The sequence below is a fragment of the Heteronotia binoei genome, unplaced genomic scaffold (assembly GCF_032191835.1).
Source record: "Heteronotia binoei isolate CCM8104 ecotype False Entrance Well unplaced genomic scaffold, APGP_CSIRO_Hbin_v1 ptg000648l, whole genome shotgun sequence".
In the NCBI taxonomy this organism is placed as follows: domain Eukaryota; kingdom Metazoa; phylum Chordata; class Lepidosauria; order Squamata; family Gekkonidae; genus Heteronotia; species Heteronotia binoei.
In genome coordinates this window covers 163,042-420,561 of record NW_026800061.1, presented here as the reverse complement: position 1 = coordinate 420,561, position 257,520 = coordinate 163,042, and the positions used below count along the sequence as shown (strand labels likewise).

Below are 257,520 nucleotides of genomic sequence, written 5' to 3'. Positions count from 1 at the left end.
GCAAACAGGACAAATTAAATAGGCTGCATTATGCAGCACAGTTGAGAAAGTGCCTTATCCCATATACTGATGAAGTAAATACAGGATCTGAGAACAAAATTGCACCAGAAGACACAAACACAAAGCTCCCTTACACTGAATCAGTGCTTGGGTCCACCAAAGTCAGTATTGTCACATAAGAACATAAGAGAAGCCATGTTGGATCAGGCCAATGGCCCATCCAGTCCAACACTCTGCGTCACATAAGAACATAACAGAAGCCCTGTTGGATCAGGCCAGTGGCCCATCCAGTCCAACACTCTGCATCACATAAGAACATAACAGAAGCCCTGTTGCATCAGGCCAGTGGCCCCTCCAGTCCAACACTCTGTGTCACATAAGAACATAAAAGAAGCCCTGTTGCATCAGGCCAGTGGCCCCTCCAGTCCAACACTCTGCGTCACATAAGAACATAACAGAAGCCCTGTTGGATCAGGCCAGTGGCCCATCCAGTCCAACACTCTGCGTCACATAAGAACATAAGAGAAGCCCTTTTGCATCAGACCAATGGCTCATCCAGTCCACCACTCTGGTCACATAAGAACATAAGAGAAGCCCTGTTAGATCAGGCCAGTGGCCCCTCCAGTCCAACACTCTGTGTCACATAAGAACATAAGAGAAGCCCTGTTGCATCAGGCCAGTGGCCCCTCCAGTCCAACACTCTGTGCCACATAAGAATATAAGAGAAGCCCTGTTGCATCAGGCCAGTGGCCCCTCCAGTCCAACACTCTGTGCCACATAAAAATATAAGAGAAGCCCTGTTGCATCAGACCAATGGCTCATCCAGTCCACCACTCTGGTCACATAAGAACATAAGAGAAGCCCTGTTAGATCAGGCCAGTGGCCCCTCCAGTCCAACACTCTGTGTCACATAAGAACATAAGAGAAGCCCTGTTGCATCAGGCCAGTGGCCCTTCCAGTCCAACACTCTGTGTTACATAAGAACATAAGGAGGGAAGGAAGGGAGGAGGGAGGGAAGGAAGGAAGGAAGGAAGGAAGGAAGGAAGGAAGGAAGGAAGGAAGGAAGGAAGGAAGGAAGGGGGAGGGAGGGAGGGAAGGAAGGGGGGAGGGAGGGAAGGAAGGAAGGGGGGAGGGAGGGAAGGAAGGAAGAAAGAAAGAAAGGAAGGAAGGGAGGAGGGAGGGAAGGAAGGGAAGGGAGTGAGGGAAGGAAGGGAGGGAAGGAAGGAAGGAAGGAAGGGAGGAGGGAGGGAGGGAAGAAAGGAAGGGAGTGAGGGAAGGAAGGAAGGAAGGAGGGAGGAAGAAAGGAGGGAGGGAGGGAAGGAAGGAGGGAAGGGAGGGAGGGAGGGAGGGAAGGAAGGCCGCCCCCTCCCGCCAGCCGCCCCCCCCCCGCTTTCGGCCCCCTCCCTCCCTGCCCTGCTTACCTGATACCAGGGCTGGTCCGGAGGCCGGGGAGGCGGTGGAGAGGCCGGCGCTGGTCGCTGGAGGCCTCCCGGTGACTCGGGGAGGGAAGGGGAGGGCAAGGGAGGCCGCTGCCGGGCCGCAGGGCGGCCCGTGCAGCCTCCCGGTGACTCGGGGAGGGAAGGGGAGGGCAAAGGAGGCCGCCGCCGGGCCGCAGCGCGGCCCGTGCAGCCTCCCGGTGACTCGGGGAGGAAAGGGGAGGGCAAGGGAGGCCGCCGCCGGGCCGCAGGGCGGCCCGGGCAGCCTCCCGGTGACTCGGGGAAGGAAGGGGAGGGCAAGGGAGGCCGCCGCTGGGCCGCAGGGCGGCCCGGGCAGTCTCCCGGTGACTCGGGGAGGGAAGGGGAGGGCAAGGGAGGCCGCCGCCGGGCCGCAGCGCGGCCCGTGCAGCCTCCCGGTGACTCGGGGAGGGAAGGGGAGGGCAAGGGAGGCCGCCGCCGGGCCGCAGGGCGGCCCGGGCAGCCTCCCGGTGACTCTGGGAGGGAAGGGGAGGGCAAGGGAGGCCGCCGCCGGGCCGCAGCGCGGCCCGTGCAGCCTCCCGGTGACTCGGGGAGGGAAGGGGAGGGCAAGGGAGGCCGCCGCCGGGCCGCAGGGCGGCCCGGGCAGCCTCCCGGTGACTCGGGGAGGGAAGGGGAGGGCAAGGGAGGCCGCCGCCGGGCCGCAGCGCGGCCCGTGCAGCCTCCCGGTGACTCGGGGAGGGCAAGGGAGGGAAATGCAGGCCGCCGAGTGAGGGAGGGACCATCCCTGCAGGTGCGCACGGCATTTGGCGCATGTGCAGAGCCCGCCAATCGCCGTGCGCACGCGCAGGGACGCTTGCTCCCTCACTCGCCGCCTTCCCTGCCCGTGCGCGCGGCCCGCTGGCTCCTCTAGCTGGCTAAACCGGGACTTTTAATGGTCCCGGTATAGCCAGCTCGGGAGGCGGGATTTGGGGGCCAGATTCGGGACTTTCCCGGGCAACCGGGACGATCTGGCCACCCTAGTTGTGGTTACAGTTTCTGACTATGATCTAGAGACCAATTCAGATCCCCACTCTGCTATGGAATCTTACTAGGTAACCTTGGACCAGTCAGATATTCTCAGCCTCAATTATCTCATGAGGATTTTTGTGAAGATAAAATAGAGGATAATTATGTAAGTTGCTTTGTGTCCATATTGTGAAGAAAGGTGGTCTATAAATGTAGCATATAAATAATAAGTATAGCTGAAGAACAAGGGCAGATAACATGTAAGTTGGTTGATAAATGGGAAGGAGAGCCGAGAGAATGCCAGGAGGAGGGAAAGAGGAAATAGTGTGGGGAAAGGGATACGGTTGGCCAGTTTTTTCAGGAAAAGGCTGCCCAGGATGGGTAAGAAGGGAAAACTGAGGAGCAGGGGCAGATAAAAGTAAGTTAGCTGGTGGGTAGAAAGGAGAGAAGGAGACAGGAAAGTGGGAGATGTTATAGATCAGGTTGCCAAACATGTGGCCTGAGGGCTGGATCAGACCTCTGGAGGTTCTTATCAGGCACATGAGCAACTCACTGTCATCTGCTTCCTTCTCTCTCTCTTGCTTCCATCTGCATCACAGCTTGCTTTGTTAGGCTTGTTCAATCATACAGGAGCTACAGAGCAAAGCCTCTGTTTTCTCCACTGGCTGACCAGCATGTGAAGTGATTTATGTAGAAAAGCTTGCAATGCCCAGCCATTTCATGTTTCCCCTGGGTCTTAGGCTCGAAAAATTGAATATGAAATTTCTGTAATAAATGTCAATAAATCAAAAGTAGGTCTGCAACTTACAGATACACACCTGAACAATACCTGGACAACATTTTAACAGCTTACTCAAGATTGCTACAGCACAGGTTGACTTCCGGCTTGGTGTCATGGAGGACTGACGTGCTTCTCAATAGAGCAGCAGACCAGAACCTCTGTTTTGGGCAGAGAAGGTGATTTTAACGCCTGCTGCCTACATCTTCTAAGCAAGGGGATGGCGAAGACATGCTCTTAAAATTCTGAGGGGATTTACTTTGGCCGGCGAGGTATCCCAGTGGGGTTCCTTTTTGGCTTTGAAGAGTCCCCGGGGAAGAATTGCATTACAATGTCTACAGAGGACATCTGGGGTCGTTAAATCGACTTAAATTCATCATGAGCCAAAGCTTCTTTGGGACTAATTAATATCTACTTTGGAAGAGGACGGTGCTTGAAAGCATCACGATCTTTAAAAGTAAAGATCTTTATCTATCACTCCGGGACTAAAATAAGATTTATTTGGAGGAAAAATAAAGGTCTGGATACATTTATATCATATTAAAGTAAAGAAGAAGAAGGAGGGGGTAAATTTGGGACTAAGAGGATTAGAGAATAAGGTTAAAAAAAGAAAAACAAAAAATTGTTTTGCATACCTGCGGTCAGGCAACCCCCTCCGAAACAGAACAGAACTGCAGATCAACAGGACATCACAGGAAATGGCGTCATAGGAGTATCGTGAGACTTCTTAACCATAGAATACTAGACTTCGTGGCAAGAAAGGAAGGAAGCGGCCATTAAGAGAAGAGAAAACTGCAAACCTCCTAGCCCTCTCTAGGACTATAGAGAGAAACATCGACAACCATTGAAAGAAGGTCAGAAGTTTAAAAAAAATTTAAAAGACAACAGGACTTTAAAAATTAGCAGAGCTGGCAAATATCACCATTGGAAGATTAGATTTATTGGACAATGTGATTTGAACTAATTTTGGAGCACTCTAGAAGAAAAAGATTTTTTTTTTAAAAAAAAAAAAAAGGGGGGGGCACAAAAGCCGCGGATGTTATTTTGGAGAAAATAAAATTTAAAAAAATTAATATCTCGGCTTTGGAGCTTCAGAGAATGGCGATTTTGGGCTTATCTGAAAGGACAGGCTCCATTCTTTAAGACTGTACTGTTAAAAGGTGATTTGGTGAGGTCAACTTTAAAGCCTATATTTACAAGGGGAAGGCAGTGATGTCAGCCCAAAAACCAGGAGCAAAGCAGATACAGACGAGAGCTAAGACGTTGGAAGAAGTGAAAAGGTCCAAAACGCAAGATCAGATGGATGCAATGGAGGCAAGATTGGTTAAAGTGATCAAAGACTCTATAACTGAATGTAAGAAGGAATTAAAAAAAGATATAGAAGTTCTCAGTAAAGATTTCCAAGCAGTGTCAAAGAAAATGCAGGAGGTTGAAGAGAAAGTGAAAGACCATGATGTAAGAATTAATACAGTGGATTCCACAATTAAAAAAATGCAGGAGAAAGCAGTCCTACAAGATTGCAAGTTAATGGAAAATCAGGTATGTCTGAGAGGGGTGCATGAAACTGATGAGACTGTTATAATAAAAATCATAGCTGGATTTTTGGGAGATGATCCTGATGAAACCAGTTACTTCTATGACTACATCCACAGGGTCAACTCAGACTATGCAAGAAATAAACTACCACAGGATGTGGTAGTGAGATTTGTGACAAGAGATTTGGTGGGTAGGATTTTAAGTAAACAATTTGAGAGCAAATTGGAGATGGATGGCAGTAGTGTAAGAATTATGAAAGAATTGCCAAGGAAAGTCATAAATGACAGAAGATAGTATAAGAAGCCGATTGATAAGCTGAGAGAAAGTGAAATAAGATATAGATGGATACTTCCAGAAGGTCTGGGTTTTGAATTCAAGAGGAAGAGGTTTACCATCACAACCACTCAGGACATGGCAAAGTTTTTGCAGAAGCATAAAGAATTTGGGGGTACAGATTAAAAATAGAAAACCATGATGGATTACAAATTAATATCTTGGAACGTAAATGGACAATTCACCACAAAAAAGGGGCAACTTTTCATTGGATTGGGAAGCAAAAATGCAATATAATTTGTCTACAAGAAATACATATTAAACAAATGGATTACAAATTTTAATGGAATAAGCAACTAGGTATGGAATTTTGTTCATTGGCTAAGGAGAAAAAAAGAGGTGTGGTTTTTTATGTGAAGCAAGAATTAGATCCAAAGCTGATTTTTAAAGATGATGATGGCAGTTTTATTGCGGTGGAAGTGATGCTGAACCATAAAAGAACTTTGTTATTGGGATTGTATGCCCCAAATGGAGCAAAAGACTCTTTTTTAAAGGATATTATGCAACAACTAGATCAAGTGACATAGGAGCAAATTATGCTAATAGGAGACTTTAATGGAATGGTTAAAAACATTTTGGATAGATCTGGGGAAAAAAATAATGAAGAAAAACTATCAAAGTCATTTTTTTAACTAGTTAAGCAAGAAAGTCTGGTGGATATATGGAGGGAATTTAACCCTAAAGTACGGGACTATACTTTCTTTTCAGCAAGACATAATTCTTTCTCAAGGATCGATATGTTATGAATTACAAAAAATCTGGGACTTACAACAAAAAAAAATAGAGATTCTTCCTAAAATAGGGGCAGACCACAATCCATTAATGTGGTCTGCAAGACCCATAAAAAAGACTTTAAGATGGCAGATAAATGAAGATTTGCTGCAGGAAAAGGTGGTAGTAGAGTCTCTGGAAAAGAAGACTAAATCTTTCTTTCAAATAAACAAAAATGAGGACATTCAATTTCAAACAGTGTGGGATGCATAAAAAGCGGTAATGAGGGGCATCCTAATTACATTGAATAATAAAGATTAAAAAGCCAAAGAAAAACAAATGATAGATTTGCAAAAAGAGATCAGAAAGAAGGAGAAGGAGCTCAAAAAGAGACCTGGGGAAAAGAAAATTATAAGGGAGATTACAATATTACAAAGTCAACTGAAACATTTGTTAAACAAAGAAGTGGAATGGAATTTAAAAAGGCTTCAACAAAAATCTTTTGAAGGTGTGAATAAACTTGGAAAATACCTGGCCTGGCAAATGAAAAGAAAAAGGGAAAATAAAATTATTAATACAATTATTTTGGGAGACAAGGAAATTGTTGACCAGGAAGGAATTAAAAGAGAATTTTATAAATATTATGCCAAGTTGTTTAAAAGTCATGTGGTGGACAAGGAAAAAATTGATGCATATTTACAGAAAATTAAGGTAAACCCCTTAACTGACAAAATGGAGAAGGTATTAAATGAACCAATTGGAAAGGAAGAAATAGAGGCGATTAACTCAATGAAATTGGGAAAAGCACCTGGTCCAGATGGTTTCACAGCAAAATTTTATAAAGTCCTCTTGGAGGCTCTACTACCAAAACTTCAGAAACTGATGAACATTATAAGAATAAATGGGGAAATACCTAATACTTGGAAAGAAACAGTAATTTCATTGATACAGAAAGAAGATAGAGACGCCATGAATGTAAAAAATTATAGATCAATTTCATTACTTAACACTGATTACAAAATATATGCTAGAATATTAGCAGAACGCCTGAAACAGCATTTGAACAATTTTATTAAAGAATAACAAGCAGGGTTTCTTCCCAGGAGGCAAATCAGAGACAATATCAGAACAGTAATAGATACTATTGAATACTATGAGAAACATCCTGAAAAAGAAGTAGCATTATTCTTCACAGATGCAGAGAAAGCATTTGATAACGTGCATTGGGACTTTATGTTTTCAGTGATGGAAAAATTGAGATTGGGAAAAGATTTTGTAAGAATGGTGAAGGCAATATATACTGAACAACAAGCAAGACTCTGTATAAATGCAGATTTGACAGAGAAATGATAATCAATAAAGGAACGAGACAAGATTGTCCTCTATCTCCATTGGTATTTTTAATGACTTTAGAGATATTGCTTATGCGAATCCAAGAAGATAAAGAGATAGAGGGATTGAAATTGAAATGTTTTTCTTATAAATACAGAGCATTTGCAGATGATGTAATGTTTATAAATGAAAATCCAACTCAAGTCACACTGTTGCTGCTTCAAAAGATACAAAAATATGGAGAGCTGGCAGGCTTCTATATAAATAAAGAGAAGTCAAAAATTTTGTGTAAAAATATGTCAATGATAAAACAGAAGAACTACAAAGTCTAACAAAGTGTGAAGTGACCTCTAAAGTAAAATATTTAGGTATAGAAATAACAACAAAAACATTGATTTGTATAATTATTATTATTATTAAAAATAATTATGAGAAGCTCTGGTGGAAAATTGATGGAAATTTATTAAAATGGAATAAGTTGAACTTGTCTATGCTGGGCAGAAACTCGACAATCAAAATGAATGTATTACCAAGAATTATGTTCTTGTTTCAAACGATTCCAATAGTGAAGGATAATAAGCAATTTAATAAATGGCAAAGGAAACTCTCAGAATTTGTATGGGCTGGTAAGAAACCAAGAATTAAAATGAAAATTTTGACTGACGCAAAAGAGAGGGGAGGCTTCCAACTACCAGATCTAAAGTTATACCATGATGCAGTCTCTTTGGTATGGATTAGGGGATGGATGACGTTATTAAACAGAAAATTATTAACATTAGAAGGCCATGGAAACGTCTTTGGTTGGCATGCATATCTGTGTTATGGGAAAAGCAAGATGGATAGCTTCTTCTTACATCATTATATAAGAAGTAATTTGTTAAAAACTTGGTTGAAATATAAAAGATTCGGGGATGAGAGGAAACCTCTTTAGATTGTGCCAAGAGAAATAATAAAGTTATATTAAAGAGGAGAAATGGTTATCATATAAAGAGGAGAAATGGTTATCATATAAACAACTGCTAAAAATACATGGCGGTAAGGTGGAATTAAAATCGGTGGAAGAATTGGAATATAAGTATAATTGGTTTCAATTGCAACAAATCAAGAGTTTGCTTGAACAGGATATTAAAAATGATGGAGTAAGACAAGAACAAGCAGAACTGGAAAGAATGCTGTTTGGCGATAGTGAAAAATTGATTTCAAGGATTTATAAATTATTGTTGAAATGGTCTACAGAAGATGAAGTAGTTAAATCTCAAATGATAAAATGGGCGATAAATATAAATAAAGAAATACAGATGGAACAATGGGAGTACTTATGGAAGAACTCTATGAAGATATCGACATATTATAATATTAAAGAAAACTGTTTTAAAATGTTATATATGTGGTATATGACACATAAGAAACTGTCAAAAAATGAATAATCAGGTGTCGGATAGATGTTGGAAATGTAAAAAACATGAAGGATCTTTCTGCCATATGTGGTGGACTTGTGAAATGGCAATGCAATTTTGGCGAATGATTCAGCAAGAGATTTCAACAATTTTGGGCTATAATATTAAGTCTTTTTGTTGGGATTGCAAATGGAGAAATTTCAGAAACAAGATAGAACAATAATCTGGTACATGCTTTCAGCTGCATGAACATTATATCCACAGATGTGGAAACAAGACTAAATATCAGAAAAGTGGGATTGAATTATGAAAGTTATGCATTGGAGTGAAATGGACAAGCTTACAAGAATCTTAAAAGAATATGATGTAGAGAAATTTAGAAATGAGTGGGGGAAATTTCAAAAAATATGTTGAAAAACAGTGGAAAGTTAAGGGACATTTGGTGATTTTTGACAACAGTTGAAGGTTTGTGGACTAGTAAATGGACCCTTTTTATAGTAAAAAATGAGACTATGGAAATATATATTTTTTCAATCTTATGATAAGGACTAAAGGAGTATAATAGTAAATCATTCTTTTTTATTTTATTTTATTAGAGTTATAAGTTTCTTTTTTTATGCAGATTCTAAAAATGCTAAAATTACCTTTTATTTTTGTTTAGTACTTTTTTTAGTACATCAACTAAAATGCACCGGTGGAGGTCACGAAAAGGGGGGGAGGGAGGTGGAAAATGCAAAGTATTGATGTTGATTTTTTTAAATATTAATGTAATATCTTGCAGAATAATAAAAATGGTTTTAAACACGAAGATTGCTACAGCACAGACATTGTCCCCTGCATGTTTTACCACAATCTTAATGTAATGAAATACTGAGTGCTGAACTCATTCAAACTGGTTTAGAATACCAGGGTGGGGGAGAAGGGTCAAACTAGTTTACAAAGAAGCTGCATCTGAAGGCAATTTAAGGTAAGTTGAATGTTCTCATTTTGAGTTGTTTTCAGCTCTTCTTGAGAAAAGGGGAGGAAAAAGGGGCACAATAATTTAGACTGTGACATTTCTATTCACGGGGGTGGGGGAGAGCAATTTCTGATGACCCTTCTCTGGCAGCAGACCTCTGACTCCCAGCTTCATGCTGTTCTTGGGGATCCCTTTTCTCCCAGGATCAGCACTGGAGGGGACATTTTGGGCTTCACCATCAGGGGAGAGGCAGGAAAATTCACTTACAGAGTGGATTTGGGGATGAGGGCATCTGCAGTTTGAAAAGAAATTTAGTCATAGTGATTGGGAAGACTCCAGAGCATCCCAAACAAATATAATTTGTTTAGCCACATTGCCATATTATATAGTAGTCATGTCAAAATTTGGAAAAGTTAAATATCTTTGAAGGTGAATTATCATTAACAGCTTCAACTGAATTTTGCACCTTTTCCAGTCCTGCTCAGGATGTGCCTTGTTTGCTGTTTATAGACCATTTAAATGCAAGTAGTGGAGTTCTTTATAATATAAAACTTTCAAGATGCCGATGTACATTCTTAAATGCAATGAAGTTACTAAATTATTTGCTGCAATAGTTTTTTTATGTTAAAAACCAATACAAAAAGATAATTTGAGTAAATTGTCACATAACATAACTGTGGAGTCACCCTGTGGAAGATAAAGGGAGGTAGTTCATGCAAGGGACATATTGGGAGCTATCTGACCTTCAGAGGATGATTATAACTTGGAGAAAATTTGCTTCAAGGAATTGATGCTATAATTTTGCTGTTTATTAAATATAATCATTGTGCTTGATGTATAAAACATAAGTTAAGGCATGATCTTTGGCCCTGTAAAATTCCCATGCTAATTTAGAAAATTAATGCAATCTGAGTCCAAAATGCTGCTGATCAAAAGAGTATGGTTTAGTTTAAGAAGCAATATAGATACTGTATTCATTTCCAGATTGTTTTCTTAATGGGTCATTATTGATACAGTTTACTGTAAAGCTATGTGTGCATGGAATTTGATCAGAACATTTGCTTGTTTGGCATGCAAGAGAGGAAAAAGGAATTACAAGGAATGCAGAATGGACAAAAGAGAGGTAAGGCATTCCTCATGTAGCAGAGATTTTGGGAGGGGAAAGAAGGCAGATGTAGTTACCAGAGGGTACAGGTATCTTAAGCAGTAATAATTGGAAAAATCTACAAGACTGAAAGAAGTTCCTGTCTGGGAGTAAAATAGTATATGTCATGTTGTATCTCTGAATACTTGGCAACAAATGGACATAGGATATTACAGTTTAGTCCTGTAGTACATTCTTAAGCAAGGTATCTAATTAAAAAGACTGGATTTAGTTTTTAAACCAGGGAACATTAACATCTAACAACTGCAATAATTTTGTCACCTCTGCAGCATTCAGTTTGTTAAGCTAATCGCATGCTATTGAGCGCTTGTGGATGACATAAAATAGTATTGTGATATTTATTATGGTATCCCATGGGCTATTTTCATTAACTGTCCAGAACATTTTAATTAGATGGAATAAAAATATAAAGACAACTATATTACTTCATTATGTAGTTGTTTGGAAAGAAGGAGAAATAGGCTAGTTGAGAGTGGATGTTGTACTTTTTTTAGGGTTGGGCATATTTTTCAAAAAAGTTGGCTGATAGAATAGCATCAGGACCAAAATGTTTGCCCCATCCCATACATAAATCTGTGTCATGGGTACAATCTTTATACATTGCTATGGTTTGAGGATATAACCCTGAATAATCAAGTGTATATTTTGCTTGATCCCTCTGCATGATTACTTGAATCAATTCCATTATTTTCAATGCAACTTACTCCCAATTAAAAATGCATAGGATTGCAGTTTGTCATTTCAGATATGACTGTTTTATTCATATTGACTGGTAAAATGACATGTCACAACCATGTTTTAAGAATAAATTCTGTAATGTATGAGAAAACATAGTCAGAACAAACAAGCTTCATGGTACATATATACATGATGCTAGTATTTTACACACTTTGGAAAATTATTTTAAAGTATTACTAAGGTCTACATTTTTCCCCCAGTATGCTGGATTTTAAAAACGATTTTGAATTATTTAAGTGTTTGCTCATTCCTTCATTTATTTATGGCAGAGTTGTAGGAGGCAACAAACACCATGTTGCCTCCTATTGATTACTGATACATTGTCTCCATAAAGACATTATTGCATTACTGCTTTACATTTGATCTACAAAGAGAAGGGAGAAAACCTCAGACATTACTGGTGGTGGTCGAACTACCTTGCCAAGGTGTGGTGTCTGTATTATTCAGGCTACACATCCAGAGTTCTGTGGTGATAAAGTGGAATATACAATTTCAGAATGTTGGGGAGGGGGACTTGGTCATTCCCATAAAAGAACATCCTGCAAAAAAAATATATTACCACCACATGGAGAATGGTGCTGGTTGGGGGTGAGGCTAGAACCTTCATCTCTGATATACCAGACAGGTGAGAGAAGTGGATCCAGACCTGGACCTATGTTGCAATAATCAACTCATGCTTGGTTCTCACAGGGTGGCAACTCTGCTCAAGACCTATGTCAGTTCTGAAAAGACTTATGTCAGGGCAAAGATTTATGTCAGTTCTGTAAATAGGGTAAGCCAGCCTCCAGGTAGCACCTGAAGATCTCCCACTATTGATCTCCAGTTAACCAAGATCAGTTCCCCTGGAGAAAATGGCTTCTTTGGAGGGTGGAGTCTATGAGATTATACCCTGTTGAAGTCCCTCCCCTCCACAAGCTCCACCCCCTAAATCTCCAGGTATTTCCCAACCCAGAGCTGGCAACTCTATCTATGAAGAGGGAAGGATTGCTTTTCTGGCTATGGAACAAAGTTTGAGTTCACTGGCATCTTTAAAACTAAGATTTCCAGTGCTAAACAATATTGATTGCCTGAAAAGTGCAGAGGCCACAGGAAGACGTTTGCAGGCCTAAATTCTCTGGGAAATTATAGATGTTTATATATAAATACTAGACATGTTTGAGGTAGAATGGGGGACCTGGAATGAGGAGGAGGAGAAGGGAATGAGGAGAAGAAGAGAAGAAAAGAAAAAGCAGGCACCACAGTATGAATATGAGACAAAAATCAATCTAAAAAAATTCATAATGTCAAAAATCAATGTCAAAATAAATTTCTATGGAAAAATGTGTATTCAAAAATAAATATATGCAAATAATATTACAGTGTCAGAGGAGAACATAGACATTGTGGACATTTCAGAAACTTGGTGGGATACAGTGATTCCTGGATATAAATTATGTCAAAAGGATAAGAAGGGAAGGGTCAGAGGTGGAGTGGCTCTGTATGTCATTGAGGGTATACAGTTTAGTAAAATTGAGAATCTGCGACATATAGATTTGCTTACAGAAATGCTATGGGTGGAAGCAGTGGGCCCAAAAGGAAGCTTAACTCTGGGAGTTCATTATTGCCCACCAGATCAAAGGGTAGAGGATAATTTAGAAACAGCAATAGACTTAAGGAAGGTGCTATATGAAATAATTGTGTTGTAATAGATGATTTTAACTACCCACACATTGATTGGGTTAATTTGTGTTCATGTCAGGAGAAAGAGATTGGGTTTCTAGATACTGTCAATGACTGTGCCATGAAGCAGATGATCACTGAACCTATCAAGGGGAGGTGATCCTAGACTTGGTCCTAAGTAATGTCCAAGACCTGGTGAGAGATGTGAGTGTGATAGCATGAGTTGGGAACAGTGCCCAGAATGTTATTAAGTTTAACATTCATGTTAATAGGGAGTTGCCCCCAAAGACACAATCACATTTGACTTTAGACAGGATAACTTCTTTCAAATGAGGGGGTTTGTGAAGTATAAACCTGTGACTACACAGACAGAGGGAGGGGTGGGTAAGGAGAACCAGAAAGCCAGCTGCAGCCAGCAGCACAACAGGGACCCTCTTATCCTGGCTAAGCAGACCAGAGGGAAGACTCCCTCTCAATGATCCACCTGTGGTGCCCCACTCCCAGCCTTTCAGTCAAGTACCTGATTGGCCACTTGAGAAAGCAAGGCTCTGAGGGCTCAAATCATTCTGGAGGCCCTCATGAAGGCTGCCCAGCTGTACAGCCAACCAAAGACTGCCTTCACCTGCCTTGCCCCCTTCCTACCTGACACAGACCCATAAATGGGGCCCCAGGTAAGTTGGGGGGGCATGCTTCTACCAAGTCATATGATTAGTCTTTTAAAAATCAAGGACCAGTTTGGTGTAGTAGTTAAGAGCAGCAGACTCTAATCTGGAGAACTGGGTTTGATTCCGCACTCCTCCACATGCAGTCAGCTGTGTGGCCTTGGATCAGTCATAGTTCTCTCAGAGCTATTCTCTCAGAGCTCTCTCAGCCCCACCTATCTCACAGGGTGTCTGTTTTGGAGAGAGGAAGGGTAGGAGATTGTCAGCTGCTCTGAGACTCTAAGTGAAGGGTGGGGTATAAATCCAACTCTTCTTTTTCTTCTTCTTCAATTCCATATTGTCTTCTCTGTCTGGGAGCAGCTTTTCATGGTCTCAGGCAGAGATTGTCCACATTGCCTATTATCCCATTGTTTTAACTGGAGATGGTTGGTACTGAACTTGGGACCATCTGTATATGAAGTTGATGCTGTATCACTGAGCCAAATCCTCTCTCTGTAATTGGTGATAGAGTTTTAATTCTCTAATTGGTGTCTGAGAGATCCTTAGAGTTTGAAATTTCACTTTCAGCTTCATGGATTTTATGGATTAAAAAGCTTTTTAAAACTTTTTCATGTATCACCTTGCTAGAGTGTGCTCCTTGTTCTTTGATTCTGCATATGCACATGTAAGTATGTATTCACTTTCATACTGTGGTCTGGGCACCACAGGCGACCAGTACTACCCACGGTATAACACTGTAATTCTCACTCTTTGAATTTTAAATCCGTGGGATGAAAATGTGCAGAAATTACTTTTCTCACCACCAGTTTTCTTCAACAGATCATCATAAGAAGATTCTAAAACAGAGTTCTGGGCAGACATGGACACAAGTTGCTGATAATAGACTTTGAACATACGGTAGTTGTGTGAAGCTGTTGTTTCCTTGCATTTAGTTGGAATGCTGCTTTCAGATCAATTTTAGCAAGTTATTTTGGAGGTTTTACAAATGCAGAAAACAGGATCTTAACATCTAATTCACTTTAACATCTCATTTAAAAGTTGATTGTTTATGAATGTTGATTTTGCAAGCCTTTTCCTATTTCCTATTTCCTCAGTAGAGAAATGTTATTGTTGCTTTGTTTCAGCGTCTGTCAAATGGCTCTATAGATTCAAATGATGACACCAGTCAGTTGGTGGAACTACAGGAACTTCTTGAAAAGCAGAATTATGAAATGGCACAGATGAAGGAACGCTTGGCTGCATTATCTTCTAGAGTTGGGGAAGTGGAGCAAGATGCAGAGACAGCTAGGAAGGAACTCATTAAAACTGAAGAAATGAACACTAAATATCAGAGGGACATTAGAGAAGTAAGCAAATTATATCATCTCCACTTAAAAACTGGATGTCATTATGTGAAGTGATGGAATATTATATTTTCTGTATTTTGTGTGTTAGTTCATATTGTAAAAGTATGGGAAGGTGTGGCAAATGATCAGAGCAAACGGCATATGTTTTTTGAATTCTCAAGATGAAGCCCAAATTAATCCATCAAAAGAAGTATAATTTGTATTTCGACATGTGTACCTAATGGGTTCCAAAGTGTTCTGTCCCATTATTTTGACCTGAAGGCTCCCCTATTTTTTCTAGTGTACTAGACAACACATAACACACATACATATGACTATTTCCACTCAGTAAGTTGTCTATCTGCAGTGGACAGCAATTAGGTTTACCTTTTTAAAGGGATTATTTCTTTAACTATGACCAGAGCTTTTTTGTAGAAAAAGCACAACAGGAACTCATTAGCATATTAGACCACACACCCTGACATCACCAGAAGGGCGGTCAACCAGCCAACCCACCTCATAGAGTTTCTGGTGATTTACTCTGGAAGTTCTAGAGTAAAGACACTATAGTCAGACCAAAACCACAAGAACCTTAGCTTTAAAGCAGTTTCCAGCACAGTTACCAGAGGTTGCCATTTTGCTAATATTTTAAACAGAGGAAACAGAACACTGAGAAACTCAGGACTGTGTGTGTTTAAATTTCTGAACATGCTCTAAGGAATAAAGGAAACTGACAGATACAAAACCAAAGAAGAGAAATAATTTGTATGTTTCAGCATATAAGAGATGCAACTGACATCTTAACAGCCAAATAAGGGTTTGGTTTTCCCTCACAGGAAGTAGCATGAGCTACCTCACACAACAGGAGCATGCTTTTTCAGTGTTACAAACTGTCCTGAAAAAAGAACTGCAAGTCACTTGTGCTTCCTGTTTCCCCTGCAACAACCACATGCAACTTTTTCCCATGGTACTCTGGTGACCATTGCAGAGACATGGCATACTATCAAATCAACAATACACAACACATATAATACGGAAGCATGACCATTTGTATGGAAAAGGAAACTCAGTCAAATCAAACTGGAATCCTGAAACAGCTAGGATGAAAGAGGGAATCGGAGGCTGTATGAGTTTCATTGTACTGAGTTTTGTTTACAGTAGAAAGGTGTATTAGCATACCCTTAGGTACATGGGGGCAGTAGCAGGTACAGGAGCAATACCAAAGATAGTAAAAATCAAAAGCACCTTCTCAATCCCAAAATATTTTGCAACTCTTCTCAAACTTCTTCTCAGATTTTCCTTGTACATTCAGACTTTGAGGTTCCTCTTGAGAACAATAAGTGCAGCTTTCTCCTAGCTGATTGTGACTTCACACATTTTGAAGTGGCGTTTAGATAAAAGAAAACTATTACTGGTCTAACATGAACATTGGTAACCTATGTAAGCTGTGGCATTTGATGTTACTGTTTTTTCCTTTAAGGCTATGGCACAGAAAGAAGACATGGAAGAGAGAATTACAACTCTGGAGAAGCGTTACCTAAGTGCACAGAGGGAATCCACTTCTATCCATGACATGAATGATAAGCTAGAAAATGAACTCGCAAACAAGGAGGCCCTCCTGCGTCAGGTTCAGTATCTGGATCAATACTAGGTCTACAAGAACTTTGGAAGAGAATAGTCTTGTACATTTAATTATTTTGTACACTGCATTTTTCTTGAAAAAAAATTTAAATTTGTTGTCTTGCTGTGAACGTAGACTGCCTTCCCAGATATTAGGGGATTTGGGTCAACAAAGAATTAGGATTTGTCTGTCAAGCAGGAAAAGAGGCAATAGTGGATCAGATTAGGCAGAGTTTAATTTCAACCTAAGCCCCAGTTTTAATATAAGTGCTTTGTACTGGAATTAGGGATGCCAAGTCCAATTCAAGAAATATCTGGGGATTTTGGGGGTGGAGCCAGGAGACACTGGGGGTAGAGCCAGGAACAAGGGTGTGACAAGCATAATTGAACTTCAAGGGAATTCTGGCCGTTACATTGAAAGGGGCCGCACACCTTTTTAAATGCCTTCCTTCCATAGGAAATAATGGATAGTGGCACCTTTTGGGGGGCTCATAGAATTGGACCCCCTGGTCCAATCTTTGAAACTTGGGCGGTATTTTGGGGAGAGGCACCCCAAATACATTTGCTGTGCTGCAAATGTGGTGCCTCTACCTCCAAAAACAGCCCCTCCAGAGCCCCAGATACCCGTGGATCAATTCTCCATTATTTCCTATGAGAATAAGTTTCCATAGGAAATAATAGAGTTCCCTCCCCTCCCCCTGCTTTCTCTCTCTCTCTCTCTCTCTCTCTCTCTCTGACTCTCACACACACTTAACTTTCTCTCGTGCCTCCAAAATGAGGTCTGGAAAGTACAGGGGCTATGCTGCTCTCAGTGATTGTAGTCTCTCCCCAAATAATGAAGATAATTCATCTAACAATATGTTAGTCCACTACATACATATCTCAGGCATACAACTGCAGTATGAAATATAAGCTAGACAAATAGGCTGATAACAGACGGCCATTTTGGAGCAGCTTGCAGCCACCCCAAAGAAAGCCAGCTGAAAGAAGAGTGCCCCGGTGCTTCCGGATGGCGCCGGAAGAAGGGACGGGCCTTGGGTGGCCTGGGAGCATGTGCAATGTTCACATGTCCTGCTTGCAGCTTCCTGGGCACTTGTAAGGCGCTCTCCGGGCTCCCAGACAGCCAGCTGCCGCCTCAGAGCCGCCCTAGCGAAAAGGGACCACTTTCCCAGTGGTTCTGTTAAGCCAAATGCCCTCAAAACGAGGTTGGGGAATTAGTTAGGTGGGCACCTGGCTCATTAGGAATCTTTTTACCAATTTATACCAGGCTCAATCATCCAGAGGGTAAATGCTCAATAAAAAGGACTCTAATTTAATAAAAACCAATTGTAATTTATTTAGAATAATAGTTCTTCCACACAAGATAAAAATACAAAACAATCACACATTCACACAGGCCTAAGAAACACAGATAGATTGATAGGGGAACATATAAGGGTAAACAGACAGGGTAATATTTACCATCGTAGTCTTGAGAAAGGTTCCAATGGCGACATCAGAGGACAGGGGAAATGGACCCAAAACTGTGGCCAGAATTGGGGATGGATCTATGCAGCGGAATGTGGGTTGCTGATAGAAGCACACATGAGTGGAGTTGGGTCAAATAGGCTCCCTCAGACCCTACAGGGGCTGGGAGGGAGGAGAAAGGGGGAGGCTCTGTGATGACCATGAAGGCTGGACATTAGCAGAGCCAATGGTGAGTCCTTTGGTGACATCCAATTGGGTGTCAGCTTTGACCAATGAACTTCACCTTAGTCCGGTGAACCTGGAAATTTCCAAGCTGCAATATTGCCTGAGGCGGCTCCAAGGTATTAGACTGGGGTGAGAATGGGAATGGCTGGATACTTGAGGTTAAATGGGATTATCTGGGAAGGTGACAATAGGGAATCAGATATTGGCCTAGGTATCCCCGGTGTAGACAAAAGAGTTGGTAATGACAGGAGATGTCCTTCCTCTTATTCCATCATCTTCTGGGCAGGAAACATTGTTTAAGGTTTTGCTAGACAATCAGGACCAACAGTAGAGCTGTTAATCCATTCATGGGGCAGATGGGTTGCTTGCAGGCCAAGGGTGACACAGGGTGTGTACGTGATCTTCCCACTAAGAAGGAATGGAGTCCAGCCTGGCAGGGTATGCTTGGATAAGCTTATGCCAAGCTGAAGCAGATGCTGGAGATGAAATCAGGAAAGCACGATGGATCCTGGTGTTGTTAGCCTTAGGTTCATGGAGGCAGGCTGGAAACACGGTGGCCTGGCTTCTCCCACTGCAGCGGCCAAGACTGGGCACACAAGGAGCAGAGTTCTGGCTAACACGCATCCAGAGGTGTAGAATGCAAAGCTGCCACATAAGCCTTAGAAGCTGTGAGCAAAGTCCACTTCTTAGAGCAGATGTGTGAGAGTCAAATCTCCAGGCACCCTGGCAACCATACTGGTGATCACGATGTCCATATGTATGAAAAGTAGGGGGCTTTTCCTCACAGTTCCTTTTTGAGGTGGCTGGAGCATCTCTCAGGACAAGGGTAAGTGCAGGATGGGGGCTGCCAGCAGATGTTGCCGTGTGGCCGGTTTTTTTGGGTCCACTTCAGAGACATCTCTGAGTTGACCCAAAGTGCAGGTCTGTAATCAGCCATAGTTCACCACATTTTCCCATTTAACCTCTACCCCTCCTTTAACTGACTACTGTAAATCTGTGGTTTGTTTAATATAATGTCAGGTTTTCCATAGCATATCAGTTACCCTTTCTGCTTTACCTTGATATGATCCTGAATATCTAAATCATGAGGTCTGTATACAAGATAAATTTTTGCTGTTTTGATCCATGAAGTAATTCTCTGTGCCAGCATTACAGCAGAGAGAGGCTACAACTACAGATAGTCTTCCTTCTCTCTTGTGAAAAGCCCCTAGCTCTGCTCTATGGGCAGATGATATGCATCATAAAATTAAGATGTGTGCAAGTCTAGGGTTTAAAAGCTTATAAACTCTATCTGAATTAAGCTTTAATAAGCTTTCACTATTCTTCCTTTTCCTTGTAAATGCCCCTCCTGAACTTCAGTAAATTCCTTATTCAGCTTTAAAATGATTTCAATCATATTTTTCTGGGTTTCAGATGGAAGAAAAAAACAGACAGCTTCAAGAACGTCTCGAATTAGCTGAGCAAAAACTACAGCAAACAATGCGGAAAGCAGAGACATTGCCTGAAGTGGAAGCTGAACTGGCTCAAAGAATTGCAGCACTGACAAAGGTAGGATAAACTAAGGCGTAGGTTAATTGCAGAAATATACTTTCCTTTTACATTGATTGTCATCCCTTTTTCCTCTCTTCAGCATCACCTGCAGCAATAAAAGCCTATTTTGGAATGGACAAAGATGATTCTCCTTTATGACACCGTAAATAAACACTAATCATATATGAAGATATTTGCTTAAATTTGACATAATGGCAGAGGCGTCGCTTGGTATTTACTGTATGGCTTGAGTACATTTCTCTCAATATTCCAAAGGAGGTGTTTTATAATACTTTGTATTATAAAAGAGTTATGATTATTCCAACTCAGCTATAATCATGAGCTTTGTTTGCCATTAAATTTTTTCCATGATTTTCTACATCACATTAATTCAAAGAAAGACTATGATCACTTTCATAAAAATATATGACAAGGCAAAAACCACTTTATTTTCCAGACCCTGCTCAAATTAATTGTGGAGGAGTATAATCCCAGCAGAAGCTGGGTTCAGGTAGCCAGCTCAAGGTTGACTCAGCCTGCCATCCTTCTGGGGTTGGTAAAATGAGTACCCAGCTTGCTGGGGAGAAAGTGTAGATGACTAGGGAAGGCAATGGCAAACCAACCCATAAAAAGTCTGCCAAGAAAACGTCCTGATGTGACGTCACTCCATGGGTCGGTAACAACCTGGTGCTTGCAGGTAGTTTGTAAAGAAGCTATAGCTGATTAAATGTCTCCAATCTTGCGCAAAGTTATAAGTATCTGCACATCTGAAATGTGTATATCTCACAGTGGGAGGATATGGAAGTAACCATTGGTAACAGAAGATTCACAAGTTATTGAGATGACTTTCCTTGGATCTTTGTTGTAATATCCAAAACCAGCATTTTCTGTTGAATTTTGGCCATATTCCCTGCACACTTTGTTAGAAGTAAACCCTATTGACTAACTGTGACTCACCTTCAAAATAAACATGCATGGGATTGCTCTGTTAGGTAAATATATTCAGGAACACAACAATAAAATCCTTCTTGGTACTAAATAATAGAAATAAAGTTTTTTGCAAGCAAAATCTTTACATCAGTGATGCAGGACAGTCAGTTTAAATGTGAAGAGCACCTAAGGATGAATAAACCCTCTCCCCCTAATTTCTTTTTTTTAAATTTACACATTTTTTTGGCTTAATACCCTAAATTTTTCAGATATCCTTGGGAAGGTACACAGTTGAAACTGTTTTACCCATTCCAGCAGTAATCTGGAAATGGGATCTCAAATGCACACATGGAGGTCCCCAGGCACTTCTGTATTGATTTCTGTTGACACATCAACATACAGAAAAGAATTTGTGTATATGTCTCTCCCCTTCATAGAATGAACAGGGAATTCATATAATACATACAATGGAGTGTGTACAATACCATGGATTAGAAGGGTTCTATGCCACATGCACAGTCATATAAATATAGGAACTGCTATAAGTTGTATTGAATTCTGCTCTCTTTGGACTATCATTTCTGACTTCATGTGGAGAAGTAATGGTAATTATTACCAACTTTTTTTTTATTTTGTGCAGTTCAGTCCTACCATCTCTTCAGGGTGGGTCTTGCTATTTTTATATTTTTTTCTGAATTCCTACGATTCAAATCAGAAACAAATGAGATATATTTTGTATAGCAGGGATGGTCAAACTTGCTTAATGTAAGAGCCACATAGAATAAATGTCAGATGTTTGAGAGTTGCAGGACATGAACAAATATTACACACACATCTTTTTTAAAACTCTTAATATTTTTTTTGCACAGAAACATAAAATATATATGTATGCACTTGACAACAACACCATGCCAGAAAGAGACTTTTTTGAAAGCAAAAGCTGGGAATAGCAGTCCCCATAAAACCAGCATGGGAAAGGGTTAGGGGATTATTTTTTGGCACCAGTGGGAAAAGGAAACACCCATGTACCATATAAATCACTGGCCACTTGCATCATTATGCATCTCTCTTTGCCTTGACACCAAGGTTAGTAAATACAGCTCCTACAATAGCTATGAAACTAAGGAGGAACCCTGTGCTGCCCTCTTTAATTGTCCCCTCCTTCCAATGACTCCCTTGGCTCTTGCTCTTTTTTACCCTGCTCTAGGTCTCCATGTGACTTCTGTGGTAGAGGAGAAGAGCTTGCAAGCCTGCCTATTTCCCTCTCCTTTCCAGCTTCACACACAATGGAAGTGGTTGCCTATATGGGTCAATGCTCAGAGGTTGACTGAGGTCCTGATGCTAAGCATGCTTACTTGAGAATAAGCCTGCATTAAATTCCTCCTCAACCTCTGATAGCCCTACAATATGTGTGAAAGAGCTGCATTTGGCTCCCGAGCCACAGTTTGGCCACCCCTATTGTATAATTTGATGATGACCAAGCTACTTTGGGTGTAACACAAATGCATGTAGTGGAATTATATTTGTTCCACAAATGCTTCTTCAGCACACAAACTTGCAAGTTTCCTTCTTTTTTCTCCAAGCAAGGACCTCTAATTCCAAAAATAATTAGCAAGGTCAAGAAGGCCCATATGTTGGGATGGAATTAATTGACAGGAGCCAATTTGGTGTAGTGGTTAAGTGTGCAGACTCTTATCTGGGAGAACCGGTTTTGATTCCCCACTCCTCCATTTGCACCTGCTAGAATGGCCTTGGGTCAGCCAGAGTTCTCGTAGGAGTTGTCCTTGAAAGGACAGTTGCTGTAAGAGCTCTCTCAGCCCCATCTACTTCTCAGCCCCACCTACCTCTGTTGTGGTATGGGAGGTAAAGGAAATTGTAACCGCTCCGAGACTCTGAGATTCAGAGTATAGGGTGGAATATAAATCCAATATCTTCTTCCTTCCAAGTCCATGCAATGATCATTGCCTATGGCCAACAACCCTAAGTGTCCCAAGCATTTTCACGCCTGCTCAGATAGACAGCATACATATAAACCTGGTGGAAGGAACAGTTTAATATATAAAAAAGCATGTATCATGATTTTCTGAGGGCTTTCATAGGTTCATATTTTAAAAGCTAAACAAAGCAATATTTCATGGATTAGATTTTTCAGAAGGCTGGCTAATTTTCTGAAGACAATTTGCCTTGTATCTGGAATACATTTTCAGTCCACTCTGTTAAATAGGCATCTGATCTGTTGACCTGAGAATTTATAACACTTGAATGTGAGGTGCTTTAATCTGCCTTCTGTTAATGATCCTGTGTAAATTTTTAACTTTTAAATAGGAAGAACATATGCATAAAGTCATCAATAGAATGGGTTTAAATAAATATATAATCTAGGTTGTTTCATTACATCCTATTTACAGTTTAGCACAGTAATTTGCAGACTATGGTTCTTGTCCAAGATTCCATGACCTCTTCTACAAAAGATGGAATTTTGCATAAGCGCATGTCCTATTGACTCCAGTTTTGGTTGTGCATCTTTCCATGTACAATGGATATGCAATCACTTTGGTGGCCTTGACTGGACAGAAAAACAGGATATAAATGTAAATAAAGAGATAAATCACAGCATTGCCCCAACATTTCAATCAATAGAAAAGTACTTATATGCAGGATGGATACTAGGAGCTCCTGCTTGGGAAGGAACAGTAATATAGTATAATATTTATCTTAAGTATTTATCATGGGTTTGATCCAACCAGCTTTTCTGCAGAGAAGAAAGGGAGGAAAGGGTCCCCCTTGACCACCAGAAGCCTATGACAGGCACATGCAATGGCAACTGGAATAAGGAGAGGAATTGAGACAGAAAAACTGGCTGGGTCCAACCCATTGTTATGTATTTGTTCATTACATCATAACCTCGTAAACTGTTGTAGTATACTGTTGTAAAATATTTTTAATGTATAAAAATGTACTATGGTAACACTCAGGGGTCATTTTGTAGGAAAAAAGGTGCAGGAGCTCAGTAGCATATCTCATTTGCAAATGCCCCAGGATATTTGTGCAGCAGAGAGAGACTCTCCACTGCATGCAGGCCTTGGCTGAAGGTTCAGGAGCTGCGCTCCTGTGAGATCCTACTGAATTCAAGCCCTGGTAACACTAAATTTGGCAGAAATAGACTTATTCTGTATTGTGCAATCCCTAGAGAAATTTTGGAAGTTCATGGCACACAGAAAAAGATGGTTGGGCTCAGCCTCTTAGGGAGCACCAGGATCAGGAAGACAACTTAGATGTATCCACATACAATATCTATTTGATGCAATGGAAATTGCAAAGCATAGGAATTACCTATATATTCTTAATTCATGTTGGCTATTCATATGAGCTGATTTAAATGTGTATAGTGAATGATACAGCCTGTCCTTGGCTGTACCATTTCAAAGTACAAGGAGAAAGATTAAAACTTGTAGGCTAAAAATTCCCTGCACATGTCCTTGAGAAGGCATCTTGTCTGTCCTAAACCTGGGAATGTTGTACAGCCTGCTGTTTCTGCATACTGTAGCAACCATATACCAAGAATGGAGCATTCTCAAATTCTGATTGGCTTAGCAAGAATTTGGAAGCCCATGTTTTCACAAGGATCCAGGGAAAAGCAGTCATCGTATCTGAGACAGCACCTCCTCTTAGCTATAGTCAGGGTTGTATGAGGGTACAATAGACTACTCAGCTTCCTAGATTAGCCTTGTCTGGCAAGTATGTAGGCTCATCAAAATTCAAGCTGAATTAAAAAAAACTTTAAATAACATTTTAGATTCCATTGCCCTTCCCTCTGTCTCAAGGGAAATGATGAGGGGAAAATACCTCACAGAGAAGAGAAGTAGGATATATTTTACAAACTACTATTTTTGCCCCTTCCTCCTTGCAGAAAAAATGTTCCTGAAAAACAAGCATAAGTACCCAAGTGGTTTTTTCACCACTGCTTGGCCTCAGCTCAAAAAGGATGATGGAAGGAGCTTGCCAGTCAAGCGGCTGGGTAGCCCAGTTTCCATAACATTTCAGCAGCCAGTGAGTACTTCTCCAGTCTGGGAACTGGGAAATTATCCCATTGAAAGAAACATGTAGGAAGCTATATATCCAGAAACACCTTTAAGGAATCCTAAAAGATTCCTTTTCTTCTGCTGAAATGCCATCTGGCATAAGGTGGTACACAAATTTATCTATAAACTGCTGCTGATTGGCCCATCCTAAGAATCTGCTGCTTCCGTAAATTCCAGATGCGACTATTTCCCTTTGGCACCTCAGATGAAAGGAGACATTTCTTACATCTGAGTTGGCAAGTGGAGTTATTACCACCTTCCTACATGCTGAACCAACTCCCATGCATGCCATTTTCGATTCTCATTCATGTCTTTTTATCACGTCCTCCTTAGAACTGATCTGGACTGTATTGTTCCAGGCATTTCTCATATAATAAAAGGGAAATAAGGCAAATGAACCTTAGCTTAAGTGTTTGGGTCTGGAAAGATGGGTAACCTCTCTCCTTGGTACCCTGGCAGTCTGATCCTGCCTGTAGCAAAGAGGAAATGCTATCCATGATGTAATACTCAAAGACTGCTTTCCCCCGGCCACTTGAAAGAATTGCAATTTTACAGGTAAGAACAAAAATCAATTTTCTAACAAACAATCAATTTGCCTTTTCTGTCAGAAAGGTCTTGTATGATTGGAGGGCCTTTATATTCAATGTCCATGTGTTCTGAATACATTTTCAGAATTGGGTACCAACAACTGATATTATTTGTGCCGTTTCATAATTGTGAGTGCATTGACGAGCCACTATGCTAAATGCAGTCCACTTAATGGACCATCCAATAAGCAACCAATTTTCTGCTCCCTTCCTGGGAACGAAAAAATGGAAACTGTCAAGCATGCAGCTAGAGGGTTGATGGTGGACTGTTCAGTTTAAAATTGTGCTTTCAAATGTTTTCAAACAGTATTTGTACCTTTATTGGGTGAAAGGCATTAACTAGCTGATTAAAGTTTGAATCCTTACATTTTTATTTTATGTTATTAGGTAAAGGTTCATTTGTGTAGGCCTTTTAACTTTTCCCAATGTTGTTCAATGTTGCTCATAATGAGCATGGAATCCATGTAATTATATGCCCAGAAAACTATGCTGCAGGAAAACTGAGCCATAGTCATGGTAGAGTGATAAGACAAGTGCTTTGCATTCACCACAAGCTCAATAATCTTTATGATAAGCTGGAAAAGTTGTTTTCATTGACTGTTAGTAATTTGCCTTTATACTTTATAAGGGAACCTATCATGGCATTATAAATGACTAACCCATTTGAATTAGTGTATTTTGTTACATTATACATTGTTTCCATTATGATAATGTAAGATTTAAAAAAAAAAAACCTCAAAACCTGTTCTGGCATTGGAATCCCAAAGTCTCATTCAATTGCTGAATTCACCAAAATTCCAATCAGACCTCTTTGCCAGAATTGCTTAAAATTATTGAAGATTAATTTCTCATCAGCCAGCCATCACTAACCTGGAATTTCCATACTTGGGTTGTTGGCTTTTTTAGCATTCTGTTGTTTTAAGTTCATCCACATCAACTGCCTCATGTCACCCTATTGTAAGTGTGGTTTATTCTACATAAAATTATGTCAGTTGAAGTATTAAATTTGCAATCACGCTTTTCTTTTAAGCATTCTGTGCTGTGTTCCGTTCAGTGTTGGTGTCTTTAGTTCTGATTTTCAATTTTGTCCCTCTCCTTTTCCTTGACTTGTTAGTCTGATCCAACCTCTTCTACCTCATCTGATGATTATCAATATGTTATGGAAGCTAAACTACAAGAAATGATCTCCATACGTAGGAAGGTAGTCCTACTGGACTTTACTTTCTATTGCTAAATAGAGTCCATCTGATTTTGTTTTCATATTCTTAAGAACTCTGTTTTTTAATTTATGTATTTATTTTATTGATAATCAACCATTGTGTCATTCAGTGCTTAAAGAGCTTACAATTTTATGATGGCAGGTTTGTTTTCAAACCATACACAGTTTGCATGTTACATTTGGCTGATTTCATTGCTCATAAATAACTCCAATGTTTTGCTGAATGCTTGGATGTTAACAGGCCTTGTAGCTGACACATTTCAAGCAATGCTGTTCAGCTGCCTGTTTGAATAAAAATTTATTTTTTGAAAACTAATTTTGCAGTTAGTAGTAGCTTGCTTTATGTTTTCTTTAAAACTAATTGAGATTTTAACTCACAATACTTTTTTAAGTTTAAAAAAACTCGTATTATTTTTCACAGGCCGAAGAGAGACATGGCAACATTGAAGAACGCATGAGACACTTGGAAACTCAGCTGGAAGAAAAAAACCAGGAGCTTCAAAGAGTATGTCCATTACAGATAGTTTATTGTATGGTTTATAACTGGAATGGGTAAAGTTGGTTTTTCATTCTGTTTTCATGCACACTATATAGGCTGGTTCAGGCATTCAACTGTATTTTATTATGTTTTATTGCTGTTTATATTGTAAGCTACTCTGCCTTCCTTTGAGGTAGAAAGGCCCCTACTAAATGTTTTAAATAAATAATATACAATAGCATCCGTGTGCATGTAAGGATCCTGCAACCAGCAAGGGTCATGTGAAGCACCAGTTATATTAAATAACACATCTGCTGTAGCCAGAGGCACTCTTTTGAGGTGCCATAGTTGCACAAATCGCAAAGCCATGTGCGTAATAATCCCTAGTGAAGTGATCACCCTGAAGGTTGTCAGATTTTGACACAACTAACAAATTCACTGTCTATGGTATGCACGTTTGTGAAGATAACTGCAAAGATTGCTTTATTAGCCTACGCCTAGTCAACTGTTTTAAAATAGCTTATGAACAAACCATCATTGTATTTTAATGAGACTATGTCCTCTCTGTAACAGTTTGCAAATGTAAATGTAAATCTGAAAATGTAAATTATGCAACATGAATGTTGGCAAAATGAATTCAGAGATGTATTACTGAAAGATTTATTACTAAAACCCAGAATTCCATCCATTTGTTAATATTCAGATATGAATGTGGTGACTCTGTTAATATAAGAAAATTATTAGCTATCAACATTGTGAAGGAAGGTACAATGTTGATAGGTAATTTTTTTATATTAACAGTCATCACATTCAAATCTCAATATTAGCAAGTATTGTACAATATTGTGCAATATTCTGCTTTGACTCTAGTACTGATAAAATTTATTCTTCAGCAGCATTTGCTTTGTTATGTATTACTGTTATTTTAGTTGCCTGTACCAATATTTATGTTTCAATAAGAGCAGCATTTTAGTTAACATTGGAACTGCCCGTTTTGTTTCCTTGATACTCAAATGAAGGCTAGACAAAGAGAAAAAATGAATGAAGAGCACAACAAACGGTTATCAGATACTGTGGACAGGCTTTTGACAGAATCTAATGAACGCCTGCAGCTACATTTAAAAGAGAGAATGGCAGCTTTGGAAGAAAAGGTAATATTAAATGATCAAGAAAAGTAACTAGCAAAATCAATGCAGTGATTTTTTAAAATCACAATTGAAATATGTTCTTGCTTCTGTGAAATAAAAGCTGCTGAATGTTTATGGCATGAAACAAGACCACATGAAATCCTCTCCTCTCATGCCCTTTGGCACCCAGTCCTCTATCTTTAGGGGCTATGGTTCAGTGGAAAAGCACTTTGATATCTCCTGGTGAAGGACATCAGGTAGCTAATGCTGGAAAAGGCATTTTTGTTCCTGAGTGCATAGAGAATAGCTGTCAGAGTAGGCTGAGCCAGAAGGACCAATGTTCTGTCTCAAACTGAGGCAACTTTGTGCATTCAATGGGCTTCTTCCCACATGTGTGAGAACAATGCATGCCCAACAGTGTTTGCATAGATTGGATCATGCCTTTGATGTTTAAAAATTTTAAAAATCATTTAAAAAAATGATAGGTATGCTATCTCAGTGAGCTATTATATAGTAGACTTGTGCAAGGGAGTTGATTACATTTCTTTCAATGTCATTTATTTAAAAATAATGGTTTCATTAATGTTCTGTTCCATATATTTTTGCTTTGTTATTTTTCTTTAATTATTGTTGTTTTGTTTTCCATAATTTTATTTTTGTGATTGTTTTTGATTGACTCCAATGGACGACACAAACACCCACACAAACTGTTCTTGGGTCTGTACTTGTACAGTTGTAATCATAGTTGCTACAACTTGCAGTTAATCAAGAAAGTTCAGAGCCTCTCTCCCCTTTCCCCTTAAGCAACACTGTGTTCTTTCTGGGCCCTCATTTAAAAATGTTGCCTGCCTTGTGAAAAAGAAACCAATAGAGGCAGAGACTGCAATAAAAAAAGAGGACAGAACAGAATGAAAGAAAATGTTTTTTCTATTATAGGCTGTTTACCTGGATAATTTGTTTCATTTTAAAATTAATTATAATAATTACAAAACATCCTATTTTGTTACTATTGTAATTAACAATGAAAGAAATGCATAAACCTACTATATTGTACCTAGAATCAGTACAGTATAGTGGTTAAATTGTTAAAAGGATAGATCTGGGCTGTCATCCCTGCTCAAGGACCACACTAGATAACTTTGGGGCAACAATTCTTTCTTCTCAACTTATTTCAATTTTACTTCATAAAATGGGAGAGAGGGAAAACCAATATGTCACCCTGAGCTCCTTTGAGAGGATCAGGATAAAAAAAAGATGTTAACAATAACTTTTGACACAGTAAAATCAGGAATGCGTTTATTAATAAAACAGCATTTTCAGAGGAACTATGTATCTGAGATAATAGACACATTATTGCCATTGCATGAAGAATGATAAAAAAGACTACTAGGTCTGCTTAATCTTTTTACCTTGATTTTTGCTGTATCTTATTTTGATTTGAAATTTCTCTCCTAGAATGTTTTAATTCAAGAATCTGAAAGCTTTAGGAAGAACTTGGAAGAATCTTTACATGACAAGGTATTCTAAATATTTTTTTCCTCAAATGGTAATTTTATTTATTTAAAGAAAATTGTTGGATGTTTTTATTAATCAGAACAAATATTGCTTGGGGAATTCGTCTACCAAAAATGTTCCTAGAGATCATTGAACCAAGTATTTTTAGCGCAAAGTTCTTAAACCAGACACTTGCCTAAAACTCTTTAATGAAATTTCATCCTTCAGGAAGTGGGTACAGAAATGTTGAGTGGCACCAGAGCAAACATGAGTTACTCCTCACAAGGTGTAGTGACTGAATTATGTGGCACTGGCCTGGTTATCGTATTGTTTTGCTGTGGGTGAACAAGGCTACCTCTGACTTGCTTTGCTTCTCACTGCATAACTGCTGCTTTCCAGTGCCATTCTAAGAATGCTTTTCTGGGAGTAGGCCCCACTGAATTTGAGTACAGTTCTCAGTAGACCTGCTTTAAGATTGCTCTGTAGGTGTACTGACTAGATTGAAATTTTGTTGCACTTACAAGAAGTTTTTAGGTGAATGATAGAAAACCAGCATTCTTATTAGGCATCCCAATCCTCCTGCCCTGGCGGGAGTCTTCTGGATTTCCAGCTCCTTCCCCCGCCCCCCCCCCCAAATGGAAGCGGGAGGAGGGGGAAGGGGGGCGATCTGCAAGTCCGGTTGCTTTTGAGCCCATCTACACTGAAGTGGAGAAGAGGCTGCAGCGCAGCGGCGTCGCCCGCTCTGCCTCTGAAGTCAAATGAGATAAGGGGATGGTGGAGGCAAAGGGAAAAGTGAGCCACAGAACTGGACGTCCCACAACGCTCCTTGCTTCCCGCTGCTGTGATCCACCGACGCACCAGCCTCCCGGCCTAATCACCTCCCCGTTCAGAAACAGCGTGCAAGCACGCTCCCTGCAGCCCAAACACGCTGAGAGGACTGCCGAGACGGGGAGCGGAGGCTTCAATACAAGCGTTGAAGCCCCGCCCCCTCCAGACGCGGCCGAAAGCGAGCCGAAGAGTCTGCTCTCAACACATACATTGGATCCCTCCTTCTTCCATTGGATTTCTTTGCAGAATACGGCAGGTAGTCTTTGCTTTCCCTCTTGATCTGTCCCTCTCTTATTTTCCAAACCACATGTACACCTTTAGCCCAAAGAGTATCCCTTGTTCCACTTTGGAGCAGTTCTGCTATTTGTTGCTATATTTAATAAGATAACAAATGTGTCTGTGTTTTTGATTTAGTACTTCTAGTATTTGCTTAAGGTTATTTCCCCCTGCACACACACACACACACAAACACACACACACTACCGTACCAACTCTCTGAATAAATTTTGTATCCCTTTTAAAATCAGATCTCTGCCATCCTTTTCCAACTGAAAACTTGCTCCTCACTGTTGCCACTTGAGGTAAAAGATCTTGGTTTTCTTTGCTTTGTACAAACATGCAAAGCTAATTCTCCTTGTTGATCTGAACATAATATTCATGTGTTTGTTGTGTGGGCATGGTAACATTTGCATAGATATAAGTAATAACAACACCATATAATGTGAAGAATAAGGTGGTATGATCAGCCGTGTCTCTGGGCAGTGAGCTACTTAACCAAGGGTAAACACCAGTGAGTATATTTTTTATAATATTAGTGCCATTATTTTCAGCAAATATTGGCTACTTACAAATATTAAAATCTAGTACAAAAATTAAAATCCATAAAACACAGTGTGTTAAGAATGCCTGTCTTTTTTAACATGCTGTTTTGGGAGGAGGATTTGCATTATAAGAACATAAGAGAAGCCATGTTGGATCAGGCCAATGGCCCATCCAGTCCAACACTCTGTGTCACTCAGTGGCCAAAAAAAATTATATATATACACACACACACACACACACACTGTGGCTAATAGCCTCTGATGGACCTCTGCTCCATATTTTTATCTAACCCCCTCTTGAAGCTGGCTATGCTTGTAGCCGCCACCACCTCCTGTGGCAGTGAATTCCACATGTTAATCACCCTTTGGGTGAAGAAGTACCTCCTTTTATCCGTTCTAACCCGACTGCTCAGCAATTTCATTGAATGCCCACGAGTTCTTGTATTGTGAGAAAGGGAGAAAAGGACTTCTTTCTCTACCTTCTCCATCCCATGCATAATCTTGTAAACCTCTATCATGTCACCCCACAGTCGACATTTCTCCAAGATAAAGAGCCCCAAGTGTTTTAACCTTTCTTCATAGGGAAAGTGTTCAAAACCTTTAATCATTCTAGTTGCCCTTTTCTGCACTTTTTCCAATGCTATAATATCCTTTTTGAGGTGCGGTGACCAGAATTGCACACAGTATTCCAAATGAGACTGCACCATTGATTTATACAGGGGCATTATGATACTGGCTGATTTGTTTTCAATTCCCTTCCTAATAATTCCCTGCATGGAATTTGGGCACAAGTAGATTTTTCTTGAAAAGAGGTGGAAATGAAGCTTTGGAGCTCAAATCTGATACTGCTGAGGGAATGATGCTTCATATTGCAGTAAGAGAGAAACGGCAAGCGAGTTTAAACAAATGCTAAGAGTAAAAGACTATTTGACTTTTGCAGTGGTATGATGAAGAGCTACTTCTAGAATATCCATATGACAAATCTTTATTTTGGTTAACAACAAAGCACCATTCTTTAAAACTCAGATTTCATGCTTTTTTTTCTTTTTTCTTTGCACTGGCAAAACACAACATTGTAGGTTCTTTTAGAGTGCAGGAACCTGAGCCACCATCAACACTTGACTGTAGAGTAGGGTTGCCAATCCCCAGGTGGAGGCGGGGGATCCCCCAGTTTGGAGGCCTTCTCCCCGCTTCAGGGCCGTCAGAAAGCAGGGGAAGGGGAGGGAAATTTCTTCTGAGAACTCTATTATTCCCTAGGGAGAGTTATTCCCATAGAAAATCATGGAGAATTGATCCGTGGGTATCTGGGGCTCTGGGGGGAGGCTGTTTTTTGGGATAGAGGCATCAAATTTTCAGTATAGCATCTAGTGCCTCTCCCCAAAATACACCCCAAGTTTCAAAAAGATTGGACCAGGGGGTCCAATTCTATGAGCCCCAAAAGAAGGTGCCCCTATCCTTCATCATTTCCTATGGAAGGAATTGAAAAGGTGTGCCGTCCCTTTAAATGTGATGGCCAGAACTCCCTTTGGAGTTCAATTATGCTTGTCACAGCCTTGATCTTGGCTCCACCCCAATGTCTCCTGGCTCCACCCCCAAAGTCTCCTGGCTCCACCCCCAAAGTCCCCAGATATTTCTTGAATTGGACTTGGCAACCCTAATTCTTATTTAATTCATGAGTTTCAGCCCCACATGGTCCAGAGTCTCACAGTCATGCCCTTTGCAGTGCAGCACAATTTCAGCCATTTACCATTGGCTTAGAGAAACAGTCACATTAAGTAACATTTCTACTAAATGTCATTTTCCTCTTTGCTTTACAGCCAGTAGAAAAAAATAAGTACTTTATCCTAAAATACGTATAAAGTTTTTTTAGGAAATCAAATTAAATTGAAACAAGGGCAAGAAACATGGTTGTAGCTGAAGTCTGGAGGCAAAATAACTTCATATCTAACAGCCAAACTCAACAAGCACAAAAGAAATTGCAAAACAAAAAATATATTTTAATTTAGTTGACATTTTTTTCCTAAAAAGAAACCATTCTGGAAGGAGCAGATTAGGTTAGCCTACAATGACTCATGGATTTCTTGTTATTTTTAGTCATTTTAGTAATTTCTCAGCCACGTTTTCTCATGAATAATAGTGCATGAAGAGGCATGCTTCCTCCCATTGAATTTAGCTACCATTTTGTTCCTAAAAATGTTTGGAAGAAGTGGATGAGGTTAGATCCCTGCAATTACTCATGGTGTTCTTGTTACTTTTGTTCATTTTTTTGGCATTTTTTTTTACTTTATTAAAGGAAGAATTTAAAAATTAACAACTCCAACAAAATCTTTTGCACTATACAAATGTAATATCACATAAACATTATACCTTCATGTTTTCTTCATCTTCTTCCTTAATTCTCTCAAATATTAAATAGTAAGATTAATAAAATTCACTAGTTAATCTTAGCTCATTATATTAGCTTTACATTATATATTTCAAATCAACTTTGAGCTAAGTTATTCTACAAATAACTTAATATAGCCTAGCCCTGGGAGACCTTAAAATTAAGGGCTGGAGGAGAACAAAACTCCACCTTCCATGGGCTGATTATACCTTGGGGAAACATGCCCAGACACTTACAACAGTCCCACCACTCTCTAATATCAGAGAGTTATGCTTCCATTATAAATTGTACCCCAAACCTCATTTATATAAAGGAGTCAACGCTCTCCTCAAAATCTCCATGATCTTCAGAAGTGCATACACGACTTGCTTTAACTGGAGTTAGGAGCAGAGCGCTCCTTTCTCTTGTTTGCTCTCAATGCAGGGGGCGGAGGGGAAGGGTGGGATTTAAAGCAGCCAGCAATAATAAATCTCCTTTTGTCCTCAAGACCAGCTATGCGTGTGTTCTCAAAGGAAGAGACAGCCTGGTGGATGGTGTGCCTCCATGCTTTGCGATCTGAGGCTAGGTCAGACCACTGGTGATGGTTGATGCGACAGGTGCCAAGGGATTTCTTCAAGGAGTCCTTGTACCTCTTCTTTGCTGCCCCTCTATTTCGATGGCCGGTGGAAAGTTCGCCATACAGAGCAATCTTGGGAAGGCAGTGGTTTTCCATCCTAGAAATATGCCCTGCCCAGCGCAGCTGCGTCTTCAACAGCAGTGCTTCGATGCTTGTAACCTCTGCCCTCTTGAGGACTTCAGTGTTGGTCACAAAGTCACTCCAGTGGATGTTGAGGATGGTGCGAAGGCAGCGCTGATGAAAGCGCTCAAGGAGTCGCAGGTGATGACGGTATAAAACCCACGATTCGGAGCCGTAGATGAGGGTTGTCATCACAACCGCTTTGTAAACATTGATCTTTGTGCCTTTTTTCAGATGCTTGTTGCTCCACACTCTTTTGTGCAGTTGGCCAAATGCACGGTTTGCCTTTGCCAGCCTGTTGTCAATCTCCTTGTCGATCTTGGCATCTGAGGAGATGATGCACCCCAGGTAGCTGAACTGCTGGACTGTCTTCAGAACTGATTCACCCACAGTGATGCAGGGAGGGTGATAATCTTCCTGGGGTGCAGGCTGGTGGAGAACTTCTGTCTTCTTCAGACTAACTTCTAGGCCAAATAGCTTGGCAGCCTCTGCAAAGCAGGACGTCATATGCTGCAGAGCTGATACCGAGTGGGAGACGAGTGCAGCATCATCAGCAAATAGTAGCTCTCGGATGAGTTTTTCCATTGTCTTGGAGTGAGCCTTTAGTCACCTCAGGTTGAACAGGCTGCCATCAGTGCGATAGCGGATGTAGACACCATCGTCATCATCTAGATCTACTGTGGCTCTTTGAAGCATCATGCTAAAGAAGATCGTAAAGAGAGTTGGCGCAAGAACGCAGCCTTGCTTTACACCTGTGCCTATTGGAAAGGGCTCCGAGAGGTCGTTGCAGTGTCTGACTTGGCCTCGCTGGTCTTCATGTAGCTGGATGATCATGCTGAGGAACCTTGGGGGACATCCTAAACGTTCCAAGATTTGCCACAGGCCTTTCCTGCTAACGGTATCGAAAGCTTTGGTAAGGTCAACAAAAGTCACATATAGACCCTTGTTCTGTTCCCTGCATTTCTCTTGGAGCTGCCTGAGAACAAATACCATGTCGGTGGTGCTCCTGTTAGCTCTGAAGCCGCACTGGCTCTCTGGAAGGAGTTCTTCTGCAATGGCGGGCACCAGTCTGTTCAGGAGTATTCTGGCAAGGATTTTGCCTGCGATGGAGAGCAGGGTTATCCCCCGGTAGTTGGAGCAGTCTGACTTTTCTCCTTTGTTCTTGTGTAGAGTGATGATGATTGCATCGCGAAAGTCCTGTGGTAGTTTGTCTTGTTCCCAGCAGGTGACAAGTACTTTGTGAAGTGTGCTATGTAGTACTGTGCCCCCATGCTTCCAGATCTCTGGTGGGATTCCATCAACTCCCGCTGCCTTACCACTTTTCAGTTGCTTGATGGCTGTAACAGTCTCTTCTAGGGTGGGGATCTCATCCAACTCATTTTCACTGGTTGAAGTGGGGTGAGGTGGATTGCGGAAACTACGCGGTTGGCACTGAAGAGAGCCTGAAAATACTCCGACCACCGGTTCAGTATGGATGCCTTGTCTGTGAGGAGCACTTGGCCGTCTGCACTATGCAAGGGACTCTGAGCCTGATATGATGGGCCATATACTGCCTTCAGGGCTTCGTAGAACCCTCTTAAATCACCAGTGTCTGCACACAGCTGGGTTCTCTCTGCAAGCTTGGTCCACCACTCGTTCTGAATGTCTCGAAGCTTGCGCTGGAGGTTGCTACATGCAGCGCGAAAGATTGCTTTTTTCCCGGGACAGGAGGGCTGAGCAAGATGTGCTTGGTAGGCAGATCTCTTTTTCGCTAGTAATTCTTGGATCTCTTGATTGTTCTCATCAAACCAGTCCTTGTTTTTCCTTGTGGAGAACCCGAGGACTTCTTCAGAGATCAACAGGATGGTAGTTTTTAGGTGTTCCCAGAGTGCTTCTGGAGAAGGGTCTGTGGGGCAACTGGGGTCCTCAATTCTTGACTGGAGTTTTGCCTGGAAGGCAGCTTTAACTTCGGCTGACTGAAGGCTGCCAACCTGAAGCTTCCTCCGAGGGATACCTCCTCTCCTGGGTGTGGGTTTAAAGTGAAGACGGAGATTGCAGCGTACAAGACGATGATCCGTATGACATTCCGCACTGGGCATTACTCGGATGTGTAAGACATCTCGAAGGTCTCTCTGGCGCACCAGAATGTAGTCGATAAGGTGCCAGTGCTTGGACCGTGGGTGCATCCAGGTTGTCTTCAGGCTGTTCTTCTGCTGAAAGATAGTGTTGGTGATGGTGAGCTGGTGCTCCGTGCAGAATTCTAGCAGGAGGCGCCCGTTATCATTGCAGTTGCCAATGCCATGTTTGCCAAGTACTCCTTTCCAGGCTTCCGAGTCTTTACCTACTTTGGCATTGAAGTCGCCAAGGATGATCACTTGTCCTCTGTAGGGGTCTTCCGTACGAGGTTGCGTAGATCAGCATAGAACTTGTTCTTTTCTGCAGGATCTGCTTGAAGGGTTGGGGCATACACACTGAAGAGTGTTGCATGCTGCTTGTTTTGAAGTGGGAGGCGCATGGACATGATGCGATCTGAGTGACCTGTTGGCAGGTTTTCGAGTTTGGAGGCAATGGAGTTCCTGACCATGAAGCCAATGCCAGAAAGGCGGCTCTCAGCCTTTGACTTACCCGACCAGTAGAGGGTATAGCGGGGTGACAATATATATCCTTGTCGAACTCCTTTTCCTATTCTAAACCAATCAGTTTTTCCATATCCCGTTCTGACCGTTGCTTCTTGACCCTTATACAGGTTTCTCAGGAGACATGAGAGGTGGTCTGGTACTCCCATCTCTTTAAGGACTTGCCACAGTTTGTTGTGATGCACACAATCAAAGGATTTAGCATAGTCAATGAAGCAGAAATAGACGTTTTTCTGATACTCCCATGCTTTCTCCGTAATCCATCGAATGTTGGCAATTTGAACTCTAGTTCCTCTACCTCTCCAAAACCCAGCTTGAACTTCTGGTAGTTCCCCACCTACATACTGCTGAAGCCTAGCTTGTAGGATCTTTAACATTACCTTGCTGGCATATGAAATTAGTGCAATAGTGTGATAGTTTGAACATTCCTTGGCATTACCCTTCTTTTCCAATCCTGGCCACTGTTGTGTTTTCCAAATTTGTTGACATAATGTGTGCATCACTTTAACAGCATCATCTTTTAGGACTTTGAATAGCTCAACTGGGATACCATCATCTCCACTCGCTTTGTTGTTAGTAATGCTTTCTAAAGCTCATTTGACTTCACTCTCTAGGATGTTTGGCTCAAGGTCATCGATTTCACTGTCATGGTTGTCCGGGACATTGAGATCCTTCTTGTATAATTCTTCTATGTATTCTTGCTACCTCTTCCTGATCTCTTCTGCTTCTGTTAGGTCCCTACCATTTTTGTCCTTTAGCATGGCCATCTTTGCATGAACTGTTCCCTTGATTTCTCCAATTTTCTTGAATAGATCTCTTGTCCTTCCCATTCTATTATTTTCCTCTATTGCTTTGCATTGTTCCTTCAGGAAGGCCTCCTTATTTCTCTTTGCTATTCTCTGGAAATCCGCATTCAGTAGGGTGAATCTTTCCTTTTTACCTTTGCCTTTTGCTTTCCTTCTTTCCTCAGCTATTTGTAAAGCCTCATCAGATAGCCTCTTTGCTCTCTTGCATTTCTTTTTCTTTGGGATGGTGCTGATTGCTGCCTTCTGCACAATGTCACAAACTTCCATCCATAGTTCTTCAGGCACTCTGTCTATCAGCTCTAGTTCCTTAAACCTATTGTTCACCTCCACTGTATATTCATAAGGGATGTGATCAAGGTCAGACCTGAATGACCTAATGGCTTCTCCAGTTTTCTTCACTTTAAGCCTGAATTTTGCAATGAGTAGCTCATGATCTGAGCCGCAGTCAGCTCCAGGTCTTGTTTTTACTGACTGTAAGGAGCTTCTCCATTTTTGACAGCAGAGTATATAATCAATCTGATTTCTGTGTTGCCCAGGTGATGTCCACGTGTAGAGTTGCCTTTTAGATTGTTGGAAGAGGGTGTTCGCTATGACCAGCTTGTTCTCTTGACAAAACTCTATTAGCCTTTGCCCGGCTTCATTTTGTTCTCCAAGGCCAAACTTGTCAGTTGTTCTGGTCACCTTTTGACTTCCTGTTGGGTTTCTGATGCAATTTCACTTCCTGTTGTCATGAGTTAATTAAATGTTTGTATATGCATGCTGATGTTTAGCCAGTGAGTAGGTAGATCCAATGAGAATGTGTGCACGTACTTCCTGCCAAGGCTAGGTGTCGATATGCATAGTGACCATTCAGGGAGAGCCCTAATAGGCTAATTCATATATTTGGGTGGTGGTCTAAGGGAAACCATTTGGTCAGTTTTATTGCCCTTTGTGTAAAGCCCTTAGATCTCCATGCAGTTGAAGTTAGGACTTAAGAGAGTCAAGATGTAGCCTAGAAGCTAGAAAGGATATTGAATCCTTCTTTGTTTTCTAGAAATCCCAGTCATACCTTTTCCTCATTAGTAAAGTAAAGTACTTTGTATTCTTAAGCTAAACCGTGTGCCTGGCTGTTATTTGTGGTTATCTCCACGTTACTCTGCTAATAGTATATCAAATTCCAACACTTCCTACTTTGGCATTCCAGTCCCCCAGCCTCTTCTGCATTAGTGGTTGGGGCATAGACTTGGATTACTGTGATATTGAATGGTTTGCCTTGATAGGGACCGAGATCATTCTGTCATTTTTGAGATTGTATCCCATTACTGCCTTTGTCACTCTCTTGTTAACTATAAAGACCACACCATTTCTTCTATGGGACTCTTGGCCACAATAATAGATGCAGTGATCCTCTGAGTTAAATTCACCCATTCTTGTCCATTTTAGTTCACTGATTCCCAAGATGTCGATGTTCAGTCTTGCCATCTCCTGTTTGACCACATCTAGCTTACCTTGATTCATAGATCTTACATTCCATGTTCCAATGCAGTATTGTTCTTTGCAGCATTGGACTGTTCTTTCACCATCAGACACATCCACAGCTGAGCGTCCTTTCGGCTTTGGCCCAGCTGCTTCGCTCTTTCTGTGGTTACTTGAATGCTCTTCTCCAGTAGAATATTGGGCACCTTCTGACCTCTCATATTCCAGTGCCATATCTTTTAGCCTTTTGTTTCTGTTCATGGGGTTTTCTTGGCAAGGATACTGGAGTGGTTTGCCATTTCCTTCTCCAGTGGATCACATTTAGTCTGGATTCTCAGCTGTGGCCTGTCCATCTTGGGTGGCCCTGCATGGCATAGCCCACAGTCTCATTGAACCGCGCAAGCCCTCACCACGACAAGATAGCAATCCATGAAAGGGCTGAATACTCCATGAAAATTGGAAGAGCATAACCATCAAGATCACCAGTGTTGTCAGTCTTGTTGCTATAGAAAGATTTTGACTGATTTTGCACTAGAGTTTGTTCCGCGCGGAGAGCCCTTTTGCCTCGGCGCTTCTCTCGGTTTTCACACAAGTTGTCCTGGAGCTGTGAGTTGGCATGCTGCTTTTCCATGGCAAGCAGAAACCACTTGTAAGAGGATCTTGCTTGCTGCAGAAAAGCGGCGCACCAACTCACAGCTCCGAGGCAGCTTGTGCAAAAACCAAGAGAAGCACCAGGAGCAAAAAGGCTCTCCACCCAGAACAAGTCTCGTGTGAATTTGGTTATTAACAGGGTTTAAAAAAAATAATGGAAACATTTCTGTTGGCATGTTTTATCAAACTGGTTAAAATGATCAGGGCTTTTTTTGAGCAGAAATGCACAGGAACACAGTTCCAGCTGGCTTGGTGTCAGCGATGTGGCCTAATATGCAAATAAGTTCCTGCTGGGCTTTTTCTACAAAAAAAAAGCCCTGAAAGTGATTATTTGCCATGTTGCAAAGTATACCATAAAAAGTAAATATTGTCAGTTAATAAACTAGACTGCAACATTTTAACAGGATAATGGTATAAGTTTGTCCTTTCTTTCCAGAAGGTTAAGAATCACAGTCTTTTTATTGATCAATTTTCTCCTTATATAATTTCATATAATGCAAAATATTTCCCATGGATTTTTTTTAATTTTCAGGAAAGATTGGCAGAAGAAATAGACAAGCTGAGAGCTGAACTTGACCAACTGAAAATAAGAGCAGGGTCTTTGATTGATCCCACATTGTCAAGGTAGAAAGAGAAAATAATAATAGCTTAACTGAAAATTCTGTTTACTGTTTAGCATCCAAAAGGTGTAACTTTTGAAAATGTCATTGCTTTAATCATAATTACTTTGGGAAAGATCCAGAATTTTGGCTGAAGTATGTAGTCAAGACCAGATAAAATGGGTTGTTGGAAAGAACAACCAACAAGAATACATTTGCGCATTAAGTACCTTTTTCCATCCAAGGGAGTCAATTTAACTGCCAATCTACTCTGTGAGCAGTATCTGACATATAGCGATGTACACAACATAGCTCAGCCCTTTCTCTCTGACCGATTTCGCACTAGGGCTTGTTCCAGGTAGAGAGCCTTTTTGCCTCTGGGACTACTCTCCATTTTTGCATAAGCCGCTGTGGAGCTGCTAGATGGCGCGCCACTTTTCCGCAACAAGCAGAAATTGCTTGTCAGATGATCTCGCTTGCTGCATAATAGCAGTGCACCAACTCACAGCTCTGGGACAACCTGTGTGAAAACGGAGCGAAGCCCCGGGAGCAAAAGGGCTCTGCACCCAGAACAAGCCTAGTGCAAAATCGGTGCCTATCTCTCTGGGTCAAGAAGTCAAGGAAACCCAGAAAGAGCTAGGGTGACTCAGAGAGTCCTGGAAGTTAGGTTTGGTTCTCTTATGTATTTAGAATTTGGTTGTATAAAAACATTCCAAAATGCAAAAGTAATGTGAGGCTAAAAGATAGCATTATCAGTACCAGGAAGGCCATATCACTCAAAGTATCCTAAAGCCTCCTGGGAAACAGAATCGAAGTTTCAACTATAGAGTCTAATTAATATAGAAATTGAAATAGCACTGGGTTAGCATAGGCGGATGACTGAGGCTCAGTCCAGCCCTAATTCCGCAACAGTTTCCTCTAGTAGCTGAAAATGGTAAACCTCTGCTTTAGAATCTTTGGTGGTAGAAAATACTGTGAAGTCACAGCTGATTTAAGTTGACACCATAGGGTTCTCAAGGCAAGAGTTGATTTGCCATTTTCTGTCTCCGCATAGCAGCCCTGTACTTCCTAGGAGGTCTCCCATCCAAGTACTAACACAGGTTGACCAGGGGCATAGCCAGGATTTTTTTTCTTCTTCAGGGAGGCATTTAAATAAGTTGGGGGCACACCCTCACACTCCCCAGGCTGTCTCACAGACACACCAGTCAGCCAAGCCACGCTCTCCCTTCCCTGATGGTGAGGGTGCCCCATTTCTTGGCTTGGCCCCCACACAGCTCTCTCAGACCCATGCCTCACGTAGGCCTGGAAGAAAAAGGAGAAAGAAGGGCAGTGGACAGTGGTACCTGGGCCCTGCCATCAGGGCCATGGAAGCCAGAACACTCCACATGCAGCTGGGAAAGTAAAAAGGAGGCTTCCCCATCATGGGGCTTTCCAAGGCAGCACTGCTCTATCCCTGTGACCTCCTATAGGGTGCCACCTGGTCCCCACTGGGCATGGGGGAAAGGGCTCTTGCAGGCTTCGGTTGCCTTTGCAGGGGCAGCAGAGAACTTCCATGCCCTTTGAGCCATAGGGGCATGAGGGAGGTGGTACCTAGGCAGGGTTCTCTTGCTGGTGGCCCTGCACTCAGCAGGCTGCATGCCTGTACTGCCAGGCTTCCAGAGCCAGGGGACAGTGGAACTCCCTGCTCCTACAGGCCACCCTGGCAGCACGGCTCCTCCCTTCCTCCTGGAGGAGACCCCAAGTCAGAAGATACTTTTGAATCTGCAAATGGGGGGAGAGGCAGCAGCTCCTTGTCTATGGGCCTTGGTAGTAACTCAAGGTCCGAACCCTGGAGAGCCCCACTGTAGCTATGGGCCTTGGGCTGACCCTGCTTAACTTCCAGAATCTGATGAGATCAAGTTACCCTGGGCCATCCAAGTTAGGACCTTTGTACCCTATGTTATTTTTCCATGTAGCAGCTGCATATTTCATTTGGTTATTTCACAAAAATAGTGGCAGGGAGGGAATTGGGGTTTTTCCTCCATCTGGTGCTGCCATTATTTGTTCTGCTGCTATTTTACTATTTATTCCTCGGTCAGTTGTTTGGACATTGCTTAATTTTCTGTTTTGTTTGATGTGAGACATGTTTTATTATTTTCTATTTATGTTTAATTTATCTTTTATGCTGTTTTTATTTGTTTTTTCATGTATTTTAAGTAATATGCTGTGATCATCCTGGATGGTTTTTAATGGAAAGTGTAGATTATAAATATTTCAAGTAAAATTCCATGAACTAAGAAAGGAGAAATATTTCCTGTACTCTGTGCAACCAAATCAAACCAAACATAAACATACATCTAGCGAATTAGAAACAGATGCATAGTATTTCTGTTTTCTGCTACATTCTCTGTCCACAACAGAATATTGCGTTTTGTCTACGACACCTGAATTCTGGGCTCACCTCAACATTTTGATAGTGGTTGTTCCATTTCAGATCATTTACTTGAAAGTTATGTATAGAGAGCAATTTTATAAGTTTTGTTCCTTAGTTTTCTTCATTTAGATCATAGTTGTTTTCAGGCAAATCAATAGCATCATGAAAAGGCATTTTAAAAAAAACTATGAAAATTTTTATGCTTTATATCCTAAAAGTTTCTGAAAGCTATCTTTGAAAACCTCTCTCATAATCTCTGCCTTTAAGCTTTCCATTAGGAGTAAAAACTCTCAGGTTAATTTAGTTATAATTATATATCATCCTTGCTCTGCTACTTTGTGCAAATACTAGTTTGATCACAAACCCATATTTTGATTCTTGATTTAATGGAAAAACCAGGCCTGGCTCATGGGGTTCTGGCACCAAGGCAGAACCCCAACACACGCCCGCCCCCCAACTCTGGGAACAGACTAATCCAGAGGTGATGTCATTGCACTGGGCACTTGGTGCGCCCCCTGCCTAGCATGCTTCGAGTTCGGAGCATGCTGGGCAGGGGAAGACTGGTTCTTTCTGGGCTTTGAGGGACTGGAGAAGCTCCTCCAACCCCTCAGAGTCGAGAAAGGCTCAAAGATTGTGCAAGTGGGGACAGGGAGAGGGCACCCCAGGCAATTGCCTGGTCCACCGACTCCCACGTGCCAGCCCTTGGAAAAATTTATTAATCTGTCATGTTTTAATTCCAATTAAAAGGACATGGTTTAAGGAGGGAATTAGATTAGTATAGCACAGTGCCTTATTTTGAATTGCAGCTTCTAGTATAACTAGTGACTTCAGAAGGACATATATATCCATATTGTTAGCAACTGGATGGGAAATGGGATCTTCCTCAGGCCTTCCTTATTGGGGTCAGGTTCAAGGGGCTGACAACTACAAATGATGTACAGATGCAGGTAGTGGAGTGACAGTCTTTTTTGTTTTGTTTTTTTTAAAGCAGCTTCTAGATGGAAGAATTTGGAACACAGAATCACCAAGTCCCCCTCACTTTCCTCATACCTCCTGCAGGTCCATTTGGAATTCTGCAAGTGATTTAGATTTCTACTAGATTAAGCTAATGCGTCCTCACTTTCTCAATATCTCCATAAATACAGGCTGTGGTTTTAAGAGAAGCTCTGTTTAATTGCGATGGCTAGAAAGGAATATTATGAGACTTTTTAAAAGCAAAATAGCTACTTCACTATATTTATTATTCATTGGCACTCTTAAAAGCAAGTGTCCTAGGAACTAAGTCCTGGCATGTAAATTATAATTTCATTACATTCTAAATTATGGTCCATTACATCACATTGTGAAAATGACAACAGACACAGCATTTGTTGCAATAAGATCTGATACATGCACAGTGCTGGCCCGTGGGCACGTAGCTCCACAGGCAGGCTCCCTGCCCACTGTCCCCCTGCTGCTGCCTGCCACCGCCCCCTCTCTTTGTGGCACTGCCTGGCAGTGCCGTGCTCCGTTGCCACCCCCCATGAGCCATGCTGCGCTACACCGAGGCTGGTCCTTAGTAGCTTTGATGTGGCTGGCTTGGTTTCTACTTCTTTGAAAAGCCCACGACACGAGAGGAGATTTCGCTCCCCCTCCTCCCCAAAACTGGAAGTGAGGGGAGCAAAGTCTTCCCTTGTGTTGCATGCTCTTCAAAGAAGTAGAAGCCTCACCAGCCGCATCAAAGCCAATAAGGATCAACCTTGGGGAGCGTGGCGTGGCATGGCGTTCGGGGAGGCAGCAACAGAGTGCAGCGCTACAAAGGGAAGGAGGGGGGGGGTTGCAGCGGCAGGCTTGCTGCGACAGGGAGGGAGGGAGGGAGAGAGGCAAACTAGGCATTTGCAATGGGCACTGGGACAGGGGAGCCCAATTCATTGCCCTCTACCTCCTGGCACCCTAGGCAACCGCCTAGTTTGCCTAGTGGGCAAACCAACCCTGTATGTGCAGGGCTTTTTTTGAGCAGGAATGCACAGGAACACAGTTTCAGCTGACTTGGCACCAGAGGGTGTGGCCTAATATGCAAATGATTCCTGCTGAGCCTTTGCTACAAAAAAGCCCTGTATTAAACAATGGTTATGTCAGAGGGTGTGGCCTAATATGGAAATGAGTTCCTGCAGGGTTATTTCTACCCCCCCAAAAAGCCCTGGATACATGTCTTTGTTAAGTGGACTTTGCTGAGATGGGAGTCCACTTTTGTTTCATGACAATAAAGAAACTATATTATAACACAGTGCATTCATCATGGTTTCATAATCTGTGCCCAGGAGTGCTGCCAATAAAGAGGTACATTTTACCTATTCCATATCTCTTCAGAAAGTGATGCTTTCTCCCACATAGCATGGAAGGTTTTAGAATAGAATTATAGTCAGCTTCATGATGAATCTTGTGATTACAATATTTTGCTGAAGGAGGGATTGTAACTTAGTTGCAGAGCCATGGTTCAGTGGTAGAACATCTGCTTGGCATGTAGAAGGTCCCAGGTCCAGCCTCCATCATCTTCAGTTAAAGGATCTGGTGATAGGTGATGTGAGAGATCTCCGACTGAGACTCTGGAGAACCACTGCTAGTCCAAGCAGAGAACTGAATTTGATGGATCAAGGGTTTGATTCAGTATAAGGCAGATTCATATGTTCATGCGAACTTTGCATGAAAACAGTCTTAGGTTCACTCCTTGCCATATCCAGTTAAAGTATCTCAAGCAACAGATGTTAATAAATGTTTTTTCTCTGCCTGATACCCTGGTCATAGCAGACATAGCAGACAATATTGATCTTGACCCGTATTCTCTAACTTTTGTATTTAGGTAATCAAACTACATCTTTGCATCAGTATTATCTGGTATGCTGTGAATTGGGTATGATAGAGAACCAGAGTTTATTTGTTCTACTCCAATAAATTCAGGAAGGTTATATGGAGTGTTCTATTCTTTACATGTGTCTGTGAAATAGATCAGCTTGAGAGATAATGATTTGCTCAAAGCCACCCAGTGAGCATCATAGCTGAACAGAGATTTCAGCCTGGGCTTCCCCATCCCAACACTCTTTCTATTGTACCACTCACTCTCAAGACAATATTTCTCACTGAGTTTTACTGACAGTTTCTGAAAATATATTGCAGAGTTTCATTACCCCCATAGTACATTAGAAATTCAACTATTCTACCTCCTTTGTTACTGGAATTAAATTATAGGATAAAAGTTCCTATGTGTTGTAAATTTGTAATGGATTATTAATTTTTATAGGTTTCTTTTATTCATGTGTTTTTATCTTCTAATTCATTTGCCACTAATATTTTTCAGGCCACATCTTGATTCATCAGCAGAATTGAGGTACTCTGTGGGCTCTATAGTTGATAGTCAACCAGATTATAGATCTACAAAAGTGATAAGAAGACCCAGGAGAGGCCGTATGGGAATCCGAAGAGATGAACCAAAGGTTTTTGTTGTTCTTGTTCTTTTGTTTGCTAAAAGCAGTAAGCTTTATTGGTATAACGTAACTAACAGTTTTAGTAGGGTTACAAAGTGTCCCCTTTTTTGTGTGTGCCTTTTCCCTTTTGGGGTGTTTCTAAACAACTGATGAAAATGTCCTCTTTTGGGGTTGGAACGTTAGGAATATTCCTAGTTAGTAGTTACCACAGCTTTAATACTAGGGGTATTTAAAATGAGATTTGTCATAGCAATCCAGACTCCAGAAACCTTTATTGGCATAACAAGTGATCATAGCGGTCATTTGTTTGAAGTAGTCTGGAAATATGTATTCTTTTTTGTTTTTCAACATATGGTAACCTTGGTTTTAGTCATAACAGAATGATGGACTTGTGACTCTTACAATGCAATCCTAAACCCAATTACACCATTCAAAGCCCATTAGTGCCAATGGTCTTCAAAGGATCTAACTCTGTTTAGGATTGCATTAATTCCCATATTTACATTCCACAGCTGTGGGAGATCAGAATGGTGAGGAAGAACACTCACTCAACAGAGGCCTGGTATCACCTCACTTCCTGTTTATGACCAGCAGTCCACAGTTGGGCCACAATGGATGCTTTTAGCATGATATATAATTCTTGAAATATCATTTTTAAAAATCCAAGTGATAATGCCAAAGAATGATGCTATTAAATTCTTCCTGTTATCAGAAATAGTCTTATGATGTATAGCCCATTACTATGTCTGCTTATAGAAGAAAATAATTTACACAGTATTTTTCTAATAGCAGGAAATGTAGGTCAGTTTAATGTTATGAAGCAGCCATGAGAAATTAAGAAAATGGTTTAAGTGTTAATCACTGCAACAATTTTTGAAAGTGCTAACTTTCCAGCTTTTAATTTTTGTGAAAATTAGCATTTTTTTTTAGGATAATCAGTATGTATTTTTATGATTTTCTGATAAGGTGAAATCCCTTGGAGATCATGAGTGGAACAGAAGTCAGCCAATTACTGTTCTGAGTAGCCATCCATTTGAGAGTGACACTGAAATGTCTGATATTGATGATGATGACAGAGACACTATTTTTAGTTCAATGGATCTTCTGTCACCAAGTGGGCATTCTGATGCTCAAACCCTTGCTATGATGCTTCAAGAGCAACTAGATGCAATCAACAAAGAAATCAGGTATGTTAACTTAATCAAAAAGTGTGGCGTTTTGTGGTCATCTGCAAAAACACATGATGATGATGGTGAGGAGGAGGATGACAATGATAATGATGATAGAATAAACATAGATATGGTGCTCTTTGAGTATTCAAAGCACTTATATATATTCAGTTGGGTCCAAACTAACACAAGGGGTCAGATGAAATTCAGCAGACCCCCAATTTTTATTTCTTTTCTTCTATTTGTGTCCCACCCTTCCTGCAAGCGGGCTCAGGGCAGCTTACAAGGTCACATAGGTAAAATAATATAAAATTTAAACAGTTAAAATTGAGAAGTTTAAGCAATTTTTTTTCCCAGAAATTTCATATAACTCATAGACCAGAGTGAAAGTTGCCTTGATGGTAAAATTCAGATGGAAGCCTCCTGAGAGGTGCTGTACTGAGCCACTGAACACTACGCTAGGGCTATCAGCAGGGAAGGCTGAGAATGGACTTTGGACACCTGCTGTCTCAACAAAAAGCCCAATGGAACAGCTCCATTTTACAGGCCATGTGGACCTGTGATAGGTAGATCCTGCAGGGTGCTGATCTCAACTGGGAGCTTGTTCCATCAGGCTGGGTCCAGGGCTGAAAAGCAAGCGATCCAAGATGACACCTGATCCCAAATTCCCATGACCCAGGTACAGAAACAGGACTCTGTTCTTCACTGGATTCAGTTTCAGTTGGCTCTGTTTAAATCAATCCACCATGGCCTGTAGCACCCTGGCCAATACCTCTGGAGATAGAGCTGGGTATCATCAGTATATTGATGGCAATCCAGCCCATACCCCTGGTTCAATTGGGCAAAGGGGCACATATAGATATTAAACAACATTGGGGAAAGGATTGCCCTTTGCAGCATACCACATTCAAGTGAGTGCTGCTGGGACAACTCTTCCCAAGCACCACCCTCTGTTCCTGACCATGAAAGAAGGAGGAGAGCCATTGCATGTCTTCATGTCAGTGAGGTGCTGGGTCAAAAGATCATAACCAACCATGTTGAATGCTACTGTTAGATTAAGAAGCAACAGCAGCAGCACCTCAATCCAGATTTCACCAGAGGTCACGTGAGAGCAACCAGCATAGTCTCTGTCCCATTGCAAGAGCAAAAGCTGGATTGGAATGGGTCCAGGATAGCAGCATCATTCAAGAAGGCCTGGAGTTGCACCGGTGCTGCTCTCTCAATCACCTTGCCCAGGAATGATAAGATCGAAACTGGGCCATAGTTTGTGAGGACAGTAGCATCCAAAGATGGCTTCTTTAAGAGTAGATGCACCACTGCCTTCTTTAAGCCAGCTGGGAAAGTCCCTGATGATAGGGACAAATTGATGATATCTTCCAGAGTAGTCTGAATGCTCTCCCAGCAGGCCTTAACCAGACAGGAAGGGCACGAATCAAGGAGACAAGTGGTGAGCTTCACAGCTGCCAGGATCTTGTCAATTGCTTCCTGGGAGAGCCAACTGAAATGGTCCAAAACTGGACCTGACGATGGACAAGGGGCCTCTCATGAGGTTCTTGAGGATCCCCTGTGCCCCAGGAGCAATATTTCAGGAAACTCAGTGGACTGTATTGGGAGGGAGAAAGGCAGCAACATTATGTTCCACTTACAGAAGTGGCTTGCACAAGCAGAGAATTTAGTCTGGATCCAATCCATTGTCTTGTTGAAATTCCAGCAATTCTTATATAAGAACATTAAAAAAAAAAACTCAGGTTATAACTACATAAGTTAGATCTGTAGTATTATACTCATGTTGTCAGGCTGTGGCTGAGAGAAAGAGGCCGGTTTAAGACCCTTGCTAAAAGTTTGCAACAGTGAACTCAAGAGCCAGATTGTCTGAGAAGGATTGGGGAGACCAGGTTCAAACTCACTGGGTGACCATGGGCAAGTCACTACATCTCAATTGAACTTACTACTCAAAACTGTAATGAGGATAAGAACAGGAAGAAAGAACCATTCCAACCATCTTGAAGTTGAAAAAGCATGAGAAGAAGATGATTGATAGGTAACAAAGATAAAATTTTAATCAGGAACTTCCTAATTAATAGTCTTTTAACCAATATATTAGAATAGTTTTCATTTAGACTTAATGTATTTGATATAGAATACACATCAGTTACATAATGTGCACAGTTAAAGCAAAATAAAAGTTTTGTGCCTATGGTTATGCAAAATGCACAAATTCCACCGTTGTAAAAGGGGATCAGACCCACAATGCTAGAACAACATAATATGTCTGACAACATACCATCTTGAAACAGCATACTATCTCATAATGCCATTCATGATCTGCTTACCGTAATCATAATTGCCTGGGTTAAATTAGGAAAGGGAGAAAAATAAAGTTTAAGGAGATGGTTTTTGAAATGGAAATTCATGGAAACTGCAGAATAAGGGACATAATGTGGTCAAAGCACCCAATGAAAGCTGCAAATAGAGCCAAAGTATTGATCTAGGATGTGAGGAAGTGTTGACATGAAGAATGGAAGATAGTCAAGAAAAAATTAACTTAAAAATAAATTAAAATTTGTTTGTTGGTTGTGAAAAAATAGGACGTTTTGTGAGAAGCCTGGATGACGTGATAATAGGAGAAAGTTGTCCATGTCCTACTAGTGAGCTTGAATTTGGCAAGCTTCTGCTGGAAACAAAATGTCTCATGAGATTTATCTTCAGTCTAGTCAAACAGGACAGTTCTTATATGTGAAACTGTTACCTTAGTGACCTTTAGACCTGAATGGGATCATAAATATGTACAAGAACGAGTGCTGTTTCAGACTAAATTTATTCTTAACATTACCCATGAAGATCACGTATCTGAGGAAGTGTGCCTGCACACAAAAACTCATACCTTGAATAAACTTAGTTTGTCTTAAAGGTGCCACTGGACTCAAAATTGTTCTATCACTTATGAAAAGACTCTTAATAAACTGTTGGGATGTGGAGTCTCAATTCACTGTTAACATGGAGCTTAGAATATCAAACATTGTCCCTTGAGTCTCTGTGAGAAAGGCAGGCTATGAATGACATAAGCAATAAATAGCATAGTTGATATGACTTAGGCTGTTTTCTTCCTTTACTTCCATGTTATTTTGGATAGGTTAATCCAAGAAGAAAAAGAGTCAACAGAATTGCGTGCTGAAGAAATTGAAAACAGAGTGGCCAGTGTGAGTCTAGAAGGCTTAAATCTGGCCAGGATGCATCCTGGTACATCCATTACTGCTTCAATTACAGCTTCCTCACTTGCAAGCTCTTCTCCTCCCAGTGGGCACTCAACTCCAAAACTCACTCCCCGTAGCCCAGCCAGGGAAATGGATAGGATGGGTATTATGACACTGGTAAGGGCATGCAGTTTCACTTAATGCTTTGTTTTAATAAAACAAAGATTATTCTGATTGATGTTACTTGTTTCTCTCTCTGTTCATTTATTTATCCACTTTTTATAAGTCTCTGTGTATTGTAAAATCTGGTTCAGTATGGGCACAAAACACAGTAAGATCCCAGTCTGTGTTATGCAGGATACAGTAAGTCAGAAAGTATCATAACCAACAGTTAAGCTGCTGGGGGTAAGGATTCTTTTTTAGTTTCAGAAAGTCATCATCAAATCAGTAATTCTTACAAGAATCTCTGTGTTCTGTCTCTTGAGAGCCAGTGTTGCATGGTATGCTCATAGTGCCAGACTAGCACTGGAGAGTCCTGTTTTTAATGCCTTATCACCCATGCAGCTCTCTGGGTAACCATGGTCCATCATTTTCTGTCCAAATAACTTACATTACAGGGTTGTTGTGAAGATAAAATGGGTGAGGAGAGAACATATACAATGCCTTGAGTTTCTTAAAAAAAAAAGAAAAAGGGCAGGATTTAAAATGTCCTAGATAAAAGGGTCTGCTATTTACACAGTGGCTACAGAATAAAAATCCTCAGGCAAGAACATTTTGTGAAAGACCACTCTCTGTCTCCTTTTCCAAACCATCACTGCTTTGGGAAACCAGTCAGTGCCATGGTAGATGAACATACCAGCTTATATTTGTGTAAATGTTAGCACAAAGTGATCATTTTGAAGGTTCTATTACGGTAAATTTTAATGACATAATATGGGCAGTAAAATCATTGTGATGTTAGTGAGGTCTTAATATTGTGAATTTCAAAAAAAGACTATTACTCTCTTTTATAAAATCAGCCCCTGCCCCTGGATGAAGACTGTTCCATCGGACAAACACATCTCATTTAACAGAAGGGAGTCAATTGATCCAAACAGTGTAAATCATGAAATAACCTTGGAGAAATAACAGATTCTACAGTGCATATGAAATGCATATTTTGACATACTCAGATATGACTGACTGACTTTAAAATATGATAGTAATTTAAACAGATTAACAAAATACATTTTAATACCAGCTCCTATTATCAAAAATACTGTCAGAAATAAAAATAAATAGAGGGAAATGAAGAGATAGCTAATTGCAAGGCTGACGTTTATTTTGGGGTCAGAATCCCTAGAGGATTGTATTACCATTCCAGATAGTTGTGTGAATCTGTTGTACAGAGATAACAGAGGTTTTGTGGCATTCTAGAAAGAAGAAGGCTCTAGTCCATGAATATTTACAAAGAAGGAATTTATCTTAAAATTATGTATTGGGTTTCATTACAATTATATCAAGTGTTATTTTCTGTTGTTGCAAAAATGAAAAACAATTTGTCATCAATATATCTTATTGATCTGAAATTTCTCCTCTGTTTTTCTTTGAAACCAACTCCAGCCAAGTGATCTTAGGAAGCATCGGAGAAAGGTATACTTGCGTATATTTTAATGTGTTTTAATGAAGGCTTACCTTATTTTCGCTGATAGACCATTAGTCACTAATGTTCCCATTAGTTGTCTGAATCATTTTATAAAATGGATTTCTGTGGTCGTTTTCGCACTCACCTCCAGCCGGCGCGACCCCCCTCTTCACTGCGCAGGATCTGCGCGGATTTCGCTCTAAATGCCACGGAGCAGCCTTTTGCGCCGGAAACTCCCGGCGCAAAAGCCGCTCAAACGTAAATCGCCAAAAAGCAGTTTGGCGTTTGCGCAGCTTTTGCGATGGGAGTTTCCGGCGCAAAAGGCTGCTCCGCGGCATTTAGTGCGAAATCCGCACAGATCCTGCACGGTGAAGAGGGGAGGTCGCGCCGGCTGGAGGTGAGTGCGAAAACGACCAGCATTTGTAATTGTTGAGGAAACTTCAGAATATTTGAGTCAAACCAAGTTTTCTAAACTCAAGTAAGGTTATTGAAGTTTGAGATGTACTAACTAATAAAGAATAATGAATAAAATCATTTCTAATGAGTATGTATAAACTGAGGAACCCTCACTCCAGGAAATAATTGCACAATTTCTCAAGGGCTTGAACAGGGTGTTTTTTGTTCCCTCACCTAATTTTTTCCTTTAACTGCTCTTAAACATTCCATCCATTTTGGAACAAATTCTAGTAATCATTGGGCCTGGGGCGGAAGCTTGAGAAGAGTCTTCCTTTTTATTAATGTGTTTTTTCTACATACCAATGTGTTTTTTTCCTACATAACAAGGAGCCCCCAGAGTATATGAAGACCTTTACCCATATCTTTGAGGTGCTCTGCAGTATGATTCTTGTTTTCCATACAGGAACCAGCTAATGATGTGATAGTGATGTGAACACAGATAGTGATGTGAACACAAACATTTTATTAGTTAGCTTCACAAAACACTTGACATGCTTCTAAATAAAGCAGGAGTCAAGTTGCACCTTTAAGACCAACCAATTTTTATTTAGAACATAAGCTTTCATGTGCTCTTAAGCACACCATCAGATGAGGAATCCAGCACAGTGAGCAAAGCCATACATAGCTGAGCAGAGCCATACATAGCTGGTAGGCAGTGGCCCAGAATGCAACATGATACAGATTTAAGAACCAATGACAGTGAAGTAAAATTATATGGTAGGAAGTGGTTTAGAATGTAAAATGGTACAATGACAGAATAGTAAAATTAACAAATTGAGCAAACCTTTGATCTGAGTAGCTTGAGCATGTGAAAGCAACAAAACAGTAGTATGTCAAAATGTAAGATTGTCTGTCAGTGACAATGGGAGATGAGTTCAATATATGTAATGGATAAGCAACCAAAGTCCCTGTTTGAGTGTGTCAATACAGCTAAAAGAGAAATACATTGGATAGTGATGTTCTTGTCCACCTAATTTACTTTTTAACATGTAAACATCATTCTAGTTTGCCATAGGAAAAAGGAATACAATGAAATATAGTGAAAATGGGTAAAGTATATGTAATGCGATATACAGCCAATATCCCTATTTTGAGTACGTCAGTACAAATAATTATACTGATACACAATTCTAAAAGATAAACACATTGGAATACTGTGGATGTATAGCTATACTCACTGAGAGTGGGTTTAGCATCTGTAATAAGATAAAACAAACCTTTTTGGAACTAAAGTACCCACCTGATGAAGTCAGGACACAGATCAACAAAGCCAGAATGATACCCAGAGAAAACCTGTTACAAGACAGACCCAAAAGAGAAAATAACAGAATACCACTAGTGGTCACACACAACTGTCAACTTAAAACAGTTCAACGTATCATCAACAACGTACAACCTCTTTTGGACAGTGACAGCTCTCTTTCAAAAGCACTGGGTGGTAAACCTTTTCCTGCACACAGACAGCCCCCCATCCTCAAACAACTCCTCACCCACAGCAGTACAGCATCTCATCTGAGCATGGACATCAGTACCAGAGCTTGCAATAAACCCAAGTGCCAACTTTGCTGCCACATATACTCAGACAACACAATCACTGGGCCTAACAACATTAACTATACCATCTCAGGCTCATTCACTTGTTCATCTTCCAACATGATATATGCCATTAAATGCCACAATGCCCTGCTGCTCTCTACATAGGGCAAACAGGACAAACCCTATGCCAAAGGATAAATGGACACAAATCTGACATTAGGAATCACAGAACTGAGAACTCTGTGGGAGAACACTTTAACCTTCTAAAGCATTCAGTGGGTGACCTCAAGGTAGCTGTTTTACTGCAAAGGAACGTCAAGAACAGAATGGAGAGGGAAATTGCTGAATTACAAATTATTATGAAACTTGGAACAAACACCTCTCCAGGACTGAACAGGGATATTGTTTTTTTATCTCATTACAGATGCTAAACCCACTCTCAGTGAGTATAGCTTTACATCCACAGTATTCCAATGTGTTTCTCTTTTAGAATTGTGTAATCAGTATAATTATTTGTATTGACATACTCAAAATAGGGATATTGGCTGTATATCGCATTACATATACTTTACCCATTTTCACTATATTTTATTGTATTCCTTTTTCCTATGGCAAACTAGAATGATGTTTACATACTACTGTTTTGTTGCTTTCGCATGCTCATGCTACTCAGATCAAAGGTTTGCTCAATTTGATAATTTTACTATTCTGTCATTGTACCATTTTACATTCTAAACCACTGCCTACCAGATAACTTAACTTCACTCTCATTGGTTCTTAAATCTGTACCATGTTGCATTCTGGGCCACTGCCTACCAGCTATGTATGGCTCTGCTCAGCTATGAATGGCTTTGCTCACTGCGCTGGATTCCTCATCTGATGAAGTGTGCTTAAGAGCACATGAAAGCTTACGTTCTAAATAAAGATTGGTTGGTCTTAAAGGTGCAACTTGACTCCTGCTTTGTTCAACTGCTTCAGACCAACACAGCTGCCCGCTTGGATCTGTGCTTCTAAACAGTTAAGCTACCTAAATATTATACCTTTGCGAATGAGTTTTCCACTCAAACGTGATGACATTTGTAATGTAGCTATTGATCTCCACCCTGTTTGTGAAGTCAAGCAGACTTGTTATTACTCAGTACTCAGTATTGTATATAGCACCTTAGTTATGGCTCCTGCTAATTATTTATTCCTATAGCATATCAGATCTATATCCACGTTACCAGAATAGTACAGATGTAAGTACTATTTCTAACAATGTCTATAGGCTACCAAGTTTGTTTGACTGGATAGCGCACATGACCATTTGGACTGTTTTAAGTGTGTGTGTGTAGGGGGGGTGGTTCCCATTACCCTCATAAGGCATTACTGTGGGCCCAGTCTTCTGTTTTTCCTCCAGTTCTCTGGCCTTTTATACCTTGATCACCAGTTCTTATGTTCATGATTACCTTACACCCTGTAGTCTGATTTTGTCCTAACTTATTTCTAAGGTGCATTCATTTGTTTGCTTAAGAGCTATGTTTTCCTCCATTTCCTCCCTCATCAACAAACCCCACACCCTCTACCCCAGGGGGCCCACAACCTTTTGGAGTTTGCAGTTACTTCAAAATAACTGCCACAGGAAGCAGAGACAAACCCAAAATGCCTGACTGGGGGAAGGAGGGAGAAAGAGATTATGGAATAAAGAGAAACAAATGGAAATGGCAGTGGGGGAGAAAGAGAAAGTCTAATAAAAATAAGGAAAGCCTGAAAGTAAATGGAGCACAAGTCCAATTGCTTACAAGTCCTTTAGACTGGTCTCTGTGGTGTCAACTATTGAATGAATTTATTTATTTTATTTTCATTCAATTTATATCCCACCCTCCCTGCCGAAGCAGACCAATGACAATCCCTGCCTTTCGACCTGCCCACTTTCTTAAAAGCTTGCCCAGAGCCAGGGGAACTACTGGTAGGCACCACATTGGGGAACCCTGGTCTGTCCAAATTACTTCAAATACACTGTTTGCAAGATTAACAAATTTCAGTCAACATATAAAAACACCATATTAAGCTTGAACCCCGTGGCACCTTTAAGACCAACAAAGTTTTTATTCAAGGTGTAAGCTTTCATGTCCATGCACACTTCTTCAGAAACACAAAAACTTGAATAAAACTTTGTTGGTCTTAAAGGTGCCAATGGACTCAAACTTTGTTCTGCTGCTTCAGACCAACAAGGCTCCACACCAGAATAAAAAACTCAGCCACTCATTCTTAATGTCTATAAGCAGGTCCCAGAAACTACGTGAGATGTGGAAGATGTTTTCTCGCTTTTCCTCCTGGTATAGTTTCTGGAACTTTCTATGCATTTGGACACTTTTAGGACTACCCATGTTGGTTTGGTGTCTGTCTAGTTTACCAGACTTGTCTCATGATGCCTAATAGTTCAGTTGGCTTGAAAAGGTTTATCACTTGCAGATGTGTTGAGGTTTTGCACCATATTAAGTTGCACACAACTTAGAAAATGGGATTCTAAGTAGAATTTCCTGCTAATTATTTATTTGTTAAAAAATATTTATTTGTAGATTGCAGTAGTTGATGAAGATGGACATGAAGACAAAGCTACAATAAAATGTGAAACCTCCCCTCCTGCAACACCCCGAGCCATTAGAATGACTCATACTCTACCTTCTTCATACCACAATGATGCTAGAAGGTAAGGAGTTCATTGCTGAAGGTGTTAATTAACAAATAAGATGCATTCACTTCACATTAATAAAGCTGTATGCTAATTTGCTGCTTACCCTCTACCTATATGTATGGACTGGCAACTTCCATTTATCTGAAGAAGTGTGCATACACATGAAAACTTATACCTTGAATGAAACTTGGTTGGACTTAAAGGTGCTGCTGGACTTGAACTTTTTTTCTGCTGCTTCAGACCCACATACTGTCGCTACCCACCTGAATCTGTTGTATAAGTCACTGATGTTACCTTGGCATTCTTTCCCATGGAATAGGCACAAACCCATTGAAACTTTGAAACAGAGGCTTCTCAAGGCAGACTTCACTCCATCTCTCCTGATTCCCTGGTTGTGGCTTGCTCCCTTTCTCTAGTGTGTCAGACCTTTTAACCTTTCTTCTCTCAGCTGGGAGAGTTTCACTTTGGCCTGTCCCAAGATTGGGTTTGAGTCCCCACATATGTTGTCTTGGCCCTTTTTCAAACCCTACCATGGGCACATATCCCCAAACTTTTATGGTCCAACTCAGGATACCAAAATAGCCATCCATTTTGCCCCTTCCTGGCATGTGAGCAAATAGTAATTTCCAACCTGCTTGTCCCCATAAAGGAGAACTCATCTCTTCTCAGCCTAAACTCTGAGGTGTCTATGGCTTAATTCCCAGGGGAAAATGTTTTCTCTGAGATCAGGGCCTAACGGAGTATTAATCAAGGTATACTGCATTCCTCTATCACAACAATACGGATTTAGCAAGTCCAAGGAGGAAGTAATGATAGCAATAAGTATTCATGCACTAAATTTAGCTAGTCCCAGTAACCTTATAGTCTAGGTTTTGGCTGGCCTATGTAGGAAAAAAGCCATGATAGGGCAGTGATTTTTAACTGTAGTGATAACCTATGTGAATTCCATACCTCTGAACTCTTGAAAGTTTCAGATATATAATCCATGAACATCATTTAGAATATGTTAAGTGGCATTTTGTGGGGCTTAGTTACATACCTTCACATGGAACAAGAATTGCTTCAAACAACTGCTATGTGTGATATAGAATGCTTCTAATGTGCAATCACTCACACATGATAATACCACTTGATTGAATTCTGTTATACACTGTGGAATTGGGGTTATTATTATTTCAGTTATTCATGTTCTGCCCTACTGTGAAACACAGATATATTGGATGGGTTACATTGTATTACTCAGATGCTATCTTTTTATATAAGACTGTGTTAGCAAAATTGCAGGGGGGGTCTCATCTTTTTATGAGGAGGAAGAGCAGAGAATGGTCCTGGTAGAGTTTAGGAGCTGATCTTTTCCCAATAATACGAAGGTACAGTATCAGAAGGAAGACTCCAGAGTTAAGATTTTTTTTTTTAATGTTTACTTAGAAAAATATGTAAAAATACAATCACACACACAAGCAGTACAAAAACACAAAATCAAGAGCTAGAAAAATAGGGAATTTTAGTGATTGTTGAAGAGGGTGATATTACCTGTTCCAGATGTACAGATGTCCATTTAGAAATTAAAGATGGAGACGTGCACTGCCATCATGCCATGTCTGAGGCCCATTACTTAGAGTAATGGGGAAACAACCTATGTGCCCAGATTGAACAAGGTTTGCTCTCATGTTTTATAGTCTTTGGATGGGTGAAGACCCTCCCAGAGCTATGATGACTCTTAATAGTCGTTTGATGGATCTTTCCTGGGTTCCTGAATGGATTCCCAGTTCAAGACAAAAGAAGTGAATTACCCTTAATAACTGGTCATGAAGAATCATCACGATATAATGTTTAGCGATAATTTAACATAGATATTGAGGGAAGGGGACAGGAAGGAGAGGGTTGTGTAAATAGGTCTACAAATTAACATAAGGTAACAAAAAAGGCATCGGGATAGACTAATGGAAACAGGAGGGATTAGCCAGCAGTTGCTATCCAGAGATTAAGGTATGAGGCATACTTTACCTGAGACCCATTGTTTTACATGTTCCATTGCGGAGTGTGTGTGTGGAGTGTGTGTGTGGGGAGGAAACTTAGCATGAGGCTGCTGCTGTTCTACTGAACCACAAACAGTTTCTACATGCTGTATTTCATTCCAGCATGGCTTCTCTCTCTTGGCCTGCTTTTTGCAATGGATCATGGTTCAGAGTGAAAGACTGGAAGACCCCATTGTGAGGAACCCCGGTCAGAGGCTTTACTCGGAGGTGACCACTTTAAATTTCTCCTCAGTCACCTTCCCTCAGTCCCTCAGTCAGACTCACAGAAATCCTATCAGAACTAGTAATAATTGGCACCAGACGGTTTTAACGTTAACAACCACAAAATATTTATTAGGTAACAAAAGACAAGGAGGGGGATGAAGTAATATTGATTATAACTGTTCAATACGCAGGAGGCAAATCAGTTGGCAGTGGGTTGGCAGAATAAAACAATTACAGAGAGACTTTTTCAGGCTGAGGTAAAACTATAACAAGTCTTTGGCAGAAGATCTTAAAAATAAACAATAAACCAGGCAGGTTTCAGAGTCCCACTAGACTCTACCTAACACAGGCTGTCTGTGCCTTCTGGACACTCAGAATGCTGTTTCTTCAGATGTTTTACCCTAACTTAGGCAGTGCCAAATCATATAAATAACAAACTTCAATCACTCTTCCACACACACATAGAGAACTCCTGACTTGTGTCAATATTCTCCCTCACAGACCCTTTCACACTAGCTATCTTCCAGGACTCGCACCCCTCTATACCGATGCATCTCAGCCCCACATCTAGTCCTCTGGTCTGAGTCTTGGGTACCTCTGCTGACCCCCAGAATCCAGTTCTCCCCTCAGTGTGTAATTGCGTGATCTAGTTTGTACTTGAAGATTGCCCTGATGCACCGGCAAAATCTCCCTCAGAGAGTTTCAAACCAACTGAAAACTTCCTCTTCCAGACAGAGTCCACTCAGCTCTGTCTGCCACAAGGAGCTCAGCCACTCTGGCCGCTCTCAGCACCTTGTCCAGTTGGTTTTACAACTGCCCGGCCTAAGCCCACTGTCTTCACTTCAGACTAGTATATTGAAGACTTCTCTCGAAGACCCCCTGGCTCAGACTAAAAATCCTGAGTTGATTTTCTGCTGAGCATACCTCAAAAGGATACTTTTCCGTTGCTTGGGCAACGTTCCAGCCAACTGCTGCAAGCCTGTTCCCCAGCTACTCAGGCTAAGGGCCTGAGTCCGTCACACCCATCTCTTAGTAGGGTGCTTCCCCAGGTGGAGGCAGCACCCCTGGGTAACAACTGTTTTGGTTTTACAAATCTGAAGTGTAAAAATTAAAAATTAAATTCTTATAAAGAGTTTAATCTCGTAAAGAGTTTAATCAGAATCATCCCAGTAGACAGCCGTGTTGGTCTGAAGCAATAGAACAAAGCAGTAGACAAGTGCACCTTTAAGACCAACTAAGTTTTATTTAGAATGTAAGCTTTCGTATGCTCGTAAGCATATGAAAGCTTACATTCTGAATAAAACTTAGTTGGTCTTAAAGGTGCACTTGTCTACTGCTTTGTTCTAATCAGAATCATGTCATTGTTTATATGTTAATGCTTTTGCTATTGTTGGCCGGTTGTGGGGAATCTCTCAAAAATGTGTTTCTTCATCAAAATCTAGTAGGAAGAAATTACCTTTCATTACATTTTTACTTTGCTCCTGATCAGAATAGAGGGATATCAGGTAAGACAACTCCCCCTTTTGGGAAGGTGGGAACCGTGACTGATCCCACACCCACAAAAGAGAATACAAAGATCAAGATCAGATTAAACTAAGTGCTTATTAATTTTTTTAAAGGCTGAACTGCAGTGGTATTTACCCTATTCCTGCAGTCACCTTAAGAGGCTACCTGATTATTTTGCCAGCATTTGGGCAATCCCACCTTGACTCCAAAGCCAGAGCACTGCATAGCTGCCCTTAACTTATCCTTGTCTGCACACCAAAACTGTACAATCAAGGTCATTCCCAGCACTAGTCAACATGAAGGTTCAGGACTGTGAGTTCGCTCTTCAGGCACTTGCATTTTAAGTGCTCAGTTTGGTTGCCTCCCACAATCATAAGATGCCTTAGATGCTTGCCAATGTGATTAAAATACCAGTGAGCCCATATTAAACCTGCCATCTTAAAGCCAAACTACAAGTTTGGCTGTTTTGGCACTTGAAAAGGAGCGGAGGACAAGAGTTCCTGGAGCTACCATGTCTGTGCCTTCCATCACTTGTAGTTTGGTTCTTAGTGCCTTACCAATAATAATAATAATAATAATAATAATAATAATAATAATAATAATAATACTTTTTATTTATATCCCTCCCTCCCCGCCAGGGCAGGCTCAGGGCGGCTTACAACATACCAGTGTACTCTGATTAGGTTTATTAAATTCTAAACCCCTCCCTACCATCCAGTATGAAGCAGGTGAAAAAGGACTACCTCAAAGCCAATTAGAGACAGACCCAATTCCTGCTCTGTCCAGAAGCAATCAGCTGTTCCCATACTGTTCTTAAAGGGAGGAAGGGTATGGCAGCTCTTTCAGCAAAGAGAGGAAAGGTGAGAGAGTACTAGCTTAAAATAGCCAATCCCAAGTTCTCCACTGATTGGCTAAGCAGCATCATTCTATCCTGCCCACCCAACAGTCTTGTGCTTTCCTTTTTCAAAGTGTGGGGGGAGGGGTGCACCAAAAACAGCTCTTAGTGATTATAGGAACCAGTCTTCTTTGTAGTTGAGATCCATTTGAGTCCCATCAAAACATCTAAAAAATTTCTGGTCAGAATGACTTAAATAGGAATTTGATGAATTATGTCTCCATTCTGTCACCTTTTGTTACATTCAATAATCTTTATGGGTATTAGTAAGACATGAAAATAAGCCATTATGCGGTTCTAAATATTTTAAATGTGATGTAGGAAAGATATCATCAGTAACCTGATTAATGTTTCCAGTTATGAAGACACTCTTATTAAATTCCAGATAATTCGTTTGCACAGCTGCTTAGAAGGAGATTGGACCTCATAAGGAGAATAACATATAATCTTTCTCTCTTTTTTTGTATTTTATAGTAGCTTGCCTGCTTCCTTGGAGCCAGAAAGCATTGGTCTTGGCAGTGTCGGTAGCAGCCAGGATTCCCTACACAAAGCTCCCAAGAAGAAAGGAATAAAGTCTTCAATAGGACGTTTGTTCGGTAAAAAAGAGAAGGCTCGACTTGGACAGCTCAGTAAGGAATTAGTTGCACCAGGCTCAAGCTGCTGATTTCCAGTTATTTTTGGATGATGGTGTAGTTCTTTTTTGGTTTTGTTTTCCAAAGACTCATTCCCCTCTTTTAAAGTAGTGAAATCTTTCCCACATATTCCTGTTACTGTAAAGAGTAGTGTCTGTCATGAAATTCATTTTCTTCTACATAAGCAAATGTCCTAGAAGAAGTTCCTTTTTGTTTGTTTATATAGGCCACATTTTTAGAATTGTTTCATGTGTGGTCATGAAAGACAATGCAAATAAAAGCCTTGGACAACAAACATATAAATTTGTACACATGTCCACATCATCTTCAATTGTGGTTTTAACATCATTCTAACTGAAAACATAGTAAGCAAGAACTAGGAGCACTGTGAAACTTAGAAGCTCTTATATCATTGGGGTGGGGGATCCCAATTAAAATATTTTTTGTTATCCCTGTTCATCATTCTGCTAATCAGCTAGTGTAATTACCCATACGTTTTGTCAGGTGTGCAATTCACCCTTTATTCTTTTATTAGTCAGACAGCTCTAAGTGGGCATTAGTGAGACATGTAACTAAAAATATTCCTCCCTTCCTTATTTTTTCATCTTCTGTCACCCATTGCAATGAAAGTTCTGTGCCAATCAACAGCATCAGTCAATACACACACCATTCATATTCTCACACACCTCCTTTGAACAGCTTCAAGAAATAATTCAAGAGTAAAAATTTGCTTTCTGGAAGTAGGTTATTTGGAATGGGTTTTTTAAAAATAAAATTATTGCTTGTAGTCACAGTGCTACATCTTTTAGAAAACATGTAACAGATGCTTCTGACCTTGATGCCTTGATGAAGCCTGTTGCAATACAACCTACATAGCACCATAATAACATATACATAATTAATTATATCGTTGTCAGTTTCCACGATACTTGTAATATTTCAAGTAGTTCTACAGCATTTCCTTCAAATTAAAAGCAGACACTTGTTCTTTACTTTCTATGATTTTATGGACAAGATGTAGCACAAAACACAGGTGAAGCTCTGGCTGATTTTACATTGGGCAAAAGATCCAGTAATGCTGTGCTTTCAAAAGTGATCATCTACATTACAATGTGCCTTGACTTCTGTCTTCTTCCGGTGTTTTGGCTGTCATTTACATTTAAATTCCTGAATTGGCTCTGACACCGTTTTCAGCATGGAGTTGCCCCTGACTTTCCAAAACTACTTTTGAATGAGGGTTTTCCAGGAAGCACATTCCACAGGACCATAAAGATGATATCTTTCCTGGGAAACAGGGCAATAACTCGTTTCTCAAGAAACAAAGGAACTCTTAAACCTGCCCGCCTCCAGTAAAGCAAGCAAATGTGGAGGGGAAGTCCAGGAGCAAAATTTTGAGTGTAGATGAAAAGAATATATTTCAGATTTCTAGAAGGCGATTTCAGTGCTCAGAAAATCAGACCCAAACATGAATGTAGAATCAGCCTTTGATATTTATGAAAGTGTCTGCTTATTTAGAAAATAGTCACTGCTTTCCAACTGCACAGGTTGCAGATACTTAAAATATCTTGTCTAGCTCTAGTTTTCAGTTTAAAACATTGACATGCAGTGGTGCCATCAGAGTCTGACTTTGAGGCAGAAATTCTAGGCCTAATTTACAAGTTCAGCAGCTCTTAAAGCAGGCTGTAGTTTTGCATTTAGAGGTATAAACTGACATCTAACGGGTCGTAAGAGTATTAACCAGACTCTTAAATTTCCTAATTGCATCACTGTTGATGATTGTGATACCAAAAGCCCCTGCTGGCATTGTGCCTTTCTCTGTCTGACCAGATATAAGTACTTACAGTCCAGAAAGGGCAAGCTTCTGTCACCTGAACAGAGGCTGCCTTGATCAGCTGGAACTCAGATGCACAATAGAAACACCCAAGCAAGACACACGGGAGGAGTCATGAAAAACTCACTCAACAGGATTCACTCACACCCACGGAGTTCTTACCTTGTGGGAGCCACCAATTACCCCAGAGGGAACTGCAGTTTAAATCAGGATGGTTACTCCACTGCCTCATCACTAACTGAGAAATATCATCTGGCCTTCCAGTATCTTCATTCATGCCTCCAAACATAAAAAATAAATGATGTTAAATAGCCAGTGACCATTTCATCAGCAGCCTAGTCCCAGCAAGATAGTAAGGCTGATCCTGCTTTGCAGGCTTCACATTTCCTCATCGCCATGAGAATTCACTGAGATTTTTTTTTAAAAAAGTACTGGTAAATATGTTGATTGACACCTGGATCAGTGCTGCAGGGTAACACATTCTCTGCTTTCCTTGCTTAAAAATTATTTTTTAAATTTCTTGTTTAAAGCTTACTTTAATAATAGTAATGGAATCTCTGTTTCCGTTCCACTGAAGCCCAAAATGCTCTGTGAAATGATGCTCCTGGGAGATACTACCCCTCACATAGGAGCAACATGAGGAAGATTCAGTCAGAGGTTAGCTGCAAGATAAAAACAGCCCCCAGTCAGAAGTGTGTCACAGGAGGAAGGGTTCAGGAATGCCCCCCCCCTCCAGTCACCAGAAATTTCCACTGGATACAATCCATGGTACAGTCATTGTGTTTCAAAGTTTATACCATGATAAGCCTCAGATGGTCAGATGAAATTGTGTGGAAAATTTCCTTGTTCCAGACATATCCAAATGTAACCTTCCATGTTGCTGTATAATAAGGGAAAGAGAACAAGTTTTAAAATCCTCACATATTTCTTGTCAAGAATATTTTTTGGCTTACTGTGGACTGTGGTTGATCTTACCAATGATGCTTTTCAGTAAAGGCAACTTCTTCTGAATTGTCCTATACATGAATACAAAGGACAGGGGTATTGTGTCTGATTTAAAAGTTCATGCACACATGTTATTATGTCTTGTCTTTTTGAAGATCCGTGTAGTCAACAATACATACTTTTTGCCCACAGTTAAATGCATTTTGATGCCAAAGCCTCATTTTATGCATGCATGGATCCTGCATAATAAGCAGGGCTCTTTTCGTAGCAGGAACTCCTTTGCATATTAGGCCACACATCCCTGATGTAGCCAATCCTCCAAGAGCTCACAGGGTTCTTCTTACAGGGCCTACTGTAAGTTCTTGGAGGATTGGCTACAGCAGAGGTGTGTGGCCTAATATGCAAAAAAGTTCCTGCTACAAAAAAACATACCCTGATAACAAGTTTATATATATATATATATATATATATATATATATATATATATATATATATATATATATATAAAATATCTGTACTTATATACAAAGAATGTAAACGTGCCCTATGATTGTTTCGTATACAAGGCAGTGATCAGATCTGAAGTTGAAAATCACATCATTTATTGTCTTTTTCTGTGGTACAGTAGGATACTTTATTTGTTTTCAAACATGAAAACTTGTTTTAGCTACATTTGCTTTTGGCTGTGAAAATAGTACCTACTTGACTAAATATGACAGAACTTTGTTTACATTATTTATAGTCCTTTCTCTCTGAGACTCAAGGTGGATTATATAGTATAAATCAATAAAAACCAACAGGATGGTACATCCAATAAACAGTGCTATAGAATTCTGATTGTACCGATCAGAAGCCAACCAGAAATCTGAAACAAAATGAAAACAAACCTGACAGGATAGCATAATTATTTAAACATATGTTAAAAAAATATTAACCAGATTTTTACTAGGGGCATTTAATTTTTTTAAAACAGTATTTTCCAGTTTGGGAAAACTGTCAGTATTTTTTTTAAATCGTGAATCACAATACCGGTATGGTATTTGGATCCAGGATTTTTCAGCAATCCTGAATTTTGAGGGGTCCAATAGACCTGAGGGGGAAAAATATTGGTTTAAAAAAGCCAGTCTAATCCTGGGGCTGCATGATTAATATAGATATAGCAAGAACAGGTCTTCCAGTTTGAGACTAAGTAAACACATGATGTTTCTCTTCTATAACCACTAGTTACATTGTGTCATTTTAATTTAAAAGCTCACACTTGTACAATGTAACATTTCCTGGGGATTAATGCTTCCATTGGCATATATATTGCTTGTAAGCACAGAGTTTACTCCTAGGAGGTAATACATTCAGGCATATGTACTGTGCGGGCTATGAGCAGAAGTCTAGCATACTGTACATAGGACTCCCCTTTGTGATATCTAGGCTACACCTCTTTTGTGATATCTAGGCTACACCTCTTTTGTGTATCTTTATCCAATCATCCCTATGGAGGGGTCTGGACAGTAGTTCATTTTGAGACAGCAGAAAGTGTGTAGAAGAGAAAGAAGTGATTTCAGTATATACATTCATTCAATTTTCACTTTGATGGAACAGACTGTGCAACATTTTTATGGTTCCAAAAAACCAAAAAATCTGTTTGGCCCGATGTGACAGTGGGGCAAAGAACACGTGAAGTTGTACTTCTCTTAAATGACTCTGAGTTATTTCTTTTCTTCAGGAAGCTACTGTAGGAATACATTCAACAAATTTCATTCTTTCATAAGAAGCCAAAGTTCCTTTAGCATGAACTCAGGGTTTATCGTATAGTTTCTATCTAACCTTCAGTATAAAATACAATTAACCGCATATTTAGAGTCAGAGATTTTTTTCAGTGACTTTATAAAACAACAAAATTCTAGAAGAACTCTGGATTAAAGGACTTTCCTCTGAGTGTTTGCCATTTAAAAATGACATTAAGCAATATTTTTCAAGCACCACAAGAAGTCTTTTTCAGAAATCCCAGTTGTTAGAGGACACATGCTTATATTGCTTAGTTATTAAGATTTCTTTCTGGCAGGCAAGCAAACAAGGAACATTTCCATTACCCATCCCATTTCCTGCAGGTAGACAAACCTAGTACAATCTTTTTGTTAGCTACTGTAGGAATTTGTTGTGAACTGTAGTTTAAAATGCATTTAAATCTACAACATGGTTTCCTTGTAAATATTCATATTCATCCCAGTGTAGACTGCAGACGAGTAAGCAGCTTTAGGATTTATAGCCCTTGGGATTCCGTGCCCCCCCCAATCAAATTTAAATCTCAAAAGCAAAATGGGAAGCTAATAGAACTCTTGAAAAGAATTATAACGGAAAATTGCGTTTCCTATCTTAACACAGGAGGCTACATGGAAACTGAAGCTGCTGTACAGGATTCTCTAGGACTGGGTAAACTTGGGACACAGGCAGAGAAAGATCGAAGGCTAAAGAAAAAGTAAGTTACTTGGTCATGTTCTTTTCATTATGTCATATGTTAATACATTCCTTTGATGCCGGGTTGGTATCAGTTGCATCTCTTGGTAAACCTGGTAGGTGTTTCTCTCAGTAAGAATCTATCTAGTGAATAAAACTGACAATACATTTTATAATGCTATAGTTTAACTGACAAAGTGGTATGAATTTGAAATTTTAAAGATGTATGTTTGCAAAAAAAAAAAGTGGTATTTGTGCCAGGTGCAGTTTTAATGACTAACCACAATGGATAGTTTCTGTTCCTTTAGGTGGAAAATGAGAAACAGAAAGTGTTTTTTTTATTTATCAATGAGTAATCTATTAAAACATGAAGATGTTCTTCACTAATGATAGTAATTTTTTTAATGCCATGAAGGCGACAACTTAGATGTTTGTATATGCAAACTATGGGATAATTATATGGTTCCTTGTGCTGTGCCTACTTGTAACACTAATACTTTCCAGCAGATGCTATGACTCAACACACTCAAAAAGACTATGGCAAAATATATTATTTCTGTTTCTCAGTGTGTTGGTGCTGTGTGAAGCGAAAAGAAGTATTTAAAAATCAGAGGATAAAAGGGATTTTCACAAAGCATCACAAACCTCCACAACACTTTGAGAGTTCATGGAAAGTGTTTTAAAGTGTTAAAATTTTGCTCGTATTGATCCAAATTGGAATTTTCATACATTTGTTTGTGCATATTAGGAATCAGAGTCAGATTGTCTGATGATCATGCATATACCCCATTGTCTGCAGAGTTCAAAAGTCATTGAAGTAATAATCACATTCTTAATAGTCTAAAATTGATTTTTCTCTCAATAAGCTTTTTTTCTTGCCCTCTTTCATAAATCAACATATCTTTATGGAACACATTGAAAGGTCTCTAGATTACAGGTTTTTTTAATTAAAAAGGAAAATGAATGTTGGTTTTATAAATAAAATAGGTATACAGTGTGCTATAGGGATAGACATGAACTGCAAAAATGCAGTTCAGTTTGGTTGGTGTGCCCAATTCACGAACCATGAACTTCCATCAACTTTTAGCTGCCAAAGAAACCAGTTCAGTTTGTGAGGTTCGTGATGTGGTAGAACAGCCCCCCAGCATGATAGAGACATCAAAATTTCAGGAGACCTTGCTGACACTCTTCTACCTGCCCTCCAAGTTTGGTGAGGATGGGGTTTATGGGTTTCAAGTTATGACTTCCCAAGAAGGTGTCCCAGGAAAGTGCTTTCTGCGGAAATGACAGGTGCAGGCTAAAGACGTTTAGGAGTGTATATAATGGATTTTGTGGAATCTAGAGATGCCAAACTTGCAGGAGATCTCCAGATGACTTTCCTCTATCTGCCCTCCAAATTTGGTGAGGATTGGATTTACAGGATCTGAGTTATGCCCTTCCCAAAGAAGGGTACCCCAAGGAAAATGCTTTCTGAGGAACTGACAGGCACAGGTTCAGGAGCATATAAAACAGATCCTGTGCTAGCTAGAGACATTAAAATCACAGAGCACTGTCCCAGATACTCCTCTACATCCCCTCCAAATTCTGTACCCCATTGCTTTGACATTTGTTAATTTCCAGTCTGTCTGGAAATGTATCTGTTCACGAACCATCACAAACCTCCACAACACTTTGAGAGTTCATGGAAAGTTTATGCTGCTTGGCCTGCCATGAACTTCACTTCATGAACCATGAACTGGCCAAAACCTTAGTTTGTGAACTGATTCATTTCCATCCCTAGTGTGTCACATTAAGAAATACCTCAGATACCCTTTCCTACAGGCAGTGTAATAATTGCAATAGGGAAATACTGCCTTGAATATATTCGCTGTAATACTGATGTAGAGATTTTTAAAGTTTATAGTGTATTCAGGATTCCATGCTGCTGCTAATTACATCTTGAAAAGCAACATTTGTACAATTTAAAGACCTTTTTTTTTTGTTACCAATAATATGGCACAAGAAAGCTCCAAAATAACTGCCTCCTGCTTCAGACTAGAAGGAACAATGACAAATAAATGAAAGGATATAAACACATAATATAAGCTCCATCTGGCCCTATCAGCTTTTTAAAAACAGTTGGTGGGTAACAGGAGATGTGTCAGTGGGCACTATGACACACAACGTACCACAGTGGGGAACACTGCTCTATATTATATTATATATTATATAATAACCTCTCCTGGTGCCTACCATGTGGATTTAGTCAGATGGAGCTTTCACTCAGAAAGGCTTCTGATTGGTCATTAGCAATTTGATTTGTTATGCAGATTTTCAAAGATGTTGCTTTGGCAGCTGCCACCACAACATGAGATTCTTCACAAGTAAGCTGTAGCAGCCAGTTTGTGGCTGGCTTCACCTCCTGAAGCAACCAGTTTGTGGCTGCACCCACCATGCTGTGTCATATTCCAAAGGTGCTGCAGGTGAAGAGCTTGATATAGAGCCTGCAGGCTGAGAAATCATAGCTGTGTTGTTTGGCTACAAAGTTTTATAACACTTCCCTTGCCTAACAACCCCCCCCCTTTCCCCCCTACATGCAGGTTAATAAAAAAAAAGCCTCCCACTAGCAATCAGAAAAGGAGAGTGGGTTCAGTATTAGATAGACAGTCAGTGCTGGCCTGACGGTGCATAGCGCCTTAGGCAGGCTTCCTGTCCGCCCCTCCATCTGCCCCCCCCCATGCATGAGGCTTGGCTCCCCCTTGCCATGCCCTGCTGCTGCCTTCCCTCCCCCTGACACTGCAATGCAGCCATGCTTCATTGCCGAGCCTCGTGTGTGCCACCACTCATCTGCACATGAAGCTCGGCTCACCCGCCACCGCCTTCCCTTCCCCCTCTCCCCTGGTGCTGCAATGCAGCCGTGCTCCATCCCCTCCCCTCAGAGCTGCGCTGAGCTGTGCTGTGCTGAAGCTGGACCCTACCAGCTTTGATGCGGCCAGTGCACCATCTAACGCTTTGAAGCCCACGCGAGAGAAGGCTTCTCCCCCCTCCTTCCTGAAACCAGAAGTGAGGGGGAGTGAAGCCTTCTCCCATGCTGACTTCAAAGCGTTAGATGGCGCACTGGCCACATTGAAGCCAGTTGGGTCCAGCTTCAGCACAGAGCGGCTCAGTGTGCCTCTGAGGGGGGGTGATGGGGGGTGATGGAGTGCGGTTGCATTGCGGCACCTGGGGGAGGGAGGGGGAGGGAAGGTGCAAGGCAGCAGCAGCGGGGCAAACTAGTCAGTTGTCGTGGTCACAGGGGGAGCCCAATTTGGTGCCACTCCTCCTGGCACCCTAGGCAGCCACCTAGTTTGCCTAGTGGGTGATCCAGCCCTGTAGACAACATATACTTATCTTTTGGTATTTCATTATAGCTCATTTAATATTAGTATGTCATCAACAGAGAAAATACATGCTAACCATTCAACAATGTAAGGTCATTGGTACAGAGGGCTAATGCCATATAACACCAGCCAGATTACCGTGGATCCATATTCATTTAGGCATATTAATCCGTCAGTATGATAATGTTTTAGTGTTCTAAAACATTCATAACTGGTGAAGGGCTGGACTTATAAGTAGAATTGTTTAATGATGTGTAATATCTGTAAATAAATTTCTTATCTGTACTAGTAATAATATTGGGTTAAGGGAGTAAATGACAATCTAATGAATATAATGAATTAATTTAGGAATGCTTGAATTGATTTAGATATATTATTTAAATGATTTGTATTTAGTAAGGTCAAAATGAAATGGTTTTTGAGTATTGTTAGATTTTTGAATTGTTAGATTATTAAATAAGATATTAGAAACAGAGAATTGGGAATTGATAATATTGGTTTTCACAAGCTTTGAGATCATCTGACATTATATATTAGTCTACAAGGTATTCTAAAATAGTTTGATGAGAGTTTGAAGAAAAATTAATCCAAGCCACTAGAGGGCAATATATAACAAGGAACAAGGGATTGAGAAAGGAACTGTTACACTAGCTAGGAATGGATACTAAAGCAACAGAGACTAAAGTAAAGAAGTTTGGCCAAGGCACTCCCCCAGGAGGTGGGGGGGAAATGACGCCAGTGCCGGCTAATCAAGATGCACTGGAGAAATTACAACAAATTGTAACACAAGGGTTTAAGCAAAATCAGAAAGCCCTGGAGACTATGAAAGTGGACTTATTAGGACAAATAGAAAAAACCAACAAACATGTAGAAGAATTCCAAAGACAATTGTTAGTCAACATGCAACAAATACACAATCTATCTGCAAAGGTGGAGAAAATAGAAGAAAAAGAAAAGGATACATCTAACTTGGCCCGGGAGAATAAAGCGTGTATGACAGACTTAGAAGATAGAATAATAAAACTGGAAATGGAGAAGGCTGTATATATACTGCAATTTCAAAATATCCCGGAAGATAAAGAGGAAGATATAATGAACAAAATTGCAGATATCTTAATTATAGACGAAGAAGACCTACTAGAAGAGGGGAAAAGAGATATTGAATGGGCCAAAAGAGTCTCTTACAATTACACGAGAAAGTTTAACCTACCAAGGGAAGTACAAGTTAAATTTACCCGTGCAACAACTTGTGAAAAATTTTTGAAGAAAGCAAGAGAATGTGAATTTAAATGGAAAGATGTCAGCATTAAAGTGCTCAGAGAAACACCTTGGGGTGTAAGACAACAGAGATTTAAATACCACAAACTGACATCTTGGCTACTGAAACATTCCATACAATTCAGATGGCTTATCCCGGAGGGGGGTGTTTTTCTATACCAGACCAGAAGGTACAACATAACTTCTATGGACAAGCTGGAAGACTTTTGGGGGAAATTTGTTGAGTCCAGCAATGGTGAGTCAGAAACAGAAATTGGAGAAGACCCAGAAGAAGGGGAAGTACTGAAAGCAGCAAATAAAGAAGACCTTCAGAAGAACTTAGGAGGAGTTAAAACAAGACTACAATTGAAAAAGGTCTTAAGGAAGACCTTAGATAGTATTGAGCCATCAAAATGAACCCAAACACAGGATTACGAATAACCTCAGTTAATGTCAACGGTTTAAATGAACCAGGAAAAAGAAGAAGGATTTTTCAACAACTGAAAAAAATAGACTGTGAAATAATTTGTCTACAGGAAACCCACATTAAGGAAGATGATGTTAAATAACTACAAAACGGGAAATTGGGTACACTGTATTACTCATCAGATCCAGAGAAGAAGAAAAAAAGAGTCGCTATTTATGTACAAAAGCACATTAAATCCGACTGTTTATATTCTGACAAGTTGGGAAGAATAATAATCATTCAATTAGAACTCAATGGCGAGAAAATCCTGGTGGGGAACATCTACACCCCGAATGAGAACTTAGAAAAATTTTACGAGACAATACATGGAAAATTATTAGACTTTAATCCCCAAAATTGCTGCATTATAGGTGACTATAATGCAATATTTGACTTAGAAAAAGATAAAAAAATTGAGGAAAAAAGAAAAGAAGACGGAAACTTCGTAGTACTCTCCCTAAAGCCTTTTTGAAAATGGCTGATGAACTCAACTTGATAGATGCATGGAAGACGAAAAACCCTCAAACGAAGGATTATACACACTACTCCTCAGCACATAAATGTTGATATGTGCTGGATATCTACGGACTTGACTTCATCTCTTAACCAAGCAGACATACTACCTAGAACTTTTGCAGATCACAACCCAATCCAGATAACCTTTTCAAAAATACAGAAAAACCCCCGATGGACTCTTAACCTACAAATCTTGAAAGAACCAAAGTTTATCGAAATTGCAAAGAAAGAAATGCAAGAATTCTTCCATCATAATCTTAACAAAGGCACCAAGATGCATTTAATTTGGGATGCATTTAAAGCCTTTTTTAGGGGAATTGCGATACAATATTCGGCCAGGAGGAAGAGAGAACGGAAGAAACTTTATAGTGACCTAGTAGCTAAATTGAAAGAGCAGGAGACACAACAAAAAAAGAAGAACACGAAAGAGATAAGACTTAAGATACTTGCTATTCAACATCAACTTAACATATTACTTACAGAAGAGGTTGAGAAAAACTTGAAATGGGTAAAACAAACTCACTTTGAAAATGCAAATAAAATTAGTAGGTGGCTAGCCTATAAATTGAAGAAGGAGAGAGAAAGAAAGATCATAAAATCCCTGGAAAATGAAAAGAAAGAAGTAACTCAAAACAGCCAGATGAAGATAATCATCCAGGAATTCTACCAAGGACTATACAAAAGACAAGAAATTCCGGATCAAAGACAAGAGGATTACATTGAAAGTGTTAAAATTAATCAGATATGTAATGAACAACGAGAGAATATCGGGAAACCGATTACGTTGCATGAAATTGTTGAAGCGATCCAATATCAAAAACAGAATAAAGCACCCGGCCTGGATGGGCTTCCCACTGAATTCTTTAAAACCTTTGAAGAAATTTTGCGAAAGTAATCACAACAGTGATTCACGAAGATCAAACGGGCTTTGTACCAGGGAGATTAATGGGACAAAATGTGAGACTGTTATCCAATTTGATGGAATACTATAAAGAACACCCGGAGAAACAGTTTGCTGGGATTATGATCGATGCCGAAAAAGCTTTTGACAGAGTTAATTGGAATTTCATTTTAAAATCATTAGTAGTGATGGGATGTGGAGATAAATTTACTCAATTGGTAAGAGCTATTTACACAAAACAGAACGCAAGAGTAAACTTTAATGGAACCAGAACGGAACTATTTGAAATAGAGCAAGGTAAGAGACAAGGATGCCCCTTATCCCCATTACGCTTTATTGTAACATTGGAATTTTTAACTAAAAAAATAAGAGACGATAACAGGATTAAAGGCACAAAAATCAAAAATGAAGAATTCAAGATACAAGCTTTTGCGGATGACCTTCTTTGCATTTTGGAAGAACCGACGTCATCGATAGACTATCTAAAGGAAAGGCTACAGCAATATAGTGAAGTATTGGGCTTTAAAGTCAATATGCAAAAAAACGAAATTCCTGGTTAAAAATTTAAGCAAAGAACAAATAACAAAATTAGAAAATAAATCCGACTTTAAATGTGAAAAGAAAATAAGATATTTAGGAATCCAGTTTACAAATAATCTAAAAGACCTCTACCGAGACAATTATGAAAAATTATTAAAAGAAATTCGATCTGATCTAAGCAGATGGACAGGTTTACAAATCTCGCTTCTGGGTAGAGTTGCAACAATTAAAATGAATGTGTTGCCTAGAATTTTGTTCCTTTTTCAGATAATCCCAATTATTTTACCAAAGTTATTCCTTCATCAATTTAACAAAATGATTTCGGAATTCATATGGCAGGGGAAGAAGCCCAGAATTAAGCTTAAAGTGCTACAAGACTGTAAATCTAGAGGAGGCTTCTTACTTCCGGACTGGACCTTATATCACAAAGCATGCTGTATTGTATGGCTTAAAGACTGGCTAACTTTAGAGAATAAAAGACAGCTGGCCAGTGAAGGAGCAGGATTAGAGAGAGGCTGGCACAACTACCTTTGGTACCAAAATCCACCCAAGGGTAGTTTTTTTTTAAGACATGAAATTAGGAAATCCTTATTTAAAGTGTGGCTTGAGATTAGGAGTAAGTATGTATATACCCCTTTATGGTTATCGCCTATTGAGTCTTCCACGCATCTGAACTTGTTTAATTGGGAAAGTCCTAATACATATGGAGACTTATTAGATAACCAAAATAACTTGAAATTGGAGGAAATTGGTAAATTAGACTGGTGGTTGCAATGCCAAGTAAAGTCCAAATACCAATTGGATAAAGAAAAAGGTTTTCCGAAAAAATCAAAATTGAATGAGTTGGATCGATTATTGCAAGTGAAACCAAAAATTATTTCTAATGTGTATAAATGGTTGCTTCAGGACAAAATGCAGGGCGAAGTAGTCAAAGAAGCTTGGATAAATTGGCTAAAAGACTTTGGTTACAATATAGAATTAGATGAGTGGGATAAATTATGGAAACAAAACCTTAAACTGACAAGATCTACGGTATATAAAGAGAATTTGTATAAAATGGCATATCGATGGTATCTTACCCCAGTACGTTTGGCAAAGATATATCCCGACTATTCTAACAAATGCTGGAAGTGTAAAAAAATTAAAGGATCCATGTACCATATATGGTGGCAATGCGACTATGCTAAAAAATATTGGGCTTTGATTAGTACATGGATCAAAAAAATCCTTAAAATTAATTTACCCCATGTGCCAGAATTGTACCTTTTAAGTATCTGTAGAAATAACCTTCCTAAATCCACCAGTAAATTATTTTTACATATAGTTACTATAGCCAGAATCCTCTATGCTAAGTACTGGAAGACATCCTTAATTCCAAATAGAGAGGAATTTATCGCAAAATTATTAGAAGCCACTGAGATGGATATGTTGACTATAAGACTACAAGAAGGTAATATGCAGAAATGTAGTGAGACGTGGAATCCAGTCTATCTTTGGGTGAAAGAAAAAGGTGTAGACTTGGAACAACAGAGCTTGTAAATGGACGACCCCCAATGCTCCTTGTATGATTGGGGATTTCTGGAATGATGTTTATCTGGTGTATGTTGGTCTGTTGTATGATTGTATGATTGTTATTAGTGTTATTATTGTTACTTTGTGTTCCAATGTTGAGTTGTTTTGTTGTCTTTTTGTTTCTTTCTTTATTATAATAAAAATTGTATATATGGATAATGTTTTAGTGTTCTGACATGTTCTGATATATGAAAGTGTATAAAATGACAAAGGCAGTTCTAAATCTCTGGTCTGCTCTATAGCACTTTCTCCTCTTCCTTCTTGCAGTTCTGAGACAGCAACATGTGAGGATTAATAGATATGTCTCAGATTGTTCTGGTGTGCTGCTGACTGAGAGGAAGACTTCTCAAATCATGTTTTTCTATCTAGGCTCCTTTCACTAGGCTGATTCATAATACATATACAAGCCAAAATTAATTGCATCCTTCTGCATGATTTATTTACTTAATTAATAGTCCGCTTCTCTCACTGAGACTCAAACTGGATTACATTTTTAGAAGTTTTCTTTAAAAAATACTTTGTTATACAACAAGAAAAACAGTATATTACATACAATAAACAATGCAAAACTGCCTATTTTTCCACAGACATTAAAACTTCAAGTCTGCTATAAAATGCCTGTATTTTATAACTGTGTTTACACACTCTACAGAATAAAAATCTAAAATTGTCGAGTTGGTTGTTCCACCAGGTAGAAACCACAACAGGGATTGCTTGAGTATGGCCATCTCTTGTGGTGCCTTCAGAAGGCTATGCTCATGTGAGTAAAGTGGTCACAATGAAGCATACTGAGAAAGACAGTCCCACAGTGTGGATATGTGGATCCTAGGCCATGAATAGTAATCAGTACCTTGAATCAAAATTAGAAGTAACTGATTACTGTGTGCTTTTCCTTTGTTGTAAGTCTTTTGCAATCTTGTTAATATACAGCTAGTCTATTGAAGGATGAAGGGACTTACTCTATGGAGTTGCTCCATATTTAGATGTGTAGACTAGCTTACAGTAATTTAATTCCCTGAATTCTGACATGGAGTAAGTTGCATATTTTCTTGTGACAGCATACTTCACTACTGACATGAGAAAGACCTGAGAATTGGCTCAGTGACTTATTTTGTTAAAATTCTTGTTGGTGATTTCCAAAAACATGGAAACTATTTTAGGTCTTTGACAACTAAGCATTTACTGGAGAATCCAAAAGCAAATGAACTTCACTAAAGAAAATGCCATTTTAAATCATGAATGGAGACTGAAAGGAGAAAACTTGGAGCAAATTAATTAGAAGATCTCCTTGAGATTTAGAGTCCTAGATAGTCTTCTCTGTAAAGTTTTATTGAATGGGGATTTCCATTTCTCCCTATTTGTGTGTGATTTATTGCAATCCCTGGATCCTTTCTTTAAAACAGTTACTGTTGGAATCCATGCTTTGGAAAATATGTCAGTTTAGTAATGATTTTATGTATGTTCTTCAAAAGACCAACTATTTCACATTGGAGGAGGTTTTCCTAATTCTAGTCAGGTGAATACCTTCTGACCCCTCTGAAATTTTCTGCTTTGAATTATCAGTTTAGTTATAGAACACTGGAATACATCCTGAGGCCGAAAATACCTGCTATTCAACTCTTTGCTGACCTCTGAATTGTGTAGACATTAGCTGTATATGAGTTTTACTCCTGAAAACCTGCTCTGGTAGTTGTATGTGTTCAGTCAGCAGGCTAGGGAGAATGAATGGGGAGGGAACCCACTGGCCCTGCCTGGATCTTCACATGTTGATCCTATCTTTGATATACCCATGCGCTCAGGGATGTCCCACCTCAAACCAGTTTAGACGGCGAGCATATTTTGGCTCACCCGCAGAGCCTGATGGACCTAGTGCGATTCCAGATGGCTCTTTGGGATCCCTGGCCCCCTGGCAACTCTTTAAATGCTCTAGTTGAGTCTTGGCATAGCCGACTCTCCAGGGTCATCGATGAGATTGCATCATGGCACTCTCTGCGTCCCTGTTCTAAACTAGCACCGTGATATACCCCAGAACTGCAGCTGATGAAATGAGGGCTCAGACGGCTAGAGAGCCAGTGGCGGCGGACTCAAGACGAAGTGATTAGAACATCTTATAGAGAGTTTATGAGGCCCTATGAGATGGCAGTCAAAGCCACAAAGAAAGCTTACTTTGTGGCTAAGATTGCATCTGCAACTTTGCGCCTGGCACAACTGTTTAGCATAATTTGGACACTTACAACACTGCTGCAAGGCAGGCCAAATCTTAGGGAATTGGATATCTGCTGTGAGGCATTTGCGAATTTTTTCACAGACAAGATCTTGTCACTCCACCTTGACCTCCCCGCCACAGTTGAAACAGTATGTGAGCTTGAGGCCCCATGCCTGTCTTCTGGACCAGCTTTGGATCATTTTAAATTGTTCAGTCTCGAGAAAGCTGACAGAATTCTCTCTACTGTGCGTCCAACAACATGTGATCTGGACCCTTGCCCATCCTGACTGATTAAAGCTTGCCAGGGAGAACTCCAATATCCTATATGGGATATCATAAACAGATCTCTCTTGGAAGGGCTTTTTCCAACGTCTCTTAAAGAGGCAGTGGTCCACCCTCTCTTTAAAAAGTCCACTTTAGATCTGACCAAATTGGCACACTACCAGCCGGTCTTGAATTTACCCTTTTTGGGTAAAATTATTGAGAGGGCAGTAGTGCTACAGTTACAGAGCTTTCTGGAGGAGACTTCCGTCCTAGACTCCCACCAGTCTGACTTTCATCTAGGCCATGGGACGGAGACAGTTTTAGTCACTCTGGTGGATGACCTCCAGCAGCATCTGGACCAAGGCAGCTCGGCGGTACCGTAGAAGCAGTCGACCATCAGCTACTGACCCACCATCTCGCCGACACAGGGATCCAGGGGTTGGCCTTACAGTGGCTTTCCTCTTTCCTTTGTGGTCAGGGACAAAGGGTGTCAACTAGAGGAGAACTATCTTGGAGACACCCACTTAACTGTGGTGTGCCTCGGGGCAGTTCTATCCCAAATGTTGTTTAACATCTACATGCAACCCTTTGCCCAAATTGCCCGGAGCTATGGGCTGGGTTGCTACTGGTATGCTGATGACATCCAACTCTATCTACTGATAGACGGCCGATCTGACGATGTCCCAGAAAACCTGGACCAGGCATTGCAAGCTGTGGCTGGATGGCTTAAACTGAGCCGTCTGAAGCTGAATCCGATGAAGACAGAGGTCCTTTGCCTGAGTCATGGCGGTCTGGGTAGGGGAATTCCTCTACCAACTTTTGACAGTGTGCCACTGACAATGGCGCACAAGGTCAAAAGTTTGGGGGTGCTACTGGAGTCCTCCCTGACAATGGAGACCCAGATGGCAGCAACTGCGAAATTCACCTTTTTTCATCTTAGGCAGGTAAAACAGTTGACTCCTTTTCTTGACCGTAGCGACCTGGCAACTCTGATCCATGCAATGGTCACCTCAAGATTGGACTACTGTAATGCTCTCTACATGGGGTTGCCCTTGTCACAAACCTGGAAACTACAGCTAGTGCAGAACATGGCAGCCAGGCTGTTAATGGGGCTGCCCAGGTGGGAGCACATACAACCAGTGCTGCAAGAACTGCACTGGCTGCCAATAGTATAGCAGATTTGCTACAAGGTGCTTATTATTACCATCAAAGCCCTTTAGGTCGGAGGACCTGCTTACCTGAGTGACCGTCATTCCCCAGAGGGTACTAAGATTGGGAACTCAACATCTTTTAGTGATCCCCAGGCCGAGAGAGGCGAGGCTGATGGCTACCAGGGATCACGCCTTCTCAGTAGCAGCCCCCTTCTGGTGGAACCAACTGCCGGAGGAGGTTAGAGCCTTGCGGGACCTCACCCAGTTCTGCAAGGCCTACAACACCACACTCCTCCAGCTTGCTTTCAGCTGACTCTGAGACTTATAACAGCAGGAGGAATCCAGGAAATACTGATGTCATCGAACCTGAATAACATCAGAATGTTATTAGCACCAATTGTTTTAAATTTAATTGATTTTATTATAATGATGCACTAACGTGTTAGTCTCTTATTGTTTTATGATTGTTGTTGTAAGCCACCCTGAGCCTGCCTTGATGGAGAGGGTGGGGTATAAATTTAATAAAACCTAAAACCTAAATCGAAACACTTACATGGTACAGTTTCTCTATACCTAGAATCAAAATAATTCAAATAAATCAGAGCCAACATTAGAAGATTTGATCCCAGTTCCTCCTGTATCGTGTTCATTCTCCCTAGTTTATATGGTTGCTGCTCTCTAGGAATTAATAAGTTTGCCTATTACTACTCCAGGAGTTGTTTTGCTTAGGGAATCTTGCTTGGGCACCAGTGGCTTAAAAGTGCCACCATTGCATGATGGACCAGAGTATCCATTCTTTAGACAGAAAACTACATTTTTATGACATAATAGCTGCCTGCCAAACATTACAGCTTAGGATGTGTTATCTTTTTTGCTGGACAGTTTTCTGAAATAGTGAAGTCAAATTTCCTTGCATCAAAAATTTGAAGAGCTTTATCACAAAATAAATATTTGTGGGTGTGCTTGCTATTAAGTAGGGATAGGCACAGACCAAAAAATATGGTTAGTCATAGTTTGTAATGTGCCCAGTTCATGAACCAAAGCTGTCACAAAATTTTAAGAGCCAAATGAACTGTTTTCATATGTGAGGTTCATGATAGAATGGCACCTAGCATATTAGAGACACCAAACTCACCAGAGATCTCTTGCTGACTCTCCTCTACTTGCTGTCCAGGTTTGGGGAGGAATGAATTTGCAGGGTCTGAGTTACAGCCTCTGAAAGAAGATGCCCCAAGGAAAGTGCTTTCTGGGGAAATGACAGCTGACATGCAGTCATTTTAACAAATGCAGGTGCAGGAAGTTCAGGAGTGTATAGAATGGATCCTGTGTGAACTAGAAACTCCAAACTTAAAGTGGGTCTCCAGCTGACTGTCCTGTATCTTTCCTACAAGTTTGGTGAGGAGTGGATTTATGGGATCCAAGTTGCAGTCCCCCAAAGAAGGTGCCTCATCCTCCATTGTTTCCAATGAAAGGGGGAAACAGCAAAACAACAACAACAAATAAGGGCAATAGAAGCCCAACAGAACAAAATCAAAGTCCCAGAGCATCTCTGCAGTAGAAACAGAAGGAGGGAGGCATTTTCGCAAGTCCGGCAGCACTAGTTCAACGTGCCCAACACAACCAGTGCCACTGCAGCACTGCAAACCCAATAGGACTAAGATCAATCCAAAGAATCTTCATAGTAGAAACTGAAGGTGGGAGAGCATTTTTGCAAGCCTAGCAGAACAGTGGAAAATAGAGTGTCCAGCAGTTATTAGTGCAATCAAAGAATGCCCAGCAGAATCAAGAGCCATTGTGGTAATGTCAGCTCAACAGGACTGGTGTTAAGTACCAAATCACAATCCAAGCAAAGTGAGGAGGTTACAAGCCCAGCAAATCAGTTCCAAGTGCAGAATTCCAGCAGAACCCAATGCCACTGTGGCACTGCAAGCTTAAAAGGACTGATCTCAAAGCAGAGTCATAAGAAATCCAAACAAGGAGGGGGTTTTGCAAGCCAGCACAACCAGTTAAAATGTGCAGAATGCCCAATAGAACCCTGTGCCACTGACATTGTAAGCTTAAAAGGATTGATCTCAAAGCACAGTCACAAATCCAAGCAAAGGAGGTAGGTTTTTGTAAGCTGTTTAAGAAAATGGGAAGTGAACACAAAGGAATGCCAGCAAAGAGGGGGGGATCCTCTTGAAATTGACAAGATTAGTTTGAAACTAATCCTCCTGTTGCTTTGAAGTTTGGTAAACATTTAGATTGAGCTGAAACAGTCTGTTTGGAAATGTATCCATTCATGAACTGACACAAACCTCCATGGACAGTTTGAAAGTCTGTGGAAGGTTCTTGCCCGTCGACCTGCCAGTTAAGTTTGTGAACCATGAACCAGCCAAAATTTGTCATGAACTTTAATTCATGAGCTGGTTCATGCCCATCCCTACTATTCAGAATGTAAAGTATATGTACTACCTCAGCCATCATATATAGCAGCTATTGAAATGTGGACATGTTTAACATATCAAAGAGCCCTGTGGCGCAGAGTGTTAAAGCTGCAGTACTGCAGTCCTAAGCTCTGCTCACAACCTGAGTTCGATCCCCAGCGGAAGCTGGGTTTTTAGGTAGCTGGCTCGAGGTTGACTCAGCCTTCCATCCTTCCAAGGTCGATAAAATGAGTACCCAGCTTGCTGGGGGGAAAGTGTAGATGACTGGGGAAGGCAATGGCAAACCACCCCGTAAAAAAGTCTGCTGTGAAAATGTTGTGAAAGCAATGTCACCCCAGAGTTAGAAACGACTGGTGCTTGCACAGGGGACCTTTCCTTTCCTTAACATATCAAGGGGTTAATAGATCATTAATCTAATACATCTACAGTTGACTAAAAGTGTCTTTGTATAGTTTAGATTAAGAGCCTCTTCTTTACAGTATTCACCTAGTTGGAACAGCAGCCTTTTAAGTCCTATCTTGGTAAGAGATATTAGGACCATGTCATCTGCACATAAAAGAATTGAGATTTTCTGATGACCAAGTTTCGGAGTGACGAGCTTAGGACCTGACAGCCTGTGCACTATATCATTTAAGTACAGGTTGAAAAGGAAGGGGGCAAGGACACAACCCTGCTTTACCCCCCCCCCCTAAGTATTGGGATTTCATTTGTTAGGGAACCTGAGGTACCCACCCTAATTTTAGCAAAGATGTGTACACGTAATTCTTGAAAAAGGAACAACAAACATTTATCTATGTTTGTGCTAGCTAACTTCTGCCAAAGACGGTTTCCATCTATAGAATCAAATGCAGAAGCAAGATCTACAAATACTACAAAAAGGGCTTTGATTGGGCCATTAATGCCCGAGAGAGCTAGTTGATAGAGATTTTGACATTGATCAACTGTGCTTTGGCCCTTTCTAAAGCCAGCTTGGTTAGGGAGTAGCACATGATTAGAGGTTTCCCAATTCTCCAATTTGTGCAAAACATACTTACTGCAAAGTTTTGCAGTAATGTTCAACAGGCTTACAGGGCAATAATTTTTTGGGTCTGCTCTGTCACCCTTCTTGTGAATAGGCACAACAATACCCAATTTCCACCATTTGTTAGACTCATGCTAAATCACTGAGGTTTGCATGGGTTTAATATTCAAAAACGAAATCGAATAGCAAATAAATTAAAACAAGGGGTTCTCATGTATTCATCTGGACATTCAGTCTTTAGCCGTATAACTACTTATCTCTAATTGCTAATTTTTTTGGGGGGGGTTACTATGCAATATATATTTAATTAAAATTGTAATTTTAAGTCCTATCTTGGTAAGAGATATTAGGCTAAATCAATTGGTGCTGAATTGTGAGAAATTAAAAATCATGTTCTTCACAGAAGTGTAGAAACCCCTAAGTTAGAACATAAGAACATAAGAACATAAGAGAAGCCATGCTGGATCAGGCCAACGGCCCATCAAGTCCAACACTCTGTGTCACACAGTGGCAAAAAATGTTATATACACACATACACTGTGGCTAATAGCCACTGATGGACCTGTGCTCCATACACTGTGGCTAATAGCCACTGATGGACCTGTGCTCCATACACTGTGGCTAATAGCCACTGATGGACCTCTGCTCCATATTTTTATCTAAACCCCTCTTGAAGGTGGCTATACTTGTGGCCGCCACCACCTCCTGTGGCAGTGAATTCCACATGTTAATCACCCTTTGGGTGAAGAAGTACTTCCTTTTATCCGTCTTAACCTGTCTGCTCAGCAATTTCATCGAATGCCCACGAGTTCTTGTATTGTGAGAAAGGGAGAAAAGTACTTCTTTCTCTACTTTCTCCATTCCATGCATTATCTTGTAAACCTCTATCATGTCACCCCGCAGTCGACGTTTCTCCAAGCTAAAGAGTCCCAAGCGTTTCAACCTTTCTTCATAGGGAAAGTGCTCCAGCCCTTTAATCATTCTAGTTGCCCTTCTCTGCACCTTCTCTAAAGCTATAATATCCTTTTTGAGGTGCGGCGACCAGAACTGCACACAGTACTCCAAATGAGACCGCACCATCGATTTATACAGGGGCATTATGATACTGGCTGATTTGTTTTCAATTCCCTTCCTAATAATTCCCAGCATGGCATTGGCCTTTTTTATTGCAAACGCACACTGTCTTGACACTTTCAGTGAGTTATCTATCATGACCCCAAGATCTCTCTCTTGATCAGTCTCTGCCAGTTCACACCCCATCAACTTGTATTTGTAGCTGGGATTCTTAGCCCCAATGTGCATTACTTTGCACTTGGCCACATTGAACCGCATCTGCCACGTTGACGCCCACTCACCCAGCCTCAACAGATCCCTTTGGAGTTCCTCACAATCCTCTCTGGTTCTCACCACCCTGAACAATTTAGTGTCATCCGCAAACTTGGCCACTTCACTGCTCACTCCGAACTCTAAATCATTTATGAACAAGTTAAAAAGCATGGGACCCAGTACCGAGCCCTGCGGCACCCCACTGCTTACCGTCCTCCACTGCGAAGACTGCCCATTTATACTCACTCTCTGCTTCCTATTACTCAGCCAGTTTTTGATCCACAAGAGGACCTGTCCTTTTACTCCATGATTCTCAAGCTTTCTAAGGAGCCTTTGATGAGGAACTTTATCAAAAGCTTTCTGGAAGTCAAGGTAAACAACATCTATCGGGTCTCCTTTGTCCACATGTTTGTTCACCCCCTCAAAGAAATGCAACAGGTTAGTGAGGCAAGATCTTCCCTTGCAGAACCCATGCTGAGTCTTCCTCAATAACCCGTGTTCATCAATGTGCCTACTCATTCTGTCCTTGATAATGGTTTCTACCAACTTTCCCGGTATTGAAGTCAGACTGACTGGCCTGTAGTTTCCCGGATCTCCTCTGGAACCTTTTTTAAAGATGGGGGTGACATTTGCTACCTTCCAGTCCTCAGGAATGGAGGCAGATTTCAATGAAAGATTACAGATTTTTGTTAGAAGATCCACAAGTTCAACTTTGAGTTCCTTCAGAACTCTCGGATGTATGCCATCCGGACCCGGTGACTTATTAGTTTTTAATTTGTCTATCAGTTGTAGGACCTCCTCATTTGTCACCTCAATCTGACTCAGGTCTTTCAACACCCCTTCCAAAATTAGTGGTTCTGGGGCGGGCAAAAAGTTCTCGTCTTCTACAGTGAAGACGGAGGCAAAAAATTCATTTAGCTTTTCAGCCATTTCCCTATCCTCCTTCAGTAATCCTTTTACCCCATGGTCATCCAAGGGCCCCACTGCCTCCCTGGCTGGTTTCCTACTTCTAATATATTTGAAGAAAGTTTTATTGTTGGTCTTTATGTTTTTTGCAATATGCTCCTCATAGTCCCTTTTTGCCTGCCTGATCACAGTCTTGCATTTGATTTGCCACAGCCTGTGTTCCCTTTTACTAATCTCACTTGGACTGGTTTTCCACCGCTTAAAGGAGTCCTTCTTACCTTTTACAGCTTCCATTACTTTATTTGTTAACCACGCAGGCCTTTTCTTATGCCTGTTTGTGCCTTTCCTAACTTGTGGTATGTATTTTATCTGAGCTTCTAGGAATATAGTTTTAAATAGCGTCCAAGCTTTCTCAAGGGTTTTGACCGTATGTACCTTTCCTTTCAGTTTCTTCCTCACATGCCTCCTCATCTCAGTGTATTTACCCCTTTTAAAGTTAAACGTGGTTGTGGTGGTCTTTTTGGACAACTCCCTATTTATACAAACGGTGAAATCAATAACATTATGGTCACTGCTCCCAAGCGGCGCAATCACTTTTACATCTCTCACCAAGTCTTGGGCATTACTTAGGACCAAATCCAGGATCGCCCCACCCCTGGTAGGTTCTGAGACCATCTGCTCCATAGCACAGTCATTGAGAGCATCAAGAAACTCAATCTCTTTCTCTCGACCAGAACACATATTGACCCAATCAATCTGCGGGTAGTTAAAATCACCTATTACAACACAGTTTTTACGTTTAGCCGCTATCTTTAAGCCTTCCATCATATTATAATCGTCCTCTCTCTTTTGATTTGGTGGGCGATAACAAACTCCCATAGTTAAATTTCCTTTTGGGCCCTCTATTTCAACCCAAAGCATTTCTAAAAGTGAATCTAATTCTCTGATCTCAGCCTTACTGGACCGTATATCCTCTCTGACATACAGAGCCACCCCACCTCCAACCCTTCCCTCCCTATCCTTCCGATATAGCTTATATCCAGGAATCACCGTGTCCCACTGATTTTCCTCATTCCACCAAGTTTCTGAAATTCCCACAATGTCTATGTTTTCTCCCAGCACTAAACATTCCAATTCACCAATTTTACTTTGAACACTTCTAGCATTTGCATACAAACATCTATAATTTCCCAGGCGAGCTAGGCCCGCCACCTTCCTCCTGCCGCCTCGAGACACTGGCAGACAGTCCATATTGTTTGTCACCTTCACAGTGGACAACTCCGGTCCGTTACCCGGTAGAAAAATAGCAGCTAACCCTTCATCTCTTTGAGACGAGTCCTCCCGAACCAGAGACATTTCATCTCCTGTCGGCTTTCCCCCAAGATTTAGTTTAAAAACTGCTCTGCCACCTTTTTGATTTTAAGCGCCAGCAGCCTGGTTCCATCCGGGGACAAGTGGAGACCGTCTCTTTTGTACAGCTCCCGCTTGTTCCAGAAAGCATCCCAGTGCCTAACAAACTTAAACCCTTCCTCCTTACACCATCGTCTCATCCACACATTGAGACTTCTAATTTGTGCCTGTCTCTCCTGCCCTGCACGTGGAACAGGTAGCACTCCCGAGAAGGCTACCTTGGAGGTCCTGGCCTTAAGTCTCCCGCCTAGCAGCCTAAATTTTTCCTCCAGGACCTCACGACTGCATTTCCCCACATCGTTGGTGCCAACATGCACCACGACCACAGGCTCCTCCCCAGCATTGTCTATCAGTCTATCTACTACACGCGTAATGTCCGCTACCTTCGCACCAGGCAGGCAAGTCACCATACGGTCAGTACGCGGTTTCGCCACCCGGCTGTCTACTTGCCTAATGATCGAATCACCAACTACCAATACCCCCCCTCTCCCCCTGCTCAGGGATGGTTCCTTGGCGCGAAAGGATTCCCGCTCACCGACCGAAGAAGAGGTCCCTTCTGAGGGTGCATTCCCCTTATCCTCAGCATGGTGCCCTGTTCCCTCTCGACCCTCACGCTCTCTGGCAGCAACGGGGCTGCTACGTTCAGAGCGGGGCTCATCTAATACGCCCCCGAGAGTCTTCCCCAAGTGCCTAACTGACCGTCTCTGCTTCTCCAGGGCAGTCACCTCGGCCTCAAGGGTACGAACTCGTTCCCTGAGGACCAGGAGCTCCTTGCATCGAGCACACACCCAAGACTTCTGTCCTTTGGGCAGATAGTCATACATGTGACACTCAGTGCAAAACACTGGAAAGCCCCCAACCCCCTGCTGGCATTCTATCTTCATTGTATATATATATATATACAATATACAATATACAATATACAAGTTGGAGTATAAGAGGTAACCAGATTCAACAGGTCAAAGCCTTCCATTACCTTGGAATCCATTTTAACTATAGAACTAGTTGGGTACCACACAGAAAGGAAATAATCCAAGTTACTAAATGTAAAGTAGCAGCACTTACCCGCTTCTACTTCACTAAAGGTAATCAATTTGTTTCTGCAGCAATCAAAGTATTCAACCATAAAATAACTGTAGGATTGCTCTATGAAGATCCCATTTGGATTATGGCCCTCAATAAGGATGTGGAAAGAATTCAATCAAGTTTCCTACAGAAGATATTGGGCCTTCCCACATGCATGCCATATGCGGCCATCTGCCTAAAAACCAATCAAAGACTCCTTGAAACTAGAGCATGGACTACGGCCATTAAATTTTAGTTGCATATGCTTTTAGAACAGATGATGGTAGTCTTATTGCTCACTTGTTAGTGGAGTCTCAGTCCTCTGTGTGGCTCTGCCATAAAATCAATTAAATCAGGATTAATATTGGAGATCTGTTTCTATATACCAAAAAAATCAGCTTTCTTATTGCTTAGACAAAGATTGGTTGATATTGAATTGCAGATTCTCAAAAGCCTTACTAAAGGCAGATGTTCACCCTTGAGTTTGGGGATTTTACCTCCTGAATATAGGGCTGAATATCTCACCTGCCTAACTGCCCCTTGGCAACACAGAGCCTATTTGCTAGCTAGGTTCAATGTGCTACCATCTGCAATACTTCTTGGAAGATTCCATAAAACTCCCTATGCTAACAGACTGTGCACTTTTGTATGTTCAGAGATAGAAACTTTAGAACATGTGTTCTTAAACTGTACTTTTTACTCTGACCTGCACTCCATACTCATTGACCCGTTTGAGTGAGCAAACAGCGAAGCCCAACAAATATACAAATTGTCTTCTTGTTGTTAACTTGGAACCAATTGGTAATTGAAACTGTTGCAAATTTTTATATATCTAGCATCTAGGAGGCACTTAATGTATTTGCAAATTGCCATTTGATGAATGGATTGGTTCCCTGTTATGTTTGATATCATGCCAATAAAGGTTATTGAATTGAAAGTTCTGGAACTCCATTCTGCCACATTTTCCCAGATAAAAAGCTCTGCCTATATGCTTCTTATCAGCATCAGTAAGATTAAGAATTGAAAAGAGAAGTTGTTGTTAGAGAAAACAGTAAAAGAAATGTTTGTATTTTGGAGGATTCAATTCAGAATTCATTTGTATTGAAAAGCAGATTATTAATTTCCCAAATCAATGAACAATGTAGGTATTTTATTTTGTATTGGCAGTTGTCTAAAGAAGAAACAAGTTGGCCTCTGTGGAATGGAAGCAGAAAATAAAACAGTTATGATACTTAGAATTAACTTGTCTTGAGAGAGACAGATAGCTCGTGTAAGATTTATAGCCTTTTAAAATTAATTCTTGATTCTGTTTCCAAGACCAGAGAGAATCCTTTTTAAGTTTACATTTCTTCATTAGCATACTATGTGGAATTATTTCTTGACTACATACTACCTCGAACATAAGGTCTTTTCATATAACTTGGGAGTTTTTCAGTCTACTTAAATGGCTAGATAAGAGGTTCTCAAATGCTAATTAAAACTTTTTCATGCATCTTCATGCTTTCTGCTCCTTCCTTATCTTTTCCCTGGACAGCCAGGGCTGGCGCTAGGGTTTCTGGTGCCCCAGGCCACCTCCCACCTGTGCCAGCCCCGCTGCCCCCTCGCCTGTGCCACCACCCACTGGCACAACAGTGGTGAAGTAGCAAGGAAAGGCAGGCTCCAGGCAGCCTCTGAGTGCCTCCAAGAGCACACTGCACATGTGGCAATTGCCCACAGCCCCTGCTCAGCCTTCTCAGGTCTGCCCAAGAAGACTGAGTGGGGCTGTGGGTGAACAGTGTATGTGCTCTCGGAGATGCTGGGAGACTGCCCTAAGAAGGGCAGTCTCTGAGCACCTCCGAGAGCTCATGTGCCACCCCTGCTCAGCCTTCCCAGGTCTGTGCTTCTGGTGGAAGCACAGGCCCAGGAAGACTGAGCTGGGGCAGCGGATGGGCAGTGCATGTGCTTGGAGGCAATCAGAGCCTGCTCACCCTTGCCATGGAAGCCTCCCATGGCAATAGGAAAGCAGGCTTTGAATGCCTCTGAGTGCCCCTGTGTGGTCAGGTGGCACCTTAGGCAGCTGTCTACGTGGTCTACAGGGAGGTGCCAGTCCTGCGGACAGCCCCTTTTCAAAGTACACACAGCAAGCCATGTAAGTCCTACAAGGCTCTTTAAAAAAGAATATAGTGAGACCTTTATCGATTATGCTTTAAAAGCCAGTATGGTGTGTGTGGGGGGGATAGAGTTAGTATCTGCACATGGCCTTCAAGGTCAGGTCTTTGGTGTCTGGGCTTAACTAGTCTCCCACTATGGCAAGAGGCCACCTGCCAGCAACCCCCATTGCCTACTGCTGATCTGAGTGGCAGTGGGAGAAAAATAAAATTTAAAAAGTATCATTGTCAATGGCCCTGTGTCACTTCTAGGTAAATTGGAGAAGTGCCATAGGTTAGTTCTAGGAACTGCTGGAAACTAGAGTTACAGATTTTCACTTCTGGAGTTTTACCTGGCAGTGATGTAGCAACTTCACTGATGTTGCATGTACATGCCCCCATGTTCCCACCCCCAGCCTTCTGACCAGTTGCCAGGCTTGGCCTGACAACCCTGCTGGCAGCTGACTGTGGGGCCATATGGCTCAAGGTCAATCTCACCATGTGACTGAAAGGGACTTTGCACAAGAGATAGCAGAAAACTTCCATATTGGTTAATAATTTTCAGCCAGAATCCAACTTAACAGATGGAAAGGTGCCTGGGAAAAAATTAAGGGCTGCTCATAGAAATAAAGACAAGTGTGACACCAAACCTGAACTTTCAGTATTCAGCTGAAAATTGCCATCTATCTGTCTGTCCGTCCGTCTGTCTGTCTGTCTGTCTGTCCTGAGTAATGTCTCTCAAAACAGAGAAAACAGAGTGAAAAACAGTTATTTTATACCATGAGTAACTAGGATGACTGCATTAGGACCATAGCTACTTGGTGCTACTAGGGTTGCCAACTCTGGCTTGTGAAATTCCTAGAGATTTGGACATGAAGCCTGGGGAGGGTGGAATTTGGGAAGGGGAGGAATCTCAACAGGCTATAATACCAAAGACTCCAACCTCCAAAGCAGCCATTTTCTCCAAAGGAACTTATCTCTATAGTCTGGTGATCAATTATAATACCAAGAGATTGTCAAACCCTCCTGGAGATTGGCAACCCTAGGTGCCACTCACCTATGCTGAGATATTAGTGTCCAGCAGCCAGTAAATATGCTTTCTGGCTATGCTCTGAAGATATCTGGATGCTAGATAGTTGAATTCCTGCATTTTTAAATGGGGGGAGGGGTGGAGAATGATTCCTTTTCCTTCCTCAGAAGCCAAAAGTCCTTGCTCCCATTCCTAGAAAACAGATAGTTCCATTTTTATGTTAGCCAGATGTGTGCAAGATGGGCTTACCATTTCCTAACAAAAGTCATGCAAATCCTCAGGGGTTCCCAGATCTCAGTTGGGCTAGATTATGTATAGTTATCAGTTGAATTTAGGGTGGCCATAATATCTGCAGGCCAGCCAGGGACACCTTGAGGGGGGAAGGAATGTGTGTGCGCGCGCCGCCGGAAACAGGAAGTGATGTCACTTCCGCTGACATCACGCCACCGCCGGAAACAGGAAGTGACATCACTTCCTGTGACATCATTTTCCCCGCACCACCTGCCAGAAGCAGGAAGTGACATCACTTCCTGTGACATCATTTCCCCCATGCCACCTGCCGGAAGCAGGAAGTGACATCACTTCCTGTAACATCATCTCCCCCAAATGACATTATTTCCCCCAAATGCCACTGCCGGAAACAGGAAGTGACTTCACAGCACTTCCTGTGACGTCCCCAAAAATCCCCCAAATATCACCGCCGGAAACAATTTTGTTCTCAAATCCTGTATATACTTCATCAGTATATGGGATAAGGCACTTTCTCAACTGTGCTGCATAATGCAGCCTATTTATTTTGTCCTGTTTGCTCTGTTGGCTCTATCTGCACCACCTTCATCACTTTCGGGATCCCCCAGTGGGGTGGGCTCCCGACTCCCTCCGCCGGCTGTTTCTGATAGCCCTGCGCCCCCTCTTTCATTTGATATGTGTCCCGTGCGGGTGCCACCCTCCCACCGGGAGATGCCGCAAAATGAGTCCCTTTGAGGCTTATAGCGGCAGGGCTCGGGGGAAGCAAGCTAGACTGCTGTTCTTTTGAGGGGTTATAGAGTGTTTCGAGTCCGTCCCTGTGGCTTCGGTCCCATCATTGTGGGACCCAGGGGGCCGGCGCAGCGGCCCGCTGAAGCAGCCTGTCGGTCACTTCCGGGTTCCTGTCCTGCATCTCGACCTGTGTTATTAGTGACAGGCTGCTTCGGCGGGCCGCTGCGCCGGCCCCCTGGGTCCCACAATGATGGGACCGATGCCACAGGGACGGGCTCGAAACACTCTATAACCCCTCAAAAGAACAGCAGTCTAGCTCACTTCCCCCGAGCCCTGCCGCCATGAGCCTCAAGGGGGCTCATTTTGCGGCATCTCCCGGCGGGAGGGTGGCACCCGCACGGGACACATATCAAATGAAAGAGGGGGTGCAGGGCTATCAGAAACAGCTGGCGGAGGGAGTCGGGAGCCCACCCCACTGGGGGATCCACACCCCGAAAGTGATGAAGGTGGCGCAGATAGAGCCAACAGAGCAGACAGGACAAAATAAATAGGCTGCATTATGCAGCACAGTTGAGAAAGTGCCTTATCCCATATACTGATGAAGTAAATACAGGATTTGAGAACAAAATTGCACCAGAAGACACAAACACAAAGCTCCCTTACACTGAATCAGTGCTTGGGTCCACCAAAGTCAGTATTGTCTACTCCAGGGGTGGCCAGAGTTGCTTAACAAAAGAGCAACACAGAATAAAGGTCAGATGTTTGAGAGCCGCAAGACATGAACATCGGATATTTGAGAGCCACGGAAGGAAGGGAGGAAGGAAGGAAGGAAGGAAGGAAGGAAGGAAGGAAGGAAGGAAGGAAGGAAGGAAGGAGGGAGGGAGGGAAGGAGGGAAGGAAGGGAGGAAGGAAGGAGGGAGGAAGGAAGAAAGGAGGGAGGGAAGGAAGGAGGGAGGGAAGGAAGGAAGGAAGGCCGGCCGCCCCCCCTGCTTTTGGCCCCCTCCCTCCCTCCCTGCCTGCCAGCTTACCTTCTCCCAGGGTGCGGCCTCCCCTCCGGGCGGGCGGGCTGGCCAGGAGGCGCAGCGGCGGCTGGTGCTGCTGGCGCGGCTGGCGGCGGCTGAGGAGGAGGCGGCCGAGCCCACCGACCCGGGGCCTCCCGCCACGCCGCAGGCGCCGCCGGCCTGCCTCCTGCTCCGGCCACGGCCTCCCCCTCTGCCGCCTCCCCCTCTGCCGCCGCCGGGGCCCTACGCCAGCGAGAGGAGCCGGTGGGCCGCGCGTGCGGTCGGGGAAGGCGGCGAGTGAGGGACCGAGCGTCCCTGCACGTGCGCATGGCGGTGTGGCGGGCCCTACGCCGCCCACTCTCCTGGCCCCGCGCATGCGCAGAGCCTGCCACACCGCCGTGCGTACGCACAGGGACGCTCGGTCCCTCACTCGCCGCCTTCCCCAACCGCGTGCGCGGCCCGCCTGCTCCCCGCTGGCTAAACCGGGATCTCTAATGGTCCCGGTATAGCCAGCCCGGGAGGCGGGAATTGGGGGCCAGAATCGGGACTTTCCCAGGTGACCGGGACGATCTGGCCACCCTAGTTGAATTGCTATATGCTGTGTTATATTTAGACCACTTCCAAATCTCCCAAAAACCAAAGCAAGAAGCTATGAGGAAAATTGGAGGGAGCCGCAGATCAAAATTCACCCACACAGCAACTAGTGGGGAATTGATTGCTTGATCTGAGGAAAGCAGAAGCCCAGGGATGGAGCAACTGCTAGTGAGGAATTGGACTTAGTATGCTCTGTTCAGAGGCTGTGGAGTGGTTGTTCTGAATTCCTTGTCAGGGCTGGCCCTGCCACTAGGCAAATTAGGCATTTGCTTAGGGTTGGGCATGTGGGGGTGCCAAATTAGATGCCCCCCACACCTTGATTTAAAGCAACCAGGCAGGGCGACCATTCCAGGATATTGTGCTGCTGCTGGCATCACCTCTCTCTGCCCACCTAGTCAGTTCTCAGCAGCCAAGGTATTCCAGGCGGGCTGTGGGGCCAGTGCCCAGAGGATGAAGGAGCAGTACGGTGCAAGGAAGCAGCAAGGCCATGAGTGTGTGTGTGTGTGAGAGAGAGAGGCGTGGCGTGAGGAGCCGATGGGGCTATATGTGTGTGAGATAGAGTGGAGCATGAGAGGTACAATATGGGGCAAGGAGGCGGCGGGGCCTTGTGTGTGTGTGTGCACAAATGCATGGCCCCTGCTGCTGGGAGCCTGCCTTGTGCTTTCTCCCTCCTCCCTCCCAGCCAGCTTCCACAGTTTCCCTGCTGTGATACATGGACAGATACTGTGTCCCTTGGACAGCACTGTCGCCCCTGTGCAGCAGGAAGGGATAGTCCCATGCATGTGTGAATCAGCCTCAACTCTGTGTGTGTGTGAGTGAGTGAGCACCTGGAAGCCATGGTGACAATTCATCTCTTTTCAAAAATTGGTTATCAGGGCGGGAGAGAAGTTATCCTTGCCTATGATTACTATTCACCTATTTTTCTTATTAAATATATTAGTATAGCTGCTAAGGGTGCATGATTTTGTTGAATACTTTAGAACCTTTATCTTTTCATGCCTCTTAACCACTCTTAATTGTCCATTATCCACTATAGCCTATTGAGGCATGGGATTTGTGACTGTTTCTCTTATATAAGGGCTCATAAGAAGCCCTTATATATTAATAGCTCTAACATCCACCAAGGAGTATTTATTGTGTGCAATGGCCATAACCTGCCCCTTCCTGCCCCCAAACAAGATTCAGCAGTCTTAGGGATTTTTTCATGCTACACTAAATAATGCGTTCTGCAGCTGGATTTTTACTAGTGTAGTGTGAATGTACCCTTAGTCAAGACACATATATCTACAACCCTTAGAGACTAGTATACATTGTGTTCCCCTCCCCCCCCCCCCTCAGGCAAATGCAGAGTTGGGCTTTCTTGAGTGCCCTGAAAGAAGCAGAACAGTCCTTGTCAGCTATGTTTTCATAATGTCGTGGTCACACAAATGTGGGAACTGCACACATAAATAAGAGTGCATATTGTATGTTGCCTTACACATTCAGCAGGGCTAATTTTTTGTACTTGTGCCAGTTTTGATTATTCTAATTTGAAGTGCTGTCCAGTTAACATTATTTTTGTATAAAGAACATATGCCAGAAGATATGGAAGCTGTATTTACTGATGAAAATTCTAAATCTTTTCTATAATTTGATGCTAGCTAAATGTATTCACTCTGTATGGGGATAGGTATTTAGTTTAAAAGAGGGATAGGCAATGTTTCAATGTTTATTTTTTAAAACAAATGCCATTTTTGCTATGCCTCTTCTTTAATTTCTTAATCTATCATATAATTTCCTTTATGGATTGGCATATATTCATTAATGTTTGTGTGCTTTTCTTTTCCATCCATCTCTCTTCATCTCATGAAAAGCACATCTGGGTAAGTTAAACCACAATGGTTGCTGATCATGACCATTTTCAGCACCATGTTTGAATTTCTTATTTTGTTTCCTGCCTCTATTATTATTTCTTTATTTTTACATAACCAATTTACGTTGCAGATCTATGTAGAAAGTTACTCTTTTTAAATCTTCTAAACTGGGTGACATTTGAGACCTTTTCCAAGGTGTACTCATGTTTCTTCTTACCCAGTGATTATATATGAAATGAACTGGGTGAAATCCTAGATAGCTGAAATAAGTTACAATGGCATCATTGCACCTTTGTGCTGTGGATCTAGTATTTTACTCATTTTTTGTTCATTCTGTTGTTTTATATGAACTTCATACAGAACAACAGGACTGTGCTAACTTTTCCACTCTTTCATTTCTTGCCAATTCAGTTAATTTGCAAGTTGAAAAGATATTTTATTACTATTTTGAATTTGGCTAGATTGATTCAAAATTCATCATTGTATAAATTGTTCCATGCAACATAGGAAGAATTACATGAGCTTTAGCACTTCAGTGAATATGCTTATGAAAGCCTTCCGTTTGGTGAGGAGAGGAGTTATATAATTATTTAATGTTAAGCTATAGCAATATAAATGTGTGCATTAAAATATGGGCCTGGTTTATTATACCTGAAAACTCCAGGGGGAGATAATTATATATAGCAAAGGTGGTACAAGCGTGAGAGGTCATACATTCTGCAAATTTTGGTATTCATCATGATTTGTTGTTTGATTTGGAACAGTAATTCTTATCATAATTCAAAGCTGTTGTAATTCTATCTGGTGGGTACTCAGTATTACAAAGTACATTTTAATGTACTGACTATATGTTTTCAGGAAAAGAAGTTACACTCACCACCTTGCAGTATATGAATGTGTATTTCTATCCCATGGTTATAGCATTATTTAATCAAACTGAGCAAATTGTGTATTTAAGCTAAACTTCCCTAACTTTTCAAATAAAAAAAAAGATTTGTTAATTGGGTATATGGGTATTTATTGATTTTAATTGATTGTGATTAAGTACAGGCAAGTATACCCACCTCAGGTCTCTTTGAGAAATGTGGACTATTAATTAAATAAGTGGCAAATTAATCCACCTGTCACATTTTATCCCAGCCTTCCACCAACTAGCTCAGGTGACGTAAGAGTAAAAAGCTGAGTAAGAAAAAAGTTTGAATCCAGTGGCACTTTTAAGAACAGCAGAGTTTTATTCAAGGTACAAACTATCTTGAATAAAACATTGTTGGTCTTAAAGGTACCACTTGATTCAAACTGTGTTCTGCTGCTTCAGATCAACACGGCTACCCATCTGAAGCTGAGTAAGAGAGATTGACTAGGGGTTAGGGGAGTGCAAACTTTTTTTGGTAAAATTCAGATTCAGGAGTATTAGGGTGCAAAGATATTCAGGGGGTGGAATATTTTCAAACATCTGGAGATATCTGGCTATTCCCAAATATATGACTCCATTATACCCTATGAACAATTGAAGTCAATGGCAAAACATAGGATGTAATGTCCAGGAGTGGGCGGGAAGGAGTTTGAGAGAGAGGCACCAAATTTGCAGTGTAGCTGCAGGAGCCTCTCCCTGAGAGAACCCCCAAGTTTCAAAAAGATTGGACTAATGGGTCCAACTCTAGGGGCACCAATCCCACCATTGTTTCCTATGATGGGAAAAACTAACTTCTTCCATGGCACTGCCCACTTCTGGGGGGGGGTGTTCTTCAAATTCTGTTCTCCTCTGGGTTCCTCTCTGTCATGTCGCCCTGGCACTGTGCTCACTGCTCCTGAAGAACCCCTTTGGGTAGCCACTCCTCGCTACTGGATCCGTTGTCTCCTGCATGGATCCTTGGGGTTTGGGGGTGCTGGGTTTTAATTGGCAGTGTCTCTGGAGAGCTTAGGGGGCACTCTACCAAGCTGAGTAAGTCTCCCCTCAGCATGCCTTCAGGCTGCCTAAAAGGAGGAGCATTGTTTTCCCCCCTGCCCACCTACCCTGGTACCTTCTACATTGTGGCTCACTGGATTTTTTTTGGGGGGTGGGCTTATGGTATGGGGATGGCCTGATACCCCCTGGTGGCTCTCCCAAACTGATAAAGTCCCCCACTCAACCTTCAGGGGCCACAGGAGGACCATTACACCTCCTTTCTCCACTTCCCCCCTCCTCCAGATTTTGGGGTCCCTGGGGTAGGCTGATGGGCTCCCCCAATCCCCCAGCCTTCTGCTGTGGGTTCCAACCAAGCCCACGCTAGCAGCCCCCCACCCCCACTAGAACCATTTTCTCCCTACCTCGTTGCATTTCTGGCACCCCTTGCACTGTAGTGCCCCGTCTTTGGGTGCCTGCTGCTCCAGGGGGTCTCCTACCCAGTTCTCTCAGCTGTGGCATTGCAGGGCCACCCCCATTCCTGAGATATCATAGGGGATGGGGGAATCCCCTATGCACTTGAGTGCTGTTGGTGGGGCTGCTGGCTCTTTAACTCCTGGAGCAATCTTTGTGAGTTACAAACTTTCTGAGCTGGCTGGCATAGCCCAGCAGCAACACCAGCCTTGCAGAAGTGCACATTCCAAATGCATGGCTGTGATTGCACCCCTCTCCATCTTCACCTCCCACCCTGATCACAGGGAAGTAAAGGAAAAGATGGGGAAAGCCCAGAAACAGTGCACTCCCTTTAACTTTAAAACCCCCTTTCCCACCACTATTCAGAAGCCCCGAATACTGCCAAAGAATTATTCAGGCAGCTGTATCCAGTTAATAATTTCCAGCCAGAATCCAGCTTAAAAGATGGAAAAAATTTAAGGGCTGCTCATAGAAATAAAGACAAGTGTGACACCATACCTGAACTTCCAGTATTCAGCTGAAAATTGCTTGCTTGCTTGTTTGTTTATTCATTTATTTATTTATTTATTATCTATAGACCCTGAGTAATGTCTCTCAAAACCGAGGGGGAGTGGTGGTTCAACACTTCAGGGCCTGCAGTAGGGGGTCAGAGTTTAGTTAATTTGGTTAAGATTAGAAAATTGAGTAGTTATTATTGGTCTTGAGCTCACCTGCTAAAGTTCAATATCTGTGCTGATTTCTATCAAGATTGCTTATACCATGCCCATAAGTGTGTCTGAATTTCCATAGCCTTTTTAACATATATAGAATTCAAAAAGCTGGTTTCTTTTTGCATTAATAGAAAATAGGATTTAACTGTATTTAAAGATAATTTGCATACATAACTTGCATATCCTGAAGTACAAATTGAAGCAATTGAAAGCATGCAATGAATTACATTTTGGATGAATCTCCCGAAGCAGTTTAAGCAGGTGAACTCAATCACTTAGCTACAGATTAGGGATGGGCACAGAATGGTGGTTCATTTCATTTTGTGGTTCATTGGGTTGCCCAATTCAGTGGTTCGGTTTGTGTGTTTTTTTCAATTTCGCAAATGATTCATGGTCCATTGGTTGTTTGGTTCAGGAAGGCATAAAACAGCTCCTGAGTGTGCTAGAGATGCTAAACTGGTGGCAAACGTTTCAGCAGACTCTCTTCTGCCGGCTCTCCAAATTGGGTGCAAATTGGATTGGGGAGGCAAGCTATAGCCCCCAAAAGCAGTTGCCCCCAGTAAACTGCTCTCCTAGGAGTATGTCAAGCTGGGGAAAGAAAGGGAAGCCGCCTTGTAGCTTCTGGTCCATTTCATCCCCAGGAAATTTGGAGGAGAGGACACAGTCTAGAAACAGCAGCTCCACTCTCCCCAGTTCAACTAACTAGAAGCCACAGTGGGCTGGGGAGAGCGGAGCTGCCACTTCTGGTCTGGAAGCTAACCAGAAGACAAGGGGCTGGGGAAAGCAGAGTTGCAGGATCTAGTCAGTTGCACTGGAAATTGGCTAAAAGCTGCAGGGGGTGGGGAAAAGTGGAGCTGCATGTCTAGAAGCCGTAGGGGGCTAAGAAATCATACCAGGCTATTTGGAAGAATGAACCAAATATAAACCAAATGACATGCCAAAAAGAAAGGCGGATTTGTTTTTGTGTTTGGGTGTGGCAGGATCAGTTTGGAATGAACCATGAATTGGCCATTTTAGCATGAATCACGATTCATGGTTTGGTTCATGCCCATCCCTACTGCAGATGTAGTACTGGGGAATGTCTGTTCTACCTCTTCAGCTACCACCACAGGAACATGAAGCTTTACATTTGCTCATGAAAGTACTGGGCCCTATAAAATTCTAAGCTGTTGATCTGACTGAATATAGAAAAATACTTTTTAATGAATTTGGGAAAAATTTTCCACCAAAAACATTTACCTCTGCTCAGGGCTTCTTTTGTTGCAGGAACTCCTTTGCATGTTAGGCCACACATCCCTGATGTAGCCAATCCTCCAAGAGCTTACAGGATTCTTAGTACAGGTCCTACTGTAAGATCCAGGAGGATTAGCTACATCAGGGGTGTGTTACCTAATATGCAAAGTAGTTCCAGACACAAAAAAAGCCCTGCCTCTGCAGCCTGCAGGTGCTGGGAGTCATATAGAACTAAGTATTTCAAAGAAGTCTAACATGTAGCAGACTTTAAAAGTCAGTAGCAGTAGAATTCTTATTAGTTTAACAAATTATGGATTTGGAATCCACATCTCATATTATTTCAGATAGTTCAGTTATGACTCCTCCTTTGTAACTACAGAAGTCAGTGCTTATTTGGGGAAATTTGTTTGGGAAATTTGCTAATTTCATCTCGACCTATCCTAAAATTTTTCGTTGTATTTAGTTGTATTGACTCTGATTTTGTTCCAGCTCAAATACTTTATTTTATTAAAGGAAAAATTGCTCTATTGTTAAATTATCTACAAGAAAAATGAACTGTTGAACAAATTTTTAAAATAAAATAATATTTCTTTCTCCATCCTGCTGGGGAAATGCTGAGAATTAGATGTATGGGAACTGTTCACATATTAGACATACATTGCAAATGGATTTCAGAGTGCAGTGAATATTTGCAGAATGAGAAAATGTTTCACCAAAATACTTTTAGCAAGCAATAGCGCATTCTTCCAAAATCTTAACGTTCAATAGAAAAATGAAGACTAATGTATATTCCAGTGCTGTCGCTTATGACAACATCACTAAATCTATGATGTTTGTTTCTAGCATATTTAATAGTTTGTGATGCACTTCTAGGCATGAACTTCTGGAAGAAGCTCGGAGGAAGGGGTTACCTTTTGCACAGTGGGATGGGCCTACGGTGGTTGCATGGCTAGAGGTAAGCTCTGGGAAAATCCTTTGAAAATGTACATTTATCTGATTTTATCATATATTAAAAATGTTTCAAGAGTAAAGATTAATTCAGCCTCTTTAATGGGAAGCCTCTACTACCATAACCATGTATCATTCAAAGTTTTACTGATACAAATTAAATAGTTTATCAGAAAGTACTGTTGCACAACACACAACAAAAACTAACTACACAAAATGATTGATATATGAATAATACATGACACATGACTTAAAGGCATGGATATAGAATCACCAGAGAGATGTATAGCTGCAGTACAGTAATGCGCATAAGCAAATAAGACATTAGTCTACAGAACAGTACAATTTTAAACCAGCAGAGGACACACTAAGTAGTAGAGAAATGAACCATAAACCCAAATGCATTGCCAATACACCTGAAATGAAAGGCTGCGAACAAGAGAATGAGTTTAATGCCTATTAGCAACCACAGTTGCTCAGCTAGTTACAGCTCAGTTCCCTAGTGAACAAAAGCTGTTTCATACCTGCCTGTCCAAGGATCCAGGAAGACAGACTCTCACAGGTTCTCTCAGTCCTCAGACTTCTAAAAGTTAGAAGGAGAAGAGGGCAAGGCAAGTATAAGCCTTTGAAGGCCTCAAGACCATTAAAAGGCAAGGCTTCTGTCAGTCCACCTTCTTCCTGGACTTTTCTACATTTCTCTTGGTCAGGGTAGTACTCCTTAACAGAGGCATGGATTTAATATCTTTCTCATTTGTTGCTTACTTTGGCACACAGGAAACAAATATCCTCCTACTCATAACATATTTTCATATCTCAAAGCAATGGGCTAAGCAAAGTGCTTCTTGTTAGATGTTCTTGTTTTTCAGAGTTGCAAGTGTATGCTTGTGTCCTTGGGACATCATGCTTTTTCAGCAATCAGCAGTACTTCTGATGACCTCAAATGACAATTCTCAGGTCAGGCTTCAATGAATATACTCCTGTAATTAGGTCCCAGTAGGAGACTGCCCAGTTTTGCAGGCTCTTCCCTTCAGGTCCCAGTAGGAGACTTAGGGTTGCCAATCCCCAGGTGGGGGCAGGGGATCCCCCGGTTTGGAGGCCCTCCCCCTGCTTCAGGGTTGTCAGAAAGCGGGGGGGAGGGGAGGGGAATGTCTGCTGGGAACTCTGTTATTCCCTATGGAGATTTATTCCCATAGAAAATCATGGAGAATTGATCCGTGGGTATCTGGGGCTCTGGGGGGGCTGTTTTTGGGGGTAGAGGCACCAAATTTTCAGTATAGCATCTAGAGCCTCTCCCCAAAATACCCCCAAGTTTCAAAAGGATTGGACCAGGGGGTCCAATTCTATGAGCCCCAAAAGAAGGTGCCCCTATCCTTCATTATTTCTTATGGAAGGAAGGAATTGAAAAGGTGTGCCGTCCCTTTAAATGTAATGGCCAGAACTCCCTTTGGAGTTCAATTATGCTTGTCACAGCTTTGATCTTGGCTCCACCCCTAATGTCTCCTGGCTCCACCCCCAAAGTCCCCAGATATTTCTTGAATTGGACTTGGCAACCCTAAGGAGACTGCTCAGTTTTGCAGGCTCTTCCCCACCTCCAGCCAGCTGACTGGCGGAGGGAAGCCCTACTCCAACAGCCACCATGCCTGTAAAGCTATGCAGGCTTAAAAGAAGCCTGCAGGCTGCCTGTGTTTTGCACTCTGTGTGTGCCTAAATCTGAGCAAGAGGAAAGCTGAATGGGCAAAGTGAGTAGGCAGAGCCATGTGGGTCTTCCCAGTGAGTTTGTGAAGCATGTCAAAAAGGAAGAGAAGCCAGCAGAGTCCCTCTGTTTGGAGGAAAACGCCACCCCCTAGGCTGTTCTGTTTTCCTTTTTCTATGAGTCTGAAGAAGTTGGTTGAAATACAGCAGATGATTACATTCAGCAACTCCTGTGAGTAAATTGGCCCAGTGAGATCACAAAAGTGTGTGTGTGCTAACTACTTATTTTGAATGCGTTGTGAGAGTATGTGTGAGTGTGGGTGTGTTCACTTTCATTTCATGGAACTGTAGCTGCTGGGGGATGAGGAAATGAAGACTGTATTAAGGGGAATTGCACTGCTTTATTTTTATTATTTATTTTAGAGAATGGGAAAGTCTCCTGGCTCCACCTCCAAAGTCCCCAGATATTTTCTGAGTTGGATCTGGCAACCCTAAGCATGATTATGCATGCAAAGAATCCTGTTATCTAGTTCCTTGCAATTGTGGTTTCTGATACATCTTGGCATCTCAGTGGTTAATATTTCATTTGAGTTGGCACAGTTGTTACAGCATATTCCATCTGATGCACCAGCTTCTGACCTCCTTCAGCTGAACTACAGATTTTCCTGAAGCCATTTGAACAACAACTCAAAACCAAGAGTCAAATCCATTTTGACAAGCTGCCCCTATGAACAAAAGTTTTCTCTAGGTTAAGAGGTGTTTTTCATGTATTTACATCTACCTGCAGTAAGATGTTTTTATGGAATGCAAAACAATGATGGGCAGCACATTCTGAGGGCCCTCCAGGCAAAGGCATCCAGTCACTGGCATAAGTATGGCACATTAGCCCACTCCCTGTGGACATTCTGCAGGGGAAAACAACAATGTTCCGCCCTCTGCTAGGCACAGACAGCAGCTGAAGTCATTAGAAACCCCAGCAGCATCCATCAACAACATAAAGGTAGCCAATTATGCCCTCATAGATGGCACACACAGTTGCAACCAGTTACTGGCTGCCAATAATACTGCTGCCCCCTGAAAAAACCCCTCCCAAGAGCCAATGGATGGGGTGAAAGACCCTCCAACAGTGGCACTCCAACAGAAGCATGTGGCCCGAAAGGCCCCCTCCCCATCCCAGAGGAGATGTCTGTCCATTCCCCAGCAAAAGCCAGACAAGCAGCAATACAGCCACCTACCTGTATACATCCCTGCTCCAAGATAAACAAACCTTACTTCTGGAAATGTAAAAATAGAAAGCCAAAATCAGCAGTACGATGCTATTTATTATCTATATGTGCCCCCTTGCCCAGATAGTCTGGAGATATGGGCTGGGTTGTCACCAGTATGCTGATGACACCCAGTTCTGTCTGCTTATAGATGGCTGTCCGGGCTCCACCCCTGATGAACTGGTGAGGCATTGCAAGCCGTGGCTGGTTGGTTGCGCCAGAGCCGACTGAAGTTAAATCCATCTAAGGCAGAAATCCTGTGTCTGGATCGGGGAGGGGGGAGGGAGAAAGTGGGATCAGGCTCCCACCCTTCAATGGTACTCAATTAGTGCTGCCAGCAGAGGTGAAGAGCTTGGGTGTATTCCTGGATACCTCTTTATCTATGGAGGCCCAGGTTGCTGCCACTGCAAGGGCTGCCTTTTTCCATCTGAGGCGAGCCTGATAGTTGGCTCCCTACCTTACCCTGTGATCTAGTCACAGTGATTCACCCAGCGGTCACCTCCAGATTAGACTTTTGTCACTCTCTCTACATGGGGCTACCGTTGACCCTGCTCCAGAAATTCCAGTGGGTTCAGAACGCTGCAACCCAGTTATTAGCATCGAGGCCTATATGGGTGCAGATGCACCCAGTGCTGCACGAACTGCACTGGTTACCCCTCAAGTACTGGATCTGGTTCAAGGCTGTGACGGTAAGGTATGGGTTAACAGAAAACCAAAGACGCACAGAGCCTGCGTCAGGTGGCCCAAGGGTGGGGGCCAGAGTGCTCGGAACTCTCAGGGAGTGAGATTGTCAGCTAACGGCTGAGGAGAAGCAGTTAGTGCCTGACAGAGCCGGAGAGAGTTGTTGCCTGACAGAATCTGGGAGAGTTGGTCTTTGAGGGAGCTGGGGCAGTAGCTGTGGAGAGTCTTCATGAGAAGAAAAGCTGACTGCTAGCTCTATAAAAACAGCAAGGGGTTGTGTGTGACTAAAAAGGAGAGTCACTGTGAAGACCTGAGCGGTCACAGACACTTATATACATCTCTTAAGAACTAGAGAGGTGGTTGAGGGAACAGATGTGGGTCTAAGAGTCTGAAGGGCTGGGAGTAGAGGCTCCAGTCGACTGGAGAGACTTGGCACATCATACCCAAGAGGCCAGCCTTTGCTAGTGTTGGAGAGTGTATTATATGTGAACTGAAAACCCGAGAGACCTATAAGAAAGAAAAAGAGTGGAGGATTGAAGGAGACATGCCAGCAAGCACCCCACTAAAGCCCTGATGTCGATGCCAGCCACATGGGGCCAGCTAAAGAATATCATACAGGCATGGCTCATTGAAAAGGCACTTGGACAGCATGGCTGTGAATCCTAGTATGATCCCCACATAGGAAAAAGGGAAAGGCAGGTAAAAGTCCGGGGGCTGACTTTTTGCCACCACAAACAACTGAAGGGATGGCCAACTGGTGAGCCACCTAGGATATCCATCAGTTTGCCTGGGGCACTGCTACACAATTCCATCCCTCTGCTGCACCCATGTCAGCAGAGCCTGTGCATCCAGCATGGCTGGCCCACTCATGCACTACCTGCATGGCTTATCAGTCACCAGTAGTGCTGTGGGAGAGTCTGGGAGCCAAAGATCCCCTTTCCACCCCCTCAAACTACCCATCAGCCCATTCCATGTGCATACCACACACATAAGCCAACACAGTATGGGGGAAGGGGGGTCAGTCTCCAAGGTGCTCCAGGACCCCTACTATGCTTTGGGGGGGGGGAGACCTGCATGGTGCCGTCATGTGGATGGCAGAAGACGGTTTCACCGTGGAGTGATTTGAATTGCAGTATGGCAATCTGATCGATAATATCCGGAACAAAGATATTTGAAACAGAAGTGGGTCAGTTTAACACGGACTCAACACGCTGTGTGAACAGGGCCTCAGACTCATTCCCTTGCAGGATCTAGGATTGCCAGGTCCCTACATCACTCTGGCGGGGAGTGTTCTGGGGGTAGGCATGGATGTCATGTGGGGCATATGGCCCTTGGGACGGAGGTTCCCCACCCCTGAGCTAGAGCATAGTGTAGTTATCACCCCTGAGCTAGAGCATAGTGTAGTTACCACTATGCACACATGCACATATGTGCATGCACATAGGTTAAAACATTATGTGGTTATGTAGTTATGCGTATATCGCTAAGTAGTAAAAAAAAAAAATGGCGACCATAAACTGATGTCTGAGGCTCCTTTTGCTCTGAGACAGCCTTCAGACATCCGGAAGTTGGTTAACATCGCAGCAGAACTATCCAGACGGGAAAAAACTATGAGGTGAAACCGGAGAACTCAAAAAACACCACAAAGGAGCAGGTAACAAAATAATCCAGTTCCGAGAAGGATTGGGGAGGAGCTACCATGAGTTAATACTGGGAGGCAGATGTTGCTGTCTGATCAGCCACTTTAAATCAGGAAGGAAACAGCAGTGACGACTGATTATACTGTGCACCTGAACAGGGCCTGAGTGTCACCCAGGAAGCTGATTCATCAGGTAAAGTGGGGCAGCTGCTAGACCACCCTAACCACAATTGAATCCTGTCCTCTGCCAGAGGGAGTCCTGACAAAGGAATGAATGCAGGCCTAAACACATTCCAATCCCCCAGCAGTTCTCCTGGGAAACTTTCTTGGGTTCTTTCTCTGTTGCATGACAGGGGCCATGCTGCCAGGAGGCTATGACTTGGGCTGTCCTGCATGAAAACAATGCTGGGTTGAGTTGTGGGAGACAGAAGAAGGGTAGGGTTTTATACCCTGCTTTCCTCTACCCCAAGAAGTCCATAGTGACTTACAATTGCCTTATTCTCTCCAGAATAGGTATCTTGTAAGTTCTGAGATAACTGTGACTGGCCCAAGTCCACCCAGCAATCTTCATATGAAGAAATGGGGAATCAAACCCAGTTCTCCAGATTAGGGTTGACCACTCTTAACCACTACACCGCACCTGGCCTTGTGCAAGGGCATGAGAAAACAGGTCTGGATTCCATGGCTCTTGCTTTTCTTTTAGTTGAACCTCTGTAGAGAGGGGGGTACCTCTAAGGGTTCTGCAATTAGCCATGTTAACCACACAATGTGAACTTTACTCTCCCTCTTGGATGTTTCTAATAAGTGCTGGAACAGTAATATTAGCTGCCCACTGTGAACTTTTCCTGCCACCAAAGTGCTGCGCAGCTCAATCTGAGTCCACATAGCAGCAAGCTCTGAGACAGGGTAGTTGCTATCCTGTGCTCCTCTGGGCCTTTGGGGTGTGGCAGGGTACTTGTGTTTTCAATTTGCGTAGGTGCCTATGAGCTAAGCCATGTTTTTTGCTGGTGCAACCTTCTTCCAGACAGGTGGCATGCCCAGGCTGAAATGGCTTAAGGAGCTAACTAACTCCGATCCACCCCCAGCCTTCGTACTTCTGCACAGCCACAGGGGCCTACACCACCAGTCCACTGACAGGCAGCCAACACAGGGCTGTACCCACAGCCAAGAGCTGCAGGGCAGCATTGCCCTGCTGCTGCAGCACAGCTCCTGCTTACACTGGCATATCTCTGATACACCAGTGTAACAACTTGTTGGCTCCCGGAGTGTTCCCTTCCCCCAGGATTTAACTGTCAGTGCAGTTATCACTGCAATCTCAGCAAAAGTCACAGTTTCTGATGGCAAACGACATAGTCAAGATCTGCAGTTTGTTTTGCTCAGAGGTAGAGCCTTCAACTGAGAGGAAATGTAAAGGGAAAATATTCAACAAATTAATGTTTGATGAAGCTGAAATCTCCAAAAAGCTTTAGTATTCAAATTGGTCTTCTGTTAGGTATGCAAGTTCTGTATAAGAAAAAGAAAGAGACTTGAGCCTTTAGGGATTTTTGAAGAACTTTCAAATGAAAAGTGACATTGAATCATGTAATACATACAAACAAAGGTGTCACATTTAATTTTGTATAATTTATAGCTTTGACAAAACTAAACATGGAGCCAGAAGATCCTTTTTATTCATTTTCTGCAATTATGCTACCATGAAAAGACTAAATTATTAGGCTTGTGAATGGCCTCAGACTTGGCTGAAAGACACAAACTAAGGGTATATAAATCTGAGAAAATGTTGCTGAAAGGCTAAAACATGGCTTCTTTGAATATTTAAATATTATGTTTAGTTCTAGAGATAATCTGTAGTATCAGACAGTAGCAGTTTATTGTGTAAGAAATAATGCCTGATTTGAAATAGCAATGGAATGGGTGATGCATTAAAAAGCTGTAGGGTGCCACAATCCCTCAGGAGTACGCTAAGGGTCTTCTTAAATAAACAAAGTGGAACATTATTCAGAGTTAATAAATAAAGGAACACAAAGTTTACCAGAGCATTCATAGCAGCTTGCCAACCAGGTTACGCAGAGCCATAAGTAAAACCTGGTCTTGAGCTTCTCCATATTTTGGTACACTTGAACTTTAATACATCATTAAATGGCTTTCTGGATATTATCCTGACCCTCAAAACCAGTGAGCAATTGCTATGAAAAGACCTCCATCTGCCCTGTGGAACTTCAGGGCATTTCTCCAGTCAATGCTACTTACTACAAATGTATTTTAGTTTTCATTGTGTCACTTCTGATTCTTACTAAAGTGCTACAAAAAACAAAAAGTATTTTTGTTGTTGTTGAACACGTGCCTTTTCTTGTAATATACATATCTGGAAAACTGAAATATAAGTGATGCTTTAGTAATAAGAGCATCATTAAGTTTGCTGAAGTTGGAGCTCTTCCAAATGCTTCTTGCCAGCTATCAAGATTAGACATAATTTCTGAGAAATTTATACCAATAGGAATCTGTACAGCCATTGCAATCTTCACATCAGGTTCTCCTACCAGTCTCCTTACTCTTGAGAGTATGAGCAGTTACATTATTTTCTGTTGCTACCCCAATATGGAATAGCCTCCCAGATGGAGTGTGGCAGACAACTACCTTGGGCGGGGATGGGGAAGGTCTGTTTAAAATATTGATGGGATGAATAGTACAATCTCTGGCTTCTGCTCTTTAAATACTTGCTTAAACTACTTGTTTTAATGATTTTAATAAGTCATTATATTTCTGTTATATTTTATATTGTTACTTGCCATGGGTCCTGACTCTGTTGGAAAGGAGACAAAATGTTTCCCCTTCTAAGGCTTACCTATTACATGCTGATTTACTGCTCATTGTTTGAAAAATATTGATCTTTTTTTCCCCCTTAATGAAAGTAATATCATTTTACTAAATTTGACAGACTGCATGGTAATGTCACTGGTAATATTAGGAAAAAGTGGTATTTTGAACACAAAACACAGCTGAAGGTGGAGGCTCCTTTGCCTCACATGGAAGGTATGAGGTGGGTCCAGGGGATACAAGCATTCTGTGTCAGGTCGCCAGGGGGAGAAGCCAGTAGGAGCATATCTGTCGACTCCTCTCTCTCCATTTCCTCCTTGAGCCTTGTACTCGGCCCACCCTTCCGCCCCGTATACAGTGTACACTGTGCTGGTTTTTGCACCCTCCTTGTGATTGGCCTGGCAAGGGGAGTGGTTTTTCGCATATCTTGCACTGCTAGCCACGGAATGTTGTTTTGGAACTGGTGGAGCCAGGGCTGGCTCGCCCACTAAGCAAACTAGGTGGTTGCCTAGGGTGCCGGGATGGTGGGGGCACCAAATTTGGCTCCCCCGGTGCCCCAGGCAAGCACCTACTTTGCTTGCCTCCTCTGCCCAGTCACCCACAGCTGCCCATCCTTTCTCATACCATGCTGTATCTCACCCACCCCGGGTGCTGTGCCAAGGCACCCCCCACCCCCTTCCCATACCATCACCACCCACCCGCATGATCACAGCATACTGTGCTGGGACCCTGCCAGAAGAATGCACTAGTGAAGGCTTGGCTTCCCCTCCCTTCCAGTTCTGGAAATTGGGGGGGGGGGAGAGGAGCCTCAGCACATTCTTCTAAAGATAAGATGCATGCCACATCAGGGCTGGCAGGGCCCTGGCGCAGCACTGTGATTGCACAGGTGGGCAGGAACGGGAAGGGAAAGAAAGGGGGGAGGAGGGGAGGTGAGTGGGCATCTTGGCATGGCACCTGGGTGGTGTAATGGAGAGCAGTGGCAGGGGGGCAGTGGGGGGGCACCTGCCTAGGACACCACACACCCATGGGCCGGCGCTGGGTGGAGTTATCATTTAGGTTGGTCACTCTCAGACAGTGAGTGGATTAGTGTGGGAAAAGGTAAAGTGGAGCACCAGAAAATACCAACCCAGTTTGGGGGAAAGGGGCCCAGCAGGATCTGCCTGCAGGCTTTGTGGCCCAGGGCAGGGAATGAGGGCTGCCTTATGAGCTACTCTGGCAAGGCTTTTACCTTCTGTGGGTTTATGGCCCGGGGAGGCTGGGGCCTTACAAGTCAGTTTCCAGTTAGTTTTGCTGGTCAGAGGTGAGCAAAGTGGGGCATCTGGGGCATGGATGCTTGTCCAACATAAGGCTTGCCTGCAGTCTGCATACAAGCCTATGCTCTTGTGCAGTAGCTGCAAATGATCTATAAAGTGGCCCTAATTTAATCCCAACTCTTGTCTCTGTCTCTTTATTCCAACTGGAGAGACAAATGCCACTAATCTTGCCAGCAGTTGACTGTCAGATATGGAAGGCATAGCCTGCTCAAATGTGTACATGGAGCCATCTTTCTACAGTGACATCTTGAAAAAATGGCTTCCAAAGTCCCTTCCCCCTAAAAAAAAAAATCACCAGAAGCAGATGAGAAAGAGTTCACAAAATGCCTATTTTGTTGCAGCTCATCTCACCTCCAATACCAGTTCTAATAAGACTTCGGATGGGTTGGCATTATCAATTTAACTCAATGTAATTTTTTTCACTCAACAGTTGTGGCTAGGAATGCCTGCCTGGTATGTTGCTGCTTGCCGTGCAAATGTGAAAAGTGGCGCCATTATGTCTGCCTTGTCTGATACAGAGATTCAGAGAGAAATTGGAATCAGCAATCCTCTCCATCGTCTAAAGCTCCGTCTGGCAATCCAAGAGATGGTCTCTCTAACAAGCCCCTCAGCTCCTCCAACATCTAGAACAGTGAGTCATGTCCATCTACCTCTCTGTGCTGTTTGACATTATGTAAGTAAACAGCAACAATTGTGATGTGAGAATACCTCTGCAATACTGTGAATTTCAAAACCTGTTACTTAATTTACTGTGTTCATAGTCCAGTGCAGACAAAACCATAGCTAATGCTCTAACTTTGGTCACATTCAGAACATATGATGAAAGTTTCATTTAGCTTGTTGGTTCAGCCCTGTCCTCAGAAGATTTGTGTTAGTTAGACACTATGAGATGTATTTGCCACCTTGAAAGCTGAGAGTCTAAAGAGACAAGGTGGCTGCCTTAATCATAGTTTTTCAAATTACCCTTCAAACCATAACTTTGAATCTGGTTTGTGGTGAGTCCTTCTTTCATAACACCTAACCATGGTTAAACAAAACAGATACTTTAGTGCAGGGTTTAAAAACTTCTAAACTGGCTGCAGAAATTGCTTAATTTTCCTTACATTATGACGTTTCCTATGGCACTGTCTCTCATTTTTTTAAGGTTCTGGTTCTGAATAGAATGCAAGTGATCTCTGGCATGAAAGTGAAACCTTCTTGTCACGAGATTTTTTGCTAGTCACATGTACAGATGTGAAGGGGAAATTCCCATATATGTGAAGTTTCTGCATATAACTGTCCTAAGGGTACCAGTCCACAGGTGGGGCAGGGAATCACCTGATTTTTTTGGCTCCCTCTAGATGCCAGCCAGCTGGCCAGTGGGGGAAACCCCCACCCCAAGTCATCCATGCCCCCCTTGAAAAAAGTGGGGCCCATACATGCCTGTCCTGCAAGCCATAAATTTGTAACTTGCAGAGCAGGCATGCATACTGCCTGCTCTTTCCAAGTGGGGGCCAAGTGCACCTGCCCTGCAAGCAGCAAATGTGCAGCTCCCGGTGCAGGCACACATGGCCCTGCTTTTCCTCAAGCATTTAAAAGGAAGGTTCTCTTTTAAATGGTTTGAGGAAAGTTGGGGGTATGCACGTGGCACTGCAACTTAACATGATGATGTTACTCTGCATGTCATCATCAGATTGGGATGACCCCTCCCCCTCCGAGAACACCCTCCACCAGGGAGAAGATGGGACCTGGCAACCCTAGACTGTCCTAACCTATTTGTATGAGTTGGGAAACTGTGATTAGCTCCATGTTCCAGTACGATTCTGGGTATTAAAATAAACGCATGTGAACTTCACACAGAATGGTGAACAATTTCCCTACAGATGCATACCCTTGTTTAGGAAATAAATTATGTATGAGGCAGAGATAAAACACAATGAAAGACTGGAATATATGATATTGACTAAGTTCCCATTTTTTTGGAAACTAAATCTACAGAAGTATCAATATATTTTCTGAAAGTAAATATTTTATATTAAAGCTATGTAAAAAATCCAGTTATCAACTAGAGACAGTTTCCTAAATAATTGCAGTGGGAAACCAGAGTAATTTTACTAGTCTGATTGAAACTCCTTTCCTTCCATTAAAATCCCCAAATTGTCATCCCCTTAAAAAAATCTCCAGATTCTCTTTAAGCAAAATGTCAATGGCCACTCTGAAAAGCAATATTGTACAGTGGGAAAACAAATACCTCTGACCCTTTTTTTACGATAGAAAATTTCTCTCCAGAAGGTATAAGAGAACATAAGAACATAAGAGAAGACATGTTGGATCAGGCCAATGGCCCATCCAGTCCAACACTCTGTGTCACACAGTGGCCAAAAAAACCCAAATGCCATCAAGAGGTCCACCAGTGGGGCTAGAAGCCCTTCTACTGTGCCCCTCCACAAGTACAAGAATACAGAGCATCACTGGCCCAGACAGAGAGTTCCAATGATAAGCTGTGGCTAGTAGCCACTGATGGACTTCTGCTCCATATGCTTATCCATTCCCCTCTTGAAGCTGTCTATGCTTGTAGCCGCCGCCACCTCCTGCGGCAGTGAATTCCATGTTAATCACCCTTTGGGTGAAAAAGTACTTCCTTTTATCTGTTCTAACCCGACTGCCTCAGCAATTTCATTGAATGCCCACGAGTTCTTGTATTGTGAGAAAGGGAGAAAAGGACTTCCTTCTCTACCTTCTGTATCCCATGCATAATCTTGTAAACCTCTATCATGTCACCCCACAGTCAACGTTTCTCCAAGTTAAAGAGCTCCAAGCGTTTTAACCTTTCTTCATAGGGAAAGTGGTCCATCTCTTTAATCATTCTAGTTGCCCTTTTCTGCACTTTTTCCAATGCTATAATATCTTTTTTGAGGTGTGGTGACCAGAATTGTAGACAGTACTCCAAATGAGGCCACACCATTGATTTATACATGGGCATACCCCTGAGTTTTTTCCTTAAAAACCTTTTCCAATCATGAGCTGTTTGATCTAATTTTCCCTCTTTCATGTGTCTCCTAAAGAATTATTTTTCATGTTCCTTAATGACCTTCCATTCCAAAGTTTCCTCCCCAAATAGACACAAAAGTAAGGTAAGCTCTGACTATTAATGACCATTCCTCTGGCATGCATGAAGATGCTCCATCCAGGAAGTAGACAAAAATCAAATCATCACATTTCCTTTCTTTATGCTGTTGCTCTTTTTGAGAGAGAGGGAGGGTACTGCTGCAGCTCTGTGTTCTATGAAGAACACAGAAAGAGAAGCAGAAAGGATGAGTTGAGAGAATACAGGAAAGGAGCCAGATTGTGTACCTTCACTGCAGCGGCCACATGAAGGTGCCTGCTTGCTGTGCATAATTAAGGAGATTTACACTGTACATCTCACATTGCTACCATGCCATCCTCTTACCTATGTGTGTATCAGCAGGAGAAAACTGCAGTAGCACACACATCTAGACTATGGGACTCAGAAGCACAAAGTTTGCCTGATTACTGAAATTGGACCCATCTGACCAAAGTGGTATTTGATGGATCTGAAAAATGTGACATTTCTTTATACTTATTTAATTATATTCAGATAATCTCTTTCAAATCAGAAACCTCAGGCCTGCCATTCACTACAGGTGTTAACTAGCTTAATGTAACTGGTATTTTTCTTGATTGGATTTTAATTGTGCTTGATTACATTTCAGTGGTGCTTCCTACAGTTCATGTCCCCTTGTCCCTGCTGTTTGTTCAGTTTTACCTTTACATAAAATAACTGCAAAACAAGGATCACTATTGCATTTGAAGAAGCAGGCCCTAGTCCATGAAAGCTTATGCTGGAATAAAATGTTGCTAGGTGCTGCAAGTCTCCTGTTATTTCTTGCTGCAACAGATTTATGTAGCTATCCTGCAGGAATTATCTCCAGATCAGAACAAGCCAAATTTCATCATTTCAAACAGAGGAAGATGAAAAGCAGCTAAGTTGTCTCTAGCTGCAGCTCAGCTGAGGCGAGGACATGGTTGTGCTCATTGTGATGCTGTATGCTGTTAACTTACAGTGTTGCTGCCTTTCTTCTTTAACACTGCTTACCTAATGCGGATTCTACCTGCCTCCCTGTGGGTACTGTCAATAGCCCTCAGGCAACGTTTGGGTGACTCATGAAGAAATGGAAAATCTTGCAGCTCCAGCCAAAACGGTTAGTCTTTCTATTAATAACAACTTCGATGTCTATTCCAGTACCAAAATGCACTTGACTTTGCTGTAGGGCTAAAAGTGGAAGCTACATAACAACTATATACTACTCTGTATTTTATTGCTCTGTCTGTTGAGCTGACTTTCATATATTAAATTGCATGTCTGATATAAAAACAGTGTTTGTTTAAAGTCCAATCGATTTCATAAAGGGAAATTTCAGATAATTTGTGCTAAAAGAAATAAAAAATGTTACTTAAGAGATTTGCTGAAATTCTAGTTTTGATAATATTTTGTCTCTCTACTGCTTTAAACACCTAGTTAATGTTTTTTTCTTGGTACAACCTTTATTTAAACATAATGGTTAAGTATACTAGAATGCAATAAAAACTCTAGATGCATTAATATCAATCTGCAAAACCAGCATAAACCATAATATCTCTGTATTGCTAGTGCAGTAATCAAGATGAGAACATGGTATTAAAAACCTGCCTATAAAATTAATGCTCTGACTTGAAAACTCTACCTTTAATCCCAGGGTCATGGTGGTGGCTGGCTACTGTTACCTAAGAATGTACATGTTTAGGGGTGGGCTTTTAAAAACAATAATAATTGTAAATAAATAATAAACTTCAGTCAATAAATAATGAACTTCAAATAAGCTGACCCTGGCATAAACACAGGCCCTGGAGGATACAATTCAAGATCCTAAACTAACTTTTAAAAATGGTTGTATCAGCAGAAAACTGATGATATTTTGAACAAACAGAATAGAAAATTATAGGATCATAGACTCATAAAGTTGGAAGGGACCTCCAGGGTCATCTAGTCCAACCCCCTGCACAATGCAGGAACCTCACAAATATTTCCTCCTCCCTAAATTCACAGGATCCACATTGCTGTCAGATGGCCATCCAGCCTCTGTTTAAAAACCTCCAAAGGAGGGCACACCATCTCTCGAGGAAGCCTGTTCTACTGAGAAACCACTCTAACTCTCAGGAAGTTCTTCCTAATTTTGAGCCGGAAACTCTTTTGATTTAATTTCAACCCGTTGGTTCTGGTCCTACCTTCTGGGGCCACAAAAAACAATTCTGCACCATCCTCTTTATGACAGCACTTCAAGTACTTGAAGATGGTGATCATATCACCTCAGCTGCCTCCTCTCCAGGCTAAACATGACCAACTCCTTCAACTTTTCCTCATAGGACTTGGTGATTTCTTTTCTCATGAAGCACTTAGATTACAATAATCATATTGTTGCTATCAGATATCTTCATCCTCAGTTTTTAAATTCTAGCCTGTACATTCTAACACCCAATAAGTATTATTGGGAAGCTAGCTCTCCTCATGGTCAGATGCCACATTCAGTCTTCTACTCTTAACTTGCATTCATTTGACCTGGGGCCCACATTTTCCCATAGCTATAAATATATCTTGTCACACTGCTTTATGTATATGCACTTCAACTTGAACCAAAATATTTGCAAACAATTAAGTTTTGAATTCCTTGAGTTTCAAAAACAGTTGCAACGGTCATTCCCAGTTTGGCTGCTTTGTCAGACATTGTGAAACATTTTAGTCACTGCCATAAATGCCACAAAATGGCTCTTTCTTCAGTTATTAGATTGGCCATCTTGAGGTATATTGGGGTATGAGGTATAATACAGCAGACTTCTTATTTTACTCAGGTGAGGAATTCTGCTCAGCTAGCTGAAGCCTAAGTTATCAAATCTTAACAAAGAAGTTTGTTTCTCTAGTCTTAGGTAGGGCTTTTTTTGAGCAGGAACACAGTTCCAGCTGGCTTGGTTTCAGGGGGTGTGGCTTAATATTCAAATGAGTTCCTGCTGGGGTTTTTCTACAAAAAAGCCCTGGTCTTCCATCATTCATCTGCTTTTCCCACTGCCCCCATTAATTTTATTTATTTATTTGACATATTCCGCCCTCCCCACTGAAGCAGGCTCAGGGCTGCTTACATTCACAGTCATAAAAACCAGTATCGATATAAACCATAGACATAAAAATATAAAAATACATAATGAATAAAAACATAAAACAATATCAGGTGCTATTACGAACTTAAAATATAGTATATTGATGTGTTGGTAATAGCAAGAGCAAGTTGATCTCTTTTGGTTCAGCTTTTCTTTCACAGGCTGTTTCCTTTGCCTATTTACACTGGGCATTAAACATCCCCCTTAGATATTTTTACAGAACACTTCCTTTTAAGCATGTATTGGGTGGGGGGTTTGAACCATCTCTTAATTAGTGTAGGCTGAGGAAGGTTTTTCTGTGAAATTGCAAAAATACTTCTAAGGAAATGCTGCTGGAGGATTATTTGTCAGAGATGCTTTAGGCTGATCCTGCATAGAGCAGGAGGTTGGATTGTATGGCCGCTTCCAACTTTATGATTCCATTATGTTAATTTTAAAGAATAATTTCATGAAAATAATTGGATTTCTGCTGGAAATTGACATTTGGCATTTGGCTTTATGATTCCATTTTATTTTTTAATCATGTTGTTTTTCTTGTTTTCTAACTCTACTAATGACCATCTTCTGACACTCAAGAAAGAGAATGAGGAGGGAAGTTGGGCTCAGGTATGAAATTTTTCCGCTTAACAGTTACCCAGTACAGCTAACAATAATTTAACATGGGGTATTGGGAGTGGTCAGTATTTCTGCAAATAAGAGGGCTCTGATTATCTTGAAAGGAATATTTCGGTGGTCTCCTTTTTTCAGTATAAAGCTTGCTTTTATACTGATTATATTTTAACTCAATAATAAAAGCTTCAAGGATTAATATGATGTTGCATCAGGGACATAGCCAGGTTTGCTTTTTTTTAGGTCAGGGGGCTTTCTAAAAATTCAAGGTGCTCCTGAATTTTTAAACAGTCCCCTGACCTAAAAAGCTGGAACCAGCAGGCCAGTTCTGCTTCTTGCAGCTGGCTGGAGAAGTCTCAAGCCAGCTGCAAGAAGCAGAGGCCGCCGCTTCTCACTCTCCCATCCTGCTTGCAGAAAAGGAGGGAAGACCGGGGCTGGGGGTGCCGTCAGACCTGGTCTTCCTTCTTCTCGCAGCTGGCTGGAGAAGTGTCTCCCTGCAAGAAGCAGGGAGACAACCCGACCTGCGGCCTTCCCTCCACCTGAGGGCAGCCCCCTCCTTCCCCCGCAATTCAAATTGCATGGGAGGGGCAGCCACCAGCCTCCACTTTAAATGGTGTGGGGGAGGCCACAGTGGCTTCTGCACACCCCTCCCACATAATTTGAATTGTTGGGGAGAGGAGGCCATGCTGGCAGGAGGGTAGGCCACAGGTTGGGGGCCTTGAGTGAGGAGCCCCCCACCCAAAAGTCAGGGAAAGGGCCCCCACAGGCCCCCTGTGGCTACAGGCCTGTGTTATATTGTCTCTAACAGAGCAGGTTTGCAGTTGAGGTGCTACTAGATTTGTGTCTGCAGAGGCTCAGGTCTCCTTCTGTAACATGTAGTGCCCTTAGCCAATTTTGGCTGATGTGCCAGATGTGGTCTTTTCTTGAGAAGAGTTATTCATCCATGTTATGTTCCCACCCAGGTTTGATAGCTGTGATGCACTTTGTGATGCTACGTTTTTTCAGAAGGTTCAGAATTTGGCAGCAAGATTGTTGGGTGGTGTAAGTTACAGTGAGCATATTGTGCCTCCGCTGCTGCTGATTTGCATTTGGGCATGATTCAAAGTGTTAGTTACTACTGTAAAACCCCAAAGCAGCTTGGGACCAGATTTCTTAAAAGATCTCCTTCCCCATATGAGCCTGTCAGATAACATAATCTATGGAAAACCTGTTCTGTATGCCTATACCTTCTGAAGCAAGAGGAATAGCCATCAGATACAGGGACTTTTCTATTTTTGCACCCAAATCCTCTCCCTGCCACCAACCATATAAACCATAAAAATTGCTGAATATGGTTGAAAGTTGGGGGAAAGAGGGTAATCTGAAATGTATGCTAGGAATTAAGAACAAAAAAGAATACTAGCCAGTGTGGCATGAATCTTCTGATAAATGAAAGTTTCAGTATTGTAACTAAAGTGAAGCTCTCTTCAAATTCACTTTAGTTTCATAAAGCTGTTAAATCCAAACATACTCTGATGCAGGCCCATAGCTACGGTAGGGCCTTGGGAGCAGACCACTCCATTCAACCCCCCCTTCCATCTGTATGGCCCCTCCATTGAAGGGCCTCCAATCTGCCCCCTTTGCTCATCTCACATCTGTTGGCAGGCCTGGAACAGATCAATAAACAAAGGTTAGGGTTGTTCTCCATAGTTTGAATATTTAAATATATGGGAATATTATCTCTTCAGTTCTCCTTTCTTCTCTATTTAGTATCATTTTTAAATACAGTGTTAGGAAGCTCAGTCTGTTTTCTGTATTTGAATTGTGGGAAACAGAGAGGGTTCTTCCTCACAATGGAGGGTCTAGAAACTTTCGGAAGTCTTCCCTCCTAAAGTAGATAGGAGGAGTTCTGCATTATTACAGGATGCCATCTTTTCCCTGTAATGCAAAAAATAATCTCTGGTAAATCCAATTTTTCTGTTTATTTTTTCCATTTCCAATCACCTTGCTTGCAAAGTTAAGAATGCCTTCCTGACTGGAAATGTGGTTTACATAATTAACTGTCTTATTTAGATATATTACCTGAGTGTAATGTTGAAACATTACAAATTGTCTTCTTTCTTGTGAATGGGTAATAGTAACATCTCTTAATTTCCACCCCATAGACTCTGGCTTATGGTGACATGAACCATGAATGGATTGGTAATGAGTGGCTTCCCAGTTTGGGATTACCACAGTATCGTAGCTACTTTATGGAATGCTTGGTAGATGCAAGGATGCTAGATCATCTCACAAAGAAAGATCTTCGTGTACACTTAAAAATGGTGGATAGCTTTCATCGGTAAGCTCAGACAAATAAAAAAGTAAGCATAGTTACACAGAATGTTTTCTTCACAGTATAAGACATAGGACTGGCAAACTTAAACCAAGTAGGTTGTTTCTAAGTATTCTTATTTCCAAAAAAATGTAACAATCTATAGAAGCTACAAAATGTGTTCAGAATTTATAAAATGTGTTATGAAGAACGTATCTGTTCAATAATGCCTCCGTCAAATTCCAAAATCTGTTTATTAAGGTCTCAGCCAAATAGCAGTTAAAACACATTCTCACAGCTGCATTCACTCCCATTTCCTACATCTGACCTGAATACCTCTTCCCATAACCTCTTAAAGAAACAAATACATACCTACACCACATAACCTTTCACAAGCAGGAAATGACTTTTATTTGAAACTGATTTGTGATATGCTGTTTTTTCCTTAACTGACAGTACAAGTCTACAGTATGGAATCATGTGTTTAAAGAAACTGAATTATGACAGAAAAGAACTAGAAAGGAGAAGAGAAGCAAGTCAGCATGAAATAAAAGGTAATAATACTCACAATGCATTCCTTCTGAACTTTCAGTCTACTGATCTCTTAATATTCCTAATGTGGAACAAAATTCGAGTCCAGTGACACCTTTAAGACCAACGAAGTTTTATTCAAGTTATAAGCTTTTGTGTGCATGCACATTTCTTCAGATATATTGAAATGGAAGTTACCAGTTCATACATATAGGTAGACAGCGGGCAGCAAATTAGCTACAACATAATGAAGATGTTTAACAGATGGAAGGACCAAACAAGAATAACAAGGTTAGTAAACAAGCTTTCTTAATCGTGGAATGCTGAGAGTAATTAACTGAGACTCTGTCATGATGTTCCATCTGTCTCCTCTCAGGGGTGTTAATGGCATAGGTTCTTAGAATACAACCATATATGTTCCAGTCCTGCAGACAGAGATTCTCACCTGAGGAATCTACGACAAACCTTATTTAGAACTAAAATATCCACCTGATTAAGTTAAGAAACAGATTAACAAAGCCAGAACAATACCCAGAGAAAGCCTGTTAAAAGACAGACCCAAAAAGTCTGAATAACAGAATACCACTAGTAGTCACAGACAGCTCTCAACACAAAATATTTCAACACATCATTGACTTGGATAATGCATGGATAATGAGAATTCTCTTTCACAGACACTTGGGGCAGACCTTTTCTTGCACACAGACAGCCCTCCCAATCTTAAACAACTCCTCACCCACAATAATACAGCATCTAACTTGAACATGGACACTGGTACCAGAACTTGCAATATACCCAGATGTCAATTCTACTGCCACATACTGTCAGGCAACATGATCACTGGATCTAACAGCATTAAATACTTCATCTCATGTCCATTCACTTGCTCATCTGCTAACATTGTATATATATCACAGGACTGAAAAGCCTGTAGAAGAACACTTCAGTCTTCCAGGACATTCGAAAGGTGACTGTTTTATTGCAGCAAACTATTTTATTGCAAATAACTGCTTTATTGTAAAGGAACTTCAGAAACAGACTAGAACGGGAAATTGCTGAGGTGCATATTATTATAACACTCAGAATGGAACACCCAGGACATAACAGGGATATTAATTTCTTATCTCACTACATATGTTAATCTCATGCAGTCCTCACATCTGTATTCTCATCAATCCCACAGAAGGGCAATACATCTTTATTTTATTCTTATTTGGAATAGTAGATTGTAATCTAATGTAATGAATAGTAGAATGTAATGTAATTTGAAATGATAGATTGGAATGTATTTATCTGGTCTGGGGACAGAGGAGATTCACTGCACAGCCAATTACCCCACCTCAGAAGAAAGGATGCTGTATGTTCACCTCTACGCTTGAGAGGAGGTGGATGGAGCATCATGGCAGGGTCTCAGTTAATTACTCTCAGCAGTCCACAATTAAGAAAGGCAGGGCTTTTTTTGAGCAGGAATGCAGTTCTGGCTGGCTTGTCTCCAGGGGATGTGGCCTAATATGCAAATGAGTCCCTGCTGGGCTTTTTTCCAGCAGACATTTCCTCCCCCCCCCCCACTTTCTGATGACCTTGAAGCTGGGAAAGGACCTCCAAACCGGAAGATCCCCTGCCCCTACCTGGGGGTTAAACAAACCGGAAACCACAGTGTACAGATTAGTAAAACACACAACAAACACTGTGTAATTATATGCTGCAAATAAATACTTTAAACATTTAACTTATACATTTCTTCATTCACCAAAGTCTGTAAACAAAATTCAAAGAGTTGATACAAGGTACCACATTCTGCTGTCAATTACTTCCTCCTTGTTGATAGACGCAGACAGTACTGGTAATTATGATTCATTCCTGTAGCAGTCCTCAGCTAACGGCTACATGAGTCCCAGGTTTAAATCATGTTTCATTACCACTTCTACTTGGCCACTTATTCTTCAATCCGGAACCCGTGTTTAGGTCACAGCTCACAACAGCTTCCTGAAAATCTTTTTTTGCATAAATGGTTCTCAAATGAGAAGTTTGTGTAGAGTGATTGGTGTACAAAGAATTATGAAGAAATGTATAAATTAAATGTTCAAAGCATTTATTTGCAGCATATAATTACAGTGTGTGTTTTACCCACCTGGGGATTGGCAACCCTAACAGCAACCTTTGTTAAGGCTACTGCCACCTCTAGATAAATTTGTAAGGGAAGGGGGCAGTTGTTGTAGGATTTTTTTTTTTTAACAAAACGTATATCTCTTTCTGTTCCATAGGGCCACCAAAGTGCCTAATGAGCTGATCCCAAACTTCTGAGAATTCCAAACTTCAGCTGTGTTTCTGGTTAATTTTTTAAAACCCATGTGTGGTACATTAGCCATATATGAAATATTTTCATACCCAGCAGAGCTGTTTTGCAGTGAGAGTATTTGGAATTCATTCCATTAAATTATCAGTGACATTTCTATAGACAGTGTAGGTAGGTTTTTAGTGAGGGGATATGTCTAGGTCTGCAGGAAATGTCCTATGACTGTCTGTTCTGCTTTATGCATACATACTTGGCCTTGGGCCAAAAGATTAATGCCAGACCATGGTGATGGCAAAGAACACACTCATTCTTCCACTGTATGTCACTTATCAATACGTTTCTGGGAATAAACACAGACTGAAAAATGATAGTATGGTTATAGAAATTGGAAATGTATCTTTGATATTGGTTCATACCATAATTTCTCTACTTTGTCCCTGTAGATGGTCAAGGTAAAGCAGCTCAGGAAGGGTTCCAGAAACCACCTTATCCAGTTTTCACCCTTTCTTTTATCCACCATAATAATCTTTATGGTTTGCTTTCATGAGAACTTAGATTCAGTAAACTTAATAACTTGTTCACATGGGAACGATTCATTATGTGGCAGGTATAAACCCACTGACAAAACCATAGTCAGACATGAAGTGATTTTCATGTAGTGACTGTAGTTATTACATTATAGCCAGATGACCAACTATCATACAGTAATTGCTGTCATTTAATCAATGAGATGGATCAGCAGAATCCAGCCATGATAGATGGATACCAGAGTGTATCACAGTAATTGTTTTTCTTAAACTACAGCAATTTTGTTTGTGGGGGAAGTGGCACTTAGCAACTAAAGCAAGTCTGGTGCTTTGACTCTTTAATATATATAACATGGTTCTGGCTTTTTTAGTCAACAGGGTAACCTAATAGCTCCTGAGCTGCAGCTATATGCAAAACAACATGGATTCAATCCATCAGTTATAATCTATGTGTAGAAAACAAGATTTCTGCATGTGGATATACTGGTGCCACAACTTGGGTATAAGAGGCTTTGTCCAGTAATAAGATTTTGCTTATTGCCTCTTGTAAAATGCTATTCAATAGCCAACATAATGTGTCTAGTAACATAATAGTATGCATACTGCCTTTTATTTTCGTCATGCTTCCCTCAGCACCATTCATACAAATGTCTTCCTTTATCATCATTTCAAATATTTTACAATAAGCAGGAGAGAGATGTATGATCTGTCTTTGTCTGCATGATTAGAGCTATATGTTAAATATTTTAATAATAAATAATAATAAAGTCCTACTCCTTACACAAGACATGTGTAGAAATTTTATCAAGCCATTATACTTTTTTTTAAAAAAAAGTCATTTCTGCTTATAACAAAATAAGTCTAGAAATCAGCACAAGAAATGATGATCCCCTTGCAAATCTCCATAATTTCTTCTAAGTATATTAATATTTTGTTAAATCAATAGATGGAATATAGACAGACTATAAATGCCATATAATAGAACATAAATTACATATAAATGGTTAAACTGTCTATATATCTTAGTTTACTTAAGTGTTCAGTCAGTAGGAAAATGCTTCTCTCCCTGTTTTTATAGATGTGTTGGTTTGGAGTAATGACAGAGTCATACGCTGGATACAAGCAATTGGATTACGAGAATATGCAAACAATATTTTAGAAAGTGGTGTGCATGGATCACTCATAGCTCTGGATGATAACTTCGATTACGGCAGTTTAGCTTTATTGTTGCAGATTCCAACACAGAATACACAGGCAAGTAAACAAATTCTGCTTTGTAATTTTTCATATGGTTTTGAACTTTTTAAATTACTTCAATAATTTTATTTGGTTAAATATAGGCACGGCAAATCTTGGAGAGAGAATACAACAACCTGTTGGCACTAGGAACAGACAGACGACTTGATGAAGTATGTAATCTCATATTTAAATAATTATTATGAATAATAGCATAATAAATGTTTGTTAATTATATAAGAACATATGAACTAGTCAATAACTGAAAAGCTAACAAACAAAAGTTTTCCAATTCAACTTTATTTGTATTCCCTTTAAGGGATTAAGTGTGATACTAAGGTGTGAAAAGTGATATGTGAACCTCCCTCCTCCATTATATTCTCACTACAACTCTGTAAGGCAGGGGTGTCAAATGTCTAGCCCGCAGGCCTGATCTGCCCCCTAGAGAGCTTTTGTGCAGCCCCCAAGAAACTGCCTATGGTCCACTTCCTTCTCCCTCCTGTTTCTGTCATTGCCATTTTTGTTTTCCTCTGTGGGATTGAGGCAGCCAAGCAAAGCAGCCTCTTTTTGCTCTTTCCCTCTTCCACCTCCCTCTTCCCCAAGGGAGGGGAAGGGAGGAGGAACCTCAACCAGCGGAGAAGCTTGGATCTGTAGCTCTGCTGAGCAATTGATAGAGCCTGGCACAGCTAGAGCTCTCTCAATCAAAGCTAGAGCTGTGCCATGCTCTCTCAATCACACAGCAGAGCTACAGAGCCAAGCTCTTCCATTGGCTGAGGCTCCTCCCTTCCACTCTTTTGGGGAAGAGTGAGACACTGCTTTGCTGGCTGCCTCAATCTCACGGGAGAAATACAAAAAGCACCTGTAAGACCTACACAGTTTTATTCAAATTAAATAACAGCTTTTTGCTTTGCCCCTCCTCTCTCACCACTATATATTGCAGTCTCTCAGTTCTTGCATTGCCTTATAGGAGTTGCCGTTATTTTTGAGGAAGATTATAGCTTTGTAGATAAACACATAGCCCTCAGTCTGTGTCATGGTTCCTTCACATGTTCTTAACCAGCTCACAAAGAACCTATGTACAAAATCTCACAATGCCCAGCCATTTCATGTTTTCCCCTTTCGTCTTAGGGCACAGAGCACTGACTGTGAGATTTCTGTAATGAATGCTAATAAATCAAAAGTAGGTCTGCAACTTACAAATACACACCCGAACAACACCTGAACAGCATCTTAACAGCATACCCAAGGTTGCTACAGCATAGACATTGTCACCAGTTTTTGATGCAATAATTCAGAGCAAGAGGTGTCAATTATCAGACTGTTAAATAACAAAATATTACAAGAGTGCTAATGTTTTAAGCATGCTTTATATTTTAAGTTTTAAAAAACCTTTGTTTGTCTCTGTGCCCTTTATAAAGTTTATATCTCTGCTACCCAGCATTGCATTTTATGACACACATGGCCCAGCTCGACAAGGTCTCACTTATGTCAGATCTGGCCCTCATAACAAATGAGTTTGACACCCTAAGGTATATTAAGCTAAGAGAAAACTGTTCAAGGTCATCCAGTGAGTGGTGTGGTGAGGGGGGATTTGCAGCAAGATCTCCCCATGTCTAGTTTTATACCCCACTGCATCACACTGCATTTCAAAAAAGTCACACTGCATTTCGAAAAAAGTCAGCAGCTGCAGCATGAAAAGATTACGGAACTTAATATAGCATGTAAAATATAAAATTTGTGTGTTAACAGACTGATGACAAGAATTTCAGGCGTGGCTCTTCCTGGCGAAGACAGTTTCCTCCACGAGAAGTCCATGGAATCAGTATGATGCCTGGCTCTTCAGAAACTCTGCCAGCTGGGTTCAGGTTAACTACAACATCAGGGCAATCACGAAAAATGGCAACTGATGGTACGTGGCCACGCTTTCTCGAAACTGAAGACATTTGAGCTTGTTTTATTAAGGAAAGAACATTCCATGCCAGACTTAGCTATTTTTTCCAGTATAAAATATTTAATAGGCAACTGGCATCTAAGACTGAGACAATTCCCTTAAGCAGCAAATGAATAGCCTTGGGTATAGAAAGCAAACAATCTTGTTAGGGTTTGGGAAAAAAGCACATATACAAGATTTTTCTTTTGCTGTTTATTATTAAAAGTATTCTGCCTTTCATATAAGACTCAAGGCATCCTTCAATATGCCAAAACAAAAAAAAACACTATAAAATACAGCATATATAAAATGTAGGCAGATTCAAATTTTGAGCTATCAAAAACACTAATCGAGGCAACTCAATACAACAGCTAAGCTAGGCCTGCCAATTATAAGGAGACTCTACAGAAAAGCAGTTTTGCACACCTTTCTACAATTTAATAAAAAGGAGACTTCCATGCCTCTACAGGCAAGTGATTTCATAATTTTGGACTAAAAGCAGAAACTAGTTGGGTTCCAGCAGCAATAAGGCACTTCTAGCAACTGTGCCAACCTGCTTACCCATCAACAAACATCCTCATATTTTTCACATGATTGAGTGGTAAGCAAAGCCCATTAAGACAACCTCATCCTTTCCAACCTGCATCACCTATGGCTTTCAACTGCTGCTGAAAAATATTCACTTTCACCTTTTTATTATAATATTGATACTGTGGGGGGAATATTTAAACTATGGAAACACCCACTGATGATGTGTCAGTTGCATTTTTATGGATTTTTTCTAGGTTTAGGTTGGAAAAATGGGTTTGTTTTCATAATATCCAATTATAAAATGTTTAATCAGCAGCAGCTGCAGCATGGCTTGCAAAAGCAATTTAAAAGGATTGCTTTTAAATACTTTTGCAAGCCATACTGCCAAGGTGACAGCACAAATTGCAAGTGAACCTTTAAATGCCTTCTGAGCTCACTTGCAAGTTGTACTGCTGCTGCAGCAGTTGCAGTGTGGCTTGCAAAAGCCATTTAAGGGAGTAGCTTTTGCAAGTCACACTGCATCATGAACCATGCATCTTGAACTGGTTCATTAAATGGAAAGGTTTGTGGAAAGGAAAATGAAAAGTTTGTGCGTCTCAGAAACCTTCACAAACCTCCATTTTCCCAGTTTGTGCCCATCCCTAGAGGTCATAAGCCACAGCAACAGCCTTCTTAAAGCAGCAGCAACCTTTTGAGTACCAAGATCCCTAAGAAATAGTTTGTCAGGGTTTCTGGAAACTGCAAGAAGAACTGAAGAGTCCTGTAACACAACAGTTCCCACAGTACCTAAATTATATTAATTCGGTTGTTAAGGTGATTAATGAAGCTACAAGTTCTCCCACTTGTCCAACAGTACCATGTTCTCTTGTGGAAACTCAAAGCAAACCAATTTAGTATCGTAGAATGAATTATTCAATCATAATTACAGGCTTAAAAAACCAAACAAGGTCAAGGTATAGGTACTGAGTCATTAGCAATGACCTACATATTGAATTAGAAAAGAGAAGATGTTTTCCTTTCTGTGTTCTATTTTGATTCAAACATATTGTTTTACTGCTCCCAATTTGCAGTTGCTTCAGCACGGTTGCAGAGGTTAGACAGTTCTACAGTTCGTACATACTCATGCTGACAAGACTAGCTAAGAAACAAGAGCAGCGTTTGAGCTGATGTGAGTATTCAGAGATAAAAACTTAAAGATTATTACTTATGAAAAAAAGAAAACTCAAGGAAATAACCATAGTGGGCTGGGCTCCCATGAAGACCTCACAAGGCAGGCCTTGCTCTTACCCAAGTGGTACCACTGCAGATGGGAGCTCACATGGTTTACTATTTTCCCATCTCTCCTCCCCCCCCACTCCAAAAAACCCCAAACCCCACCTTGATTAGGCAGACAGGAGGAGAGGTCAAGGTAGCTGAGACTTTATCAGGAAGCAAGCCCTTCTGTGAAGGCATTCCTTCCATCATTGAGGTGCAGAAAGACTCTCTCTTTTTTGGACTGTTGGTGCTTTTGTTTTCAGAGCGTCAGAACCTACACTGTTCTCTGACTTATTTGTGCATGCATGTCAGTAATCCAACAAGCAAGAAGCAAACCTACGTTGTATATCTTGGGGTAATTATAGACAAAGCAGGACTTATACAATTTAAATTTGTCATGGAATTCCCAAAGCTATTTAAAACAACAGGAGGATAAAATATGTGTGGAAGGATTGGGCTTTGAAATCATACTCTCCCCCTCCCCAACCAAATTCCCCTCTGTCCTTCCTGAAGGCTCTATCCACCGTCATGATTGTTGTAGCAAAACCAGAAGGCACTTCCTCCCAAACAATGGCTGTGAAAACAGAAGAGGCACCTTTTGCAATTCCCTAAGCCTAACCCACAGCCTGTGTTTCCGACACAGGTCCAATCTTCCTGTCATCACTTTCATCCTAACTTCAAGGGACATAACTGCCTCGAGGAGATCCCTGAAGAGGTGGCATATAAATGTTTTTTTAAAAAATAAATAAAACAAAATGTAGAAACAAAAGACAATGATTTGTCCCCTACACATGATTTGTCCACTGATCCTCAGATTCCCCCTCCAGCCTTAGCTTATTGCTCTCGGTTCTAAGCACCTAACTTCTCGGAGATAAAAGCTGATATTCCTCATATTCCTTGAGCACAGCTGGTTATCTGTCACAGTCTTTTTCTAGCGTAATGCAAGTTAATTGAAATCAATGGTTTACCTTCTTTCTAAAGCAAAAATACTAAAACAAAGGTCAGGAAAGGAAATGTTGAATTGGAACGGTATGAAACTAAAGCAACAGGGCAAATATTAGCATGCCCAAGAGTGCAAGGTCATATGCCACCACATAGTTTCAGACAACATTGCAAATTCAAAAAGTGAAGGGGCAGTGCTTACAGACTACAACCCTATGATTATCTAATTTTCCTGTTGTTGCAACTGTGTATACGCAGCCACTGCTTGAACATCCAAAATCTAAAAACAGAAAAACTGAATTTCAGAATGACTGGAGTGCAGTATAGAAACAAACAAAAAATCAGCAATTTTTAAGGACACATTTCTAGGAGTAAGCTCTGTTAAATAACATGTGACTTACTTTTAGTTGACTCACTTAAGATTGTTCTCAAAGTCTATTAGGTTTGTTTGCAAGAATGAAAGCTACACTAGGTGAAAAAATGAGTGGGTTAATAGTTCTGCAGTAACCTAATAAAATGACCATATATTAATAATAATAATTAATAATAATATATTTCTTAATATATTGTTCAACTTAATTGACCGATACACCAGCTATCAGATCTTGAGCTTTCCAATATAAGGAAAACTTTTAAAGGATCTATTGCATATTGTCAATCTATTGTCCTACCAAGAGTATCTTTATCATCCCAAAAAAGTCACAGGTTCTAAAAAGTATTAATAAGAATGTGAAATTTCACCCCAAGAAATGTCTTCTTTGACATTATTTTCCATTTCCCATCTGTATTTTCCCCCCAACTGGAATATTTATAGTGTCAGTCCTAAACAGAAGTTCACCCTTCTGAAGCCATTGAAGTCAGTGGGATTCAAAGGCTGTTAGTGAGTTAGGATTGTATTTTTAATGTAACAACACTACTTAGATTCTTGCTTTAAGTGAACAATTGTAATGATAGTTTATCAACTAAGGTTGCTGTTTTCTAGCAAATATCAACTTTTTAATGTAAATGGTATTTGTACAGTAGATTGCAAAGTTGATGACTTCAGATAGTGCCTATATTGTTAAATGTTCTGGGATACAAAGGCAGAATGCTACCATTGTCTTTTCTCCTGTTCTTCCACTAGTGCTGTCGCCCATTCTTATGTCTAGCAAGCCATCCCACTGGAACCTCATTATCTACCACTGGTAGGCTTTAGAGAAATGAGCCTATATTAAGAGGCTTCTTAATGATTGTACTGTTTTTCCCACCTGTAGATGTCACCTCCTCTACTTTACCTGAAGTGCACTACCGCCATCTTAAGAAGCTTTTTATTCAAGAACAGGGTAAACAGTGAAGAAATAAATAAATGTTTATCAGATAAAAACATGTGGCAATCTTTTTACACATTAAGTTGTTGAGGTGCAGTCTGTCAAGTACTACTGCCATGCCAACTCTCATTTATTTCAACAGAGTTTACATAGCACATGGGCACAGTACAGATGTGCAGCAGTAGTACTAGACAGACTGAATCTTCTGGATATTTCAATAAAATAGCTACTGAATAATTTTTAAAAATAAACCCCAACATATCTTTTATCAGGAATCTGGCCAAAATGAAACAAAGACACTCATTTTTAGACTTGTTTTCATCTGTTTTATTGTAATATAATAGAATTTACATATTTACTGTGTATGTATTTCTTTTAATATGTGTAAGTCTCATGTAAATGAATATAAATATGATTTTTTAAAACAAATCTATGGTACATGGGGTCTTAGTGCAAACACTTGACAATACAGTGTCAATACTACTTACTGTTTGTATCTTTCCATTCCACCATTTTTACAGTTTTGAATTGTAGCCCTCAATTGGATATGTTTAGCAGAGTTATTAGATGCTTCAACATGTTCCTACTTTTTTTAAAAAAACCCACCTCTGTCGATATTTAAAGCTCAACACCTGCCTCCGACTATTTCCAATAGAATTATTTAAATGTGGAACTGGAGCCAAAAAAATGGACCTATTAAGGCAAACCAGAATTGTTATATATAATCTTGTAGAAAAGCACTGTGATGGCTCTCCTTTTTAAACTCAACATGAACAAAAAACTGTTGCAAGAATAAAAAGCAATTACAGGAAATTAACAAAGACATTCTCCTCATGGATATTCATGGACCAAGAAGAAACTTCTTTTGCTAAGAATCTTTTTTCCTTCCACTTTCTACTTATGTCAACCAACATCAGAGTCAAACAACCAAACAAAAAAAGGAAAGGAAAAAATAATTCTGATCTTCAAGTTTTCAGTTGTATAAAAATGTCCTCCCATTGTTTCAATATCATAGGGTATTAGACAGCTGTGTGTCTAACGTTACACTTTTATCCAAGATGGCCTTGCTGAGACTTCACTGAAGTCACTTTATCAGAAGAAGTAACTGAAAGACAGCAAAGTAATATATAGTGTACAAAAGTTTAGAGGAGAAACTATTACCTGCTGTGGCTTTATTTGGTGGTGTTATTGATGTTTATTCTTTGTTTATATGGGAAGTTTCAAAGTAAGACCTATATAATTCTGTCATTTACCTGCTATTTGCTAATCTCCTGCCGCCTGATCTTAGCTTAAGACCTGTCTTTTGGTTATTCCTTTCAGCAGGTTGATCTGCCAACATCTTGCACGTACATTTGTTTTATCGCGTACTTTTATTTACCAGACTTCACTTAACGAAACGGTGACAGATTTTTCTCCCCTGCTGTCAATAAAAGAAACTCAGTGCTGATTATGTATTCAGTGTGTGATCAGGGTACATGTGTCATAGCTTTAGTAAGGGACAGACGTTGGGCTTCAGGTCTGAAAACATTAATGCAGTCTTCCACAAGATGGTGCACTGAACTTTCTCCTTTATATAACAAAAGTGCACTTTCCAAAATGCAGATCCGTAGTACTTTTGTGATAGCCACCAAGACACTGTTTTGCTGCACTGACTACTAAATCACTGGGTTGAAGCCTGAGCACAGATAAAAATCGATCTGGAAACCATTCCTCTAGACTGTCTTTTTTTTAAAATAATGCATTTTGGACAAGAATACAGCTGAATCTAGCAATGTGTTTTTCAATGAAACTTTATTTTAGTATCAAAATGCTGTTTGACTTTTATGGCACCCTCCCACCATCACCCTTTTACTAGAAAACGTGTTTTTAAGTTCAGAGTTCTCTTTATAAAAGGGAAGAGGCTGTGAATGCTATTTGGGCTGAGCTGAACATAAATAGAAAGGGTGAGTGATTCCCAGGAACGCTTTTTGATAAGTCCAGGAAGCAAAGAGTTATAAGAGCATATAAAGAAGGGAAAAGAAAATCAATTGCTTCTACCTCAGATTATATTTTAAATTTAATAGCATGCATGCCTTGCCTGGAAAACTTGACCACAGAGTATATTTGTGTAACAATTATCAAAATCTTCTAAATGGGGGGAGAGAGTAATAGCAAAAAAAAAATATTAATGTAGAAGGTAACAAAAATACAAAGTAAAAGTGATCAATTAGTGCCAGTTCCCATCATAGCTACATTTTGTTTAAAAACAATGTCGTAATTTCCACCCAATGACATTAATATTGTGTAGTACAATGTTGAAATATTTTGATAGAATTTACTTTTTGAAAAATGATAAATAGGGGTCACTTCCAGGTTTTAGGGAGTAGTTCTGCCAGTTTATTCTTTTTTGCCCCCCATCAGTAATGTGAAAGGAAGATTAATTGGTATTAGTATAGATTGCAGACAGCAACACTCCTCATTTGCCCCCCATCTACCCCAACTTCATTAAAGCAGATAGGGAACATTCAGCTGCTCCCTCCAGCCAACCAAACAAGTAATTAGTGGAAGCAACCTGCCTGCCCCCTCCCTGAGAAAAGCATAACCGTGTATTCAGGATGATGCTGAGTAAATAACACCTATCGGTTCTATATGGAACTAAGGCTGGGGTGGGCCATGAGAGTACCTGATCTTGCTGTGTAAAAGGTAGCAAGCGGTAGTGGTTGCTGCTCAGCAATGGCAGATTCAGAGACTGAGGAATGTGGGGGGCACCAACTGACCCCTGACAACTTGTTTCTATCAATATGAGAAACAAAATAAAGGGAAAACAAAATGCTGTAAAGGTTATTGGGGACAATTTATATAAAGTACGTTTAGTTCCTATAGCATATTCTATTAATTCTTATAATTTTTTAAACCTTAATTCTGATAGCATTCTAGGAATAGCTAAAACAGCATACATTTTTGGTTTTTATACTACCTCATGTCATAGCACAAAGTTAAGTCTTTCCTTAGAACAGAGCACTCAGTTTTATCCTGGCTAACACTTCATAACCTTTCATTACCATTAGTTCCTGATTATTATAGGTCAGAGGTGCCAAGTACATTTCAAACACTTCAGAATTTACACTATTATTTAAATAGATATGTGAATCCCTCAATGAATTTTTATTGACAAATCTGAACATTCATCAATAAAAATTACATCACCAAACAAATATTATGCTTATTTGATTGTCTAATGTAGTGTAGGACTGAGCAACACTTTCACAGAAAAAAAATTAGTCCAAAATGTTTCAGTTTTGTTCCCAGCATAACTAAATGAAATGTATTCCAGATATTACCCATATCTTAATAGCATTAAACAGTCACTTTAACTTTTTCTTCAGTGCATCTTCCACATGTTGAAATGCAGCAGGATCCTCAATGGTTGGACTTATCTGAAGAAATAAGACCAATGAATCAAGATGCTATATTTCCATTATATTTCTTTTGCCTAGTTTTTGTTATAATCATTTACAACTTACTATTTGCCCACAGAAAGTATGAACTTCATGGCTACTGTGTTATTGTACTGGCCTATGAGAAAATTCAAATATATAGGAAGGAGTAACAGTATATAGAACTAACTCAAAGATATACTGTCACTAGCATTCAAAACACACTAAAGATTAATTTAAACAGAGACCAATATAATGATTAATTGCAGGAAAGGACACTCATATTCCATGCAGATGTTCTAGTTGTCCACAAAGTCCTAACAAAGACCCTGGGCTACTTTTATTCTGTTTCAATTGAAAAAATCTTCTACAATGGTATATGTGCTTCAATCTTTCAATGGGATGACAAAATGAGGAGTGCTGCAGTCTGCAATCTGCTACTATACCAGCTAATCCTTCCTTTCAAATGTTACTGCTCGATTTAATCCTGGAACTAATCCACATTCACAAGTTAAAATTCCCCTTCACTCTTTCTCCTTTCACTCCTTATCTATCAGTCTTCCTCAATCCTTTCTCCCCTCACCCCTTCTATGTCGGTCTTCCCCCTTTTTCTGTCCACCATTTTCTCTGGCAATCTTTCTTACCCTATTTTCTGCTCTCACCCCTTGTATATCAACCTCCCCACTCAACTACCCCCCAGCACTTCTCAGACAATGTTCCCCCTTCTCAATCTACCACCCCCTCTCCTATTTTTCTCCCCCCTCTTCTTTCTGTTTTCTTCTTCATACAATCCCCTCCTTTTTCTCTCTCTAGAAGACAATCCCCTCCTTTTTTCTTTCCTTGGGAGCCATGGTGGCTGTGGTGGCAGCAGGACTGTGTGGGAGGGAGGAATCCTATCTCCCCATCCATGGCCAACCATGGTGCAGCTCCAGGCCACTCCGCCTACCTTTGAGTACAGTGGCAGTGCGTTGGGGCTGCTCCATACCCAGAACCAAATCTGAAGTTCGAAGAGCGGCTCCTGGCATCCACTGCCAACCATCTCTGCCAAGGCGAGTGTGCTGTCTGCACATGTGTAGACAACACAACTGTATTCTGGGAGGCAGATTTAAACCCCCATATATTTATCAGTTCAGATTTTTTTTTCAAACTTGGGGAGTCTTCCAAATTTGCAGGAAAATCTGTTTAGTGTCATTGTGGCCACAATCCATGGATTTAGGCACCACAGATGAAGGCCACACATATATAGATATATAGATTTCAGATGGAAGGCACAGCAGAATAGGATTGGCCTGTTCCACGAAGTAAGGCCATGTCAATGTCATTCTGCACCCTACAGAAGTTTTGCATACATTTATGAGTAGGGCATAAGATTAGGAAATTGCCTACTGCACTGTATAGATTAAGCTTTTTTGTTACATATACATCATAGTATCACATGCATCACCATAGTAATAGAAGAGCTGCTGTTCACCTGGTATGTCTTGCCATTTACAAGGGAAGAAAGAGCCGACCGTGGTATCTTGCCAGAACGTGTCTTTGGGATCTGTTTCACAAGTAGCACTTTCCGGAATGCTGCCACTGGACCAATATTTTCTCTAACTCTCTGAACAATTTCGTCCTTAAGTGATTCCTCTTCCGTATTCACATCTGATAAGGAATGCGAGTGTAACTGTCATTTTATTTCATTGTTACAGTTTTGTTACCTAGTCTAAGGTAGGATATATATATAAGGTAGGATATAAAAGTGAAAATAAACTGCATCCGTATTGACCCAGGGTTTGAATAAGTCTAAGGAAACAGGATTTCTCACCATTTCTTAGAACACATAATGCTAGTGGCACATGGCCTTTCAAAGAATCCTCATGACCAACAACTGCACAGTCTGCCACAGCCTTATGGGAGAGAACAGCCTGGAAAAGAAAACAAACGTCAGTGAACCAACTTAAGTATGGACTGGTAATTTAGATGCAGAGTATTACTAAATCCCGAAGTCGTCATCTGTCTCCTACTATGAATGTCACATTGAGCATTCAGGCATACAATGAAAACAGATGGCCAAAGAAACTCTTTCAAAGGTTCTATCTTGGGAACATTACCACACTGTGGATTGGTTGAAGTATTCATTATGGACTCTTTTTGGCAGCTACCATAGTTTCAGCCATTGGTGGTTTACACTTTTCATACATTATATAGTGCGGTTAGTTTGCTTAGTTTGCTTAGAGCTCACTTGCAAATTTATACAATGCTGCATTGTTGGTATGCATGTTGTCCGTGCAGTTTTACACATATACTCTTCTCACTGGAACATTCTCAAAATTTAGATTGATGAAAAATCTATATAATCCAGTGCTCTAGCAGCGAAATACTTAATAACTATGAAAATTATATTAATAAGCCCTTTGGGACTGAAAACTATAAAACTGTTAACTGTCCAACCAACAATACTAAGCATAAACCACTCTCATAGAGACATATTTTCAAACTAATAATACTGGTTAAATTTTATAATATTTCAATGTTTTGTGGGTCTGGGAACAATCTTAACTATAAATCAACTAAACAATGTCACAAAAATAAAGAAAGTGTATATATTGTTTGAACATGAGATCAGAGCTATGTCATGATGTATTCAGCAAAGTCATCAAATCACTATCCACTGTATGGGAAGCAAATAATGGAAATCAAGCAGCATAAAGGACAGTATATTGCTTTCTGAAACAGAATACAAACAATACATAAAACAATTTAGCCAAAGCTTTCCTTTCCAAAAGAAAGAAGCAGCAGCAATAAAGCCTCAAGATGCCACAACATCAGACCTGTTTGTCAACATGAAAAAGGTAACTAAAGTATAAAAATAAATGTGAGGATTTACCTTTCCACAAGTAGATGGAAGAACTAGTTTTCTAACACTTTAAAAATGCTATTTATTTAAATGTTAATGGCTTTGCAAATATGTCTCCCAAAAGCTACATTGATAAAAAAGAAAAATTAGGTTTCTGTTAAAAAATTATAGCCTTCACTTTGAGGCCATTTTTGAAATTGCAAAGGAAAAATGGATTACTATGGTGATTAGCTTCATGAATATTCTGGCATGCAAAGAGACACAAACACTTGGAAAGCCAATGTTGATTCTAAGGTGTAGTGATTGTCTACTCTGGCTTCCTCCTGCAGTGTTGGTTATCTGAATTTACTTACTGATAAAACAGCTGAGCATGATGTACTTCAGGTTTTTGTTTTACTTCATTTATTTGCCTTTTAAAAACTGCTACATTTGATTAGGCTGTTCATATGTTTAATTATTCTGTTCTGTTTTTTCTCTAATGCTTTCGATCTTCCCTCTGCCTACCATTTTATTTCATTCACTATTTGAATTCTGTTACTTTATTTACTGTTTCAGTAGTTTATAATTTTCAGTCTTTGGCATTTTTCTGTGATTTCTCTTGTGTATGTTGTTCCTTCATTGCCGAGTCGTGATGTGATGCTTCTGTGTCTTTAATTCGTGTTAGTTTATCATCAAATCTTAATTTTTATGTTCCCTTATTTTCCATTCTTATTGTTCTTTTTTTTTTTGCTTAGTCCTCAGTTATGCCTTCTTCATTCATGGGTTCATTCTGCAAAGTGGCTGTACATCTTAATTCTCATTTTGTTCACTATGTTTATTTTTTTCATCCTCAGTTGTTTCCCCGATATTTTTTCAATATCTTTCTTTTTCTTCTTCCATTTCCTAGTTTTTATTCTGTTGTTCCTTTGTTGTTTAAACTTCATTTTCTTCCTTGTTTTCTGTTTTTGTTTTGGTAAAGCCGTTTCATCTAGAAGTTCCTTCAGATTAGTCTTCTTGTTTATTGCCATCTGCCTTGATCACTCTGCTTTTTTCCTTCAGTTTTCCCATGGATTACTTTATCTTTTTAAAATTTCTTTTAAATCAACCCCCTGATGTCATAACAGTCTTTCTTTTTTAAAAAAAGAGAAGATTCCTTCTAGATGATTTCCTACTGAGATTGTCTGCTGTGATAACTCTTCTTCAAGTGGAGGGATTCACTTGACATTTCATCTTATTCCCAAATTATATGGTTTCAAAGTCTTTATGTTTTGTAGTATTCGGATTATGCCTCTGCTCAATTTATTTTTAATCCTTTTCCATTTGGCTTTCATTCCATTTTCTCACTTTCATTTTACTATTTTTCTTTTCTGTTATTTTTCTGTAGTTGTGACTACATTTTACTCTATTAATCCTTTCTTCCTCTTTCATCTATTTTTTTTTATTTCCTTATCAATCTTTTGTTATGTCACCCCATGCTTTTTAAACTTTTGCTCAAATTTGGTTGCCCAGCCAGGCTCAGGCCTTGCCACCCGTAGTTCTCATATACCTCTTTGGCTTTTATATAAAGTAAGGGATCTGCAAGGAGCTGCAGGGAGCATCACATTTCCCCCTTCCTGGTATTTCCCTTCCATGAAAGTTCCCATAGTTCCTCCCCTTTTCCTGCTTCCTTCTCTCCTTTGTACCCAACCAGCCAACCTATCTTTTATACCCCCCATGTCATCCACTTTCCCTTCTTTCCTCCCCTAGCAATAATTACCTAAAGAAATTATGGCCCACTTGTTGCAATGCCAGCCATTGAATCGGGCTAAGTTACATGCAGGGCTTGTGTCAGCTTTTTTGGTACCCTAGGCAAGGCCCCCCACCCTTGATTTCCACTAACTGCTTCACCACATTCACTTTTGGTGGGTAGGCTGCTCCTGAACAGTAGCAAGCAGCCAGTCCCAAGCAGGGTGGATAAAAATCAATGTGTGTTTTTTTAAAATTTAAAACATTTTTTTAAATTTAAATTTGATTTTTTTAAAATTTAAATCGGATTTTTTAAATGAAATGCTTTCTGAGGAAAATAAATTTCATCCAAAGGTTATTCCGTCATGAAATAAGGATTAGTTTTTAATTCTGAAGCATAAAGCTGTATATTCATGCAATGTTTAAATTTTTTGGTAATAAAATTCTATTAATCCATTCACAATGACATGCTCTTCCAGAGGTTTCTGTAAGATTACTGGGCAGTTTCTCTGTCTACAAGATATTATCACAGAACACAGATGCTTGGTTTTGCAGTTCTCAAAACTAATTTGTGTCTGTAGAGATCACATGCCTCTTCTACACAGCAAAAATGTTATAAAATGAACTGACTTGAGAAAAAGACCTTAATCTCATTGTTCTACAAACCTATGTACACAGAATCAACCCCTTAAGTGTTAAGTTTCAAAAAGTTCAATGAATAGAAAAAGATTGCTTTGAGTGGAATAGATCTGCACAAGAAGAAACTTAAGTGTGAGGAGGGAGGGGCAAGCAGTAAAAATGAAAGTGAAACTTTTTGAGCAGAATACTCCACAAGACTTTGGATCTTTTGTATGTATAACCCGAGGTTTATCACATCACTTTTTTCCCTGGAGGAGAAAACCTTTAATGGCAGCAGGAAGTAAAAGAGACCCAGTTTGGGAATATTTTAATGAATTTCCTCTATCTATTGGTAAGGCAGGCATGCGTGCAAAATGCAAACACTGCAACAAAGAAATGCAAGGCCTGGTGGCCCAAATGAGGCAACATCATGAGAAGTGCTGTGATGAAGATGACAACAGAAACATGTTTGAACAGGCAGGATCTTCAGGTTGGTAAACATTTTTATTTAATCATATTTCTTAAAGAGTGCCTTGAATTGTCATGTTTGAGCAAAATTATATTTCTTATTATTACTGCACGTTACTGTCATTTTGATACAGTTATGAAGAAAAGCAAATATTCTTTTTTGGGCAGTGTTGCATGGCAATGAATACAATAAGCAGAAATCGTATAAATAACAGCATTAATTTTTTTTTTTTAGGGGAATTCATCAACACTGGAAACTATCGACCTTCAAGATCACCATCCTCCTACAGTTTCAGAGTTATCTATTCAGGATAGTGTTTCAGTTGCACCATAGACATCATCATCAGACACCTACAGTATATCACCTAAAAGAAAGAAAAAGCCCTTCCCTCCTGGAACCACCATAGATAAGTTTTTGATAAAAAACAGCAGATTAGAAAAAGAGTTAATTGATGAAAAAAATTCCCAGCTTGTTTATGCAACCAACTCTTCTTTCCGTCTGACTGAGAACCCACACTTCATTAATATGGTTCAATCACTGAGACCAGGATACAGTCCACCCAGCAGAGCAGATGTTGCAGGGAAGCTGCTGGATAAAGTGTATGATAGAGAAATGGAGCAATGTGCAGCAGCTCTGGAGGATAAAATTGTTAACCTAAGTCTTGATGGGTGGAGTAATGTCCACAATGATCCAGTCGTATGTGCTTGTATAACAACAGAAGAAGGGAAAGTCTTCCTTGCACAAACAATAGATATGTCAGGAAATACACACACAGCAGAATACTTAAAAGAAGTGACAGCAAAAGCTATAATAACATGTGAACAAAAATTCAAATGTGTAGTACGCAGTTTGGTCACAGACATTGCTGCAAATGTATCTAAGATGAGAAGAAATTTAGAAGAGCTGGAAGGGAATACAAAGCTAATAACATGGTTGCAGTGCTCATTTGCTGCACCTCCTAGCCAAAGACTTCAGTGTTCCAGAAATAAAGGCTAATGTTGATATTGCTAAATACTTCCATAACAATCATTTTGCTGCAGCAGCTCTGAAAAGAATGGGTGGGCCTGAGCTAATGCTCCCACAAGATGTTAGATGGAACTCTGTGGTGGACTGTTTTGAGCAGTATATCAAGAACTGGCCTATTCTGATGACAGTTTGTGAACTTAAATTTGTGGATTTAAATTTCCACAGATTTGGCCATACTGAGAATTAGATACATTGGTATTACTAATTTATTATATTTATATCCTGCCTTCTCATTAGACTCAAGGCAGCTAACAAAACAATAAATTTCAAACATACAAAAACAATATAACATACAAAAACGAAATAACAATCAATAAGCAAGTTAATAACACACAAAATAAGAACTCAGCTAGATTTGTCAAAAACAGTTTACCTTTCACTGAATGTCCTCTGAAATAAAAACTTTTACACACATTGCTGAATGCATACAATATTTATGTCAAAGGAGGCAGTAGACAACATGGCATCTTCTTGACACCATCATTTAAAAACTTTTCTAGGAAGCCACCAAAAAAGGATATGTTTCAATGAAGTTCTTCCTCTCAGACAGATTTCCCCCTCATTATTACTTTTTTTTTAAGAGTGCAGAGTGTTAAAGCTGCAGTACTGCAGTCCTAAGCTCTGCTCACGACCTGAGTTCGATCCCCGGTGGAAGTTGGATTTTCAGGTAGCCGGCTTGAGGTTGACTCAGCCTTCTATCTTTCCGAGGTTGGTAAAATGAGTACCCAGCTTGCTGGGGGGGGAAGTGTAGTTGACTGGAGAAGGCAATGGCAAACCACCCCGTAAAAAGTCTCCTGTGAAAATGTTGTGAAAGCAACGTCACCCCAGAGTCAGAAACGACTGGTGCTTGCATAGGGGACCTTTCCTTTCCTATTACTTTTATAAGCATTTTTTACTCACCTCTTCAATTGCACCTGCTGAAATTCTATGACCAGCAACATTGATCACATCATCCACTCGTGACATGACATACACATATCCATCTTCGTCCATGAAACCTGCATCCATAGTATCATAGTATCCCTTAAAAAGGAAGAAGGGAAAAACACTTTAGATACATCATCAATATGTATTTCGTTCCTTTATTTAAGGTGACACCAATACCATCAACCAAGGAAATCGCTTTTGCTGTGATCACGCGTATCCAAAATGATTGTAAAGCTTGGTCCAGATGCCTCCCGTGTCGATGCTGCTGCAAACAGTACTAGCAAAACCACAGATGCTTCTCCATAAAGCAACTATAAAATGTACAGCTGTTTACCATATGCATTCTTTGCATCATTTAATATCCATTTGTACAGGGTTGTAGAAAGCCACCCCATGGGCCCCTGAACAAAATTCCATCTGGCCTCCCAATGACCCTGATCAAAACCAAATATCATAACTAAACAAATCATTTGGTTTTTGTTACTGTGAACAGAAGAATAATTGTTAACTGGGAATAATTCCCATTGTATTAAGTGTGATATAAGTCTCTCTCTCAAACAGTACTAAACTGAAAAAAAACCCACTTTAGAATATTTCTACTAACCTGATAGAAACAAACAGACAAGAAAATTGCAATTTACAGGATGCTTCATAGGGGAAGGAAAAAATGGGGGGAAGTGAGAAGTCGATTTCTTTGAGAGGAGGCAAGCAAGTCAAGTCATTTATTTATTTACCTTCGATTTATATTCTGCCCATTCCAAAAGCGGATTCAAGGCGACTAACAGTCATAGTAAAACCAACAATCTCAATTACAAGTTTAAAATGATAAAACAAACAATTAACAATTTAAAAGCAAGATATTAGGTGCAATACAAATATCTGTTGGTGGTCCTTCTGATGGTATTGCTCAGCAGCATAGAAGTGGCAGCCTTCTCCCACTAGTTACTATAAGCCTGTCAAAAAAGTTCAGTTTTACAAGCCCTGCAGAACTGGGAGAGATCCCGCAGGGCTCTTACGGCCTCAGGGACAGCATTCCACAGCATTGGTGCTGCCATTGAGAAGGCCCCGGCCTGTGTAGAGCTTAGACTGGCCTCCCTTGGTCTGGGGATGGACAACAGATTTTGAGTTCCTGAACGCAGTGCTCTCTGGGGAACATATTAGGAAAGGCAGTCCCGTAGACAGACAGGTCTTCAGCCATATATAAAGGTCAATACCAGCACTTTAAAACAGACTCGGTACACAATAGGCAGCCAATGCAGCTCTTTCAACACGGGTTGAATGTGCTCCCATCCAGGGAGACCTATTAACAACCGTGCTGCAGCGTTCTGCACTAGCTGCAGTTTCTGAGTCAGAGTCAAGGGAAACCCCATGTAGAGGGCATTACAGTAGTCTATTCTTGAGGTGACCATAGCATGGATCAGCATTGCTAAGTCGCAGTGCTCTAGAAAAGGGGTCAACTGCTATACCCGCTGCAGATGGAAAAAGGTGGACTTGGCAGTGGTTGCTACTTGGGCCTCCATAGACAAGGAGGACTCCAAGAGCACTCCCAAGCTTTTGACTTTTGGGGCCAGAATTAGTGGCACTCCATCAAAAGCCGGTAAGGGGATCTCCTTTCCCAGGCCACCCCAACTCAGATAGAGAACCTCCATCTTTGTCGGATTCAACTTCAATTGACTCAGCCTGAGCCAAGATGTCACAGCTTGTAGTGCCAGGTCCAAGTTGTCCGGGGTGCAGCCGGATTGGCCACCCATCAATAGAGCTGGGTGTCATCTGCATATTGATGGTACCCCAGCCCATGCCTCCTGACAAGCGGGCACATATTGATGTTAAATAACATCGGGGACAGAACCACCCCTTGCAGCACACCACGTGTAAGTGGGTGCCTCCGAGACGATTCTTCCCCTATAACCACCCTTTGTCCCCAACCTTTAAGGGAAAAGGCCAGCCACTGCAAGGCGGACCGCTGAATTCCCACGTCGGTGAGGTGGCTAGACAGTAGCTGGTGGTCAGCCGTATCAAATGCAGCTGACAGGTCTAATAACAGCAGCACTGCTGAGCCGCCTTGATCCAGATGTCGCAGGAGTCATCTATGAGGGCAACCAAAACCATCTGGACGAAAACTGGACTGAAAAAAGTCAGTGCAGAAGTGTTCTCCAGGAACCCTTGTAACTGAGTCACCATAGCCCGCTCTATAACCTTACCCAGAAAGTGTAGGTTCAACACCGGCCGATAGTTCGCCAATTCGGCTGGGACTGCAGATGGCTTTTTTAAGAGGGGGCATACCACAGCCTCTTTAAGAGGTGTGGGAAAGATCCCCTCTAGAAGGGATCTGTTGATAATCAGCTGCAGTGGTTCACGTAGTATCGCCTGGCCAACTTTCACTAGCCAAGACGGGCACGGATCCAAACTGCAGGTGGTAGGGTGCACAGTAAGAAGGGTCCTGTTGACTTTTTCCAGACTGAGTGGAGTGAAGGAATAAAAAAATGGACCAGAAGACGCTCTTGGTGCCTCAAGTTCGCTCGCTGTATCAAGTGTGATGGGCAGGTCATGTTGGAGCGACGAAACCTTATCTGTGAAAAAACTCGCAAAAGCCTCATAGTCAAGTTTATTGTTACAGTCAGTCAAGTTTATTGCCTCATAGTCTATTTCTAATTCCCTAACATTTTGTTTACTTTGTGATAAAGTTGTTAATGACCGAATTTTGCTAATTATGCTAAATAATTGTGCCAGGCATGAGGTCACAGACGCAATCTGAGTCACAAAGTAAGCCTTCTTTGTGGCCTGGACTGCCATCTCATAGGCCCACATAAATGACCTATAGGATGTTCTTGTCATTTCGTCATGAGTACATTGCCACTGACTCTCTAGTCATCTTAGTCACCGTTTCATCAATCACGTATACCACGGTGCCAATCGTGAGTGGGGACTAAGAAGACGCTGGGGAGGGATCTCGTCGATAGCTGCGGAGAGCCGGTTATTCCAGGTCTCCACAAGATCATTCAACAAGTCGTCAGAGGGCCAGGGAGCCCACAAAGCCATCTGAAACCTCATGGGGTCCTTCTGACTTCGAGGGTGAGCTAAAACCTGCTCGCCGCCTAAGCAGGGCAGATGTGGGATATCCACACGGGCCCTCAGGGCATAGTGGCACTGCATCTACAGAAATCCGATCCACTATAACTCCCTATCACAACCACTACTATGGCGGTGGCAGCCTATCACCTCCTGCCTCAGTGAGGGCAGCTAAATATACATTAGTCTCTTCGAGGGTCTGATACGGTATATGAGCAGGGGACCACTGCAGATTTGAAGTCTTTCCCAATCACACAGGCACCCGAAAACGTAACAGCAAACTATAGTTCTTTATTTACAAAATAGGCTTTAACTGGGGGATGGGATGTCTGTACAGAGGCTACTTTGTATCTTGTAGAAATAACATTTGCTTTACAGTAGGTTGGCTAGACCCTCCAGCAATGCTCTGAGGTATTTCAGGGTACACAGTTCTTCTTTTAATCCACTCTCCTAAACTTAAATCAGGCTGGCCTCTTGGGCTTTGAGTGCCTGGTCCCTTGAATCATCTGGTTTGACAAGCCCCAGTTCTCCTGACTCCCTCAGACCCACGGCTCTCCCTCAGTCACATTATAAACTCCTAGGAGCAGTGTATCATATGTCTGTGACCACTAAGGTCTTCCACTTAGACACTCTCTGTCACCTTCCTCTTCCTTAGAGGGCGCTCGTGACCTAGAGATATGCCTCACGCTCAGCCACCTGGCTGATTTCACAGAGTGTATATAGAGCTTCACTTCACACCAAGCCTCTCTCACACACTCGCAGTCCAACTCTCTCTTTCTGACCATTTTTTTCTGACAGTTAACCACTGAGTCACATGACTCAGGGCTCTCTGAGGCCTCAGCTTCTCCATTAACCCTTTGATTCCATCACACTCCCATTGCAAAGATCATATCTAGCGTGTGCCCAGCCTGGTGTGTTGGGGTTGTTATATAAAGGGAGAGTCCTAGTGCCGCCATGGAAGACACTAGGTCCACCACCCAACTAGAGGCTGCATCCTCGGCATGGAAATTGAAGTCACCCAAGATTATAAGTCGAGGGTACTCCAAAGCTCAGCCTGCTACAACCTCCATCAGGATGGTAAGGCACTGGCTGGTGCGTTAGGTGGACGGTACACCAGCTAGATTGCCAAACTCTCCCCAATATCCCACAGCAAGCCGACACACTCTATGCCAGTGATCTCTGGGGACGGGAGCGCCCGGAAGGAGTAAGCCTCCCGTATAAAGAAAGCCACCTCTCTCCCCTCCCCCGCTAGTCGGTGCTTGATGAAGGACTGAGAACTCGGGAGGAGCAACTTGGGAGAGAGTTACTGTCTCCTTGTCTCGCACCCAGGTCTCAGTCACGCAGGCCAGGTCCATATCCTGCGTAAGCAGTAAGTCCTGCAGGGCTGAGGTCTTACTATTTATGGACCTGGTGTAGCACAACACCAAGGATGGAGTTGAGTACTTCCACTTGGCCCCCATACCTGCTATCCTTGGGATGGGATATAGGCTGGAAGGAGAGTGAGCCACTATACTCCTTCACCCAAAGGGAATTCACTGCCACAGGAGGTGGAGGTGACTACAAGCATAGCCAGCTTCAAGGGGGTTAGATAAAAATATGGAGCAGAGGTCCATCAGTGGCTATTAGCCACTGTGTGTGTGTGTGTGTGTACATATATATATATATATATATATATATATATAAATTTTTTGGCCACTGTGTGATACGGAGTGTTGGACTGGATGGGCCATTGGCCTGATCCAACATGGCTTCTCTTATGTTCTTACCTTCCCCTCCCCAGGAGCACCCCAGACATCTCCCCCTAATGATCTCCGCTGAGCTTCAGATCACCATCAGAGTACAATGGCTGCAACTTACAACTTATCCTGCCTTTCCCTCCCGCTCAATCCAGTGCTCTATCCAACGCTATCCAAAATCTACTAATACAGTATTCCTACTACTGAACTTTCAATTTATTTCCAATCAAGATGGTGTTTTAAGACTTAAGGAAAAATATTTCAGTGTATCTGATGAAGTGTGCATGCACACAAAAGCTTATACGCGGGATTAAACTTGTTGGCCCTAAAGAAGCCACCAGACTTGAAATTCATTCCAGATCTCTCTTCTCATTCCATTCAATTTCATTCCATCCTCTCCTCTCCAGCTGGCCATCGCTCTAGAATTTATCTTTTCTAGTAACTCAGTTTGTGCAAAGATATCACTAGCACTTAGCCTAAGAGTTCATTTTCAGCATGGCCAGAGTTCTGGAAGAAAAATACCTCTGGGCATGCACAGAATGCCTTTCCCTTAACATTAAAAGCAAAACTGCAGTTTCCTTTCTTCCCACACACTTTAATAACTCAGTAGCACATTTAAAGGTGCAGAGAAAGCAGTGGGATCACTGAATGATATTTTAAAAATCCTTTGTAAAATGAAGTTAGTATAACTACATACCTGTGCCATGATAATAATAAAAAAAGAAGCTTGTTGGACCACACCAGATGTTTCTCTAGTCCAGTGTCCTATTTCCCACACTAGCTAGCCAAGCAAATGCTTTTGGAAATCCCATCAGCAGGGAACAAAGGTAAGAGCATCCCCTCCCTGGCATTCAAGAGTATAGTGTGCCTAAACATGGAGGTTCAGTTTGGTCATCATATATAACAGCCATTCAAGGACCTTCCCACCTTCACGTATCTGTCTATTATTAAGTATGTTTTTACTTCTCAGTCATGGTAGCAATGAGAAGAAAGGTTAGAAATGGGCGGCTGGGGGCAGCAAACACAGACTGTAGGGGGAGAGAAAAATGAATGCATACCAAGTTGGTTGATGAGCTTAGGAACAACTCATGACAGAAATGTTTTCCTCTGCACTTTAGCTTTAAAAATGCGCAGTGGAGAACTTTCTAAAATAAAAATAGCTTGTAAAAAAACATGGCAAACAGCATCAAGATGTCAAAGTATCCTTCTGCTTGCTCTTGTCATGGGTGCTGGGGACCCTGCAGAAGAAACCGAGCCTGCAGAGCCTGCAGAAGGAACTGTGCCCCTGCCACCTGCACCAGTGCCCCTGCCTCCTGCTGAAGAAGATCCAAGCCCCCCTGCCTCGCCCTCTCGGGTGGCTCGTGTGCGTGACCGCCTTCGTCAGGACCTCAGGGATCGGAGGAGGGCGGCACGCTCACAAGCAAGACGCTCCCTGAGCCCTGAGTGGTGAAAGGATTCTGGCCCTTCTAAGTGTGAGGATGCTTAAGTTTCGGCAGGATCCTGGCTGCTGCTCTGAGACAGCAATTAGCCCAAATGAGCAACAGGCAGCAGAGGGCTATATAGCTGTGGGCTTTGGGAGGAGGCTTTGTGGAAGCAACTAGTCACATACCTGACATCCTAGCATCCACTCCGGCTCTTGACTTTGGCTTTTGGATTCCTGACTTTGGCTTGGACCTCTGGACCCCCTGACTTCAGCTTCTGAACCTCTGACCTGTGATACCTGGATTACGATTCTGTTTTGGCGCCTTGGACCCTCCTTGCTCACGAGTTGCCGACCTTGGACTGCCCCTGGACTTTGCCTGACTCAGCCCCAGCTCGTGACAGCTCTGCTCTGCCTTGCCAGCACTTCTAGTGGCTGTAGTGCAGAACTATACTGAAGGCAAAACAAAACAAACCCCTGAAATGCATTCGTGATTCTTGGTTCACTGGTCCTTCAAGCTGACATGGGCACCAGGAATTTTGTACCCCCAGGCCCCTCTCTCCATGACCCTACTTTTAGTATCATTACACATTCCATAAGGATTACTTATTCTTTTGTCTAGTGAGGGCATATTAGGAAGGAGGAGGGCAGGAGAGGTAGATTTGGTAGTAATGCACTTAGAATCATAGAATCATAGAGTTGGAAGGGGCCTCTAGGGTCATCTAGTCCAACCCCCTATACAATGCAGGAAACTCACAAATACCTCCCCCTAAATTCACAGGATCGTCATTGCTGTCAGATGACCATCTAGCCTCTGTTTAAAAACCTCAAAGGAAGGAGAGCCCACCACCTCCCAAGGAAGCCTGTTCCACTGAAGAATCGCTCTAACCGTCAGGAAGTTCTTCCTAATGTTGAGCCGGAAACTCTTTTAATTTCCACCCACTGGTTCTGGTCCTACCTTCTGGGGCCACAGAAAACAATTCCACACCATCCTCTAGATGGCAGCCCTCCAAGTACTTGAAGATGGTGATCATATCACCTCTCAGCTGCCTCCTCTCCAGGCTAAACATCCCCAGCTCTTTCAACCTTTCTTCATAGAACTTGGTCTCCAGACCCCTCATCATCTGCGTTGCCCTGCTCTGGACCTGTTCCATCTTGTCTATATCCTTCTTAAAATGTGGTGCCCAAAACTGAACACAATACTCCAGGTGAGGTCTTACCAGAGCAGAGTACAGCAATACCATCACTTCACATGATCTGGATACTATACGTCTGTTGATACAGCCCAAATTGGCATTTGCCTTTTTAGCCACCGCATCACACTATTGACTCATGTTCAGCGTATGATCCACTAAGACCCCTGGATTCTTTTTACATATACTACTGCTAAGACAAGTCTCCCCCATCCTATAACCATGCATCGGATTTTTCCTACCTAAATGCAGAACTTTACATTTCTCCCTGTTAAAATTCGTTTTATTGGTTTCAGCCCAGTTTTCCAGCCTGTCTAGCTCATCCTGTATCCTATTTCTGCCTTCTATTGTATTTGCAACTCCTCCCAATTTAGTATCCTCAGCAAATTTAATAAGCATTCCCTCTATTCCTTCATCTAAATCATTTATAAAGATATTGAACAAAACAGGCCCCAGGACAGATCCTTGAGGCACTCCAGCTTGTCACTCCTCTCCAAGAGGATGGGGAACCATTCACAAGCACTCTTTGGGTGCGATCTGTCAACCAGTGACAGATCCACCTAACGGTAACAGGATCCAAACCACATTTTACCAACTTTTCAACAAGGATAGTGGAACCTTATCAAAAGCCTTACTGAAATCAAGATAAACGTATACAGCATTCCCCTGATCCAGCAAGGTAGTCACTTTCTCAAAAAAAGAGATCAGGTTAGTCTGACATTTCTTGTTCTTGAGAAACCCATGCTGGCTCTTAGTAATCCACCCTTTCTAAATGTCCCAGGACTGACTGACTATTTGTTCTAAAACTTTTCCAGGTATAGACGCCAAGCTGATGGGTCGGTAGTTACCCAGATCCTCCTTTTTCCCCTTCTTGAAGATGGGGACAACATTCATCCACCTCCAATCTTCTGGCAGTTAGGTCAAAGTTCTTAATATGCAAGGGAGGCAACAAAGTTTTTTAAAAAGCACTTAGAAATACATGTAGTATTCTGTTTCAAAGTAGGTCACATTGATCTACAATACAATAGCAAATATTTAATTTAATTAGAATATTTAAGGATTCAAGACTATAAAATCTGCACACATCCAGGAAATGTTTAGGGCTAAGAAACTGAAAAGGCTATGTTTCTACCAAAAACAAAAAAGGTGGGGTGATTGTAGAGATCAGTATTTAGCATGAGAAAATATCAATATACTCAAAAAATCCAGCCTTACTTCTTGTAATAAATCCATTGATAACTTATTACAATTGTACTTACTGGAAATTTTTCAAAATATAACTCTTTATATAGGGCTTCATTTCTCCAAAGACCCAAAAAGGCTCCAGGAGCCAAAGGCAACCTGGTATAAAACAAAAAAGGCAATGATTAGAGCAAAAATAACAAGGATAACAAAATCATAACAGAAAAAAATTCTAAAAAATACCTGGTTAAACATTCATAGTATGCAAAGTTTATTTAGGTGCAAACATGTAATTTTTACTAGTACTGAAAGACAACTGTCTGCATAGTAGTCTTTGCCAGCTCCTTCGACAGTCAAGTCATCTTAGGTATAAGTATACACTAAGCCTCTGCTCCCTGAATTCCCTTGCCCTGGCCAGCTGATGAATGACAGGGGATTGGACTAGATGACCCTGGAGGTCCCTTCCAACTTTGTGATTCTAACCACTATTGGCTTTCATATACAAGTGTCAAAAAAGTCACTAGGATGAAACTGAAATTACTCATCACATCTAGAAGATGATGATGATAATATTGGATTTATATCCCGCCCTCCACTCTGAAGAGTCTCAGAGCGGCTCACAATCTCCTTTACCTTCCTCCCCCACAACAGACACCCCGTGAGGTGGGTGGGGCTGGAAAGGGCTCTTACAGCAGCTGCCCTTTCAAGGACAACCTCTGCAAGAGCTATGGCTGACCCAAGGCCATGCTAGCAGGTGCAAGTCGAGGAGTGAGGAATCAAACCCGGTTCTCCCAGATAAGAGTCCGCACACTTAACCACTACACCAAACTGGCATCTATGGGTGCCCTGTACATTGCTCCTAACAGCTAGAGCTACAAAATTTCTCAACATGCACTACTGCACACCATCCTGAGCCTTCTTCCCTTAAAGGCATCATCTGCCTTTGGAGACAGAAACAGTCCATACAGAAGGATGGTAGCACTCATCTCCTTCTGAAGCACAGCACAGAGGATTTTTACTCAAAAGCCCCTATTGCAAACAAGAAGACTATCCTTCCTCAGAGCTGAGGTTCATCAAAAAGCTTCTGCTTGTGGTAGAAACTCAAGCTGACCCCCCATTTATCTCAGAAGAAAAAGAGAAACTGAATACTCACCTTGAATTCACAATGTTAAGACACTGTCATAAATCGAAGGTGTGGGGGTCTGGAAACTGCCTAATCTGATGTTTTTCAAATAACTCATCAATATTCTTCAAACCCACTTCCATAATAGCAACATTATGACCTTAGATTTTATTAGAATTTATTATAGTAACATATCATTTTTCAACTTGTGTTACTACTGAAGTTAGCTCAAGCAGGGTTTCTGCTATTGTCCCTCTTCTAACCTCAAACCATTAAAAGCAAAAGAGAACAAAGAAAGTTAAATGTGCATACATCTTAAAACAGTCCGATTACAAAGATGCAGATAGAGATAAAACACACACACATTTAAAAGAGGAGAAATCAGAGTGAAGATGTTATGCTGTCTGTTTTTTTTCCCTCTGAGAAAGTGAAAACTTGCTTCTCTTGCACTATTTTCTAACCGAGAATGAACACTGAAATGCTTTTTATTATGAGATTTTAAAATATAGCTTTTGTTCCCCTTCACTTTTTCAAAATGCTTTGTGATAATTATATTTCTATCTGACAACTATCATGCTGCAGATATGTCAAATCCTCTTTCCTACTCCAAATTCCATTATTTTCTGTAAAAGCAACTGCTTATGGTAGGAAATAGACCAAAGCTAGAAACATAGGAAGGAGGAGAGAAGCTTGTTTCAACATGAGAAAGTTATCCATTCGCTGAACTCCTTGGAGATAATATATATAAATAGAGAGAGAGAGAGTTACTGATCTTTTAGAAACCAGTTCAGAGACCAAAACTTTCTGAAGGATTCTTTGTTATTTTAGTATATTTCACGTGGCTAATTTTATCTACCGTTACATTGATAGCAGGTGCAAAGATACATTACTGAAGAAGAATTGCAGATTTATACCCCGCCCTTCTCTCTGAATCAGAGACTCAGAGTGGCTTACAATCGCCTATATCTTCTCCCCCCACAATAGACACCTTGTGAGGTGGGTGGGGCCAAGAAGGTTCTCACAGCAGCTGCCTTTTCAAGGACAACCTCTGCCAGAGCTATGGCTAACCCAAGGCCATTCCAGCAGATGCAAGTGGAGGAGTGGGCAATCAAACCCGGTTCTCCCAGTTAGTCCACGCACTTAACCACTACACCAAACTGGATCATTGAACAGATTAATGTTATATAAAGGTTTATTAAGTATCTTGATTTCCTGATAGTCTTTAATACTATGATTCATTAGGCTGGGGCCAGTAACTTGTTTCTTTTCAGATAGCTAGTTGAAACAGAACTGTTGTTTGTAATATTGTCTTTAGTAAAAAAAAAAAAAGTGTTGCAAAGTTTTTGGATTATTTCTGAATAACACTAGCTGTATAGAGAACAGAACGTTTTAAGTCCAGAAAACATGCACCCTTTTCTAGAATGGATTTTCTCAACCTGCAGTTGGCAACTGGTAAGTAACACTGTCATAAGCAGGATGCTGCTGAACAGGAGCAAGCAACCAGCCCTAGTTAAGCCATGCCAGCCAGGTGGCATCAAATCATCCAGAGGGTGCTGTCAGCCCTAGGGTAGCCAACCTCCAGGTGAAGCCTGACGATCTCCTGGGATCACAACTGAACTCCAGACAACAGACTTCTCTCCCCATCCTGGAAAAAATAACTGCTTTGGCGGGTGGAATGCATGCCATTCTGTTCACCCGAGGCCCCTCACTTTACTGAAAAAATCATCCTTGGTTGCCTAGCAACAGCTTCTGGCTAGCACTTACCTGGTGGCAACCATGGCCTCTGAGGAAACACTTCCAGTGGGGCCAGGCCTTGCCACCTAGTCACATTATGGAAGTGGCTCCCTGGCTATTTCGGTGGCTTTCAAAGGCTGTATGTGCTGGGAAGCTATCTGTATGGGCTGTCGATGGGGCGATAAAGCTCTGTTGCTCATGGCAGCTGTGATGCCTTTTGTGGGGCTGCAGTAGAACAGCAGCCTTTTGTGGGGCTGGTTGGCAGAAAGGACACAGAGAAGCATTGGAGATGTGTCTGTCTCTGAGGTAAGACTGCTTTTGGCGGTTTGTTCAACATTTCCGGGCCTGCAGTAGGTGGGGGCAGGGGAGTCAGCCAATGGGAAGCTAGAGACTCTGACTAAGCCATAATGGGCCAATTATCTGTTGACTGTATGTATCAGCGAATGCCAGTGCTCCTTTTGGCCAGCACCATAAGAGAATTTAATATCTATGATATAATATTTAAATTTTATAAATAAACTAAATAGGGCAATGTTGCATGTTTATTTAATATTTAGATTTATTAATTCAATCTTCCAGTGGCTTCACAATTTCTAGAAACTGTAGCATTTTGCATCCAATATACTGTTCAGATCCTCCATCTCTCTTCTTAAAGCCTTTTGGGCTTTTTTTGAGCAGGAATGCAGTTCCAGCTGGCTTGGTGTCAGGGGTGTTGCCTAATATGCAAATAGATTCCTGCTGGGCTTTTTCTACAAAATAGCCCTGTGCGAAACAATGGCGATGTCAGGAAGTGTGGCCTAATATGCAAACGAGTTCCTGCTGGGCTTTTTCTACAAAAAAACCAAAACAAAACCCTGCTTTTGGGAAAAAGAGAGGAGCTATATTCCAACACTCAAGAGCCAGTCTAGCAGATGTCATTGAATTAAAACCTTAGAATGTGGTAAATCTAAGCACCTGAATAATCTAACACCTCAATAATTAGTTTCTGAGGCTGCCTTAGAATTCTCTCACATGCATGTTACCATTTGCCTTAAATCCAGTCAAGCATGAAAAAGCACAAACATCTTTGCCATCAGTACTCTTTTTACATTGTTTATAAAGTTCTTTACTTTTCTTAGTGCCATAATACATTTAAAACTAAAACAAGCATTACCCCCAGGCTTACAACAGAGACCACCCAACCTCCACCCTCACTGCCTGCCATTGCTCAGCTGGATGCTGGGAGGAAGATGCCAGGGAAAATGGCAGATCAACCTCATACTGACACCATGATGTCACTTCCAGTGTGACCCAGCAGTGATAGCGGTGCACTAGGGTGATGTTCTAGCATTTGCCCAATACTATGGCTAAACGATATAGTTTGGGGGAAATGCTAGTGTCATCTGACACAATGATGTCACTTCCAGATCACATCAGAAGTGATGTCATGGCATCAGCACAACACCAAAAAGATAAGTCCCTACCACTCACAATCTTTCCACTTACAATGTAAGTATAAGTTAAACAAGACACATTCAGGATGAGAAAAAGTGTAAGGTGAACTGATTGAGAAAGACCAGCATAAACAGTGATATTGGAATGTTTCATCTGTATTTGCTGTCTTCATCCATGATCCCTGTTCCTCAGTCCACTGTACAGCCTACCTAGTCCCATCAGCCATAAACTACCTTCATCCTGGTTCTCTTCTGTTCTTAGAGTCTTAACCTCCAAGCTTTTGCCATTAACCCTGTCTGCCCCACAGCTTCCTCAGACTTCTCTCTATAGACAAGCAGACAGCCTTATTCTAAGTGATTTTTATTAGTCTTCACAAAAAACTACTGTGTTCAGATCAGGCAATCAATACAAATAATTTCACATATTATAGCATAATTACACTCAACATTTTGCTTTGAATTCCAATATTTAAAAATGCAATTTCAGTGTATGATTGTAGCATGAAGATATTTCTAGTGCTTCAAGCTATTCATGATAAGAAATGACTGTAGAAACATTTTTAAAAGGACCAGTTTGTTAAATCCCGGCTAGTAATTCTTTGCTAAAATATGTTCACTGAAGGAGAACAGAAATATTATTTTGCGTATAATTATCTCAATACACACCTGTATTCAGCAAAACCATCAAGAACAAAGTTATCTGAATGCTTTCAAGGTAATGTCAGGATAGTACTTCTCAGTACAGGTGCACCTTTGATTTGTGTAACTGTTTAAAAAGTCCTTATGACATAGAGGAAGGACAATTACCACTGAGAGATTCAATAGCAGTTCTTTTAGAGATTTTTTTCTTGCTCTGATTCTTTCCATTTAACCACTAAATAAGAGAATTCATCACACAACGAAGTTTGTAATTTCACCAGGGCTTTTTTTGAGCAGGAATACACAGGAACACAGTTCCAGCTGGCTTAGTGTCAAAGGGTGTGGCCTAATATGCAAATGTGTTCCTGCTGGGCTTTCTCCACAAAAAAAAAACCATGTACAAAACAGTGGTGACACCTGGGGTGTGGCCTAATATGCAAATGAGTTCCTGCTGGGCTTTTTCTACAAAAAAGCCCTAAATTTCACTATTATGAATGCTAGAACATTAAAACTGGTGAAATACGTAGAGCAGATCAACACAAAAGGCATCAGTGAATCAATGAAGTGTATAGTAATGGACCTATATCAAGTGTACCAGAAGCAGACAAGCATAAGGTACAAGTAACTGAAAATTTAATTATTTAATAAGAAATCTTTGCATTTAAAATATATTGGTAGTTCCTGGTGCCAATTAGTAGCAATAAGTAGCAACTGATGTCAATTGGTAGCAATACGCAGCATTAATATGCATGGATTTTCTCCATGATAGTCTCTAAATCTATTTGCATGTTCTTACACATGAGTATTTGCCAAATATTTATTGTGATCTCTCAAAGTCAGGAGTACTGTGACTCTTCACAGTCTATCGATTTATTCATGTTATTGGTTCTCTTAATGTTATAGTTTATCTCATTACTGCTACAAAATAACATGAATAAGATGATGAAAGGGTGAACAGGAGCTGCAAAATGCAGGAGTTTAAACTTTCCAGGTCCCCACATGCTTAAGCCCTATCTCCCTGCACACTCCAATCCCGTTCTGAATCAGGTCATTGTGCACCTGGAAATTCAGTTCCAAAGCACAAAACTCCTAGATTTGTTAGACAGTACCCCTAGCAAAAATTTTAATGTTTTGTACATATATTTTAGAGTGTTTTTAATTTTTCTGATGATGTGTGTTTGTTTAGTTTTAATGGTTTTTAAGATGTGTTTTTAGTGCATGTTTTTAATCTGTCAGCTAGCTTGGTGGTCCATATGGGGGCAGAAAGGCACAGTATAAATTCTGTAAATAAATAAACATGGAGTGTGGACTTGAGGACAAGTAGTAGTTACACCTTTAGACAATATTGAAACTTAAAGTAAAGGTAAAGGTAATCCCCCTGTGCAAGCACCAGTCGTTTCCGACTCCAGGGTTACATTGTTTGCACAACATTTTCATGGCAGACTTTATACAGGGTGGTTTGCCATTGCCTTCCCCAGTCATTTATACTTTACCCTCAGCAAGCTGGGTACTCATTTTACTGACCTCGGAAGGATGGAAACAGGGCCGGTCAGAAAGCCCATGGCGCCCCAGGCCGACTTACTGCCTGTGCGCCCCCAGGCCAACCCCTTCCCGTTTTTTCTGTGGTGCTGCAACACAGCACCGTGCTCCACCACAGCACCGTGCTCCACTCCCCACCCCCAGTGCACTCAGACACCAGCCTCATGCTTACTAGCTTCAGGGGGGGGGCATCAGAATAGCACTCTCTCTCTTAATACAGAGCAGAATGAGGCTTAGCTCCCCCCTCCCTTTCTGTTCTGGAAGGGAGGGGTGAGAGCGAAGCCTCTTTCTGCTTTATATTAAAAGACGAGTCTATTGCGATGCTGGCCGAAGTGAGTAAGCATGAGGCTGACGTCACTACTCTGAGCGCGCCAGAACAGGAAGGGAGCGGGGAGCAAAGCCTCGTTCTGCTCTGTATTAAGAGAGCGTGTTATTCTGATGCCCCCCCTGAAGCCACTAAGCATGAGGTGACCTGCCTATATGGGGGGGAAGGAGGTGGCCTGCCCGCCGCCTAACTGCCCCAGGGCAATTAGGCATTTGTCTTGGGTTCCAGGAGGGGGGGAAGAGCCCAATTCGGTGCCCCCCCACCTGGCACCCTAGGCAAATACCTAATTTGCCTAGTGGACAAACCGGCCCTGGATGGAAAGCTGAGTCAACCATGAGCCAGCTCCCTGAACCCAGCTTCCGTCGGGATAGAACTCAGGTCGTGAGCAGAGCTTGGACTGCAGTACTGCAGCTTACCACTCTGCGCCATGGGGCTCTTAGCTATTGAAGACCCTTTTTTATGCAGACTCAGATGTGCAGACCAGTTGTGGGAGAAATTTTATTTCTCCTAAACATTAACTAGACTGTTGTTCTAAATATCCAGCACTGCAAATGCCCAGGATTTTTAGAATGTAATAATGTAAGGTTTTATTTACTGCCTACATTAAAAGCATCCTGGAATTAAGCTATTGTAATTAGACTCCAAAGTTTTACTAGTACATTACATAAGAATGGGGAAATTATACTAAAATAACTTTTCTGTTTTAAATGTATATCTTAAGGAAATACTTAAAATGCTTTTTAGAAATACTATGTTAGGAATACTATGCATGTTTTAAAAATACAAAAGTTAATACATCCAAACTTTGCCACTTGTGTTCATTGTTAACATAAACATAAATACTAAGTAACATGCATATTTGTTTTACTCTCAATCAAAAGTCAAACAATATTCAAAATATTGAAGAGCATAAGAGAAGCTATGTTGGATTGAGCCAATGGCTCATCCAGTACAACACTGTGAAACACAGTGGCCAAACCCCAGGTGCCATTAAGAAGTCCACCAGTGGAGCCAGAACTCCAAAAGACCTCCCACTGTTGCCTCCAAGCACCAAGAATACAGAAATCTTTGCCCCAGATATAGTGTTCCATCTATACCTTGTGGCTAATAGCTGTTGATGGACCTCTGTTCCATGTGTTTATCCATTCCACTCTTGAAGCTGTCTATGCTTCCTGCGCCAGTGAATTCCACATTAATTACTCTTTGAATGAGGAAGAACTTCCTTTTATCTGTTCTAAGCCTATGGCTCATTAATTGTCACGTGTCCACAAGTTCTTGTATTGTGTGAGAGAAAAGTACCTCCTTCTCTAGCCCATGCATAATTTTAGATCCAGTGGGCAGCCGTGTTGGTCTGGAGCAGTAGAACAAAGTAGGAGTCAAGAAGCACCTTTAAGACCAACAAAGTTTTATTCAGAATGTAAGCTTTTGTATGTATGCATACTTCTTCAGATGAGGGGATGGGGTACAGTGAGCAGAAATACACATAGCTGGTGGGTTAAGCGTGTAAACTGATACAAAGTTAAGATCAAATGGCAACATAGTGTAATAAATTGGAAGACCATTTGGTTTAGATAGCATTTGCATGGGAAACCAATAAAAGGAAATAAAAGTTGCCTGTTAATTGCTCTTGTTACAAAACAAAAGGAAATGTATAATTTTGTAAACCTCTATCATGTCACCTGTCAGTTGTCATTTCTCCAAGCTAAATAGCCCTAATTTCTTTAACCTTTTTTTCACAGGGAAGGCTTTTCCATCCTCTTAATCATTTCAGCTGTCCTTTTCTGCATTCTCCCCCCGCCCCCCCCCCACCGCAAGGTTATATCTTTTTTGAGGAGCGGTGACCACAACTGGTCACAGTATTCTAAATGAAGCTGCACCATTAATTTATACAGGAGCATTATGATACTGGCTAATTAGTTTTCAGTTCCCTTCCTAATAATCCCCAGTACAGCATTTGCCCTTTTTATTGCAGTTGCACACTGAGTCAACATTTTCAGGGAGTTATCTATCATAACTCCAATATCTCTCTCTTGGTCAGTCGTCACCAGTTCGCCATCTCTTTTGTACAAGTCTTGCTTGTTCCAAAAAGGATCTTAGTCCCTAACAAACTTAAACCCTTCTTCTCTATACCATTGTCAAATCCATGCACTGAGACTCTTAATTTGTGCCTGTCTAGCTGGCCCTGTGCTGGGCATGGAACAGACAGCAGTTCTGAGAAGGCTACCTTGGAGGTCCTGGCCTCGAGTCTCCTCCTAGCAGCCTGAATTTTTCCTCCAGGCCCACACAACTAGACCACACATAATGTCCACTACCTTTGCCCTAGGGAAGCAAGTCACCATGCAGTCAGTACAGATGTTCACAACCATCTATCTACACGAGTAAGGAGTGAATCACCAACTACCAAAACCCCCATTCCATGCCCAGGGGATGCTTCCTTGGTGTGAAAGGATACCTGTTCATCAGCTGTAGAAGGGGTCTCCTCTGAGGGAACATTCTCTTTCTTCACCACAGTGCTCCCTGACAGCAGCAGGATTTTCATTCTCAGAGTGGGAAACATCTAGCAAGACCCTGAGAGTCTTATCGGTCTGCCTGCCTGTCTCCCCTTCTCCAGGTCAGCCACCTTGGCCTTGAGGGTGCAAACCCATTGCCTGAGAACCAGGAGCTCTTTGCACTGAGTACACACACATGACTTCAGTCCAGATGTTGCATTCAGTGCAACACACGGGATAGGCTCCAACCCCCCTGCTGGCATTCTACCTTCATAATTGTTTTGAGTTGCTGCTGCTGTATTTAATTCCTCTATTTATACATTTCCTATTTATGTAGATCTGTTTGTGGAAAGTTTGGTTTCCCATTTAGGGACATGGAGAGACTAGTGTCCTGGCTTCCTTGCCCTCCTTGTTCCAGAGACTTTATCACTGAAGCTTGGACACTTTGGCACTGGAACTCAGTCCTGCTAACTCACAGAGCTGGAGCCTGCTCATAGGAGACTTAAATGAATAGCTTAGGCCAAACCTCCATACCTATTGGAGCCAATCACACTGACTGGGAACTACCCAATAAAGAAGAATGAGTGAGTCACCCTCTTGTTGATTGGTGAAAGGGAGATACTCAGACAAGAACTCCTCTCCATTCCAGGCTGCCTTTTACTTCCAATGCTAATTTAATTTCAAATTTAGCTCTCCTAGGCTTGGATTAAAGGTTACTCTAATTGAATAGCCTCAGCAGTTACAGGTGATATCTAGCTGCTTTTTTTCTTGTAGGGGGAAAAACCCTTCTTTAAAGAATGTGAGAATTAGTTTAAAATTGGACTTCATTTTGGTCTTAGGTGTATTTAAACCCTAGCTGCAGTTTCTTATACTTGTGTTTTCCTCCTTGTTCTTCTTTTTCTATTACAAAATCCCGCCTAAAATTTAGCCTTATCTACAAACTAAGCATCTGTAGCGTCTTGTATTAGTACTTTAATCTATAGGTGTAATAAAGATTAAAGTGATATTAGAGCTTAACCTAGCCCCATGACCTCAGTTTTGTTTGTTTTTTATTTATATTTATTTATTTATATATTAGGATTTTGCTTGACCCTCTGTTCAACCTTTCCCACACTGCAGTAAAACTAGGCAAGAACATCTGAGTCTGTTCAGAACCTGTTTTGGCAACTTCTGAAACAGGCTACGGTACAATTAAAGAAAAAAATCATGTCCAACGTTGTAAATTTTACCTATTACCTGTGAAGTAAGGTATCATTCCACCACACAGGGTACATCCTGGTTCAAACAGCAGACTGTAACATAGTCTCAAATGGTGAGTTCATGATTTGACACTGTTTTGCCACCCTCTACAAAAGCAGCACTGTTTCAGAGTATGCTGGCTATTATTAATATGAATGAAGAAAACAAGAAAGGACTAAGCTAGGATACTAGTAATCAGCTCACCAAAGCTCACTTCCAAATATTTCCCGTAAACCAACCAAAAAATGACATATACCATAGTGACAAAAATAGAATGAGTTCCTAAGCAGAGGCAGTGGAAGTTGAAAAGGACACAAAAGCAGAACAGGCAACTATTGGTGCTCATGTGAGATGTTACCCTTTAAGTGGACTACCAAACTGAAGGAGGAAGGCTCCTTATAATTTTGTATCAAATGGCCAGAATGCAGTATGTTAATATGGTGCAATGACTATGGCAAACAGAAGACTCAACCCTAGCTTTTGCTGGCATTAGATTTTTGAAGGAGCGACAGGATAACATTGACCAATTCCCCACTAAGGCTTGTTCTGGCATTGGAGCTTCCCCCCTGCCGAAGCTTCTGTTCGATTTCACAAAAGCTCCCCTGGGGCTGCGACTCACTCCACCTCTTTCCCACAGCAGCTTGTGCAAAATAAGCCCCAGGGCAGCTTGTGTCGGGAGGTGGGGGGAGAGCTCCAATGCTGGAACAAGCCTAATGGGGAATCCATCATTAATTCAGAATTAAATCTGAAATACTCCAAATGGTCTCTTTTACAAATATTTTACCAGATAATTCCCTAAGTCATCAAAGAAACAAAACTGGATGTAGCAGGATGGTAGCTCTCTGGGTTCCTAGATGGGTGACTGGAGAACACAACCACAGAAAAAAACAAGTTTCCCAGAGAAACACAGAAACCACAATGTTCTCTAGAGGAAGCAAGCCTTATAAAAACAGTCTACATTGATCTCATACAAATTACAACCAGCAAGAGACCAGTGTAGTCTAACAACCCCAGTTCTGTACCACAGGAGTAAGTCAAATACTCACTGTTAGACCTAGCCAGGTTATTTCATTTTTAATAACATGATAAATGGCTTTATACAAATCATCTCCTGTACAAGTTATTTTCCTAAAGTCTTTCTTCTCCAAAATAACATCTTTCAACCCAGAAATAATTTTTCCTTGCCAGAGGATTTATGTTCCTGGTGGAACAGTGACAAACACTACAGATTATCAATGAAACAGAATTTGCAATATTCTCTAATGATCTGATCAGATCATTTCAAATCCCATCATTAAAACTCAGCAAAAAGGAAAAATGGCTCATATTTTATATTTTAATTCTTCTACAAAGAGGTCTGAAGCCCAAATTAATAGGCAGAAAAGTCATGCATGTAATCAGTAGGCAGAAAAGTCGTGCATGTAATCAGCATCAATAACTGTACACATCATTTATTTATGAATGATGTTTGGGCACATCTTCACTCTCTTCACCACCCTATACCTATTATTCAGTTTATCAATTACGTATTTGTCCAATGCACCAGAGAAAAGTCATGTGGACAAGTGGTATAAATATTTTAAACAAACAAATGTTTTAAAATGCCTTTGAAAGTTGTGCTTTACTTACTTCACCACAATATTTCCTAAAGTATTTGCTTTTACTGGTTGCTTGTTGTCATCCAGAATCATCACTGCAACAAGATACAGCATAACAAGTGGTTACCAAAGTAAGGGGTTGTTTTGTTCTAAGTTGTACTTTTTATGACAGAGAAGAGATTCATATTTAACTGCAACAGCAAATGCATAACAAAGCAATTACAACCATTTGCAATGTCCCATTAGATTAGATCAGTGTGTTTGTTAGCAGATCAGACTGAAAGAAGCTTCTGATGAAGAGGAGGGTAATGTGAATTACATTTTTAAAAAACTCTGCAGAGAGAAAACCCTGAAGAAATTATTATCGTTCGTATAGTGATGAAAAAAAATTAAACCCTGCCTAACAATCAGAGACAACATTAGAGTCCAGTGGCACCTTTAAGACTAGCAAAGTTTTATTCAAGGTATGAGTTTCCGTGTACACACACACTTCTTTATATATCTGTTGGTCTTAAAGGTGCCACTGGACTCTAAATTTGTTCTGTTGCTTCAGACCAACAGGGCCATCCACCTAGATCTAAACGCAGACAATGAAACAGCAGCTGGTAGTGACAAATGAGAAAATCAATCCAAACATCATTTGGGGATAATAACTAAATAAGGCCCTTTCTAGAAATTGTGCTGTCTCTTTAAAAGTTTGGCACCATATAGCCATGTCTGCTTTGTTCTACTTTGCCACCAGTCTAAGGTTGCCAACTGGACAGGGAGGACAGGTGTAATGTGTGGAAATGGACACTTTCATGGCATGAAGTTAAATAACATCAAAGATTTCAGGTTTTCATGGCTGGTAACATCATTAATGGTAACATCACTCAATGCACAACAGCCAAGAAGGTCAGAGCACCTGCTCTGGCTGCAACGCCACTGAGGATGTTCTCCGCAGCTGAGAACGAAACGTCTGGAAGAAAAACTTTCTCCAGTAGAACACGGCACTTGAGCCCGAAAGATACTACAAACCCTAATTAAATAACATCACCTAACAAATGCTTGACTATCAACTAATATTAAAGGAACAGCTACAGGGACTGGTTTAAAACATTGCAGACCTACAAACCAGCCCCTTCGCCTAGCCTTCTCTTCTAACTGCTGTGCTACAAAATGCTTTTACAGAAGCCAACAGCAGAAGAGATGAGACAAGGGCGCAAGCAAAGGGGATGACAAAGTAGTGCCATAGTAGATCAGGAGTGCATGGCTTGTAGGAGTCACACACTCACTCTGGATACAAACCCAATGAAGCAAATGTATAATTGCTTATGAAACTATTCTCAGCTTTATTTCTTGCCATAATTGAGGGTTCTTCTCAAGTACCTTTTGCCCCACAATTGCCCTCCCAACAACTGCTACAGCTACCAACAAAAGGGGCAAAAAACCCTGCTGCTGATTGTTTATAATCTTCATTTGTCCTGCCTTTTTATTGTATAACCATAGTTGAATATTTTTCAGCAAACTGAGCACTTCTGATATAATTTTAAAGTAATTGTAATTATATTTCAAAAGCAGGTTTCATCCCTCAAATATTGCAGGCCAAACCATAGTACAAAGTCATGAAAACACTACCATTTTTAATTTTATGACATCACATGCTCATCTGATTTTGTTTTTCAATCTAGCAGCAGCAGCAGCAGCTACTGCCTCTCATGTCTGATGCTGCTTCAAAGTCTACATTGCCTACAGCTAAAAGAAGAATGCTGCACATGAGAGATAATGTTCATAATGTTCCTTTCAAATATCAACTCCTGCAGAGGACTCTTTCATTGACAAAAGTGTTTCATTGACAGTTTACATTGAAAGCATTTATATACTTGCCAAGTTCAATGACTATTTTTGATTCATAACAACATGTTTATACAGGTCACCGACGTTATGTCCAGTGGCATCTTTATGCATGTTAAAAACATGGTAATTCCACTTAGTATACGAATATCAAAAAACTACATCCCATTGTTTACAGTACTGGCTTTGTAGAATACGGGGAAGTTTTGAAAAGAGGTATAGGGCCTCACTACATGATACGTTGTTTCCAAGCCTGCCTTGAGACCTCTCAAGCCAGACATGCTGGGTATTCTATGTCCGGACTTGACCTGAAAGCACCACAGGGAGCCACTATTTGCTATATCCAGGAAATGCAAATGCCAACTGGACAGGGAGGAATGCAGTGGTTTTTGTTGTTGTTCAGTTGCACAGTCGAGTTCGACTCTTTGCAACCCCATGGACCAAGTCACGCCAGGCTCTCCTGTCTTCCACCATCATCCGAAGTCTGCTCAAATTTCTGTTAGTTACATCAGTAATGCTGTCCAGCCATCTCATCATCATGCACTGACAGGTTACACAAAGTTTCTCAAACAGCAGCTCCCTTAGGCCATACCAGTTCAGTAAAATGACCACCTCAATCCCAATCAGCTCCCTGTACAGGAACTACATTTCAGTGGAGAACTCCCTGTATATATCTGATGAGATAGGACTCATGGCAGACATGGGCAGAGGGTGGCATTCTGATGTATGTAACAGATTTCCCTTAACAACAAAGCATCCAAATCATCATCGTCAGACACAACTCTGTACATGTAATCAATAATGTATGTATGGAACTGCTCTGACTTTGACAAATGACCTGAATAGGGTATGTAAACAATTATGTTTGTAGACTGATAGCGAAATTGTGATTGCCTGAAATTATGTGATTGATCCTCCTCTCACCCATCTTTTTTCTCTTGGTTCACATTTGTACATAGAACTATTGATCCATGTATGATAATCTAAGTCAGTTAGGGTACTTAAAGACAGAAAACCCAAGTTCCAGTCATAAACTGGACTGACATTATTATGCTGCAATAAGCATGCTTTCTGGTAATGGCAACAAAAATCACTGTAGCTTTGGGTAACTACTGAGATATATTTTTTAAATTGAAATGTTACAGGGAAAATGGGATTTAGCAAGTATTCCTTGTACTGGTGTTCTATTTTGCTATGAAATAAAAATGTTGATGTAGCTCATGAAGGCAGATAAAGGTTGGGTTTGGGTCCTCAGTTGTTAAATACAGACACAACTTAAGTCAGATTTCTAGATTCCACCTGCAGACAGCCAAAGACTCCTTATAGAAGTTGAGCCATATTCTATCTTATTGTATATAGTTGCAACTATACCATTGTATCCTGGCACCAGTCTTCCAGTCTGTCCTGGTGGAGGTGTAAGAGAGTTTCCCAAGCCAACGCAGGAGGCAGTTATAGCAGAACCTGTTTCTGCAGAACAGAGGAAATAGTTGTAAAATCTGTAGTCAATATGATACTAGAAAGAGAAACATGTTTCTCCCCCTTATCCAATTTCTCACATTATTTATTTCCCCCTAGCCCACATAGCCTTTCACTTTTCTCTGCTTCCTACCCACCCACAATTATTTGTCCCTCCCTAGTTTTCAGCTTTCCATCCTCCCCTCACCCTTGCAGACATGTTCCTGCAGCTTCTCCCACTTTTTCTTTTGTCACCCACTCATCTACCTTTTCCTGTTAAGGTTACCATCCCCCAATTCCCTATATATGAAAAAAATACAACAATGTCAATGTTATTAAGTTTAACATACATATATTCAAATGGAGATATTAATAACAATTTTTGCTATGTGATGTCCCCAATGCAATGTCATCACTTCCAGGTGACATCATCACAGAGGGGACATCACATGGGGACTCAGGTATTTGTGCAACTCTATGGTTTTGTGGGTGAAAAACCCAGAGTTTCATCCAACTACCAGAGCATCCCCTGCATGGCATCCCTGCCCACCCAGAATGCCCTCCAAATTCCCTTGTCAGATGGGTGAGGGGAACTGGCAACCCTATTTCCTGTCCTTCCCTTCAGCTTAACCTCCTTCTCTCCCACCAGTCTTATTTGTTCAGCTCCAGAGTCCCCACTCCAACCAACAGTAAGCACAGAATCCTCAGCAATATTTTGTGACTGCCTAGCAGCCCCCCTAAAAGGGTACTAAGATCCAAAAACATAATTTCATGAGATCTTAAGAACATAAGAGAAGCCATGTTGGATCAGGCCAGTGGCCCATCCAGTCCAACACTCTGTCACACAGTGGCTAAAACCCCCCCCAGGTGCTATCAGGAGATCCACCAGCGAGCCAAGACACTTCCACTGTTGCCCCCCGCAGCACCAAGAATACAGATCATCACTGTCCCAGTCAGAGAGTTCCATCTATGTCCTGTGGCTAATAGCCACTGATAGACCTCTGCTCCATATGTTTATCTTGGTGGGCTTTAATTTCTTAAAGCAACAGGGGTTGCTTCTATTATTGAGGTGTAGCCTCCCAATGAGTTGGATCCTGTCTAAATTTTGCATCGGATCAGAACTTTCCTATCTCCCACTGATCTCTTTTCCGTAAAAAAACAAATATCACAGCTTATTTGAGGCTCTAATGGGGTGGAAGGAAGCTTCATCAGTTGTTTTTCTATGTAAAGCTTGAATAGGTATAAATCATTTTCTCATACTATAAGCAGCCTCCAGAAAACTTTCTATTTAAAGAGGTTTCTTGTTAGAACTACCAATCCAAAGGCTCAGACTCTGTTATGTGAAATTAAAGTATCAAGAAAAACAGGAATCACAGGAGAAAGTAAGACCAGGTGAACAAATACAATCTCACTGTGTACAGTGATTGAATAAACAATTTAACATTACTTTTAGCCTCTACTTTATTATATTACAGCAATTCTCCTATGTTCAATATGTTCAAGGTCTAATTGATAATATCTGTTTTCACATTTGCATTGCTGTATTCGGAATGCCAAACTTTTCCCATTCACTATTAGAACACTTCTAATAGTGAATGAGAAAAGTTTACCGTTCCAAATACAGCAATGCAAATGTGAAGAAAGATACTATTGATTAGTCCTTGACTTATGCAACGTGAAATTTAATGATGCTGCAAGATTGCAATGGGGTGACCTAGAGGAAGCCAGCCAGTTCACTGGACTCTCAATTACACAAATGAAATATTATTATATATTCCCGAGGAAGGCTCGAAACATACTATATAGTTATTAAAATCCATTGGAATGTATATTAATCAGGATGTAAGTTGTGAGAGGCACTAACTTTGTTACTATGAATTTTTATGCTGTATGTCAAGGCTTAATGTGAGTACTGGATTGTTACATATGTATGGACATTTTGATGTTTTTGTATTTTGTATTAGTGATATGAATTTTGTGTGATATGAATTTTGTATTGAACATAGGAGAATTGTTGTAATATTATAATACACTAGAGGCTAAAAATGTTAAATTGTTGATTCAGTCATTGTACATAGTGAGATTGTCTTTGTTCACCTGATGTGAAATTAAAAGCCAGGATCTCAGACATCAGATACCATTAATTATGGTACCAATTTCATAGCTCCTACACAAGTATTTGATTAATACTGCTGCCCAAGGCTGAACACAGTGGGTTCCCAGGGCTGATGTACACAAGTAGCCAAACCTTTTAAAAATTCTATAAAGTTTTATTTTATATCTTTCAAAACAAAATGTTTAATCTATAGGCAACACAACACTCTAAAGTCACTCAGCAAGAAAGACAATAAAAAGTAGCTTAACTATCTAACACATTTCCAAGACCTGCATTAAATATCACAAACTTTAATTTCAGGAGTCAAAGGCCATAGCTTATGCATTCTCTATGCTGCTGTCTATTGCAATTTTAGCATATCATAGTCCAGACCTTTAGTTCATCAGAATCTAAGCCGGCCCCCTTTCTCCAGGCTCTTAGCACAATTACAGTTTTTATGGCCAAGTAGCATCAGGTGATGATCAGTATTCCCTCTAAGCTGAGTAAGTATGAGCTAGCTCAGTTTTTTAGCCTCTGGCTCACACATTTTTTACTTAGCTCAAGAAGGATGGCCCCAGAACAAACTAACTTATGAAGTATTCAAATTGCTCACTCACAACTTTAATGCCAATAGCTCATAAAGTAGAATTTTTGCTCACAGGACTCCACGGCTTAGAGGTGATGATGGTACCCAATCAGGAAACATTCTTGCTGGAACCCTCTAGAAAGTTATCTCATCACTCCTGATTCCCCCTCCCATTCTGTGGGCTGCAGGTTCTCATGAGAAGCTATTTACCACATTTCCAGCTCTGGCCTTCAAGATGATAACAGCTATGTAGGCAGAGACCCACCCAATTAGCAACACCTGCAAGATGGAATAAGTCCATTACTATTCACATTAACCCTTGCGAGGCATCAGGTGTACTTTGCCTCATAGGTGCCTCATGCTTTCTTGATCATTGTGAGTCTTAATAGCTTATGTGCCTTTGATTATGGTCTTCCCTAAGACTACCACAAGTGGTGGAAATGAAAAAAAAGAAAGAAAATATGGTACAAGGATTTCACTGACTCTCTAAAGTTACTAGTGATCATTTCAGAATGTATTTGATATTTTATGTTTGTTTGTAGCCGCTGTAAGTAGAACTGCAATGACTGTGCAGAGCCAAAGATTTTGAGTTTACAGTTTGTAAGCTACAAGCTGAACTACAACAAATGTTTGCAACGTTCTCACAAGGTATAAAAGAAACATTACTATTGTTATTCTATGGTGTGGGAATTAATTACTTTTCAGTGTGCAGGCAGCCTTTTGTCTTTGAGAGGAATAGCCCATGTTTTGGTTTTTAAATAAATTATCTTTTCTCATATACCTGCTCATCAAATACTGCAATTCCTTCCAGAACTGTCTAGGATGACACTGAAAGGACCTCTATAACAATATTCTGAAATTTACAAGGGAAGAAGTTATCCAAAGATGATAAGTATATTCCTCCCAAATTTCAAATCCATGTGAAATATTCTGGGGGGAAATTTTCAGCCACCACTGCCAGGTTGCAAGGCCATATTTATTGTCTTTTTCAGGGTTGCCTCAATTTTCCTGTTTCAAGATGCCTTAGTAAGAAAAATAAACCCTTGAATATGAACCAAGGACAAGCTGGAAATCCAAAAATAAATTCCCCCTTCAGGCAGTTTGCGCTAAATGCCACCTCAGGCAGCAGACAATAGCAATGCTACATGATGAGCTGCTGAGGGGGTCACTGTGTTAAACAGCAGAAACTGCTTACACCACAGCTTAAGGAATACAAGTGGAAAAGGGTTGTGCTAAGGGAACTGCGGACACATGAATGATCAAAGGGTAAGAAAGAAAGAATGGTGGGGAGAAATTTTAAAAAAACAAACAAGGAGGCAGTGACAAGAAATGAAGAGGTGAAACCCAAGGCATGGGGAAATACAGTAAGGCAGAATAACGAAACAGAAGAAAAGAGACAGTGATGTGGAACTGTAGTGAATTAAGAAACAGGAAATATGTGTAAATGAACAACAGGAAGTGTAACAAAACAAAAATTCAAAGCACTAGGATTGTTTTTCATGGATTGCCAGTAAACCAGTTAGTGGAACACAGTAAAAGAACAGACATTAATTAGCCCTTTTCAGACATTACCCTCCTGGCACTGTGACTATTCATACAGAATGAACAAACAACTCACAATCCTCCTAATATGCACAGTTGCCATTTCTTCTGAAAAGAGGCAAAACAGTTCATTAAAGATTAATCTGTGATCTGTTATGCATGTTCCAAAGCTGCAATATACATGAACTGCCCCTTCCAGAAAACTGGCAATCATGTACATCCATAGAAGAAGACTGCAGATTTATACCCTGCCCTTCTCTCTGAATCAGAGACTCAGAGTGGCTCACAATCTCCTTTACCTTCCTCCCCCACAACAGACACCCTGTGAGGTGGGTGGGGCTGAGAGGGCTCTCACAGCAGCTGCCCTTTCAAGGACAACTCCTGCAATTTTCCGGCGCCCCTTAAAGAGGCCGTGGTCCGGCCCCTCTTAAAAAAACCATCTTTAGACCCGGCCCAATTGGCACACTATAGGCCGGTCTCAAACCTGCCCTTTTTGGGCAAACTTATTGAGAGGGCAGTGGCGAGGCAGCTACAGACTTTCCTGGAGGACGCTTCCATCCTTGACCCACTTCAGTCCGGCTTCCGCCCAGGTCACGGGACGGAGACGGTGTTGGTTGCCCTGGTGGATGACCTTCAACGGCATCTGGATCGGGGTGGCTCGGCAGTACTGATGTTGTTGGACCTATCGGCGGCGTTCGATACGGTCGACCATCGGCTGCTGACTTGCCGACGCGGGGATTCAGGGGTTGGCCTTGCAGTGGCTTTCCTCCTTCCTTGAAGGTCGGGGACAAAGGGTCGCGATTGGGGGGGAGCTGTCCCAGAGGCGCTCACTTAACTGTGGGGTGCCCCAGGGAGCGGTTCTCTCCCCGATGTTGTTTAACATCTATATGCGACCTCTTGCCCAGATTGCCCGAAGGTATGGGCTGGGGTGTCACCAGTATGCTGATGACACCCAGCTCTATCTACTTATGGACGGCCGACTGGTCTGCGCCCCAGAAAACCTGGACCGGCACTACAGGCCGTGGCTGAGTGGCTCAGACTGAGTGGACTGACATTGAATCCTGCGAAGACAGAGGTCCTTTGTTTGGGCCGTCGGGGACCGGGAGGGGAAATCCCTCTGCCAGCTTTTGACGGTGTACCGCTGAGGCCAGCGGACAGGGTCAGGAGCCTGGGGGTGCTATTGGAGCCGTCCCTAAAGATGGAGGCTCAGATAGCGGCCACTGCCAAGTCCGCGTTTTTTCATCTTAGACGGGCAAGGCAGTTGGCCCCCTTCCTGGCCCCCGACGACCTAGCAACAGTGATCCATGCCACGGTCACCTCGAGGTTGGATTACTGCAATGCCCTCTACATGGGGCTGCCCCTGTGCCGGACCCGGAAATTGCAGCTAGTGCAGAATGCCGCGGCCCGGCTGTTACTGGGCCTCCCAAGGTGGGGGCACATCCGGCCGGGCCTTCGGGCTCTGCACTGGCTTCCAATAATATACCGAGTCCGGTACAAGGTGCTGGTCATCACCTTTAAAGCCCTATATGGCCTGGGACCTGCCTACCTGAGGGACCGTCTCTCCCCACACGTTCCCCAGAGAGCACTGAGGTCTGGCACTCAAAATCTGCTCATCATCCCCGGGCCCAAGGAAGTGCGTCTCAAGGCAACTAGAGACAGGGCCTTTTCCACAATGGCCCCTATGTGGTGGAACCAGCTACCGGAAGAGGCGAGGGCCCTGCGGGACCTTGCTCAGTTCCGCAGGGCCTGTAAGACAGCCCTCTTCCGGTTAGCCTATGCCTGATGAGATAATGTAGCTACCAGATTTTTGTGTTTCTACTGTATAGTTTAATGTTTAATTTTAAGGTTTTTAGGTTTTAATTGTCTGATTTTAGAGGTAATAACTTGCTCTGATTTTACTGTTTTATTGTTTTATTGTTGTTGTAAGCCGCCCTGAGCCACTTGTGGGAAGGGCGGGATAGAAGTCACCAAATAAATAAATAAATAAATAGCTATGGCTAACCCAAGGCCATTCCAGCAGCTGTAAGTGGAGGAGTGAGGAATCAAACCTGGTTCTCTCAGATAAGAGTCCGCACACTTAACCACTACACCAAACTGGCTGTACATGCAATCAAACATAATAACTGAATGGGAGTATATATTGCTATGGCTTTGTGCAACAAAGGTTCCCAGTGGAGCTTCCCTAATCATTTACACGAAAATATACAGCAGTCAAACATAATTTTTTTGATGGCGTAGAACAAGCCTCTCTTTCAAGTGTGATATAAATCGTATTAGGCACCAACTGAATAAAAGCAGGAACTTAGCACACCATCTGCTTTCTAAAACAACCTCTAATGAAATAATAGGAACATGCCTAATACTAGGGATGTGCACGTGTCTCACATCTCATCATTTTTACTGCTTCTCCAATATGCAGAAGCCATATGGTGGGTTTTAGGCAGACAAATATATTTTTTGATCCAAATATTCAATGGACAGCAGTCTTGAAATGAAAAACTACTGCTATTCAATTAGTAAGAGCAATTAGAGGTTTTTATCTAGACAACAAGGCTTTTCAAGATATAAGTTTTAACCACTGGCATCACCTTGGTGAGTCCTAAAGTAAATAGTGGTATGATTTTAGTTATGTAGAACAAATACAGATATAAGGGTTGGGTTACAAATGAAGCAAGGACTGTGTGTTAGTGGGGGTGAGACCCACAAAACTATCATTCCCTTCTATGAGATGATAATGGACTGCAGCAATTTCAATAAAGCATGAGACTGAGATAAAGCAGCAGGTTCCATTAGATTATGTGCCTGAGGAACCAATGACATAGGAGAAGGTTGTTTTTCATTCTCTTGAACTATCCAGTGGTCAGTTTAATTATTTTAACCCACTATGCAGATTAATCTAGCTACGCTTCAAACGAAACAAAAACTCTACCTTACCATGTGAATTTCAGTTCTTACGAAACAAAGGAAGGCAAATAAAATTAAAGATTGTTTTTCCGCTGCTGAATAGACATAAACCAGCTTCCAAAAGTGGAAGTGTACTGGAAACTAACTTACCTGTAGCTTCTTCTTTCCCAATTAACAAGCAAAGAGATGTACTACAGATTCAAATACCTTTTGGTGCAAAAAATGATACTGCCCTGCAGTCTACTGAACTTGTGATTGACTATCCACTGCCAGCATCTCTGGGACTATTAATTCTACCCATAACAACTTCTGAGAGTAACAGTTCTTAAATTTATGGGTCATTTGTCAAGGATAGGAAAAGGTATTTATCTATTCTACATGGAATAGCTGTGTGATCCAAATACTTGCTGTGTGCCTGGAAAACGTACAGGCATTCCAATGAGATATCATGCTAAAATCATGGAAAAGGCAGGATTTAATCTAAAGGATTTCGTGGACAGCCAAGCAATTTCATATCTAGTCAGTAAAATATCTACTGTTATCCAGCAGACAGTTTTCAGATTAACACCTTCCCTTTCCATGAAGGAAAGGACAGAAAAGTATAGGGCTCCATCCCTGCCCCTCCCACCCTGTGTGCTATCCCCATCAGGTCTCAATGAAGTTCCACTAGAGGGCTATGTAATCTCATTTCCAAACTACTGGATTACGAAGAATTCATTGTAAACAAGGACCCTGCATCCACAAAGAACGTCAACGTTCTCTATATTGAACAAGACCTTGCTCCCAGAGGAAAATCCCCTATTGTGAGGCTGATTTCTGTCCCTGAGAGAGATACTAGTGACAGGTTTATTGTTATTGTGGTCCTTAGACTAGATATAAAATACAAATATACAAAGTTTCCAGGATTTTAAAATACTTAAAGCATTTTTTAAAGTTTAAAATTTCATCTAAAATCTAGTAACTGCCTATTTTCCAACTACCATGCATTTTCTGTAACCTGAGTATCACCATGCAGAAACTGGCTACTTGGTAGGTGATCTTAGGGTATCTATCAGATAGAAGGAACTTAGGTTTATCTTTTTCTGAAAGGCCCAAATTTTTTTTCAATCAGCAGGGTGATGATCTCCTTACGTGCCACCTTGTAACACAGGCATATGAAAAAAAAAGTCCTCTGTAATCTCAACCTCCGTTAATGGAAAAGTACAGAGCCTTTTTAGGAAAGGAATCCCATATATTTATGGCTAGCTGTATTGGGGACAACTCACCTACTCTCTTTTTGGATGAGCCGTGTGTCACTCAAAGAGCAACCCCACCCTCCAGCCCCAGGACAAATGAGGATTCGACCACTGAAGAAGCTGCTTTCATATTCCCTCTCATTGGCTCCTCTATTCTTACACTGCACTCACTTTCCCCTCAGTGGCTGTTGCTAGGATCCACGCTTAGTTCTGTCAGTACAAGACAACCATGCTTGGTTCTGATGCTAAAAGTTGGGGGGAGGCCCTTTCCAGGCCTATTTTGGTCTTTGAGGGAGAATTCATTGGGGCCAGTCCTGCCTAGGGTTGCCAGCTCTAGGTTGGGAAATTCCTGGAGATTTGGGGGTGAAATCTACGGAAGCCAGGGTTTGGGGATGGGAGAGGCCTCAGCTGAATATGATAGAGTCTACCCTCCAAAGCAGTTATTTTCCCCAGGGGGGAAAGAGATCTGTTTTCTGGAGTTCAGTTGTGATACAAGGAGATCTTCAGGCTCCACCTGGAGGTTGGCTACCCTAGGCCTGGCAGCACCCTCTGACTGACTTGGTGCCTCTTGACTGTAGCATAGCAGTTAGTGTTTCAGAGCAGGGTCTGCCAGATCCAGGTTCTTGCTGTGGAAGTTCTGGGTGATTTTGAATCAGCCTATCCTACCTCACAGGGTTGTTGTGCAGATCAAAAGAGGAAGAGGAGAATGATGTAAGCTGCTTTGGTCCACATCGCAGAGAAAACTGTCCCTAAGTAGAGGGGGAAGAAGATGGAAAGCTGAAGTCGGAGGGGCTTTATATAGTTTGAGAGGTTGGTGGGAACATATGATCCCCTTGGAAATTATGAAATTTTGCTGTACCGTTTGCAGATCTTTCTCCTTGGTCCACAGCCTATTTACTGTGTTGAAGCCTAGAGCCCAAGTCCTGCAAAACTACCCCAAGATATTAAGTTATTAACTTGCTCAATATGACGTCTATACCCCAAAACAACAATCTTTGTTTTCTGGTAGTTGATTGTAAGGGATTCTACTTCACAGTATGAGGAGAGCTTCCCAAGAGCCCTTCTCAACCCTACAGGTGTTCTAGATTAGGTGTGTCAAAAGTCCGTCCTACAGGACAGAACCTGCCCACCCAGGGCTTTAATTTGGCCCACAAGATGGGCTCAATATGCCTTGGCATTCTCCAGTGCAGTTGGCTCTGCCTCCCCCTTCCCTCCTCTGTGCTTTGCCTTGCTACAGTGGGTAGGTGTTTGTTTTTTGCAGGGCTTTGTCTGCCTTGGCTCTCCCAGGTGCAACTTTCTCCCCCTTGCTCTTCTATTCTTTGCCTTGCTACAGTGTGTGTGTGTGTGTGTGTGTGTGTGTGTGTGTTTCTGGGTTTCTGCCTTGGCTCTCCTGGGTGCAACTGGCTCCGTCTCCCCCTTCCCTCCTCTGTGCTTTGCCTTGCTACAGTGTGTAGGTGACTCTGGTTTTTTTTTTCTCCTGCGCTTCCACTGCCTTGGCTCTCTTGGATGCAACTGCCTCTACCTCCCCACCACCTTCTTCATGCTTTGCCTTGCTATAGTGGGGTATGTGTTCCTGTCTTTTTTTGCTGGGCTTCTTCTGCCTTGACTCTTCCAAGTGCAACTGACTCTGCCTCCCCCTTTCCTCAGTGCTTTGCCTACAGTGGGTAGGTGTTTCCAGGAGTCATTTTGTAGAAAAATAGGTGGTGGAGCTCATCCAGGGTTGTTATGCAGCTGCACATACTATTCAATGGACAAGGAGGTAGAACTCTCAGAAGGAGGAGGTGCAACTCTCAGAAAGGTGCAGGAGCTGCGCTCCTCTGAGCTCCCACTGAATCTGAGGCCTGAGTGTTTCTATTTTATTGGGGGGGGGGGGGGGCTTCTTCTGCCTTGGCTTTTTCTGAGTGCAACTGGTCCCACCTTCCCCTTGCCACCTTCATGCTTCCCCTTCCTACACTGGGTGTGTGTGTGCTTCTATCTCTTTTTTTGCTGGGCTCATTCATGTTGACTTTAGATAGGGAGAGGGAGTTGTGGCTCAGCTGAAGAGCCTTTGCTTGGCATACATAGAATCCCAAGTTTCTATCCCTTGCACCTCCAGGTTGTGGCTTATAAGAAAGACTTCAACCTGAGACTCTGCCACTTGAGGGAGGTGGGGGAAGCTCACTATGCTCAGCCATTTCTTGTTTTTTTATGCGACATAGAATCATAGAGTTGGAAGGGACCTCTAGGGTCATCTAGTCCAACCCCCTGCACAATGCAGGAAACTCACAAACACCTCGCCCCTAAATTCACAGGATTTTCACTGCTGTCAGATGGCCATCTGACCTCTGTTTAAAAACCTCCAAGGAAGGAGAGCCCACCACCTCTCAAGGAAGCCTGTTCCACTGAGGAATCGCTCTAATGGTCAGGAAGTTCTTCCTAATGTTAAGCCGGAAACTCTTTTGATTTAATTTCAACCCACTGGTTCTGGTCCTACCTTCAGGGGCAATGGAAAATAATTCCACACCATCCTCTATATGACAGCCCTCCAAGTACTTGAAGATGGTGATCATATCACCTCTCAGCTGCCTCCTCTCCAGGCTAAACATCCCCAGCTCCTTCAACCTTTCCTCATAGGACTTGGTGTCCAGACCCCTCACCATCTTCGTTGCCCTCCTCTGGACCCGTTCTAGCTTGTCTATATCCTCCTTAAAATGTGGTGCCCAAAACTGAACACAATACTCCAGGTGAGGTCTTACCACAGCAGAGCAAAGTGATACCGTAACGTCAAGTGATCTGGACACTATACTTCTGTTGATACAGTCTAAAATTGCATTTGCCTTTTTAGCCATCGCATCATACTGTTGACTCATGTTCAGCGTATGATCCACTAAGACCCTAGATCCATGATGGCGAACCTATGACACGCGTGTCACTGGTGACACGCGAGGCAATTTGGCTGACACACCGGAAACCAAGGAGCGTGGCGAGCCGCGAGTCCTTCGGAGGCTGCTGAGCCCGTCTTGGAGGAGCAGCAGCTGCTAAGGTGAAGGCGAGAAGAGGCGGCAGCAGCGCAGCGGGCCGCCGCCGCCTCTTTCCCCGGCTCCAGGCCGGGGGTGGGGGTGGGAGGGAAGGTTGGGGGTGGGAGGGAAGGTTGGCCGACGCTGCCAGCGCCTCGCCTTGACCTGGGGGTGGGAGGAGACAGCCTCCTGGCGCAACCCGTCCCCCACCCAAAGCAGAGGCAGCCAAACGCACCTCCTCCTCGTAACAGGGCCGAGCTTTGCAACCCCCTTTTCCCGCCCTCCCCGGGGCCTGAGGAAATAGGTGGGTACAGCAAGAAAGAAAAAAAGAGCATTGCAAAAAAAGAGGCGAGGGGGGAAAGAAGTGCCCTCCTCGGTGGGTCGCGCCTTTGCAATGCCGGGGCTTTGCAAATGCAGGAGCAAGGCAGGCGTGTTTTTTTCTGTTTGTTTGCACGGAGCGGCTGGGTGGGGGGAGGCAGAGATGGCATTGCAGCAGTGTGTGTGGGGTGCAATGCCCGAGGGGGCGTAGCTCTTGGGCCTGTTGTGGGGCTGCCCCCCCCTCCTCCTCCTCCACCGGTCTTGGGTTTTTTTTTTGCAACCAACATGATCTTTCTCACTTTGCTCTCTCGCTCTTTCTCATGGCCGCCTGCCGGAGGTGGGGTTTCAGATTTAAAGGACAAACTGCCCTTTTCAGCTTGGAAGAGGAGGAAGGGGGTGGGCGATGGGGGCTGTGTGTGGGTTGCAAAAGAGCAAGGGGAGGGGAGCATTGGGTCGCCCCCCTTGGCTTCCCTTGGCAAGTGCTGGAGGAGAAAAGGCGGGAAGAAAAAAAGATACACCTTTTCCTGCAGGGTTACCAATCCCCAGGTGGGGGCAGGGGATCCCCCTCTCCCCAAAATACCCCCCCCCAAGTTTCAAAACGATTGGACCAGGGGGTCCAATTCTATGAGCCCCAAAAGATGGTGCCCCTATCCTTCATTATTTCCTATGGAAGAAAGGCATTTTAAAAGGTGTGCTGTCCCTTTAAATGTGATGGCCAGAACTCCCTTGGAGTTCAATTATGCTTGTCACACCCTTGTTCATGGCTCCACCCCAATGTCTCCTGGCCCCACCCCCAAAGTCTCCTGGCTCCGCCCCCAAAGCCCCCAGATATTTCTTGAATTGGACTTGGCAACCCTAGTCTGACCTAGGCCGCAGACCGCGCACTGGATCCTTTGTGCCTGGTTCTCCTGCAGCCCCCTCATTTGGTGAGTGTGGTTGAAATGACTCGGTGAAGTGACACGCGACCCGAGGAAGACTACACTTTCTCCCGATTTTCGACACACCAAGTTGAAAAGGTTAGCCATCACTGCCCTAGATGCTTTCCCCTCATACTGCTGCTAAGACAAGTCTCCCCCATCCTATAACCATGCATTGGATTTTTCCTACCTATATGTAGAACTTTACATTTATCCCTGTTAAAATTCGTTTTATTGATTTTAGCCCAGTTTTCCAGCCTGTCAGAGGCATCCCTAATCCTGTTTCTATCTTCTTCTGTGTTTGCAACCCCTCCCAATTTAGTATCATCGACAAATTTAATAAGCATTCCCTCTATTCCTTTATCTAGATCATTGATAAAGATGTTGAACAAAACAGGTCCCAGGACAGATCCTTGAGGCACTCCACTTGTCACTCTTCTCCAAGAGGATGAGGAACCATTCACAAGCACTCTTTGGGTGCGATCTGTCAACCAGTTACAGATCCACCTAATTGTAATGGGATCCAAACCACATTTTACCAACTTGTCAACAAGGATAGTATGTGGAACCTTATCAGAAGCCTTACTGAAATCAAGATAAACGATGTCTACAGCATTCTCCTGATCCAGCAAGTTAGTCACTTTCTCAAAAAAAGAGATCAGGTTAGTTTGACATGACTTGTTCTTGAGAAAACCATGCTGGCTCTTAGTAATCACATCCATTCTTTCCAAATGTTTAGAATAAATGGTTTGTTCTAAAACTTTTCCAGGTATAGAGGTCAAGCTGACGGGTCGGTAGTCACCCAGATCATCTTTTTCCCCCTTCTTGAAGATGGGGACAACATTTGCCCGCCTCCAATAATAGCCAGAGGCTCAGAAATCACATCCGCAAGCTCCTTTAGAACCCTTGGATGCAATTCATCTGGCCCTGAGGACTTAGTTTCATTTAAAGAAACTAACTGTTTATGTACTATCCCTATGCTGATCCTAGGTTGGAACTTCATACCCTCCTTATATGTTCTGTTTTTGCCATGTTGAGCACCCTTTCTCTCAGAAGAGAGGACTGAGGAAAAGTACGAATTGAGCAGTTCCACCCTCTCTTCATTACCCGTTACAATTTCACTTTCTTGCCCTCGCAATGGGTCTACCATGTCCTTGCTCTTTTTCTTACTCTGAATATAAGAAAATAATCCTTTTTTGTTGTTTTTAGCATCTTTGGCAAGCCTAGGCTCATACTGAGCTTTAGCTTTTCTAACTTTTTCTCTACAAGCACTGGTGATTTGTTTATATTTATCCTTGGTTATAAGGCCCTCCTTCCCATTCCTAAAGGAGGTTTTTTTATTTCTCATGTCTTTAGAGAGCTGTTTATGGAGTTATGGAGTCACTTTGGCTTCTTTAGGCTTTTTCCATTTTTTCTTCTCATAGGAATAATCTGTGATTGCGCTTTCAGTATTTCGCTTTTAAGAAACTACCACCCCTCCTGAATCCCCTTCCTCCTAAGTATTTCTAACCATGGGATTTTACCCAGCATAGTTCTAAGTTTATCGAAGTTTGCCTTTCTGAAGTCCAACCTATAAGTCTGACTATGTATAGCTTTTCCCTTCCCTAAGACTGTAAATTCCAAAATCACATGGTCACTTCCTGCCCAGGGTGCCCACTAGTTCCACTTCTTCAATCAATTCTTCCTTGTTGGTGAGAATCAAATCCAAGATAGCAGATCCCCTGTTTCCTTCTTCACTTTCTGGAAAACAAAGTTGTCAGCAAGACAAGTCAGAAATCTATTTGACTTTTCATTTTTAGCAGAGTTGGAATTCCAACAGATGTCCGAGTAATTGAAATCTTCCATGATCACTGTATCCCTTCTCTTGGAGAACTTTGCAATCTGCTGTAGAAGTATCTCATGCAAGTCCTCTGCCTGACTCGGTGGTCTATAGCAGACCCCCACAATAATATCACTGTTATTTCTTACTCCTTTTATTTTTACCCACTGTCAACTGAGCTGCCATGCTCAGATTCACATATTTCCTCACAAGTATATACCTCCTTCACTTATACTGCTACGCCTCCGCCTTTTCTCATTTGCCTGTCCCTTTTAAATAAGTTGTACCCTTGAATCCTAATGTTCCATTTGTGAGTGTCATCCCACCAAGTTTCAGTAGTCATGGTCTCCTTCCTTTATTAGGACTTCCAGTTTCTCCTGTTTGTTTCCCATACCCTGTGCATTAGTGAAGAGACATCAGAATCTACATTTTATGCATCCCGAGGGTTTAGTTACCAAACAAGCCTGCAAGTTAACATTACCTAGTGTATGCGCCACTCTTTGCAAATATTTAATGTTCTTATCCCCAGTTTCTGGCATCATACGAAGCTTTGAATTATTGTCTCGCTCCCTCATACAAATTAGTTTAAATCCCTCCTTATTAGGTTAGCAAGGCTGTTACCAAACACCCTTTTTCCTACCACCATAAGGTGCAAACCATCTCCTGATAGAAGACCACCATCTCAAAATCCGAATCTTTCCTGACGACACCATCGACGTAGCCAGTCGTTTATTTAAAGTATTCTTCTTTCTCGTCCTCAGTCATAGCCTTCAACAGGAAGAATTGACGAAAACACAACCTGTGCGCCCAGCTCTTTCACCTTCTGACCCAGGGTTACATAGTCTTTTCTGATACGTTCAGGGCTATGACGGGCAGTATCATTTGTTCCCAAGTGGATCAGCAGAAAAGGATAGTAATTCATGGGCTTGATAAGTCTTCAAATCCTTTCTGTCAGGTGCTGGATACATGCACTCGGCATACAGCAGACCTCTCGGGATGACAGGTCCGGTCAGCACACTTTGGGCTCCACCCCTCTGAGCAAGGAGTCTCCAATCACCACCACCTTCCTCTTCCTATATTGGAGAGCAGAAGTGCCAGGCTTCTTAGCCACGGATCCTGAGAAACTTTCTTCAAGCTTTGTGGAGGCTGAGGAAGTAGCCCTTGTTCCAATGGTTCAGAATCAGTTACTGTGGGGAGATCCTGGAACCTATTGTTGAGCAGCAGGGGCTCAGAACATCTTCTGATTTTCTTTCTCCTTCAGGTTACATTTTTCCAGGAACACTCCTCCTGTGTTGGGTTCTCTTCTAATTGCTGAGATATCATTTCCTCTCCCTCCTCTTGTCCTTTCAAGAGCGCCTCATGAGTTTTGTCAAGAAAATCCTCACCTTCCTTTATACACTGCAGTGTGGACAATCGTGCCTCCAGTCCCTGTATCTTCTCCTCCAGCAGGGCCACTAACTTACACTTGCTGCAGGTGTAATTCATGCTACTCTCAAGTAGAAATACAAATATCCCACAATCGTTACACGTCACTGCCTCTGCTCCATCACCAACCATACTGCTGCAATCCATTTCAAAATTTTCTTTATCTTCACTTCTCTTTAAATCCCACTATCAACTGCCACTTGAAACTCCTTGTGGGTAACTATCCACCTTTGTACAGAACCCCCAGGCTAGACCTCTGGCAAGGATGAGCCTTGCAAATTAAAGGCTCAAGCCCCCACCAACCTCTGACTCAACAGCCAGAGCAACAGCAGAGGGTGCGACCAGCAATTACCCCTAGGCAAACAAGCTCTCCTCATTCAGCAACAGCTACACAATGTTCTAAGCTGGCTCAGAGCACTGACCGTGAGAGTCAGTTGAGGAAAGGTTTGCTCCCCACTCCAGGAAGAACAGGGACATCAGCCCAGAACTGCTCTGCTGGCTCTCCAGTCTGCCTATGTAGATTTTCCTCTGCACCTGGGGCCTTGTGGTGAAGACACACCAACTTAATGCTCACCAGGAACACAGCAACATCATGCTCACCGAGAAACTGGTCTGTCTATGTCCTTTATAAAGTTTTTAAAAGGTAAAGATAGTCCCCTGTGCAAGCACCAGTTGTTTCCGACTCTGGGGTGACGTCACATCACAGCAGACTTTTTACGGGGTGGTTTGCCATTGTCTTCCCCAGTCATCTACACTTCCCCCCCAGCAAGCTGGGTACTCATTTTACCGACCTCGGAAGGATGGAAGGCTGAGTCAATCTTGAGGTGGCTACCTGAACCCAGCTTCCACCAGGATTGAACTGAGGTCAAGGGCTGAGAGTTTGGACTGCAGTACTACAGCTTTTACCACTCTGTGCCATTGGGCTGCTGTTTATAACGTTTAGATCTCTGCTACCTGGCATTACATTTTATGACATACATGGCCTAGCCCAACAAAGTCTCATTTATGCCAGACCTGTCCCTCATAACAAATGAGTTTGACACCCCTGTTATAGATAGTAGCACAGTGTATTCCTTGTATAATATCATTGGTATTGTCCTATTGGCAAGTCTAGGAGAATGGCGTTCAGGGGTTTTAAGCCACTTAAGTAGGTTATTTGCATAAAAGATAAATAATGCCAGTGCTAGCAACCAACCTTGCCTGACACCTCTGTGGGTGGATGGGTTCAGTAAGGGATCCCTGTCCACTACATCTGACCCTCAGGTGGGTTTGTTCATGTAAGGCCTGTATAAGGTATAGGAGTCTTCTATCAATTAATGAGTTTGTTAGTTTGTCCCAGAGTTGCATTCTGGATGCAGAGTGAAATGCAGATTTGAAGTCAACAAAAGCTGCATAAAGTGAGATTATTCCCTTAGAGGAGTACTTCTTGATACAATGTCGGATAATCAGGCATTGGTCTATTGTAGATCTCCTTAGCCTAAAGTCTGCCTGTTCCGCTCCCAGAATGTTATCTTGTTTAAACCAGTCTGGGAGTTTGTCAAGGAGATGCCTTGCATATAGCTTACTTATAATATTCAGCAAACTAATCAGCCTGTAATTTGATGGATCTTTTGCCTTTTGCCTTTTTTATAGAATAGGACTACTATAGCCATTCCCCATGGTTTTGGAATATAGCCTGTATCATCAATATGTATGAAGAGGGGAGCCAAGAAAGAGGCCCACCACTCCTTATTTTCTTTCAAAGATTCAGGTGGAATACCATCATAGCCAAGGGCGTTAGCATTTTTCAGTTGGTCTATATGGGATTTAATCTCACCTGGAGTTACAGGAAACTCTTAGAAGTGTTTTCTAGTGCTGTTGGGTACTAGTTACAGGAGGGCCAGCATCAACTATGCTGCTTCCCAACATTGCCAGATGAGAAAACAGCATGACTAGCATTTTGGTGATTCCCGTTAAATCCCTTCCCTACAAAACACAGCAGACATTCCTGTCACAATTGGCAGCTGATACTATGAACACTGAACCATTTTGTTAGATATAAACACTGAAAGAAAGACAAGGAAAATTACAACTTCAAAGCAATGATTCTGTCAGCAAAGTAAATAACATATTACTGAAATCGTATTTATAAGGCTGTATGCTTTAGAAATATAAAAAATTTGCCACTGACAAAGGACTAAAGGTGTCAAAGAAGAGGAAATTAAGATCAAATTAAAATCAAACAACACACAATATTAGGAGTTCATGATCAACACTCTCAAGGTTTTTTTCCTCTCTAAATAGCAATAGTATGAGCCCCAATTCAGATTGGGATCTTTTATACCATTTTTTAAAAATTGTTGACAACACATAGTGATGAAAAATTATAGGAATCTCCACAGCTACTTTTGAAAGAATGTTAAAGAGACTGTAGATCCAATCACAAATCCTGACATCTAATCTAGTTTAATCCTAAATCTTTGTGATAATTTAAATTTTATCATTTCTTTAAAAAGTAAAAAGGCCATTCTCTAGTTAGTAAGTATATCCAAACATAACTTCTACAAAAAGTTATTTCAATTAGTAACGTAGCATACTATTTTTAGTATTCAGCATGCCTGGGGACTCCAATTTTTACTCTGTGATCAGCTGCTACTGCTCCAAGTGAAAATCAATGGAAGTCTCACATGCAGGAAAGAGTTTTGCTCTTTGGCTATTATACAGCTGATATTATTTCATAGTAAGTCACTTAAATTCAAGTACTGATTTTGTTGGGGTCATAGTTCCCAAAACTAATTTTCCACAAATCAGTTTAAATAGGCAATGTTTCACTGGACGGCCATTTTGTTACTGAATAATGATTCCTTGTAGGTTTATCCCTCATGATTGGAATATACTTTCAGTCTAGCGCCAGAAGACCTGCTGTACCTTGAAATAAATGTTTTGGAAGTTTTGACAGGTAAAACCATCAGAGAAATCACAACAGTATGCCATTTCCATCAAGTATATTAGTGGCACTGCTGTGCACTTATGCATATGTATGTGTGACAGGTAGACTGGTCAAGCCTGGATGGAGAGGGAGTCACTGGGGCACAGTGTTCCCTCTAAGCTGTGAGCTTGAGCAGCCACTCATTAACACAGGAAGTCCTACTCAGCAGCAATCTGGAGCCACACTGGATCTTGCACGGCCCATTGCCCATTTTAAGATTACAGCAGTTATATTATGCTCAGGATGTAACCTGATCTGGTCAGTAGGGGGGAAATTAGAGGGAACATTGCTGGGGCGGTGGCCTAGTGGAGTCAGTAGTGGCCAGGCATGGTGGCAGATTTTAGGGTGTCCATTAAGAGTCTGCTAGTGGGACAGGTATCACCAGATACACATTGTAGGGTGCTTCTGGGCCATGGCCTCTGCCACCCTAGGTGGGGAGAGAGACCACTGGTCATCCATGAAGCAGGCTGGACTGGGGGGAAAAGAGTGAATGAGGCTCTGTGGAAGGGCCAAATACTAGGCAGAACCTTAAAGGTGGTAATTCAGCATGCCTGGGGGTGGTCAATGGAGGCAGAGGCTGTCAGTAATATGACAAGCTGACTGTAACTGTGTCGTGAGGTTGCTAATAAAGCAGATGTAGATGAATCCTCCAGGAGTTGGGTGCAGTGATTCTACCTGATCAAGGGCAAATGGCTCCTGAGCCTACTGCAACCCTCCAAGTAAGCCAAAACGCACCCACCCTGTGAGACAATATGAAAAGAATTGACTTTAAAATGTGCTTATGCTTATTATGTAAGATATTAGTGGTTTTCAAAGTAAAAGTACAATGCATATGCAATCAATCTTAATACTCTGCCACCCAACACAAATGAAGACAGAGTTAGAAGAAAGAAAGGAATCCTGTGAGAATGATCCAGCTACAGTGAAACTATCAAGAAACGAAGTGACAAATCTGATCATTGCTGCAATCGCACAATGTGATCCAGCCAATCACAGGAATCATGTTGTGAATAAGATGATATCACTACAGAACACAGCCTGACAGCATCATGGTGACATCAGTGAGGATAAACACAGTTAGTTCAGAGTGCCTGCAGAGTATCAAGGAAGGAGGGAGAGCACTGGTCAACTATTTCAAAAGCCATCTAGGCATCTGCCTCACCTCTATCACAGAAACTGAAGCTGCCAAACCATGCAGTCACTGTAGCTCTACCTTCTGCACGTCATTGTCAGAGGTAAGAGATGCGGAAAGTTTCAATGTTTTATTTTTGTGTGGAAATTTCCCCTTTCTAAAGACTCATCATTTCATAAAATTTCATAGAACCATAGAGCTGGAAGGGACCTTCAGGGTCATCTAGTCCAACCAACTGCACAATGCAAGAAATTCACAAATACCCCCCCCCAGACATTACCATTGACACCTGTACCATGCCCAGAAGATAACAAAAACAAAAAAACAAAAAGCCCACACCCTCCAACATCCCTGGCAAAACCGGCCTGGAGAAAAATTGCTGCCTGACCTCAAAGTGGTGAACAACATATCCCTGGATGTGTAAGGAAGGGTCACAATGAATTTATGCCCTGCTAACACCGTATTAGGTGAGCTTTGCAGTTGTAATTATTTGGGGGGGGGGGGGTGATGGCTGCCACCACAAATGTATAAAATCCAAATTTAAAAATCAAGTGATATATACATTGGACTGGCTGTGCAATTTATATGTCCCTCTCACATGGTTGAAGGGGCATTCAACTTGGCAATCTGAAAGGGAACTAACAAGAAAAGCAAGTGGTGAGGTGCCCCAGTGACCTCAGTAGACAAGCATCAAATTCTGTTAAAACAGATGAATGAACAACCACATCCAAGGAATATTATGCATAGTTCTTTGGTGTGCAGAAAGTAGCATGCCAACAGTTTTAAAGGTTTTTTCCCACAATTCAAACAACGTAAGAAATATATATGCACAATTCCTGAGAACAAAAGAAGAACCTATGTGCTTCTACAGAATCTACAGAAGCATCCTGGGACATCAGAAGCACACAAAGCAATAGCTGTAAGGACATTAGGGAAGAGAACTAAGACCACTTTGCGGTGCAAAGCAGTAGAGTTAGTTGGGCCTCTGAGATTCTTACAATAAAGTCAATCTGGACAAATACTGCAAAACACAGTTTTGTGGAATTTGCAATCACTGGCCTGTTAAAAATGCTGCATATAATTCACGATCATAGAGAAATTTTGAAAAACAAGGCAATGCCATTCCAGTCTCAATCTTGAAATCTGCAAACCCTTCACAAAACAGAAGCTGAAAAAGTAGGTCAACATGAATTATTCTGATTTAATTCAAAAAATGGAAATAGCAATTTTATTTCCTTCATTTCTAAATGTACACCCTACTTTCCTAGCACAAACAGATCTATCCCCATGTCCCACAGTATACAAGACTTCACATCACATGGTATGAAAGAAAGAGGCAGTCAGCCAGATTATTACTGAACCACAGGCAAAAGAAACCAAATTAGCCAAGCGTCTTCTTTATGCAGAGGTTAAGGAGGAAAAAGCACTCTGAAAATCATTCCAAATATATCAGAAACTGCACATAAAAATGAAAAGTTTTTTAATGCATTTTACAAAATTACAACATTCTATTTAAATTTAATCCAAAGACTTCATTGGCTGCTAAACTATAGTACATAGAATTGAGGCAACAGGCATAAACTGTTGTTACTGAAAATAATTACGCATCTCAGTGTTAACCATTTACAATTTAATCATTTCAAGAACATGTTATCTCTGCTTTAGTAATCATAATAATATAAAGATGGAAGCAACTGATTAGTCTGATACTATCTTGTTTAGGTAACAATGATCTACAGCAGAGATTAGCATTTTATAAACTGTTTTTTGCTCTTTCCCTAACAAAAGCATCATCATGGCTGCCTTAAATCTTGTAAAGGATTATTCTTTCTATAAAAGAGATTCATGGAGCTTAACTCTCAGTTCACTATTCTCAAATCATCAGTAAAACCATCTACTTTATCCTAATGAGGGCTCTAGTCTCTGAACTAGAAAAAGCTGTTGCTAAGCAACAGGAATGACATCAGCAACCTGTAACATTTTCATAAAAAAATATAAAACCAGAGGCAGTCACAGCTTCTCTCACTTATGTAAATGAGATTTAAACAGTCCCCTCCCTTCCCATCTCATTCTTTCAGCAAATCCTAAAATAACTTTGCGATCAGCACCATGTCTGAACTTGCAATTTCTGTCTCTTCAATGAGAACTGCACAAAGGAAGGGACAGCAACATAACCAAGGAACAGCTACAAATATGAAACAGAACTAGTGGAAAGAATGCTTGATACATGTTTAATGCACATAAAAACATCTGCCTGAAGTGGTATGGAATGGATACAGGAAATCAGATGTCACTGTTGTGATCACCAGTATTGTGTAGTAGTCAGAGTATCAGACTAGGATCTGGGATACCCAGGTTTGAATCCTCACTTTGCCATGGAAAATTCTTGGGTGACCTTGGGTCACTTACTCTGTCCTAGCCTAATCAACCACACAGGATTGTTGTGAAGATCCAATGGAGAAGAGGAGGATGTTGGAAGCCACTTTGTGTCACCACTGGGGAGAAAAGTAGGATAGAAGAAAAGGAGATTGGATTTCTTGCCCTTCACTCAGAATCTCAGAGCGGCTTAAAATCTCCATCCTTTCCTCTCCCCACAACAGACACCCTGTGAAGTACATGGGGCTGAGAGAGCTCTGAGAGAACTGCTCTTAAGAGAACAGCTCTGAAAGAAATGTAACTGACTCAAGGCCACCCAGCAGCTGCATGTGCAAGAGTGGGGAATCTCCAGATTAGAGTCCACTGCTCGTAACCACTACACTAAACTGGGGTATACACGAAGTTAACAGATGACAAGGAATGAGAGTAAGGATGGGCACAAAATGAACCACAAAATGTCATTTGTGCATGAACCGGGCCAGTTCGTAGTTCATAAACCAAGAGTTCAGGAACCATGCCTCCTATGAACTATTCCTAAACTTCCTATGGAGGTTTGGGGATGGTTTGTGCCCACCCTCTAACAGTTGGCTTCCCCAGGCAAAAAGCAGTTGCAGGGTGCCTGAGTAAGCAGAGCTGGCAAAACAGTTGATCTGGGGGAGAGGGAGGCTTCCCCCTGCTAAGCTGGAGCTCTGCTGGGTTGCCCTGTTTCAACCAGGCAACCCAGCAGAACCTGCAAAACAGCTGATCCTCCGGAAGACCTCTCCACGTGTGCTCAGCTGGGACTTGGAGGGAAGGCACCTGTGGAAACCAATCCCAGTTATTTTGTCATACCAACCTTTTGCAGCCTATTTCAAACAATACAGTCCTTTGTTGAGTTTGAAAACACAGTTCTCTTTGCCAGGGACTTGAGAACCTTCAGGTATTTCCATATAGATTTCCTCTGATAACTCACCATTAAGAAATGCTGTCTTAATGTCTAGGTGCTCTATGAGCATATCTCTAGATGATGCCACACTCAGTAGTGTTTTAAGTGTAGCACTATTGATAACTGGTGCAAAAGTCTCTGAATAATCAGTTCCAAATTCTTGTGCATAGCCTTTGGCTACTAGCCTTGCTTTGTACAAGTATATAGTTCCATCATCTTTGTATTTTATTTTGTAGACCCATTTGCATCCAACAGGCTTTCTTCCTGCAGGTAGCTTTGTAAGAGTCCATACATCTTTTTCATAAATTGATAGTATCTCTTGTTCCATTGCTTGAATCCATTTCTCCTTTTCTTCATTAGGTAGATCACACACCTGTTTCCATCTCTTGGATTCCTCTTTAGGTTTCATAGTCTCTATGGATCTCACAGTACCACAGTATCCATATTTCTGTGGTGGTTGCCCTTTTGTGCTTCTTTCTGATCGTCTTAAAATGAATGGAGGTTCTGTTGCTCCCTGCGGTGCAGTCCCCATTTCTCCTTCTGGTTCAGTAGTCTTCAGAAAGAAGACCTGCCGGTTCTCCGGTGGTCACTACAGGTAACCAGGTACACCAATCTTCAAAAGCATCATCAGTAATCTCAGGATCAAAATCAGGTACACAGGGTGCTCTTGGCAAATTACTGTCATCCACAAACGTAACATTACAAAGTTTAGTCTTATTCAGCTTTAGATCATAGACTCTGTAGTTTTTTCCCACTGAGGGATATCCTACTAAGAATCCAATCTCAGTCCTTGCATCAAGCTTCCCTCTATTTTCTCTAGGAACATATGCATAGGCTTTTGCTCCAAAAGTTTTAATATGCTTAAGTCCTGGCTTCTTGTCAAACCAAGCCTGGAACGGAGTAATTCCTGTTACTTTTGAAGGTATTCTACTGTGAATATACACTGCTGTATTTACATCTTCAGCCCACAGGCCTTTAGGTAATCCAGAATGCATGAGCATTGCTCTGGTCATTTCCTGTAATACACAATTAAGTCTTTATGCACTCCCATTCTGCTGTGGAGTGTATGGGACAGTCACTTTGTGTTCAATCCCTTCGGCTTTCAGAAATTTCTTGAACTCACTGTTGCAATATTCACCACCTCCATCTGTCAGCAAGCTTTGAGGTACACGCCCAAATCTGTTTTTAACCATGGCAACATATTCTTTAAATTTATCAAGAGTCTCATCCTTTGATTTGAACATATAGGCAGCACTATATTTTGTCTTTGCTTCTGTGAAAACTGAGAAAAAATTATTTTTCCCAATTGAGGCTTTTATAGACTCAACAACATCATTGAATATTGTTTCCAAAAACTTTTCATAATGCATACTGCTTTTTCCACTGAAGCAAGGTGCAGTTCCTTTTGTTCTCAGACAAACATCACATCTTTGCTTGGATTTATCACAATGTACAACATCAAGAACACAGTCCTTTAACAACTTCTCAACACTGCATGCTTCTGTGTGCTAACTTTACATGCCAAGCATAAACACATCTCCTTTGGTCACACTTTCTGCCTTCAGTCTGGCAAACAATCTTTTCCACAACATCAACAGCATCTGACCTTTCACTTAAGTCCATAATATAATGAGCTCCATTTCTTACATCCCGTTTAAAACTAATTCCAGAATTCTTCTGAATAATTTCCCCTTCATCTCCTTTATCAAGATATACAGCATAATTATTTCTTATAAGCACTTGGCTTGAGAGTAAATTCTCAATAGATTCAGGTACATAAGCTACATTTTTCAATCTTACTGGCATTAAATCTCCATCAGTGGTAAGCAATTTCATTTTGATCTCACCCACACCACAAACTTGTAAGAGTTTCTGGTTGGCACCTATCATTTCAGGTCTCTGACTTTCATCCAACTCTGAAAACATGCTTTTATATCGACAAATATGCATATAAGATCCACTATCAATCAAAAATCTTCCTCTTTCACCAATAAAATTCACATTATTAACATGCATGGTACTTTCTCTGTTCCTTTCTTTGTTCCCACCTGGGCCATGTGGCTTGGAAAATTTCTGCTTTAAAAATTTCTGGCTGCTATTATTTCTATGGCCACGAGATGGCGCCCGTGTTCCCTCATTTGAAACATGTGCTTTAAAATTGCTACTCCTTTGTCCTTGTCCCCAGATCTGGAGGCTCCTTCCTCCTTGATAGCATTTAACAGGCCTTCCAGACTCAAATCTTTTTGCAGTCTCAAAATCATCTTAATTGGTTTGTAAGTACTGGGTAGAGCTTTCAATATAGTTGAGATTAAGTCTCTTTCTGCAATAGCCTCACCAAGCTCCTGTAGTCTGGATTGCATGCACATAAATTCCTTCAGACGTTTAGTCACATTCTCCCCTTCTTGCACTTGAAAACCAAATATTTTGCCCTTTAAATCAGGAATAGTGCTTATGGGAGTTTTGTTATATTTATCTTTAAGGCATTCAAGCATTTCTTTTGCAGTTTTAAGAGTGTGCAATTCAGGAATTTCATATGCCTCAATAGATTCTAAAGTGAGAGTTTTTGCAAAACCATCTAGCCTTTTCAAATTTGATTTTTCTTGCTCATTCTCAGGGGAATTTTCAGACAAATCTTTTTCAGCTCCATAAATCTCAAGTCTTTGCGTTAGGAACGAGAGCCAGAATGAGAAATTATTCTTAGTCAACTTCAGGGTACTAAATCCTATCACTGGTACGTTACTCACGTTACCAAAACCAAGGTATGCAGTGGCTGTTCCTGAAGACGTGGAAACAGAAGATCCAGTGGCTCCTCACTCTGGGTTCGACATTTTTCACAGCAATCAGGCAGGGCAGGGTTAAAGATTCTTCCTTCCTCACTGGAGAGAAAAAGTGGCTGAATGTTCCCACGTGGTTGCAGCAAGGCTCTTCGAAGGTCTCCGACATAATCCACAGAGAAAGGGTTAAAAAGCTCCAAAAATTTCCTTTCTAGCACATCTGAGGCTTTTAGATAAAAGTAGCAGCGTTTCCAGATTGAGACAATCTGAATTCAAAGCTCATTTAAGTCAGAATGCTCTCAGTAATGGCCAGAGAAAAAAAGGCGTTTTAAAATTGAGGCTTGTCTGCACAGCATAGCAGCTTTTTGTCTATTGCTTTCTAAACGCTCTCAAAGGCAATCCAGATTAAAAAATCATTTAGAGTTCAAAAAACAGTCCATGCTATAAGCAGTTTTGTAGCAAGAACAACCGTCGACTGTTATCAATTTTGTTAGGGATTTCTGTTTGAAATTCTATTTCTTTATCTCAAACAGTGCGATGGATCACTGGATCAAATAATCATTGAGAGGCATTTAACATGAAAGCACAAACATATTTATTTCTAATGGGAAAGGATACTGGGAGGTGAAAATAACAAACACTATAGAACAGGGATGGCCAACGGTAGCTCTCCAGATGTTTTTTTGCCTACAACTCCCATCAGGCCCAGCCATTGGCCATGCTGGCTGGGGCTGATGAGAGTTGTAGGCAAAAAACATCTGAAGAGCTACCATTGGCCGCCCCTGCTATAGAACTACATGCTTACACTAGAAGATCATGTGCTTAATGGAAGACCACTTCCTCCTCCTTCTTGAACTCTCTGCCTGAACAAAGGAAGTCACCTGACTAACTGACCAAACAAACAAAACAGGTTTTCCTGCTTCTAGACCTTGATTGACAGCAGTCAGTATTTTCTTCCTAGGTCATGCAGACAATAGGGAATCAGGCACAGTGTTAACCCTATAATGACTGGAACTTTAGGACATTGCAAAGGACATACAGAACAGATACATATTTCCAACACATAACAATCTCGTTACACATTTCTGTGAAAGTGTCTGCCTGAGACAAACACAGTTGGAGGGACCACAAGAAAGCAAGAAGTTATATTCCTGCTAGAGTCCATGGTCAAAGGAGAGCTGAGTTCCAACTACTTATTGCAATATGAATTAATAATTTATTTATTACAGTCATAGACCAGCACAATGTGGAGACATTCACATAAGCTTAAGGAGCCATAACTGTTAACCAATTTAAGACACAAAGTTCAATCAAGGAGGAAGTAACAATTGCCTTGTCTTATAAAAATAAATTGTATAGAACTTACCTGTTTGCCACCAGTGATCCAGAACTGGCACCTTGAAGATTTTTTTGCACCATTCTAGTGTATCAACATCACATCGCTCACCAGCTACAAACAATGTTCGGAACCTACATTAAATAAGATTATTTTCAAATTACTCTCCAATTTTTATTTATTGATAGCATTTACTGTTTGCCTTTCTCAGGTAAAGGAAATTAAATGCAGAGCAAAGCTCATTAAAGTTGTAAGAGGGATCACATAGTTGATAAAAGATTTCTGTCAAATATAGAGCTTGACTGGGTATACAGACAACACATTTTCAGTAGAGAGGAACCTGTGGTAAAGTGGGTCTATCTTATATGGTCAGAGACATACTGTAACCAATAAAAGACTGGTTCCCCCCAGTTTAGTGGTCAGGGAAAACAAATTTGGGAGCACCCAGTTTTCCTAGAATCATTTTTTTTAATTTAAAAATATTTTCATCTTTATTTTTTAATTTTTATCTTACTTTCCTCCAGGAAGCTCACGGCAGTACTTGCCATTCTCTTTTTTTCCATTTTATCCTCACAATTCCATGAGGTAGATTAGAATGACAGCAACTAGTCCAAGGCCACACAGCAAACTCCACAGCTGAGGAGAGAATTATACCTGGGTCTTCCCAAACTTAGTTTGGCACCCTACTACACTAAGTTGGCTCTAACTTCTGGAGTGGAAACAGCAGCTGCACTGCCCCACCCTTAAGACATTTGAAGAGAGACGTACTAGTAGACAAGACAACAGAAAGAAATACTTCTAAACTGACAATACGTATGCATGCACACAAATATGCAAATTATCAGGCTATTTGTTTTAGCACCTTCATAGCTCATTAAACTCACTATATAATAGTCTTTGTCCTTGCTTCTAACAGTAAATACACTTCTGCTATAGCTTAAGCTCACTTTGTCAAACTGTACTGCTTCCCCAAGGTAGCCTCAGGGTCCTGCTGACGGATGGCTCTAATCGCAGTTGGTGCAGCAAAAAGGGCAGCTACTCCATGTTCTGCCAGCACACGGAAAAAAGCACCAGCATCTGGAGTTCCCACAGGCTTCCCCTATGGAGAAATTTGTTTTAAAGCTGTCGCTGGGTAAAAGTGTTCCATGATTCTTTCATATTTTAAGCTCTGAATACAACAGTGGTATCGACTTGTGAGCAACATGTTCAAGCAATGCCTGTGTACAAATACAAGAAAATTATTCCTTTGCTGTACCATAAATGTCTCAGCCCTGACTCATGGTACACTAAAAAACACACCAATATATAGAAAGCCCAATATTTCAAATGTCTGTGTCAAATAGACATTGCTGCTGAGAAATAAGCAATATCTTCAGCAAGGAATACCCAAGTCAATGCCATAATTAATAATAATTGTATGCTATCAAGTTGCAACCAACTTGTGGTAACCCCAGGACTAGGGTTGTGCAAAAAAAAAAATCTGAATTAATCAGATTCGGAAATATATGGGGCCAAAATATTCGAAATACCATATATTTCCAAATACCGGTATTCAGAATAGCCGTATATACCGGAAATATACGGCTATTTCCGAATATACAGCCCAATTATACCCTATGGGCCATTGAAATCAATGGCAAAATAGGTTATATTGGAAGCTGCCTGGAGGGGAGGGGGTTTGAGGGAAAGCCCCCAAATTTGCAGGGGACTCTCCCCTATGAACCCCCCAAGTCCCAAAATGATTGGCCCAGGGGTTCCCATTCCAGGGGCACCCAAAAAAGGTGCCCCTATCCCACCATTATACCCTATGGGCCATTGAAATCAATGGCAAAAAAACCGCCTGGAGGGGAGGGGGTTTGAGGGAGCCCCCAAATTTGCATGGGACCTGCAGGGGACTCTCCCCTATGAACCCTCCAAGTCCCAAAAAGATTGGGCCAGGGGTTCCCATTCCAGGGGAACCCAAAGAGGGTGCCCCTATCCCACCATTATACCCTATGGGCCACTGAACTCGATGGCAAAATAGGGTATAATCCGAGGCTACTAGGGGGCAGGGAATTTGAGGGAGAGCCAAAACTGCATGGAACTCTCAGACTCCAAAAATAGCTCTATAAAAACATGAAAGTGACCTACCCCACACAGCCCACACACCAGCCCCCTCACACCAACCAGAGGTAATTAAAAAAAACCCAAACGTGACAGAAAGAAACTTAACTTTTAATAACCCTCCCCAAAAAAACAGAACCAGGAAAAGGGACAACTGGACAGGATACAAAACCAACAGCAACAGATCCAAACAAATCTGAGAAAAGGCCAACAAACTCAACTGTTAAAAAACTGAACATTAAAAATGAAAATTAGGCCAAACAGCCTCCCCCCCACAAGAACCAGAACCAGAAGAGAAAAGGAACAACAGCAGCACAACGCAGCAGCAACAAATCAAACACAGAATCCTTTTAAAACAGTAAAAAAAACCTTGATTTTTAACAATACAGGAACTTAACCAACCCCTCCCCCCAAAAAAAACTTCACCCTAACCTCAAGAAATCCAAGCCACCCAAATCAGGAAAAGTAAAAGGACACTGCACTTTTAAAAGTCCACTCACTAAAGTTAAATATAGGCAAACTGGCAAACCCCCCCACCCCAGGCCCCCACCCCCAGCAGAACCCCCTAACCCTAACCCCAAATAAGCTACCCAGTACTCACCCACCGAAATCTGGATAAGTAAAGGGACTCTGAGTCTTAAAAAGACCTTTTACTTTTATCCTAACTAAAATAAAAACAAGAACCCCAAGAATGTCTTACCTTAGATGTCTTCTCCAGGCAGGTCAGGCAAGGCTGAGAGAAAGCAGCAGCAGCTGAGCCCAAGGGCCAGCACAGCACAATCTCTCTCTCGCACCAACACCAACACCACAGCAATGGAATGTTCAGCCAGGCAGATTCCTTAAAAAGGTTCTCTGTCCCTACTCAGAGCAGTTTAAAAAAATACCACTGCTCTGTGATTGGCCAGAGAACAGTGTTTATTTGGATACTCAAGTAAACAAAAGAACAACAATGTTGCTGATGGCTGGGGGATTAGCCCAGCCATCAGCTGCACAACAGCCCTGCAAAGCATGCATTTGCAATGCATACTTTGGATTGGCTGCTGGGGCTCCTCTCCCCCTTCCTCCCTGATCCCAGGGAGGCTATGGGAGAGGCAGGAAAAGGGTTCCAAAGGTGGGAAAGGAAGCAAGCAGCTTCCCTGAGGCTGCAGAAGCTCTTTTCCTGCCTTTTACATTGAGTTCCATATACTTCCGAATAGTGATTTGGAAGTATACGGGGAGCCGTATACAGCTCCCATATAATGGCTTCTAATTGGATTCGAAAGTATACAACGCCGTATACTTCCGAATCAGGGGGTATTCAGCGGTCTATTCGGTTCGACCGAACCGAATGCACACCCCTACCCAGGACCATGAGGTTTCAAGGCAAGAGACGAACAAAGGCGGTTTGTCATTGCCTTCCTCTGCACGGCAACCCCAGTCCTCCTTGGTGGTCTCCCATCCAGGCACTAACTGTAGCCAACCCTGCTTAGATTTGAAGCTCTGACATCAGGCAGCAAGACTTTTGACACATATTACATAGGAAATAAAGATAGGCACCAAACAGGATTTATTATTTCTTTGCATAATTGACATGGTGCACAGTGACTCTTTTCCATTCAAGTCCTTGAAGAAATAGCCAAGTTGAAATTTGTTGTACTTCCTCATTGCAATGTCTTGAACTGCCAGACTGCATAAACAGCCAGGGGGCAATTTGTTATACCTTTCACATAACAAAACAACAGAAGAACTGGCTCTCTTATTCAGCTCTCCAGGGCATGCTTCCCTTCTCTCAGTCATGTCTTCTGAGCAGGAGAGACTAATAAGAGATCCGTTCCACTGTTGCTTATTACGTGGGAAGTATAAAAAAAATTCCACTTGGCTATTTATGAGTTTCTTACCAAACCAAGGCAACACAATGAGGAATGAATAAAGGATTGAAAGGTCTCACCCACTGGGCTTTACTGTCATAAAATAGCATCTACTTAATAAGCTGCAGCTTCCTACGCCTCAAAACTTTATCACAAATCTGACAAAGAGAATGAACCAGATACAATATTTAACTAGAATGTATTTATCTGTAATTGTTGCTCTTCTTAAAGAGTACACTCTGTGCAAACACACATAGAGGAGTGCACAGGCCACAGGTGAGACATTCTAGAAATCTCTGAAATCTTCTGTCACCTGTGCACAGCAACAGAGGGTGATGAGGCAGTGAGCCAACACTTTCCTGCTCAGCTCAAGCCACTGACTGTAATAGAGATCATGACCAGAACTATAGGAGCCAGGTCCTCTGGACATTCTCCAGAAAGATATTCCACATACATGAAGCCTTAACAAATTCACTTACCAAGCAACAGGAGCATTGAAATCGCCTTCTTCATCCTCAGCTGCCCTGTACCAAGGTTGTCCAAGAACCAAGGGAGATTAGCTGTTTAAAAACCTTTACCTTTCCAACCTCACTTTTTCCTGTTACTCTAGCATTGGGCTGCCACAACTAACAACACAACATCTTTGAAAAGCCAGAAAATCTATATCTACAAGTGACTGACAAGTTAGGTTCTGTCTCTCCCTAACAGCAGCCAATGAGAGCTAATGGAATGTTGATGAAGGGGATGGTTGAAAAGAGCCATTAGTGCACTTGAGAGAGTGTCTGGCTGAGTGAAGCAATAGAAGAGCAGGTTTAGGGTGACTGCAAAAAGGATGAATTGTAACAAAGAAAACCAAATGCTGGAATAGGGAAATGAAAAGGAACTTTGTGATCACAGCCTGATTTTCTCCAATGTTATGTTCAAACCAAAATAAAAGTTAACTCGTTGTTTGTTTAATCATGTAGGGCTGGATGTGTGGTCTCATGGAAAGAAGCACACACACATAAAAGCTAAGGTTATCAGCCTATGCATATGTTAGGATATGAATAAATAGTGGCAGCATATGAATAAAGCAGTGTTTGACTTCCCAACTCCAATAGTGTCTGGGCAGTGTCTAGGTAAGGGGTGATTATTAAAGGGGACTGGGCTACCTTGTCCAGTGGTGTCTCTGTGCATGAGAGAGAGGACATGGTATATGAAATGGTCATGGTTTTCTATGTATTTTAAAAGAGGCAAGACAGATGGTAAAAACAGGTTGCTTACCTGTAACTGATGATCTTTGAGTGGTCATCTGTGCATTCACACCCATGGGATTAGGGCGCCTGCGCCGATCAGTACCTAAAAAGCCTGGGATTTTCACGCCCATGCCCAGTGAGCATGTGCCAAGTCCCAAGTGCGTATGCCCACAAGATAGGGCACGGACATCCTGCCAGTTCTTTCTGACCGCTGTCAAGGCCAGACAAAGGACCAACAGCAGTGGGGAAGAAGGATGGTTAGCATGAATGCACATATGACCACTCGAAGATCATCAGTTGCAGGTAAGCAATCTGTTTATCTTTGTGGTCTCTGTGCTTCACACCCATGGGAGAATAGCAAGCAGACATACCTGGAGGAGGGTGCTGGAGGTCATCCAGAAGTAGCAGCCTGTAAGACCAGACGTCCCACTTGAGCCTTCTGGTGTCTGCGCACATCCAAAGCATAGTGTCTCATGAAGGCATGCGGCAAAACTCAAGTAGTGGCTTTGCAAATGTCAGCCAACGAAGCACCTAGAAGGAAGGCAGTGGATGTGGCCAGGGCCTGTGTGGAATGCCCACACACGGGTCCTGGTAAGGGTCTTTTAGCTGACAAGTAGCAGAGCTTAATAGTCTCTGTTAGTCATTTCGACAATCTTTGAGACGTAATCTTAGTTTCTAGCCTAGCAGTAGCATAGGAAACAAACAAATGTGGGTGCTTCCTGTAGACTTTCGATCTAAGGAAGAAAAGCAAAACTCGTTTCATGCCCAATGAATGTAACCATCTCTCCTCTTCGGAAGACGGTGAGGGGTAGAATGTTGGCAGGGAAATGTCCAAACTAAGGTGAAACTCTGAAACTATCTTTGGAAGGAACGAGATGTCAGGAACCAATGAAACGTTATCCTCTTGAAAACAAAGGTAAGGAGGGTCACAATGCAAAGCCATGAGCTCCCCAACTCTCCTAGCCGAGGTAATGGCAACCAAGAAGGCTGTTTTCCATGAGAGGAGGTTCAATGGTTCAAATGGGTGACCTGACAATTTATCCAACACCAAGGAAAGGTCCCAAGGCTCAGTGGGCTTTCTAGTGGGTGGATGCAGACAAAGCAGGCCCTTAAGAAATCTCTTTGTCTATGGATATGCAAACACAGAAAAGTCATCTATGGGGTCATGGTGAGCTGTAATAGCAGCTAGATAAACACGAACTGAAGAGTAATTCAGGCCTGCATTCACTAAAGACAGCAAGAACTCAAAAATTAGCAGTAGTCCCACCGCATGCGCGTCAGCATTGGGATTCCCCAGAAAGTCCACAAACTTAGACCACTTATAGTCACAAGATCGCCGGGTAGAAGACCTGTGACTGTTCAATAAAACGTGCTGGACTCTTGCTGAAAAGCCTGAGGAGTAATCCTCCATGCTGTTAGTTTGAGGTGTGCAACGTTGTGGTGCAAGAGCTGCCCAATCTGGATGGACAGAAGATCTGGTTCTGGGGGAAAAAGGTAAAACAACCCATTGGCTAGACCTAGCAGAATAGGAAACCAACTCTGCCGTGGCCACCATGGCATTATCAGAATGCAGTCCAGATGTTCCTGCAACATCTTGTTGACTACTCTGGTCAGCAATGGAAGGAGTGGAAAGAGGTATAGGAACTTCTCGTTCCAAGGGAAGAGGAGGCCGTCTCCCAACAAATCTATGCCTGCCCCGCCCCTGGAACAGTAGGCTGGGCACTTCCAGTTCAGAGCTGAAGCGAACACATCTATCACAGGACAACCTCATTGTTGGAACACTGGTGACAGGTAAGGCCAGCTGATCTCTCACTCGTGTATCTGGGCAGCCCCCCTGCTGAGAGAGTCTGCTTGGAAATTGAGCTCTCCTGGGAGATGGGATGCCACCAAGAAGGTCTGCAGGCTTATGCACTCTTCCCAGATGTCCATTGCCAGGGCACACAGTTTTCTCGACACTGTCCTGCCCTGATGATTGATGTAGCTGAGTGTTATCGTATTGTCCGTCAGAATTGCCACTGTGCGGTGAGCAATAAGTGGACAAAATGACCAAAGAGCATACTGGATGGCTAGAAGCTCCAAGAAGTTGATGTGATGATGCAGGAAAGAGGGGGCCACGGGCCTCACACACAGAGGCCATTCAGGTGAGCTCCCCAACCCCACAGGAATGTGTCGGTGGTGACTGTCACAGATGGGGGTGGGAGATAAAATGGTGCTCCCTGTAAGATGTTGTTTTTCTCTCTCCACCAATCCGGAGGACCGAGGGAGGAATCTGGAGAAGCTGAAGAGGAGATCCTACCAAGCCGCGGCATTGCTTCAGAAAACAGAGTTGCAGAGTTCGCATTTTCAGCTTGGCAAAGACAAGTATGTTGGTTGTTGCTGCTATAAGTCCCAGAAGACGCTGAATTTGAAAAACCGAGCCCATCCACCGAGATTGAAGGAGGTTGATCAGGGATACTATATCCTCCACTCGTTGTTGGGGAAGGAAGGCCCTGTGTAAGTTGGTGTCTGGCACTGCTCCTATGAACTGTACCATAGTGGCCGGAACAAGATGGGATTTCTTGGAATGTATCTTCAAGCCCAAGTTGATAAGAAGATTCAGAGTCAGGTCGAGATGTTGCAGAAGAAGGTCCCTTGAGCTCGCCACTACCAACCAATCGTTTATGTACGGGAATAAAACTACTCCTTGAAGACGCAGGTAAGCCGCCACCACCACGGTTTTGGTGAATATATGTGGGGCAGTGGACAGCCCAAAGGGAAGGGCCCTGTACTGGAAGTGATCTGGATGTATCGCAAAACGTAAATACTTCCTGTGGTGAGGATGGATGGTAATATGGAAGTACGTGTCTTTTAGATCCAATGTAGACATCCAATCCCCTTGTTTGATTAACGGCAGAATGCTTTGAAGAGTTGACATTCGAAATTTTTGGTATATGATAAAATCGTTCAAGTCCCGGAGGTCCATGATGGGTCTGACTCCCCCATCCTTCTTTGGTATTGCAAAACAACGGGAATAAAACCCATGACCCAGAGAGTAGTGGGGAACGCGCTCCATAGCTTGTTTCTGTAGAAGGTTTTGAACCTCCTCCAGCAGAGCCGGGGAAGGAGGAGTTGGTATGAATACTGACTTGTCCGGGAGACAAGCAAATTCTATCACATAACCCTCCTCTATAATGGAGAGAACCCAACGATCTGAAGTGATAAGGCGACATGCTGAAAGCTATCAGTGAAGGTGCGTGGGTCCAGAGGAGTGGGGGGAGGGAGAGAGGGAGGGTTTGCCAGAATCGGAAAGTCAAAGGCGCTGTTTAGGGGTGCGAGTCCCCTTTGCCCTCGTCTGTTGTGCAGACAGGGATGTAAACAGGAAGATCTGTTTCCAGAGTGCGAGGAGCATGACTTCCAGGTGTGATCTGGAGATAGTTTCTGGAAAGGCTTCTTATTCCAGGGTTTCTGCCAGGGTTTAGACTTGAAGGCCCTCGGGGCAGAAGAAGGAACACCTAAATTGCGTGACGTTTTAATGCTTTTGTCCATCTCCTGTAGGACTGAGTCTGTAGTGGTACTAAAGAGATCTTCGGCCGGTTTGGTGTAGTGGTTAAGAGTGTGGACTCTTATCTGGGAGAACCGGGTTTGATTCCCCACTCCTCCACTTGCACCTGCTGGAATGGCCTTGGGTCAGCCAGAGCTCTGGCAGAGGTTGTCCTTGAAAGGGCAGCTGCTGGGAGAGCCCTCTCCAGCCCCACCCACCTCACAGGGTGTCTGTTGTGGGGGAGGAAGGTAAAGGAGATTGTGAGCCGCTCTGAGACTCTTCGGAGTAGAGGGTGGGATATAAATCCAATATCTTCTAAAGGGAAGATCTTCTATGTAGGCCTTGGTGTCTGGCTGCAAGGCTGTGGTTCGAAGCCAGGCATGGCGTTGTGGAGTGATGGCTGAGGTAAGTGTCTTTGAAGAAGTATTGACCATGTGCTTAGACACAGCTAGTTGCTGTTTTGCTAGCAGCATTTCCTCCCTTGGTAATTTCTTTACTGCGGGATGCTTATCCTCAGGGAGTGAAGCTAGGTGTCCAGAAAGCTGTTCCCAGATAGATTACAGTGTTCTTTATTGTAAACTGAAAATCTGTTAATAAAAATCTGATTATTTAAAAAAAAAACCCAGAAAGCTGTTCCCAAAGTGAGTAATGGTAGCGAGCCATGAAGGCAGAGTAATTGAAGATCTTGATTCCCAATGCGGCTGCCGAGTAAAATTTTCTGCCAGCACTGTCAATCTTCCTACCCTCCTTATCAGGTGGAGTAGAGTGTACCTTTCTGGTTTTTTAAGATGACGAAGAGACCACTATGGAATTGGGGCGCGGGTGTGTGAACCAAAACTCAGCCCCAGTCTCCTGAACACAGTACATATGATCGAGCCTACGGGAGGATACTGGAATGGATGTTGGCTTAGACCAGGGTTCCTTGATGGTTTGCAGGATCACCTTGGTGACTGGAAGGGCGTTGGCAGTGGATGTGTAACATTGCATGATATCAAAGACCGTGTCATCAACTGTAGGCTGAGGTTGAATTATTGGTAAGGAAAGTGACTGGGCCATACGCTTAATAAGATCTCCATAAGATTTCAGGTCTTCAGAGGACGAGATGAGAAGATCATCAGTGATCTGAGGGTTTGGAGAAGACTCAGTTCGAGTTATATCAATGGAGCCTTCGGCATCGGAGTCTGTATTGGAGGCGGACGATGCTCCCTGGACATCGGAGTATTCCGACAAGTGCGGTGTTGAAGGTAAGTCTTTCGCGGGCAACATGACAGGAGTTTCTGCCGGCTTAGGCTCACGAGGTTTCTCTGTTTTTCGGCCTTCCTGCCAAAGAGGGACAGAGACAGTGGCCGACTGTGAACTTCAGGTTGGTGAATGATGAGATACCTGGAGTGGAAGGATGCTTCCGAGCGCTGCTTCCACTCCAGCGCATCACACGGAGAGTACCATGGGGATGGGTTGAAGGGGTAGCCCCTGTACAAGTATGACCACTGATGTTGATCCCATGTCGGTGGCGGAGGTGTTCTGCAGAAAGTAGACTGATGATTGATGTCGGGGTCGACCAATCGAAGTCTAGGCCATGGCTGTAAGGTTGGTTGAGACGCATCAGGGCCTGACGGAGAGTCTCTATCACTATTGCCCCGGGACTGGAGCAAGGAGAAGATGATTACTGCATCAGATCGAACTTGGGCTCAGAACTGGAGAGGGCCTGAGTGCATAGGATTTTCAGTACCGAGGGGCTTCTCTGACAAGATGGAGAGGCCAAGATCTCTTTAGGTAGAATCATTGAGACAGCAGTCAGAGTCAATACCAAACCATTCGGGGTCGGAGATGGGGTGTGACTAACACGGTTGCGCTTCTTCTGTTTCTCCTTATCCTTCTTGTGTTTCTTTCCCTTATCCGTATGAGACCCCAAGTCCTCCCTGCCTTTCTTCGCAGGTGTTGAGGACTCCGATTGCGAAACCGAGCCCGCACGTTTGAGGGGGCAAACGGTATCGGACAGCAGCTGGCTGTGGACACCTGTCTCTGCTGCCGGGATTGATGTTGGTGCCAATAGAGCGGTCAACGACGGTGTCAAAGGAGTTGAAGCTATTTTACTCAGAGTAAGGGTGGACTCCACTAGAGCAGCTGAAAGGCAGGCTACCCTATTCTTTCTGGTCTGCTTTGAAATCCGAGCACAGTGAGGGCAGAAGTCGACTCGGTGGCTTTCTCCGAGGCACAGCAAGCAGAGTGAGTGACCATCGGGAGGAGCTATTTTACTGCCACAACGCTCACAGCACTTGAAGAACCCCCACCGCTTGTCCATAGACCGAGCGAAGCATGAGTCCAAATGGGGTGGGAAAGGGGGGGTACCCCGAAGGGTCGAAAAAAGAGTCAATAACTCCCTCTCTTCTTTTCTTTTTTTTTTTGATAGTAGAAAGAGAACGATAGAAGAACTGGGCAAAAAGGCGAAAAGGCAATAAAGGGAAGTACCGACCGGAGCTGGGAAGAACGAATTGTTCGACATGGCAGTCAGAAGAGAACTGGCAGAATGTCCGTGCCCCACCCTGTGGGCATGCACACTTGAGGCATGCTCACTGGGTGTGGCCGTGAAAATCCCGGGCTTTCTAGGTTCCGATCGGGATTGGCGCAGGCACCCTAATTCCATGGGTGTGAAGCACAGAGACCATGAAGAAGATACTGTGCTTGCCTGAACTACCTGTAACCCTGAATCTATGGGACAGAGGTGGTGAAGGGTGGTATAGACTCTATGTATGCACTCTACGTGATTGAAGAAGGATATCAGAGTTTGCATGTACATAAGAAAAAGAAAGAAACAGACTGTGTGGGCTTTTCTTCCCTACTAAAAACTGTTCAGTGAAACCCCAGAAGTCTTAGTATCATGAATGAGATCTTGCCCTAGCAGTCTTCAGTAAACTCCCAAAGATCACAAGTAATATTAAGTATTTGATAAATATCAGCGATAGAAAGCATAGAAATTTGGGACAATCAGCAGACAATCAGGCAAAATACTAGAAGAAAGTATGAAGAGACATCTTTCTAGCTAATTGTCTACATGTAAAAGAGGTTTGACATTCCTCTTCCTAAGAATGGGTCCAAGATAGAACATTCTGATAGGGTTTCTTTGATTTTAGTACCTTGAAAACATTTTTACATATTTTCCTGCAGCCTTTAAGTTTAAGGTTTTTTAAAGCTAAATTATTTACCCCTATCAGAAATTATGGCTGCAGGTTCAAAGTCACACTCCAAGACTACTATTGACCAATCAAAAGCCTGGATTATAGAGGTTAAGGAGGGAAATTAGAAATGATCCATCACACACCCTCTCTGACAGCTTGGTGAAGTAATTAGATGAACCCAGAAGCCCATTGGGATGTAACTTCATGATCTAAGTGCTTCCATCCTACAGCTGAGCCTGTGTTATTCTAAGCTAGACTTGCAGATCCCCAGGTTCCAGCAGGGGATCCCCTGGTTTTGCGGGCTCCTTCCTGCCCCGTCAGCTGGCCGGCAGGGGAAAGCCACACCCCAACAGCCACCATGTGCCTTTCCACTTCAGAAGGCTAGAAGAAGCTTGGAAAGTCTTGCTTTTTAGAAGGTGTGTGTGCCTTTAAATCTGTATGAGCCAGGCTGAATGGGGGGGGGGGGTGAGCTGACAGAACAACATGGCTGCTCCCAGTGAGCTGTGAAGCTGTAAGAAAGGGAGGGAAAGCAGCCCAGACCCTCCGTTTGTTTTACAATCCTTTCTGAAGTCATTTGCATAGTAAAGGGTAAGGTAAAAACCTCTGGTTTCCCTGTGTTAGTATGAAGACCTTGGAACTTCAGCAACATGTGAGTAAATTGCCCCAGAAAGTAAAGAAAGTGAGTAAATTGCCCCAGAAAGAGCACGTCATCCACTTTGAAAGAACTGAAGTCCTTTCTACGGTCTCACATTATCATACTCGCCTGAACAGAGAAGCTATTGAGATATACAAACACCAGCACAATTTTAACAGAAAGGAAGAAGGCATTTCCATCCATCAATCTTGGTACCCAGCTCTGCAAAACACCCTACAGACTATAAATTGCAGAAAGTCTCAGAACAACCAGCAAATTCCACAGAACAATCAGCACAGTCAACAACCATCTTCCTTATCTTCAAACCCCTTCCAAACTTCCCAGCAATTAACACAGAACAATGGTTACATTCAACAGCCAGTTTCCTTATCACTACCCTTCCAGGAAGCCCCACCAAACAATGGGCACATCCACAAACCAATTGCCCTTTCATCACACCCCCTCCAGCCTACAAATAGCAGCTCTCCAGCAGCCCTGGCCCCACTCAATGCACAGCAGCCAAGAAGGTCTGAGCGCCTGCTCCGGCTGCAACACCACTGAGGATGTTCTCCGCAGCTGAGAATGAAACGTCTGGAAAGAAAACTTTCTCCAGTAGAACACGGCACTTGATCCCAAAAGATTCTACAAACCCTAATGATGCTACCAGCCATGAAAACCTGAAATCTTTGGTTTCATTAAACATTCTTAGTCAGTATATCACAATATTTGTTTCTTTCATTGGCTGTCTTATCAACTGTGATCCCTTTTTGTTGATTTGCTGCAGGGGAGGCAGCCTGGGAGTGAATCTGAGCCGCCTCTTTCCTCTGAACAAGTCTCAGGCGGGGAAAAGAGCCAGCACAGGGCCTTGTCCTTGCCCTCGGGCTGTCTTCTCTGCAGGGAAGGCAGCCCGGAAGCGAGGCCGAGTTACCTCTTTCCTCCACCTGAGTTTCGGGCAGGGGAGACAGAGCTGCATCGGCTGGAGTATGGGGAGGGGGTGCCTAGCAGTGCCTTGCAAGCCATGTGGCACCCTAGGCAGCTGCCTACATGGCCTACTCCCACATGCTGGGCCTGGAGATATGTCTAGCAAGTTACATGGTGTACACTTTTAAGAGCAACAGCATATATCTAAAATCTTAAAAAGTGAAGCAATGCTTACAAACAGCATTAAGACAAGCAATTACCTCATATAACACAGTTGTATTCCCATGTAGCAGAGGTCCATAACAAATGTAAGAATGGCCAACTACCCAGCCTAAATCAGAAGCTGCCCACCAAACCTACAATTAAAAAAATAAATTAGAAACAGAACATTGAGATCAAATCCTCGTAATTATAAAGTAGCATGCAAATTCAAATTACCTCTTTTGGTTGAAGTCCATATACAGCTGACATGGTCCAATTTAACATAACTGCATAGCCACCTGTTGGTCTAACAACACCCTAAGTGAGAAGCAATTTGAAATTAAGATCAATTGTGAATAAATATGCATTGAAAGCTCTTCTCGTCAGGGAAATTACAGTTACTATGATTTAACTTGCAAAGGCAATTACTACTTCTCCCCCCAGCTCCTAGGGGAGAAATCTCAGAGCCTGTAGCAGACTCCGCTGTGGGGCTTATTGCTGCACTTCTGAGAGCTAAAACCTTTTTCTTCTAAAATAAAAGGTGACATACTCTGGAATTCATGTCCTCAAAAATGTGCTGAAAATGAAATACCAATCTTTTTTTTGCTGCAACTGATGCAATGCAGTAAACTTAGGCCAGTGACCCTATTGTGTGGCTAAGATCAAGTGTAGTATAAGATTTATTTGATGCTTCAGGTAACTGAATGAAAAGCAGTGGTTCTCGGTCTCAATGGAGCTGAAGATATGCACAGATGGGTACAATCTGTCTAACAGGAACACAGTTTCAACACTTCCAGTTCCCACAAATCCATTTAAGAAAGCAGCACAATGAAGTCTACACTACCAGTTTTCTATGATCACCACATCACAAGAAAAAAATTACTTACCTTTCCTTCAGACAATTCCTTGATCATTATAGTATATTTAACTGTGACCTGCCTAAATACATCCTAACTTGTTACTTCAGATGTTAAATGAACACCCAACCATATGAGTGAGTGATCTGCATATTTGGCAGACACAGATTCTTTGTAAGGACAGGGTTCAGACTAAATTTTCCATCACTTGTACAAAACTTGCCTGTCTACCCCTCCTCCCACCCCAGCCCACTAATTTTCACAAAATATTGATCTTGGAGGACAGGAGACCCAGTATGAGGAAGGCTTCAGCAAAAGATGTAGAAATTGTCAATTTTGGCAGATATTTGGCAGAAATTAAAAAATTAAATATTGCCAATTTTGGATCCAATCCAAATACTAGAAACGAAACTCATACAAAGGGATACACACAAGCAATTTCCACATCTAAAATCTAATCAGCTCCCCTACATATGCTCTTCTTTAAACAGTACAAAGAACCCTCATCAGACAGGTGTGTAATTTGCCCATCAAGTAACTGGCACTTTCTGTTAACATCTAAAGGAATTCTCAGTCTTTCTTCATGAATAGCTTAGTATCCCTTTCTCCTCTCATTCTTATTCAGCCTACTCAAATTCTCTGTTACTGTAATAATTCCTCTTGGTTCTCATTAACTTGTGAATTATTTAAAGTTATTTCTCTAGTTATAGTACATTTCATCAATCTCATCATATGCCACTTCCACACAGGAACTTAGATCCTTCAAGTTAACCATATCTAGCATAATACAGAGTCATATGTCATCCAGGGGAATGAACAGAACCTGGATATTAGAGACACAACACAACTGAACTAGCTGGAATCTTCAAAGTGTACCATACAAGATGAAATTGTAGCTGGGAGTACTTTAGGGACAGGAAATACAAATGCCTCAAATGTTCACCAACAATATATTTCAGAGTAAATTAAGAGTAATGAAATCTGACCTAATGTGATTAAGTCAGTTCCAACCATGCTCATCTTCTATTAGTAGTAAGCTTTGGGAAAACATTTTCAGCCTTTTAATTAAATGCTCTCTCATGTGGAATAAAACATAATTTGGTCACAGATACTTATACTGAAAGACAGAGCCTACCTTTGGTGTGCCAGTTGTTCCTGATGTATAAAGAATATAAAGTGGGTGGTCTGAAAGAACAGGGATGCAGTCACATGGCTTTGTATTTGCCATTTCTTCTTGCCAGTCAATGTCCCTTCCTTGGGTAAGAGGGACAGTTCCCTATACAACAAAGGATATAATACTGTAACTGTAGTTTATGAAAGCAATGGTTCAAATATATTCAGCTAGTTTTCCAAATGAAGACATCAAATGTATCAAAGTTTATAGCCACAAGAGTTTTAACAGCTATTTTGAAAATTACAAAATGTCATACAACATGGCTGATCCAACATGGCTTCTCTTATGTTCTTATACTTTAAATAACCAAACCAGAAAAGTCTTGCTATGACAGTATACATTTTTTTAAGTATCATGAAATGAAATATTCCAATTAAAATATTCAGAAATAAAAAAGTAGCAGTATTAACTGTAAATCTACCATGTTAGGGCGGTTGTAAATGAGAACTCTTTCAGGCTGGTGTTTTATCATCTGCAATGCTTTTTCTAGAAGTGGTATATATTCCACTTTCCGTCCAGGTTCTATTCCAAAAGTTGATGTTACAATGAGTTTGGGCTGAAAAAAACAAACATGGATTGTACATTAAAACATCATTTTCTGAAAAAATAGTAGAGATTAAAATGACTATGTTGGTGAAATGCTCAAGCAGTACTATACAAGGACATAGATATAGTTGTCTTGTTTCTCAGTTTAATTTGGATTAGGATCCTGAATGCATCCCACTTTCTAATCATCCTATACATAAACATATGTAAAGCAGATCCCTTAGTAATATTCCAGGAACTGAAATGTATTGCAAATCACACCTGCCTTCTAGAATGCATAACTCATAAAACAACTGAGAAATTTCTTTCCTTGCTCAGATTTTTCTTACACATTCAACATTTTAAAAATCATACCTCATATAGTTATGTGGGTGGAGTATGATTTCTTTGTCGCTCAGGAGCAAAGGAAGTAAGTTATTTCTCAACTGTTTCAGTATGTACTTAATAAGTCTTACTATGCACTTAGTAGTATTTGTTATATTAGTTGTCTTAGTATTAGTGAGTTATCTTAGTATGTACTTATTATGTCTTGGGATGAGAAGGGCTCTTATATATGAATACAATGCCACTTCCCTTTGATTCAAAATGCAGCATTCATTTTCTTGAATTGGAAAGGAACAGTTCTAAAATGTATTTACACTCTTTTAACAGTACTGCAGGTTTCCAAATGACTCACAGTCTTAAATACGTGGAGAAGATAAAAGACACACAAAAAACCCCCAGAGCTCATTCCCCTTTGGTTTGTTAGTTTGTTTTTGCCAGTGATCACCTCACTAGATTTCTTAATCTCTATCTATCTATCTATCTATCTATCTATCTATCTATCTATCTATCTATCTATCTATCTATCTATCTATCTATCTATCTATCTATCTATCTATCTCATAGATCATAATCCTCTTGTAGTGACCAAATCGAGCGTGGCCATTGGCTAATACCTGCACAAAATAAATAGCTGGCCCATCACAGCTCAGTCAGAGTCTCTGACCTCCCATTGGCTGACTCCCCTACACACTCAGGCCTAGGAATATTGAGCAAACTGCCAAAACAGTCTTACCTCAGAGACACACACATCTCCTATGCTTTTCTGTGTTCTCTCTGTCAACTGGCCTCAGAAAGGAGTGCTGCTCTGTGGCCTCACAAAAGCTGTCATGGCTGCCACCATCAACAGACCTCTGTGACCCTATCAACAGCCCACACAGATGGCCTCCCAGCACAGGCAACCTTCAAAGGCCACCAAAATAGCCAGGGAGCTGTTCCACCTTTCCTGTCTTTCCTGTCACTTCCACTCTGCCTCCTCCCCTCAGCCTCATCCTAGGATGGTTGGCTGAGGGGATAGGGTTTGCCAACTCCAGGTTGGGAAATTCCCAAAGATTTGATGGGTGGAGCCTGGAGAGTAGGGTTGCCAAGTCCAATTCAAGAAATATCTGGGGACTTTGGGGGTGGAGCCAGGAGACATTAGGGGTGGAGCCAGGAGACATTGGGGTGGAGCCAGCAGCAAGGGCGCGATAATCATATTTGAACTCCAAAGGAAGTTCTTGCCATCATATTTAAAGGAACTGCACACCTTTTAAATGCCTTCCCTTCTTTGGAAATAATGAAAGATAGGGGCACCTTCTTTTGGGGTCGTAGAATTGGACCCCCTGGTCCAATCATTTTGAAACTTGGACGGTATTTTGGGAAGAGGCACTGGATGCTATGGTACAAATTTGGTGCCTCTATCTCAAAAAACAGCCCCCCAGAGCCCTGATACCCACAGATCAATTCTCCAGTATTCTATGGGAATCGATCTTCATAGGGAATAATGGAGTGGCCAGCAGACATTTCCCCCCCTTCTGCTTTCTGATGACCCTGAAGTGGGGGAAAGGCCTCCAGATCAGGGGATCCCCTGTCCCTACCTGGGGATTGGCAACCCTAAGCTCAGAAGGCAAGTTCACCCAGTAACACTGCTTAGAACAGCAGCCTTAATTCAGCATGCCTACTTCAAAGAGCGCTCCCAAATCAGCGTGCACAAGGTTGGGGCAGCTCTCTTCAGCAGGAAACAGAGGGACTGCGATCTTTCTTGCGCCTAGTAGGGAGTAAACTCAGCCGAAACACTGGGATTTGCTTCCAAGTAAATGTGCAAAAAGAAGAAGATTATGAAGAAGTGGGATGACGGAAGCCTGTGGAATGCAAAGCGGCTGCAAATTGATCCCAGCAGGTTCTCTGTGTAAACGGCGGGATTGGGAAGGGAAAGAGAGGAGCCAAAAAGCACGGGGGGGGGGGACGGCAATCCTACAAGGGCTAGGCAGTGTGCAGTTAACTTACCACTTCCCCCGCCCCGCTCCAGGAGGCCCTCCTACCTTTAGAGCGGCAGCGCCAGGCAGTGAAAAGCTATCCCCCGGTGACTCCAAGCATAACATGCAACCTGGGCTCAGAATAAGTGAACGCCCCGTGAGATGAGTGAAATCACCTCTCCCCGCCCCCTAACAAACACACACATTCTTTTCTCTCCCCCTGCTCCCTATTATTTGGCAGGCTCTTTCTCCGGGGTCAGGGAGATAATGCAGGGGGAAGACAGGCATAATTTTGTCTCCCACTGCCAATACTTTTAAAAGTGGGGGAGGGGTCATCAGAGCAGGAGAACCCCCGGTCCCAGCGGGGGTTTGGCAAGCCTAGCCCGATAGTATCCTCCACCCCCCAAGCTCCTAGCCCGATAGTATCCTCCACCCCCCTAGCCCGATAGTATCCTCCACCCCCCAAGCTCCAACAGCAAAGTGAAGCCTGCCCGGAGAGCCTGCATTCCCCCCTCATGTTTCCAGATTTTTGGAGAGCGGGGGAGGAGGCTGCTAATTCAGGGGTCCCCCGCCAGGGCGGGGGGGTTGGGAAGCCTACTGGAGAGGGTGGGGTTTGAGGAGAGGTGGGGCCTTAGACAGGTACAATGCCACCCTCCAAATCAGCCATTTCCTCCTAAGGAATCATTGTTGCCAATCTCCAGGTGAGACTGGAGATCACTCAGAATTACAACAGTTCTCCAGATGGCAGATATCAGCTCCCATGGAAAAAATGGTTGCTTTGCAGGGTGGACTCTGTGTCATTATTACCTGCTGAGACCACTTCCCTCCTGCTTTGGTCTCCACTGTGAAGGATTGTCGTTTTCCTAGGTAGAGACTGCAGGGGGGTGAGGGTATGGAAAGCTGAAGTCAGATCATTCTCCTATAGAAAACAGCCACCTTGAGATGCATACTCTATGGTATACCATCACACAACCAAACCGCTCAAAAACCTCAGATCATGCCACAAGTTCATACTGATGCTAAATGATGCAAGGCTGAATATGATAGGAAAAGGAGGCAAAAATTCACTGCAAAAGGGAATGCTGAGCTTCAGCGTCTGTTTGGCTGTCGTCATGCCCCCCCCCTCGTAATTATTCTTCCTTATCTCCATTCTAGGTCTCTTTTGGGGCTTTGAGTGACTACAGACACAGGGATACACACACACACACAAACACATGCAGGGGTTGGGAAGCCAGCATCTGTTTCAGCTGTGGGGTGGATGGGAAGACAGCAAGGTGAGGTGAGTTAATGCTAAGGTTGAGAGTGGGTGGCAAGACAGCAAGGATGTGGGTGACTGAATGTCACAGATGGGGGGGGTAGCGGCACGGCAAGGGTTCAGGGTAACCATGTTGGTCTGAAGCAACTGTCAAGCATGGTAAAATTCCAATGGTAATTAATTGTTTTAGGGTCCTCCATAAAGCTGGGCTGTGAACCATCATGGAGGGCTGAGGTATTTTGGCTCTGTTATTCTTTCCCCTTCCAGCTTATTGCTTTTGAAGTAGAGTAGTGAGAAATGAAACTAGCAAGAGAAAGAAGAAAGTGTGAGACATCTGGGGAAAGCAAGGACAAGACACTGATAACATTGTGATAATGTAGACATTTATGATAGTTTATGTGTTAGAGAGCATCCCTCGCTCCCTCCTTTGGGAATCCTTTGAAGTATGCCTTAAAAGAATTGTATCAACGTATTTTGATCTCCTGTACCAGGAGAGCATATAAGTCTATCAATAAACGTAGTTTTGTATCCACTTGACTCGTTCTTGAAAACTGTATGCTTGACAAAGTTTGAGTCCCGTAGCACTTTTAAAGTTTGAGTCCCCTAGCACCTTTAAGACCTACCACGTTTTATTCAAGGTATAAGCTTTTGTGTGCATATGCTTCTTCAGATACATGAAGAATCTGAAGAAGTGTGCATGCACACAAGAGCTTATACCCAGAATAAAACTTGGCTGGTCTTAAAGGTGCTACTGGACTCAAATTTCGTACTATTTTAAAATAATAGTTCAAGGAAACAATGCAATTAAATACTATATGTATTTAAACTAGCCACCACTTGTATCATTTTATGAAACAGAAATTTAGCATTTCCAAGCATCTAGCATGAGTATAAATCACATTAATCATACAAAACAACCATATTTTCCATTAGCTACGAGAACTTTTAGCACAGAAACAAAGAAGTGTACCCTTTTGTTATACTGGAAGCACTAATGTGTTTGGGTTTTTTCCCCATAAAGTGCCCTGAAGAGTGACCACCTGTTAGTTTCAAGGCTCTTTAAATCAAAATATTCAGTACTATCAACTAATGCTTGAAAAGTTTATGGGGAGAAGTTATTACTATCATAATTCATAGTAATTCTACTTTCAAGAACATTACAGTCAATGTTACATTGTGCCATCAAACTGAAAACTAGAAGGATAATTTAGACTAGAACATATTAAAATAAAACTGCATCAGGAGATGCATTTCTCAACTAGAGGCATACAAAAACTAAACACATTAAGGCAACAGATAATGAAGGGGCATCCCCTGAATAATTAACGAATACCCCTATAATAATAAATGAAAATATACTTTTGCCTTTAACAGCAAAAAGGGTGTCTAATGCTATGTGTTAGAAGCAGAAAGCCTTCAATGGGAGTGGATTGATGGTTGTAAAAGTAGATAACAGACAGGCCTCTCTGAGAAGCTTCTAGTTAAAGCTGATAAGCAGGGGGACAGAGGAGTGGAAAAATACCAGAAATGACAGGAAGGTGGGGCATGTTGAGTAGATAAGCCTGGGGGCTTGCCTGCTTATTTTGGGGTGTGAATAAAAACCGTCGGTATGGAAACAACTTTAACTTAGTCAGTTGGAGGCTTATGCCCAGCTAAGTTATGCTTTGGTGCCAAAGTAAATTCGTTTCATACCAGCAATGTGTGGACCTCGTTATTTCTCTGCTTCAATAGAAGGGAAAACCCATGATTCAATTCTATGTCTTTAATCACTGTTCACTTTTAGACTTTCAGTACCTGACAAGATTAACAATCATCAGTGGCAGGTTTATACAGAATGCCCAGAACTGTTCAAGATAAACTACAATAAACTGATACAATGCATGTACTGTTCTGTTAGCAGGATGGGAAAATAATTACTTTAATTAGATAAGATTCAAGATATGCTCACCTTTTTAAACAGCTTCATGAATGAAGAATTTTCAATATGCACAGAGGCAGGAAGAGACTATAGTGAAGAATCTGACACAATCCAGTTTAATTTTACCTAGTAACTAATACCAAGGAGATGTTCCCAAGATATCTAAAAAACTGTTAATTTCCTTTCAGTCCTGTTTACACTTAAAGGTATGGTGTTAGTCATCATCAATGAATGTATTGTTCATGGCCATTGGCCTTCACAATTAAAATATATCTAAAACAAAATTACAAAGTTAAAATTCTAAAACCTCAGCAATCAGCATGATATGGTGTTAGTAAAATCATACCTGCACTGAGAAGCAGTTACTTCTAACAGAGCTTTTCAAGTTAACTCTATGATCCCTGAATGCTGGTAAAGGGAGAATTAGAACAAAAATGTCTGTCCACTGTGATGTCTGAATTCATACTTTTTATGGTGATAACATACTGAGATATTAATAAAAAAGTAGACATATTAGTAATAAAGAGTAGCATGATGTTGATAGCATGTACAATGACAGCAAACTGGCATTCCTTTCAGACTGTCTTTTTTACCTCAAGATTTTACTAAAAATGCTTTCTGTAAAATTTCTGACAAATAATCTGTACATAAAGATTCTTTTCTATTCTTATTCTTCTCAGTCTTTTATTATATTTAGATATGATTGGATACTCTGTTTCTTAGCTTTCCCCTTTATGATTTGCTGGTACTGCTCTCTTCTTCAGTTGAGGTCCTTCAAGGCTGAGTTTTTGGTACCCTTCACTCTATATATTCTTTTCAGAAATCTGGTTTCTTCTGTTGGCTTACCATTTCTAAATGTTATGTAGACAATATTCAGCTCTATCATTATTCCTGTCTCTCAGCTTAAACCTGTTATCTCTGCTCTCAACACTTCTGCTCATTATTTTTCTTCACACTTTAATCATGTTACACTTTGATAGGCTTCTCATCACAGGCCCTGTCTGTTGTTTCAAAATTTAACCTTCTAAACATTCTGTTACTTTATAACTTTTCTCCTCTTTTCTATCTTTTTCTTCCTTTCCACTCCACTCAATCATCCTTCCATTCATCATACATTTATTTTCTTATGAAAACTCCGCTCCCCCCAGTGCTGTTTGTAGCAAATACAAGTTCTTCACAGTTTCTGTGTGTGGAACTTCCTCCATTGTAGGGGTGCACATTCAAATTTATCCAAGCCAAAAATATACCCAGTGTACTTCGGCTTCCCAAATGTATCTAGGTTTTCTCAGGAAAAAACTGAGGGGATGGGGAAATCACAAGAAAATCCAGGTATACGCAGAAATTATGGTAGATCTGAAAAAAAACAGAAAGGCAGAAGGTTGCTCCTACTTATCTATTTGTCAGGCTTCTACTGCCATTCCTTTAAAGTTTAAAGGGAGTGCAGAAAACAACCCAAGTATCAGTTGTGCTGGGGGAGCAGACTGTTCCCATCAGTTTGGCTTGGGGCTGGCTTCTCATGCAGCCTGGTTTAAACTGGGCTGCAGGAGAAGCTAGCACCAGAAGCTGCTGCACTGCAGGGAACATTCTGCTAGCTGTGGCACAGGAGATCTTGAGGCCAGCTTCTCCTGAAGCCCAGTTTAACCTACCCAGGTCTGCACTGGTGGAGAGAGACCTCCCCACTACATAAAGTTCCTGGATCCATATCCTGGATCCAAATACCATACCTGTATTAGAAATTGAGATTTTTTGGAAATACCCCCCAAAAAAATCAGTTCCAGTAGACCTGAACTGCAAAATACTGATTTTAAAAAACTGCACATCCCTACTTCCTTTAGATATTTAGCCACACTCTTCTTTGTGCTACGTCTGATGTAGCCAATCCTCCAAGAATTTACAGGGCTCTTAGTAGAGGACCTACTGTAAGCTTCAGGAGGATTGGCTACATCAGGGATGTGTGGCCTAATATGCAAAGGAGTTCCTGCTACAAAAAAGGCCCTGCAAATATCCAAGAAGCTCACAAAAATGCACCTATGTCTCACCTAGCTCCAACCTAGGGCAGCTTGCACATGAACAAGCTGTTTCAGAGCAGCATATGCAGTACCACAAGCATCCTTTAGCTAGGGATTATCCTAGTTATTTTCTAAGGTTAGTCAAGTGTAACTTTTGTGATTATGTTTTCCTCTCTGTACGACTGCCCAGATTACATGACAACCAACATAATAGAAAACGTTAGTTCAGAGAGTGATAAATCCCTCAGATAAGCAATTAAACACATACTTTCTGGCATATGGTACTAACCCACAAAAATGTCCAATGTAAGTGTTTTAGAGAATGTAGTACCTATCTGATGCATATCAACAGTGTGAAAGAAATATCTATATACATAAAATTCCCTTCCTAAGTGATAGGGGGCAAGATGCTATTTATAGGTCTCCAGAGTAAAATTTGTCCCTTTAAAAACCTGAACAAAAATGCTTCTTACCTTTGCATGATCAATGCGAGTAGAGAGCTCTTTTGAAGCAAACCCACCAAAAATGAGGCTATGTATAGCTCCAATTCTTGCACATGCTAACATAGTGTACATTGTCTGTGGAATCATGGGCATGTAGATGACAACAGTATCTCCTTTCTTCACACCATGGCTCACCATGATTCCAGCCAACTTCGACACCTATGTATGTAATATTTTAAAGTTACTTAAAGATAGTTCTAAAAATTGATATAGCAGCTTGATAAAAGACGACCCAAATTATCTGAAAAGGCATTTTATTTAAAACATGCTCTGAAATCAGTAATATTTAATTAATAAAAAAGAAATTATTGCACAAGTCTTCCACGTTATTATTAAAACTATGCAAAATTGGAATAAAAAGGTAAAAATAAAAGCATCAGTGCATTTAGAATAACCAAGATATCAAAGTTGGCAGTGTCTCATTCGGTAAACATAAACCCTCACCAATAGTGAATACTGATCTGCAACTGTCCTATAGTACTAGCTGCTGAGACTGCAGGACAAATGAACAGGAAACCCATCCTGTTAATATGTGTGTTGCAGTGGGTATATACTTTGGTAGATTTTTTGTATTTTTATATGTGTATGTCAGTGTTCCCCCTAAGCTGTGCTAGGGGCACTAGTGCACAAAATTTTAGCTGGCTGCTCAGGGATTTAAGTGTGTAGCTCACAAGCATTTTTCTGCCATTGGGAAAAAATGAAGGATGGGGGCCCATAAAACAATCCTCTTGGTTCAATCTTTTTGAAACTTTGTGGGGGGGCTGAGGAGAAGTACCAGCAGCTTTGCTGCAAATTTAATGCTTCTACCTCAGAAAGCAGCCCCCCAGAGCCCCAGATACCCCCAGATCTAGTCTCCATTATAGCCTATAATGGTCCCCATAGGCTAAAATGCAGGAAAAAAATCAGAATTTTTTTGTAAACTGCCTTCAATCACAGTAAAAGTGAGATATAAATATCTGAATAAATAAGTAGTTTGAACAGATTGATAACATTTAAGCAACTTGTTTGTTAGGATTAGTCAAGGTTCTGACAGTGATTGTTCGACCTGTTATACTTGACCTGTAAATTTGTCAATATTTCACTAAAAAAAAAATCCGAAGTACACTGCAAGAGTTCCCCCCCTCCCCCAATGCTGGTATGTTTTCTAAGACTCAGCACAGGGTGACAGTCTGAGGCCAGGTCTTCCTGGATTGAGACAGATAGACCTGCTCTCTGGAGGCCAGTTCTACCAATACAGTGGAAAGGGGTGAGTAGACCTGTTCTACAGAGGCCTGGTCTACCCCCATAGAGGACAAAATTTTCTGTAATGACATCTGACTTGATACTGTTTTCTCTTATAATGTTTCAATTATTCTTAATATACAGTTTAAAAGAATTCATTCTGAGAATTTTTACAGGGTTATAGAAATACTCTTCCAGAAAACTAATTTATGCAATAGTTATATGTAGACTCACTACTAGCTTTTTCACTCAGAAGGTAAAATTTTTCCTCACAACACTGTGGGACTCAGGAAACTCTGGTATTTATGCATGTGTCTGCACCTGGAAGTCATGGCAACCTCTGGTGACTGACCCCTACTGGGGGCCTAGAGGATATTCAGAGAGGTGGCTGAAAAATGTCTGCCCCTGTTCTCCTAACTGCTGTTATTTCTAGGAGGTCTCCCATCCAAGTACTCGCCAGAGTCAACTCTGCTTAATTTCCAAAATCTGATGAGACTGGGCTTGCCTGGGCTATCCAGGTCAGGGCTACAATGAACTTTATTAAAATTTCATTTGTGAGGTACTCCATTTTATTTGAAAACAAGTAGGGATCAGCATCTCATTTCTCTGTTATGGATTGTTTCAGGGAAGGGGCTTCATTATACCAACAACCCTAGATTTTACTGTTCTGGGAGTGTATAGTATCATGTACACAAAAGCAACTAAAATAATCTCAGCTATTTAATCTGCAGATACTTAAATCTGCAAATCAGGGCCACACTGATAGAAAACAGATAGTTCTGCACACTTGGGGGAACCCCAGGTTTGCAGAAAAATCCAACAACAAATACATTTTTTAAAAAGGTAAAGGTAGTTCCCTGTGCAAGCACCAGTCATTTCCAACTCTGGGGTGACGTTGCTTTCACGACATTTTCACAGCAGACTTTTATGGGGTGGTTTGCCATTGCCTTCCTCAGTCATCTACACTTCCCCCCCAGCAAGCTGGGTACTCGTTTTACCAACCTCAGAAGGATGGCAGGCTGAGTCAACCTTCCAGCTACCTGAACCCAGCTTTCGCAAGCACAGCTTTGGTCTGCAGTACTGCAGCTTTACTACTCTGTGCCACGGAGGTCATAATTCCCCCCTTCCATTATAACATTATTACTGCAAGTGCAGAAAAATTGCCAAATGCTGCTGGCCACCAGGCAGCCTCCTTCATCTTCATCACATTCTGTGCAGCTCCTGACAACAAGGTTGCTGCCAGTGTAGGTCCCAGAGGTCTCACCACAGTTCATGATAAAGAGGTCACTACCAGCATGATGGCTCACAGAGGTCCTATTGCCAGTGCAGTGGCTCCCAAAAACCTTCCCACTGTGGCTCCCAGAGCAAGGTCAACCCCAAGAAAAAACCAGCCCCAGTGGCACTAGAGGAGACCAAAGCAGGCCAGAGAATCAGACCCAGCACAGCCTTGGCCAAGCCCATCAGCCCAAGCTGTGGCATAGTCAATGGAGGGAGGGGGTCAGCTGGCGGGGTGCTGAACATGAGGAGGGTGACAGGAGAAAGAGAAGGGGAAAGCTGCTAGAGAAGGGGTGGGAGGAGAAAAAGGGGTGAGGAAAGATTGTTAGAGAAGGGAGGAGAGAAGAAAGCGATGGCAGCGGGATGGGATACCACCTCCTAGCAAGTTTTTTTCTGGTCCCTGCTTATATGTGCATAATCAAGATAGTCTATGATAAGCAGCAACAGCCTAGGTTTGGTTCAATTTGAGGGCTTTGATGGAAATTACTCTAGTTAAAAGTGCTTGGTGTTGCATCCTCACACACATTAAAACAAATCTGTATTTTTCACAACACAATTAAGCTGCACTAACCTTTCAACAATCTATTTATTAAACTGGAATCTTGCCTTTCAAAATCAAAAGTAGCATACAAGGTTACATTAAATCAATAAAATATAGAAACGGAGGACTGTAATCCCTCTTCTGAGTTCATTCCCTTCTTCATTGCTGAATAACCACAACTTTATTCTAAGGATGAGGCAGCAAGAAGCAGTCAAGTGCAAGATCACAGCCAAGACATTTTGAGGGCTATTGCATCTGGAAAACAAATGCTTATTAAATAAAGATGTGTTTTGTACTGAAATTTGTTTTCTGCTCATCTTTTTTGACTACTGATTCAGTACTCACTCTCCTGGATCAGATTCACCTGGATCAGATCTAGTTAGGGTTGCCAAGTCCAATTAAAGAAAAATCTGGGGACTTTGGGGGTGGAGCCAGGAGACTTTGGGGGTGGAGCCAGGAGACATTGGGGGTGGAGCCAGGAGACATTGGGGGTGGAGCCAAGAACAAGGATGTGACAAGCATAATTGAACTCCAAGGGAGTTCTGGCCATCACATTTAAAGGGACAGCACACCTTTTAAAATTCCTTTCTTCCATAGGAAATAATGAAGTATAGGGGCACCATCTTTTGGGGCTCATAGAATTGGACCCTCTGGTCCAATCGTTTTGAAACTTGGGGGGTATTTTGGGGAGAGGCACTAGATGTTATACTAAAAATTTGGTGCCTCTACCTCAAAAAATAGCCCCCCCAGAGCCCCCAATACCAACGGATGAATTCCCTATTATTCCCTATGGGAATCGTTCTCCATAGGGAATAATAGAATGCCCAGTAGACATTTCCCTCCACCCCCCCCACGCTTTCTAAAAGGGGGGAGGGCCTCCAAACCAGGGAATCCCCTGCCCCTCCCTCACACACACACACACACACACACTTACCAGATCTTCTTCCGGAGAACTCTTGCTGTGAAAGTGAAAGCAAAAGAAAGGGCGGGGCTGTTCTCCCAAGCCCTTCCTGCTCCCTGTCCAGCCTTAAAGCGGCAGACATTTTACAAACGGCTCAGGAGCTCTATAATGAAGCCTACAGGTATGTTCTCCACCCCCCTCCACCCCCACCCCCCGCTTCTCACTTCTTGAAGACCGGGAGATGAGGCTGCAAACCCAGGGGACTCCCGCCAGAGCGGGAGGGTTGGGAAGCCTAGATCTAGTCCAGTATAGTGTTCCCCACAATACTAAGACTATTTTGAACAGGACTGAATGGAAGGATACCCCATGCAGTCCTCAATGGAAAGATACTTAAATGTCACCTTCAACTGTCAGCTTGCATTTGAACATTTTCCCCTCTCAGCTTTGTCCTCTATATAGATCATATACATATAAGCTGCTGCTTATAGGGGTTAGCAGTTCACAGTGACCAACAAAAATGTGCTCATAGCACAAGCTCCACTTTTTATAAAGGTTTATGTTTAATTTGATTTATTTATTTATAAAACATGTGAGTGAATACCAATTCTGCCACTTTCACATGATCTTCTTGGCCTATGTAGCAACAGCCCATACTACCTCCAGCCAAAGAAATACAAAACGGCAGCATTTCTGAAATCAATCATGCAAGTGCAATATAAGTGGGGCACTATAGATACAAATATTTAGCTAAAAACAGGTCTCAGAGCCCATACGTCTTTGAGTGGAAATATTCATTTTTAAATTTAAGTACCCATATTTTATTGAATGCACTAAATTGCAGTCAGCAGCATAAAACAATAGAGTTTTATGATGCTGAAAAACAGGAGAATAGGCATCTTTCTTTGAAAAAAGTATACTGGAGACTAAGAAAACCATCTGAAACAGATATTTTCAAGATATTATGCAGGTCTCATCAATGCAGTTTACTCCCAGTAAAGTGTTTGACTTCAGTAGGTATAACTCTGTTTAGGACTGCATTGTAAAGGATTTGTAGATGCATATCATGCAGAGACCAACCAATATTTGAATTAAAGTTAATGTCAGCTCCATTTTTCTTTTTCCTATCTCATAATTTAACCTCTTTGTTTATATCCAAAGTACTGTGAGCAGAACTTATCTTCATGGAACTAATGTGAGTGGAACTTCATATGAGCACAGCTATCTTAATGAAACTACTCTTTCTTGCTTCCACTTCTCACCAGAAAAGCATATAAAAGGAGCCCTCCTGGATTAGATCAATGGCACATCTAGTCCAGTATAGTATTACCCACAATACTTATGGATCTTTGTGGCAAACTATTCAAATTGCAATATATCAACAAGCATAGCTGAAGTAATTACTCAATAAAATATAATAATGTTGGTTTCCATCACAATGTAGGTAGTTAAGTGATATTAACTCAGTGGCTTAGAAGCCACTTGAGGCTCTTTGACATGCCACCTCCTGTGGCTCTTCTGAGCCTTGTTCTCCTATATGGCACTAGTAAGGTTTTGCTCTGAGTATCACTCAAGTAGACTTCTCAGTTGAATGCTGAAAAAGTGTTTATTGAGATAAACAGCAAAGCAAGGAAGCCTTTCCTTGTCAGAAGCAAAATGAAACTTAACTTATTTATAGACTGCTGACATAATGGCCCCAGAATTCTGGGCATGCAAATCCAGCACCAAAATATATTTAAAAGAGTTCTCAGGTCTATAACATTTTGGGTAAATCAAAGTTACACATCCTCTCTTGTCTCCATCTTCTGTTTCCTAAGAGACAGTGATAACAGGCTATTCTCTCATGGTCACGCTTCCCTCTTTCAGGGCTCCTTTCTTTAAATCATTCTCTAACAGTTACTCAAATGGATTAGATATGAAACATACCTGTTGGTTAACTACAAGTCTTATATCAGTTGTTCAGGATACACATCAGATTATACTACTGCATAAACAATACAACAAGAATATTCAAATTCCAAACCTTTAATGGCATAACAATTGCAAATAAGAGTACATAAAATGTAAAAAGTTAAACATAGGAGATAAAATCAAAAAGAAAGAGAGATTATATGTGCATTTATACGAGATCAGATTTACATTTAAGAATGTCAGCCAAAAATTTTGCCACAGCCTTAGTAACCTTCCACTCAGTGTCATTCAGTAAATAATTACAGGGTGGCAGAGTAGATGGATCTGGGGACAAAGAAAGCTTCCAAGATAGTTCCTTACAGAGATTATGATATATAAAACAATCAATATATGCTGAATTGAGTCGGGAATATTCGCTCCACAGGTATAGAGTCTATCACATAAAGGTACTCGATGATATCTCTCCTGTAAGACTTTGGAAGGGAACGCATTTAATCTAGCCAACATGAATGCCCTGTGATGACTTTGGACATAAGAACTGCTGACCAGGATGAGCTATATGGATCACTTTTCAGACAATCAAGAAGGCTGTTAGGATCCATGCTAAAATGAATTTTGAGCCAGAATTTAAACGTTCCAATCCAGGCTTTTGTCTCCACCAAAGACTGACCCACTCCAGAGCAGAGAGCAAAGTAGGACACACATTTTGGCAAACCAAGAATCTGTCTGAAGATTGAGGCTTGAGTGTCTTCCACTTTCTTAATAAATGCAGAGATCCATATAAAGATACCATAGAGAATTTGGGCTAGTGTTTTAGCTTTGAACACTTTAATTGCTGCTGGGACTAATTGGTTGCCCCATGCAAAGAAAAATTGTTTGATTTGAGCAACTGAACATTTAACCAAGTTGATAGCCTTGTTACAATGTGGTACTCAGCTTAACCTGTGGTTAAAAGTGATCCTCAAGTATTTAAAAAAAATTGTTTGCTCAATTGTTAAAATGTTTTTGTTGTATTTTATTGTTTTATTATATGTTGTACTCTGCCCTGAGCCCTACAAGGAGTGGGTGGAATAGAATAGAAATTTACTGAATAAATAAATTGTTGAGTTGCCAATAAACCATCTCTGTGGGTGCCAGCAATTTGAAAAGACTACTACTAGATTTGGCATAATTAATAGAGAGTGAATTAGAGTGACAGTAGTCATAGAAGGCATTCAGCTTTGCAGGCCCACTCTTGTACAAGAGAGGATGGCAGTATCACTGGCATAAAGTAATAAGGGGACCACTCAGTCTGCTAGTTTGGGCGGATAACCATTAATAGGGTTCGAAAATTGAGCCAGGTCAGTTAGAAATAAGTTTAAAAGATGCAGGGCCAACAGGAATATATAAAGAACTTGTTAGTGAAAAAATACAGCCAAGAATATAATTCATAAGCAATGAAAACTTGACAGAGAATAGCCAGTAATTCCAACAGTTACAGAGTCACTATTAGCATACAGGACCATTGTCAGGAGCCCATCCTGATAGTACCACTGCCCTACATACACCAAAGGATTCTGTTAACTGTTCTCTCCTTTGATGTGTGGATGGGGGCATGGTGACATCAGAGAGGCATATGTTGGCTAACTGCTTCTGTATATGTCAGGCCCTATGGCTAGTTGGTATGCCACCCTATGGCTAGCAGAGGTCAGCAGAACTGCTATGGACTCCAGTGCTCTCAGTTTATTGGAGTTAGGTTTTTTTTTATAAATATACATTTTTATTTACAGAATTATTTACAAAATTATGCCCTGTCTTTCTGCCCTCATCAGGGCCACCAATGCTGATAGGAGATTAAAGAAATACTTGACAAAAACACACATTAAAAACTACTAGACAAACAAGAATTCATTAAAGAAATTAAAACAAATCTAAAATACATATTAAATAACATAAAAACAACAATTAAAACAGAAGGTAGAAAGGAGGGATCACTGCAGGAATGCCAAATGAAACAAAAATGTCACCCACTACCAGAAGACAGCAACATTTTATGCTGAGCTGCGAGGCTTTTAATACTAGATTTTAATGTTTTGTTTTTATTACTGCTGTTTTGTAAGCTGCTTTGAGCAAGTTCCTGAGAGGAAGCATTAAAATGTTATAAATCAATAAATAAGGGGACAGACAAGTTTGCTAGGGAAAAAGTTCCAGAGTTTTGGTAGCACAACTGAGAAGGTCCTCAGGTAGTATAACCATAGTGGTTGGCTAGATTGGAAAGGTTCCTCTTGGGATAGGGTGTCTGTGTTACTTGGAGGAAGTTGGCTGCAACTCGTGAGTAGAGAGGTCAATCCCTCGCTTCGGAGTCACTAGAAACGGGGGGGGGGGAGGGAGGGAAACGTCTGCTGAGCACTTCATTATTCTCTATGTGGAGATGGATTCTCATAGGGTATAATGGGGAATTGATCTGGAGGGTTTGGGGGCTCTGGGGGAGCTGTTTTTTGAGGTAGAGGCATCAAATTTCCAGTATAGTATCTAGTGCCTCTCCCCAAAGTACCCCCCAAGTTTCAAAATGATTGGACCAGGGGGTCCAATTCTATGAGCTCCAAAAGAAGGTGCCCCTATCCTTCATTATTTCCTATAGAAGGAAGACGTTTTAAAAAGTGTGCTGTCCCTTTAAATGTGATGGCCAGAACTCCCTTGGAGTTCAATTATGCTTGTCACACCCTTGTTCCTGGCTCTGCCCCAATGTCTCCTGGCTCCACCCCCAAAGTCCCCAGATATTTCTTGAATTGGACTTGGCAACCCTACTGCATAATATCTTCTATAACATCTAAATTATAAAAATACATCAAACACATATACAGCTCAGAATGCTGTACACTATGGCAATTTGGTTTTCATACTCACACAATTTCAGAGTGAGCATAACCTGAAATGATATTTTATAAATTATAAATTTATCAATTTATAAAATAATACACTGATGTCTTGACACCCATTTAATATTATGTTGATAAGTGATTTAATGCAATCAATAAAGACAGAAGAAAGAAACAAAGTGACTAATCTTTGTAAGTGAATAAGAAGTCTAACTGAATTCATTCTAAAACTTATACTATGTTATCTGCACAAAGAGTGACCCTAGAAGCATTGCGCAGCATATTAAAACAGCAATAACAGTTTTAAGGTTACTAAAAATGACAATTAAAATAGAGTTATTAAAAACACTAACAGAAAAAGAAACCAGCCACTTTCAGCCAGCACAAAAGTTTTCTAGGGAACCAGGTTTTAATTCACCTATGTTCAAGTCTAGCATCACATTAGAGACCAACAAGAGTCAAATTTCCCATCATCAGATGCAGGTAGGAATGGAGATCCCTGACATTTGTATCATCTGGACTTGTTGGAAAAGAAAAACTCCAGAAATTTCACCAGGCCTTCAGCAACTTCCACCCCACATCAACCTGGCCATGAATCCATGCAAGAAATACATAACGGAAGAATAAGAACCATATTATACTGAAAAGTTACCAATCGTCAACGTATCTACATGCCTCCAGTCACCATTCTAAACACACCGAACAAGCCATTGTCTACAACCAAGCTCTGTGCTGCACCCAACACCTCTGACAAGTATTCTCACCTGTGGGATCTACAACAGATATTTCTAGAATTACAATACCCACCTGATGAAGTAAGGAAACAGATCTACAAAGCCAGAAATATACCAAGAGATCAACTGCTACAAGTTAGGCCCAAATGAAACAAGAGAACACTACTGATGGTCACATAGAGCTCTCAGCTTAAGCCAGTTCTATACATCATTAATGACTTGCAACCTATGCTGGACAATGATAACCCTCTTTCACAAGTATTGGTATTTTCTTGCCCACTGGCAGCCTCCTAACCATAAACAATCTCTTACCCACAATAATGCACTTCCCGACACAGGCTATGGGACCAGGGCCAACTCTGTCACCATATGCAATCTGACAACCCAATCACCAGACCTAACAACACCAGTCTTGCTGTCTCAGAATCATTCACTTGTTCAACTTCCAATGTTATATAAATCATCAAGGATAAACAATGCCCTTCTACTTTCTACATTGGGCAAAGAGGTCAGTCCCTAAGCAAGACAATAAATGGACATAAATCCAACATCAAAAATCACAACACTCAAAAACCAATGGGAGATTCATTTTAATCTTCCAGGACATTCCACTACTGACCTAAGAGTAACAGTCGTCAAACAAAGAAACATCAAAGAGAGATTACAATGTTCGATTGCTGAATTTGAGTTCATTCACAAATTCAGAACAATGGATCCCGCCAGGGCTGAACAGGGACAAAGGATTCTTATCGCACTATAGATGCTAAATTTCTGTCTCTAAGCAATTCTCCCCCTCCTCTAACAAGCTGATTACATTTTGCATTCTACTTCTACACGCTGATTCCTTTCTTTGCAATATCCCCCCCCCCACCTTCAAACTGGGTCATAAGGACTCAGGGATCTCCATTCCTACTTACAGTATGTCACAGAAGTGAGTACATTTTGTAAATATTTTGTAAATATTTTGTAAATATTTAAGTATATCTTTTCATGTGACAACACTGAAGAAATGACACTTGGCTACAATGTAAAGCAGTGAGTCTACAGCTTGTATAACAGTGTAAATGTGCTGTCCCCTCAAAATTACCCAACACAAAGACAGTAATGTCTAAACTGCTGGTAACAAAAGTGAGTACACCTCTAGGTGATAATGTCCAAATAGGGCCCAAGTTGCCACTTTCCCTTCCTGGTGTCATGTGACTCATTAGTGGTACAAGGTATCAGGTGTGAAGGGGGAGCAGGTTATCGCTCTCACTCCCTCATACTGGTCACTGGAAGTTCCACATGGCACCTCATGGCAATGAACTCTCTGAGGATCTGAAAAAACAAATGGCTGCTCTATATAAAGATGGCATAGGATATAAGAAGATTGCCAAGACCCTGAAACTGAGCTGCAGCATGGTGGACAAAACCATACAGCGGTTTAACAGGACAGATTCCACTCAGAACAGGCCTTTCCATGGTCAACCAAAGAAGTTGAGTGCACGTGCTCAGCATCATATAAAGAGGTTGGCTTTGGGAAATAGGCGCATGAGCGCTGCCAGCATTGCTACAGTGGTTGAAAGGGTGGAGGATCAGCCTGTCAGTGCTCAGACCATACGCCGCACGCTGCATCAAATTGGTCTGCAGGGCTGTCATCCCAGAAAGAAGCCTCTTCTAAAGATGATGCACAAGAAAGCCCGCAAATGGTTTGCTGAAGACAAGCAAACTAAGGACATGGATTTCTGGAACCATGTCCTGTGGTCTGATGAGACCATGATAAAGTTATTTGGTTCAGATGGTGTCAAGCGTGTGTGGCGGCAACCAGGTGAGGAGTACAAAGACAAGCGTGTCTTGCCTACAGTCAAGCATGGTGGTGGGAATGTCACAGTCTGGGGCTCATGAGTGCTGTCGGCATTGGGGAGCTACAGTTAATTGAGAGAACCATGAATGCCAACATGTACTGTGACATACTGAAGCAGAGCATGATCCCCTCCCTTCGGAGACTGGGCCACAGGGCAGTATTCCAACATCAGTGGTCCCCAACCTTTTTGGCACCAGGGACCGGCAGGGTGCGGGAACCGCAGGGTGAAAGAACTGAATTTGGCCAACGCCGCTCCCACTCCGTCACCTCCTCCTCCTGCATCACCTCCTCTACCCTCCGTGTTTAGTATGTTAAGCCGGGGAAGCATCTTCTCGGCTCTTTAAAAGCTCACCTCCCCCCGCCCACTGCAGCAGCAGCAGTGAGCGATCTGCTAAACAAGTGGCGCAGCCTTTGCCTCCGGAGGCAAGGGCAGCGTGGCTTGTTCAGCGGTCGCTTACCGCTGCTGCCGGTTTCTCCCATGGATCAGCTGCTGCCACGGGAGAGGGAGGTGAGCTTTTAAAGAGCCAGGAAGGTGCTTTCCCTGGTTTAACATAATAAACACAGAGGGAGGAGGAGGCGATGTGGGAGGAGGAGGAGACGGCACGGGGGGGGGGGAGGCTGTGGGGCACCGTGGGGGTGGGGCAGCTCGGCTGGCAGCCCGGTTGCTGATGGACCATGGACCGGTACTGGTCCGGGGCCCGGTGGTTGGGGACCGCTGCCAACATGATAACAACCCCAAACACACCTCCAAAACGACAACTGCCTTGCTAAAGAAGCTGAGGGTAAAGGTGATGGATTGGCCAAGCATGTCTCCAGTCCTAAACCCTATTGAGCATCTGTGGGGCATCCTGAAACAGAAGGTGGAGGTGCGCAAGGTCTCTAACATCCACCAGCTATGTGACATCGTCATGGAGGAGTGGAAGAGGACTCCATTGGCAACCTGTGAAGCTCTGGTGAACTCTATGCCCAAGAGGGTTAAGGCAGTGCCGGAAAATAATGGTGGCCACACAAAATATTGACACTTTGGGCCCTATTTGGACATTATCACTTAGGGGTGTACTCACTTTTGTTGCCAGCAGTTTAGGCATTAATGGCTGTGTGTTGCGTAATTTTGAGCACATTTACACTGTTATACAAGCTGTAGACTCACTGCTTTACACTGTATCCAAGTGTCATTTCTTCAGTGTTGTCACATGAAAAGATATACTTAAATATTTAAAAATGTGAGGGGGTGTACTCACTTCTGTGACATACTGTATATCTGATGGAGCTCTGACTCACAAAATCTCATATAATAAAAATCTTGTGGGTCTCTAAGCTGTTAAACTTTAGCTGTTCTGCTGCAGACCAACACAGCTACCCTCTGAAACCAAAAATCTGATGTTCATGTCTTGCAGTTCTCAAACATCTGACATTTATTGTATGTGGCTCTCACATTAAGCAAGTTTAGCCACCACTGAGAGAGAAGAAAGGAGATCCTAAAAAGAGGATTTTTTTAGTTGTAAGTTATTTTTCTTAGTCCTATCCAGCATTATTCACACTTATAATTCTAAAAAGAAGAGAATCAGCTACTGCTCAGATTGCCTTTTAGGGAGAGAGGAGGGCATTGTCAGATGTGACTCTGCGAGCAGTTTTAAGAAGAAGACTGCAGATTTATACCCCGCCCTTCTCTCCAAAGGAAGAGTCCCGTGGTGCAGAGTGGTAAAGCTGCAGTACTGCAGTCGCAGCCCTCTGCTCACGACCTGAGTTTGATCCCAGCGGGAGCTGGTTCAGGTAGCCAGCTCCAGGTTGACTCAGCCTTCCATCCTTCCGAGATCGGTAAAATGAGTACCCAGCTTGCTGGGGGGAAAGTGTAGATGACTGAGGAAGGCAATGGCAAACCATCCTGTAACAAGTCTGTTGTGAAAACATTGTGAAAGCAACGTCACCCCAAAGTCAAAAATGACTGGTGCTTGCACAGGGGACTCCCTTTTTTTCACTTCTCTCTGAATCACAGTCTCAGAGCAGCTTACAATCTCCTATATCTTCTCCCCCCATAACAGACATCTTGTGAGGTGGGTGGGGCTGAGAGGGCTCTTCCAGAATCTGCCCTTTCAAGGACAAATGCAATAGCTATGGCTGATCCAAGGCCATTCCAGCAGCTGCAAGTGGAGAAGTGGGAAATCAAACCCAGTTCTCCCAGATAAGAGTCTGCACACTTAACCACTACACCAAACTGGCTCTCAAAATTTCTGTCTCTAAGCAATTCTCCCTCTACTCTAACAAGCTGATTACTTTTTGCATTGTACTTCTACACCCTGATTCCTTTCTTTGCAATATCCCACCCACCTTCAGACTGGGTCATAAGGACTTAGGGATCTCCATTCCTACTTATATCTGATGGAGAAAGAAAGATATTGTGTTATTTCTAGGCAGGATACCCATGTTCCTTATAAAAAAAAATTAAAACAAAGTAGGCAAAGAATCTGTTAGAACACAGTGGGAGGGGGGCTTCAATGCGCATTAGGTATGAAACGGAAACCAACACAAAAAATGAAGATAAAATGGATTACTTTGGGCTGTGTAAAATCTCTAATCATGTATTGGTTAATCATGTAATCTAATCATGTATTCCATAATCATGGAATCATCTCATCAACCAGCCAACCATGAGAAATCATTCTGGTATGGAAACACTCCAAGTCAGAATCCCATCTCTGCCATGGAAGGTTGCTAGGTGACCTTGGGCTAGTCACACATTCTCAGCCTAACCTACCCAACATACTATGTGTGTAAGATAACATGGAGAGAAAAATGTAAGTTGCTTTGTATTCTCCCTAGGGAAGAAGATGGGGTATAAATAAATAATACAAAAAACATTGTAGATTTTGGCTGATTCTGGACTCACCTTGCTCCGGGGCAGGCTTCTGTTTCTGTGCAGAACAAGCTGGCAATTTCACACTAGTTGCTCCGTGCTGCCATTTTGCACAGGGCAAATCTGCGATTTGCTGAGCCACAGTGTAAACCTGTTACACTGCAGCGCAGAAAATCGTGAGTTTGCCCCTTGCAAAATGGCAGCGCAGAGCAACTGGTGTGAAATCATCAGCTTGCTCTGCACAGAAATGGAAGCCTGCCCCAGAGCAAGGTGAGTGTGGAATCAGCCTCCATTTTGAAACATATAGTGACATTCAGCAATAAACACTCTATAAAGTAAGTCATATGTGAGAAATATCATATAGCTTGACACTGTCATCGTAAGACTCTCTAGTATACAGATAGAAAAACTATATTCTCTATATCTAGAATTTCATTCAGCATTTGCTTGTTGAACATATCCATGAAACATACCTGTTCAAGAACTTCTTTGTAAGTTATAGCTTCTTTAGTATTTGTTACAGGACTGTCATGGATAATAGCAATCTGGTCTCCTTGTCCATTCAAAACATGGCGATCTACAGCATTGTAACAAATATTCAGCTCTCCTCCAACAAACCTAGAAGAAAAACAACATTCTAGGTTGTAAAAAAAAATTACAAACAAGAAAAAATATTTGCTGGATAACTTCTAAAATTATATTCTGATTTCTCTTCTGTAATCCCTCAGTCAAAATCAGATGATAAATTGGTGAACTTAGAGTAGCATCCTAAGAACTGTTACACCTTTCTAAATCAATTAAAATCAATGGACCTAGAAAGGTACAACTCTTATTAAGATGGCACTGAAAATTGATGCAATTATTATCTTACTATCTGTGTTGCCTGTTTTGGCCTTTCTAGCCTCCTTAGGTTTGCCAGATAAGGAAGCATCAGCAACATTAGAAGCCATGTGTTCCACATGCATGGACAACATTTGCTACTATTCCCAGACCACTTCTTTCCTGTAACTATCCCATAGCCCCAATCCTACTTTCTCTTTGGATCTGCATTTATTCCACTATATCTGCCTGGCAGATGTTTACTTTTCAGGCCATTACCAACCAATGCCTACTTGCATTGGAATCTTAAGCACATCCACTATTCATATATAAGTATCACTGACTCAGTGGAGTTTACTCCCTAGCAAGTGTTCTTCAGATTGCTGTCTCTTTCTGATTTCACATATCCATCATTTCCTTGACCATGCTTGCTTCCTTTCTTCCTCCCACTGTACAGATAGTGTCATCAAGGAGCCAAGGGGGGGAAAGCTGCCTAGCCTATTCTTGCATCTTTTAACAGCCAGTTGATATGCAGAAATCAGCCGATGAAAATTTCTGTGAGATGGAGATCTACATTATCACCACTATGACAGCTAATGTAGCCAACTAAAAAAATGGATTCATAATCCTCTCTTGACCTTAGATTTGAGAGTTTTCTTCAGCATTTTCTCTCCAATGTTGCCCATATTGCTTAACTTCTCTATTTCTTTTTTCTCACGATTTGGTTTACCTACCCTTCATTCAGGTTCCTCTAAAAATTAAACATGTTTATATTTGAATATCCATCTCCCTACATTTATTGTCTTAAAATAAATTAAACTGGCTGCCAATTACCTACCGAGTCCAGTACAAAGTGTTGGTTATTACCTTTAAAGCCCTATATGGCCGAGGACCAGCCTACCTAAGGGACCGTCTCTCCCCACATGAACCCCAGAGGGCACTGAGGTCAGTGGGTAAAAACAAAATGACCATCCCTGGGCCGAGAGAGGTCAAACTTAAAAACACCAGAACACGGGCCTTTTCAGCCGCGGCTCCTGCACTGTGGAACCAGCTTCCGGAGGAAGTGCGGGCCCTGCGGAACCTTGACCAGTTCCGCAGGGCCTGCAAGACCGCCCTTTTCAGACAAGCCTATACTGATACCAACTGCTGAGTTGCTTGGAATAAAGAGCCGCCATCCATAATACGATCATGGAATCATTTAAATTGGCAGAACCAGCGCCAAACAATTTTATTGCTGCCAGATACATTTAATACAATTTGAACTAGGTATTTTAATTTAATTGACTGGTTTTTATGTTTAAAATTTTAATTGTTAAATTTAAAGTTTTATCTATCTATGTTAATTGTTTGAAATGTTGTTAGCCGCCCTGAGCCGCCTAGGCGGGGAGGGCGGGATAGAAATAAAATTTATTATTATTATATTATTATTGTTATTATTAAAATCAGTCCATACAATACCATAGCCTCAGTCAGGGCCGGATTAAGAATTAGACCAAGTAGGCACTGGCCTATGGGCCCCATGCCTTTAGGGGCCCCAAGCCAGCTTTCCTCCTTATTTTTCCCCCTGCCTGCAGCCCTCCCAACCAGGACCAGCAACTAAGTCGCTCTTTGCCCGACTTGCCTAGTGTGTCTGCTGCTGGCTTTGTCGCCAAGTTTGCCTCTCTCTGCTTCTCCCCCACAGTTTTGTCAAAGGGGCTTTTAAGAAGGTGGCTGCAGGCTGCAGTGGGCAACGCAGGCGGCAGGGTGGGTGCTCCAACTCTGAGATTATTTGCAAGGGTGCCCCCAAGATTCTGACTGCCTAGGGGCCTCCACAAGGTTTAATCCAGCCCTGGCCTCAGTCACTCTTGGGTATGCATTTGGACAAACAAACATGAGCTGTGATATCACCCTCATATATAGCCAACAACAATTCTTATGATTGTGACTAATTCCTAAATGCACTCCCAGGAATGGTCAGGCCTGCAGGTGTAGACAAAAAAAAAGTATTCTATAAATCAACCATTATTGATTTTTTTTCCCTCAGAGAAGCCATACAGTTGTCAATTACAAACTACAGACTATGCTTTGAACTGGCAAACATTAAAAATTCAGAACAGAAACAACAAATCTGTCAGAGCTGGAATTTCATCCTACTTTATAGTTTGTGGGGGGGAAACCCTCACAACTCACCAGAAAACTTAGCTTACTATTGGGTAACAAATGTTTTTACTATTCCACTAATTCATGTATGTTTATGACAAGCATTCTGTATAATTTGCAAGACTTTGTAATTAAGAAGGCAAATGTCAAATCTGTGACTGTAATAGATTCAAGTGGGTAGCACTGTTGGTCTGAAGTGGCAAGACAAAGTTTGAGTCCAGTGGCACCTTTAAGGTATAAGCTTTTGCGTGCACACACACTTTTTCAGAACTGATGAAGCAGGCATGCACACAAAAGCTTATACCAGGGATGGCCGAACTGTGGCTCTTTCACACATATTGTGTGGCTCTTGGCCAACTTTGAGAAGGACTTTGTCTCTTTAAATGATTTCTTCGAGCCAAGTCAGCTGGTGGCTTGGAAAAGGTATTTAAAGTTAAAGTTGCTTTCTTTCCACCTCTCCCTCCTCATCTATTTTCCTTCCTTCCTGCTCTCAAAATCTCATGGTCATGTCTTGCGGATCTCAAACATCTGACATTTATTCTGTGTGGCTCTTATGTTAAGCAAGTTTGGCCACCCCTGGCTTGTACCTTGAATGAAACTTTGTTGGTCTCAAAGGTGCCACTAGATTCAAACTTTGTTCTGGTGACTGTAATGAATGTTACCAGAGATATTTTTATTCTGAAGCTAAGGTGACCAGCAATTGCTGTAACAAATTCCAAAGATAGGCCACTTTGAGAATTTTAAGCTCAAGCTACATGGTACAATTTGTAACAGTTAGGGTCAGGGACAGGCCTATAGCCACAGGGTGGGGGGGGCTCCATCGAACTCCCCCTTTGACTAGTATGGCCCCTCCTTTGACTAGTATGGCTCTCATGGCCCCCACTCCCCTCCGCACCGCACCTCCCCCTCCCTCCCACCCCGTGAAGCGCTGGCTCCTCCTGGGGCTCTTTCCAGGGCCTCTTCCCCCACCAATCATGGGAAAAGCCGTGGGGAGGCCGGCACTCCTCTGCCAGCCTTCCAGTATTCTTAAATGAACGAAGTTTGAATCCAAACTCTGCCCATGGTGCAACTCTGCCCATGGACATGATATGTGACTGGATGGAGGGCTTGAGGGGATCCAAAGCAAAAATCATGTGGATCCATGAGGATTCATGTTCCAAAACCAAGGGCGTTTTCGCACTGACCTTCTAGTGGCGCGACCACCCTCTTCACACCGGAGGATCTGCCCGGATTTCGCACAAGAAGCGCCGGCGCACCCAAAAGAGCCGGCGACTTCCGTCGCGAAACCCGCTCAAACGGAAACCGCCAAGAAGCAGGAAAACGTTTGAGCGAGTTTCGCGACGGAAGTCGCCGGCTCTTTTGGGTGCGCCGGCGCTTCTTGTGCGAAATCCGGGCAGATCCTCCGGTGTGAAGAGGGTGGTCGCGCCACTAGAAGGTCAGTGTGAAAACGCCCCAAGTTTTTGGTCCCTGGTGCTGCCACAAAGCTGTGGAGCCACGATTTCTGTGGTGCAAACTCTGCCCATGGACATGATATAAGAAAAGATGGTGAGGCTGGGGGGATCCAATGCAAAAATCATGTGGATCCATGAGGATCCGTGGTCCAAAACCAAGTTTTTGGTCCCTGGCACTGCCACGAAGCTGTGGATCCATGATTTCTGTGGTGCAAACTCTGCCCATGGACATGATATAAGAATAGATGGTGAGGCTGGGGGGTTCCAAAGGAAAAATCACGAGAATCCATGAGGATCCGTGGTCCAAAACCAAGTTTTTGGTCCCTGGCACTGCGACGAAGCCGTGGATCCATGATTTCTGTGGTGCAAACTCTGCCCATGGACATGATATAAGAAAAGATGGTGAGGCTGGGGGGATCCAATGCAAAAATCATGTGGATCCATGAGGATCCGTGGTCCAAAACCAAGTTTTTGGTCACTGGTGCTGCCACAAAGCTGTGGAGCCATGATTTCTGTGGTGCAAACTCTGCCCATGGACATGATATAAGAATAGATGGTGAGGCTGGGGGGTTCCAAAGGAAAAATCACGAGAATCCATGAGGATCCGTGGTCCAAAACCAAGTTTTTGGTCCCTGGCACTGCGATGAAGCCGTGGATCCATGATTTCTGTGGTGCAAACTCTGCCCATGGACATGATATGTGATTGGCTGGTGATCTTGGGTTGGCCCAAAGCGAAAATCATGAGGATCCATGAGGATCCGTGGTTTGGAAACATGTTTTTTCAGTGCTGTGGCACTACAAATTAGTAGAGGCATGATTTTCCTGGTGCTGCCTATAGTCTAATAGAGAATCTACAACATGATGTTGGTTTGATTCCATTTCACCATAAAAATCATATGAATTCATGAGGATCCATGCTTTGGAACCCTGTTTTTGCACTGCTGAGGCACCACAAATTCATGGAGGCATGATTTTTGTAGTCCTGCCTATAGTCTAAGACAGGATGTACAGAATAATACTGGTTTTATTTCATTTCGATGTAAAAATCATATGAATTCATGAAGATCCGTGTAGATCTGACTTTTACCCAGTCCCATAAATCATGGAGGCGCCCTCATCTTGACAATGCTCCTGGACTGAAATCAGGCTTCAACCTACTTTAAAAATGTCACTAGCTAATATTTGTCTTATCTCCATTAGTGTCACCTTTTTTTTCCTGACAGGTCTCGTTTAAGAGGCAGAAATTTAAAAGGCGAAGTCCCAGAATGGTGGTAAATTGAAGCGACAGTTTCCACCTGTTGAATTTCTGCCTGCCAACCCCCTATTCACGGTAAAGGACTCGGCTGAGAGATCTGGAGAAAAACTACAAAATCTTTCAGAAAGGGGCAGGTGTGTGTTAATGTACTGTAGCAAAAGTTAAGAGAATTAGGTGACGCCTTACAGACTAATCGATCCTTTATCATTATTACTTTTGTGACGTGGCCCAGGCAAGAGCTCAGCAAGCGTTAAGTCGGCCACTCACCAAGAGGTGCTATAGAGGTCCTTCCGCTCCATGGTTTTTGTCCAGGGTTTCTGCCACTCGATGCCCTGAGCCGCCTCCGCCCACAGTTTTTCAGGCTCCTCCACCGACGCCCTGAAAATGGTCTCATAGTCGCCTGCAGGAACTGCTGCCCGTGTGGAGAAGGAGGACGTTCTCTGGAACCTGGTAGGCAATCGACCCCCGGCCCAGGGGCCCAGGAAACGCACCTCAGAAAGCGCCTTGCTATGCCGGGGTACTTTCCTGAGTCCTGCATCCGAGCCCCAGCAGGCTGACCTGCAGACAACTTTCTGCAACAAAACTCTCCTGAACTGAACGCTCATGTTCTCAGAAGAAAGTGTGACCTTGTCCCAGGATGGCCCTAGGTAGGGGAGTAATGATGGGAGAGGGGATGACACAAGACTAGAAGGCAAGACCTTCTCCTCGTTCAGAAAGAAATATTGTGCTCAAGTTTTACAAAAGGTACTAAAAAGAGCCGAACTGGATTGCTCAGCAAATACGCCCTGGATTACTTAGCAAATACGTTAATAAGTCAACGGTGGCTCCAGTCCGGGCTTTGCTGTTGGCTCTCAAAGCCTCCCCTTTCTTTAGTAGGAGGCCAACTGAGAATTGATTGCATACATTGCGTAAGTGCTGGTTTCGGTGCCCCTTGCAAGTTTTTTTGATCTCTGAACTTTGCTGTTATAGGCACACCACGTCCCCGGGTTCATTTTTTTCTTATTATGATATGCTTAGCAAGGGCCTGGGAATACATAGTCTGATTTAGATTCCACCCCCTCGACTTTCTCCGCTTTCCTCCTTTTGCAAAGCACTTCACTCTTGCGCCCCCCCCCCCACGTTCCCTCAAACCGACTTTCTATTTAAGAAGCCAACGCATATTTTAAAATGCGTGTAGTAAAGTGAATTTTACTTAATCTGTTCCTTTCGAAATGTTGTCATCCCCCTAAGTTTAAAAAGTCACTATGGCAATTCTGGAAGATCCCTGCTGGAAGAACGATTGTGGCGCACACCTGATCTAAGACAAACAGGTCCTGAATGCAGTGAATGTTCTTAAAATACAGCTTCGCAAAAAAGGTGGTTCTCAAGCAAAGCATCTGTTGCCCCTTCATATCGCTACTTTCCCCACAGATTTCACAGTGCAGTGAGTGAAAGTAATGTGCTTGTTCTATGAGAGATGTTTTATTGCCATATTTCCTATATTAGGGATACATCCTTCAGAGAACAGGGAATTCATAAGAGAAACATCCTCAAGACGATATAAATTTTTAATGTTTTTGTTTTTAAATCTGTGCCAAGTCTGTGAACAAATCACATTTCTGTATAGCTAACACTGACTACTCAGGGAAGGCACAAGTGTTTCATAACATGTCTCCAGCTGTGAACGTTGACAGGAAAACTTTTCAAAAAGGAAAGAAGTTACTATGGGAACACATGAGCTTTACCTCAAAGAAAACCTCCACACTCACTGCTGTTGGACATTAACTCTCAGAGCCATGTTGCTGTATCAGCTGGAGCTGGATGTTTCATATAACTGACTAATAGGCAACATAATAAAGTAGTGTCTCCGCTCAGCTCTTTTCAAAACTGGTTCTTTTTGAGCATGCTAACAATTTAAAAGTTGACATTTTCAAGCTACTGTGCTAGAAAGCAGATAAGAAGTGATACTTTGGCACACTACTAGTAGGATTGGACTCAGTGAAGCCAGTGTGGTGTAGTGGTCATTGCTGGACTACAAACTGGGAGACCTAAATTCAAATCCACACTCTGCTGTATTTTCTCTAGCTGAAAGATCATGAATAAATTAATGGAAATGGGACCAAGGGTAAAGTATCTATGAAAAACAAAATAAACCTGTCAAAAAAAATCAAATGAAAATATATCTAAATAAATTCTTTATAATATTCCATTGTAATTAGACAGACATAATTGAATATTATAAAGAATTTATTTAGATATTAACACTGTTAACTATTAACACTGTTCATGATCACAAACCAAAGTCTCCATTTCAAAGCATACTGATGAGCGAAATAACTGTCTTTTTTGAAAATACACTTATTGTCCCATCAATCTCCAAAATACAGATATATTAAAATATTATAATAGACAGGTTTTTCTTAACTATATAGTCTGTTTCAAATTCTTAGTCAAAGGATTATATATTTTCTATTGGTGGACTGTAGATGTGGCAACTTGATGGCTCCTGAAGAGCTGCTCCACCACAATCTTAAATCTTCATGATGCATTTCCAGTGTCTCATATCAAAATCTCACCTTGGTGTCAATATGTATCATTAATTGCATCAAAAATAAGAAACACGGATTCATAAGAATTATTCAGTATCAGTGCAGGTTGATGTATTTTCTCTAGCTGAGCAGCTGTTTGAAAGTTTTTTTTACATGTAACTACTATTCTAAGTAGCAGCCATAATATGAACAATGGTCACTACATAGATTTACATTATATGTCGAGCTACATGCCACTTTGTTCACAGGAAATATGTGTGACATGCTTTGCAAACTGGAGGTAAGCACACATTACTACCTTTCAGTGTTTCATCTATCATTCTACCCATACATTCCATATCTAGGGTTGGCAACTTCCCAGTGGGGCTTGGAGATCCCCCCGAATTACAGTTTATCTCTCCTATACTGATATTAGCTATATCAATATAGCTAATACTGAAATTCATAGATTGGGGCTATGTAAAGTGAAGTGATTTCCAGCAAACTTGGAGGACCCCCCCCCAAGTTTGTAGAAAAATCTGGTGTGTTTTTTTAATGTAGAGCAGTTTATAATCTTCCCAAATGCTCATTGGGCAGGAGAAGGACCCCACATTGGAGGCGCCAATGGGTGGGAAGCAGGTTTGCCCATGGGAGATGTAGGTAGGTGGGAACTTACTGCATCACCACAGGATGATGCAACTTCTGGCACATCTTGGAAGTAATGGTGTCATGATGGGGCAACACTCTACCAGTCACCCCAAAACTCTATGGTTTCCATCACCTAGGTAGTGAAGATGGGAGGTCCAATCAAGGCTAAATATAATGATGCCACCTATATAACACCTGTTTTGTTCAACATCTTTATCAATGATTTTGATGAAGGAATAGAGGAAATGCTTATTAAATTTGCCAATTATACTAAATTGGGAGGGGTTGCAAACACAGAAGAAGACAGAAACAGGATACAGGATGAACTGACAGGCTGGAAAACTGGGCTAAAATCAATAAAATGAATTTTAACAGGGATAAATGTAAAGTTCTGCATTTAGGTATGGAAAATCCAATGCGTGGTTATAGGATGGGGGAGACTTGTCAGCAGTAGTATGTGCGAAAAGGATCTAGGGGTTTTAGTGGATCATACGTTGAACATGAGTCAACAGTGTGATGCGGTGGCTAAAAAGGCAAATGCAGTTTTGGGCTGTATCAACAGAAGTATAGTGTCCAGATCATGTGATGTGATGGTATCCCTTTGCTCTGGTAAGACCTCACCTGGAGTACTGTGTTCAGTTTTGGGCACCACATTTTAAGAAGGATATAGACAAGCTGGAATGGGTCCAGAGGAGGGCGACGAAGATGGTGAGGGGTCTGGAGATCAAGTCCTATGAGGAAAGGTTGAAGGAGCTGGGGATGTTTAGCCTGGAGAGGAGGCGGCTGAGAGGTGATATGATCACCATCTTTAAGTACTTGAAGGGCTATCATCTAGAGGATGGTGTGGAATTGTTTTCTGTGGCCCGGGAAGGTAGGACCAGAACCAATGGGTTGAAATTAAATCAAAAGTGTTTCTGGCTCAACATTAGGAAGAACTTCCTGACTGTTAGAGCGATTCCTCAGTGGAACACGATTCCTCGAGAGGTGGTGGGCTCTCCTTCCTTGGAGGTTTTTAAACAGAGGCTAGATGGCCATCTGACAGCAATGAAGATCCTGTGAATTTAGGGGGAGGTGTGTTTGTGAGTTTCTTGCGTTGTGCAGGGAGTTGGACTAGATGACCCTAGAGGTCCCTTCCAACTCTATGATTCTATGATAAGCAGAGTGAAGCTCTGGCATTAATCTAACACCCAGTCTATAAACTTCTGGAACATGGTGGCTCCATGAAATCCAAACAGCATGACTTTAAATTGGAACAACCCCTGCAGGGTGGCAAAAGCACTTTTCACTTTATCAGCAGCTTCCATGAGAACCTGCAAATACCCCCTTCGTTAAATCTAGGGCTGACAGATAACAGGCTGTTCCTAATTGTTCTATAAGGACATCTGATTGGGGCATGGTGTGTGTGTCAAACTGGGCAATTTTTTTCACCTCTCTGTAGCTGACACAAAACTGGATGCTTCCATCAGGCTTAAAGACCTATACCACAGGGCTCTGCCGCACAATATAAGAAGGCCCAGTGACACCCCCCCCCCCGGAAGAGCATCTCCTGGACTTCCCAGGCCACAACCTCCCTCTGTATCTGGAGCAAGAGCCTCCAAGCTGCTCAAGATACTTGCCTCAGGGTTATCAGTACAGTGTGGGTGATAGCTGGCTTGTGAGAGGAGACTCCAGGAACCCAGTCTAACTCGTCCTGCACCTCAGCCTGTTGGGTGAGAGGCAACCCTGCATCCAGCTGAGATGACTCATCTCCATGGCAACCACCCTCTGATAGCCAGAGCAGGTCCTCAGCTAGGTGGCACTCCACTCCCACCATTCTTTAGGACCCAGTGATCCACTAGCACCCTGCCCTCTACCTTTAGGGACATAGCCCAAGAACCTTGCTCATTCTGCTCTTTCTGAGCTTGTTGGGCTTCCCTAAAGCACCAGGCAGTTTCTTTCTCAGCCACTTGCAACCATTCCTTAGATGCCTCATATATTCTGTGGAAGGCAATCTTTCCTCTGCTTGTGGGGTTACCCACCAATCTTCTACCAGGTCTAAGATTCAAACGGTACAAATCCAGTTGATGTTTTGGGTGTCTCCCATACTGCAAAAGCAGGGGGCTTGAGTAAAACTCCCACTGACTTGGCCATTCATGTAGTAATTTGCCCAAGATCATCTTCAACATCTGGTTAAATCATTCCACAGGAAAATCGATTAGGGGATATCTCACAAATATGAAGAGTTGCTGTATTACTAGTGTTTGGCAGAGTTGCTTCATTAGGTCCATTGTAAATGGAGTGCATCCATCTGGCAGTATCTCCCTAGGCAGTTCCACCTGAAAAAAAAGATGCAAAATAAAGCTTGCACTACTTCATTTGTTTGCCTGTTGTGCAAGGAAATGGCCTCAGGGTACCAGGTGGCATAATCCATCAACACCAAGTACCAAAATCTTCACAGAGTCTGCAGCAAAGTTCCTACATAGTCTGTGGCCACCCTGTGAAAAGGTGTCTGTTATGGGAAGAGGAGGCAAAGAAGCTTCCCAGTGACTGTAGCCAGGGGTCGTTTTGTAGAAAAATAGATGGTAGAGCTCATTAGCATGACTCATTAGCATATGTGGCCTCCCTCACCAGCCAAAAACAACTTGACGCAAGAAAGGAGAGCCCCGGGTGAGCGAGGCCTGCTTGAGCTGGCTAGAGGCCTCACTCACCTGATGCTCTCCTTGGCTGCCCCCTCCCCAGTCAAAATGCCAGCAAGCCACCCGCTTCCCAAAATCTCATAAGAAGTGGAGAAAGAATGGTGCGGGCTTCTCCAGGGCTTAATGAGGGCTGCTGGGGGTGTGGGAAAGCTCTTGGTGGCAGGCTGACTGCACGCTCTCCTAATCCAGGGATTGTTATGCAGTTTCACCTACTATTCAATGGACAAGGTAGGTGGGGAGGAGGAGGGGGGCATCAGAAAGGTTCAGGAGCTGCACTTCTGTGAGCTCCTGCTGAATTCAAGGCCTGACTGTAACCATTATCACCAGTGGAGGGAGCCATGGAGGTCTAGATGTTACTTGCAGGGTGGTCTCCCTCTTTGCATTGCACTCCATCAGTGGATAATCTCTCTGATAATGTCCTCACTGCTAGGATTGCTAGCCCCCAGGTCTGGGCAGGAGATCCATTGGTCAGCAATGGAAATCCCACCCCCGAACAGCAACATCACTGTGCAACGTCCCCGACACAATGACATCCAATGGAAGTGATGTGATCACATCAGGACATTGTGCACCAGTGCTTTGGTGTGAGGGAAAAACTGTGGTTTGAGGGCAATTTTACCATGGAGCTTTGCCCTCAAACCGGACATCTCTGTATGACACCCCAATGTGATGACATCACTTCCATCTGATGATATCATGTCAGTGATGTCGCATGGTGACACTGGCATTTGGGCCAGAGCCAAAGGCTCCCTCCTTTGAAAGGTCCCAGGGCTCAGTGTTCATATAGTTTTCCATAGGACTGAGGCTTATTTGAGCACTTCTGCCTGGCTGCAGGCTACCCAGAAGTGTTCTCTGGGCAGGAGGATCTGTAGGAGTCATTCCATCGCCACCTCCTGTATGATCCTTTTCTCTCCTTCGGTTGCTGGCTTCAGCCATCAGTAGGCAGCATCCAGGAAGGTGGTGATCATGCCTCTGGGTTGATTAATCTTCCAGCATGTAAGGGCCCAAAACCTCTGCCAATAGTTCTCTAAGGTGACCTTATATTGGACAAGAATGGCTGCTTTTATATTGTCAGAGATGGTGTTCTCATCCTTAGACGGGGCCCTCAGGGCAGCCTGAGCCTCCCTGGACAGTTATTGTTCCAGGATAGAAGCCCCAGGGCAGGGTCTTCAAGGCTAGGCATCTTCTCCTGGCAGCCACCAATGTCACTGCCCCCCCCCCCAAGCCATGGAGGGAAAGCAGTGCAGGAAGGCAAAAAGGCAAGGAAACAGCCATAAAGGCAGCTCCCTCCACCAGGAGCCAGTGAATGCATGCATGAGTTGGATAGGTGGTGAGGGAATGGAAACAGCAACAATGATGCTGCCAGTAGGCAAGCTGCCCAAGAAGTGGCTGGCCCTGTGTGCAAGAGGAGGAGAAAGAATTCCCCCTATGTAGAGTTGCCAGGTCCAATCTTCTCCCCAGTGGGGGGAATTTGAAGGGCATTTCAGGAAAGAGCAGGCACCATGTGTGCCTGCCCTGCAATTCACCACTTGCAGGGCAAGCTAGCACAGCACCTGCTCTTTTTTCTTTTCCCTCGCAGGAGGGGAGGGAGAGGGGTGGTCATTTGGTGGTTACTCTTGGGGACTGGAGTCTACAATATTGGGAGATCCTCTGCCCCCACCTGGGGACTAGCATCTCCACCCCATGAGTCTCACAGGTCCCTGCTTGTCAGGTATCTAATGCTGACCCCGGATCCTGCAGATCAAAAAACCCAAACACGGGCCAGATATAGACTCAGAAGATGTTTGTGCAAACCTGGGTCAACTCCCAGTTTTGCACAAAAATAAAAAAGAAACAGAATTTAACATTTGAGGAGAAAGATCCAAGATCATACGATGTAGCCACTTTTGTGTGGGTTGCATGGCAACTCCCAAAACAGTCCAAACTGGCCAAAACAGATGAGAGACACCAATGTGGCTGTAGGAGAGAGGAGCAGCTGCCTGCTATTGTGTAAACCAGTGAGGCAGAAGCAGTGGGCATGGCAGGAAGGTGGGTGTATGGGAAAGGAGAGACAATGCCCAACCATTTACCAAAGCAATCTGCAATCACAGTAGCTAAACTTCGGCCTAACATGCATCAGATGACATGTGGATCCAATAGTATCTCATCTGGTCTTTTATGACTGCTGAGCACCCTGGATCCTTAGACTGAGCAACTTGTTGGGTTTCCATAGCTGAACTGCTAATTGCCTGGAGCTACGCCAGCCTACTGCCAGCTCTGAAAATCTATTCTTCTCTATTCAGACCTTTGGTACTTTGTTCCAACAAACACTCAACAAGATGAACTAATTCAGCCTGGACATTTGCAGTAGAAACAATTGTTCAAGGAACATTTATTCTTTCTCATTCTTTTTAATTAACTCTGAATTTACTGCTTCTCGCAATAGCTACCGTAATTGCATATTTATACCAGTATTCTGCTTACTCTTTAGATTATTCATGCCTGACAAAATATTCTGAAACAGAAAGGGAAATTGTAATGGGTTTCCAGGGGATATATTGGGGAAAATATTAGCATTAAAAAGTATCTAAATTACTTTTGCAAGCTACTTGCTAAAACTTCATTTCCATCTTATTATGATAACTATGCCCTCCATGATTTCTTACATATTTTTAAATACATCAGACAGAAAAGAAAGATATTGCTCTGTCACGAAATACTATACTGTGAATCACCTTTATGCATTACAGGGTTGTTGCTTTCTACATCATGATTTTGCAGTGTAAACTATTTGCATTAGTAATTATTATTATAGAAATCAATTAGTATAAACATTCTTCATTTTGTTTAGATTACCGTTTAGAGAGCTTTACTTCAGTATATATTTAAAGAATGAATGATAAATTCAGTAGGAATTACAAAAATCTTCACCCTACCGTTCTCCTGCTATGCCTACATATGGCATGGCTTGGGTTGGGACTCACACACACATCTTTGGCCAATTACTGCTCTCCTAAGTAGCATAAAAACTCCAACTAGGACACCCATAGATCAGTGACAGGATACATGATGTGGCTTCAGATCTCTCTGGCCTAATATTTTACTCATAAGAACACACACTTGCAAAATTTACTGGTGAAAACTTGCATAGAAAAGGTCCACTATGCATAAACAACTGAGAATAAGAACAAGCATTGTTACAACATATGTCAGTACTGTTCTTCTCAGAGCACTTCTTGAAGACCCAAAAACCAGTTACAGATTAACTGCTGGAAATTTCAATTCCACCCTCAACATGAACCTGCTGTGTACTTGTTCAACAGTCTTTTCAGTTGTCCGCTGTATCTTCTACACTGTGCACTGTGGAGGTATACTGGCATGACATAATCACATGTCATGCTAATATAAACATGCTTGCAGGTGGGGAAAGCAGGGAACACTCCCATGTTTCTGGAAGGCTACCAGCCACTCCATTGCTAGTACTGGTCAAATAGCCATTTTTACTTTGAAAGATCAAAGCCTGTTGGAGCAGTACAAACCAGAACCTGCAGATAATGTTAGTGTAACTTTCTACAAGGGATGGATAGGTATTGACCCAGTGACTACTTTGTATTTCCCAACAAGTGAATCCTTCATTGTGGGACCCTCCACAATGAAAACTGAAAGAGTACCATGTGAGCATATTCATTGACTTCTCTGGCAGGGGAGGGGGGAAGATAGGGTGATGGTTGAGCACTAAGAGAAATAGTGGCACATCCTATCCTTATTATGGTGACCCATGTGGTCTGTTTGTATCAGTTGTGCAAAAAATTCTTCCTAGCAGAAGACCTAGGAGAGTGGCTGAGTATGTCACAGTCCTCCATAAAATGAAAGGTGCTAGGTAGCATTTGTTCCTTTCCTTGTTCTGTTCTGCAGCTGAGGAGGGGGGTGGGGACAGGCTGCGTTCATGGAGGTTTCCATAAATGAAATTGTCAACATGCTACCCAGTAACTGTTGAGTGTTAGCAATGTTTTTACAGGCTCCAATGCACTTGCTGTCCTTTCAGCTCCTTGGTACTGGGGCTTTTTTTGGAATTTCTTTTCAGTATTGTGAGTACATACAATGCAAAGTAGCTGTGCTTGAGTTACACTGGCATGAGTGAAGCACAGATGCAACATGATTTAGAATTCGGCTAACAAGGTAACACAACTGGGACAGTCCTCTGCCCAAACCTTTGCGGAGCAATTGTCTGTTAGAATAGACATTTCTGGGATAGGGGGCCAATGACATGACCCAATCATGTGATGGAAGGAAGGTTGCCAGATAAATTTTCAAACATAAGTAGAATATGTATCTTCAATTAAAGTAATGCAATTCCAGAAATTGTATAGTTGCTTCAAATGTATAATTTATCTTAAGTTATATTTCCACCAACAACATGACAGCTGATAAATTGGACTTTAAGAACAGATTAAAAGACGTATTTATCTAATATGGTGTGACTTTGTTGGCTTATTTAAAATTACTTATTTGGTTCCAAATAATTACATTTAAATATGCATTTGAAAAGTACTGTCAGAATTTACCAGATATTAGCTAAGAAGAACCTTCCTCTTATTTAGATTGCAGTTCTGGAGAACTGTTACAAGCAGGGCTTTTTGGTAAAAAAAAACAAAACAGCAGGAACTCATTTGCACACCCCTTCATGTCACCATTGTTTAACATACGGCTTTTTGTAGAAAAAGCCCAGCAGGAAATCATTAGCATATTAGGCCACATCCCCTGACACTAAGCCAGCCAGAACTACATTCCTGTGCGTTCCTGCTCCAAAAAAGCCCTGGTTACAAGAATGTTTCTTAGAAGGGAATTGAAAACCAATCAGCCAGTATCATAATGCCCCTGTATAAATCGGTGGTGAGGTCTCATTTGGAATACTGTGTACAATTCTGGTCACTGCACCTTGAAAAGGATATTATAGCATTGGAAAAAGTCCAGAAAAGGGCAACTAGAATGATTAAAGGGCTGGAACACTTTCCCTATGAAGAAAGGTTGAAACGCTTGGGGGTCTTTAGCTTGGAGAAACGTCGACTGCGGGGTGACATGATAGAGGTTTACAAGATAATGCATGGGATGGAGAAAGTAAGGAAAGAAGTCCTTTTCTCCCTTTCTCACAATACAAGAACTCATGGGCATTCAATGAAATTGCTGAGCAGTCAGGTTAAAACGGATAAAAGGAAGTATTTCTTCACCCAAAGGGTGATTAATGTGTGGAATTCACTGTCACAGGAGGTGGTGGTGGCTACAAGCATAACCAGCTTCAAGAGGGGATTAAATAAAAATATAGAGCAGAGGTCCATCAGTGGCTATTAGCCACAGTATGTGTGTGTGTATATATATATATATTGACCACTGTGTGACACAGAGTGTTGGACTGGATGGGCCATTGGCCTGATCCAACATGGCTTCTCTTATGTTCTTACTATATTTATGGGGCTGAACAAGTTTTCCATTGACTATTTATTGTTCCATTTTTAAGGAACCAAGATTTTTAAAATAGTTGGCTTACGTTTTGGGTGCACTAGATCTCTAGTCCAGTCATTTTATTTGCCAGGAGCAATAAGATAACTGGTTGTATTTGCTTTTGCACCAATAGAACTATGTCAGTCTTATCTAGAAACTCCTGTACTTGATTGCCATAAGGCTAACTGAAAATTTTATTGTATATTTATTTTGCTTTTAATGGATGCTTATGTCACAACATCCACAGGTCCAACCCATGGATGGAACCACCATTTTAAAGAGGTTTAAAAATGGCACTCTTGTTCCCTTCCCCAGCAAAAGAGTCGTTTTATAGCAAAGTAAGGGGTACTCTTCTATTTTATATAGTACCTTTTTATTAGTTTTAGCTTATATGTTTTAATTGTACTGTTTTAAGAATTTTAATTTTGTAATTTGTTGTATTACTGATGTAAATTGCCCAGAGCCCAGCACTAGCTGGGGTGGGATTATGATGATGATGATGGTGGTGGTGGTGGTGGTGAAGAAGAAGAAGAACAACAACAACAACATGAATATGAATATGCCAGTTATGGCTATCCTTTAAACGGTATTATTTGGCTATGGTGATCCACTCCAACACATACTGGATATGTTTCAGCACCTGAAAATGCATTGCAGGTGAGTGGGAACAATGCCTCAGCCTGCCACATTGCAGGCACAATCAGTATTGAACTCTAATATTTTAAAATATCTTTTAAATTGTAGTAGCATGCATGGGGCAGACTTGTGAACACCATCGTGCCTTGTTTGCTCCTTAATTAAGGCATATGGTCAAAATAATTCTGTAAACTGGAAAAAATAAACATCATAATCAAGCTAATTTCTGAATCCTAATCTTATTGTATTGTTACTGGATGTTTTATGCTGTCTTGTTTTCTGGGGGTTTTTTTGTAATCTACCTTGACTCTCAGTAAGAAAGGCTGGCTATTAATGAAGTAAATCAATAAACAAAAAGAGTCAATGGAACATGTTTATTTAGTAAGATTTCACTTCATTTCACATACTAGTAATGAGATGTTGGTTTATTTGTATTTTAAAAACTGTAAATTCTGGAGATGCTATGTTTTCAATTTTAAATTCCTACACTATGTTTTCAGGATATATGATGGTGAGTCTGCTGCTCTTTCTATGACATTATTTTTTACATCTTACAGTTTTAAATAAAATATTAACATACTTGTTTCACAAACAGACTTCTTAAAATAGGATACAGAAGAAACTTTCATGAACACAATCCAATCCATTTGTTTTATATTTCTATATTTGATTGCCATATAATTTACAAGACAAAGCCTATAAAGATGGCATAAAAACATACATATAATACAGATTTTCTACAAATACTTCTCTAAAATAATCATGCCCCAGTCCCTATCACATATACCAACAGCAGAATTCTTGAATTTTCCCTCACAACAGGTCTTATTCCTAGTCTTAAGTATTGCATTATTAAAAGTCAGACTACCAAACCTCCTGCACTCATGCTCGCACTGTACATTCTGTACATTCCTATCCATTTATTTGTACACCAAATAGTTCCATTCATGAAGCACACATAAGCCTACCTATACATTGAAGGTTATGCTGAGGATCCAAGGAACTAATGTACCGAAGCAGTATTGTAATTACAGTACTCTGGAACTATTCATCAATGAGATAGATTCCAGTGGGCGGTCATATGCATGCACACAAAAGCTCATACCTTGAATAAAACTTAGTTGGTCTTAAAGGTGCAACTGGACTCTAACTTTGTTCTGTTCCTCAACGTCATTGTAGCAACTTCAGACTTCACAACAGCCTGGCAGTGTTTCTGCAACAGCAGGAATGGAGAAAAAAGTAAATCTAGCAGACACCCTTTTTATTTTGATAAAGAACAATCCATCATTTTTAACTATTTTATCAACAGAAGACTGGCCACATTCTTGTTGCTCTATTTAAGTGTAAGGATAGGTATGCTTTTTTCTGCTCAAATTGAGTGCCATCAGGATTACTTTGTTTGGAAAATATGCACTATTTTTGCTGGTAGGGGCTATTAAAATACTTCATTTATGGCTGTGAGGCAGTTACCTTCAAACTAGCCATGGTGACTGAAGGGAAACCACCATATTCACAGGCATCAAACCTTAAAATACCAGTGGTAGGAGGCAACACTGGAGGAAGACCTTAGACTCTGTGTCCTGTTTGTTGGCTCTCCAGTGCGACTGGTTAGCCACTATGTGAAACAGGATACTGGACTAGGCGGACCACTGATCTGATCCATCAGGCTCTTGTTACATTCTTATGGTAGCTGGGGATTTGAACCTGATCTAACAACTGCACTATGCTTGTATTTAAGTGAGTTTAATTGACAACCATAAGAATGAAAATGCAGTCATTTTTATTAATATACTTCATTATATCAATAAAATGTTGATATACTTCATTATGATAGACATAATTTATTCCAAATCACACCAGTATCTAATTTAAAAACTCTCCATGGAAATAATTTAACTGATACATTCAACTAATCCCCTTATAATATCAAAGTTCAAATGTACTGGTCATGACTCACTGCATCAGCCATTGGCCCATCAACCACCACTAAAGTTCTGTTGCATTCCATTGGATGAGTCTGCTCCTCTTTCCCACCTGCTGTCACCTACCCACTCTCTATGGCATTCAGAAGAGAAAGTAGGTGGAAGCAGCAGGGAGATGGTGAAGAGATAGGGAATGAAGGTGGTGCCGCTGTGGCTCTTCCTCCTGCTAGCCTCCAAGGTGAACAGCGACTCAGGGGAACAAGTGGCTGGGCCTTCTCTTCTTCTTGAAATGCAACTAGGCAGCCTCACTGGGAGTGTTTCCTCAGAGGCCATGACGGCTGCCGCTTTCCTTTCACTCTCTCCCTCCCTCACCCCTTCAGCTTCACCCCAGGACAGATGAAGATTGGGCCACTGGGGAAGCTGCCAGGCAGTGGCTGTTGCTAGGCAACCCAAATTGGTTCTGTCAGTAAAAGGCAATGGGGGAAGGCCCATTCCAGGCCTATTTTGGCCTTTGAGGGAGAACTCATTGGGGCCAGTCCAAGTGTGAATGCCTTTGCTTGGATGCATGAATGTGTTTGCGTGTGTATGTGGGTGAGAAGACAACAAGGGTGAGGGGCACTTGCCCAGACCCTCTTTCTAGAGCCCATTGTATTTTCCCTCACAACGGGTCTTATTTCTAGTTTTAAATATTGCATTATTAAAAGTCAGACTACCAGACCTCCTACACTCATGCTTGCACTGTACATTCTGTACATTCTTATCCGTTCATTTGTACACAAATCTAAATCTAAATAAAGCACAGCATTCCATTATCATCCAGGATCTGGTTCATTTTCACCCAGCAGACACTAGTATGTATGTTGGGGATGGGGGTCCATTCATGTCCCCAATTCCAAAAGCCTATCTATGACTCCTAATGTTTCAAACAGACCACCCTTGAAAGCTCTGTGCTGTAGGACCTGTGTGACGAATTACAACAAAAGCATGATTTTGCAAAACGGCAGAATCGGTTGAAGAGGGGCAGAGAGAGAAAAGAGTGGCTATGATTGACAGCTCTTTTCCTAGCTCTCCCATTGGTTGGAACAAGGCCAGAAAGTTCTAAAGGGGGAGCTGGGTTTTGACAGTTGTGGTGGTTGAAAAAAAAAATTCCTGAGAGAGAGACATGGGAGAGGTGTCTCAGGGAAGATCTCTAGGGGAGTGCCAAAGAGAGCATGGTGCAGAAATACAATATCCACCTGAATGTCCCAAAAGTGTTTGCTAATTCTCATCCGGCTATGTCAAATACATTTTGTTATTTTATTTAATTTTCTAATTAGTGTATCCAGTGCCATTTCTGCTATTCTTGGGGAAAGTGATGGGGAAACCATCTGAATAGAGGGAATTAACAGGGGTCCATCATAGCCTGTTTCTTTGTAAGCTTAACTCTGCCCTGTAGATAACTAGTCAAGACTAAGCAGATTGGTCCAGAAACTGGGAGTGCCTTCAACATATTCTTTGATGCTTTATTCTGTTATGTGGGAAAGGAATGTTTTATGCAATGAGCAACTTAGATCACAATTTTTATCACTATTATTTAGTTATTTATAGTCTGCCTTTCTCACTGAGACTCAAGGCAGATTACATTGTGTGTATCCAACAGACAGGGACAACCAGTGGGTTTGGACTACAGTGGGTTTGGACTACTAAAATCTGAAAATAAATAAATTCCAAATAGAGCTGAAACAAAATATGAGCTTTTTAATACAATATATTAAGTGGTTTCAGATACATTAAGAAACTACCTAGTCTGGAACATACATACAGATAGGTAGCAATAAAGTAGTGTAGGCTATAGTCCCTATCCCTTTACCAATGCAACTTTCTGATCATTTCATTACAGTACAATCCTATTTGACTGTGTAAAAAAACTTCTCTTGAATAACTTCCTCTGTATGCAATCAGACTGGCTTGGTATTCTATCAGGGAATTGAACCTTTTGGTGTGCTAACCAAATACTCTTCCACTGGGCCATGCCTGGGTTTGCAGTGTTTTCTGCCTAGCATTGTATGGCTGCTAGGGAATGCCTAATGTGTTGGCTGATTGATTAGGAATCTGATCCCTTGTGCAGGAGGAGTAGGTGGAAGCCCAGCCTTTGCCTTGTCTTTTGCTCACACTCAGCCCATTTCTAGAAAAAAGGTAGGCTGCTTTGCCTTTTGGCCAGCATCTCCCTTCCTGAGAATGAAATTTGTGTCTTCCATTTGCCATACAGGTGTACTTACCCAATGAGACATGGGAGAGGATGTGTTGGTCTCTGCTGAAGGTGCTGTTACATGCACCTTATAGCTGCTCCAGAGTCCACATTTCCTTGCCTGGCAAAAGAGAACCCAGCTGCAGGTGGGGACCTGAACCCATGTTTTATGACTTCTCTGTCATATGTCCTCTTTCCGCAGCCTCCTGCCACTTGTGCCATTAGCCTCATTGGAAGCTGTAGGGCTGGTAGCTCTTTTCTCTCTTCAGGCATTCCACTCGTGGGTAGAATCAGTGTGACTTCTTGAGGACTTGACCTCAAGTAGAGTTTGGCTGCACTCATAGGTGCCACTCATGGGCATCTGCTGCTTACTGCTTCTTGCTAATGGATGTTGCCAGTGTTGCTAAGGTCTCCAGTGTGCTCACTATGTGGTCTGCACCTTACAAAGGAGCATTTGTAATTTCTCTGTATTCTGCACAATAGTCATAAAATGTCAGCTAGTGGCACCTGCACTGAACTAGCACTTTGCTGGCATAGGTCCACAGTAGCCAGTAGACTCTTGGGATAGTGTTGTAATTAATTTACCAGTAGAATCTAAAGGTTATCGTGACAGATGATGATTCTCAGAAGGCACTGTCTAGATAAATCTGCCATGCCCAAAGACTAGCGCTTGCATCTCTCAAATGAGCCTGCTTTATAAAAGCATAAACCAAAGCCTTTTGATGATCCCTACAGCTTTCTTTTCCATCCTCAGATTCTGCTAGCACAATGACTCACATTAAGCCAAAATGAACAAATACAATGGAGCTAACTACCCTCAGTGTTTCAGGGCTTAGTATAAAATGACAGTTTTGTTGAAAATGTAATAAAGCTTAGATTTGAGAACCTGAACCTGCATTAGGAGATGAATGAGGAGAGCTTCAGCCTCCATGCCTTGAGTTAATACTGGAAAAGATGATTGCTCCTTCAAGAAACAATACAGCTGTCAAAATTGTTATTATTCTGTACATAATTGTAAGACACTATTCTTACATAGAGATTCACTTGAAGAGTGTGGGCTGATGTGAACATAGAAAGAGGGGACTTACTAGTCAGTGAGAATATAGTATAATTCTTTCAGTGAATCACAGCACACCTTAGCTAATTTAAGAGAATCTTGAAAAGTTACAACTTCCTCTCAGTCCATGCTTTCCAAGTTTTTCAGCTCAGGATAAAGCATGTTTCTTAACAAAGATATATGGATCACAGTAGATGTCATAGCAAGAGGATTTCTGTTTTAGAAACCCAAGAAGAATTTCACATGGGGAAATACACTTTTCTAATGGCTGACCTGTGAAATATTAGATTATGTAGCTCTTCCCAGTTTAGCTCTTACCCACACTGAGAAACAGTTGCCTATGGCTTATTTATGCTTTTATGCTCCTGATTTTCTGCACAGATGGGCATTCAAAGCTACTTACAGAGCAAAAGAAAAAATACAAGAGTCCCTTGCCTCATTTCAATGGTCATGGGCTAAATACTTGTAATTGAGGAGGAACAGAAGCTCAGATTTCATTTAGCTGGCAAAGATGCTTCCAGCATTCCTCTCAAACTTCTCAAATCCTACTCAAAGATGAATTTGTAAGTGTTTAGCAGCAGAAAGTCATAACATCACATGCTGGAAAATTAAGTGATGCTCTTCTGAAGACCTTTGTAATTACATCTGATCTTGCCATATAAAGGTATTGCTGGAGCATTCTTCTGACTGGGTGATAGCAGACGAGCATTTAGGGGCAGAAGGGAGGTGTTCCAGATTGGCCTAGCTCAAAACGAACCATCCAAAATCCTCCACATGCTCCCTTGCAAGCTGTCTCCATCCCGTCCATGGGGTGACACGGGTCCAATCAGATGGCTGTCGTGCACCATTCCCATTGCTCAGTTTTCACCCTTCCACTTCCAGATGCTGAGAAGGCAACTGGCATGCAGCTCAAAAATTTGCTACCACTTCAAAAGTGGTAGCTTTTTGAGCTGCTCTCAGGATTCCGGAGGACAGGGTGAGTATGGGATGGGGATGGGCGGCAGATGTTTGTGTTTGAAAGGATTTTTCTAGTCAATTTCTGAGGCGTCTCTGAGTCAGCCCAAAATGCCAGTCTGTAATCACCTGCTGTGTCTCATTCTCATATCAAATAGTCTTGTGTTTTTAGATCTTTGTGTAATTTACTATTTAGGTCTATTTAGTGGGACTTACTCTTAAGACAATGTTCTCAGGATGACACTGAGTGTTTTTAAAGTGTAACATTAGCAGTTACAGTGGGCTATCACTATTCAGAATCCACCCATGATTTTTTTCTTTATATTAGTCATATTCAGCCTTTCCCTGTCCATCCCTCATTTCATTTTGCAGATTTTAATAATCATATAATCTGTGGCCTGGTTCAGAATTAGATATTTGATAATGGCATATAAGCTTTTCCCATTACTACTGATCTTTTTCTGCAACACTCTAGGATGCAGGAGGAAGGCTCAGCAAGCTGATACCCAATATGGAATGAGTGTCTATCCTAAAACATGTCCCAGAATCCTTGGCAATGAAGAGAGGCATCATGGCAAGGTATGTCTGTGTCAAAAGTGTTCACAGAAAGATTGAAGTTCACCATATCTGTGACAGCACAACTATGTACTCATCATTTAAACATGAGAAAAGAATGTCAATAGTTTGGTTGTGTGTGTGTGGTTTTTTTTTTTAAAGAAAGCAAGCTAGTATTTTTAAGTCATATTTGTTGAGTAGTGGGTTTGTTTGGTATTTTTTGGCTCTCTCAGTTGACATGCCATGTATATTTATAGAGCATCAGAGAAGCAGTGACAAGAAGCTTCTGAACAGTCCAGCTGCCTTCAATACATGCCTTCAGTTGAATAAGGCTCAGTTGAATAAGAGTTTCAGAATTATGGCTCATGATTCAAACTTTTTTTTCCTGCTGTAACACTATATATATCTTCTGGTAAATGCTAGTTCTTGTCATATCCTATTTAAAATTTCTTGATGTATCAATTCAGAAGAATTCAAAAGCTTGTCTTTTTAGAGTGTTGATAGTGGAGCTTTGATCTTTTGCTAAGAGATTATGCCAACAGAATGCAAAGGAGATAGCGTATATGAAAAAATGCCCATCCTTTTATTTAAAATAGAAAATGAAATAGAATGTCTGTCAAAGAATATCTCAACCACTTCTCTGAAGGAAATAGGCTGCAGTATTAACTAAGCAGCAAGAAAGAGATAGTGACCAAAAATGACATCCATACATCTTTAAACTATAAAATGAAGCCTTTTCTCCCCAGCGTGTAGTCATTGAATATCCATAAAGCTTACTTTCTTAAATTCTTAGACTCTGCTTGTCAAGATGTCAATTGAAAAAAATTACAGCTCTACCCAGCCCTACCAGGAGGTGCTGTGGTAGAGCTGAGTATTGTAGTTATCTAGGTAGTATAGCTAGCTATTTGTCCAAATAAAAACCCTTTGTTGCATCATACTTTTTATTAGCACTCACCATGACATCACAAAACAGTGCAAGCTTTTGAATACCCTAGTAGTCTTCATGAGACTGATGTTCAGTACCACAAAAGGAAATCAGAAAGGAAACACAATGGTTCACAGCACACAGTGGTTCCCAGTATGGTGGAACCATCCCTGTATCTCCAGCATCCAGCCTTAAAATAGCCTTAATGAGATTACTTAAAGAGATTTCAAGCATCATTGAACTGCTGGGACAGAAGCAGAAAAAATGGTAACACTTCTGACAAGTCTAACCATTAATTTGATGTCTCCTCAACACAACCGAAATACATTGAATAAAAATGTTGTAGACTTTAGACTAACAAACTTTGGGATTAATTTAAGAAATATCTGACAAGTAAACAGTCAAAAGAAGCTAATCTGAGTAATATTACCTGCTGAAAGGAAGGTAAACAATCCCCATAAGCAAAATTCCATCTTCATCCAATTGTAGTTTAGCTAATCTGCATGCAGAGGGTGCTAAACCAAAAGTGGTGAAAGTGACTCAGCAAAGAGATACCAAAAATCTGGTATAACTTTTACTGATTTGAACAGTGGTTCTGCACTTAGCTTTCCAATCCTTCTCAAGTAATAGCCATCAGCATGGGACCAGTTGTTGGTAATCAGTTGCAGCAGGGCATATAATATACACCCAGGGCATATAAAATCCACTACCTGGAAATGATTTTAGGTAATGAGAAAGCAGAACTGTGAAGGAAAATTTTTTTAAAAAATGTGAAACACTCACTATGTAGCTTAGTATTCATTAAGAGCCAGGAAACTATAGGTCCTAAACTGAGAAACTGGTCCAATTGGCGCTAAGTAACAAAGCATTTAAACTTGTGGTGATTTTCACTTTTCACTGCAGTTTCTGTTCTGTTGCTCCCTAACCCCATCCCAAATCTATTAAACAACAGGAACATAATTTAGGAGTGAATTTACCTTATGGTTCCACAGGTATCACTATACTAGTAGTTTCCACAGGTATCACTATACTAGTAGTTTGTTCTTCAACAATATTCTCTGTAGTTTTGTGCTTTACTGGTTGAAGAACTTCATTATACTTCCAGTAATTATTACAGTTTCAAATACTGAGATACATAATAGCATTCTTTTATGTATGAGCTCCTAACACAAGTTAAATTGACCTATGACATAATTTAATATTCAAATTATGCATCCAGCCATAGTTAGTTAGTTTATTTGATTTATATCCCACCCTCCCCACTGAAGCAGGCTCATGGCGGCTCACAAACACAATAGGATAACAATAAAAACAGTTAAACATTAAAATAAATACTTTAAAACAGTTTAAATAAGTTGGTGCTAATTCCATGTGATTTAGGATGGCATTCAGTGTTCTTAGGCATCCAATTGGATCTGATATCGTGGTGGTGGTCATCAGTCAGTTAAAAGCTACTTGAAATAATACTGTCTTGCAAGCCTTGAGGAACTGAGCAAGGTCCCACAAGGCTCTGACCTCCCCAGGCAGTTGGTTTGACAAGTGGGGAGCAGTGATGGAGAAGGCTGTTTCTCTAGTTGTTTTCAGTCTTGCCTCCCTCGGCCTGGGAATTGATAATAGATTTTGCATACCTGATCT

At 41.8% G+C, this 257,520-nt stretch overlaps 2 protein-coding genes across 5 annotated transcripts; one reads left to right on the top strand and one right to left on the bottom strand.

The window, feature by feature from the left end:
• The first annotated feature begins 14,795 nt into the window (after positions 1-14,795).
• LOC132590749 (liprin-alpha-2-like) lies at positions 14,796-127,664 on the top strand. Of its 3 annotated transcripts, XM_060263660.1 has the most exons (25): positions 14,796-15,035; positions 16,495-16,641; positions 19,740-19,874; positions 26,570-26,656; positions 27,096-27,179; positions 28,172-28,303; positions 29,735-29,797; positions 40,604-40,695; positions 46,418-46,553; positions 47,511-47,731; positions 50,847-51,084; positions 52,510-52,539; positions 57,085-57,215; positions 62,319-62,473; positions 67,632-67,725; positions 100,844-100,925; positions 110,756-110,956; positions 114,465-114,527; positions 117,091-117,120; positions 119,268-119,443; positions 119,873-119,970; positions 123,849-124,024; positions 124,111-124,179; positions 125,756-125,915; positions 127,538-127,664. In XM_060263660.1, the coding sequence occupies exons 1-25, from the start codon at positions 14,901-14,903 to the stop codon at positions 127,594-127,596; spliced, it is 2,994 nt and encodes a 997-aa protein (XP_060119643.1). In that variant the 5' UTR covers positions 14,796-14,900; the 3' UTR covers positions 127,597-127,664. The 3 variants fall into 3 exon arrangements, with proteins under 3 accessions (XP_060119643.1, XP_060119644.1, XP_060119645.1); XM_060263661.1 differs by lacking the exon at positions 26,570-26,656; XM_060263662.1 differs by lacking the exons at positions 123,849-124,024; positions 124,111-124,179; positions 125,756-125,915; positions 127,538-127,664 and having other exon boundaries at positions 119,268-119,465; positions 119,873-119,927.
• A 2,609-nt stretch (positions 127,665-130,273) lies between these two features.
• LOC132590748 (acyl-CoA synthetase short-chain family member 3, mitochondrial-like) lies at positions 130,274-237,066 on the bottom strand. Of its 2 annotated transcripts, XM_060263658.1 has the most exons (16): positions 236,569-237,066; positions 231,111-231,255; positions 216,473-216,661; positions 208,417-208,551; positions 207,957-208,097; positions 206,202-206,282; positions 206,024-206,119; positions 193,275-193,426; positions 192,358-192,461; positions 164,896-164,991; positions 161,723-161,786; positions 149,650-149,731; positions 140,946-141,068; positions 135,197-135,296; positions 134,858-135,033; positions 130,274-133,386 (listed from the first exon to the last, which is right to left on the bottom strand). In XM_060263658.1, exons 1-16 carry the CDS (start codon positions 236,904-236,906, stop codon positions 133,315-133,317), a joined length of 2,094 nt encoding a protein of 697 aa, XP_060119641.1. In that variant the 5' UTR covers positions 236,907-237,066; the 3' UTR covers positions 130,274-133,314. The 2 variants fall into 2 exon arrangements, with proteins under 2 accessions (XP_060119641.1, XP_060119642.1); XM_060263659.1 differs by lacking the exons at positions 208,417-208,551; positions 216,473-216,661; positions 231,111-231,255; positions 236,569-237,066 and having other exon boundaries at positions 206,202-206,271; positions 207,957-208,092.
• Between the last annotated feature and the right edge of the window lie 20,454 nt (positions 237,067-257,520).

Coding starts and splice junctions, on each gene's coding strand:
- LOC132590749 (XM_060263660.1), top strand. CDS start 14,901: ATGGCACAGATGAAGGAACGCTTGGCTGCATTATCTTCTAGAGTTGGG. Junction 51,085..52,509: donor GGATGGGTATTATGACACTG/GTAAGGGCATGC, acceptor AACCAACTCCAG/CCAAGTGATCTTAGGAAGCA. Junction 57,216..62,318: donor TACCACAATGATGCTAGAAG/GTAAGGAGTTCA, acceptor TGTATTTTATAG/TAGCTTGCCTGCTTCCTTGG.
- LOC132590748 (XM_060263658.1), bottom strand. CDS start 236,906: ATGAGCGTTCAGTTCAGGAGAGTTTTGTTGCAGAAAGTTGTCTGCAGG. Junction 231,256..236,568: donor GACCTCTATAGCACCTCTTG/GTGAGTGGCCGA, acceptor TTTTTCTTCTAG/GTTTGTTGGAGGAGAGCTGA. Junction 208,098..208,416: donor TTTACAACCGCCCTAACATG/GTAGATTTACAG, acceptor TTTGTTGTATAG/GGAACTGTCCCTCTTACCCA.